The 288,358-nt window shown below is 43.4% G+C and overlaps 3 protein-coding genes across 11 annotated transcripts; 2 read left to right on the top strand and 1 right to left on the bottom strand.

Moving 5' to 3' along the window:
• The first annotated feature begins 6,594 nt into the window (after positions 1 to 6,594).
• Positions 6,595 to 14,087, top strand: FEZF1 (FEZ family zinc finger 1). Of its 2 annotated transcripts, XM_083400614.1 has the most exons (5): positions 6,595 to 7,988; positions 8,245 to 9,552; positions 9,718 to 9,852; positions 10,714 to 10,846; positions 12,233 to 14,087. In XM_083400614.1, the coding sequence occupies exons 2-5, from the start codon at positions 8,647 to 8,649 to the stop codon at positions 12,535 to 12,537; spliced, it is 1,479 nt and encodes a 492-aa protein (XP_083256740.1). In that variant the 5' UTR covers positions 6,595 to 7,988; positions 8,245 to 8,646; the 3' UTR covers positions 12,538 to 14,087. The 2 variants fall into 2 exon arrangements, with proteins under 2 accessions (XP_083256740.1, XP_083256741.1); XM_083400615.1 differs by having other exon boundaries at positions 6,595 to 9,552.
• Positions 14,088 to 45,399: 31,312 nt separating this feature from the next.
• AASS (aminoadipate-semialdehyde synthase) lies at positions 45,400 to 87,060 on the top strand. 3 transcript variants are annotated; one of them, XM_083399517.1, is made up of 25 exons: positions 45,490 to 46,415; positions 47,126 to 49,787; positions 50,824 to 51,000; positions 52,111 to 52,195; positions 54,805 to 54,872; positions 55,490 to 55,636; positions 57,222 to 57,300; positions 57,380 to 57,507; positions 58,234 to 58,382; positions 59,013 to 59,135; positions 60,155 to 60,266; positions 64,080 to 64,139; positions 64,242 to 64,309; positions 66,311 to 66,432; positions 68,300 to 68,329; positions 69,458 to 69,587; positions 70,576 to 70,686; positions 71,516 to 71,624; positions 74,702 to 74,842; positions 77,044 to 77,211; positions 78,166 to 78,261; positions 78,987 to 79,102; positions 80,259 to 80,347; positions 81,281 to 81,457; positions 83,334 to 87,060. In XM_083399517.1, exons 2-25 carry the CDS (start codon positions 49,524 to 49,526, stop codon positions 83,450 to 83,452), a joined length of 2,868 nt encoding a protein of 955 aa, XP_083255643.1. In that variant the 5' UTR covers positions 45,490 to 46,415; positions 47,126 to 49,523; the 3' UTR covers positions 83,453 to 87,060. The 3 variants fall into 3 exon arrangements, with proteins under 3 accessions (XP_083255642.1, XP_083255643.1, XP_083255641.1); XM_083399516.1 differs by lacking the exon at positions 68,300 to 68,329 and having other exon boundaries at positions 45,400 to 45,597; positions 49,565 to 49,787; XM_083399515.1 differs by lacking the exon at positions 68,300 to 68,329.
• A 2,973-nt stretch (positions 87,061 to 90,033) lies between these two features.
• Positions 90,034 to 193,648, bottom strand: PTPRZ1 (protein tyrosine phosphatase receptor type Z1). Of its 6 annotated transcripts, none has more exons than XM_083399217.1 (30): positions 193,300 to 193,648; positions 165,737 to 165,802; positions 148,637 to 148,816; positions 146,934 to 147,085; positions 144,611 to 144,706; positions 144,265 to 144,331; positions 139,544 to 139,701; positions 139,007 to 139,157; positions 134,711 to 134,895; positions 133,748 to 133,874; positions 127,653 to 127,693; positions 122,991 to 126,522; positions 118,796 to 118,925; positions 112,696 to 112,787; positions 108,328 to 108,413; positions 106,563 to 106,583; positions 106,332 to 106,428; positions 104,525 to 104,607; positions 103,466 to 103,600; positions 102,825 to 102,959; positions 101,776 to 101,939; positions 100,926 to 101,061; positions 99,186 to 99,332; positions 98,082 to 98,175; positions 97,168 to 97,241; positions 95,637 to 95,765; positions 94,548 to 94,694; positions 93,680 to 93,822; positions 92,930 to 93,065; positions 90,034 to 91,069 (listed from the first exon to the last, which is right to left on the bottom strand). In XM_083399217.1, the coding sequence occupies exons 1-30, from the start codon at positions 193,367 to 193,369 to the stop codon at positions 90,929 to 90,931; spliced, it is 6,915 nt and encodes a 2,304-aa protein (XP_083255343.1). In that variant the 5' UTR covers positions 193,370 to 193,648; the 3' UTR covers positions 90,034 to 90,928. The 6 variants fall into 6 exon arrangements, with proteins under 6 accessions (XP_083255343.1, XP_083255342.1, XP_083255346.1 ...); XM_083399216.1 differs by having other exon boundaries at positions 94,548 to 94,697; positions 193,300 to 193,647; XM_083399220.1 differs by having other exon boundaries at positions 125,577 to 126,522; positions 193,300 to 193,640.
• Between the last annotated feature and the right edge of the window lie 94,710 nt (positions 193,649 to 288,358).

Consider the following 288,358-nt stretch of genomic DNA (forward strand, 5'->3'; position numbering starts at 1 on the left):
CTAGAGTGGCTTTAGACTAGAGAGTGGCTGGCAGTGAGCAGTATCCGTGAGAGAGTTGTTATTGATACAGGGGATATTGACAGAAGTATACTTGACCTGAATATTCCCTGGGAATATGACATTAGCAGGGTTGAGACTGGCATGGGAGTTACTGACAGTCATAGCTGATCCCTTGATCTGCACCGCGTTTACTTGGGAGGAGGTGCTATTGATCTCAATGGAATGTGCTGCTGAGTACAGATGTCTAGGGGACATCAAGGGGACCAAGAAAGCCAATTTTAAACTACATAAGCGATGCATTAATGCGTTGAAAACTGGCTGAGATCTTTTAAGGCCATGCTGCAAGACCCACGTCAGCAGCCAGCGCTGGTCCAGAAAATGTCCTGCCACTGCTGCCTTTTCAAATGCAGTGATTTCTTACAAGACAAGATGGTAGCAACTCTCATTAGAGTGGAGGTTCCTGGCTGCAGTGGCCACTGATTGTGATATGGGTGATTTATTGCCCCAGGGCCAAAATAATTTGGTCAGCCTTGAATCCTATGAGGAGGCACGGTTTGCTGCTCCAACTCAAGCAGAACAAAATGTATTGCGTGGGAGAAGGGGATTTTTTGAGCAGGACCTGGGGGAGGTCTGAGTTCCCTTACCTTTTTTTCAATTAAATAATTATTTTATTTATTCATTTTGCCTGGGGGTGCTGGAATATACACCCAATGCCTGAGCCAAAAATCCACCCATATCTGTAATCAAAGTTTTGACAATTTCTAATCCAAATTATTAATAATACCTTACATTTCGCCACTGGCAGGGGGTGCTTGGTTTGGCACTGTCACTGGGCTGGTAATAAGCAAACTTATTGGTGAGTTCCCCCACCTTTTTCTCCAGAAGAAAGCACTGGGGACCCCCTTTAACATTATTTTTTTAAAAAAAAATCGTTACAAATAGAGCAGGTTTTTTGTGTCAGCTGACAGTAACGATGGGAATATTCCATCAGTTCTGACTTGAAACATAAATTAGTAGCCCATATGTCTAAATAGGTATCCGAGTGAGAATGACGATTATAAATGATGCCTTCAAACGTTGGAGGGCAGTGACATGTTCCGTGCCCTGAGCAGAGGAAAATGAATGTTGGTTCTTCTATAAGGGCTGGCAGGGCCGATTTCTGTTGCCCACGCTTCAGCGTTTGTGACTTGGTGATTTAGTGCCATGCACAGTTTCATGAGCACGCCATTTTATTTTATACACTGGATGAAAGTCCTGAAGTTTATTGTCTCGTGGATCGTCATTTGTGTGTGTTCGTGTGGTCCCCCTCCCCCCACCGTCTCACCCCTTTGTCTGGAGCCCAATCTCTAAATCTCTCGGGACGGCTGCAAGTCTGAGTTCATGCTCACGCTTAAGCGGAACCAAGCGCCCAAGGAAAGATGTCTTTTGCAGGCTCTGTGGTCCGGCTTGGTTAGCAGGTGGTTCGTGAGGGGCTGGGTTTCCAAAAGCGCAGCAATCGCTGCATCGGCTCTGTTTAGTTTGCCTTTCAATCCTCTCTGGGTTTCAGAGCCTTTTGCGAACGCGCGTCTGGCGACCTGGGCCTGACAGCCGTTGATGCGCTCCGAAGGCGTGCCTGGATCAACCGGGGCAGGTGAAACCGTGTCAAAAGCGCAGACCTCTCTCCCGCAGCTAGATCGGGGTAACAGGGCCGGCGGTTCACTGTGGACTCTCACACATTCTGCAGGGGGGGAAATACACACACACACTCTCTCTCTCTTACTTATTTGCAACAGCGGGATTGCTTTTACCTTTATTCTAGAACTCAGATGCAAGTGCGTAAATTCAGCTCGCCTTTCACAATCAGATACACATATTTTAGCGCACGCGGCGCTGGGTTTTGGTGTTTTTCTTGGGGGTTTTTTGTTTTTGTTTTTTTGCTGCTGCTTTTGATAGGACTTATTTTTCACCATACACTTCCACAGTGGAGCAATTCTTTCCCTAAGCTGGACAGATGGAGTTCAGGCTTGCAGTGGACGCGGCAGACTAGACGTGCGTTTCTGCTGCCTTTTGACTTTGAGAGAAGGCGAAGGCGTCTATTTCTTCCTTTGGTGGAACTGGCTTTCCAAAGGGGGGGGGCAATAAATACCCAGCCACCCACCTCACCACTCCTCTGTCTCGCTGAGAGGCTGGGAACCTTGCAGAAAGTTTCCTCTTGCTGCCATAGCCCAAGGTTATTGTGTGGAAGATTAGAATTGGGCATGGGCATCCGGAATTTATTTTTATTTCTGGGAGGGGGCAAAGTAAATACTTCATACAAACAGCTAAAAGTTTCTCCCTAAACAAATGAGAATAGGGCCTTGCCCATTTGCCTCACATCTCGGGTTCTACAAATTCTAGAAACGTCCTTTGTTTCAGGCATAGGCAAACGCGGCCCTCCAGATGTTTTGGGACTACAACTCCCATCATCCCTGACCACTGGTCCTGTTAGCTAGGGATGATGGGAGTTGTAGTCCCAAAACATCTGGAGGACCGAGTTTGCCTATGCCTGCTCTATTTTAATAGTTTTTATTGACTGCATTTCTATCCCACCTTTCCTCGAGGGGGCGTACAGATTTCTCCCGCTCTCCACAACAACCCTTTGTGGTAGGTTAGGCTGAGACACTGGCCCAAGGTCACCCAGTGAGCTTCCTGGCGAGTAGGGATTTGAAACCTGCTCTCCCAGGCGCTCTAACCGCTATCCGCGCGGTCTTTAGCGATGGGGGGGGGGGGAATGCCCCCACCAAGTGAGGAAAGGCGGTTATGCGATCCTTCACCAGAAGCGTAGATGTCAAGTTCAGGTTACCCCCTCGGAAGGCGAGGTCTCGCCCACACCCTGGGCAGAAAGCGGCCCTTCCGACTCGACGGGGCGCGCTCCTTCGGATTCCCAGCTGCCCGCGATGGGAAGCGGCGCGAAGCTCGTGCCTTTGGTGATATTGGCGATCTAATCGCCTCTGGGTTCAGATATTGCCCTGAGGTTGCGATGCGTTTGCCGGCTAATGAAAAGCCCAGAGGGAGAGGGCTTCGACCACAAGTAAATGTAAGTGAGCAAGAAAAGCAAGAGAGAGAGAGAGAGAGAGAGAGAGAGGCGGCGTAAAGCGAGACACAACTTCCGTGCAACCATGCAACAAGAGAATGTTAGTTCTGGGTGAGACCCGTTGTGCTCACTGGGGCTTATTTCGGAGTCAATCTGGCTGGACTCGGTCTGTACGTGGAGCGCAGATAAAGCTGCTTTCCTCTTCTCTCCCCCTCCAGGTTACATAAGATACGTAATTTAGAAAGGCGTAGGGGGGCGGATAACAAAGGCTGTATTTGGGTGTGTTGAAGGGCTGGGAGTTCAATTCAGTTCTAGTACTCAGAACGAATTCCGACGTTCAGGCTTCTTTCATTCGAAGTCAGGGGTTCCCAGACCTTTCTGCCCCACAGACCACTTGAAAATTGCTGGGGGGTCTTGACGGACCTTTCTGCTTGTTGTAGCAGCCGCGGCAATGCCCTCTGTTACATGCTGTGCGATTTTGCATTGTCCGTGCTTCTTCAGTTTCTTATACATTGCAGTTAATTGCAGACTCCAAACTGTAATACAATAAAATGCAATACTGTCTTCGACCCTAAATTCACAGGCATGTCCTGAGTGAAGCTTGTCTCGTGTTCCAATGGTAGGTTGCCATATTTCAAAAAGTAAAATTCTTGAGCTTCTTTAAGAAAACCACCGACATTGTTGAGCTTTTATTTTTGGGAACAAACAAAAAAATAGTGATATTATGCCTTTGGAGCTGCTTGCGCTGTTTTTTCCATCGGGATTTTCCTGACATTTTGCCAATTCGGCAAAATTTCCCCCTGACGCCATTTTTACACCCGAAAACTAGGACATCTCAGGAATTTTCCTGAGGTATGGCAAGCCTAGCCAATGGCCACATTTTGGGCATCTCTGTTAAGTATATGTATTTTGCACCAAACTCCACTTGGTGGATCTGAGCAGTTCTAGCTTTCTGTTTTAAAATAAAAAAAGTAGATCGCTTTAGTCTGAAATAATCCCTTCCGTCTCCTAAAAGATTCGCTTTAACACGGGCCCCTCTGCACTAGACATTTAAAGCATTATCATGCAGCTTTAAACTGCTACGGCTTCCCCGCAAGAATTCTGGGAATTGTAGTTCGTTAAGGGTGCAGAAAGGTGTGCGGCAGTCCCCTCCCAGAACTACAATTCCCATAATTTCCTGGGAAGAGGGATGTTAAAGCACCCTAGGAAACGGGAATAGAAGTCTCCTGACAACTCTCAGCATGCTTAAGGAACCACAGTTCCCAGGGTTTTTCGTGGGAAACTCTGATTGTTTAGAGGGGTATGGTACTGATTTAAATGTCTAGTGCAGGTGGGGCCTGAATTATTCTCTCCCTGAAAGGGGTAGGGTTTTTCTGCGACCTTAAGCACCCCTGGCCTAGGCTTCAGGTCTTCCTCCCTCGTTTCTTCCTTCTCTTGGAAGAAGATTTGGGAGTTCGCCTGATTTGCCTGCCCAGGAGAAGCGACCCGCTCCTGGTTTGGGCTTGGGTAGAGGGCACATTGTCAAGCAATCCTTTTCTGGGCCGTTTTTGGTAGAATCTGGCGCTACTTTTCTCTCCGGATTCTCTAGCAAAACTGTAAGGATAGATGTTACTGGTGGTGACCGGGACGCTCTTTCAAACGTCCTCACTGATGAGTCAGACTCATTTGCTTCCTCAAGACTCTGGGCAATGGGCACGTACTTCGAGATACAGTAAAGAGCCGGCTTTAGGATAAGAGAGCAAACGGATTGACTGGTGAGCGAGCGCGCACCAGTCCGACAGACCTTTTTTTCCGAGGAAACAAGCTTAGGATGGAAACATTGTATAGTTGTGGTGCCTTGAAAAACCAAAGCCGTATATAAGATGACAGGTTTCGCTTCCTCCGATGCAGAAAGCTGCGATTCTTTAGGTTGAGAGCCAACCGGGCTGGACATGATGGGCCTGAACTTCTACACAAACTTGCCTACGATCCAGCTGCAATTCTATACTGCCAAGGTCTTACGGAACGCAAGAGGATTTCCTTTTCAATCAACCAGCTTAGGATGACCACGGGTGACTGGACTTCTGCACACTCGCGCAGATCGATCTTAGGCACTTATAGTCCCATCTGCTTCCAGGAGGGTCTTCCTTCCAAGTTTATGCATTTAGGGCTGTTGCCTAACTTTGGAGAGTTTCAAGGGCAGAAGTGCTTCGGAGAAGCATTCCGAAGTAACTCTGCATTGTAGCGTGAATTCGGCTTGGAAAGGGAGATCTTTTCCCTTCCAGGTGACACTTTCCATTTCAGCCTAGTCTGTTCTATTTACTCTCTGGCTCTTTCTCTCACACACTTTCTTTTCACTGTAAAACCAAACACCGGAATCCAGCGCTAGATTGCCCAAACTCCTCCTCAGTCTCCGGCGTTGTCTTAACGGCAGAGCCAGTAATTGCCGCTTTGGGACCCGGTTTCCTACGCTCCAGCGACGACGCGGCGTGTCGTTTCGCCTCCTCCCAAACACATGTCAGAGAAAAGTCGATCTCAGAAAGACCAGGAGCGAGCCAGCTGTTGAGGCGCTAAGGAAGCGAAAGCTTCGCCTCAAATAGTTCCCAGTCGAAGGGTGGAGTGCAGGAGGCGAGGGACCGAATCTATCCCCTTTAAAATTCGACGGCGGGGGATTGATGGAGGGCGCGGCGCGGTGCCCCAGAAGTAAATGGGGAGTCGGGCAGATAAGATATTTTTATTAAATAATAAACAGATAAATATAATAGGAGGGAGATCAGTGACAAAAATGTTTCCTCGTCGCCCAGGTGAGCCGGTTCACCTGTACGCTGAAACCAGCCTGGTTTGCCCCCTCGCGCCACAACTGCGCCCGTCTGGCGTCTGCCTCGGGGGCCGAGGGAAGGGAACCTGAGCTTCCCTTGGGGGGGGGAGAACTTTTGCGCCAACCCATCTGCTGTGGGGAAGGGATCCCAGGGAGAAAAACCCCACCTCCCCGCTGGAAGGGAGTAAATCCAGGACTCATTGGGCGTCGGGGGGAAAGGGGCTTGCCGCGTCTGTTAGATCTGCACGGTCTTTCGACGGATCCTAGCTAACGCGGAGCAGCCCACGAGTCCCATTAAAAGCTAGGGAGGGGGATTCGGCTGCGATGTATTTAAGAGGCCAGCCTGACGATGGTGGTCGCGTGTATTCTAGTTGTGGGGATGGAATGAGGAGGGGGCGAACCGTGTGCGCCCCCTCGAGCTCCTTGACGACAAAGGGTGGGGTAGGCATGCAATAAAGGAAGGAAGGAATACATAGAATTCTTATCCCAAATGCCCTTAAAATAGAAGCACCCGCAAAGAGCTTTACGGCATTTCTCCTGTGGGGCACGGGACCAGCCATTCGCGGTGGGCATGGGACGGGCATGTGGCAAGGAAATAAATATTCCACGCCTCTCTAGTCTCACTTGAGTTACAAAGCTTAATGCGTCGCGATCGTTTTTGGAGCGTTTGTAATATATGTTGGTGGTTTGTTTGTTTGTTTTTGTTTTTTTTTGTCCAGTACTATCGGTGGGTGTTTTCTTTTTCTTAATTCTTTCCTTTGTGCTGAGGATGCTGTGAAGCTATTAGGAAACATTGGATTTAATACACACGACAAACGCTTATTCTGCTGCCCGGTTGCGTCCTCTCGGAGGAGGAAATCCAGGCCCGCGCCTTCCCCGGCCTGTTTACATAGCCCTTGGCCCCGGGGACCGAAAGAGAGATTTGTCGTTAATTAGTGGATCATCTGAAAGCGGAGAGGCTCCAAACCAATTTGCCCCGAAACGGCCCTGTAATAGCCCTGCAATTCACTTCCTTGGGCTCGTTCCAAATCTGAAGGGTGGAGGGTGTCTTCCGACGGCAAAGCCTCGCTGGCTCCCGCCATTCAGCCGGAGCTGGCTACGTTTAGCAACTCACAAGCGAGAGAACCGGGATCTGTTTCTCTTTTAAACCTAAGAGAATGCGCGTGGTTTCTGTTTGGTTGATGAAACTGGTTTAAAGCTAAACGCTAGTTTGTTCCCGGAGCTCTGAAAAGTACCAAAAGCTCCGAAAGGTTCCTTTGAAGGAACACCTTGCTATTTAGAGCACAGCGAGGCTGTGTTGCTAAGCAGCCTCTAGAAAGCAGGTTGGACTGAAAGCCCAGTCTGAGGTGAGATGGGGGAAATGACTCCAGAAATTCCCTTACTCGCTGGGTGAGCAATCTGGAGCCATCAAAATCGACGGCGGTGGGGGAACCACCTCTTCCTCGTTGGTTTCAATGTGATCTCTCACTGTAGCCTCCCGAGTTCTCGCTGGGAGAGCTGACCTCTGGTTTTCGCGCTGGGCATTTTGCCGTCTGTCTCTCCCCACCCCCAATTTGCAGTGGTTGGGGTCGCCCTTGCTTGAATAGCTATTGAAAGTTTGGTCTTGGGCGAGGCCATCATCCTCAACGCTCCGGAAACCTGGGTCTCCCCGACGGCTTCCTCCTTTGCATCCGGCTTGCCCGTCTACACTGGGACGCCCCGTCTAACACCCGCTCGGAGCTGCAGCCGCCGCCGACAGCCCCGCGCTTTTCCTCAGGAAAGCGAAGCGTTTTTGTTTCTTGGGAAGGGCGGCGCGTTTGTCAAAAGGCCAGGCGTCCAAAGGACTACCTCCGAAGTGGCACCGAGAAAGGAGGGAAGGGAGGGAGGAAAGAAGGAGCAGACCCGGGGCAGAAGCAGAGCAGCCAAGACGCGCGCCCAGGTGCACAGCGCGGGGATGTCGGCCTGGGCTGAAACTGACAAGCAGGCAGCGCAACTACCCCTCCTTTGTCCGAGAGAAGCCCATCGCTGTGGCCCCCCAATTTCCCTGATTTAGAGGTCACGCCGCGAATTGTCTTTCCTTTTATGATTCTAAAGGAAAAGATGATGTCATTTAAAGGCAAACAAGACCATTGATCTGGAGGCCTCTGAAGCCTGTGTAAGGTAAGGAGACTGGGAATAATAGGAGGGGAGAGGAGAAGGAGGGGGAGACCCAGAGGCGGAGGGGGAGGGGAGACCCACCTCCTTCCCTCTGGGCGGGGGGAGGAGGCGGAGGAGGATCGGGCGCCAATGGAAAGTAGCCTCCTGATCTTGGGAGCGGGGAGGGAAGGGGGTTCCACTTTCCTCCCCCCCCCTCTCCTCCTAATGCCTGTTGGAAGCGAATTGAGCAATTATCTAGTTTACCTTCTCCTCTTGGAAGTTAACGATTGGCGGGATCGTGGCTGCTGCTATTGACCCAACACTTTCCATTGAGAGAGAAAACGAGGGAGAGAGGCGAGGAGGAGCAGACAGGGGCGACCGTCCCCCGCCAAAGGCGCACAGAGGCGGCGATGGGCCGGCACGAGTCCGTCGGGATGCGCAGGCTGGTGCCGCCGCCGCCGGCCGTCGAGATGGAGAGGCAGCTGTCGGCGGTTCTGGAGGCGGTCCAGACGGCGAGCGAAACGGCGAGGGCGGCAGCGGCGGTGGGCTTGGTGTGGGCATCGGAGGACGAGGCGTCGCGGGCGGCAGCAGCCGCGCGGGGCTCCGTCGGCTCGGCTCAGTGAGCGGGCTGCGGAGGGGCAAAGGCAGCTGGAGAGGCGCCCAGGCAAGCGAGCGGCCAGCCATGAACAATAGCGGCCAGCCGCCACAGCAGCAGCACCCCCCGACGGCTGCCAAGAGCCTGGCCGCTCCTCGAGCCAACATGTTGAGTGCCTCCAAGCCTTTGGCATTCTCCATCGAGCGCATCATGGCCCGGACGGCCCCGGAGCCCAAAGCCCTGCCGCTGCTGCCCCACTTCTTGCAAGGAGGGGGCCCCAAAAGCGGCGAGCAGCACGTCAAGCCGCAGCAGCAACAGGCGGAGGCGGCGCTCAGCCTGGCATCTTCCATCCCTTGCATGATCCCTTTCGTGCCGCTGGCCTACGAGCCCTTAGCCAAGGCGGGCTCGGAGCCCAGAAAGCCCCCGATGGACCCGCCGCTGCCGCCCTCCCCCTCTTCTTCCTCGTCGGCGGCGTCTTTGAGCTGCGCGCTGAGCCTCAAGCCGCCGTCGGGGGACCTGCAGCCGCTGCAGCAGCACTACAAGCTTGTCCGGCCCCGCGTGGTCAACCATTCCTCCTTCCACGCCCTGGGCACCCTGGGCTACTTCAGCCGCGCCACCGAGCCGCCGCAACCGCCGCCGCCGCCGTCGGGCCTCAGCCTCCACCCGGTGGCGTCCTACTTCCTAGGCTCGCCGCTGCACGCCTCCTCTCCCGCCGCCTTACACGCCCCGACGGCGCCCAAGGCCTACCTGGCGGAGAGGAACAAGCTGCACGTGTTGCCTCCCGGCCCCGACAAATACCCGACGGCCTTCAAGGATTTGGCGCACGCCCAGCTGCACAGCGCGGCAGCCGCAGCCGCTGCCGCAGCTGCCGCCGCCGCCGCCGCGCACCTTCTGGCCACGGACAAGCTGCCCTTCAAGAACGTCGGGGCGGACTTCAGCCGCGGCTCGCCCAGCGCCAAGCCCAAAGTCTTCACCTGCGAGGTCTGCGGCAAGGCAAGTGCCGGATCCGGCCCCTCTCCCAAATCCGATCCGCCAAGGCGGCCGTCGAGGCTGCTGCTTGCTGCGGCTGCTGCGCTGGCTTTCTCGCGCACCCTTTCTAATCGCGTTTCTTGTCTCTTTCTGCTTCCACTTTCTGACCCCTCCCCTTCCCCCTTCAAGGTCTTCAACGCGCACTACAACCTCACGCGCCACATGCCGGTGCACACGGGAGCCCGGCCCTTTGTCTGCAAGGTCTGCGGCAAAGGCTTTCGCCAGGCCAGCACACTCTGTCGCCACAAGATCATCCACACCCAGGTACCGACCGACCGCGCGCGATCGCTCGCTCTCCCTCCGCTCTGCGCCCAGCAAACGCGCGGATTTCCCGACCGCCGCGTACAAAGCCAGCAGCAACGCGCGGCTCCCACCCGACGGCTCCGCGCCGTGGCTCTGTAAGCCTCCTCCCTTCCCGTCCCTGGTCCGTCGAACTGGCCAGCATCTGCCTCTCTCCCTCTGTCTGAGTTAGACTGTTCTGCCTCCTCGACGTGCGGAATGTTTGTCTTCTGGAGGCAGTAACTGGAAACGAGCTGTTCGTCTCGTGTGTGTGTGTGTGTGTGTGAGAGAGAGAGAGAGAGAGAGAGAGAGAGAGAGAGAGAGAGGAGTGGGGGGGAGGAAATACTAGTCTTTTCCCCTTTCTCCCCCTCCCCAACAATAGTGCTTGGGTATTGTCCCCTAGACAGCCACCTCTCCAAATTTCCCTTCTCTCCCTTTTTCCCACTGCTGCCTCTCCGTCGGCTGTTTATTTCACTAGGGCCACCATCCTGAAATGCGCTTCCTCGGAAGTAAGCCCGACTAAACTCACATCCCACCAAGCGCGATTAGGCTCCGAGTTCCAACTTCGGTGTTCTCTCTCCCCGCAACCCCGCGCGAGTCTCCAACAGACTTGAAGGGCGCTCGCCGCCAGAGTTTAAACTTAACAGGACGAGGCCCTCTCGGGTAGCAAAGGCAGCTGATCTTCTTTCCAAGCGAAAACAGCACCTTCCTCCCCAGTTCTTGCTGTCCTGGGGGGGTGGGGAAAAAGAGAGCCAGGATTGTGCCCCGCTTGGAGAGAAGCTACAAAACGGACTGGCTTTTGATTGCGTTTGTCTCTCCTTAAAATTTTAAAAAAATAAAATACAGGAGAAGCCTCATAAATGCAACCAGTGCGGGAAAGCGTTTAACCGGAGCTCCACGCTGAACACGCATACGCGGATCCACGCGGGCTACAAACCTTTCGTCTGCGAGTTTTGCGGGAAAGGGTTTCACCAAAAAGGTACGACTCTGCATTCGATGGCGTCGTTGTTGTTTCAGCGCGCGCGCGCGCACACGCCCTTTTTTCCTCCCGTGTCCGATGTTCAAAACGAATGTGCTAAAAAAAAAATTAAAACGGATATCAAACGGATATTTTTTAAGCGTGTCTAAAATGTTACGCCAGCATTATTGTTTGTGTGAGCTCGGAGAGTTATGTTGCGGGAAGACGAACGGAGGATCCCCGCTGTTATACAAAACCAGGAGCAAGAGATAGAGAGAGATATATATCTATTTAGCTTCTCCAATTGTTGTTTTTCTGAGATGGCCACTTCTGTTTAATTGGGGTGAGGGGCAAAGCGTTAGTGTGGATTTAAAAACGCGAGAACGATTGCAATTATTGTGAGGATAATTGGGATTAACAACTTAGTTTGTGCAGGTTTATGCGGAAATAAGTGCCACTGATTTCCGTTGGCTTGCTTAGAAATAAGGCCGCAATTTCCTGAACCCAGTGGGACTTACTTGTGAGGCGGCGCGTATATTCTTGAAACCCAAGGCAGCGATGTCTTGCACTCTTACCTGGGAGTAAACCCAGTTGAGCTCGACGGCACTTATTTCCAAATAAACGAACTATAGGCTTGCAAGTGTTAACCGGAGTCTTATGAGAGTGAACTCCGAATATTCTGCACGGTTCTGTTTGTAGATGCAAATTGCAAAAAGAAAACCCGGATCTACAACGCACCGCTTCGGATTAAGATGGTTCCGCTTCGCAGAGGTGCACGGAATTAACATTCCCATCTTAAATATTTATTTGTGAAGAAAATCTTTAAAAATAAAAATCGTAGATTTTGTTTAGTACCGCATTGTGGGTTATTCCAGTCCAAATTTAATCCACCCCAAAGCGGTTTGATTTCGCTGGCTAACGATTTTATTTTATTTTGGATGAGGGAGAAGGAGAGGAAAGGGATTTAAACCGCTTTATTGTTTGGAGTACCCCGGTTCCTGAAGGTCAGTCTGGAAGTCAGTTCACGGAATTTTGTCCCAATAAGCGGCGTTTTGGATCTGGGCACACAAATCGGCTACACAGGAGCGTCCCAAGATTTCAGTTTCTTTGGATTTTGGTGTCTGTCTGTTTGCGTGTGTGGTTTTTTGTTCGATTGCTCGTTTCGTTCTTGTTTTAAAGTAGAAAAAACTAAAAAGAATTTGAATTCTTTCGACGGAATGGACTCGGGAATGCCAACCGAAGAAGTTAACCCGAGCTAGTTTTGTGTTGTTGTTTTTTTTGTTTGAAGCGGGGTGTGTGGGTGTGTGCGCGCTTGGGCTGTGTGTGCTTGGGGGGCGGGAGAGGGTCTCCCCACGTGCCTCACTGAGCGCCTCGCCCTGTTGTTTGTGTCCCCCCCCCACCAAACAGGAAACTACAAGAACCACAAACTGACGCACAGCGGCGAGAAGCAGTTTAAGTGCAATATCTGCAACAAAGCCTTCCACCAGGTGTACAACTTGACTTTCCACATGCACACCCACAACGACACCAAGCCCTTCACCTGCCCCACCTGCGGCAAAGGCTTCTGCAGGAACTTTGACCTCAAGAAACACGTCCGCAAACTGCACGACACCAACGGCAGCGGCGGCTCAAGCGTGGCTCCCTCGCGAAGCGCCGTCGAGCCAGAACTGCAGCCGCCGCCGCCGCAGCCAATGCTGCTTCACCGCCCGTGAGGCGCACCGCCGCCGTCCGCCCTTCTTCTGCGTGCACTTAGACGGCGGTCCGCGCTTCTCCCGCGCTCCCTCCAGAGAAAGCCGTCGGGTTTTTCTTCCCCTCTGGGACTGCTGGAGAAAGAGAGACAAGGAAATTGCTTTGGGTTGTTTTTTCTTTCTGCCCCCGACAGTCGGGGAAAGAAAGACTTGCGTCTCCCCGCATGAGCCGGGGAGCTGGTTTTGAGAAAACCAGGACTAATGAAACGTTACTTCGGGCGTATATTTATTGAAAAAGCTGGGTCGAGACCCGGCCGGGAAGTCTGCCTAGAGTTGCCAGGTGCTCGCCTCCAAGAGGGGTGCGGGGAAGAGACCCCCTTTTGTTATGAAAATCCCCTGTCCTTTTTTGAAAAGGCCCCTTCCTTTTAAAGGACTTCCATTCGCTCCAGAATTTCTTGCAGCGCCCAATTGGTGTCTCTTGTGTGTGTGAGAGTGTGAGAGAGATTTTAAAGCGTCGCCCCCACATCCCAAACTCTGGGGTATCCCTTGCTCAAAGGAGTCCTTCTAAGTACCCTGCCCCACCGAAAACAGCGGGAGGGGGCGCTCCCTTTTCAAATGCCACCTTCGACGTGTGCCATTTCAAACTTCAGCGCGCCCGGCGCTTTATTCAGCGGCTGTTAAGTCCCGGGTATTTAAATGCAGAATTCCCTGCCTAAGGTTATCCAAATATATATTCTAAGCTCGGGTTCAGCAACCGGTGGCAAGGGTTTTCTAGCTGAAGGGACGCTGACTTACGTCGCAGGCCCTCCTGTCCTTGTCGCAAGGCCCCAGTCCCACCCATCTGCGGTGCCCCGGGAGCGCGACTGACTTTTCTTGGGAAGAGATCTGCGTCCTTCCCAAAGGGGATCTCCCCTTTGCAAAGAGTCGCCTTCCCGCCCCGCTGTAGAAAACGGAACCGGCGTCTCTTTAAAGTTCAGCGGTGGCTCTGCACTGCAAGACGGCCCCTCGACGGTCCGGAAAGCGTCACCCCACTTGAGCTCAGCTCCACGGTCGTGTGTGTCACCTTAATTCAGAGTGTGGCTTGTCTAACTGTGTGCGTGTATGAGAGAGACGCCTTTTAAAATATAGCAGACCCCTCCAGTCCCTCCTTTGGCACGGAAGGTCTCCTCCTTGAAGGGATGCGTCCCCAAGACGATCTCTTGTTCCCCGACATCCAACAGTGTGTTATTTTGGGCTCTGACAACCCTCGATATTCATCCCTCGAATTCGGTCGCTGTATATAGAATAACAACCCCCTCCTCCCGGAAAAAAAGTGTGTCGATTGACTTTGCCGGCTGGCTGAATCTCGGATTCTCGATTTCCCCCTTTCCCCGACGGTCTTCTCCTTCCACCTCCTCCTCCTCTTTCTCCTTCCCTTGTTCCTCGACCCCAACCATTGCCAAGCCTCCTCGACCTTAGTGATTTCTTGTGAATGGGGACGGGGTTGGCTTCAGTTTTGTACGGATCTGAAATTCCCGGTTGTATTTTTAAAAGAATTATTATTATTATTATAATTATTGCACGTGCCAAAAAAAAAAAAAAAAAGACTTGGTGGATCTGGTGGCAAATAAACGGGCGAACCGCCCCTTTCAAGCAGAGTGCGTTGGCTCTTGGCGACTCAAGGTGGCGGGGAGGGAGAGAACGTGTCGTGGATCGGCGCCAGGGGAGTCGCTTGGCCTCGCCGTCGGAGCTGCGAGGCCTCCCGGCCGCCGCCCTTTTCTCGCCAGGCTCCGCCCGACGCGGGTGTCGTCGAACTGCCAAGCGCTCCTTCCTGTCCGCTTGCCAAAGCGCTGATCCAACTGCTAAAGACTTTAATTAAGACTCGGGGGTAATTAGTTCGGATTGATCAAAGCTCAGCGACTCGAGATGATTCGCGGCCAGCCAGAGCGCGCGTCCCTCCTCCGCCCCTGTTGACAGAGAGGCGAGAAGGAAGCGTGCGCCGTAGCGCGCAGTCGGGGGACGGCTTCCCTGATCTCCCCCACCTCCTGGCGACTGCGGGTCAGGCAGGCCTGGGAGAACCCCTCCCTCTGCCTCGGCCTCAACCTGGGCCTGGCAAATGGGGCGAAAGAGCCCACCGAGGGCTCCCACTCTCGCACCCTCTGGATCCACTCCGGATGACTTGGGGTCGCCAAAGGAGGCAGCGAGGACTGTGGCTGGCCGGCACGCGGCGCGTTTAAGGCGCATGGCTTCCTCCGATGGGTGCTGGGAACTGTAGATTATCAAGGGTCCTGGGACTTTAGGCGCAGGGAGAGCTAACCCAGGGGTCAGCAAACTTTTTCAGCAGGGGGCCGGTCCACTGTCCCTCAGACTTTGTGGGGGGCCGGACTATATTTTGAAAAAATAAATAAAATGAACGAATTCCTATGCCCCACAAAGAACCCAGAGATGCCTTTTAAATAAAAGCACACATTCTACTCATGTAAAAAGACACTGATTCCCAGACCGTCCGTGGGCCGGATTTAGAAGGCGATTGGGACGGATCCGGCCCCCAGGCCTTAGTTAGCCTACCCATGGGCTAGACTATAATTCCCAGGAGCCGCCCCCCCCCCCCTAAATGCAGCCAGCAACGGGGAAGTCAGGAGGCAGCGTTTCTTTTTCTTACGAAGGTCGAGAGCTTAGAAGGTTTTTGGCGGCCAAGAAACAAGCCAGAGAGCATTGCGAGGGTCAGAACCAGTCCGCTGGTGTAGATTTATTATAATTATTATTACTATATATTTTTAAGTAGCGCCTGGTGTATTCTGGAATAGGAGGGCATATAGGACGGGAGGCAGACGGCTAAAATGCGTCTGGCGAAGCGGGTGGCAAGAGAACAAATCAAAGGCCAAAAGGAAGAGAGAGAAAAGGCAATGGGAGAAGGGGAGCGCCCTAGGGCAATTAGGGGCGGGGTCTCGGTGGTGCTACGCGGCCTTTCACCCGTGGCCAATGCAGGCCTTCGGTTGAGGGGGCGTCCCTGACGTTTTGTGTTCCCCGGAGTCTCCCGCTTTCTTTCCGCGAGGGGTTATATATAGGCAAGTGCCCGCGCGTGTGTGTGTGTATCCAGACCAAGTTTTCATAGAAAATCACAGAATTGTAGAGTGGAAGGGACCCCCGGGGTCATCTAGTCCAACCCCCTGCAATGCAGGAATCTTTTGCCCGACGTGGGGCTCATATTTTGGTTTTTTGAAGCCCTTAACAAAGAGAGAAGGCGCTTCCTTTTCACCCCGGAAAAGAGCAATGTGCAAAATAATAGTGAGCATAATCGGTGTGATTCGCATGCCGTCGAAGGTGAAGCTCTTATTGATTCTAATCACCCTCGATGGCGCCCGACGTCATTAGAGTCATTAGCGCCGCTTCGTCTTGACAAGGCGCGCTGCCAGGAGGCGACGGGGCGGCTGCCAAGTTTGTTGGCTTGTTTGTTGGGGGGGGGGAGGGCTCGCGATACCATTTTTCCTCGTACGAGCTCCCCCCCCCCCCCCGCTTTTATGCATTTCCCGACGTGATTTATATACTATATATAATATATTAGGAATCTGGGGCTATTTAAGCGCCGGTGGTGGGCATCGCCAAACAAAAACAAAATTTGGGTTGGTCACAGAGAGAAATCTTATCAGAAGTTCCCGTCTCCCTCCTGCCAAATGAATATAAGAACGGGATTAGTAAAATTTCACCAAGCTGAACAGAGAAACAGAGAAAACAGTTAAGGCCACGATCCTCCCTAACCGCCTCCTTACATCATTCCCAGGTAAATTTCCCTGGAAGCCACGAAAAAAATGATTTCCCATGTAAACGTGCTTAGGATTTGGGCGGATGCAACTAGAACGATTCTTGTTCAGCAAAAGACGGGGCATCGTCGTTGTTGGGATGGTTAGTAGAGAAGCATGATTGTTATTTTAGATTTAACAACAAAGAAAGATCTATAGTTTTTTTTGGGGGGGGTGTTTTTCCCCCAATAAAGGTTTTTTTTTTAATTAAAAAAAATCCGACCAATTCTCTTCTTCTTTTTCGAAAAATTTGAAGAAATTGGTAAGATAAAATAGATGCATGATTAACTGTCGGTTTCTTCTTCTTCTTCTTCACCGTTAATCATGCATCTGTTATTATTAAAATTTTATCACCGTTACTCATGCATTACTATTGTTTTATTTATTATTATTTTAATATTTATTATTTATTTTATTATTCTTATTAAAACCCCATGTTCTTTGGCTACAATGCTGCCATCTAGAGAATCCGCTCCTTTCTTTTTTTTTTTGCCGAAGCAAAGACGCGAGCCATTTTCTTTCTGCCCCTCGAAGGTGCGAGACTTGCTTTTCAAGCCAACCTCGAAAAGGAAACCCGGCTCCGGCTTCGCGTTTTTGCGCATCGCGCGGCGCGTTTTTTCCTAGTGGAGGGATGCTCGGATCGCCATCCAGGCGCCCGCCATCTCCTCCCACTGTCACTGGCAGAACTGGCAGGCAACTCTTGAGTGGGGAGAGCGCGGCGTTTTCCGCGGCGCTGGTTTTTGTTTTATTCCAAAGGTGTCCTCCTTTGGTTTTGCTCTCGGGAAGCGTTTTGGCCACACAGAGTGAGGAAGTGGCGCTTACAATGCGACCCTCTCCTCCCGTACGCCGAAGTGCACAGGATCGCAACTTTGCGCGTGATCCTGACAAGGATGATTTGCGAGCAACACGTCTAAACGCAATATAGTTTTGCTTCCCTCAGCCAAGCAACCCAAAGCAGCAATCGCGCGCTCGGCTCTGGCGTCCCCTCCAAACGCCGACCGGACGGAGACCTGCTTGGCTTCAAAGAAGGGGACGAGCTCCTGTAACTGCAGCAGACCATGCCGTTGCTGCGCGTTAATTCGAATTAGCTGGTGGCTCTCTCTGGCCAACCCGCTCCACCAGCATGGGGGATGCCCATAGACCACTGGGAAGGTTTGTCGCGCATCTCCAGTCAAAGGATCAGGGCAAAAGATGAGACCTTGCGCAGCGGCTTCTAAGGGCGCAGAGGCTCAAATCCGAATCATACAATGAGTTGTGGATGCTTCCTGGGAAGGAAGTTCTTATTGGTTCTCACGGGGCTTACTCACGAGGAAGCGAGCGGTGCCTTGGATTCCATCTCCGACCTGTTTTCTGCATATATATATATATGGGACGCGGGTGGCGCTGTGGGTAAAACCTAAGCGCCTAGGACTTGCCAATGGCATGGTCGGCGGTTGGAATCCCCGCGGCGGGGTGCGCTCCCGTTGTTCGGTCCCAGCGCCTGCCAACCTAGCAGTTCGAAAGCACCTCCGGGTGCAAGTAGATAAATAGAGACCGCTTACTGGTGGGAAGGTAAACGGTGTTCCGTGTGCTGCGCTGGCTCGCCAGATGCAGCTTGTCACGCTGGCCACATGACCTGGAAGTGTCTGCGGACAGCGCTGGCTCCCGGCCTATAGAGTGAGATGAGCGCACAACCCTAGAGTCTGGCAAGACTGGCCCGAACGGGCAGGGGTACCTTTACCTTTATATATATATATATATATATAAATATAAAGGTAAAGGTACCTTTACGATATATATATATATATGGCATTATTTCACAGATCGGATTCCTCCCATCCTTTGACAGGGCACATCGGCTCAAAGGACTGGCATTGGATGATTTAAATACTGTATCATCCTTTTTACTTTATTGTTGTTTTATTACTGTTTCCATTGAAGAAGAGTTCAGTCCGCAGAACCTGAGACTCTGAATCTTGGCCAAAAGTTTTCTGTATTGCAGGGGGTTGGACTAGATGACCCCGGGGTCCCTTCCAACTCTACAATTCTGTGGTAACTGGGAAGGCGTGTGCCGTGGGATTCAGCTGAGCTCGTGATTCCAGCTGCAGTGCAGTCCGCTTACCTGGGAGTAAGTTCCACTGAACTTACTTCGAAGGAGACGTTCTACAGGGGCAGGTTTCACGGAACCAATCCTGGCTACACAGTGACATCCTGCGAATGACTCCTAAGTAAACGTGCACAAGCTCGGGCTGTAAGAGAGGTTCGGTAGCTTTTAGGATTCGCTGAATCGGGGCCAAAAGGCTAGAGTTTGCTCGGCCACAAGCAAACGAGAACTAGGCTCTTCCACGTTGAAGGAAGTTCAGCAGGTGCACGTGACAGCAAGATGTACCTGCTGAGATTTTGCCTTCTGCATATAATTACTTAGGGGCCCCGCCTCTTATTTCTCTGGCCCTTCTGACTAAGACTTAACCAAATGAAGCTGAAGCAAGATGAATAAGTTTCTAGACCATAAGATTCTCCCAACTGGGTATGACTATTATTTTATACAAAACCTCTGTGCCTGCCACAAACCCCACCCTTCTCTCTCTCTCTCTCTCTCTCTCTCTCTCTCTCTCTCTCTCTCTCCAAGTACAGTGGTACCTCAGGTTACATACGCTTCAGGTTACAGACTCCGCTAACCCAGAAATAGTGCTTCAAGTTAAGAACTTTGCTTCAGAATGAGAACAGAAATCATGCTCCGGTGGCACGACAGCAGTGGGAGGTCCCATTAGCTAAAGTGGTGCTTCAGGTTAAGAACAGTTTCAGGTTAAGTACGGACCTCCGGAACGAATTAAGTACTTAACCTGAGGTACCACTGTATATCATAGGATTGCAGAGTGAAAAGGGACCCAAGGGCCATCTAGACCAGTGTTTTTCAGCCTTTTTTTGGCAAAGGCACACTTGTTTCATGAAAAAAATCACGAGGCACACCACCACTGTGTGCGGAGAGGGAGATGTCGGAGCCCCGCTGCTCTCTATGGGGAATCGGATGAGAGCGGACCGTCCGGCGCCCACCTAGTGGGCGAAAAGTTGACCTTTTTTTTTTAATCTTTCGAATTTTTCTATTTTTCCCACGGCACACCAGGCAACATCTCGCGGCACACTAGTGTGCCGCGGAACAGTGGTTGAAAAACACTGATCTAGAGCAACCCCACAATGAACCTAGGAGACAGTCCATTATTTCTTGTATTTTGCCCCACAGAGCTGAAGCCGAGAGGCCGTGACTTGACCACAGCGTCCCAAAGAGTCTCTTGTGAGGATAGCTGACACCTAGTTCAGCTCTGGCTACACAAGACTGGCTGCTGGATGTTTTCCTGACCTATTACAAGGTGCACATCTATAACTTAGCCTTCTCTAAGTTCCAGTGTGTCTAGAATTGCCCTCCCAATGCCACCTGCAACCCGGCAGCACTCCTGTGTGTTGTAGTAGTAGTAGTAGTAGTAGTAGTAGTAATATATTATTTATACCCCACCCATCTAGCTGGGTTTCCCCAGCCACTCTGGGCGGCTCCCAACAGAATGTTAAAAACACAATAAAACGTCAAATATTAAAAACTTCCCTAAACAGGGCAGCCTTCAGGTGTCTTCTAAAAGTCAGATACAGTGGTACCTCGGGTTACATACGCTTCAGGTTACATACACTTCAGGTTACAGACTCCGCTAACCCAGAAATAGTACCTCGGGTTAAGAACTTTGCTTCAGGATGCGAACAGAAATTGTGCTCCGGTGGCACGGCGGCAGCGGGAGGCCCCATTAGCTAAAGTGGTGCTTCAGGTTAAGAACAGTTTCGGGTTAAGAAGGGACCTCCGGAATGAATTAAGTTCTTAACCTGAGGTACCACTGCAGTTGTTTACAGTTATACCTCGGGTTGAAGTAGCTTCGGGATAAGTATTTTCAGGTTGCGCACTGCGGTGACCTGGAAGTAACGGAGCACATCACTTCCGGGTTTCGCTGCTTGCACATGTGCAGACGGTCGAAATGACGTCACATGCATGTGCGGAAGCAGCAAATTGCGACCCGCACAGACGTGGGTTGCATTCACTTCTGGATGCGAACAGGGCTCCGGAACAGATCCCATTCGCATCCAGAGGTACCACTGTATTTCCTTGACATCTGATGGGAGGGCATTCCACAGGGTGGGCGCCACTACCAAGAAGGCCCTCTACCCAGTTCCCTGTAACCTCACTTCTCGTAGCGAGGGAACCGCCAGAAGGCCCTCGGAGCTGGACCTCAGTGTTATACGCGCTGGCAGGAATTCAACAGGTATAGCTTGCCTTGGCACGACACCGGCTGATGGCAAGCAAGAAGCAAATAACTCATTCCCAGCCTGCATGTGCTCCTCCATGCAGCAGTTTAACCCCAAGCTGTGCTGCAGAGAGAGCTTTCTTCCCCTTTGCTAAGACTCGCCTAGAGGAGACCCATCTCCCATGATCTCTAGGAGGTGACAGTTAAGCATCGCCCTAGGAGCTCTGCATTGTGTGTGCCCTCCGGCGCCCTCTGTCGCAATTTCCTGTCCCTGCAGCGAAGCGTCACCACATTTGCTGCACGGCATCCCTCTAGATTTCGGCTAGATCGCTGGAGACTTCCCTGTGTAAAAGAACACCGTTTTCAACTCATTATATGCTGCAGCAGATCTTGCCATCTGGGCTCCACGTGGCCCTTGAGAAAGTTTCTACCTCTTCATAATTTGGGTTTTTTGTTTTTTTAAAAAATAATGCTAATTGGAGCTGCATAGTAATTGAGAACAATCACAGGGGCTGGAGTTCATATCTTGTTTGAAGGCAAAAGCACAGTTTTAACACGTGGGGTGGCACGGGCATAGCTGGGGGGTGCAGCTACCCCCCTAAATCAAGTCAAGAAATTATAGAAAGAGAGTGGTACCTTGGGTTACATACGCTTCAAGTTACATACGCTTCAGGTTACAGACTCCGCTAACCCAGAAATAGTACCTCGGGTTAAGAACTTTGCTTCAGGGTGAGAACAGAAATTGTGCAGCGGCGGCGCAGCGGCAGCAGGAGGCCCCATAGGCTAAAGTGGTGCTTCAGGTTAAGAACAGTTTCAGGTTAAGAACAGACCTGGAGAGTGAATGAAGTTCTTAACCCGAGGTACCACTGTATATGGACTTGCCGATCAGAAGGTCGGCGGTTCGAATCCCCACGATGGGGTGAGCTCCCGTTGTTCAGTCCCTGCTCCTGCCAACCTAGCAGTTTGAAAGCACATCAAAGTGCAAGTAGATAAATAGGTACCGCTCCAGCGGGAAGGTAAACGGCATTTCCGTGCACTGCTCTGGTTCATCAGAAGTGGCTTAGTCCTGCTGGCCACATGACCTGGAAGCTGTACGCCGGCTCCCTTGGCCAATAAAGCGAGATGAGCGCCGCAACCCCAGAGTCGGCCACGACTGGACCTAATGGTCAGGGATCCTTTTACCTTTACCACTGTGTATGTATACACACACACACACACACACACACACTTAAATGACCAATTTTGTTGCCGATAGCTTGGTTCTTCCCCCTCCCCCAGCAAAAAGCCTGCCTCCTCAAAATAAATCCTGGCTACGCCCTATGCTAACTGACCACTTGTGTCACACATAACTCAGTTCTCTCCCCCCCCCCCCCACAAACAAAAACCTGCCTGCCTCCCTGGCTACACCCAGGAGTAGTGGTGGAGAGAACAAGCTGTCTGACGGCAAAGGCGCAGCCAGGGGGCAGAGGTCACAAATCAAGTAAATAAATGACAATACTTAACTATACATGTTTACACTACATGTTTGGAGAAGGCTTGTCAAGCGTCATAATTCTTAAGCTATGAAGCAGACGTCCTCGCCTGTTCCTAAAAGTCAACGCTCCCCCCTCAAAATGGACTCAAAAATGAACTAAGCAGCCCCATGTTAGGGTGGCCCTATGCAAGAGAGAGCAAAGTCTTTGCACCTTTAATAGAAGAGAAAATTCAGCAACTCACACAATGAGTGGAATTCCTTTTTCTACCCAGCCATCAAAGGTGCAGGAGGTTTGGAATCTTTTGCATTTGGGGGGAAGAGGGAGACAAGAGAGGGAGAGGGAGAGAGGGAGAAAGAGAATAAGAATTCCAGGCACTTGAAGGAAGAAGATCCATTTCTGGCTTGACAGGTTTGGGGATGCATTTTCCCTGCAAGCAGTTCTCATAAACCTGAACAGTGGGGGGGAGGGCTAACCTTCCCCCAAGAGCTACGGATTTACGTAAACAAGCTATAGCTTAGGGCCCCACTCTCTTGGGCCCCCCCCCAAAAAATTAAAGGGAAAAAACCCCTGGATGTACATTTCCAAAATATAAGATAAAAAACAAATAAAATAAAACCTATATACAGCAACAGTGTTTTGTGTTGTGTAGGCTCCTATGATGCACATAAGTAATGGGCCCCGCCTGCTAGCCTGCTCCCTGAAATATACTAGTTTGCTCATTGTCCATGCACATTCTGCATGGACGTTGCATTCTGCATGGACTTTTCAACAATTACTTTGACAAAATACATTTTTTTTTATGTGCAAATGGCTTTAGATACCTATTAGGTCCATAAATCACCATACAGCATATTTGTCGTTTAGTTGTTTAGTTGTGCCCGAATCTTTGTGACCCCGTGAACCAGAGCATGCCAGAGTCTTCCACTGCCTCCTGCAGTTTGGTCAAACTCATGTTAGTAGCTTCGAGAACACTGTCCAACCATCTCGTCCTCTGTCATCCCCTTCTCCTTGTGCCCTCCATCTTTCTCGACATCAGGGTCTTTTCCAGGGAGTCTTCTCTGGAAATACAGCATATATTCAACACAAAAAACAGCGACAATTTGTTGTTCACAAAGGACAGCTGGACATATAGAGGGCCCCATTACCTTCAGTAGCTTAGGGTCTCATCAAACCTAAATCTGGCCCTGGCTATGTTGACACCGGCCAGCCCTCTGAGCACGACATGCACACACATACACACAACTCACCAACACCACACTTGCCGGCACACAGCTCTCTTTTACTTGCTCACAAAACAAACCTATGCACATGAGAAGAGCTTGTGGGACCAAAACAAAAGCCCACCAAGTCTTGCGTCCTGTTCTCGCAGTGGCCATTTGGATGCCTGGGGGATGCTGATAACAGAATCTGACTGTAGCATCGCTTCCTTGCCTCTTGGTTCCTGGCAACTGGTATTGAAAGAGAGGCCTAGTGCCTCTGACAGTGAAGGTAGGAAATAGCCACCATAGCCACACTGATGCCTGAGCACACAGACATGTGCAGAATGGACATTTCCAGCTCTCCCTGTTGCGATGCTGGGGTGGAGATTTCTGGAAACCCAGGCTTTTAATACTTCTGCATGTATTCAACCTGGGCAAGGACTCTGGAAGCACAAAACATGGGACAACCTGCTCACCTTATACGTGCAGTGGTACCTTGGGTTACAGTCGCTTCAGTTTACAGATGCTTCAGGTTACAGGCTCCGCTAACCCAGAAATAGTACCTCGGGTTAAGAACTTTGCTTCAGGATGAGAACAGAAATTGTGGGGTGGTAGCAACAGGAGGCCCCCATTAGCTAAAGTGGTGCTTCAGGTTAAGAACTGTTTCAGGTTAAGAATGGACCTTTGGAACGAATTTAGTTCTTAACCCGAGGTACCACTGTAATGTGTTCTTTTCTTCTCTGCACCATCTCTGTAACTATTCCTTTTTTACGTGATTATGAACATTACACCAGAAACCACACAGCTCCTTAAAAAAATATCACTTGCCATATGTTTCTGACTACATACCGTATTTTTCGCTCTATAAGATACACCAGACCATAAGGCACACCTAGTTTTTGGAGGAGGAAAACAAGGGGAAAAAATATTCTGAATCCCAGAAGCCAGAACAGCAAGAGGGATCGCTGCACACTCCATAAGACGCACACACATTTCCCCTTACTTTTTAGGAGGGAAAAAGTGAGTATTAGAGAGCAAAAAATGTGGTATATTGTGACATTCAGGAAATGAATTCTAGATGGATCCAAAATTTAATCCATACGGAATTTCTCAGAATCACACTAAATACATATGTTTAAGCATGGTTCCCCCCCCCCATGTATAAGATGCTGTAGCTGAAATAAGCAAGCATTCTTCCAGACTCTTTGTTTATTGAGCAGTTAAATGATGTCCACTCTTTGCTAAGCACTCCTCCTGATTTGCTTAGGCGGAGGAAATATGACAGTGATTATTCATCCCGATGTGCTTGCGTGCTGCTTGTACACCTTCCCGTTCACAATTTGTTCGTCCCACACTTTGGGGCGCATTTCCTCTTCACGTTCCTCAGTGGCATTGGGTGATTGGCAGGTGGGCCTCCATTCAGACTTGCCCCACGATGGGTGGGGGAGATAATGATCTGGTCTGTCGGTCAAATCCAGTTCACCACCCCTGCACTAGGGTGGCAGAGCACTTTAATCCCCTTGGATTGTGCAACAAACATACACTTCCAGCATGCTCTCGAATCACTCCTGCAAAATTCTGACGCCCTGGAGGTGACCTCTGTTTGTCACCAATTCTTGTAGGTATCAAGGTTTCAAAATCTCATCCTCAGATGAAAACACACCCTTTTCCTGCACAGGCCTTTAATGGTAGAAGATGAGATCAGAATATCCCTTCCATCAAAAGTCACATGCAATCAAGCCATGTAACCCATCCTGGATGAGCTATTAAAGGTAAAAGGTAAAGTTAAGTCCAGTCAAAGGCGACTATGGGGTGGTGGCGCTCAACTCGCTTTCAGGCCAATGGAGCCGACTTTGTCCACGGACAGCTTTCCGAGTCATGTGGCCAGCATCACTGAACCACTTCTGGTGCAAGGGAACATCATGACGGAAACCGGAGTGCACGGAAACACTGTTTATCTTCCTGCTGCAGCAGTGCCTATTTATCTACTCTCACTGGTATGCTTTCAAACTGCTAGGTTGCTAGGAGCAATGGGAGCTCACCCCATCGTGGGGATTCGAACTTCCCACCTTCTGATCTGCAAGCCCAAGAGGCTCAGTGGTTTAGACTGCGTCCCTATGATGAGCTGTTAAGTGCCTATTAGTAAATAATTTTGAAATAATAACCTTAGAGTGCCATCCTATACATGTCTACTTAATGTGGGTTCATTTCCAAGTGAAAGAATATAGGATTGCAGCCTTAAAAGGTGTTGATGGAAATTTGTACATAATTTCAATAACCTCCTCTCAAAACTGTTAAATATTTCTACATGCTACCATGTAAGAATGCCGTCTGTTTTGGGTGCAGTAGCACCCCCAAGTTATTCATTTTACCTACTTTTATTTTACACAAGTGCATCCCAGAGTTATTTTACTTGCTCTTAAGGGAGTCGGGTACCAGTTATACAGGACTTTGAACCATCATATGAGCTGAAACTGAGTGTTTAATGCATTTTGGTAACTGCATATTGAATTTTGAGGCCACCTTATTTTCATCCTTATGTGGTGATTGTTGGCTTGTTGTTGTTTTTTTGTGTTTTTGTTTTTGTTTGTCTTTTGCACAGTCAGGATAGATTTAAAAAATGGATGGTTTTTAAAAATAAAAATATGTTATTACAAATAATGTTTTTTTAAAAAATATATATTGAGAAAATGGAAGGTGAAACTTGAGTGGAGTAAATATGAATTAAGTATATGCCTCCGTTTCCATGGGAGATAGTTCTGTGTGAGATCGATTGTGTGTGGCTCTGGCTTGGTTCATTACTAGAATGTAATCCCCATCATTTTACCGCTGGATCAAGTGGTCCTCAGGAGCCAAATAGTTTCTCTATCTCTGCCTTGACTCTCTGCTCAAATTCTCACCTCACTCCTACTTGACAGTTACACAAGCCTCACAAAGGAAGGACAAAACCAAGATTGCAAGAAAGGTGGTGGTGGGAACCCAAAGTTTCACCTCCTAAGACTTCACTGGGACTCTAAAAACAATTGCTCTCAATTCAGCCCTTCAGATTGTGCAAGCATCTGCTACAGAGGTGGAGCAGTGATTGCTTTCATGGAGGTTCTGCATAAGGAAGAAGCAATGTTTGCTCGAACAATGCAAACACCCCCGGAAGGCCGTCGTTTGACTAGAAATATAATGGGATTAGATATGCCATTCTTTATGTTCTATCACTCCATGGAGGGAGTGGTAGTCAGTTGTTAGGGCTAGCCAACGCAGGGAGACAAACAGCCCAAGTGTCTTGGGAAGAGAAATATGTCCTCATTCCTTGCAGAGGTGGGGGAGCCCAGAGGACACAACGAGACGAAGTAGAGATCTATGGGAAATGGTATTTAGTAGGGGAAAGAAACGACTGCCCAGGTGTCAACAAATATCAGGGACTGGAAGGGCTCTGGCAAGCGTGTGATGGAGACCGTGGGGTTGGAGACTGACTCAGGAGAGGGGGCCAGTGATTTATAGGGTTTGGTGCCACCCGCAAGGCAGGAGCCAGGGCAGGGGGGCCAAGGACAAGCAGTCAGAGATGGAGGTGGGGGGCTCAGGATGTGTTGGAAGCTGAGGAAGAAACTGTTCGTGTGATGGGTGGGCTGGTCAAATGTCCCCTGCCCTTCTGCCACGCTGTCTCCTAGAATCAATAGGGGCTCGAAGAGGGAAGCACAGTGACAACTTCAGTGCAGGAGCAGTTTTTGGGTTGCGTGTATGTACTCCAGCAGACAAGGGCGTAGCCTACTGTTGCTTCAACTATTCCACTGGGCACAATCCTAGCAGGGCCATCTTCCCCATAGGCGTTAGGGGTGCAGGGCTCTCAGGGGCACCAGGCCAAGAATCTGGGGCCTGAGAGTTGAGTCTGGGGAAGAGCCTGCCCGTTGGTTGGAGCGCTGTGCTGGGCTCTTCTGCTGCCGTGAGTTCAGGGGCGACCAAGCCAGCGAGACACTGAGACAGCCAGCTGGCTCCGCCCTCCTGCACGCCTGGGACTGGGCAACCTGGGGAGAGGGGGCACCGGGCAGATTTTTCCACCCCGGCGCCGCATATGCTTATGAAAGCCCTAAATCCTAGAAAGGTTCGTGTCAGCTATGTAGATGTTAGAAACGTGTGTGTGTGTGTGTGTGTGTGTGTGTGTATCTGGTGCACCTTAGGAGCTGCTGTAAGTCAATAAAGAATTAACCATTGGCCACATGGGTGTAGCCAGGATTTATGTTGCAGGGGGGCAGGACACCCACCTGTCATTGTCCTCTGTCTGGCAGATTCGGAATGAGATGTCTCAATCACAGTTGTTCTAAATTACTTTCTTTTTATCAAGTGCTCAGAAAAATCTGTCGTTTCCATTTCAAATATTCTGATTATTTCTCATTTTAGTTAAGTATTTTTTATTTATCTACTTGACTTAGGGCAGCTGCCCCCCTGCCCCTTTAGCTATGCCCATGATTGGCTATTTGCCTTCCTCGGCAGACCTAGCAACCATCCCTTCAACTTCACTTTGTGAATTCAGGTGTATGTCAGCCTAGGGACGCGGGTGGTGCTGTGGTCTAAACCACTGAGCTTCTTGGGCTTGCTGATCAAAAGGTCAGTGGTTCAAATCCCCGCAACGGGGTGAGCTCATGTTGCTCTGTCTCAGCTCCTGCCAACCTAGCAATTCGAAAGCACGCCAGTGCAAGTAGATAAATAGGTACCGCTTTCGGGGGAAGGTAAACAGCGTTTCCGTGCGCTCTGGTTTCCATCACGGTGTTCTGTTGCACCAGAAGTGGTTTAGTCATGCTGGCCTCATGACCAGGAAAGCTGTCTGTGGAGAAACACCAGCTCCCTCGGCCTGAAAGCGAGATGAGCATCGCACCCCATTGTCACCTTTACTTATTCAGGGGTCCTTTACCTTTTTACCTTTTGATCTCCAGATGTTGGAGTACAATTCCTATCGCCCCCAACCATGACCCAGGGAGTCCAGCAACAATAATTTCAATGCAAGGGGCCTGGCATCATGCTCTTATCTCAGCCAGGGCAGGCAGGCTTTAAAGAGCTGCCCCAACCACTGATGTATGTCTAGTTGGGGCAGCAAGTGTTCCCAATGTTGCCTGTCTGCCCAGGGTCCTGGTCCTTACAGGACTCTGCAGTCCCACCTATTATCCAGGTGCTCTGAGTGGTATCTTTGGTCCTCTGCCACTTCCATCCTCTCAACAACCCACTGATAGAGATGAGTTTGGAAGAGAGGGCTTAGCTCACCCAGTGAGCTTCGTGGCTGAGTGGAGATTCATATAAAGGTAAAAGGGTGACAGAGTTTCCTCTTTGTTTGGTAGCTCGGTCAACGCAAGGCCCACTTTGTGTCATGTCATATCAATACGCTACTGAATCTCTGTACCAAGTTGGCACTTGGTGGTGTTTAGACAAAACAGTCCTGTGCTTGGAATGAAATTTAGCACCAACAGCAAAGGCGTGAAAGGCAAACGACTCAACAGGCATATGCATCTACATTATGCATTAATGTAATTTGCATTTTTAATGTGGCATTTAATGGAGATTTTAAAAGCGTTCTCGGCTGTTTCGGAAACTTGATTGAAAAGGAGATGTTCACCATTTTCTGTGCAACAATATTCAGCATATAGCATAGGTGTTTTTTAAACTATTCAGAAATCGCCCTGTTTTCTGGAGAAAGAGCAACTTCCAACTTGTCAGGATTCAGTTTCAGTTTCTACACCCTTATCCCATCTATTACAGCCTCCAGACACTGATCAGCCCCACCGGAACAACTTCCCGCCATACAGATGGCAAGAAGTGAAGCTGAATTTTCCCAAAAAATCTCTGGACGATCACTTCCAGTGACTTCGTAAGCGTTAAAGAGCATGTGAGACAGAATCGACCCTTGTGGGACTCCACAACACAGTTGCCATGGGGCCAAAGAAGCATACCCACACACCCAAACACCCAATACACCTAAGACTTTCTGAAATTGGCCGTGTAGATACATGTGGAAACACAGAGACCCAATTTATCTAACTCCCTGTCCAGAGACCCAGTCCAGGAGGATCCCAAGGTTGATGGTTTCAAAAGATGATGAGAAATCAAGGAGGGATCTATAGGATTGCCCTCCTCCTCCGCTTCCTCCTTTCCCAATACAGACAAACAATTAGGGTAACCAAATCTGTTTTGGTGCTAAAACTAGTCCAGAAACTGGATTAAAATGAATGAATGAGTGACTTTTATTATTACGGTCACAGACCAGTTCCGGCTCACTTACAATATCAGGAAAATCATAAATCACAACAGGAATGCATTGAATTGCAATTGGGTATAACAGAGACAATTCAGATATAAGGTAAAGGTACCCCTGCCCGTACGGGCCAGTCTTGCCAGACTCTAGGGTTGTGCGCTCATCTCACTCTATAGGCTGGGAGCCAGCGCTGTCCGCAGACACTTCTGGGTCACGTGGCCAGCGTGACAAGCTGCATCTGGCGAGCCAGCGCAGCACACGGAAACGCCGTTTACCTTCCCGCTAGTAAGCGGTCCCTATTTATCTACTTGCACTTAATTGTGCTTTCGAACTGCTAGGTGGGCAGGAGCTGGCACCGAACGACGGGAGCTCACCCCGCCGCAGGGATTCAAACCGCCAACCTGACGATCGGCAAGTCCTAGGCGCTGAGGTTTTACCCACAGCGCCACCTGCGTCCCCCCCCCATTCAGATATAGCGGCAGTTAAAAATATATATTAAATCTTGATCACTAAAGTATAACCTAAAATTGTCATTTAAAACCATAATCATTTTGGTAGTACTGTACAGCTTGTTCCCTAAATTTTATGGCAGTTGCACAGAATTTGGCCACCCTTAGCGTGATCTCTAGGGACGCAGGTGGCACTGTGGGTTAAACCACAGGGCCTAGGACTTGCCGATCCGAAGGTCGGTGGTTCGAATCCCCACGACGGGGTTAGCTCCCATTGCTCGGTCCCTGCTCCTGCCAACCTAGCAGTTCCAAAGCACGTCAAAGTGCAAGTAGATAAATAGGTACCACTCCAGCGGGAAGGTAAACGGCGTTTCCGTGCGCTGCTCTGGTTTGCCAGAAGCGGCTTAGTCATGCTGGCCACATGACCCGGAAGCTGTACGCCGGTTCCCTCGTCCAGTAAAGCGAGATGAGCGCCGCAACTCCAGAGCTGTCCATGACTGGACTTAACGGTCAGGGGTCCCTTTACCTTTACCTAGCGTGATCTCTAGATCCTTGTCCTCTACCAGGAGTTTTAGACACTGGGATTAAAATGGGTCAAGTTAATAAGTTCCCACCAAGTACTGGTTATACATTGTTTTTAAAGCATTTTTAAAAGCACCCCTCGCAAATCCTGGGAACTGTAGTTTTTAAAGGGTGCTAAGAATTATAGCTTTGTGAGGTGTAAACTACAGCTTCCAGGATTTTTGAGGGGGGGGGATATATGGTGTGTACGCAGCCTTATTCTGTAATCAGGCCTCCTTTTAAAGGCTAATTGGGTATTTGTTCTGGGGATATATATGTTTTGTCTATTTTAATGAACCAAAATTTGTTTAAGTGGATACGATTCCACATAAGCCCCATTCTGCATGTGTATGGAAAACATGTTTGCCATTTCTGCCTCCTCCCCATATTAAGGAGAAGAACAAATCCTTGATTGTAATTAGCGGATATTTGTTAGGTCAAAGCCGACAGCATCTTAGAAGTGGCTGCTCTGTCTATGTTAAATACAACACATCGGAAATAGCATTTCTCTCGATGCATTTGGTGCGCGATCGGACAAGGACACCCAGTGTGATACTTCGATTAATTGCTGAGCTCGTAATGCAGAGAGAGAGCAAGCATCAGTTTGCCAGTGCGATTTAAACAAATTAAAGTGAAACTTTGAAACGGAAGCTCAGGAGAAGTTGAGTGTTGCTTTTATGGCTCATTAACTATTAGCACTAGCCGTAGTGCAAAATGGCTGTTAATTAACGTAAGTGTATCTGTTACACAGCCTGTTAGCCACCAGAGAGGGGGATGCATTGGAAATGAGATGCGGCGTGATCCGACAAATAATAACCTGGCTTAAGGTTCGCATAAAAGCTCACATATTGTGGATTTTTGCAACAGGAAGTATTCCCTTCCTTTGTGCTATGTCCATGTCGAGGTCTAAGTAAAAGTTTGGGAAGATCTGATTCTCCCCCACCCCCCTTCCATGATCAGGAGGAAAAATTATATGTATGAAATATCCAATAATACAACGCGCTAGGGTTCAATTTATTCAATTCTCCGCCTAGCTTGCCTGAGGATGCTCTGTTGAGTTGCTGGCTATTTCACTCACGAAATCTTCGCACCAGTGTTGAGACCTGTTGTCAAGGAGAACAGATGGAGTTCAGAACCGCATGTCTCCACCTTGCCTTGCTCTTAAAAATCCTACTACTAATTTCCTTTCCATGTCTTGCAGACAAAAGTGGGTTGCCATAACAAGGCGATCCCTAAAGCTATGCCCTCTTCCTTTTGTATAATTTTTATTAAATTTTCTGTTTTACATTTTAGAATACTCATTTAAACAACCTTAACATATCAATGACTTCCCTTCTTCCCTTTCCATAGTTCATTTTGCATAACATAAATCCCTGCATATTTTATATAAATTAAACCATTCCGTTTTCCATTATTACATCCGTCAAAACTTGTTTACGCTGTTGAATTTATCTTAATGCTGCCCGCGTTTTCAAATGTGCACAATTTCCCCCCATATATTCAAGAAATGTTTTCCAGTCTTCTTTAAACATATGTTCTTCTTTTTCTCTTATTCTATATGTTAGATCCGCAAGCTGTGCATATCCCATTGGCTTAAGTTGCCATTCCTCTTTGGTTGGGACCTCGCTCGTTTTCCATTTTGGGGCTAACAAAACATGGGTTGCAGTAATGGCATACATAAATAACATTTTTTGACACCTGGGAATTTCCGTCTGAATTATGCCCAACAAAAAGGACTCTGTTGTTGTTTTTTGAAAAGTACTTTTAAACATTTTTTTTCAGTTCATTATGAATTATTTCCCAGTACTCTTTTACCCTTTTACAGGTCTACCACATATCATAAAACGTACCCTCAGTCTCATTGCATCTCCAGCACGTATCTGATTCAGTCTTATACATCTTAGCAGGTCTACTCGGAGTTAGATACCACCTGTAAATCATTTTCAGGTAGTTCTCCTTCAAGGAATAACATGCTGTACACTTCAGATCACTCTTCCAAAATTTTCCCCATAGATTTGGCCATGCCTGCTGTAGACCATTAGTTAGGGTAGCCAACTTGAATAAAATACTGGGGGGAGGGCAGGTAACACCCACCCCATATAATCAATCACATTATGCGGTGCACACACACCATTTGAATGGCAATGCCCATCAACTTTGGGGGGGCAGCCCCCCCAATATATTTTATGGGGGGGCAAAGGGAACTTGGCCCCTAGGAGTTGGCTCCTATGATTTCAATCACCCAGCAGACGTATATGTTTACCCCAGGTTTCCCTGGACTCCAATTCCAAACTCTTCTTCTTGCACACTTTCTTCTTTTTATGTTAAGCAGTATATAAATCATATCAACAGATAACCAGACTCCCCACATCCCTGACCATTGGGCATGCTGGCTGGGGCTGATGCAGTCCAGAAACATTTGGAGCATCTCAGGTGGAGCATCCAAAATATTACTGATAACCCACAAATGATGTCTTAGCAATCTGGTATATGGGATATTAGGTGGGGGGTGGGTGGGGGGTGGACCAGTGGAAAGAAGCACTTTTGGAGTATAGCAATAGTAGTCTCAAACTGTTGTCATTTTAATCTGAGGGAAACTACTTCATGTGCCAGGTATGATGACCCAGGTACCCTGCAATTTGAAAAGACAAATACTGCCTGTGGGGATGGAATCAAGTTATATTTTCCAAATGGGAAAAAAAATGTGATTGTGCAAACACCTCTTTAGTGTACTGCTCCTGTCCTCTCTCAGCAGCCATTCCATCAGGCTGCAGCAGAGGAAGTGGTAAAAGCACACAGTCCACTCAACTGGCTGGGCCTTTCCACCTGGTTTTTTTTTTTTTTAATTATGAATAATTAGTTCCTGAATTTGCTTGTTTTCTTGTTCTTTCCTCAGTCCGGTTCCCCCCCCCCATCCTTTCTATCATCCCTCACACCTGCCATTAAATGTGTCTTTGCATCGAATGTACAGGGTGATTTGTTATTTTAAAAAATGCAAATCACATTAGCTGATAATTAATGGGCTCAGAGCAGGCTCAGAGGGGCAAATTTAACCCTTTCCAGCCCCTGTTTTGAAATTCCCCTACTGAAACTTACCACAAGTAGCAGCCAATGGGATATTTCCTCCTCATGCCATGTTCCTTGGATTTGACTCAGTGCCCGGTGGGGGCAAAACATTAAAACCCACCCCTCAGCTCCATGACGTCAGGTTTGCTCTGGATTGGGGCTTCAGGCCACTGCTATTTACTCAAACAAAGAAACATCATGCAATTGTTTATTTATTAAACTCCTAGCCTGCCCTTGCATCCAAAGGAGCCCAGGGCAGCAATCACTTCTGTGAACAAAAAAACGCAATGGCAAATATTTACCGCACTTTAGAATGGTTAAGAAACGCCTTAAAATGATAAAACCTCTAAAACAAATTTCAGAAGAGATGTCACAACGTTGTGTAGCTGGCTGGGCCTCTTGAAACATTTTGAGCAGAGTGATGTTGTCTGTCTAATGTCTGTTTTGACCTTATATGAAGTGCCTAGAAAACGTTTAGCCAGAGTGGCCCTCTCAACCTCCCTACCTGGCCCTTGGAATGCTCTGCAGGCTACAGTCCCTACTTCACAGTCTGAGTGTTTTTGTCTGGGTGGAATATGCCATTGAAGTTGCATAATGTCCTTTCCCTGTCTGGATAGAGGATAAAAAGGACTGTGTGTAGAACTCAGCCTAGCGCACAAAGGTAAAAATTATATTGATAGCTCCAACCAGTTTTTTGCCTTGGCTACCACTGACATGTGCCCCTTGGGGAAAGGTTATCCAGAAAGAAATGCAGCATTTGGATTGAAAAAATTTCCTCACCCTGCTAGAATGTTGTTGTTATTATTATTATTATTATTATTATTATTATTATTATTATTATTATTATTAATATTAATATAGCATATCCTTTATGAATAGCAATAGGGATATCATGTGTGCATTTGTGTGAGACAGAGAGAGAACGAAGGCGACCCAAGTATTTATCAAATATAATGCAAGCAAGTTTGGTGCCAGAACAAATTGGCACTAGAGTAAAAGTTTTCACCTTGAAATGCTAGGGGATTGTGAACGATAGCTCGTTGAAAAGAGAGGAGTGATGGGAAAGAAGAGTGTGTTTTTATAAAATAATGTATTGGATAATGCTCTGCATATATATTGCCCACAGGTAGTTATGAAGAGCAGTTACTGTGCGGGGCCCAAACGGGAGCTGATTTCCTAAGATTAGAAAGGGGAATGGCTTAATTTCTCCTCTGCCTATGAAGGAAAGGAGCTGCGTTGCATAACGTGCCAGCGGCACATTCTAAGAAATCTGGATTCAAATTGGATTAGCTCACACATAAAAATGAGTCTGACTGTCAGAGCCTGACTCCTGGTGGAATTCTGTCTGCAGAATAAACACTATTCAATTTGGCACGGTTGGCAGTCTCTGGGCAGAATAGCAAGCATGGGGTGCAGGCCTAAGCTAAAGTATATTGGTTGTGCCTTACTTTGCGGGGAAAAGCGGGAACCTTGCCAAGCTCTAAGTGGCATTATCAGCCCCTCAGGCAGGTGCAAGAAGCAAGTGAAGTTTGGCAGGGCCGGCTGAAAAGACGAGGCTGGATTTTTTTTCATTTGGGAAACTGAAAGGAAATGTGGTTGCATGACTAATAATTTCTTTTTGAAGTATTATTATTTTTGCCAGGGCTTTTTTTTTTTGAGGTGGGTGCCTCTCAAGTGGGTGCCATTGCCATGCTAAGAGAATGTGGGGGGTATTCATGGTGAAACCTTTTCCCCTAGAAAAATAGCACTGATGATGATAATGATGATTAAAGGCACACTTTATGCAGTCAGTGAACACCACGTTGGTTGAAAACATGCTTGGTTAGTTAAGATTAGGGTTGCCAGGTAAGGAGCATCCCAGACCTTGAGATTTCAGGCAGGGGGGCGTCTCCCTGAACACTGCAGGCTCCGAGACATAGGGAGCAGTTGACAGGGTGCTCCAGGAGGCTGAGGCAGGCAAGAAGAAGAAGAAGAAGAATTTGGATTTGATATCCCGCTTTATCACTACCTGAAGGAGTCTCAAAGTGGCTAACAATCTCCTTTCCCTTCCTCCCCCATAACAAACACTCTGTGAGGTGAGTGAGGCTGAGAGACTTCAGAGAAGTGTCACTGGCCCAAGGTCACCCAGCAGCTGCATGTGGAGGAGTGGGGAAGCGAACCCGGTTCCCTAGATTACGAATCTACTGCTCTGAACCACTACACCACACTGGCTCCCTAGCTGGCCAGGTGGGGCTCGCTAGCTCTGGGAGGAGGGGTGTGATTTCTCACCTGGAGTAGGCTTGGAACAGGTGAGGGTCATCTGCCTCGTCAAGCCCAGATGCTGCAACCAGCATGCAAAGTACAAAAGGGAAGTAGAGGTGGGGTGCTGTGTTTGCTCAACTGCCCATGTTGTTGGGCCTTAGCCTGGATGCTCGTGGGCCTCAATGGGGTGTGACTCTGGACTGTATCCTGACTGCAGGACTTGGCTACTTGGATTGATCCTGAACTAGGTTTCCTGACCTTTGCTTGTGTGGCTGGATCCTGGACTTTGTACCTGATGCACTGACTTGCTAACAGGTAGGCCAGTGGGCAAAGAGACAGCCTGGGGGAGCTCTCTGGGGTAGGAAATCCAATACAGTGGTACCTCAGGTTAAGAACTTAATTCGTTCCGGAGGTCCGTTCTTAACCTGAAGCACCACTTTAGCTAATGGGCTCTTTTGCTGCTGCCGCACAATTTCTGTTCTCATCCTGAAGCAAAATTCTTATCCCGAGATACTATTTCTGGGTTAGCGGAATCTGTAACCTGAAGCATCTGTAACCCGAGATACTGCATACCAGTACCTTGGGTTACAGTTGCTTCAGGTTACAGACGCTTCAGGTTACAGACTCCGCTAACCCAGAAATAGTACCCCGGGTTAAGAACTTTGCTTCAGGATGAGAACAGAAATCACATGGTGGCAGCAGCGGGAGGCCCCATTAGCTAAAGTGGTACCTCAGGTTAAGAACAGACCTCCTGAACAAATTAAATTCTTAACCCGAGGTACCACTGTATTGCACTTGTAAGGTAAATGTAAAGGACCCCTGGACAGTTAAGTCCGGTCAAAGGCGATATGGGGTTGCGGTGCTCATCTTGCTTTCAGGCCGAGGGAGCCAGCATTTGTCCACAGACAGGTTTCTGGGTCATGTGACTAGCATAACCAAAGCTCTTCTAGTGCAACGGGACACCGTGACAGAAGCCAGATCGCATGGAAACGCCGCTTACCTTCCCGCCACAGCGGTACCTATTTATCTACTTGTACTGGCGTGCTTTCGAACTGCTAGGTTGGCAGGAGCTGGGACAAATCAACAGGAGCTCACTCCATCGCGGGGATTCGAACCGCTGACACTCCGATCGGCAAGCCCAAGGGTCTCAGTGGTTTAGACCACAGCGCCACCCACATCCCGGAATTGCACTAGTACCACCTCCAAGGAGACGCTGTCTTTGTTAGTTGCTGTCTAGCTGTGGAGTGACTTGGTGAGGTCAGAGAGCAGGACCTCTGAATCCAGTCCCAAGCAGATTCATGCGAATACAGCAGGTCCTGCAGGTAATTTGTTGCCAAGCTATTTAGGGGCTTGAAAGGAAGTTCCTTAGGGGCTGGAAATGAATGAGTAACCAGTTTTGTTGGTGTGAGATTGGTGTAATACAATCCAGCTGCTGCACACCCGAGATTTGGGGGATTGCATCTTATACCCGTTGAGTGTTTGCCAGCCTCTGTTCATACCAAAGTAGTCTATTTGGGATTTGAATTTGGCAGAGGCCAAATGCGCTTGCTCAGTTTTCAGTGCCGTTAACTTTTTTTGCAGAGTCTCGAGAGACGGTCCACTTCTATATAGAACAGCAGGTCCTGCGGCTCATTCTCCCCAGTACAGTTGGGTATGAAAAACCACACTGCACTTGTCTGCATGCATTTCATAGCAATAAATCAGCCCTTCAAAATACTGTTTGCCTGCTCGGTAATATTTGGTGACTTAGATGAAATCTCTTGGGCCTCTTCCAAGATTCAGGACTTGCTGCTGCAAATGATTATTATTACCGTATTTGTATTACTGCTTTTTTAAAAAAAAACACACACAAAAACCTAGCACCATCTAGTGGAAGTATTGCTGAGTTGCTGCAGATCTGGAGGGGTACGCATTTTTAAATTATGGTAGATTTGCTGCTCTGTGTGTGTGTGTGTGTGTGTGTGTGTGTTATCACACAAAAGAAATAGTTATGGTTCGGTTTTTCTGTGTGTGCATTGGTGCAAGGTTGCCCACAACAAGCAGCCTAAATCTTATGCCAATGTTGTGGAACTGCACAAGACCTGAAGGTGCCAACCCTGTATGTGGCAGCTGTGCTATTCATTGCATGCTATGGAACATTAGAAAAGGAACTGAAAAATAAAACCACCGATAGCATAAAGCCATTTTGCATAACTATGGTGTGTAAACATTGGGGTTTGGCTTTTGCTGCCCAACTCCCCATGGAACTCTGAGTCCCCCAAGTCCATGATCGGTCGGAGAAGAATGGATGGCGGTAGGATCCAGTGGAAAGCAAGGCAGATATTTATTTTTCTGTTGCAACAGAGTTCTCTCCCCTTCCTTCCAAGGAGGGAGAGACCCTGAACAAAAGTGTGCAGGAACCTTTAAAGACTTTTGACATTGCACAACTCCCTTAGCCAAAGGCCACCCTAAAATCATCATAGGAGGTGGTCCACAGCAAAAATCCTGTCTGCCAGGATACCTGATAATGATCACTGAGTACATTACCCAGGCAGCCTGGCCATTCTTTTGTGATGGTTAATACTTTAGTTCCTGAATCCAGGTCACAGGCTCACCCTAAAGGTACCCCCCTGCCCATTCGGGCCAGTCTTGCCAGACTCTAGGGTTGTGCGCTCATCTCACTCTATAGGCCGGGAGCCAGCGCTGTCCGCAGACACTTCCGGGTCACGTGGCCAGCGTGACAAGCTGCACCTGGCGAGCCAGCGCAGCACATGGAACGCCGTTTACCTTCCCGCTATACAGTCGTACCTATTTATCTACTTGCACTTAGGGGTGCTTTCGAACTGCTAGGTGGGCAGGAGCTGGGACCGAAAGACGGGAGCTCACCCTGCCGTGGGGATTCGAACCACCGACCATGCGATTGGCAAGCCCTAGGCGCTGAGGTTTTACCCACAGCGCCACCAGCGTCCCTCTGATGAAAATAGCGACATCCAATTCAATAATAATAATAATAATAATAAATTTATTTATTTGTACCCTGTCCATCTGACTGGGTTACCCCAGCCACTCTGGGCAGCTTCCAACATCTATAAAACCATAACAAAACATTGGACATTAGCAAACTTCCCCATACAAGCTCCCCCTTCTAAAGGTTGTATAGTTACTTATCTCTTTGGCTCATTGGTCGGATAACTGCATACCTTCCAACCTTTCTCTGATGAAAATAGGGACCTCCTATTCCATACCCTGGGACTCAGGTGGCACTGTGGGTTAAACCACAGAGCCTAGGACGATCAGAAGGTCGGCGGTTCGAATCCCCACGACGGGGTGAGCTCCCGTTGCTCATTCCCAGCTCCTGCCAACCTAGCAGTTCGAAAGCACATCAAAGTGCAAGTAGATAAATAGGTACCGCTCTGGTGGGAAGGTAAACGGCGTTTCCGTGCGCTGCTCTGGTTCGCCAGAAGCGGCTTAGTCCTGCTGGCCACATGACCCGGAAGCTGTACGCCGGCTCCCTCGGCCAATAAAGTGAGATGAGCGCCGCAACCCCAGAGTCGGTCACAACTGGACCTAATGGTGAGGGGTCCCTTTACCTTTTTATTCCATACCCTGCAACATTTCTCTGATGCAAATAGGGATGTCCTAAGGAAAAGCGGCACATTCCAGGATCAAATCAGAAACCGGGGTGGCTTCTTTAAATCTGGGACTGTCCCTGAAAAACAGGGATACTTGGAGGGTCTGCTGTGGCACAGGAAAGCAGTTTTTCCGAGCTTTCCTTGCAATCATGAGGCTTGTAATATTGCTAAACACACACACAAGGCCTTCATTTGTGCCCCTCAAACAATTTCCTGTTTCTGCTCAGGAGCACCACAGGGCAGAGATCAAATAATGTGCTTCTCTTTTTCAGAAACAGGGCTTGAGAAACTGTCATGGATCACAGAGGTATTCTTAGAACAGCCAAAGTCTCATTTGGCAGCACTATAATTAATTGTCAGATAGATGACATTACTTGGAGTCGTCGATTTCTGCTCCCCCGTGCATATATTTTAAGTTCTTGGCATGGGCAGGTGGACATTTTCTACAAACTATAGTGCCGCATCAGTGACCCAATGGAAATGTGCACATTAAAAAGCTCCTATTATCTTTCTGAAATCAAATCACTACCTCGTTTGCCTCTGCCTTGGATGTTTTAAGATAATGAACACTTCCATAGCAACAAAAACCTGATGAGAAACGATTAGTTTGATTTGGACTGTTGCAAAGGGGGGGGAAGTAATAGAAATTGTTGAGGGGGCAGAAAGCTGCATTGAGACGAAAACATTAAGGGGAATAGGATTTCTACCGCCCCCTCTTTCTGCTTGACAATAGTCTTATCTGAAAAGGGAATGTCTTCCGTAGGGAACAGCGGAACAATGCAAGCAGCAGTTTTCCATGGGCCAAAGTGGTACATGATGCTGCTTGGGACATGGCCAGGTACAGAAAAGACTCAGTGCATGGGGCACATGTCCTGAATACACCCCAAATTGATGTGCATTAATTTATATGGGGGACCATATAGAAGGCTGATCGCCGAAGAATTGATGCTTTTGAATTATGGTGCTGGAGGAGACTCTTGAGAGTCCCATGGACTGCAAGAAGATCAAACCCATCCATTCAGCCCTGAGTGCTCACTGGAAGGACAGATCTTGAAGCTGAGGCTCCAGTACTTTGGCCACCTCATGAGAAGAGAAGACTCCCTGGAAAAGACCCTGATGTTGGGAAAGATGGAGGGCACAAGGAGAAGGGGACTACAGAGGACGAGATGGTTGCACAGTGTTCTCGAAGCTACCAGCATGAGTCTGACCAAACTGTGGGAGGCAATGGAAGACAGGAGTGCCTGGCGTGCTCTGGTCCATGGGGTCACGAAGAGTCAGACATGACTGAACGAATAAACAACAACAATTTATATGGGCAGCAGATTATAAGATGGAGGGAGACAAGGCGCTTGCGGGCTTGCACTTTGCAACATGCTCAGATCCAGTGGAAGCTGGTCCATTAGGGCGGGACTGTCCAACAGGTAGATTGTGATCTACCAGTCAATCGCTGGTGGATCCTGCTTGATTGCAGGATCACCCCCCCCCCCAAAAAAAAAGAGTTCAGCATATTTGGCTTCCCTAAAAATAGCTCAACAACTCTGATCAATCCAATGGGCAGATCACTGCCAGTTTTTTTTATAGTGGTTGTAGATCGCAGTCTCTTGGAAGCAGGACAGCCCTGAATTAGGGCAAATGGAGAACTGCCCTGCTAATCTCAGACTGTGCCTGCCTGCCTGCATTCTGACTTAAAGCCCAAACAAAGGCTTTCACCACCTCTCGGGACTCACTTGTCTTGTGCCGAGAAAGCATGGACTTGTAAAAGGGTAAAAGAGTATTGGGAAATGATCCACAATGAATCAAAAAAAGCATGTAAAAGTACTTTCGCCCCCAAAACCAGAGTTCTTTTTTGCTGGGGATAATTCAGACGGAAATTCCCGTGTGTCCAAAAAGGTTATTTATGTATGCTACTACCATGGCCTGTGTTTTGTTAGCCCCAAAATGGAAAACGAGCGAGGTCCCAACCAAAGAAGAATGGCAACTTAAGTTGACAGAATATGCACAAGTTGCAGACTTGACATACAGAATAAGAGAACAAGAAGAACATACGTTTAGAGAAGATTGGAAAACGTTTATTGAATATATGGGAAATAACTGTGTACAGCTGAAAACGCTGGCAGCATTAAGATAAATTCAATGGTGTAAATCAGTTTTGATGGATGCAATAATGGAATACTGAATGGTATAGTTTTTGTAAAGTATGCAGGGATTTATGATATGTAAAATGAACCATGGAAAGAGAAGAAGGGAAGGCATTGATATCTTAGTATTGAGTATTTTTAATTGTAAAACAGAAATTTTAATAAAAAATATATATACATATACATACATATATGTGTGTGTGTGTATATATATATATATATATATATATATATATATATATATATAATTTTATATATATAGAAAGCATGGGCCCAACAATCAGTTCCCCCCCTTGACCTGCTCTTTCCCCAGGGAAAACCCACTCTTTAGCTCTAAATTGGAACAAACAGCAATCCGCAGAAAACCAGATTGCTTTGGCTGAGTGCTAAAAAGTGGTTTTCCCCAGGGGGAAGAAGCAGGACAAAAGTGTGGATATAAGGCCCTACTTTTCATAGGCGGCTCCATACACAGTACACCTTCAAAGCACATTCCTCCCCTCAAAGAATCCTGGGAACTGTAGTTTAAGGGTGCTGGGAATTGTAGCTCTGTGTGGTGAACTACAGCTCCCAGGGTTCCTTGGGGTGGGTTGTGTTTTTCGAATGCACTTTAATGGTATAGTAGGCAAAAAACAGTGGCCTGCCCTAAGTTCAGATACCTTTCTGGTATACAGCTATAGCCCTGTAGTGACCCTTCATTTGAATCATTTTTATTTTTACATTAAACAGAAATTAACCTCAAATATATCTCACTGGTTCTTTTAAAATGTTGATTAATTGTGGTCCATAGGCCCTCGATACCTAATTAATAAGGTGCCTTTTCCTAGTGTTAGAAAGTCAGAGTCCGTGAATGACTTTTATGTATCCTTATATCTTACAGAGACAGAGCTGATTTAAAAACGGATCCTAATTTTTCCTCAGCAGGGGAAAATTTATTACTGTCAGGACATTTTTGGAACTGTTAAAACCAGGTCTTGCTCTGTCACCCTGCTGGAGTGTTTGGTTGGCAGAGTTATGCGGTCTTGAATAAGTCATATGCTGCAAGTTACAGGGCAATCTGTTTGAAATTTAGACACCAGAAATATTTGTTTGCACATCCAATTAGGCTAATTGTGTCTTCTGCGGTGGATGCCTGCAGTTCCCTTAGTACCATATTCATATTGTTTCGTCTCATTAAGTAGTTTAATTTAATTATTTTCCACTCCACTCTTGGCTGCATTCTGTGCCTAGCCATTTAAACGTTTTCCCAATTAAACAGACACTCACCATGCCATGGGCATTTCCCCCCTGAAGGTATTGGCCTAAGCCTTGGAATGGCAATGGTTTTGTTTAATTTTGTTTCATTTATCTCTAATCTAGCAACCTACCAAATATTTAGGGGTGCATTTGAACATCTCTTAAGTTATCATAACCAAATTGGCACGATTTGCAGCTTGTGGAGTGGCATGTGTCTGGTGTGGAGGGGCGATGTAGGGGTGGCAGCGGTGCAGTGTGGGTACAAAACAGCAAGAGCACCACATTGCCTCCAGCTCCCCACACCTCCTGCTCTCCCTTGGGTAAGTGGCAGTGACTTGCTGTATACCAGGAGATAAGTGGAAGCCAGGAGATAAGTGGAGCCATGGGCATAGCCAAGAGGGGAGGCAGGGAGAGGCAGTGCCCCCCCCCATAGATCATGTAAAACAATAGAAATACTTACCGTATTTTTCGCTCTATAAGACGCACCAGACCACAAGACGCACCTAGTTTTTGGAGGAGGGAAACAAGAAAAAATATATTCTGAATCTCAGAAGCCATAACAGCAAGAGGGATCGCTGCACAGTGAAAGCAGCAATCCCTCTTGCTGTTCTGGCTTATGGGATAGCTGCGCAGCCTGCATTCGCTCCATAAGACGCACACACATTTCCCCTTACTTTTTAGGAGGAAAAAAGTGAGTCTTATAGAGCAAAAACTACGGTAACTGACCAATCACATAGGTTCTGTCCACCCCCAACTTTGTTGGACTGGTCATATTGTGTGGATGCCTGATTATCGTCTTCCAAAGCAACTTCTCCATTCCGAACTTTAAAAATGGAAAGCGTAATGCCGGTGGTCAACAAAAGAGGTTTAAAGACTCTTTCAAGGCAAATATTTTAAAATGTAGTATAAACACCAGCAACTGGGAAACACTGGCCTACGAATGCTCCAGTTGGAGAACAGCCTTTACCAAAGGTGTTGTGGGCTTTGAAGATGCTCAAACGCAGGACGAAAGGGAGACACGTGCTAAGAGGAAGGCACGCTTGGCAAACCTTCACCGTGATCAACTCCCATGCAGAAACCTATGTCCCCACTGCGGAAGGACGTGTGGACCCCGAATTGGCTTCCAGAGTCACTTTTGGCTCACTGTTAAAACCATTTTTATGGAAGCAAATCTTACTTGGCTAGGAGTGATCACCAAAGAGGAGGAGGCCCCCAACAACCCCCCAACAAAAATCCTGGCTATGCAAGATGATTGCGCAACCCCAGAGTCGTCCGCGACTGGACCTAAGGGTCAGGGGTACCTTTACCTACCTAGGGATGTGGGTGGTGCTGCAGTCTAAACCACAGAGCCTAGGGCTTGCCGATCGGAAGGTTGGCAGTTCGAATCCTCGCGATGGGGTGAGCTCCCGTTGTTCAGTCCCAGCTCCTGCCCACCTAGCAGTTCGGAAGCACGTCAAAGTGCAAGTAGATAAATAGGTACCGCTCCGGCGGGAAGGTAAACGGCGTTTCCGTGTGCTGCTCTGGTTCGCCAGAAGCGGCTTAGTCATGCTGGCCACATGACCCAGAAGCTGTCTGCGGACAAACGCTGGCTCCCTTGGCCTATAGAGCGAGATCAGCACACAACCCCGGAGTCATCTGTGACTGGACCTAAGGGAGAGGGGTACCTTTATCTACCTTTATGCCTGTGACTGGTACCCTACACAAGTGGTTCCTGAGAACAAGGAGCAAGTTTTCATCTATGTTTGAATCTGCCATTTTGAATCAAGGTTACGGATTGAACCTTTTGAACTTGAATGGTAATGGCGGCGGCTGCTGCTGCTGCTGCTGCTGTTGTTATATTCTGGCTGGATTTACCCAGTCACTTTTCGGGGGGGGGGTAGCCCTCTTAAATATTTTATTGGGGGGGGGTGGCTAAAGGGACCTTTGTCCATAGGAGTTGGCTTCTATGCTACATGCAAAGCATGTGCTCTGCTCCAGTGCAATGGTAGATGCAGAACTCACATGTCCCAAGCTTGCACTTCATGGCCTTTGGGGTTCACATTTCTCCCCTCCCCCTATTTCCCATTTCTCTCCTTCCCTTCCCTTTTTTTATGCATACACCAGATCTGTCAGAAAGGGGGCTGTGGGCCTAAGACTGCCACACGCCCGGATTTTCCCGGACACTGGAGAAATTTCAAAGGCGGAATTGGCGTGGGGGAGGGGGGGTGGTTCTGAAAAGTGTTGCTTTGTCCAGGATCTTAGGCAAGTCACTCGAAAAATTGAGCGTTTTTGTAAAAAGTAAAAATACCTCACCAACCTTTGGGGTTTGTCTAAAAAAAAAAAGTTAAGCAACTTTCAGGTTTCCCTAAGAAAATTTTAACAATTTCGCTGGTTTCCTTTAAAGTTTTGGGGTTTTCCTAAAAAACAAAAAAAAACTCAATCTTGGGGTCTTCCTGAAAAAACCCTCAATCTTGGGGAATTCCTAAAACATAGCTCAGTCTTGGGGTCTTCCTAAAATCTTCCTTAGAAAAAGTTCAACAACTTTCGGGGTATTCTGCCTTTTCGAGTGTTGCTCGTTGGTGCCTTGGGAAACCCTCCTCCAGCGCGGAATCCTCGCGTGCTCTCGCCTAGTGACGCAGCTCCGGGTGGCCTCTGCGACTGGCGGAAGGGGAAGGTTGCTCCCACGAGGTCGCGCCCGATTGGCTGGCGGCGGGGGAGGCGGCCCGACTCCCCCTCGCAATGTTGCAAACCGCGCGCCTTTGATGGGCAGCTGCCCGCTTGTTGCGCAAGGCCAGGCAGGCGGAGCTCGCCGAGGACAGGCAGCGGGGCGCCCACCTTTCCCACGCGTGGATCCGAAAGGTAAGCGAGCAAAGTGGCGTGCGCTCTTGGAGAGGGCAGCCTGCCTGCCTATCTGCGACGGGGAAAGAAGCCTGAGCTTTGCCGCTCCTAGGTGCTGAAGGAGGAGATCATATATGTATATATTTGCACCGGAGGCCTAGGATTCCTCCGGGAATCTCTGCGCCCACGTTGCTGCTGGAGATGCTGAAGCGGCGAGATCTAGAGATCCAGGCGCCTGGGATCGCTTGCCGTAGGCCTCCCGGCGAAAGCCGAGGTGCCGACTTGCATTGCACAACCTCTAGTGTGAAGCTGCGTTGCGTTTTTTTAGTGGAGCTTTTTTCCATTTCTGGCAATGCGTAATTGGAGAGACTCTTGCCTTTCACATTTGAGCAAGCCTTTATGTTTCTTTTTATAACGATTTTTACCAGTTTTCAAAACTAAACTAAGCTTTTAAAGTTTCTAGCTCTCAGTGTGGGAGCCCAAAGATCCCCCCCAACGGATTAGGCAGAGACCCTTTAAAAAGAGAGAGAGAGCGAGAGCGGTGCTTCTCTGATTACTCGGCCATATGGGTGCTTTCGTGGGCCAAAGAAACCGGCTTGTGTGCTTCCTGCGCGTCTCCCCATCTCTCCTTCTACCTGAGGCTTCATTCAACTGATGAAGTAGACTTTCCTAGCATCCTGGAGTTGGAAGGGACCCTAGGGTCATCTAAACCAACCCCCTGCAATGCAAGAATCTTGTGCCCAACGTGGGACTGGAACCCACAGCCCTGAGATTAACCCACGTGCTCTAGCAACCGAGCTATCCCACAGAAGTTTATATATATATATATATATATATATGCTTTCGTAGATTTTCACGGGTACAGGAATGCAGGTTTTGGTGTCCTCGGGTGTCTTCCCGTGTAAAAGTTGGGGTGTCTAGGCGACGTTTCGACGAGGTCTCACTCGTCATCTTCAGGCTGGTGCTTTCGGCTTCTTGTTACTGGAACAGAGCAGGATCTCAGTGTTTGAGTTCCTATAAATACTGTTGAGGAGGTGTGGTGTATAGCCTCCAATGTTCTGGGCAGAGAGGAGGTTCCCAGGCTGGTGTGCCTTTTCTTCTTTTGTTCCTTAATTACTTGAGGGATATCTTGAGTGATTTCTTGAGTGATTTCCTGAATCCCACTTAGGTGGGTCATTAGGTGTGGCTTTAGCAACTAATCCACACCTAATGACCCACCTAAGTGGGATTCAGGAAATCACTCAAGAAATCACTCAAGATATCCCTCAAGTAATTAAGGAACAAAAGAAGAAAAGGCACACCAGCCTGGGAACCTCCTCTCTGCCCAGAACATTGGAGGCTATACACCACACCTCCTCAACAGTATTTATAGGAACTCAAACACTGAGATCCTGCTCTGTTCCAGTAACAAGAAGCCGAAAGCACCAGCCTGAAGATGACGAGTGAGACCTCGTCGAAACGTCGCCTAGACACCCCAACTTTTACACGGGAAGACACCCGAGGACACCAAAACCTGCATATATATATATATATATATATATATGGGTAGTTTTAAAGTTGCCACAAGCCTGTGTTGTTGTTTTTTCTGCGAGAAACTTAAAAGAGTTCTGGACATTTTAAATGTCTTCCCTTTTCATTTTATAGGCTGATAATGAATGTTGTGAGCAACTGACTCTTCTCCACCCCCCTTTTGTCTCCAGCTCCCTGCATTCCTCAAGTCTGGAGACTTGAGGAATTTTTAGCCTGAGGGAAAGGTGGCTGTTTCTTTCAGCAGGAGTGGTTAGGTTGTTTGCCTTTTGATGCCAAAAAGGGCAGGGAGTCTTTAAAGCAATGGTTCCTAAAGGGTGTGGCAGAAGAGGATGGCAAGTGGGAAGATTCAAGGACAATCAAAGAAACATTTAAACACGTCAGTGTAGTATGTTATCAAACAAACTTTTAGTATAGTATCATAGTATAGTATCAAAATATTTTTGATAGTATAGTATGATTATTATTTTTTTTTGCAGAATATGGATAATTATCTTTTCAAATTGAGAGCAAGATCAATGAACTAGGACAATCCTAGTTGTGTTTGTTACCAATAAAAAAAAAATTGATGTGGCACGAACAATTTTTTATTTGAAAGTATGGCCCAAAGGAAAAAAGTTTGAGAACCACTGCTTTAAACACCAAAAATACGTTAGCATTTCAAGGCTCCCTGGCTTTAAAGAGTCTACAAGGTGCTAGTCTTCAAGGAACCACAATACTCTTTGTTGTTCACCTTTCTACCTTGCTTCTCTAGTTGACGATGTTCATAGGCCCTGGCAAATGTACAACCTTTGCAACTAGAGACAGATAAGTTTAACAACCTTTTTGCATTCCCCATAGAAAGGCATAAAATCTCTTGCTGTTGATATCAGTGGTAATTGGCTTCCACTTATTGGAATATGTGAGGACCTTTAAGCTCAGTAACGTGAATGGTTTTACTGAGGGCTTGGTTGTCCCAGTAGCAGTCTTGCATTTGTTTGGAATATATTTAAAAGGCAGTGTGTGTGTGTTTTTCTTTTTTGCCTTAAGCCAAGGCAAAGTTGGACCACAGAGCTCTCCTGACTTCAAGGGAATAGTGTTTGCAATGGCATCAGTGAAGAGGGAAGAGGTTTGGGAGTGGTGAACTTTTCCACTCTCTTAGTCATCAAATAGCAGCTACTGTTTGTCCTAATGACTGGTGAATCCTACAACCGAGACCAAATAGTTGTGAATGTGTGTATGGAACCATTGTTGCTGATAACTGTAATAGCAAAGATGTCAAAGCTACAAATAGAACAAATTGTTCTCTGTTATCCATTCTCTGATAGATTGTAGCACTAAGATCAACAGTTCTCAGTCTGCCTTGCTAATGTTGTCAGGCTATGATGAGATGGGCAGTAGATCATATTTGGAATCAAACCACTTTCTGCTCAATACTGGAGCCACAAGCTATTGAAATTTTACAATGCCTGCTGGGTAATTTTACTGTGTTGATATGTATCAATAACAACATGTACTTAAAAAAATTGAAAATTCTCATTCTCCCTTCAATCTTCCATGAATTTGGTGTGTAAAACAGCGGGAGTGATGTCGGTTGTAGTTTCAGATTTGTAATGTTTGGGTTTTTGCTTCCTGTGGAATAGCGCTTGTTTCAAAGGAAACCACCAAGGTTACTAAAGGGGTAACCAAAACTTCAGTCCTAGGCACACTTACCTGTGAGTAAGCCTTACTGAACTGAATGAGGTTTACTTCCAAGTAGAAGCAAGCTCTGCAAAACTGTTTTGCGACTTCAGTATGGATATCTTCAGGGCTGCGTCTAAATTCTCCTTTTTATAATGTAAAGAGAAGGCCAGATTTCATATTGCATTTGACAACGTAAGAAAATGTACATGGTGCTGGTCATGTTTAAGAATGGAGGTATAAATATTTAAATAAAACCAATAAATGGACAAATGTTGGACAAATGTTGGCGGTTATAGGTTGGCAACTGCCAACCTTTCACACTGCGTATCGTTCATCCTTCCACTTAGTGTGGAAGGGTCAATCTGTTCTTGCATCCATAGTTTTGGAATTAAAAGTCAGAAGGGACTAGCTGATGATTTAGGCCAAGTTTTTCTCATTCATTCTGCACTGATTACACTGTTTAGAATTCTTGGATTCCTAGATACAAATGTTACTTTTGACTGTTACCAGATTGCTTCCCTTGTAACAATTTTCAGTTCATGTTCTCATTTGTAAGGAAGAGAACATTCAAGGTTTTCCCCCCTCTGAAAAAGTTTGAAACGTTTGCACAGTTAATTGGCAATGTGCAGTTATGACTTCTGCATTGCACCTTGTGTTAAAAACTAACTAGTTTTACAGCAGATTTCTAAGGAGACCAGGTTTTTTTTGTTGTGGGCAGGAGATTGACGGACAAGCAATGGCTGTTTCTGAACACCTTTATGTTGCATCTCCTTATTACTTTGTCTTTGCTTGCTGTTAGGTTTTTAATCATGCTTCGAGCATTCAAACGCACAGGTGTTAGGTTTGAGAGCCATCTTTCAAGGTGGCAGCATTATCATAAATCTGTCCTGGCAATCAGAAGAGAGGATGTCAATGCCTGGGAAAGAAGAGCCCCGTTAGCCCCACGGCACGTCAAACTTTTAACCAACCTGGGCTACAAAGTTCTGGTGCAACCGTCCAATCGAAGGTCCATCCATGAAAAAGTAAGTGCCAACATTTTTGTTGTTGACCACAAGGGTAGGAGCGGCGTACAGTTTGTTTCTTATGCACGTCTAATCACAATTATTGGGCCCTTGATGTTACAATGCCAATAGTGGTTTTATGGGTGCTGATGAAGCCTCTTGGCAGTGATTGGCCGAACTGCTCTGATGTCACAGAGGGACTGAGCAAGCCACAAAGTTTGCTGTTGCTGTTTGAGCTGCCTTGTTTTCTGGAGTGGGGCAAAGCAGAGTCCAGAAGGCCCTAGAGAAGGAGAGGTTGAAAAAGCAAACACAAGGGACTTGGTAAAGAGGTGGCAAGACCAGACAAGTTTGTAGAACTTCCTAGGAGGCAGCACCTAGGAAAAGAGGGCTGGAAGGAGGAGTGTGTGAATGAATGACAGGAGGAGATGGTGCAGCGAGGAAGGAGCTGTAGATGAATGAGTGGACGATGGAAGAGTTGGAAGCAGCAGAGGGGATGGAAGCTGAGGTTGACACAGTGGTGACTTCAGTGTGGGGTCCAGGCCCCACTCAGCAGAATGGGCAAACCTCAACAGGGCCAGCACCCCCCAATTTAAAGTAAATGAAGTAAAACAGCACCTGAACTCCTCCCATAATAAGTCCACAATAAGCTGAGAGTCTAAAATTACTTTAACAGCCCCACTGAGATCACATAAAGATTTATGGAATCAATATTGTGGTGGCCTATGGCTTTGAAAAGTTAAGGTTCATTCGTATATGAATCCACAAGCCACATCTTTGGCAGAAAGCCTCCTCTCTTTCTGATATGAAAATAGCAATCCTTGTGTACTGCCATTTTACTCTGGCACCGAGTGTGTGGTTTCACTTAGAAATGGCAGGTGAGAATGATACCCCTCATAAGTGGGGAAGGAATCTCTTCTCCCCCACCCACAGGAGTGGATAGCCAGTATAGAAATAAGACTCACCTTCTGGAATAGCATCTACTGAACTATCTTGATATTTTCTGCCTTTGTTCAGTTTGGCTCGAGACGTCAATTCCTCTTCAATGCTTTGTTTGCAGGACTATGTTAAAGCTGGCGGTATTATACAGGAAGACATTTCGGAGGCCTGCCTGATTGTGGGTGTGAAGAGGCCGCCGGAGGATAAGCTAATTCCCAACAAGAACTATGCATTCTTCTCTCATACTATTAAAGCTCAGGAGGCAAATATGCCCTTGTTGGATGAGATCCTGAGCAAGGTAATATTTCACTTACCGAGGATTGCTAACTATTATTATAATATGGTGAAATGGTCAGTTCAGCAGAATGAGAGGATTTGCAAAGTGCAATATTGGGTTTTCATGATGCGGCAATGAATTGACGGCAGTGTGTTTTAGTAGCATAAAAGGCAACTCACTCTACGTGGGGCTGCCCTTGAGACTGACCCAGAAACTCCAGCGGGTGCAGAATGCCGCGGCGAGACTCCTTACGGGGTCCTCGCTGCGGGATCATATTCAACCGGTGCTATACCAGCTGCACTGGCTCCCGGTGGAGTACAGGATCAGGTTTAAGGTGCTGGTTTTAACCTTTAAAGCCCTATATGGCCTAGGACCCTCGTACCTACGGGACCGCCTCTCCTGGTATGTCCCACGGAGGGCCTTACGGTCTTCAAATAAAAACAGCTTGGAGATCCCAGGCCACAGGGAGGTTAGGCTGGCTTCAACCAGAGCCAGGGCTTTTTCGGCTGTGGCCCCGATCTGGTGGAACGCTTTGTCACAAGAGACTAGGGCCCTGCAGGACTTGACATCTTTCCACAGGGTCTGCAAGACGAAGCTGTTCCACCAGGCCTTTGGCCAAGGCACAGTCTGACCCCTTCTTCTGTAATCTTCATAGAACTCTAGCCCAGTGGTTGCCATTAATTTGATTCTGAATTGATTTTAGAATGTATTTCAACTAATTAACACTGATTTTATGTAAACTGTGTTATTTTTACTGTTGATAGCCGCTCTGAGCCCAGCTTCGGCTGGGGAGGGTGGGATATAAATAAAATTTTATTAGTATTATTATTAGTGAACTCAGAGTAGACCCATTGAAATAAATGCACTCAAGGCACATTTTCCCTGGTCTAACCCCCTACTGAGATTAATGGAAGTGGCTGGAAGGCTTATCTTTGCCTCTTTTTATTTAGAAATCCCATTTATCTCATAGGAGACATTCCCAAAGCATTGCTTTATAAAATAATTGAAGGGACTTCCTTTACACACATCTTTCTATAAATGGCAGGGGCTGCTGTGATTTGATTTTAATTTTTAGTGTACTCAGATGAGTGGAGCCTGAGAACAAATGTATTCGGTGTGTTGTACTTGCAGAACATTCGACTGATAGATTACGAGAAAATGGTGGATCACAGAGGAGTGCGAGTTGTAGCCTTCGGAAAGTGGGCTGGCGTTGCAGGTATCTAAAGAAAATTAATATTGTGTTTTGGCCATTTTCAACCAGAAGGAACTCCATGTCTTTGCACCTGCTAGCTTTTATTTATTTAATTTGCTCATTCGCTATAAAAGCATTAACACACTGCTTAATGTTATATTAAAAAAAATCTCTAAACAGTAATTAGTGAGCAGGGAATCGGGGAGGAGGGATGCTTCTGCTATGCCACCATCGAGATTTTTGCATTTTATTTTATTTATTTTATTTTTTATTTTATTATTTATACTTTGCAGGTTTATACATTTCACTAATTTTACAGTCCTTTTGACATTTCAAAACTTTACTTCCTTCCCTCTCTTTTTGTAGTTCCTTAAATTTATTTTTATTACCATTAATAATAATATATTATTTATTGGGACGCGGGTGGCGCTGTGGGTTAAAGCCTCAGTGCCTAGGGCTTGCCGATCAAAAGGTCGGCAGTTCGAATCCCCGCAGTGGGGTGCGCTCCCGCTGTTTGGTCCCAGCGCCTGCCAACCTAGCAGTTCGAAAGCACCCTCGGGTGCAAGTAGATAAATAGGGACCGCTTACTAGCGGGAAGGTAAACGGCGTTTCCGTGTGCGGCTCTGGCTCGCCAGAGCAGTGATGTCACGCTGGCCACGTGACCCAGAAGTGTCTCCGGACAGCGCTGGCCCTTGGCCTCTTTGAGTGAGATGGGCGCACAACCCTAGACTGGCCCATACGGGCAGGGGTACCTTTACCTTTACCTTTACAATTATTTATACCCTGCCCATCTGGCTGGGCTTCCCCAGCCACTCTGGGTGGCTTCCAACAAAATATTAAAATACAGTAATAAATCAAACATTAAAAGCTTCCCTAAACAGGGCTGCCTTCAGATGTCTTCTAAAATATATCTGCATATCCAAATTAACTTAATTTGCTCATTTATTCATCTTCTTTAAATATATGTTCTTATGAAACTGCAGGTTATTACAATAATCCTGCCAATGTTCTTATCTGTTTACAATTTATCGGTAAATATTCAATGAACCATTTCCACTCTTTTATAAAAAGTTATCTTAAGTTTTTGTATCCATTCTTCCTTTGCTGGGACTTCTGCTTCTTTCCATTTTGGGGTGAGTAACGTTATTGCCGCTGTAGTAGCATAGATGAATAAGTTTCTGTACAGTTTCGGTAGTTCTGTCCCTATAATTCCGAAAAGGAAAGCTTCTGGTGGTTGTTTTTTACACAGGTTATTTTAAACATCCTTTTCATTTCACTATATATCATATCCCAGTAAGCTTTAACCTTACCACAAGACCACATCATATGATAAAAAAAACTTCTTTCTCTTTACATTTCCAACACTTATTTGATTTAGATTTATACATTTTTGCCAATTTACTTGGATTTTTCACCTTAAGTGAGACATAAGAAACTTGGGAAACTGCCTTCCATCTGGTCCGTACTACTCGTCTGTGAGGAGGCGTTGTGTGAATAGTGTATATGAACGTGCATGAGTGCTGGCTGTGCACATGTGAGTCCAGGTACACGCCTGTAACATGCCTATCCCTGTAAAATCTGCTTTGGCAGTGGCATTCCAGCAGGGCTTTTTTTTCAGCCGGAACTCCCCATAAATCAGTTCCGGCACCTCTCAGGTGGGTGCCATTGCTGTTATAAGAAAACAAGGGAGCCTGTTCATTGCGAGTTCCAGCATCTCTTTTTCTAGAAAAATAGCACTTCTTTCCAGGGTCTTGAGCCAGGTTTTGCCTGATCCATTTATAACTAGACACAGTGAAACCTGGGAGCTTTTGCATGCAAAGAGCTTCACTACTGCATTATGGCCTTTCTTATTTTCTATTTTTTAAAATAAAGATACTAAGACGCATTTGGGAAACAGGAGAACGACACCCTCCCTAAAATATTCTGCTTGAAGCAACTATCAGGAAATAAGGATTTGTTTTAAGTTTTTCATGTATACTAAAACTCAGTCTAAGCTTCTTCTTTTTAAAAACAAAATTGTTTAACCACATCAGGTAACAAACATGGATGCATATGCTATAATATTAATGTTTGAGTTAAATAAATTCTTTAAATTGTTATTAAGGAAACAATTATTTTTCTCCTTCCAATAAAGTACAACAAAAAAGTCCAAATAGAAACAGTTAACTTATTAAACCTCACAATGATTTCATAATTATCTGTCTATGTATTTCTAATAGTATAACCAAATCAGTAATTTTCGATATAACTGTAAAAACTACTCTGAAATTTGATTATTCAAAAAATGAAACCGTCACCTGGTCGTAAATATTAAGATTATACCAGCAAGAACAAGTCTTTCTGTAAAAAAAAAAAAAAATTAAATCAAGTCTTACTGACTAATGATTTAAATCGTGATTTAAATTGATTTGATTTAAATCAAATCCACCTTGGGCTTGGATGACTGTTGGGTTCGTGGTGGATGTTCCGCCTTGCCCAGGCACTTGGAGCAAATGGGTTGCTGGTCCCTTGAGGCATTGTGACTCTAGAATTCCCTTTTAATTTTCCTTACTTCTCTCACCAGTTTGACTCTTCTGCAGCATTTAATAAGTCTGTGTACTGTACTAACTGTGTATTATGTAATTCTGAACCAGGTATGATCAACATTTTACATGGAATGGGATTGCGATTTCTTGCCCTAGGGCATCATACTCCTTTTATGGTAAGGCGCTCTCTCTCTCTCTCTATATATATATATATTACCGGGGGAATATGGCGGTGGAGGGGTAGGATGGGTAGATTTTTGTTAATTTGTCCCAAAGGCCTATTGACTCCATCGTCAACAACATCATCATTTTGTTATTTATACCCCGACCATCTGGCTGGGTTTCCCCAGTCATTCTGGGTGGCTCCCAACAGAACACAAAAGCAGAATAAAGCTTCAAACAGGCCTGCCTTCAGATGTCTTCTAAAAGACAGATAGTTGTTTATTTCCTTGACATCTGGTGGGAGGGCATTCCACAGGGCGGACGCCACTACCGAGAAGGCCCTCTGCCTGGTTCCCTGTAACCTCACTTCTCACAGTGAGGGAACCACCAGAGGGCCCTCGGAGCTGGACCTCAGTGTCTGAGCTGAACAATGGGGGTGGAGATGCTCCTTCAGGTATACTGGGCTGAGGCCTTTTAGGGCTATAGAGGTCAGCACCAACACTTTGAATTGTACTCAGAAACGTACTGGGAGCCAATGTAGGTCTTTAAGGACTGGTGTAATATGGTCTTGGCAGCCACTCCCAGTCACCAGTCCAGTTGCCTACTGACATTAATCTCTTCCTGGTTTCAGCACATTGGTATGGCCCATAACTACAGAAACAGTAGCCAGGCTGTCCAAGCAGTCCGCGATGCTGGTTACGAAATTTCACTAGGCTTGATGCCAAAGTCTATTGGACCCATAACATTTGTGTTTACAGGCACCGGCAACGTGTCCAAGGTAAGGCATTCTTCAAATGCATGGCACTAGTACATTTTCTCATTGCAACTGAGATTTTGGCTTCTTGTTGTACATATAAGGCTTGTTCATATCTTCCAATAAAGCTATAGGCCCATTTTACTGCATTTCTGTTCCTTCCACACAGGAATAATGAGATGTGCACATAAATTTTCCCATGTGACAGCTGGAGTCAGATCATTGGTCCAAGTCAGTTTTCAAAATTAGCCAGGAGCATTTTGCTACTGCCGTGGGTCCAGTTGTGACCACATGGAGGTTTCTGGGAGCTAGGTTGGCAACTGGGCCTTACTCCACAGTTGATACAATTTTAATTTCCACTGCGTGTGTTTCTCCTTCTTGCATACTGGGATGAGTGAATTGTTGTAAGAGCAAGCTGCAGTCAAGCAGTGTGTTGTTGTTTAGTCATTTAGTCGTGTCCGACTCTGTGTGACCCCATGGACCAGAGCACGCCAGGCACTCCTGTCTTCCACTGCCTCCCGCAGTTTGGTCAAACCCATGCTGGTAGCTTCGAGAACACTGTCCAACCATCTCGTCCTCTGTCGTCCCCTTCTCCTTGTGCCCTCCATCTTTCCCAACATCAGGGTCTTTTCCAGGGAGTCTTCTCTTCTCATGAAGTGGCCAAAGTATTGGAGCCTCAGCTTCACGATCTGTCCTTCCACTGAGCACACAGGGCTGATTTCCTTCAGAATGGATAGGTTTGATCTTCTTGCAGTCCATGGGACTCTCAAGAGTCTCCTCCAATACCATAATTCTTGGGTGATCAGCCTTCTTTATGGTCCAGCTCTCACTTCCATACATCACTACTGGGGAAACCATAGCTTTAACTATATGGACCTTTGTTGGCAAGGTGATGTCTATGCTGTCAAGCAGTGTAGTTGAGATCAAAGAATCATAGTATTGTAGCATGGGAAGGGACCCCAAGGGTCATAGACAAATAGACATTTCGTTGTTGGGATGCAAGGTGCCATATGGTGCCTAGCTTATATGCCTGAGTTTCTAACACTGGTCCCAAGTCCGTGTCTAAGTCAGATCATTGGTCATTGTCTGCATGGACTGACAGCAGCTAGGAGTCTTGCTGACCTACCTGGAAATGCCAGGGATTGGAACCTGTGACCTTTTGTGCAAGGCATTTGTTCTTCCACCGAACCTGAGCCCCTTAAACTAGTAGGATGAACATGATCTGTAGGTCTCTAGCTGTGTTTATGCTGCCACTGCTGTTTGATTTCTGCCCTTGAGGAGCACCCAACCATCTGGAGAAGGTGCAAAGGGTTTGGAGGAGTTGGATGGTTGAAGGTCTAGGTAGCAAGTATACATTCTGGAATAATATGGTAGGAAACTTGGACAAAAGCAGACAGAAGGCGATGCCTGAGGTCATACACTGAATGATGTGCTAGTTCCACAATTTGAACTCCAGTCTTCTAGGTTTAAATCCAGAACCTCTCTCTCTTTCTGATGTGTGCAGGATAGTCCTTGGCAGAAGTATTGTTCCTGTGACTGCCCAATACCTTGCATTTTATTTATTTTTTGGTAAATCTAACCTCACTATCAGTCTTACTTTTATCTACAGGGTGCCCAAGAAATGTTCAATGCCCTCCCTTGTGAGTTTGTGGAGCCCCATGAGCTGAAGGAGGTCTCTCGAACTGGAGGTAGGGCATTCTGGGATGGGCTTCAGAAGCTCTGCGGGGTACGTTGTTTCTCTTTTATTTACAGTGCTCCTCTCCACAGACCTCAGAAAAGTCTACGGGACGGTGTTGAGTCGACACCACCATCTTATAAGGAAGACTGATGGTGTGTATGACCCCGTGGACTATGACAAGCACCCAGAACACTACACCTCTCGTTTCAACACGGATGTGAGTACACCTCTCCCATTATTGTACCCTTAAGTGTTCCCAGAGAGTCAGCCTCTGCCCTATAATTACCATGACCTCTGTTACCCACGACACCCAATTTCCTGTCGGTGTAGCTGATGTGACCAATGTGCTTTTCTAAAAAAAAAAAAAATTAAGCTGATGATTCTCATATATATAATTTTTCTGTTTTACAATTTAGAATACTCATTTAAGCATCCTTAAAATATCCATGACTTCCCTTCTTCTCTTTCCATGGTTCATTTTGCATATCATAAATCCATGCATATTTTACAAAAACTAAACCATTCAGTATTCCATTATTACATCCATCAAAACTTACTTACACTGTTGAATTTATCTTAATGCTGCCCACGTTTTCAAATGTGCACAATTTCCCCCCATATATTCAATAAACGTTTTCCAGTCTTCTTTAAACGTATGTTCTTCTTGTTCTCTTATTCTATGTGTTAAGTCTGCAAGCTGTGCATATTCTGTCAGCTTAAAGTTCCCATTCTTTAGTTGGGACCTTGCTTGTTTTCCATTTAAGCTGATGATTGTCTAGGTGCATCTAGAGAACCACCTGGTTCCATGACCAGATGATAAAGTGAGGCATGCTATCAGCATCCAGGATTTGCATCACATAGTTACTGAATCACATAGTTAACTGTTTGGATCAAGGTGTTGGTTCCTTACAGGATAAGAAGAAATTGCAGCTTTATTTTACAGATTGCACCTTACGCTACTTGCGTGATCAATGGGATCTACTGGGAGCAGCATACTCCGCGGCTGCTAAGCAGGCAGGATGCGCAGCGACTTCTGGCTCCTCTGCGACCTTCTGCTGCTGCCACTGAGGGATGTCCACAATTGCCACACAAGTAAGAAGCTTGTATTTGGTGATAGCAGGCACCAGTGAAATCGGTCCTGGGGATCCTCTGTTTTGTTTTCCTTTTGAGGACTGCATTTGCTCAGAGGCAATCTTACAGGATCTGAAACTAGAAGTGGGCGGGGCCAGAGCTAAAAATTTGACTTGCCTTAAAGTTTGCTCTGTCATGGAATTCTACTCAGTATTGATCCAGAGTAGAACTCTGACGTATAATTAGCAGAGTAAAAACTTAAACATGTTGCAGGATTCCCCAAAAATAGACCAGAGGCCATTGTATTTCATCCAGCAGAGCTTTACTTCTTGGTTCTCCAGCTGTTTTTTGGACTATAATTCCCATCATCCCTCACCACGTGTCTTGCTAACTAGGGATTGATGGGAATTGTAGTCCAAAAACAGCTAGAGAACCAAATTTTAGGAAACCCTGGTCTAGAACTATTCCTTGTTTGAAATCTTTACTAAGGCTCCCTGAGGAGAGTATTTTGTTGAGTACTAATGGCAGACTAAATCTGTCTTGTTTGGCTGTTGATTTCTTCAGACACTGTTGATGGCAGTTCACTTGGGAGTTGTATTTTTAAGACTTTAAAAAACTGAAAATCATTTATTGGCTGTTTTTTTTTAATAGACTTGTTGCAATATGTGACATCTCTGCAGACACTGGAGGGTCTATAGAATTTATGACAGAATGTACAACAATAGACAGCCCCTTCTGCATGTATGATGCCGATCAGCATATTATCCACGACAGGTGAGAGGGTCTTCCTAATTTTCTTTTGTGTTGAAAAACTCAGTTTTAAAGCAACACACAGTTATTTCGTAGTGTTGCATTTAATTGTGATGGATACAGTTGAGGTGTCTCCAAGCATGCACGGACTTGGATCTTGGAGGTTAAGTAGCTTAACAAAATGCACTAGAGGAAACTTCTTGCATTCCTGTTTTGTGCAGGAAGGTCACTCACACACAAAAAAGCCACTTTGGAAGTTTGGTGGCCTTCCTGAACAAAATAGGATTGACTCTTGGTGGGGAGAAGTGGAACTGCCTCTGAAGACAGTTCGGAAACTTCAGCTGATACAGAATTTGGCTGCCAGGTTGCTCACTGAGGCAAGATGGTTTGAGCAGTAAAACCAATCCTGGCCAGAGCGTACTGGCTGCCAATTAGTTTCTGGGCCCAATACAAAGTGCTGGCTTTGACCTATACAGTGGTACCTTGGATTACAGACGCTTCGGGTTACGCATTTTCAGGTTACGGACGTGCTGAAACCCGGAAGTACCAGAATGGGTTATTTCTGGGTTTCAGCGCTCGCGCATGCGCATACAAAGTGTCGAATCATGTCATGCGTGTGTGCAGACGCGGCTCTGTGGGTTGTGAATGCGAATGCTGCAGGTTGTGAACATGCCTCCCGCACGTATCACATTCGCAACCCGAGGTTCCACTGTAAAGCCTTAAATGGGTGTGGGCCGCAATAGCACAAAGACTGCCTCTCCCCATAGGAAACTTCTTAGACCCTGTGATCATCATCTGAAACCCTTCTTCAAGTGTCTCCTCCAGGAGAGGCCTGGAGGGGTACAAGGAGCCTTTTCTGCAGTGCCCCCCACCCTTGTAGCATGCTCCCCCCAGAGAGGCTCGCCTTCCTATCATATCTTTAGGCGCCAGGCAAAAACATTTGTGTAAAAAAACAACAACCGCCTTTTAGAAATGTTTTTTAAAGAGAGAGAAATAGTGCACAAAGCTTTTGTTGCCTGGAATCAAGTTTCTGTCTCTTCTAGTGTGGAGGGATCAGGGATTTTGATGTGTTCCATTGACAATCTGCCAGCTCAGCTTCCTATAGAATCAACAGAATGCTTTGGAGACATGCTTTTCCCTTACATTGAAGAGATGGTAAGTGGGCGACTTGTTTCTATTTTGAGTGTTTAAGCGTTTGTGTGTTGCGGAGCTTCTGGGCTGCTCCGTAGGTAGGAAATCTGCTGTAAAACTTAACTGACAGTGTTTCTTAGAAACTAATTCAGACTACACAAGGTAGAAACTTCTCAAATAATGGTCTTTTGTGGGATCTTTCCCCATCCTCCTCTTAAACCTATGGCTACTAAATGCAGGTGACATGGAAAGTTGTGCAGACTCTCTTTAAAGAGCTGTTCCAATAAATGTATTTATCCATTTTGATGAACAGGATTTTGATTCTTTACATTACACAGTTTTCACAGTGATGATCTGGCCAGTTGCGTAAGTGTTCTTTTTCAGAGGGGAATTAACACACTCTCTCTCTCTCTCTCTCTGTGTGTGTGTGTGTGTGTGTGAGAGAGAGAGAGAGAGAGAGAGAGAGAGAAAATTCATTTCCTGTTAATAGCCAAATCTTAGTGGCTGTGTTGTGACAAGACATCATGTTCACTACAGTGGTACCTCAGGTTACAAACACTTCGGGTTACAGACTCTGCTAACCCGGAAGTAGTGCCTCAAGTTAAGAACTTTACCTCAGGATGACAACAGAAATTGTGCACCGGCGGTGTGACGGCAGCAAGAGGCTCTATTAGCTAAAGTGGTACCTCAGATTAAGAACGGTTTCAAGTTAAGAACGGACTTACGGAATGAATTAAGTTCATAACCAGAGGTACCACTGTACATGGGATGCAGGTTGATAAGGAAAAAAATCCTGGGGTGTGGATTTGTTCCACTGTCCAGCTTATTGTGGTACCCCTCCCCTTGGATCTCTCCAGTCAGCAAAGGAGGAGTCTGCAGTGAAGTTAAAGACGCAAAACAGTAGTCAGTAGACCTGACCCTTATTTGTTGCAAAAAGGTTCAAACGCACAAAGACCTCTCCCCATTTCCCATAATACATTTTTCAACAGCATCATCGATACATCACAAATATGTCACAAAGTAGGAGTGTAGAAACATGAGCCCCATCACCCACTCCTGTCAACAGCCCCAGTTCTCAACACCTTTTAACTACCCTCTTTCCCAAAGAGCAGTAAACCATTACCCAAAGAGCAGTAAAAAACACATCCCCCTAGCTAGCTGCAAGGCTTTCCTGTGCTTCTCCTTTGAAAGTATCAGAATTCAATCCACTATCCTGATGGATTTCCGTCTAGGGTATGATCTGCCCTTGATCACCTCCTGCCTCCTATTGTGAGGCTAAGTTCACACTTTATGGAGGGGCAAGGAGTATATGTGACCTTATGCTTAAGGGATTATGGGGGCAGGGGGAGCCCTGGATTCCCCTCTTCCAGAGGAGTCATTAGCCGTTGGAACCAAAGAAATCGGTCAAACCGTTGAATTCAGAACAAAAAGAAAATCTATAAACAACCGCATACCCTTAATTTTGAGGTTGCCGGGAATGTAGCTCTGGAGTGGAAAAATGTTCTCCACCCCTGTCTATATACTGACTGGCATCTCTCCAGGGCTTCATACCAGTCTTTTCCAGCCCGGACTCGATTGAACCTGGGATCTTTTACATGCAGATCCGATGCTCTGCCATTGAGCTTAGGAAGCCCTTGCAGTCAAGGCCCAGCAGGTGACATTTATATACCCCTCTTCCTGGTCATTGTTTTTCAACTCTTCTCTGAAGCTGTGTGTTAATGGCTTTGGATGAGTCATAAGTGGCTGCTTAGAGAGTGTTAATGGTTGTTGTGTAGACTGGAAGCAAGAAATTCCAAGAGTCCTGGGCTCCCTTAATGGCAGCAAGAGCTTTTCTGCGAATCTGCTGCTGCAAAAAGTGAGAGAATGCCACAAACCATCTTTCCTCCATACAGTGTTCTGCATTGTGGTGTGGAGCCCCTGTAACTTTTTTTTTCTTTTGACACAGGTCATCATCACATAATCTAACCACTTCCAATTCCCTGTTGAATTAAAAAGAGGGGGAAATGATTATCTTATAAAGACAGCATTTTCTTTTTGCTGTTCATTAAAGGCCGTTGTATATGCTTGTAATAATTCAAGTGATTAACTGTACAATCCTATGCATGGCAAGAGAAAGTGACCAATAAATTTAATTAATAAATAATAATACAGTGGACCATCTAGATATGAATGTGATTCATTCCAGGGGTCTGTATGTACCCTGAAAAATCCGCAAGTAGAGGCGCCGCTTCTGCGCACGTGCATGGTGCAATAAAGCGCTTCTATGCATGTGCGTCCATCGAAACCCAGAAGAATACACTTCTGGGTTTGCTGTGTCTGCAACCCGAAAGTTACGTTACCTGAAGGTAACATAACCTGAGGATCCACTGTAATATACTGGAAGTAAGACCGGCTGAACTAAAGTGTATGTGTTGTGTGTGGAGCTTTGCTTAGACATAGGCCGCAACCATCAAAACCCCCCGGTTTTTGAGTTACCACAAAACAGCCAAACAAGAGTGAGGCAACTGCCTCAGGGGACATATTCCCAGAGGCAGTTGCAGCAGCAGTAGCCCCTGGCTGTTCTCCCTGAGACCCTGGTCACCCGCCTCTGTTGGCGCACGGCCGCTCCTGAGCCTTGGTCCAGTTGCAGTAGGGGACATAATCCTGTAACCTGTTTTGAAATAAGATTCAGCTCCCGTCCCATGAACTGCTCTGTGTGGAAGTGGCTGTGGGCGCCATCTTGTTTGTCACCTCAGGTACCAAAATGTCTCGGGCCAGCATTAAGCAGTGTTGGAAACTCCCATTGTATCTAGGCACATTTTGCGACAGGGAATTGCATCAGTTTCTGTGCTCTGGGCGCAGCCCTGCGCCTGAGATTTTCGATTAAAACCGCAGAGTGGAAGGAAAAGACGACCTTTTTCTGCCTCCCCACTACTCTCTGAAGACTGGAAAAGAGGCCCTCTTAATAATATCAGGGGGGTGGGCAGGGGAAGGACTAGACCGTGTATAAATGAACATAATATTTTAGTTGCAGTTCATCCATTTTCAGCTTTGTATTTTTGTTATTTTTTAAAAAAAGCGCCCAGCCATTCCGTTGTTGCGCCTGTAACCTCAGTTTCGGGTGCCACTTAGCTCCTAGCTTTCATATCTCAGTTTCTAACACTAAGAGTTAGCACTGTGCATCTTGGGGAGACAAGTTGCTGTTTCACCTGAGGCAGGAAAATATCTTGGAGCAGCCCTGGGCAGGTAACTTGCCAGTGTTAACTTATCTCTTCTCTGGTCAGTCAGCAAATACAATCTCATCGCTTATCACCACTTTGTGTAGTTAGGAGAGCTTTCCCCAGCCATCCTGTCTCTTAACTTTAGCTCTTGTATAGGTGAAAGAATGAGATTTCCAGAGTTACACATGTCTGTCTTGATTAGTGGTTCCCAAATCTCTACTAAGGAAACCACAAATAGAACTTGTCCCTTATCTTTTTGGCCTTCCCCCTAATTCTGACTCGGTTCTTCAGCCTGTTGGTCCTGCTTGCGGGCTTCACGCTATATAGATATACATGGCAACAATATTTGTTTCATGCGTATTATATCTTGCCTAAACGGTGGCACAGCGGCTCTGTGAAGCGGGGTGGAAGGGGAAAGTGAATCTAGGAAAAAGAATTTAATTGACAATTGAAGGTCAGGAGAATTTCAGGTCTTCGAAGTAGCCTGACTAGCAACACAGTCTGCATTTTAATCTCAGTTTAAATCTTGACGGTTGCCTTGTTTTTAATGAAATATACTTTTCCAAGACTCTTATCTGTGAAAGATAATTATCTGTCTGAAAGCAAGTGCTCTGATGGGAAACCTTGATCTCCACAGCTGTTATCTGAAGCCTCGGAGCCCCTCGAAAGCCAGAATTACTCACCTGTAGTTAGAGACGTAAGTCTTGCAAGCCAATTGACTCCTTTTTCTCTCTCTTAACTTGGGCATGGCGAGGTCAGCCGCCAGGAAAGTAATGATGTGTTTCGTATACTTTTGTAGGCAGTGATTGCATCCAATGGTTCATTGACTGATAAGTATAAATATATCCAGAAACTGAGGGAGCGCAGGTAATATAGCTTTCTCTCCCCACCCCCAGTCTATCTGACTAAAGTTTTGAATTGTTGTGTCATATTGTGTTTCAATGAAGCATGAGTGTGGCACGGCTGTCACAAGTATTTATTCTAATGGCGCTGATGCAGAAGCCAACTTGGGGACCTTCTCTGCAGGTTGTTCAGAGACGTGTTAACGATTCCATATTTCGATAATTTCCCCTGTGAGTTTACTAAAAGAATGCCATGGGGTCCCCACAGGGCTCTTGGGAAAAAATTAAGCAGGGGGTGGTTTTCACTAGAAAAAAGTGACTTTGGGGCGGGGGGGGGAACTGTGCTGAGGAGGAGGCAGTGTTCAAATGAAAGAACTGGCTGCAAGAGAATAGAATTGAAATACAACAGTGAAGAGATCTCAGCTACACGGGAAAATTCCTTTCTGATCTTGTACATAGGAAACAGTTAGCTCCAGAAGATGAGAACAAAATCTATCCACTGAGCAACCTCAAGAGAAAGTTCTTGAGATCTTTAAAAAGATCTGGCTCAGGGATTGGGGAAGCAGCTGCCCTCCTGATAGTCTTTGGTTCCCACCTGCTCTGTGGTCCTGGAAGTTACAGTCCAACAGGAAGTGGAAGGCAAAGGATGAGGCTCCTTAATCTAGGTTCTAAGCTTTTCTTTTCTTTCTTAGTGTTTCAGTTCTCATGTTGGGGAGGGATAGGCTTCCCAAAGTTTCATCCTTAAAATATGTCAAAGCCCAAACCTTGAAGACACACAGCCTGTATGGACCTGGTTCCTCCATCCAAGAACATGGGTGGTGCTGTGGTCTAACCACTGAGCCTCTTGGGTTTGCCAATCGGAAGGTTGGTGGTTCAAATCCCCACAACAGAGTGAGCTCCCGTTGCTCTGTCCCAGCTCCTGCCAACCTAGCAGTTCAAAAGCATACTAGTGCAAGTAGATAAATAGGTACCCCTGCGGCGGAATGGTAAACGGCATTTCTGTGAACTCTGGTTTCTGAAGTGGTTTAGTCATGCTGGCCACATGACCCGGAAAGGTGTCTGTGGACAAACGCCGGTTCCCTCGACCTGAAAGCGAGATGAGCGCCGCAACCCCATAGTCGCCTTTGACTGGACTTAACCATCTAGGGGTCCTTTACCTTTTTACCTACTCAAGGGCTGTAAGAGAAATGCTTTCTTTGTTCATGCCTCCTTATTCTAAGACTCAGTAACTTAAAGTTTTAAGTTGACCCTTTTTTTAACGGTGTCAGGCTAGCCTATTCTGGAGTATGTCTTTAGCAAGTCATGCTGCCAGGTCACATGTAGGAACATGCAAAGGCGCCTTAAATCAAGCCAGGCTGTTAGTCAATGTAGCCGAGTGTTGTCTACACCAGGGAGGCCGGACTATTCATGCCAAGGGGGTTGCAAGAGAGCTTTGACATGGAACCCGCATCTCATCATGTGTGGGGTGGCCTGAGACCCTGGCAGGGTCCCAGAGTCCACCCAAAAAGGCCCAAAGACTGCTTGTTGGACTGCCCTGGTCTATCTGGACTGGTAGTGTTTATCCAGGTTTATCCTGCAAGGAAGATTTAATGTCACTGAGCCAATTCTCTTCCCTGGAGCCTTTAAAAGCCAGAGTTATTAACTTTTATTTTCATATTGATCATGATCATAACGATGCCATTTAGCAAAACAAAATTAGCACAGAAAAGCACATTCAAACACGAGATGATATGCCAGGAGTAATTTTCATAGTTTTCCTTGGAAACATAAAAAAAAATGCAGAGCAGACCCCAGAGTTGTTGTGGGCTGGAGACCTAAAATTTTGCAGTGCTCGTCTGGTTACTTTTCCACTCCTAATTGAGGCTGAAAGTGTTTTGGCTAATGTTAGAATTTTTTGGAAGACTGGATTGAAACCATTGTGTTAAAGAGAGCTCCTTCCTTGCTTTCAAAACTTACTTTAAAACATACCAGTTGTTGATGCCTATTTTGTTGACTTATTCTCTTTACTGACTTTTGTCTCTTCTAGGGAGTACACCCAGTCACTGACCATGGATAAAAAGAGGAAGATCTTGATACTTGGATCTGGCTATGTTTCAGGGCCTGTGATAGAATACCTCACGAGAGATCCCAACATTGAAATAACAGCAGGTTTGTAAGTAAGACTGTAGCATTAAAAGCACAAAGGACTTGAGAGTGTTGCCTTTGTATAAGTAAATATTTCCTATCTGAAGTCCTAACATACCTGATACTCAGATCAGTGCTCCTTATTTTTCATTACAAAGTACAGCCATTGGGTGAGATCTAGCACTGTAGCTACATACACTTTTCGCTCGGATGAGTCTCTAATAATGATGATGATGATGATGATGATGCATTTATTAATACCCTGCCCATCTGGCTGGGTTTCCCCAGCCACTCTGGGCAGCTCCCAACAGAATATTAAAAACACAATAAAACATCAGTCATTAAAAACTTCCCTAAACAGGGCTGCCTTCTGATGTATTCTAAAAGTCAGATAGTTGTTTATTTCCTTGACATCTGATGGGAGGGTGTTCCACAGGGCGGACGCCACTACCTAGAAGGCCCCCCGGCTTACATACAATAAATAAATCCACATAGTGGAACATCGCAACATGAATTGTATAAAACAATTAACAAATCATCAGTAAAACAGCCACCTTCTGTAAAACACTCTTAACAAAACAAAAAATAGGCTAAAAAGGACAACCCCAGGAAACATCACAATATAAAATTCACAAAGCATTACAGCTCTCCTAATCCACGAAACAAGGTTAACAGCATTAACAAACCAACAGCTCAAATCAAACTAAGCACTGTTGAATTCACACACAAAATCTCCCCTTGCCTATGACTCGTAGCCTTCCACTCAGTTCATCGAAAGACAAATACACATCATGCCCATGGAAGCAACTCCGTTTTGAGGGCTTCTAGGGCTCCGAAGGCTGGGATTTCTGCTGATGTGGGGAGAGTTACACTGATGGAAAAGGCCTTTCTAAGTTCACAAGTTTCCTTGAGTACAAAGGCTCCTTCTGTTCACAAGAGTGACTGCATTGCCCCAGTTTGCAAGTCACGGTAAACCGTAGTTAATTTGCATGTCACAGTAAACCATAGTAAATTTGCATGCCACAGTAAACCATAGTTAATGGCTTACTGTGAATGTGCTTCTCTAGGCTCCTTTGCTCCCCTCCGTTAGCACATGGAAGAAACAAACCACAGACTGTTTTCTACATATTGTGGTTTGTTGAGGGTGAAATAAACCCTGACTCAGATATAATGCTCAGCCAGGTATTGTGGTTTGTTTCTCCACAGTAGGAAGAGAGGCTCAAAGGAGTTCGACTGATTCATACATGGTTTACTGTGATGTGTACCTACTGTATCATATCTGTTAGGAGCTACGTCTTAAGGAAGCTGGTCAAAGCAGAAAGGCAAGCGGGTGTCTTGAAGGAGATGGCTGTGGACTTTGTTTCATCTTCTGTGTGTCTTGAAGCCTGAATGCATACATACATTAGATACTTGCCCGAGAGGGAAACAAACAGTGCAATATCTTTTGCAAATCCAGATTTTCAACATCTTACATGGAATGGTTACCTGCTTCTGAGCCTTATTATTGGAAGACATTGTTTTCCCTTCTATTTCTATAGGTTATTTTATGAACTTTCCCAAACCCTATATTAGCATTATTTTTCAGAAACGCAGAGATTTGAAAGCTAACAGATCTGAAACTCAGGCTATTAAAATAAATAGATCTGAGCATTTCAGGCACCATCATGTTCTCAACAGTCATGAGTGCTATAAATTTAGTTTGTTTAAACAAGACCTCTAGTTAGCAAGCTGTACCAAAGGCTGGCTGTCACACATGGCCTGCTGGCTATTACAATGCCCACCTCTGCTGGTGGAGACTTTTGTAGGAGTGAGTGGCTTAGAGCTTCTAAGACCTAGCCATCTTTTAGTCTTTCATTCGTTGATCTTCTTGATTTCTTTCCCCCACTAACAGTTTCTTCGTTGAGCCTTTATCCTAGAACAGGTACTGCTTTGCCTGCATGGATTAGCTTAGTTTTAGTTGGGTCTTGCAAAGTTCTGGAATGGATTTACCAAAACTGAGCGGGTGACTTTGGGTCGGTCACAGCCTCTTAACCTAACTCACAGGGTCATTGTAGGGATTAACCAGGGGGGTGGGGAACCATGTATTCCTTGAAGACAAAGGTGGGATGTAAATGCAAAGAAATAGGCTTAAGACGGGACGCGGGTGGTGCTGTGGGTTAAACCACAGAGCCTAGGACTTGCTGATCAGAAGGTCGGCGGTTCAAATCCCTGCGACAGGGTGAGCTCCCATTGCTCGGGCCCTGCTCCTGCCAACCTAGCAGTTCGAAAGCACATCAAAGTGCAAGTAGATAAATAGGTACCGCTCTGGAGGGAAGGTAAATGGCGTTTCCGTGTGCTGCTCTGGTTCGCCAGAAGCAGCTTAGTCATGCTGGCACATGACCCGGAAGCTGTATGCTGGCTCCCTCAGCCAATAAAGCGAGATGAGCGCCGCAACCCCAGAGTCGGACACGACTGGACCTAATGGTCAGGGGTCCCTTTACCTTTACCAGGCTTAAGAAAGCTGAAGGCCCAGCCACATGGAGATGTTAGCCTGGCATCCAGAAATCTCCATGTGGTCGCAATTGGACCTGTGGCAATTGCAAAATGCGTCTGGTGCCTTGGGAATTTCTAACACTGGGCGAAAGGGAGGGGTCCTGGGAATGTGGAGTCCCGAAGGCTCCCCTGGCAGCTGGACAGAGGAGGGGGTGGACATGGGGGTTCATTCTTCCTGGTGGCAATATGTCACAATTTTATACAGAAAAGGGGAATCTACCAGTAAAGAAAATCCACCCCCCATCAAAAAATAATTCCATGACACACCCTTTAAAACAAGGATGAGCAGCAACCCATGCTATCCGGGGCCCAGTTAATTTCTCTGAAAGCTTCTAAATTTAAACCAAGCACCCCCCCCCATTTTATACAGAATGGGTCCTGCCGAGGTTGCATGACACTACATGACTGAGTTGTCTAAAACTTGCTGAGAGGTTATGATTGAATGCTTATTTAATGGGACCTCAAGAGGAGAGAGTCGTGTCTACCGCTTTCAGCCAATGTTCTTGCTCTACGACAGCATCTGTCATGAAGAAACAACTTGAGCAGCTGGCTAAGAAATACAGCAATGTTGTTCCTGTCGTTGTGGATGTCACCGAAGACGAGAAGAAATTAGAGGCCATGGTGAAGAAGCACAACCTTGTTATCAGGTCAGTGTGTTCTGGTAGATCAGGGGTCAGCAAACTTTTTTCAGCTTTTTTTCCACTGTCCCTCAGACCTTGTGGGGGGCCGGACTATATTTTGGAAAAAACAATGAACGAATTCCTATACCCCACAAATAACCCAGAGATGCATTTTAAATAAAAGGACACATTCTACTCATGTAAAAGCATGCTGATTCCTGGACTGTCCACAGGCCGGATTTAGAAAGTGATTGGGCCGCATCCTGCCCCCATGCCTTAGTTTGCCTACCCATGGTGTAGGTGCTTCAGCGATTCCCCATGGTGTGGGTCAGGCAATGGGCCAGGTTAGCTCTTGACGATTTTACCTGGTAGTGATGGTACTGAACTTCAGGCTAGAAGAGGATGCTTTTGGGGAAAAGCCCAAAATGCAACTACCGGGTGTTTCTTCATGTGTTCACACTTTTAAGAGATGCACTGAAGTGTGCATTTGTGAGAAAAGTCCATTCTTTCAACTGCATACTTGACAAGGATACCGCAGAATTGGTTGTGGTTCCCTCATTCATGGGTGACCCTTTCATTTTAGCATCATTATAAAAACCAGGACTTAATATTTTGCGTGGAATTGCCTTCTCCATACTGTGGTACACATACATTGTCCCTTGAGATGAATGGCCATGCAAGAATGGTTCCCTTGTTGATAACATGCCTCTCGAGAGCCAGTGTGGTGTAGTGGTTAAGAGCGGTAGACTCGTAATCTGGTGAACCAGGTTCACGTCTCTGCTCCTCCACTTGCAGCTGCTTGGTGACCTTGGACCAGTCACACTTCTCTGAAGTCTCTCAGCCCCACTCACCTCACAGAGTGTTTGTTGTGGGGGAGGAAGGAAAAGGAGAATGTTAGCCGCTTTGAGACTCCTTCGGGTAGTGATAAAGTGGGATATCAAATCCAAACTCTTCTCTTCTTCTTTGAGAGTCAAGGATAGAGCAGGTCACCCTAAGTTCACATTTGTCTTTTTAGCTTGCTGCCTTACGCATTCCATCCTGTGGTTGCTAAGAAGTGCATTGACAACAAGGTGAATATGGTTACTGCCAGTTACCTGACACCTGCTATGAAAGAGCTGCAGGAAAGGTAAGTCTCTCTTATGTTCTCCCTGCTAAAGGGAGAAAGCAACCCTGTATCAGGAATTTTTAAATGTCTAACCTTTTACAATTTTTCATGTGCTGTAAGCCACCCAGAGTGGCTGGGAAAACCCAGCCAGATCTTTCATGCACATCTCTTGACTCGATGCTGGAACGTGCATTGCGAAAATAGTGCCACTGTGGCACGTACCACTGCTTGCACATGGAACCACTTTCAGCAACCATTCCTCAAAGGTCCCTTTTTACAGTGGCTCAGAACTCATGGTATAGATAACAGGTGGCACCTGCACACATATAAAAATGCTTTAAAGAAAAAGTTTTGAAAAATACATTGAATTTGGCATAGCTCACTGTTGCCATCTCACGTCACATTTGTATATTGCACTTTACAACACATTTAAAATGTTTTGTTGGCAGCTGTGTAGACTCCACAGAGTCTTTAGCAAAGGCAGCTAGTTCAAACTTTACTGATGCAAATGAAAGGTGCAGTCATGTTTTCTAAGTTCTGTTCAAGTGTGCAGAGCAATGGGAGAAGGGCGACCCGTTCCTCCTTGCTCTCCTTGTAAAAAGGGGGTGCACAGATTCAGTTGTCTGGATGTGGGTCCCCTATTTATACTCATATTGTTTGTGAACCATTGAGCTTGACTTGTGTTTCGGTGCCTCCCAAGTGTCCCAATTGAAGCGGGACATCCCAGATTGACAGAGCGATGCAGTGCCTCAATTTCCCCATTGGAAATCTTGGGGGTATGTTGTTTTGATCTGTAAAGATGCCCCGTTACGGAATTCTTGTTTTGAAATGAGACGCCCTCTTATTTCAGTGTCGAGGCGGCTGGCATTACTGTTATCAGCGAAATGGGTCTGGATCCTGGGCTTGATCATATGCTGGCGATGGAGTGTATTGATAAAGCGAAAGAAGTGGGGGCTACGGTAAGCTCAATAAGTAATCAATCTGTTCAGAGGTCTTCCCCTCCGCACCGCTCCTATTTTATAATACAGTGGTGCCTCGCAATACGAAATTAATTCGTTCCACGAGTTTTTTCATTGTACGAGTTTTTTCGTCTTGCGAAGCACCACTGCATTTAAACACTGACAACGGCGGGGAGGGGCGGGGAGAAGCAGGACAGCTGCCGCAGCCGGTACCTCAGACTCACCAGCGTGTTGTGGCCACCGTGCGACACGGCTGCTGGAGGGTGGCGGGGCTCAAGAGCGCGACTCGGCGGAACCGCCACCAGGGAGAGAGAGGCGCTGGCGGCAACGGCTCTCTGAGGGGAGCGTGCGAGGGGGGTGGGCAGCGGCGCGAGGCACTAACCGTCAGCTGGAAGGTGGGAGGGAGCCGGAGGAGCGGGGAAGCGAGCGTGCGTGCGTGCGTGCAGTGACCGTAGCCATGACACGAGAGGCAGGGCCGTTTCGTCTAGCGAAACAAGCCCTTAGGGAAATCCGTCTTGCGAAGCACCTCAGAAAACGAAAAACTCTTTCGTCTTGCGAGTTTTTCGTCTTCCGAGGCATTCATCTTGCGGGGTACCACTGTACCTCCTTTGTTGTGGGTTTATCAGCTGTCAGCCACTGGGCTTAGAACATCCCACTCCTTTCAGCCCTTCCCAGCTCCAAATCTAAAATTTTGCATTTCCTTCCTTTTTCACTTAGGCATCAGCTACTGCCTCACACAGAGACAGGGTGGTAGAATAGAAGTGAAGTCCAGGCTATTTCCTTTGAATTCCTTTAAATATGGAATTCCATTAAAAGAATAAATTTAATTAAATGGTTTTTCAGATTAAAACTTTACAGTCACATATCCAACATACAACATAGAATCTCCTAGACTTTCCTTCCTCCCCTTTGTGGGTCCTATTCCCAATCATTTCCTCCTGCATCTTTTATAATAACCACTCCATTGTGTCCAAAATTCACCATTAAACTACAAGTGTTATTCCAAGCCTACTAACGATTTTAACTGGTTACAATGGTTTTTCAGATAAACTAAAACTTTTCTCCATTCCTTATTAAAATTTTGGTCTTCCTGATTTCTGATTCTTCCAGTTATTTTCGCCATTTCGGCATAATGCATCAACTTGATCTGCCATTCTTCTCTGGTAGGGACTTTATCTTCTTTCCATCTCTGGGCCAATAAATATGGAATTCCATACAGGAACACGATTGCACACAGGGGATCCAGCTAATATAAGTCAAGATTAAGGGTGCAATCCTATAGGCCAGAGGTGGTGAACCTGAGGGCCTTGTTCCCTTCTGTACAGCATTTTGAGGGCCACTTGCCAGGTGGGTGGAGCCAGAGGCAAGTGTTTTGCACAGTTGGCTATTTTCCACAAACACACTCTCTTGCAAACCCCTTGGTGTCATCTATCCAGACAAGCAAGGGGCAAGATCAGGGTTCAAGGACTAAATCCAGTCAGGGACAACACTAGGGGTGTGAAGCAGGACCAACTGAGGGGCACAACCTGGGGAAGGTTCCAGAGAAAGGGGCCTAGAGGCCTGGACCTGAGGGTCCACACACTAATGGCAAAATAAATGGAATGTATTTTATTGATACAAATATTTATATGCCTCTCACTCATAACAAGATGGAGAACAACAATATACAGTGGTACCTCAGTTTTCGAATGTCTCCGTTGACGAACGTTTCAGTTTTCGAACACCGTAAACCCCGAAGTAAATGCTTCCATTTTCAAAAACTCCTCAGAAGTCGAACGGCTTCCACTGGTGTATATGTTATTTTTCTCAATTTTCTTTATTAAATCTGCAGAGCGCCTTTTGTGCCTCAGTTTTTGTAAGTTTTGGCACTCAAACGGTCTTCCGGAACAGATTACTTTCGAAAACCGAGATACCACTGTATAATGATACTATGAGAAATTATAAATAAAGATGAGTGACTCATCTTGAAAATATGAGTTTTTATCAATAGTATCTCTTGGATGGTGAATGGCACTATATAGTGGGAAGAAACTCCAATGACAATCCTCGTTGTTACATATTTTTACATGGTTGTTTATTTGCATAGATTTTAAAATGTTATATATGGATGTTTTAGGATGGCCTGTACTTGTAATGCCTAATAAAGGTTTGTTGAAGTAAAGTAGAAAAGATTAAAATGATTTAGGGCTTCCATATGTCCAGATTTTCCTGGGATTTCAAAGGCGGAATTTACTGCCGGGGTGGTGGTGGGTGGGAGAGCGATTTCCGAAAGACGGTGCTTTGTCTTGGATCTTAGGCAAGTTAATCGAGTCAATCAAGTTTTTGTGATTTTGTAAAAAAAAAGTTCCAACAACTTTGGAAGCTCAGCAACTTTTGGGGTGTCCTGGTTTTTACTTTTTGAAATATAGCAGCCCATGATAACTGAATAGGCCTGTCAGCAGTGCTATTTTTCTAGAAAGAGTTACCAGAGCTCACCATGAGCAGCTCCCAGGTTCTCCTAAAATGGTGATTGCCTGAGAGGTGCTGGAACTTAGTTCTGGCGAGTTCCGGCGCAGAAAAGCCCTGCCTGTCACCACGTTTTCAAGATGTGCCTGAAAATTCGCAGCGAAGATGGCAGCCGAAGACATACAGTGAAGTCAACTCATATGGAAGCCTCCATGAGTTCTGCAAGGCTTACTCCTTGGTACATGAGTCCCATGTTCTAGGTACATTAGTTCAGGGGAATGTTGACTCTGTCCTCCCCCCGCCCCCAGCTGTGTTGGGCCTGTGGGAGATGAGCATCTGGCTGCTTCCAGACTAGGAGGCAACTGGCATGTTGGAGAACTGTTATGGCTATGGGGTGGACTTGTATCCATCTTTGGCCCACTCCGGTAACTAGTGTGTTGTCATCTGTTTTGCAAATATATTGTGAACTGCCTCAAGTAGGTCATTTTGTAAACAAGGAAGGATACTGCTAAATGAAGACGTGGGTATGGAATTGCAGCCTCAGCAATACAGAATAAAGCTGGGTCAAATGAATCTGGAGCTTTTGGATGGATATAGTTTAATTGGAGACAACTCCTTTTCTTCATCTGCAGGTGGTGTCTTACACTTCCTTCTGTGGTGGCCTGCCCGCTCCGGAACATTCTGGCAACCCCTTGAGATATAAATTCAGCTGGAGTCCACAGGGAGTCCTGCTCAACACTGTTCAACCTGCTACGTATTTAAAAAATGGAGAGGTGAAGTTGTCTTCATATACCTGTTAAAATGCAAAGATGGGAAATCACTAAGTATAATTCTAATAATAATAATTAATGAGTTATTTTCTTGTCTTTTCTCCTTGACTGAGTGTACTGTGCTTAGAATTAAGTGCTTCCGAGTGCAGTCATAGCCTTGGGATTTGTTTTTTTGTGTTGGAATCATTCTCACAGTCCTACCCCACACAAAAACACAATCCTGTTCCCCCCGCAAGCTTTCATTTTAGCAACCTAATCTCTCTGTTAAATAATTTTTTATTAAACAATTGGGAGTCAAAGTCTTTGCCAATCTACTGTTAGGCCCCCAGAGATTTGTCAGTGGATCCCAGGCTACCTTCTGCCCACCCTGTTTTAGGCTGCATACCCTCCAACATTTCTCCAATGAAAATAGGGACATCTCATTCCTTAACGATAATTTTACTATTTATACCCCACACATCTGACTGGGTTGCCCCAGCCACTCTGGGCAGCTTCCAACATAAATAAAAACATTAAAAAAGAACACTTCCCCATACAGGATTGCCTTCAGACGGCTCGGGGGTCAGATAACTCCATACCCTCCAACATTTCTCCAATGAAAATAGGGACATCCTAAGGGAAAGTGGAGGGACGCGGGTGGCGCTGTGGGTAAAAGCCTCAGCGCCTAGGGCTTGCTGATCGAAAGGTCGGCGGTTCGAATCCCCGCGGCGGGGTGCGCTCCCGTTGTTTGGTCCCAGCGCCTGCCAACCTAGCAGTTCGAAAGCACCCCCGGGTGCAAGTAGATAAATAGGGACCGCTTACTAGCAGGAAGGTAAATGGCGTTTCCGTGTGCGGCTCTGGCTCGCCAGAACAGCGATGTCACGCTGGCCACGTGACCCGGAAGTGTCTCTGGACAGCGCTGGCCCCCGGCCTCTTAAGTGAGATGGGCGCACAACCCTAGAGTCTGTCAAGACTGGCCCGTACGGGCAGGGGTACCTTTACCTTTACGGGAAAGTGGGACATTCCAGGATCGAATCAGAAACCGGGATGGCTTCTGTAAATCAGGGATGTCCCTGGAGAATAGGAACACTTGGAATGTCTGAGGCTATAATTCTGAGTGCCCTGTTATCTCAGGCCAGGTGAGCAAGGCCAAGGCACCAGAGATTGTTGTGGCCTGTATCATTGCTCATGCATCTATTCTGCTCCTGGTGTAGCGATCTGGTTCAACCAGTTCTACTGGAGTTCAAAATGTGCAGAAGCACCTTGGGGTTCATGTTCTTGTATTTTATTTTTCTAAGATTAGTAGAAGAGTGTCTGTCTCTTATTTTCTTGTTTTCTATGACAACTCCATGTAGATGCTCTCATTTAAAATGCATTTCTGCATTTATATATATATCTCACCCTACTGAGGTCTTCTGTGGTTATCAAATTAAAATGACCGATAACATTAGTATCCTTAGAATTGGGGTCATTGTTTGTGAGGTTCTTTAGCCATGAGCTGTTACCGTAGACTCTGATTATTTCCCGGGTTTACTCATCCCATGCATAAACTTTGCTGTCAGATGGGATTGTTTTAGTTTACAGCCTGAAGTAGTCCAATCAGATGACTTTAAGATCACTTCTGAAATTTTACGAGATGCCGTTGGTGTCTAAATAGCTCTGCACATAAGTATCTCTGTGTCCCCAAAGCCTTACCATGAGTTTGCAGAGTTGTAATATGAGAGATGTGTTTATTGGCTGCTTGAGCCAGGCAAGGTTCAAGAGCTGGAGCCTATGCATACCCCGAATTCACTTAAATGTCATAATCTTAACACAATTTATTCCTGTGACTTTCAGTGATGATGTAATTCCATGTTGCATTTTTGAATGTTTAGGATCAAAGTTTATAATCATTCCGGTTTAAGACACCCCAGAACTGAGCAGTTTTTATTGCAAAGAACTGGTTTGCTAAACTGAACGTTACGCTGTTAATCTTATAAACTAAATAGTCTTGAATGGATTCTTGTTGAGAGCCTGAAGGATATGTTTGCGTAGGTAGTTATACTGAGAGGTGTGGAGGGAAACCAGGAAGTTGAAGATGGGTTTGGGATCCTCCTGCATAGAAATGAAAGGAATCCACAGTCTTCCATCTCACGGGAGATGGACATTTCTAAATAGGGACTTGTTGCGTGTGAGGACTCCTGTTATAAAACATAGTACTGACTATTGTTTTTCACAATCCTTAGATTATTAATATTCCAGCCGGAGGAGCTTTGCTTGATTCTGTTACTGTCATGGATTTTTTCCCAGGATTAAATTTGGAAGGTTTTCCAAACAGGGACAGTACAAAATATGCCAAACCCTATGGCATTCAGTCAGCTCACACTCTCTTAAGAGGAACATTACGATACAGGGTAAGTACGTTTGGTACCGTGAAGGTCGTGGGGAATTCCAGGTGAACGTGTGTTATGGTTTTTATTCGTTACGAGAAAATTCAGCTGGGGTGGGACGTTCTGTAAATGGCTGATCTGCCAGGCTTAGCTTATGGCTGTGCTTATGTAATAAAATATTGTAGAAATGCGAGGGTGTGGAGAGCATCCATTTTACTTTGTGTGAGTTTCGGATGAAGATTGTCCTGTGTGCCCTTAACCGTGATCTCACCTGTAGTTTTATAACTCATTTAACATTTAGGGGTACTCTTATTTTAACTCAAGGAAATCATCATTTTATAGTTAAATAGGGGGAAATACCGTATTTTTCGCCCTATAGGACACACTTTTTCCCCTCCAAAAATGAAGGGGAAATGTGTGTGCGTCCTAAGGGGCGAATGCAGGCTTTCGCTGAAGCCTGGAGAGCGAGAGGGGTCGGTGTGCACCGACCCCTCTCGCTCTCCAGGCTTCAGGAAGCTATCCCCCCAGCCCCGCAAGCTCTGGGAACGATGGTGAAGCTGCGCGCAACTTCGCCATCGCTCTTGGACCCATTCTGGGGGCTGGGGTCAGGGGAAGCTCCGGCTTCCAGCCCCGCAAGCTCCGAGAGCGATGGCGAGGTTGCGCAACCTCACCTTCGCTATTTAAACTATTTTAGCATAGCACCCTATCCAATTTCAGGATGGCTTAAAACAGCAGGAAAAGCACAGCAAGGCGTTTATTGCACAAGAACTGTGTGTGCAAAAGCCGTCTTCAGATTTGTTGCATGTCGTTTGCTGCCTTCTGTCGAAATACCTATGCAGGCATATCAAAGGAAAGCTCAAAGGTTGGAATGGGAGGGAACCCATGTTGGTAGATTTCTGGCGTCGCATATGAGTTTGGCATGTTGATCCCTGTGTTTTGTGGCAGTTTCTAACCCCTCCCCCCCCCCCGTTCTTCCAGGGTTATTCTAAAGCCATTGGAGGCTTTGTGAAACTAGGACTGATAAATTCAGAGCCGTGTCCTATGCTCAGTGCAACAGCAGCTTCTATAACCTGGGTGAGTGTTCCTTTCATGGTCCAAGAGAAGGCTGCAGCTAAGGCAGGTGTGAAATGGATTCGCTTTGTATTTTGCCATCTACACCTATAATTATTTTGAAATCCAGTGTTCACACAATAGTGGGCTATCCCATTCCTGACAACAAAGCTCTGTTTGCACAACCAATGGCTGTACCTTCTGCCCTTCTCGTAAAGGTAAAGGTAAAGGTAAAGGGACCCCTGACCATTAGGTCCAGTCATGACCGAATCTGGGGTTGCGGCGCTCATCTCGCTTTATTGGCCGAGGGAGCCAGCTTCCGGGTCATGTGGCCAGCATGACTAAGCCGCTTCTGGCGAACCAGAGCAGTGCACGGAAACACTGTTTACCTTCCCGCTGGAGCGGTACCTATTTATCTACTTGCACTTTGACGTGCTTTCGAACTGATAGGTTGGCAGGAGCAGGAACCGAGCAACGGGAGCTCATCCCATTGCGGGGATTCGAATTGCTGACCTTCTGATCGGCAAGTCCTAGGCTCTGTGGTTTAACCCACAGCGACACCCGCGTCCACCCTTCTCATAGCCCACCCCTTTTCACATTTCTACTTTGAATGTGGACCGTTTCTACTGTCGCATGAAAAAGCTGGTGTTCATCACCTGCGGTTTTCTTAAGGTGCAAATGCTTGTACTTTCAACGTTCTGACTATTGATGGTGATCTGTTGTTATTATTTTTTTATATATTTACTCAGAAAGAACTTATGTGCAGGCTACTGGGACTTAAGCAGTCTGCAACATACGATGATCTCCGAAATGCCATCTACAATAAACTGAATGAGGATGCAAGGCAGCTGGATGCGGTCGAATGGTAGGAGATTTCAGGATTGACCTTTCCCAACAACCCCCCCCCCTTAAAGTGCCTCTCTAGCAAGGCCAGCCCACTAATGAGATAAAGTGAGGCAGAATGGATCCACAGGGGCAGCAGATCCCAATGTAGATCTTCATTCCCCTGCTTGTTTCTGATGTAGATCTTTACTCACCTCCTCCTTCCCTGGCAGGGAGGCGAGCGCCATTTTGTGGTTGGCCTCAGGTGCTCAAATGACTTGGGCCAGACCTGTTCTCTATCATCCAGGCGTATGAGACTAGTTAAAATGGCTAAGAGTAGCCTGCCAATTCCCAGAGAGCCAGTGTGGTGTAGTGGTTAAGAGCGGTGGACTCGTAATCTTGTGAACCGGGTTCGCGTCTCTGCTCCTCCACATGCAGCTGCTGGGTGACCTTGGGCTAGGCACACTTCTTGAAGTCTCTCAGCCCCACTCACCTCACAGAGTGTTTGTTGTGGGGGAGGAAGGGAAAGGAGAATGTTAGCCGCTTTGAGACTCCTTCGGGTAGTGATAAAGTGGGATATCAAATCCAAACTCCTCCCCCTCCCCCTCCTCCTCCTCTTCTTCTTCCCATTTCTTAAAAGCATGTTTTATAGCCAAACATTTGGTGTGAAACTGCAAGGTTCAGCAGCTCAATTTGCATGCAGGCCACTGGCTAGATGATGTTGTTGCATGGTATTGTTCTTCATTTGCATGCTTCATTTTGGCTGTAAGGCCACAAATGCATAACGATAGAATAAGATTATAAAACAAGTGAATCCAATAAAGCAGTATCGGCAATCAAAATAATTACTGTGACGTAATGGGGTGTACTTAACCTTCTCTGCTCTCTACATATATCTTGATAGAACGTAAGTAAAAACTGAAAAGGAAAATGCAAGCTGATTGCAGAAGTTAGGTTATGCATGGCAACACTGGAGGTGTAGCCCCAGGGCACTGTAATAAGGATGCCAATTAAGATGTGAGGAGGATCATTGCATCTGCTTTGCTTTCTCCTGACACACCAGTTGCCGGACCCAAATTGCAATGTGGCAGCATCCCATTCTTGCTTTGCGATCATGGGCTCGAGCCACGGCTCTCAGTTTTTTGGGAGAAGGCCCTGGGCTTTTCCTGACAAATGTTGCCTTGTCCTTGCTCTTTCAGGCTGGGTTTACTTGGAGATGAGCCTGTTCCAATAGCAGAAACAATAGTCGGCGCACTAGCGAAACACATGGAGGCCAAGCTGTCCTATGGTATGTGAAACACTCTGCTCGTGCTGGTTTTGACATAAAGCCTTAAATGGCTCAGGACTGCAATTCTCCGAGGACTGCCTCTCTCCATATGAACTTACCCGAACCCTGAGATCATTTTCTGAGGCCCTCCTTCCTGTGCCGCCTCCTTGAGAGGTCCAGAGGGTGGCAACACGAGAACGGGGCCTTCTCTGCGGTGGCTCCCCATCTGTGGAATGCTCTCCCTGGGGAAGTTTGCCTGGTGCCTTCATTATACACCTTTTTAACCAGGTCTTTGTTTGATTGACATCCGATGCCCTTTTAAATGTGCTTGTGGAAGGGGGAGGGTTGTTGGGTTTGTTTCTATTCCTATTTTTGTTATGTGTTTTGTGTTGGTTTATATTGCAGTTTTATGTGAATTCCCCTGAGATCTACAGGTATACAAATCTAATAAATAATGATAATAAATAATATTATATATACTAATATATAATATCAATCCGGCTATAGTTTTGGATTGATCTCTCTACCTTGTGCAGGAAGCTAAACAAATTATGTTGCTGCTCCCCCCCCCCCCAATTGCTAAGGGCTGGTCTCAACCACTTTAGCGTGTCTAGGCTAGAATACTAAAATGAGCAACTTCATTTTGTTCCTTCAGTCAAGACTATTTAGCTCCCCAACCCCATCCCATTTATTTTTATATTTTATTTCTGGTTGGCCACAACCAGATATTGGTGGAGATGTCTACATCAGTTATGTTACATTCTGCAACGTTCTACATTTGGGAAGCAGAAAGATGAATTTCCTTTGCAATCAAAAGCAGAGCTAAGGAGAACAGGGGTGGTATCTTTCACACACTTGAGTTTTCTTGGGTGTCGTGCAGTTCACTATTAAAGCTACAGCTTGTTCAACTTTTCTGACAACAGGAAAAGCAACATATTTCTGTCTTTCCCTTAGGTCCCGGAGAGCGCGATATGATAGTCATGAGGAATGAAATAGGAATCAAACATCCGTCCGGTCATTTGGAAGAAAAATATGTCAATCTTGTGGTGTATGGAGACGATAAAGGATATTCTGCAATGGCTAAAACTGTAGGGTACCCGACCGCTATCGCAGCAAAGATGGTTCTTGATGGTACGTATGGCTGTTTCTAAGTTGTGTGGTGCACCCAGGGTGTGTGGTTCTTTAAAGTAATCTTTAAAGTATTGTTTTAGGCAGTGGGTACTGAAATAATTCTTAAAGGCTGCATCGTTATTATTAATATCCCTATTAATCATCACTTGTGGGGCTTTTTTGTGTGTGTGTTTGTACATGACAACACTCACCAGTATGGAGTTTTTTTGCTCCCCATAGCAGCCATTTTGTGCTAGCAAAATTGAGATAGATAAGACTTCCAGCACCTTTTTATCCCCCCCCCCCACCAAAGAAAACACCCCACTGCTCATTTGTAAGTGTCAATTATAAGTCTTAAGCTCATAACAGTGATTCTGTGGTCATGCAGTTCATTGTTGTCCTCACATTCGCCACAGTTTGGTGTGCTAAGATCTTTATCACCCATGTGAGTCATCATGTCACATACTTGGGCCAATTTCAGGGTTCCAGCACCCAGCAGGACCCAATGTTGTTATGCGTCCTGGACCCCCAGACACCTTGGCACACTGTAGAGAAGTGTGTTTGTGTTTGTTATTATTGATTTTTGCATTCATACTGTTTTCGTAAGGTGTTTGGGGCCATTTATATGAGGAAAGCGGTTAACTGCAATAATTAATAATATAAAGTGAAGGTAGACTCTGCCATCTGGAACGCCTTGTAGCTTTGCTCAGAGTATTGCTGCCTAGCAAAGAGGAGGGACCTCACAAGATTTTGTGCAGGGTCCCCTCGGCCTAGGGGACGTGGGTGGGGCTGTGGGTTAAACCACTAAGCCTAGGACTTGCCGATCAGAAGGTCGGCGGTTTGAATCCCCGCAACGGGGTGAGCTCCTGTTGTTCAGTCCCTGCTCCTGCCAACCAAGCAGTTCGAAAGCACGTCAAAGTGTAACTACATAAATAGGTACCGCTCCGGCGGGAAGGTAAACGCCGTTTCTGTGCGCTGCTCTGGTTCACCAGAAGCGGCTTAGTCATGCTGGCCACGTGACCCGGAAGCTGTATGCCAGCTCCCTCGGCCAGTAAAGCGAGATGAGCGCCGCAACCCCAGAGTCGGTCACGACTGGACCTAATGGTCAGGGGTCCCTTTACCTTTACCTTTTACCCCTCGGCCTGCAGCTGTAAAGTGTAAGTGTAAGAGGAACTGGTTTGTTTTAAGAATTGGTAGCTCTCTCGTGCCAAGTTCCTCCCAATTGAACCCTTTCAGATGCTGTTGGACTACATCTCCAGTTATCCTTGTCTCTTGGACATGCTGACTGGGGCTGATATGAGTTGGAGTCCAACAACCTTTGAAGCACCCCACGTTGGGGAAGCCTGCTATAAGCGCATGTAATTTCACTGTTCCACTGTGAGCAGAGCGCCAGGGCTTCATTCTAGTGGGGCTGCAATCCTTGTCACTCCACTTACCCAGCCCCCGTTAAATTAAATAGGACATACTTCTAAGAAAACGTGGTTAGGATTGCACTGTAAAGTTTTAAAATAATTGCTGTACAGGTTGCTTTTTTCTCTCTATCTCCTTTAAAGAAGAGTTAATCAAATACAAGAGGTCTGGAGGGTGGCAACACAGGAACGGCCTTTTTTGGGTTGGCTCCCCCATTTGTGGAATGCTCTCCTTAAGGAGGCTTGATTACCTAGCTTTAGGCACCAGGCGAAAATGTTTCCCTTCAACCAAGCATAAGGCTGATTAACATACCCTGGTCTTTTAAATGTATCTGTGGAAGGAGGTTATTGGCTTGTTTTGCTTCTGCTTTTGTTTCATTATGTATTTTGAAGTTTTAGGTTGCAAATCGCCCTGTGATCTTCAGATGACGGGGTGGTATACAAATTTAATTAATGATAACAGTGACATTTTTCTCTTTATGTTCCAGGAGAAATTGACACCAAAGGCATGGTCATCCCATTAACCAAGAATATTTATGGACCAATACTCGAACGTGTCCGAGCTGAAGGAATTACCTACAGTACCCAGAGCGTTATCAAACAATAAAGGAGACATATTTTCTACCCTCCTTTTTTCCAGCCCGTAGTTTTGCACGCACATTTTGAAGCCTAAAAATAGTTGTCCGTAGGCACTATTCCCCTGAAAGTCTTCCCTGTCCAGAGCCCATTGAAATGAATAGCAGCTACACAACAGCAGAACTGTTCTCTTGTATGCAGTGCCAGTCTGCTTTAGTGAAACTTCGACAAGAGAAATTCTGGGTGAGTTGTGCTATATGCCTTTTTTTACAGACTGGGATTCAACCCACTCTTGACCTGGAAGCAAATCCCACATAATTCAGTTTGGCTTATTTCTGAGCAGGTTGCCCTGCCAGGGTGATTTGTAAAACTTTCAGGTGGAGAACAGGTGTTCAGTCCTAGCAGAGGAGCGCAGGACTCTTCAAACGATGTTTTTAATCATGTCCTAAATGCTGCAACATTGCTGAATGTAGTGAGTTCAAGACTTCATTTTTAAACGGAAGAATGACCCCGAAGATGTGACAAGAAGAAAATCGTAATATTTGTTGCTTTCCCCATTCTATTCATCATATGTGTAGTCGGCCGAAGGTCCTGATACGTACTATGAAGAGCTTCTGTTTAAAGTCCAGGAGGTGTCGTTTTCCACGAAATAGCAATCATTTTATTGTGTCCTCGGCCGCCTTCTCAGAATGTATATGGGGCAGCCCTCCCACAAATAAGCACCTCAAGAGTTCCTACTTCCCTGATGACCATGGAGCCAGATGTGTGTTGGAACCGCATGCATCTGTACCCTTCATGGATCCCATCATGAGGTTTTCAGAGGCCATAGCTCAGCCCTGGCACCTCCTCGTAAAAGGATCTTTGGAAGAAAGAACATGAAAGGCCTGTGCCTAGGACTGAAGACCTTTTTCCAGACAGAAGATAAAGGGTCACATAGACCAATGGTCTGAAAACCCTTTCATGGCAGACATAGCCATGGAAGTTGCACTCTCTCTCTTGTCCTCATCAGGCGTTCCAGTTAGGTTAAAGTAAATGTGGGGGCAGGAGGAGAATAACTTCTGTGGCCTCCTAACTAAAATTTGAGGCACCTTCACAAATTTGCTTCAGACCATCACCTTCCACAAACTGGAAGGTGACAAGTATAACAACCGCGATGGTGGAGCTAGTATATTAGTCTTCATTCGCCCCACATAGGTGTTTACTTTAACCTGATCGTGATACCTGAAGGGGGCTTATATCATAATATCAAAAGTGGAAACTCATTTTAATTTGCACTATAGTGCTTAGAAAATCACATCAACAGTATTTATGTATGTATTGGAAAAAACCATGATTGTTTAAAACACTTTAGTAACATATTTGATGTGAGAGCTTGGGAAAATAGCATTCTCTGTTTCACATGTGCCAAATTTTGTATTGTTTGAAACCATGCTTCAGTCTCCTGGTTAATATCCAAAACAGACCTAAGCTATGGAAAGACAGTGCATTGCAGCTTGTATGCTTGCTACAGGCTTTTAGTTTCTCTACTATATATTCTGTGAAACTATTACATTGTGCCTCTTAACATCTTTATTTGCTTTATGCTTGTGAGGAACAGCAATATTTTAGATGCAGTTTTTGTACTGTGTGCACTGTCCTTTTGAGAGGAACGCCTAAGTGTTCTTGTTCTGCAGTTGCCTTTCCAATCAACCTCACCCAAAACAAAAATAGGACATTTCGGCATACTGGGCTTATTAACTACGACCATTTCTCTGCCTTATATCACTCATATCTGGTAGTTTTAAATGGAGACGTTCCAGATACAGTCAGGCCTCCAAGGTCTTTGCCTCAAGAAATGAATACAAGGTCATTTTCTTCCTGGAAAAAATAAGGTCAGAGATAGCCCAACTGCTTTGGTATGTTTTCATTGTAAGCACCAGGGATACATAGAATGCATCACATGAACTGGTTATTATATGGAATTTGGCTTCTGGAACTCAGTGGTTGTCTTTTGCATGTAATGCTAATGAGTTATGGGTTAGCACATGAGCCACAGCGAGTCTTGGGTTTGCATGCTCCGTTCTCTTCCTGCAATGCAGTCCTAAAGGAGAGTTTGGAAACTTTCATTTCTGATGCAGACTTAGACTATATCTGCAGCTTTCCATGTTGCCCAGACCTAGATTGACGGCTTAGTCTGAACCATGCATAGTCAAGCTATAGTTCTTGAAGCGGTCTTATTTTCACCAACTGTGATTAAGATAAAACACAGTTCAGGGTTCAGATGTAAAAACTAAAGTGTAGGTTGGGGGAGCGCGGGAGCCCAAGACTTCTTTTGGCTTGTCTTCATTATTGCAGTTTGCTATTGCATGTGAACCATGCCATTGTCTAATTTTCAAGTTGAAATCTTGCTAAAAAGATTTTCCTTCTGTTTGCCTCCGGTACTCTGGATTTGTCAGACATCTCTCTCAAGGGTGAATTGTCAAAAAATAATTGTCACCTCTGGCACGATCTCTTTAGTAACGAGTTGAAAATGTAGATGGAGCTCTAGTTTTTGTTATAAAACTCCTGTTTCTTTTGGACAAAATGAACTGAGGAAATGAACTATAAACTGAAATAACCGGTGTCGAAAACATGTAGTTGTCACGGAGAAGAAGCCGTAGGAAAGTGGTAGAGTGAAAATGATTTACTAGGAGAACAATGAAACTGTTTCATTTCAATTCTGACTTATACATGTTCTGTGTTCGAATCAGGGGCTGCCAGCCTAGAAACCTCTTGCCACATGTTTGAATGAAGGGCAAGCTATGTCTCACAATCCTCTAACTTCCTTACGGTAAAGAAAGGTCTGTTCGAGAGCAATCAAGAAGGTATTAACTTAAGTCATCTACCTGTGTTCTTACAGAATATGTCCGCATACAGGAATGTGCTGCAAGAAACGTGAAGAAGAAATAAGTTCAACGTGTTTTAGTGCTCACTCAGCCTGACTGCTGTGGTGGAGTTTGTATACCAGACCAGTTCAGCTGCTGGCTGGATTCAGCCCTCTTAAATAGCTTGGAGGGTTGACTAAGGGGAAGATGGCTTCTCTTCAGTTTGCACTGTGAAACACCACATTTCCAGTGCCAACCCTGATGAAGGGAACATAAATACCCCCTGCAGGCTGGGTGTCCTTTTCAGTCTTCTTGCCATAGTCGGGTTTACTGCCTTTGGGGCTCTCACTTTCTCCCTCAATGTAGGGCACAAAACGCCACCCCCCCCCCTTTGGCATGGAAGCATCCCTTCTGGTTTTTTGGTTTTTTTTAGTAATTGGGGAGCTTTTCAGTTCTAATAGGCTGTTTATGACTTTTATTTTAGAATTAAAAACCCAGTGCATGTCCTCTTCCCACTGCTCATCCAACTCCCCTAGGCATGACATTTCTTTTCATGGAAGCTCTCCTTTTATATGACTTAATACTTTCAGTTTGCAGGTCTGGAAAGGAACAAGTGAATCACATCACTCAGAGACTGGATCACGGAAAAAGTCTCTGTGTGCATTTCTTTTCAGTATTCTTTCTGGGATCCTTTTCTTACCAAGGGCAAAGTGTATTTTTATGTGCTGTATTGGGTTTGGGTAAATCCCATGCTGCTTCTGCGATGCCATTCTCCATTAAAAACTTTTGACTTTCATTTATACTTGTCTCCTTCCACATGATCAAAGCTGTGTGAGTGTAAGATACATTTCATCTTCAAGGCCCCTTTGCAGTTCTGTATGTGTAAACTTCCTGGTTTTCCATTTTTGTTGTTGTTACTTCAATCCTGTCCTGAGTTCATACTAACTAGGTAGCTATTGTCAGGTTTCCACTTTTTGTAGTCTGAGAAAGGAAAACAAAAGTTAAATAGGCATTGCTAGTTAAAGATGTATTGGGAGACTTGCGATAAGTGAAACAGCATCTTTTCTACACTTGACCCAGTTTACCGAAGTAGGCTCTGTATCTTCTGAGTCTGCAGCATGGATTACAATAAAAATTAATTAGAATATGTCATTTTTGTCTGAGACTGTTTGCTAGCTCAATTTAGGAACCGATGCACATTTATTAAAATGAATAATCCAGGACAAGTTGAAGATTATGAAAGATTTCTTATTCCTTTTTGCCCCAGATCAAAACCCAATGTGTTGCTAAAGAGATTATTCCAAGGACTTATGTTTAAATAACTAGTCAGCATGCTAAAATGATGAATGTGATTACAGATGTTGATGGAAGGAGACCTTGCAAGCAGCAGACAACTCCTTGATTTCTTTTATTTATTTACTTACTTGAAATAACACCCCTTCAACGAAGTTTTGCATAAAGGTGGCTATCTTAGTGTAACATTCTAACGCGGGACATTTGTGCCATAGTAAGTGATTTTAGGATTGCAACTTTAGTTCACAACCAGGTTGATTTTCCTGGGTCAAATAAGTGGTGCACAAGATCATTATATCCTCATTGATTATTTGAATTGCTCGGTGCCCTAGGATTATGGGGTGGGAGAGAAAATAGAAGGAAAGAGGATTAGGAAATGGGGTTATAGAAGCAGCCATAAGATCAAAATTAACCCTGTGGCACTTACATCCCCAGGGATCTTATGAAGAAGAATTATTGGGGCTGCTTATGCTCAGTGCTTGTTTTGGAACAAATAAGGGGGCAGGATGAACTGTGAAAATTGTTTTGCCTTTTTAGGCCGTGCATCTGGAACATAAAAGCTGCCCTCCCCTCCGGTATGTACTTTAAATGCAAATTTGGATTTACTTTCTTTTTGAAGGCAGCTCAGTGTCTTGTACGGTAGCTGCTCAGACTAGAGCAGGGGTAGGTAACCTAAAGCCCGTGGGCAGGATGCGGCCCAATCGCCTTCTCAATCCGGCCCGCGGACGGTCCGGAAATCAGCATGTTTTTACATGAGTAGAATGTGTCCTTTTATTTAAAATGCATCTCTAGGTTGTTTGTGGGGCCTGCCTGGTGTATTTACATGAGTAGAATGTGTGCTTTTATTTAAAATGCATCTCTGGGTTATTTGTGGGGCGTAGGAATTCGTTCATATTTCCCCCCCAAAATATAAGTCTGGCCCACCACATGGTCTGAGGGACGGTGGACTGGCCCATGGCTGAAAAAGGTTGCTGACCCCTGGACTGGAGTGATCCCTGAGGTAGCAGCAAGCATGCACTTTGTAACAATAAACAGCGACAGCACTGGTTGCCTTTTTTGCAGGTTCAACCCCTGTTGTTTTACTGTACCTCCTGAAAGGTGACTGGAACTTCTAAAGCTGTCAGTGTACGACATCCGTTTAGCAAGCAATCTGAGCAGTGAATAGTGTGCCATTTAGGAAAAGAGCATACATGGAAAGATCTAGTCTTCCTCTCCTGTTTCTGATCCCATGTGCTGATCTATCGGCGGCACATCTCTCTCTAGTTATTAAGAGGTATACAGATGTATCCACACAATGTTCAGAACACTACTGGTCTGTTTTTGCTTTCGCTTCTTTTCTTTTGCAGTTGGTGGCTAGGCAACCTTTCAAAATTTGTTGTGCTTTTTTTTAATTAAAAAATATTGTTTAAATTGGATTTTTTTTGGTGTTACATAGCAAACAGATAAATGAGGAACGGTACATCTATTGTCTCCACTTTCAATTTATAGTCTATTTTTTAACAGTTTGGTGAGAGACATTTTTTTCATAGCCATCTTGCAGTTGGTGAGGGGGATATTGATCTATTGGCTAGTCATAGTCACATGGGTTAGGTCCTTTGTGTATTTATTTTTATTGATGAGGTTAGGGGTTCCCGGGCTTGGTTGGTTGTGATTAGTTGAATGTGGTGTGGCTTATTTGTGTGAGGGAGGCGGGCTAGGTTGTTGGGTCAGGTGGGCCATTTTGATTCGTATGCTGTTGGAAGGGACAGGCCATTGTCCTGTTGTGCTGCGGATGTAATACAGGGGAACCCACACTAGGGTGAAGGCACCCTCCATAGCTTGTCCCTGTGCTGCTTTGAGTTTGTTGGTTAACTCTTCTAGTAGGGTGGTTTCCCATACGTTTTGGTACCAGTGCTCCTGATAGGTCCTTCCAGTGTCTAGTTGTGATACTTCTAGCAGTTGAGAGCGACTTATGCACTCAGGTGCGTTGTTGGCCTGGAAGATATTTAATAGGGTGAGTTCTGGAGTTGCTTCTTGTTATCTTGGAAATTTCCTGCAGTACTGATATCCAGAAGGGTTGGACTTTCCGGCATTCCCGCCACATGTAGAGGTACATGCATATTCTGGTGCAGCCTCTCCAGCATTTAGATGAAGTTCCTGGGTGTATCCGTGCCAGTTTCTGTGGTGTTAGAGTGAGTTCTTTTGGCTGAGATGGATTTGAATGGTGGTTTTAGACCATTGGGTATGGTTTAATTCATGTTCTGCTCCCATTGGTTTTAATTGTGGTAAGGGGGTGTTCTGTAGTATCTTGTAGTATTTAATATATTTACTGATTATTGTTTTTTACCCTGCCTCCCCCTCCCCACTGAAATCGATTCTGCCCTTGAAAAAAATGAACAGAAACCCCCCCTGAGAGTGAAACTTGATGCTGCAATATTGGATGTTCAGCACTGATGAGGTAGATCTTGTTTAAAGCATATATATATATTTACAGTAGTTGGAATATTGATATTTATTTTTGCAATGCCTTGGATAAAAACACTTTAAACAATACTGAGTACAGATGTTATTCTCATAGAAACTTCTTATTTCAAAACAAGTGTATTTCAATTTCCCACAAAAGTTAAAACTGCATGCAGAGATATGGTTACTCACTTAGGATGCATGGGATAATATATCAGAAGTTTTTTTGTTTTTTGTTAAAATTAAAAACAGGTACTGAACTACATCATTTTAACAATGCAATTACACAGAACTAGAAAACTGACTTTGTAGTAAAATATAAAAATCTACAATTATAAATATAAATTTGGTCCATGGAATCCACTCTAGAAATATTTACAGTAAGTATCAGCTATTCTAAATGCCTACCAAAAGTTTTAAAATGTTGAATATTACAGAGAAGAGAATTATATTTACATTCTACCATATTAAAAGTTAGATTTCTAGCAAATGTAAGGAATCCTATAAATAACAGCAAGTAAAGGGATACTGAAACATGACATTTGTTGCTAGGAACTTTAGCATCTATAGTTATGATTTAAAAAATAATTTAAAATTAAACCAAAGAAATTAGAAACTATTACTGTAAAAGAGACCACAGTTTCATTCTTAGAAACACAGTATAGTTCAATCAAATTAGTCCAAACATAACAAAATGCATTACAATGAGTCTTTCAAAAAGGCACACATAGTTAATGATATAAGTTCAGTAATAGAGCCATTTGTAACAAGAGTTTCTTTTGAACAAGGGAAATAAAAAGATTATCGAATAGCTGGACGTTTCTTCCAACCCCACCTCACCCTCACTGCCCCACACAATTTTTAAAAATTAAAAGCAACAGTAGTGAAATCTCCAGCTCTTGATAACCATTGCCATGTTCTGTTCATAGTCAAACTAAAGATTCCAAGCTTTCCGCCGCGTTGCCGTCTGGTAAAGCTGAACCATTACTGTCTATAGATACTGAAGGGTTTTCTTCTTGCCTTGAGCTAACAAGACTGAGAATAGTTTTGTAGAGGAACTGATACTGGTCCTAAAAGGGGGTGGGGCAAAGTAGAAGGTTAGTGTGGTTGCTCCAAACAATAAGAATCACACACCGCATTTGCAAGCTCAGCTGGTGAGCGGTGGTCGTATTTTAGCCAAAATAGGGTGAACATAACGAGAGCCTGCTGGATGAGGCCAGTATTCTGCTCTCATATTGGCCAGCCTGTGTGGGAAACCCGGAAGCAGGGCCTGAGTACAGTCGTACCTGGGATCCTGAACGCCTTGCAAGTTGAACGTTTTGGCTCCTGAACGCTGCAAACCCGGAAGTGACTGTTCTGGTTTGCGAACATTCTTTGGAACCTGAACATCCAATGCGGCTTCCATGGCTTCAGATTGGCTACAGGAGCTTCCTGCAGCCAATCGGAAGCTGCACTTTGGTTTCCAAAGTCGAACGGCCTTCCGGAACGGATTCCGTTTGACTTCCGAGGAACCACTGTCCATGACAACTCTCCCTCCTAAGGTTACCAGCAACTGGCATTCAGAAACATATTGTCTGTGAGAGAGAATGGGGTGCTCAGGGAACCCCAAATATTGCAGAAAAACACACACAAAACCTTTATGGAAAGCCTTTTTAGATGATGCCTCAGGTATGCAATTCCTTCTCATCTGAGATATGACTGGCAGAAACTCCTTACGAATTTTGAACAGGCCCTTGCTAGATATTGGTCTCTGTGAAGCCAGATATTTTATTCCTGCTGCTTCACTAGACATGTTGTATTTTAACCTCTGTGTAACTGACTCTGGATTGCTATGGCAAGGAAGAGTGGTTTAAGAATGTTTCCCTGAATTAGAATGACATGGGGACCTTAAAACACCTTTCCAAGTCATTACCATATTTTTCGTCCCATAGGACGCACCTAGTTTTTTGGGGGGGAAATAAAGGAAAAACATTTCCCCTTTATTTCCCCCCCAAAAGCAGGTCGGGGAAACCGAACCAGGTCGAGGAACAGCGGGGTGGCGGTGCTGCGCCTCCCTGCTGTCCCCCGAGCTTGTGGGGCTGACCAATGTCTGCCCGGCGCGAGGGGCGCTCTGCTTTCAGGGCGCCCGACACTCCGGGAAGGAGGCTGCTATCCGCAGCCTAGACATCCCTGCGGGAGCCTAGGGTGTGGATGTGTTCCCGAAGCGCCGGGCGCTCTGCTTTCAGGGCGCCGGACGCTCCGGGAAGCAGGCTGCTATCCACAGCCTGGACATCCCTGCGGGACCTCCCGCAGGGCTGCCTAGGCTGCGGATTTCTTCCTGAAGCCTGGAGAGCGAGAGGGGTCGGTGCGCACCGACCCCTCTCGCTCTCCAGGCTTCAGCGAAAGCCTGCATTCGCCCCATAGGACGCACACACATTTCCCCTTCATTTTTGGAGGGGGGAAAGTGCGTCCTATAGGGCAAAAAATACAGTAAATGCTATACTGGGAGGCTGGCTAGCAAAGCAAAATAAGATGGTAGCTGCTGAAGTATATATCCAACCTTTATGTAATTCTTCATATTACCTGAGGAATTATATAACACTCAGTTACCACAGTTTTAACCCTATTTTTTATAGAGCCATTATGTGGTGGTTAGAGTGTTGAAATAGGACTTAGGATACCAGGGTTCAAATCCTAGCTTAGCTATGAAGCTTGCTGAATTGAGTCATTCAAAATCTCTCAGCCTCACCTACCTCAGAGTTTTCGTGTGGATAACATATGGGGAAAAAGAACTGTATACCCCACACCCATGAGCTCTTTGGAGAAGAGGTGGGATATAAATGTAATACAGTGGTAAGTAAAAATAAAAAGCATATAATGTGATTCTTTTCCTTGATGGGAATTTCATAACACATAAGAAAATTGTGCCAGATATTTATTTATTTACTTACAATGTCTGTGAAGACTCCAGGCCTCATCAGATTTATCATCTTAGCTACGTGATAAACATCCACACAGTTTTCATTTTCTAGCTGATGCATTAGCGTCGTTAATGCACAGAAGGTACCTGCTGTCACTCCTCCATGCCTTTGAGGGTAAAAAAATTTACAAAATACACATGCAGAAATGGTCATTTTCTACACTTAAAGTAAGCAAGAAAAAGAGAGACTTGATTTATTTCCTAAACAATGGTGCACATCTGACCACTAAAACATGTTAATTTATAAATAAGAGTATTTATATTGTTTCATTCTTACAACCAGTGTTTGCACCTATTTGTCGCAATGTATACATATTGCACGCCTTCCTTTTTTACCTAGGGAGGGAATGTTTTTAAATATTCCCCATACAAGGTCTTTTGACCAGCAGTGATGGAATGTGTCTACTGGAGCCTAGAAGACTTCTGGATCTGAGGCAGGAAGGCATGGTTAACATCTTGCTGAGTTTATAGTTTTATAAAGAATATAACATTTGGGTGTTTCTGTCACCCAAAAATATAGGTTTGGTAAATCTGCGGTTGCTGTGTGAAACACACACAGAGATGCAGTGGTACCTCGGGTTACAAACTCTGCTAACCCAGAAGTAGTACCTCAGGTTAAGAACGGTTTCAGGTTAAGAACGGACCTCCAGAACGAATTAAGTTCTTAACCTGAGGTACCACTGTAATAGGATTTCAGCAACTGCAGCAGGTCAATACTTACTCATCATGCACAATCATGGGTCCATCTCTGTTAGAAGTTTCTTCTTTGATGACATTTATGAGTTCAAATGTTTTACTAATAGGACTGTCTGGATTTGGCCATTTTGGACACTGAAAATGCCTCACTTCAAGCACATAATCATCCTAAATGGGGAAAAAGAGACACAGAATTCATACCTTCAACTGATTCTTGTTCTGTGTATTTATTGATAAAAAGGCATGTATTGAGCCAGCTGTCACATATCCAGCTTTCAGCTCTCATGATCTTATGCTTTCAAAGATGTCAGTCTACGTGTCTGCTCATAAATTTGCCTCTCCCTCACCTGTGGGCCAATGGCCCACAAAAAAGAGGGTTTTTTTTGGGGGGGGGGGAATTGCCATGAGCAGAATGGATTATTTTTATTTCTCGGTTTGTTTGGACTGAAAATCCAAATCAAGGAATATGTATCTTCATAATGGCATCATCCTGAATAGCAAAGTGACTTAAAGTCGCTAGCAAATATAATCCTTGGGAGGGTTCAAGACTAATTGAGATGGATGGTGTCCATAGTCTTATTGTGCCTTTTGCAATAATACAGAGATAAAAGCCAATCTGACAAGATAGAATTACTAACTTTTTCATCATTGGATTATTTTATTAGCAGAAACTGCTATAGCATGTTTTACATACATGCACTTTACTCAAGTCCCTCATGAAAACAAAAAAAGGTGTTTGGGTGTGAGTGTTTTTGGTTTGTTTACTTTTTGAAAAAAATTTAACTCTGCAATTTACTCTGGGGTATGTTTTTTAGTTAGCAATTCAGATCACAGTTTTGTCGTTGTTGTTTAGTCATTTAGTCTCCATCTATAAGGCATGGTATCAAGAGTACCTGTGTAGCTTCTAAAATGAAATCCTGGATTATAAGCTTCTCTTCATTTGACAAGCATTTGTGTTCTTCGGAAATCAGGCTGACTTTAAAGCTCTCACAATTTATAGGGTCTTCTTTGTTTGGCCAGTATACAAATTCATCTTCAGCCTGCTAAAAGAAAAAGAAACACTTCTAAATAGTGCTATTTTTCTAGAAAAGAGATGCTGGAACTCACCACAAACACCTCCTTGTTGGTGGGCAATGGAGCCCACCTGAGAGGTGCCAGAACTTAGTTCTGGCTGGGGGGGGGGGGGACATGCTTCTAAACAAACTCCAAATTAGTTATAAACTATAGCTATATCCCTCCTGCCAACCTAGCAGTTCGAAAGCACGTCAAAGTGCAAGTACATAAATAGGTACCACTCCGGCGGGAAGGTAAATGGCATTTCCGTGCGCTGCTCTGGTTCGCCAGAAGCAGCTTAGTCATGCTGGCCACATGACCCGGAAGCTGTACACCAGCTCCCTCAGCCAATAAAGCGAGATGAGCGCCGCAACCCCAGAGTCGGTCACAACTGGACCTAATGGTCACGGGTCCCTTTACCTTTTTATAGCTATATCCAGTTGTTTTGTGAAGCAAAAAAAATACATAGTGCTAATGATGTGTATGCCTTACTTAAACTTAACTGAAATTATTAAACATGCAAGTAATGCTATGCTAAAACCATGGTCTTCCCGTTTCTTCGCAAAACTCCCCATTCCTCATTTCATATTTTTTTAAAAATCAAGTCATCCTTAAATGCGAAGGAATGACTTTCCAATCCAAAGCTATTCCTATGGATGTCCAGAACACACACAGTTTAGGTCTAAAGTCTTCAGAATTCCTTCATTTTAATACTGGTTCCTTATTAGAATTATCACTGCTTTGAGAATATTCTCACAGCACACAAATTAAATCACTAATCACCAACTACCTCTTTATTTTATTTTCATATTCTTAATGTCAAAATAATTAGTTGATGAATGGTAACTATAAGAAAAGATGAAATCCCATGTTCTGTGTTTCTTGCTGAACTAAAAGCAGTGCTATAAAGTGAAGTATTTAACTCTTACCATATTCTGACTATCTGGAAGCATGACAATTATCTGAGCATTGTGGTCCCATATCATTCTCCAGAAATCTTTGATAGTATGTAGTAGAGGATGCTGGGTAATAATGTATTCATTACTTTGATAATAACCCTGCAAAACAAATACATTCAGCGAGGTTACCCTGTTCCTATCACGAAATAATAACAACAACAATAATAATAATAATAACAAATCAGCCTACTTCTCACAAATACAAGATGAGGTTTAAACCCGTGCTATGTTTTTCCACATCAGTTCTACACATAGAGAGTTCTTCTCTTCATGGCATCATCCTAGGACATAGCTAGAATTTTAGCTTAGTTTACCAACTTGTTTTTATATATTTGCTTGTTTAGCTTCCTAGGAGCCCTTTCAGCTTACAGGTGACATATAAATAAATACTACTCCTCTGCAAATAGAAGGCACTCATTTTATTATGCAAGCTGGCCATTGCCTTCATTTCACTAGCTTAGTTTAGAAACTGTTTAGAAGCTGTTTTTCCTATGCTAACAAATATTCTCAGGTTTCATTCCTTAGCAGATGGAAAAATAATATATTTTTATATTAATCTTACTTAGCTGCACTACAGGCAAGTGGAACTGGCTAGCACAACAGAGGCCTTGTTTCTGGATTGAATGTTCCTCCTTCCTTTCATAAATTTCTACACTTAGAAAACCATATGCAAAATTGAGGAGTTATAGATTAACGATGTCCCTGATATGCTCAGTCTTTCTTTTTGGAGCTTAATTTGGTGGCATTGATAATGGTTGGCTAGCATAGCAATGCTAAAGAATTACGTCGGAACTAGAAATCAGTGCAATTAGCAGGACACAGGGATAGGCATAGTTATCAAAAACATTTGGGAGCATTTCTGTGTTATCTTCTATGTCCACACTCCACACAAAAGCAGTGGCATCGCAACGGGGGCATCACACCCCGAGTTCCATGCCTGCGGGGGTTCCATGCCTGCAGGGGATTGCGGTGGTGCAAGCAGCCATCGCGCCGCCGTAGCTGCCTTTGGAAGATTCTCTGTTCGCGGCTGCAGTCGCGAGCAGAGGATCCCAGCGCTGGCAGCAAACCACTAAGTACAGCACATGTGCAGTGTGACACGCATGCGTTGTACGTAGCGCCGCCGCACATGCGCTGTATAGCGGTTTGCTCCAGCGCTGTACGGAGGGTGCCAGGATCTCTCCATCACTGCTACAGCTGTGTTCGCGGCTGCAGCGGTGACTGAGGGATCCCAGCACCGTCCATACGGCACTGGAGTGGTGCTGGCGGCAAACCGCTCTACGGCACATGTGCGGCGTCGCTACGTGCAGCACATGCGCTGTATGTAGCGACACCCCACATGTGCCCCACTTTGTGACGCCCGCCCCGGGTGTCACGATGCCTTCCTTCGCCCCTGCACAAAAGCCATGTGCAGAGTGCAATCACCCAAGCCTTCTCCAGGAAGCTGGCAAAAATACGCAGATGATTTCAAATTACAGTATAATTTAGGAAGAAACTCTCTCACCATAATATAGGAAGCGTTGATGTAGTCTGTGCCTTCACCAGACAATGATGGAATACCAACTCTAGATCTTTCCACTGTAAAACAAAAGCGAGAGCCATTTTACTTTCTCTAGCTTACATGCAAATTCTTTGTACAGATTCTGTATTTCTTCAAATCAAGAGATCTGGGAGAACCACCGACTTAATGCCAAGGGAGAGACATTACCCATTACCCAGCTGCTCTGCCATTGTGTACGAAAGGGAAATGCCACAGGTCTTTTCCTCCCTTCTGTCTGGGCAATGATGAAAGGCAAAGGGCACATATAAATTATCCTGCTCCTGTTGTAGGCTTTCAATCTTATAGCAGTAGCACAGGATTAAGCGATGGAAAACAGCTCTTGAGCCACTCAAGAAATTTATGGACTTTAGTTTTAGTGGGACTGTTCTTTCTGGCCCATCAGAATTATGTGAATCCCATGCAATGTCATTCATGTGGAACTGTTCCCCAATGCAATTGTGACTCTTGGAATCACACTGTCACAAACTATGAACAAAGAGGCTTTATTATGACTTACATTACATTGTCTGAGCTGTATAGGAAGCAAAAACAACTTGCCGAATGGTGCTATACCCATATTATGTATTTTTCATCAGCCACCGACACAATAGGCTGCACGCTGAATCAGGTCTAAGTGAACTTATAAAATGTGGAACTACACCATAATTAATCTGGGTCACCAAGCAGCACATATTTTAGTATGTCAGTTATTCAGCTACAGACATCAAAAGGTAGAAGCTGCAACAAAGCAGTATTTATTCTCTCTGAAGTTCCCAATGTCATTTATGGATGGTCACTGTGACATATAAAATATTAGGCTTAAGTGGCTTATTGGTTTAATTTTGTAGGCAAACTCAAGGTATTCTCAACAAACCTACCAGGAATTATGGATGAGGTCCTGTTCTTTTCTCTGTTACACTGTTTCAGTGCAGTAGAATAATCACACTGCTGTATATTAGATTGGCTCAGAAGCTGAAGACGAAATGAAGAAAAAGAACAGAGTTTTGGGTTGTGTGAATCACAAGAAATATACATGCAAGTGTGGTTCAGGCCAGGACTACATATATTTATTAGGCTACACTGGCCAATGACCCCAGCTCTCATACCAGTTTATAGGATTACTTATATTGCAAATTCAGCCAATTAATTTTCTTTATTAATGGAACTTTTAGAATCACGTCTTTGTTTTCAACATGCTGTAACAAAAACAATTAAAATTAGTTATAAAACCCTGCAAAAACAGTAGCAGCTTAGCACATCCTAATAGATTTCAGTCATCAAATGCCTTGGAAAACGCAGTTACATTTTAATCTGGCGTTGGAATCCCATTAAAATTAGAACATGGCATGGCTCCAGGGAAAGAAAATTACATAGGGATGGATCCATCACTGAGAAGGTACAATCCCACATCACTAACCAGCATACAACAGCCACTTGTGAGGTGTAATCCTGTGTCACTAACCAGTAGAGAACAGCCACTAATTAAAGAGACAGAGAGAAGGGCCTTTCCCACCAACCTCAGTCAGATGATATAAGAAATACTTTGACAAATACTTGCATCCCAGGCCATGCAGAGCTCTGAATAATGGGTGTTCTATGGCATGATTCACATGCTGAATTCTACACTAGCAGCAGTTTCTGGCCAGTCTTTCAGGGAAACACAGCACAAAAGAGCATTGCAGTATTCCGAATAGGAGGTTACCAGAGTATGCAGTACTGTGGCCAGGCTCTTCCAGTCCAGGAATGGCCATAGATGGGACACAAGTCATAGCTGGTCTCCTTGCCAAAGAAATTGCCTGGGGCTCAAGTGGCAGTGCTGAATCTAGAACAAGACTATGAACCTGCTCCATCAAAGGTGAGTTTTAGCTTCAGGCTGTTGGCCATCATCAAACTCATTAAAACAGTCCTACGATTCAAATGCCATATAGACATTTTTGTGCAGCATCGGTTGTCCTGAATCCTTGAAATCAAAGGGGTCTCACCTTGAATTGTTTCTCTAATCTTGTATTTCCCATTGGTCCAGGTATTAAGAGTGAATTAACATAAGCATGAATGTGGTTTTCAGGTACTTCTGTTTCTTTGCTAAGTATGGCCTCCACAAGTGCATCATGAATAAAGACATACTGTTCCTATTTTAAAAGAAAAAGTAAAGAAAGACATTAGCAAATCATTTCAGTTTTATTATTACAGTGGTACCTCGGGTTACATACGCTTCAGGTTACACACTCCACTAACCCAGAAATAGTGCTTCAAGTTAAGAACTTTGCTTCAGGATAAGAACTGAAATTGGGCTCTGGCGGTGTGGCAGCAGCAGGGGGCCCCATTAGCTAAAGTGGTGCTTCAGGTTAAGAACAGTTTCAGGTTAAGAACGGACCTCTGGAACGAATTAAGTACTTAACCCGAGGTACCACTGTAGTTATTGCCACGCAAAAGCCAGCTAACTTTGCCTGCGTATGGTACAGGTTAACCACCAAAACCAGAATAGATCTTGCTAAGGATGTACAAATATTATCCAAAAGGCAGAAACTTGTCATCCCCATGATACAAATATCATCATTTTATTTTGTATGCTGCCTTTCCACAGTTAAAACAATGCTCAAGGTGGCTTACAACACGACAAGATTTACAAAATTACAACCAAAGCAAAGTAATCATAAAAATAAATGAAACACATAAAAACCTACATAACCAAACTGAACAATTTCCACATAAAAATAAAACTACAAAGAATTAATATCAATAACAGCAGCAAAAACTCCCCACAGAACTTCCCCCCAAAATGCCTCAGTCCTTGTTGGGCAGCAGCAGCAGAAGTCTTTAAGACGCCTGTCAGGCCCCACCCTAGGCCAGGCAGAGAGAGGCAAGGAACAGGACCCACAGGCTCTCAGCAGTTATACAGATTTCTATACTATTTGTAAAGGGTAAAGGGGACCCCTGACCATTAGGTCCAGTTGTTGCTGACTCTGGGGTTGCAGAGCTCATCTCGCTTTATTGGCCATGGGAGCTGGCGTACAGCTTCTGGGTCATGTGGCCAGCATGACTTGAGCCGCTTCTGGCGAACCAGAGCAGCGCACGGAAACGGCGTTTACCTTCCCGCCGGAGTGGTACCTATTTATCTACTTGCACTTTGACGTGCTTTTGAACTGCTAGATTGGCAGGAGCAGGACCGAGCACTGGGAGCTCACCCCATCACGGGGATTCGAACCGCCAACCTTCTGATTGGCAAGTCCTAGGCTCTGTGGTTTAACCCACAGTGCCACCCGCTTTGTACACAAGTATTAAGAATTATGCTAATCCCTTCCATTCTATGATTCTCTGTTGAGATTCCTGCATTGCAGACAGTTGGAGTAGATGAGTGTTGGGAGTCTGTTCTAACCCTACAATTCTTTGATTCTATTTGAAAAGCATCAACTCTGAAGGTGCTGCAGTTTGATCCACTCCCAGGGTGGATCCGCATGCCAACGTTTCCTATTTCTAATCTCCCAAATTACTCTAAAATTCATAAGAAGTTTACTGGAAATGAAATAATGTATGGAAACAATACGTTGGCAACTAGGAAGCACTTTTCCTCGAGGTAGAGAACAGTAAACAACTTTTTTTTTATTGGTCTTTTGGAAGCTGTGGTTTAAATTAGTACCAGAGAGTTCTATTAAGTTTGTTTCTCGATCTGTTTTAAAATCTTGTAAGAGGTTTTGTGACACTAAGAACACACTTTTTCTTACCTCCGTCTGCACCAAATAGTTCCTTTGCGTCCGTATGTGCTTCAGGAATCCAAATATGTTGACAGTCCCTTCGTGCTGAATCTGCTGAAGCATACTATCTAATACTATGTATGTGCCCGTCCTTCCAACACCAGCACTGTTAAACATTGGAAACAAAATGAATAAATCTGAATCTAAGAAACAGCAAAAGTACAGCAGCTCAGAGCCATCCGTTCATGGAAACACAGCCAGATATGGATTAAATAAGTTTGGTATTATTTATAGGTAAAAAAGGTAAAGGACCCCTGGATGTTTAAGTCCACTCAAAGGTGACTATGGTGTTGTGGCACTCATATTGTTTTCAGGCTGAGGGAGCCAGCGTTTGTCCACAGACAGCTTTCTGGGTCATGTGGCCAGCATGACTAAACCGCTACTGGCGCAACGGAACACCGTGATGGAAATCGGAATGCACAGAAACACCGTTTACCTTCCCACCACAGTGGTACCTATTTATCTACTTGCACTGGTGTGCTTTCAAACAGCTAGGTTGGCAGGAGCTGGGACAGAGCAACGGGAGCTCATTCCATCACAGGGATTCAAACCGCCGACCTTTTGATCAGCAAGCCCAAGAGGCTCAGTGGTATGCTTACAAAACTCATACCAGGAAACAATTCTGAACATTATGGTTCAAAGATTGCTTTGTTAAATGTTCTTAACTGATCGAGGAAGCCACCTTTGTGGAAGATCTACATGCATACATGTGTTCATAGGAAGCTCTTGATTTGAGACATGATAGGTCCAGAAAACATTCATTCAGTCTTTATTCTTGGAAATAATGTGAGCAGTAATTGCTTTGGTAAAAACAACAGACCTGCAATGAACCACAACTGGTCCTACAGCATGACGTTTAGCATACGATGCCTTTCGGACAAAGGTGAGCACAGGCAAAGTATATTCAGGAACACCCATATCAGGCCACTGAGTATAGTGATACTGAGAAACTACACGACCACAAGGCCTTCCTTTTTGGGAACCCTAAAATGACAATAATTAGCGAGAAATGCATATTTTAAAAAAGAAAGAAATACAAACATTATTTTTTAATTGCCCAAACAATGAATTTTCAAATTCTATGTTGGGGAAGAGACAGAAAGCCACTGCATCTGATATGAATATATAAAATTATACAGAGGATCAGGACATGGATGATAGAGAGGAAATTTTATTTCTATACCACCCTCCTGCCATCGTAAAAAATACAGTGAATAGTCAAAACATCTAAAAATTAAGAAACTAGATAAGGATATAACAAAGCAGCATAATAGAGAACTGTAGTAATAATGACAACAACAAATTTATTCATATGCTGCCCATCTGACTGGGTTGCCCCAGTCAATCTGGATGGCTTCCAACAAATTATAACACAGTAAGTCATCAAACATTAAAAACTTCCCTATAGAGGTCTGCCTTCAGATGTCTTCTAAAAGTCAGATATTGGTTTATTTTATTGACATTTAATGGGCTTTCCACAGGGTGGATACGACTACCAAGAAGGCCCTCTGCCTGGTTCCCTGTAACCACACTTGTCACAGTAAAGGAACCGCCAGAAGTCAAATGTGCAGGCAAAGAAATTGGCTTAATATTAACGTTGGGGGGCCCTAAGTTCAGCAACTGAGGTGCTGCCACTAAAAAAGCTCCGTAGTAAGTTGCTAATCAGGTGTGGCCTTAGAAAATAATTTCCTGTGAACATCATTATAATATAATGAACTTTTCTGCTTACTTTAAGCCCAGAAGCCAATGAGAATTTTACTGGTAAGTTGACTCCCTTGCATCAATAAAAACAATTGTGTCTCACAATGGTATACAAAACATTTTTTATTTCTTCCTGTATCAAAGTTACTATTTAGTGTTGCCACCTACCTTTTTCACCTTGGTATTCCTAATAGTAAAATTCCTCACAGTGTAATAGGCAAGTACATGAATGCTCTTTTGAGTGACTAGAAAGTTTCCATATTCTTCACTACCATCAGCAGGCCAGTATTGGTCACATTTTCTCTGACAGCCAAAGGAATATACAGTGTTAAAACAATGTTTTATCATTTCATACATTAAGTGGGGTGTAATAAATAAAAAAGACTGCAATCCTAACTCCATGTACCTGGATGTAAGCCCCACTGAATTCAGCTGGACTTGCTCCTGAGTAGACATGGTTAGGAATACATTGGAAGTATTTTTTAATCAATAATATGGCTAGGACAGGGGGGGGGAAACACTTTTTTTTTGTCCCCACCAGCTAATCCCAGGTCCCCAGGCTGCTCAGACTTGCTATTTATATACAAAGAATATATATATTGTTTGCATCCCTTAGTACCATTATTCATAGTATTGAATTGAATCTTGCAGTACAATACTGTGAATATTTTCTCAGAAATGAGTCCCAATTTGTTCAATGAGGATAATTCTCATGAAAGTGTATAGGTTTACAACCTCAGTGCATTAACTAGATTCACAGAGAGAAATGTGCTATATAAAAGGAAAATGTTTATAAAGAATGTTTATACCCTTCCTTTCTCCACCAGGTTAGTTATCATTACAATGACTTCCACATTATGTTCCCAGATCATTCTCCAGAAATCTTCTGCTGTTGATTTTAAAGGCCCTTGGGCTGCAATATATGCTTTTGGTCTGTTGTAGCCCTGTGGAAAGGAAAAGAAAAGTGTCCATTAATATATAGCAGAATAAAAGGGAAAGAACTATCAATTGATTGCAAGGAAGACATGAAACTAGTCCACAGAGACCTAGTGATACGTCTCCTTGCAGCAGTTCACATAAAGGTAGCTTGTCACTGGAAGAGATTAAGAGCTGTTCGACAGTGGAACAGACTCCTACAAGAGGTTGGGGGGGCTCCTTCCTTGGAGGTTTTTAAGCAGAGGTTGGAGGGCTATCTGTCGTGTATTTGAGATTCCTGCATTGCAGGGAGTTGAACTAGATGACCCCCAGGGTCCTTTCAAACTCTATAATTTTTTGATTCTATGGTCCTAACATTCATTTCAGGGCTGATGCCAGTGAAACAATGTTCAGGATGCTACAGGCTGCATTGCGAGGGACTCTTAATGAAATCCCGAGTTCCATATGCACTGCATAAAGGTGAACAGGTTCAACCTGTGGTCAACCAGATGTTGGTGATTGGATAGCTCCGTTGGTAGAGCGTGAGACTCTTAATCCCAGGGTGATAGGTTTGAGCCCCATGTTGGGTGAATGATTCTTGCATCCTAGTGGGTTGGATTATATGACCCTTGTGGCCCCTTCCAACTTTACAACTCTATGATTCTATGGTTGGATTCCAACACCCGTCAGCCCTAGGTTGCATGGCCAGTTTCTAAAGCCAGTCTTGATCTATTCTACCTAGCCTATAACTTAACAGAACTCCATCATTCTACCTCCTCCAACCACCCCATTGCCAATCTGGCATTGCTCTCTTTCGGTTCCAATGGTGGAAAACAAAATGTCCCTCTCATCTGCTGCTGCTACACCCAAAGTCCTGCTCTAGTGGCTTGAAAGAACAACCCTAACACAAGCTCATAGTGAAGGAGGACAGTGAAATAGGAAGGTGAACTTACATCTACGTAGTTGGCATTAATGTAGTCAGTAACTTTTCCATCCTTGTCTGCAAGTTGTGCAAGTTTAACTCTGCTATGATCATCTAAATTGAGGAAGAACATTGGAATAAACAGCTTTCAGAATAGTGGTTTTCATTCTTTGAAAGTAAACATCCAAAGTTAAAGTCAACATTGATAGCTGAAGCTACTTCAGTCTCCACATGCTGCTTTCCCACTTACATCCCTCCAGTACAGGAGTGGCACTGCATGTCAGCTGCATTCTCAGTGTTGTAGAACTCAACAGATATTGGGTTGGTTCTGCCTGTCATTGGCTCTGGTACGACCCTGTGTTCCACCCTACCAGTTCCAACGGGCACCAGCCACCATCTGCAATACAGTTGTACCTTGGAAGTCGAACGGAATCCATTCCGGAAGTCCATTCGACTTCCGAAACATTCAACTTCCAAAGCATGGCTTATGATTGGCTGCAGGAAGCTCCTGCAGCCAATCACAAGCCGTGGAAGCCCCATCGGACATTCAGCTTCCAAAAGAACGTTCAAAAACCAGAACACTCACTTCCGGTTTTCGATCGTTTGGGAGCCGAAACATACGAGTTCTGGGGCATTCGAGAACCAAGGTACGATTTTATTTGGACAGAAATGAGATTCTGAAAGCCCATCTGGTTATGACATGTAACTATTTGCCCATGTCTCAGCTGCATTGGGAAAACTGTTTTTCAATATGGGTTTATTCCATTTATTTTGGTTCCATTTTTTCACCTTTACACAGGCAGTATCTGTTATGTGAGGCGCATGTGCATGTCCAGCCAGCCCGCTCATCCCAGAGCAACGCATGCAGAAGATCTTGTTTTGAGTGCAAATACTCTGAATGTTTGGCCTTTTGGAAGAGTGGAGCAACTGAATGCATGGGTGAGATTTGCACACAGGCCTTCTATAACAGGCAGGGTTAAACTTTCGTAATATGGCGCCCGATGTGTGGCCAAAATTTGGAGCACCCAAAGAATGATTCTCCTCAATTATGGATCTTCTCAATTTTGTTTCCCCTCGGCTCAGCACCCTAATGTGGGGGAACTGCCCACCCCAGCATTGGCCTAAATCCAGCACTGCAATATGCACTGGCTGGTTTACCAATGTCCAATCCTGGGATATAGTTCCAAACAGCAAATTTGTATCTTCATGTAAACCCTTGATTTTATTTCATGACTTCTGGCTCTTAAAGAAGATAAGGCATCATTATGTCAAACTGAAGAGGGATTAACTTGGAAAATGAAGGTACTGTCTCTTCCCTTATCCTTTCCTTAAAAAAATGTTTCTTTGATATTTCACATTGGCCTTGTTAGGTGAAACTTAGCAATATTTTTTTAAAGCACCAAAATATTCTAGCTCATCACCCTCTGCAGCTTAAAACAACTACTGTATATTTATTTAGTTATACCTATGTCTTATAACTCACTTGTTTCATTCTAGTGATTTATTACAGATATTGAGGCTGTATGGAGGAGTGCCCATGGATCAGAAAAGGATTCCCTATACACTTCACTATAGGGGTCTGTTCTGAACATTCAAAGGGATACATGCTTATTGTTGAAATGGATGGGAAAGCTCTGTAAATGTAGGAGATCCTTGAATACATTTTCATGGGCCCTCAATAGTATCTGAAAGAACTCAGTATACCTGGAGCACTCAAGGGGCTCTGGAACATACCAAGTATTTGAGCTCTTGACATATGTGTACAAATGGAGGAGGAGGAGGAGTATTTATACCCCACACACCTGGCTGGGTTGCCCCAGATGTATGCAGTTACTTACAGGCAACAATATTTATGTATCTATTCTTATTCTTGTTGTCCGGATGATTAGAGCTGTCTGAAGTGATGCCCAGATCAACTGTGCAGCTCTGGATTTCCTGAAAATAGAAAGTGAGAACATTCTGTTGAATACACAAATCTATCTGCGTGCATGGCCCCACCCCACAAAATATACAACGCATGTTGCAACTATGTCTTTTCTAAAAGAAGGTATGTTGAAAGAATTCCTTACCTGGTAAAACTCTTTCAGTGTCTAATGAAGAAATGAATGCAAAAAAAAGGTAAAAATAAATTCCACAGCACACAACAAATGAGTAAATGTTTATATAGTACAAATACAATGGAAAGCAATCATGGCTATGAGATAAATATACACATATATACACATTCATAATAGGACACAGCTGAGTATATCTAATTTGCAGCATGCAAGTAAAAGAAATTAAAATAGAAATATAATTTCAGTAGCTAGAGAGATAATTTACCTGCCACTGAGGTAAATAGCAAGCCACCCACTGATTGTAATGAATCAGAATGGCTGATTCAATACACAGGCTGTCAATAATTAACCATAGATCGTTGTAGTATTATAATCCACAAAAAGTGGTTTGTGGACACAACCAACTTATTTGTTTTACAAATAAAACTATTAATAATGATAACTTCCCCCATTAGAAACATGCAAATATTCAATCATGCACAAAAGAGCTAAAATATATGAATTGCAAATGAAGTTAAGTTCGGTTTTAGTGATGCAAGGCACAGAAATTAGGTGTTAAATGAAATTACTTTTAACACTTTCTTATAGCACTATATCCATCATGTATTAATCACAGAGTTATCACATTCAATTATCTTTGGGCCACTGGGACTGTCAAACAAACAAACAAACAAACAAACTGAAAACATGATTAAAGTCTCACAATCGGCGTTGAACAGTTTCCCCAATATCTTTCTGAATTTGTCAAATTAGTGAAAAACTTAACCATTCCATTTTGATTAAAGGCCTGTTCAGAAGATGTATTCCATCTATATTTAGAACACGTTCAAATTTTATACACAAGTGTAAAAAGAAAATGGCTTGCATTTTCTGCTTTTGTAATTATTGTATAATGTGTGAAGTGGGAACTCAGTATCTCCTGACATGAGATCAGTGGCGTAGCGTGGGGGGTGCAGGGGGGGCCGGCCGCACCGGGCGCAACATCTGGGGGGGGGGGCGCGCTCGCACTCGCAGCTCTCTGCCCCTACCTGGCTCACTCACTCTCTCTCACTGCAGTGCTGGCTGTGCGAATCCGATCCGAGCCGCCGGGTCGCCACCCACTGTGGAGGGGAGGGTGCCAGGCGTGCGGTGCGGTGCGGAGAGAGAGGGACTATCTGGGGGAGGGACAGTGCAGCGGGGGGGGGGCGCAAATTACTTGCCTTGCCCCGGGTTAGGGGGCACAAATTACTTGCCTTGCCCCGGGTGCTGACAACCCACGCTACGCCACTGCATGAGATGCATATGCTGAGTTGCAGATTATAGAGCCTTAGAATTTACCAGAAGAGAGCTTTAGGAGTTCACACACTGAACAGAAAATGTAAGCCACACATAATTCCTTGCACTTCTTTGGCTAGTTCTTCTGTTTATTGCTTGATATATGTCCCTGAGTTACTGTACTTCTGAAGCTCTCAAGGTGTAGGGGTTCCCCATTGTCAGCTACACAAATGGTGCTCATGTACATTGAAAGTTTGGGTCTCCCCTTTTCATAGCCACACATGAGAAAGCCATGTTCTGAAGAACATATACTCAACAATCCTATCTGTAAAGATGATACACTTTGTGGTCATGCATAAAATCTGACAGGGGTGAAAGAAGTATCTTCCAAAAATATTAGTGCATATTTCCTCTACCAATCACATGGAACTTCTACTACCATAGTCACATGAACACCTATAATTATAACGGAACGTTCAAAACATGTACCAGATTCTCATTTTAATAGGAAAACATTTCATACCTCAAATTCTTCAGCAAACCCATTACTGGTATGCAAGTCTGCAACGTGTTTTGGAAACTGCTTTGTTGGGATTGCTCCAACATCATCTTAAAGATGAATTTTCAGAGAGCAGATGGGGGAGAGAGAGAAATATAATTCAAAGCCCATGCAGTAGACAACGTTTCTGCATTTCTCCCAACTGTATTATGGCAGAGTAAAACATGCAAAATATTCACGTATTCTTATTAATTCAGCACACGGTAGTGTCCCACAACCCTGCTTCACACAACTAAGAACGGAGCTGGAAGTGTGAGATACCAGAAATAGAAAAATAGTAGTGGGTGGAATGTTGTACTTCGGTCTACTCACAACCCTGCTGTGAATTGCTATTCTGTTTTTGGATTGCTACCCCTCTTGGCTCAGTGATGTATCGTTTTTCATTTGGAGCCATACAGTCATTGCGGAGGGTGAAGGTATTGGCTGAGATGATGCAGCAGGTCAAATACTCAAGGAATCCTCCATCCAGGAGCACTCTTAAGAAGGATTGCTTATATTAGTCGAAAACCTTGTTATGAATGAGGGCTGTTGGGTGCCCTTCATCTCCCCCTTCCAGCTGTGTTAAGTTTCTTCCCCCTTCACATACATGCATAGCCAAGATGCCTACTTTAAAAGGTGCATAAGGATAAGGAGGTCATCAACCCCCAAACAAAACGACAACAACCATGCCTTTATATGCACTACAGTGTGGCGATAAATCCTGATTGTTCTCAAGTTATCCCGCAGTCTCACATTGGCTTTGCAAAGTTCCATTTCATTTTGTCTATTCAGCTACTGGAGAACTGATAGGACATTGAGGAAAATTCAGAATGTCCATCACAGGAAGCTCCATACCAACTGATATCGAAAGAGAATTTCTAGGAATACCAATGGATTGAATTGAACTTAATAATAATAATAACAATAATAATGAATTTTATTTATACCCTGCCCTCCCCAGCCAAGGCTGGGCTCAGGGCAGCTAACAACCAATAATAAAAACAAGTTGATTTAAATACAACTTAAAAATAAGATTTAAATACAACAGTAAAACATCAAAACATTAAAATGCAGCCTCATTACGGGAGGAGAGAGGAAAAAAGAAAGAGGGGGAGGGAATCAAATTGACTCCAAGCCAAAGGCCAGGCAGAACAACTCTTACAGGCCCTGCGGAAAGAGATCAGATCCTGCAGGGCCCTGGTCTCATGAGGCAGAGCGTTCCACCGGGCCGGAGCCAATGCTGAAAAGGCCCTGGGCTCTGGTTGAGTCTAATCTAACTTCCTTAGGGCCCAGGACCTCTAGGGTGTTACTATTTATGGACCTTAAGGTGGTGCCCCATGGTTATATTGGCTTCACTTGCAAGCTGGTTTTCTGATGAAAACTCTACCCAGAAGATCACACATTCAAATTATTTTTCATTGTAAGCATGTATGTACATATGCATATTTTACTCTAATGAACAGTGTTCTCTTCCCCACAAGTGAACGTGCATAATACCCAAGGAGGGGGCAGTTGGTTTGGCACCTGAGACATAAAATCCCACAAGCACCTCTTTCTCCCTGGCACCAAAAGTACAATAACACCAATTTAAAATAACTAACAATTTCCTTTCCTTTCATGACACCTGTAACCAGCTGCTTAAGGCAGCCACCTCACTCTGCCTAATGGTAGGGCTGGAAATGAACAGCATGTGTTGACCCTGAGCATTGTAAAGTATCAGCAGATTTTCAGGAGTAAATCATATAATTCTTAATCAAGGCCTTGTTCCAGAGATAATGATCACTTACTGGTCCAATCAAGAGGAAGCCAGGCATTCATAAATGCCATTGAAATCAATGGGGACTTCAGAGCTCTTAAATGTGCACTGAAGTTCCTCTGACTATAACTGAACTTGCAGCCTGATTGTAGCATGTTTACTTGGCAACCTCATTGGAGTCATATTTTCACACACTGCAGCCAGAGCTTTCAGGACATCATTTTATATTTTAGAACACAATTCGTTTTAGGTACAGAAAACATGCATTAAGCATAATCTTAAATAGACACAGCTGCGTACAGAATCTGAAAATGTTCTACTCAAAACAGGTTAAAGTAGTAAACATATGCATTGATTCAGTGGCGTAGCCTGGGGGGTGCAGGGGGGGCCGGCCGCACCAGGTGCAACATCGGGGGGGGGGGCGCTCGCACTCGCTCTCTGCCCCTACCTGGCTCACTCACTCTCTCTCACTGCAGTGCTGGCTGTGCGAATCCGATCCGAGCCGCCGGGTCGCCGCCCACTGTGGAGGGGAGGGTGCCAGGCGTGCGGTGCGGTGCAGAGAGAGAGCGAGGGACTATCTGGGGGAGGGACAGTGCAGCGGGGGTGGGGGGGTGCAAATTACTTGCCTTGCAAATTACTTGACAACCCACGCTACGCCACTGCATTGATTAACTGGTGAAGGCCACACTGTATCAAGCACCTTTGCCTCTGGAACACAATACATTTCCTCAAAGGTATTTTCAAAAGAATTCTACTGATTACTCATGCAGAATTGGGCTGTCTGGGGGCTCCTGGAGGGCCATGGTTAGGCACAGAAGAGCAAGATGAAGCTTCAGTATCATCCAACAGGTATCTTATTATTTCACACTATGGAATTTCCAAAGTGTGTCATGTGATGAGGAAATGTCAGGCAAGCTGCATAAGCTTCCATCAGCAGATGTTCAATCATCTACGACACCTATTATTTCTTAGGCTTCAGTTACCAATAATTCGTTAATTTGTATTGGGATCCATCTGTTCTTTTTACTTGAATGGATCTGAATGCACAAATTGAATTAGCTATTCAAGCTTACATAAAATTGTGCAAATGGGCAACACTAACTTCAAACTTTGGAGAAGGAAACGGTTGTTACAAATGTGCTTTCAAATCAAATTAGGCTGAAATCCTACGCATGTTGTTACAGAGAAGCTTGGTTCATCTGGAACTCTGCACATGACTCAGAACTATGTGTTGATTGACTCAGAACTATGTATTTATTCTAGCTTTGTTCTGTGTAAGGACTGTGGTGCCATTGCAAAATAACAAGGTTTAAGATGAATCACATCTCATAGACTGTGTACCACACTGGGCACTTAAAGCATTCTTATACCATAGAGAAACCTGGGCGTAGCAGCTTGTTAAGAATGCTGTCAGTTCAGCATCCTTAACTATGGTTCTCATGGTTTTTTTTTGGGGGGGGGGATTCCATGACTTTAAACCTATAGTGCTTTAAACCTATAGTGCTGACACAGCATGAGTGAACAGCCATAATGGACAACACAATAGGTGAAAGCCTATTTATTTACTTCTGTATCTGCTGCATTTATATCCAAAGAGCTCAGTGCTGAATATACCATTCACCACCACTATTTTAACTAGTCTCTGAAATATTTGCCATATCCGATGCAGCTGGCACCTTCATTATACAGCTTTCGGCAATGCTGAAGGTGTGCCTCTTTACCTTGGCTTTTGACACTTGTGATGTAGCTAGATAAATGTGCCATAGATGCCAGTACACACACACATATGCCCCCCCCCACATGTCATGGTACTCCTTACTGGTTAGAAGTCTCTCATTTCATCTTCTGTACTGGTCATTTAAAAGTCTCAGCTCATCAGATAACTGCCCATGAAGTCATTATGGCTTCTTTAAAGGTAAAGGGACTCCTGACCGTTAAGTCCAGTCGCGGACAACTCTGGTGTTGTGGCACTCATCTAGCTTTACTGGCCGAGGGAGCTGGTGTTTGTCCGCAGACAGCTTCTGGGTCATGTGGCCAGCATGACTAAACTGCTTCTGGTGAACCAGAGCAGTGCACGGAATTTCCCTTTAGTTCCCACCAGAGCAGTACCTATTTATTTACTTGCACTTTGACGTGCTTTCGAACTGCTAGGTTGGCAGGAGCAGGGACAGAGCAACGGGAGCTCACACCATCGCGGGGATTCGAACCGCCAACCTTCTGATTGGGAAGCCCTAGGCTCTGTGGTTTAGACCACAGCGCCACCTGCGTCCCTATGGCTTCTTTAGATGTCTCATGAAAAGGAGAATAGTAACTGTACACATCTTAGGCTCTACAAATGGCAGAAGTTTACACTAAAAAAAAAAAGAAAGCTAGGGATCTGGGGTTGACTCCCCCACCCCCAGATGCCCAAACATAGAACACAACCAAAGACCGATCCCAATAGCTAAGAGCACTGGTTGCCCATCTACATGGACCATAGCTTCTCACATATCCTCCTTCTGGTAAGAGAAGCAACCATTAATTTACCATTACTAAAAGATTCATACACGATAAACTCATTGGGTGGGGGGAATTAACTACAGACTTAACCAAATTACCTGACACAGGGAAGACTGGTGCCGGAGGAGTAGATATCACACGAGGGGATGTGTTATCTTCTAAATAAAAGTGTGCTGTTTGGAAACATTTCCTAAAAGAAAGAAACAAACATTTAGCTACCTAAAGCATTCTGAGATGCCTTTTAGAACTGTTTCAAAAGTTCTCTTTTTTAATGTTACAGAAACACTTGAAAAGCTTACATCTACTAATAGCTAAATAATCATTGTGGACTTTCTTGCATCTCAGGGTAATAGCACTTGGGGAATGCTGCAACCAAGGCAAGCATATGTAGGTCTCCTTGATTTTATTGAGAGGTTATTATTTTTATTTATTTGGAAAACTGTATTTATAAACCTCCAATCATTACAAATTACCAAAATGGTATATGGTGTATATATAAGAATAAAAATACAAGTAAAAGCAGATAAAACAGTTCTGAAATTAACCAGTTAACTAGACACAGAAAATGATGAGCCCCAAAAGTACGCAGCCTTGGCTGGATCATGCCCTTCAGTTCATTATATGAATAGATGGTACAGTCATTCCTAATTGGAATGGTTTTTACCTGAAGAAGATGCAGAAGATATAGCAGGCATCTGTCATAGTGAAGTATTCAAAGGTGCAAATCTGAAGCAGGTATAACTGTTTATGTCATACCAGGTTTCAGTGGTACCGATTCAAGTGCTAGGCAATTGCTCTCTTTAATATTGTAGCTGCTAGCATACACCTTTTTATACCACTGTGAGAAACCAGCTTCCCCAGAGACAACAAATTTGAATGAAAAAGCAGAAAGCTATGAAGAGGAAAATATAGAAGCTTGTAGTGGGAAAGGATAATTAAGCACCAGTCCACTCTACTGTGATATATCTCATCCACATAAGTTGCTACATTGCAGAGTGTGTAGTATGTAAATGTTAACCAATGAAGGGAGTGAGGTTTTGGAATCAAAATATTTACTGAGCATCACAATATTAGTTGAATCCTCTTTCATTCTCCAGATGTGAAGATAATAGGAACGACATCTGGTAAGAGACTACTATAAGCAATTCAAAAGACTGTAATAATCATCTTCAGCTTTACACAATGCAGCATTTTCTTAATTAAAAAAAAACTATCTTCAGATAATTAAGCTTGCTAATAACACTTTATATGGGTCATTTGCTTTGTTTGAAGTATTATTCACAATTGATTAACTTTAAAATGAGGTAGCTGCATGAGGGGAGGGGGACAGAAGTATAATGTTACATTTATCACTTTCTACTTTATGCCAACTATACCTAAATTTCCTTTTTTGCTTTCTTTGCCATTTTGTGGAACTTTTAGGCTGACCCACAAATCAATTAAATGAAACACTTAGCTTTATAAGCTGCTGTAGTTTGATTTGAATATATAACTATTGCTTACTTTAACAACTTAGATCAGACTGAAAGTCATTGTTCCTTTGGCTTTGCTTCAACAGTCTTCATGCCATGGCATAAAGGAAATAACCTGATAAATTACTACCCTGCTATGCTAATGAAAAAGAAAGTAATAAAAGTACATATATAGCAGCTTAAGTGCATTGCAAATATTATTTAAGTGATCAAGGAGGTGGTTTCAGAAGTCCCAAATTTTTCTTTTGCTGTAATCAGCTCAAACAGATGTACACATCTGCAACTTTCTCAATCCAATCTCTGCACCTGGCTGTAAATGTTTTTGCCACATTAAACCATTTTAGCAGACACAGTAATTGTTATGGTACTTGTCAGGGTTGAGAGGACTTTTCAGAATGTTTTCTTCAAACCTAATTTACAAATTCTGTTCACTAGGAAGCCACATACTTAATGCATTTGGAATGAATCAAAGGGATCTGAGCAGGAGTGGGAAACCTGATTTGGCAAGTGGACTATAGCCTAACCCAGGCTTCCTCAAACTTGGCCCTCCAGATGTTTTTGGCCTACAACTCCCATGATCCCTAGTTAGCAGGACCAGTGGTCAGGGATGATGGGAATTGTAGTTTCAAAAACATCTGGAGGGCTGAGGTTGAGGAAGCCTGTCCTAACCTTCCCTACCTGTTGAAGTCCCAAGTCTGAACGGTGGGTGGGGATGCTCACCTATCAATCGCCTGATGTCAATGATGTCAGATGATCATTAAAGTGCCACACAAGGCTTGCAGAGAGCTCTGCACACTGCTTTTAAAGTGCTGCTGATCAGCAAGCTTAATGTCATCACTTATCAGCTGTTGGGCAATACAAGCCTGACTTCAGCTTTGTGATCGAGTTCCCTGTATGGAACTCAGCTCTGTAGCCAATCTATCTCCATCTCTAACTGCACCACATCACCTAATGTCACCTGTGGGGCAGGTGGGCATGGCATGGGACCTGTGCTTGGCCAAATTTGGCTCATGGGTCAGTGGTTTCCTGCCCCTGGATTTCAGTATTCCCACTGAAATGTGGGCCATATAATTTCTTGGCTGCCATCAATAAGATATTGAATTACATTACAGTATTACTGTAAGGGTTAAAATTTGATAATAGACATGAAGTGCTTTAACCAACTGATATTAATCTACAAATATTCAGTATTATTACATCAACATATGATAAACAGTCAACTTACCATAAGAGAGCCCATTAAAAAAGGTCACACCACCAAGCAAGACTATATGAATGTTTAACCCCATGATGTTTTTAAACTGAAAAAACGGGGGCATCATTTCAATCCTGACTTTGTATTAAGGCAGCAAAGAATGAAAACAAAATGCAAAACATTTTCTTATAAAGCTAATTTTATGTTGCTGACAGTTTGCAAAATGTATTTTTAAAACCAGGTTTATCGTTATAGCACACATGTGTGTTTTGCATGGATCTACGTGTTAATACAAATTTCATTTTCACACATGACATGTGCCAGGCTCCTTTGTGTTCTATGTAGTATTCTTAAAACCTGACAATTTTTTACCTTTAAATTGGTCCCACTGATTTCAATGGAACTTACTCTCAAGTAAGGTTGCAATCTTCTGTACACTGAGCCTTTGCAGTGTCATCCATCACTTATAATTAGTGCATGGAGCAACTGCGAGAGACAGGTAGCAAAACATATTACTGTTGTTGGGGAGATGAGGGAGAACCCAGCACTTATTCTGTAAATGTGATTGTATATAAAACCTATAGTATGCATTCTTGTGATACTGTGGAAGGCATGTAATGTATGAACCAGCTCAGAGGAAGGCAGAAATAAACTTATACAAATACAAATGTAAACTGCCAAAAAAGAAAATAATTTACAATATGGTTCAATGTATTGTATTTTACATTCTTACAGATTCCTGACCAATAATTCAAAAATAAATATTTCATCTCCCAGACTTTGAAACTGTGGTAAGAGTGAGTAATCTCCTTAAATTATATTTAGTTGTTATATCACAGAAGTTGCAAAAAAAATTGTTAGTGACCTCTTGTGGCCAATACAATTCCTCTTTCAGATTAACAAAAAAGAGAGCTACAAATTCTATTTTGTAGTACACTGAAAAGACACGAGGGATTAAATTTAACATCTAAGAGATATTACCATTAATGGGATATCTGTTTTATTTTGAGACATGAAGGTTGCAAAACGGTATATCTTTTGGGGGAAACAGAACAAAATGAACACAATGTCATCTGAAAAGAACAAGGATCAGAACACATGTAGGATTACTAAAACTACAGCATGCAATCCTGGCTTTAAAGTGTATGGCAGTATTTTCTTCTTAAACAGGAAAGATTTCAAATACCATTTAGCCTCAAAAGATAAAACCTCTTGGAAGATGAATATGAACAGTCATGTAAAATGCCACAAAGCTTCAGAGAAGCTTGTCAACAAAATGAAGATGGTTAGCTATAAATCTCCATTTAAAACCCAGAACAAATGTACAGGAAATGTAAACTAAAAAAATAAAATAAAGGGGTGCATTCAACAAAGCCATACTCATTGTAGACCCATTTAAAATAAATGGAAATGACTACCTTAAGTGCACTCTGTGCCTGACTTGGTTGGACACTTATTGAAAATGCTCAGCTATTTGGATATTTCTCTTCAGTGGGCTGGTTTGCGCATGTATGTACACAATCAACAGCTGAATGTGTGAACTGACTCTATTATTAATTTATTATTTAATTGTGAAATTACTATATATTAATATCATAGAATTGTAGCGTTGGAAGGGTCCATAAGGCTCATCTAGTCCAACCACCTGCAATGACCGATGGCCATCCAACCTCTGCTTAAAAACCTTTGAGGAAGGAGAGTCCACAACCTCCAGAGGGAGACCGTGCTATTAGGTTATATGTAAGCTCAACCTGTGGTGTTAAATCTGTTGCAGCTCTTTCACGCTTGCAAGTTATTACTTGATGTTTCAACAATAAAGAGATGCAGCTTTGTGCATAAACTAGTAAGTAAAGGTAAAGGGGACCCCTGACCATTAGGTCCAGTAGTGGCCGACTCTGGGGTTGTGGCACTCATATCACTTTATTGGCCAAGGGAGCCGGCATACAGCTTCTGGGTCATGTGGCCAGCATGACTAAGCCACTTCTGGTGAACCAGAGCAGCGCACGGAAATGCCGTTTACCTTCCCGCTGGAGCGGTACCTATTTATCTACTTGCACTTTGACGTGCTTTCGAACTGCTAGGTTGGCAGGAGCAGGGACCGAGCAACGGGAGCTCACCCCGTCACGGGGATTTGAACCACCGACCTTCTGATTGGCAAGTCCTAGGCTCTGTGGTTTAACCCACAGCGCCACCCGCGTCCCATAAACTAGTACTCACCCCATTATTCAGAGGTAAAAGATGTTATTTTTAAAATAAAACTGCAAAGGGGAAAAAAAGAGGGGAGATATAGCACTAACATACTTCTCTTGTATGGCACAACTCTGCTTGATTCCAAGGCTGAAAACTATTTCATAAAGCCTAATCCTAAAGATTAGGGGGACAGTTCAGGGACTGTAGGGCAAAACATTATTTCTTTTGGTACTGCATACCAACCATGGACAGCTCGTGAGTGCCCCCTGTGGCCATAGTCTTACTTGACAGCAGAAATTTGGTCTGAGAAGCCAACCACTATGTTAAATTTCCAACATAACATAGCAACTTTGGGTGCTCTCGAATATTACAGTGGTACCTCAAGTTACATACGCTTTGGGTTACAGACTCCGCTAACCCAGAAATAGAACCTCGGGTTAATAACTTTGTTTCAGGATGAGAACAGAAATCGTGCTCCAGTGGCGCAGCAGTAGCGGTAGACCCCATTAGCTTAAGTGGTGCTTCAGGTCAAGAACAGTTTCAGATTAGGAACGGACCTCCGGAACAAATTAAGTACTTAACCCGAGGTACCACTGTATAGGAAATGTAACATGACGCTCAGCTTCTAGAGTCAGAAGCAGCCACCAGGTAAGCCTGCAACTGGCGGAAAGGATGGATAAACTGGAGTTAGCACCAATGGGTGTTCAGCCCTGGGCATCTGCCCAGGGTGCCAGGTTTTGATGCCAGCAAAAGACTTTGCACCAATATTAAAAGAGTGCATTAGTCCTAATGCACTTCTCTACTGGTAATAATTACCATAGATACAAATGGCTTTATGTTACTGTGCAAATGTAGGTGCAAAACCAGGAAGTCCTTGTGGCCATAGGTCCTATTCATATTCTCTGTGCACACATTGGGCTCTAAAGGTAATCAATGGGATATGGTGGGGAGAGATAGTGTTGGGAATGACTTACCTCCTAAAGGGATTTTTTTGCTGCTGTTATCTATGCTTGTGTCAACATAAACACTCTTGAAGCATGGTGCAAAGAGATGGAAGCATGCACAGGAAAGTGTCAGACACTTGCCCACTTATCGTACACAACCTGCTGCTTAGCCATGAGAGTGCTAGCCAATATACATCTCACTGGAGATTGTGGCATTTCAATATTCAGCAATGTTTTATATTATTCTTTGTTTGATGCTGCTTCTCTGACAGCACCATCTAGTTTTTTAGGCTATTAACCTATGATGCTAAAGTGTGCAAGTATATGAAAATGAATTGTATCACGCAACAGGTTATGAACACAAATAACACCAATATAAATGCATTTATAATCTTACCTCCAATATATGAGAATACCAACAAGAATCACCAGACAGATGAAAGTCAGGGCGGATACGACCACAAGAGGTATGACTGTCTTCTGTTCTGGGAGACCAATACGCGACTGAAGGCTACTATTACTTGCCTCTGCAGTCAGAGAAAATTGAAACAACCTATATTTAAACTTTGTCAAAAGGCACAGCATAATTGGCCACGATTTCAGAGACCCAGGTACTGTCAACTTACCATTCTAAAATTTTAGCACACACTGCAGAGAACAAATACATTTGCAAACCAGTTTAGGGAAAAGTAAGCAGGTAGATGGCAAAGCAGACCACCACAGCGGAGGCAACTGAAGACCCTAGCAGAGCAGAGTTTCATTTTGCAGCTACTGCAAAATAATATTTTTGAGGAAAGAGAATAAAAACGAAAAACTTCGATTCAATTATGTATTAGTAAATAATAGGAAGCTCCAGGATGCTGAAACCAGATATACTGAATTATGTAAAGATTGACCTAAAATAATAGTTTGCTTAGACATTCTGTTATTAGCTAAAAATGGAAAGGAATTATTATGAGTACATATTTGTTGCTGATAGTTCCTTTTGTAAGATGTGAAAACTTGGTTCCCTATCTGTCTCATTTTTATAAGAAAGCTGATCTATACAAGAAATATTTTATTATTATTGAATGTCTTGAGCATGCTCTTCATTGCTGATAAACACATGTATTATAATGTTGCTCTAATGAAAGGGAGGGATTTGGAGTATTTTATGAAGATCAGAGATTAAGCTGTAATCAGTAGCACTTGGTGGAAATTGTAGAATCTTCTGTACCAAAACATCTGCTTTTCTTCATTTATCTTCATTTATCTATTTGGAATAAATTTTTATTCAATGGTTTAAAAAAGAAAACTGCCAGCTTCATACCTACTTCAAGTCTGATCAGACTTGAAGGGAAACTGAAAGCGAAGCCTAAGGCAGACATGTCCCATGATCAGTAACCATGTTGTGTAGTGTCACAAATTGACAACTTACCCTCTAAGCACCCTCATTTTTCTTGGTCTTTCAGGCCAAATCCAGATGGGGAGAATGGGGTGCCTGGGGCCAGCAAAGATTCCCCACTTTATCCTGGTCCTGTATTGCCATAGTGTATTGCTAGATAAATCCTCCCCAGAGTTGCCCCCTGCCTGTTTGTTGCTAGCATCTCTAGTTGGCAGGGTGCATAAGGAGTATTGCATACTGAGTAGACAACAGGCACCATGGAAGGATTTCTGGTCATTGCAGTGAGATGTGTGTGTGTGCTTGCACACATACACACAATTTCAATTGAATACTCTGATTTTATACTGGATAGATGTCAAAGACATGTATAAAACACTTCAGTCTTTAAGCGGTGACTGAGAAGTAGGGCTCTCAACTTGGTTTAAGAGTACCACTATTCTCACACATGGAAATTAAGCAGAAGAAGCTTGTTCCGACGTTGAGAGAAACTACAGAAAAAGCTTCACCACCTTCTCTTATAGTGGCAATGGCACCCACCTGCGAGGTGCTAGAACTGAGTTCTGGTGAGTTCCTGCTGAAAAAAAGTCCTGAGTGGAACCATGGTTGGCCCAGTACTGTCCCCAACCCATAATGCCCAGTTTGGGGGCCTTCTACTGGCTGCGGCTAGTGAGGTCTTGCTACTACCCTTGCTTTTGGTGAGTCCAGCGAGGGCCTCTGTATTGGCAGATTCCCCTCAAATGGTAGAGTGAAACCTACAAAAAATCCTAACCCCCCCTCTAGCAGTGCTGCTCAGGGGGTTAGTATTGCACCCTAGGAAGCAATTCTGGCCTGTAAAGCAGTACATAAAATAAAACAATAACAACAATTATAAGTCTTATTACATATAATCAGTGAATGACAAGTAAAATAATAGTGAATATGAAAATCAGACAATACCAACACAATAAAATATTTATTTTCTGCCCTCAGCAAGGAAGGGTTTCTAATTTTATAGATCAACGTTCCGCTGTCATTGCTGTCATTTTAAAAATAGATTTAATAGGCAGCTCTGCTTGATTAGCGAAAGACCTCCTGACAGAAAGCACCTGTGTTTAATTGCTGTTATGATAAAAGCAAAATAAGGCACATGTCGGAAGGGTAATAGTTCTCATGAAAGTGCTCTAATGAGAATGGGAGGCTCAGTCGTTAACAAGTGATGTTGTCCAAGCAATATGATATACAATGCTTTTGAAGTATCCTTTTAGAGACCTTTAGCGTTAATTGCAAGTGAAGCATTTTACCTTTAATTACAGCAAATTAGAACTTCTATCATTTATATAATTAACTAGTTTAACATTTTCTTTCAAAACATGGTTCCTTATTTTCCTGTATCTACAATCAGGACACAAAGCACATCATTTTAAATGATGAATGATTTTATGTTGAAGCAGTTCTGTATGACACACCTATATGGCTTTCCTGGTTTGTTCATATATCAAATTTTTAATTTGATTATCTTTCAAGCTGTGTAGCACATGGGGAGGGAGAGAAAATGGTTTATTTTACATTTTGATAAGAAACTACCGAATTTGCACACCCCGAACTAATATACAAACTGAAAAACACAATAGTCCTTGCGTACAAAAAAAATATGACTATATAGTGAAAACAATGTACAAAAATGCATGGCAGGGGAAATGGCCTAATAAAAAGCATTTATTAGGAGAAATGAGGACAAAAATGCATATGAATTGTCACACTTTAAAAAAAAGGCAACAGCTAATTAAAAAATGGAGCAAACTGAACTTAAGATTAGAAAAATGATAAACTGAGAGCAACTGAAATTGACAGATTTACCCATTCCCGATACCAGATACTTCAGTGAAGCAAACTATTAGGCATAGCTACAGGATATTCCTTAAATCTTCTGGTTCTATATCTATGACTAAGATTCCTGAAATGCATCCAATTAAGGTTAAGGCCCCTGGAGAAGGCATATGCCCCAGGCACCTGTTATTTCCTGAATTTGAAATATTTGTTTAGTTGGGTAACACTGCCCTCTACAGACAATGGAAATGTGTAAACGAAACAAACAAACAAAACAAAACCCTCAGTGTCTTTAGATTGCCGACTTAAGTGGCAGTTGTCAATTTAATCTGCAGTTTGATCAGCTCACATCTATTTTTAATTAGAGCATATTTGTGCCGCAGACCATCAGCAGCCATGATCACCTGGCTAATCAGGGGCAGGTGTGAATATCAAAGGCTACTTCATCAGGACCTCTGGGACAATAATCATATCATAATCATTACCATCCCTTTTGCCCAGAGAACCCTGGGAACTGTAACTCTGTGAAAGAGTCTTCTGAGGATGCAGTTAAATTGATATACAACTGATATTTGCAATCCAGTAGAGAATGTATTTCAATAAGGCTCAGTTTTAATTGCTTTTTCATTCTTAGTACCTGACAGCACAAACAAAACTTGATTTGGCCAGGAAAGATCAGAAAGTTAAGATGGGTGTTCCTGGTGGAAGTTGTCAAATTTGTGATGTTTCACAAGTTTTTTGCAACTACAGAAGGAAATGTATTACTAATAATTAGGGCAGATTTATTAAGCATATTAAAATCAAAATGAATATTTGTGTAGCCAGCTACCTTTCACATCACCCAACATGGAAGAATATAAAAACAAATGTAATTAAAAATCACAATAAGACATAATTAAATCATGCCTTCAGACCACATAGAACTTCTCAGTCTTTCAGTAAGTGGAAACATCCTTAGGTCTTAAGCAAGAGAACTATCGTTTAGTGCATATATATACTACTGGTCAAGCCACAGAGCATGTAACTGCAGTTAACAGGGCTAGGATAGGAACATCTAAGACTGGTTAGTACCTTTAGAAGAGAAGAGTTGCAAAGATTATGAGAGTTAAATATGTCTAAGTCACAGTATAGACATATGCCTTAGCCATCTCTTAACCGAGAACAACTTGGGACTTTTTAAAAATTAAAAAACTGGCTTGCAGATTTGAATATGATGTTGTATATGCAAGAGACCTACTTCAGTTTCCCCCAATCTTACTATTGCACCATGCCTGTAATTGAAATAGTCATACTAATTCCTACTGGTCATGTATTTGTGTTTTACCATGTGGTTCCCTTTATACCCAAGTAGAAGAAGAACGCTACAGATCTGCAAGTTACACAATCGATGGCCATAACTAACCTGCCTCAGAAACGTTGAATACTGATGAGTGACCACTAGGTATGGATGCTACTGGTGATTGCTGCGATCCAGAAGTTAATTCTGTTTCTGAGTTACCTGCTCCAACTACCCTTTCAGGGTCATGGTCATTAACATCAGAAAAACTGAAATCTGTGGAAGTCTCATTATCGTTAAAGCTATCTGAAGGACCTTGGCCAGAACCACTCTCTTCATCATTTGCAAAAACCGTCCATGACTTAGGTTCCAGTGCCTTTTGTAAGGGATTGCTAACAGTCTGAATGTAATTATCCAATACAGCTGGATCACTGTGTTTCTTAGTTTTTGTCTTCCAAGCCAGAGCTGGTGCTGGTGTGTATTTCAGCTGGTCCACCTCATCGGTTATCACATGGTCTGAGAGAGCAATTGTGGTTTTTTCTTCTTCCTCTTTAGCCGCTTCAACATCTGGATTTATAATTAAATTATGTTGCTCGTTTGCATTGTTTACCTGTGTATCTGGCTCATCTACCTCCTCCTGAGTGTCTCTAGGGGAAATGCATGTGTGACAACTGTTTACAGGCAGACCACTATCGTATTCATAATCATCATCAACAACAGAAGACCACAAATCTGTACCAGAACTGGCCGTGGTAGATAACTCACTGGTTACTTTACTGGGAACTAATAAAGTGTTTAAAGTTTTACCAACTTCGGCGCTGGGAGAACCAGGTGTAACAGAAATATGCATATCCAGTATATCTTTAAAAGTATGCTGAACAGAATCAGAAATTTTTTCAGGCACAGGAACGGCAATATCAATAATATTGGTAGTTGAGGGAGGAGTGAGAAACTCATCCTTTTCGGAAGCACTTGAAAAGCTATGGCTGTTAGCCGATGTATCTGTCTTTGGTAAAATATCAGCCGGCAAAACAGGGATATTCACTGTGTTCACTGTTTTGAGGGGAAAGGCACTTGTATTTTCAAAACTGGTTGACTGATATGACATGCCATTATTGTACAAGGAAGGAGCAACCTGGTGTGTGTCTTCATCGCTAAGCAACCTGGGTGAAATGTATTCAGTGCCTATATGGGCAACACTTAAATCTTCTGGTGAATCTGTGGGGTGGTTGCTGGTATGTGATGTGTTTGCAGCAGATGGTGCTGAAGGGTAATGCAACACTGTTTTATTCACAGCAGAATCTAGTGCCATTTTGTGCAATATTTGGTCAAATATAGAACTACCATTATCAGCCCATGCTATTTTTTCAGTCAGTACTGGATCGCTAGGCACAGTTACAGATGCTCTATGCAGTATATCACCATCAGAAGACTGAAAGGAAGTCTGCAGCAATGCATTATTATTTAGTGCAGCTGAAGCCTCATAAAAATACTGCTGGGTAGAAGGAGACAGTATTTCACTAGAAGCAGGGGTAGAGAAAGCTTGCGGTGAGAATGCACTAAGCACAGGCTTAAGCAAAGTATCGTCAAAGGCTAGAGCTGTAACATGCAAAGGCTGAATAGGAACATGAGTTTCTGAGAGTTTACTAACATCATAATCAAACACCTTAGTAACAGGAAAAGCAAAAGATACTGGAAGGATTCCCTTTGCACTAGAAACAGCAATGATTTTTTCTTCTAAGGTTGTATCCTGCTTAGTAATCTCATCATTAGAAACTGCTGGTGGAAGTTCAGTCTTTGCACTTTCAGTAGAAGCCATTTCACTGAAAGAAGAAATTTGCAGTTCTCTGTCATTTTCATTTATTGCACCACTTTTGTGAGGCATGTCAACATCACCATTAAACCCAGGTGTGCCGCATATCAATTCGGGTGAAGAAGCTTTACGTATAGACAAAATATCTGTGTCAGGCAAAAGGGACTCACTACCAGAATTTGCTTCAGACCAATCCATTTCACTAGCAAGAGAACATGTAGGCTGCAGCAAAGTATCAGCTTGCGAGATTGCAGAAGTCTTATGCACCAGCACACTGCTATAGCTGCTAAATAACGGACCCTGATGAAATGCGTCAGCAGACTCATGCACAAATTCTGACGTATAAGCAGCAACATTTTGGAGAGTGCCCACATTACTAGATAAAGCATAGGTAAGTTCAGACATTGTAGACAGGGCATGCATATTTAAATCACTGCTGGATGGTTCAACTTGAGACAACAAGCGAGTTCTATCATGACCAAATATCAATGTCTCTGAAGCAGCACGGGCCATCTGATGTGATACCACATCAGACAATTGAGCGAGGCTTGACTGTATTAATTCACCACCGTCCGCCAATGTCAAAGAAGCATGCAGGGGCACCTTACCACTCTCAACAACTGGAGTAGTTTGCGGAAATGTTTGAGAAACCATATACAGATGGTGAAACAATTTACTACTGGAGGAAGCAGAGGAAAATGGAAGCAAAGGTACATCATCATAGGAAGACAGGGTGGAGTCAAATGACACATCAACACTGGGAAATATGGGTGTGGCATGCAAGGTCACATCACTACTTGATGCGGCGGGGAAAGTGTTGAGCATCTGAGTGCCAGACAACAAAGGGGTTACTAGAGAAAACACTTCACTACTGTAGGAAGGCTGAAGTGGTATCTCACCATTATACACTGGTTGAGTTGTCTGAGAGAGTACCTCACTGGCAGCAGAAGCTGAGCCATGTTCTTCAGAATTTGAAGAGACAGAGTAAGAGGACAACTCAGTTGGGGAGAGAGCAAAAGTAGAAGGATGTGGCAATTCTACATCCGCAACTGAAGCATCTTGTGACACCAATGGACCACTGGGATGAGGTGCCGTTGTAGGATTTGGGGAACTAAAGTGAAAGAGCTGCTTCCTATCCAATGGAAGAGCAGTAATATCTGTACCATTATGATACCACAAATTCCCATCGACTGCAGGCATTTTCTCTGCAGAGTCTTCAGCTCTTGGAGGCACTATATCTTCTGACGGGATTTTAATATAGTCTTGAGAGAGATCATCGTGCATGCTTACTTCTGGGCTTCCTGAACTAAAGATGTTTTCCTGAGAGGTCTCCACAGTGACTAACCATGTAGCAGAAGTGGTGGGAACAGAAACCCAAGAGTCCTCAGTGTCTAGGTCAGGTTTAAAAGCAGACACCTCTATATCATCTTCATTACTATCAGAAGCAGATGCTCTTGTTGTCTCAGGGTCAGAAAAATCATGCTCATATTCTTCCCCATTACCTTTAGTGGAGCTGTCTGCTGGAGGGACAACTGCAGTAGCTGATTGAGATTCCATGAAATCATCCTCTTCTTCCTTTGGTACTTCAGTGGCAGATTGAGAAGTTGTATCAAAAATTGATTTGGAATGGTCGTTTCCCCCATATGGGTCTTCCTCTCTTTCCAAGTATCTGTTTGTTCCCGCTTCATTGAATTTTGTCCCCATTCTCTCCTGACTGTAGCTAGGCGTCGTAAACTGGAACTCTTTTTTCCTTATCTGGTTTGCCACACTATCTGTGCCAGCAATCACGGCAGCTTCTTCACCCACCCCTGCCCTTGCCTCTTCGATTTCATCTTCCTCCTCCTCCTTCAAAAACAACACAGAGACACATACAAAACACAAGTCAATGTCTTATCAGAAGGTATGCAAATAGAGGGAGATACGTTACAATGAAATCTCATGTCTTTGTGTTTGCATTTCCATCCATTATGGAAGAAAAATGGCAATTAAAATATTTCAAATATTTAAAAATTAGCTGCTAGTTCAAAATTATAATTCATTTGATTTTTGCCCCCCCCCCCCCCCCGAAATGGAGAACAGTCTTGTTTGCTTAAATATCATACATAGAATCTAACTCAACTGAAGGGGAGAGAACAGTTGTGTGTACAGGCAGTAGCTGTGCTGATTGCTGCTGAACTCAGCATGCCCATTTGACCATCCTCTGTGGTAGGAAGGATACTATATCTCCTTAAAGGTAAAGGGACCCCTGGCCATTAGGTCCAGTCGTGACCGACTCTGGGGTTGCGGCACTCATCTTGCTTTATTGGTGGAAGGAGCCAGAGTACAGCTTCCGGGTCATGTGGCCAGCATGACTAAGCCGCTTCTGGCTAACCAGAGCAGCACACGGAAATGCCATTTATATTCCTGCCGGAGTGGTACCTATTTATCTACTTGCACTTTGACATGCTTTTGAATTGCTAGGTTGGAAGGAACAGGGACTGAGCAACGGGAGCTCACCCCATCGTGGGGTTTAGAACCGCTGACCTTCTGATCTGCAAGCCCAAGAGGCTCAGTGGTTTAGACCACAGCACCACCCACGTCCCCTATATCTCCTTAAGAGTCTTTAAAAAACAACAACACCACAACCTTTTTTATTAATTTGATTTTTAAAAAAACAAAAACTACGCAAAGGTGGCCTTGTCAACTTGGACCTGTAAACGCAAAATTTAATTTCACATTTCAATCCAAGGTTCAAACTTTTAAAATTAGGGTGGGCAGATTCAAAATAGGACAGGTCTCTTACACCTTTCAATAAGTAGAAGAGGGCTTTCAGAAGGTGAAGGTTACACAAAACACCTGCTGAAAATTTCTCCTCTAGCTAGTGTCCTGTCCTCTTTTGAATCTGGCCATCCTAGACCACAATGGCTATTCCGCTAAACTCTAGGAGCATAAGTATGGCAGTAATTGGGCAAGTGAAGTGCATGATAATACAATACCTCATAATCTTCAGTTTCAGTCAATTCGGGAAATTCAATTTCTATAAAACAAAAATATGCACTATATAACCTAATATTTGAACCTCAAACAAACATCACTCACATATTCAAGGGTGAAAAAACAACTGATGGACCAGAAAGAGATATTTTCTTTACAAGAAACCCCTATGATAAACTTTCTCAAATGGCCCCCAACTTCTGCAAACATTGTTGTGACAGGGGATGGGTGCAGATTTAACAACAATTTGTAAGGTAAAAGGGTAAAGGACCCCTGGATGGTTAAGTCCAGTCAAAGATGACTATGGGGTTGCGGAGCTTATCTCGCTTTCAGGCCGAGAGAGCCGACGTTTGTCCACAGACAGCTTTCCGGGTCATGTGGCCAGAATGACTAAATCACTTCTGGCACAATGGAACACCTTGACGGAAACCAGAGTGCATGGAAACTCCGTTGACCTTCCTGGCACAACAGTACCTATTTATCTACTTGTGCTGGTGTGCTTTCGAAGTGCTAGGTTGGCAGGAGCTGGGACAGAGCAATAGGAGCTCACCCTGTCGCAGGGATTCGAACTGCCCACCTTCTGATCTGCAAGCCCAAGAGGCTCAGTGGTTTAGACCACAGTGCCACCCTTCTAAAAAACAAAACAAAAAAATTGTGGTTCAATGTTGGTGCACAAATACTGTAAATTTTTCAGTTGTCTATGCTACTACACTATAAGAGGCAAATTAGATAATGTTGGATGTTGTTTTTCTTTGTTTAAAAGCAGCTACGTGAGTGTGTGTGTTTTATTAGCTGTGTGTGCATGGCTACATCACTAACAGAAGGTGGGTTTAATCATATTTCCCATGTTGCTTCCTGGATTAAATCTCCTGCCACTTCCAGCCATGGAAGGTGGGGGGGGGGGAGAGAGCTACAATATGGAAGCCCCCATCCCTTGTGGTTAATTGCAGATCTCTGTGTGTGCATGCATCTCTTAAACCCAAGAAATGGACATGCTTTGCACCTCTGATGTCCTTTCATCATATTACAAATACCTTTTACGGCAGGCAACCCACCTGCCACATTCAGCTTATTTTTATCCATAGTGAATTTGTAAGTTTTTTGACTAAAAAAATCTGTGCTGCTCCCGTCTCTAAATTTCTTTCATTCTTTGTTTGTTGCTTTCCATATTTTATTTAAAGATGACTGCCAGCTTTTTAAAAGCAACAACAACAAAACAAGACAGAAGATACTTTTATTCCACCCTCAACACAAGAATCTCTGCGGAGAGGCTACTTGAATTGATAATACATAAACAAGCGTATTGCTTGTGTACTACTTAAGCGGCCTATGAAATTTAATAAGAATGTACCACTGGACAAGTCACTGTAGTTATATGCCGTTCTTGTATTTAAATGAACAACAATTAAAAAAAAATACTGGTGGAGGGGGAAATGGAAAGGTGGGATTTTTTTCTTAATAAACAGTTAACAACAAATGATGGTCACGATGGGGAAAATGTTGCAGCCCAACCCCCACTTTATCACTATCATGGCCCTAATCAAAATTGACCCAAATGATTGCTTTGTAAAGAAGTAACATAGAAGCAGAAGCAGCTATAGATTGAGATGCATCAAATATTTAAAAATGGTCTTACCTGGTAGCTTTCTGGAGATTAGGAGGCTAGGGATAAAATAATGATGACATTCCCTGGCTTCTCAATTGTTTGTAATGATTTTTTTTTTGGATATCCATTTACAATATTTTATACTGCAGGTCCAAAATATATTATATAGCATTTCAGTACACTTTTTGAACAATGTTCATTTCCATCGCAGAAAAGCATGATTGTTATAACAGTTAAAGTGAATTTGGGCTTGGGTTTCCACCTTCCCCCATTTCAATTTCCCATTCATCCTCCCCCCCCCCCCTTTTTGTGCAGTGCTTGAACTTATGTCTTATACTTTAGGGAGTCAGAACTGTATGAATGTATGATTAAAAACCATACTGGTAAATGAAATCCTAGGAGGACAACAACAACAACAACTCAACAAAACTTCAATTTACATTTTAGAAGCAGATTTCAACAAAATGTGTGTCAGGAGTGTATGCAGGAGCCAGGCCCTGTGACCAGTAGGGCTTTTCAGGACTGGGGCCTTCCTAACTTTGTTCTGGAGAGGCAAGGCGTGGCTGCACAGGTGAGGCCGTTTGGTAACTCACTGCACCTGGTGGCAAGAGCCAGGAAGGGATATAAGGTCACCATTTCCCTTCAGCTCTTTGCCACAGCAACACGTTTCCTGCCTTGCTGCGTTTGGCTTCTTGCTTCCTGATCCTCGGACCTCGGCTCCATGACTCCTTGCTATTCGACCCTTGGACTTCTGGTTTCTGGACTCTTGTTCCTGCTCCCACCCCGCCATCTTGCCCCCAGTCCCAACGTCCTCAGCCGGGACTTCGATCACGTGTAAACCGGACCGTGACAATGTCTTCACTTCAGAAAAAAGGCATGTATTGCTACTCTATGGCAAGCACAGTAACTAAGAAGCATGTGGCTTTCTGTAGCTTTTTAAGTATCTATCAAATCGGCACTGATGGACTCTCCTTTCCTTCATCTGTTTCATCCCCTGAACCAGACAGTGAGCTTCCTAATCTCTTTGTGCTGCATCATCTCCAGAACCTCCTGTGAACAACCTGGCACCACAACCATCAATTCTTAGAAGCCACTGATATTCCTAGCCCTCTGTACCCCAAGCTGGGGATCATGGCTCTACTTCTTATGTAGATAACATCTTTTGAGTCGGGATGACAAACCTTTCCCACATCCTTTTATCACCCTTTCCCCAGTTCTCTTATTGTGTTTTGGTATATTCCGGAGGCTATATAAAAATAGAGTTCCTCTCCAGGTTGATCAAAGCAGCCGGGATTACACCTAAAAACAAATGCATGAAGCAACAAGCAAGAGTACAAAAGGAAGTAAGACCATTGATTCTGCTGAGGCTCCCGCTGGTGCATTTGCACTGTGCTGACCTTGCCACAACCTCAACCTTTCTGTTATTGTATTCAGTAGCAACTTGGTTGGAAAGGGACCAAGTTAGCAGCAGAGCCCTACCATGCCATCCTTTATACCAGGCATGTTCAACCGGTTGATCGCAGGGCATCCCTGGTCGATCCCAGTTGATCGTGTTATCCTGACTGATCACTAATAATAATAATAATAAAGCTCAACAACTTATTTCAGCAACTTTGGGTCTTTCTTCCCCCAAAAAGCTCAACAAACTTTTTGGTAAAGGCTCCCCCCAAAAAGGGGTCAATCCAATGGGTAGATCACTGCCAGATTTTTTATAGTGGGAGTAGATCTCAGTCTCTTTTGAGTTCGACTTGCCTATGGTATACAACTGAAGAACTCAAGAAGTCATAAATTTTCCACTGCAATCATAGAAAAATCAGTCTGGAGACAGAAGTCCAGCACAATGTTGCTATGTGGATTTGTGTCTTGCATGTTCTGAAGATTTGGGGAGATGAATAGGGACAATTCAGTATGAGGGGTTGAGAGGGAAGGGAACCATCTGCTTCACTATCTGCCTAGGGCTCAAAAAGAGACTTGCACTGTCTTGAGGGTGTGATCGGCTGCCAATTCCAGAGAGAAACGCCCATGAATCTATTTAAGGAATATTCAACATGGCATGGAGAAAAGGAAGAACTGGAGACAACAAATGAAATCATGCAGGGAATTAAGAATGGGAATAATCAAGAGGAGACAGCTAATTTAATAAATAATCCAACTTTTTTTGGATTAGATCAAAACCTGGAGCAATTTCAATCATCTGAACATATTCCAAGAAAACATCTGCAAGTTGTGATCGTGCTATAAAATGGTATTCTAACAAGTTGGTGGGAAACAAAAGACCGAAGGCCTTTTTCCTGGCTTTCCATAATTATGTTCGGTAGATAAAGAAAACATGTGTGCGCATGAGAAACAGAGCCTTCTTATGCCTTTCTACAAGGGGAGAAATATAACCTTAAGAACAAAAGAAGAGTCTGCTAGATCAGGCCACTTGACCATTTAGATCAGCAACAGTGGCCAACCAGTTGCCTCTGGGAAACAGGTAAGCAGGACCTGAGCACAAGAGCTGTCCTGGGGCTTTCAGGCAACCGGTTCTCACAGTGGCCAACCAGTTGCCTCTGGGAAACAGGTAAGCAGGACCTGAGCACAAGAGCTGTCCTGGGGCTTTCAGGAACTGGTATTCAGAAGCATTTCTCCCTCAGGCTGTGGAGACAGAGCATAGACATCATGGATCTTTGCTACATATAGCCTTAAGCTCCATGAATTTGCCAAGTCTTCTTTGTTGGTGGCCAACAACAAAAAGATCTCCCTCTGGATTCTCCAGGCATCTCCAGTGGGTTAAGATCAGGGTTTTGAAAGGTGTGGCAGCAGACCAGTAAGAAAAGATATTGCACTTGGGGAAACTAATTGGTACACAATATGATAAAAATAGGGTTTAAGTGAAAGTGAGGATGAGCCCTTAGTCATTACTAGTATTAACTTAACTTCCAGTCTGTAATCTGGGAATGTGTGTGTGCTCAACAGTTCTTGATTTCCCAGAGGAATCATTGTAGGGAATCCTCAACGATGTAAGAATACAAATGGAGCTATTTTTGAGGACCAAATGAAGACTGCTCTTCTTTGAAAGTTTGATTAAGTTGTCTCTCTCCATTTTCTTCATACGTATTGCTTGTATTGTACTCCCAATATAAAACAAAACTGTAATCCTATACCCTTGGTGTGGGACGCCTTCGGCCTTTTAGATGTTGCTGAACTACAACTCCCATCATCCCTGGCCATTGGTCATGCTTGCTAGGGCTGATCTGAGTTGTAGTTCAGAACCATCTGGAGGGCCAAAGGTTCCCCACTCCAGCTATACCCACATAACTGGGAGTAAGCCCTAATACACTTAATGAGATTGACATTCTGAGCAGAAATGTTCAGGATTTAATAGTATATTCCACAAGTTCTCACACTTTGTCATAACAACTTTACATAGGCCAATAAAACACTTGGGCTGCTAAATGGTGATAAAAGAAAGGCAAATTACTGGGAAAGACTTGCTTTCCACCTCAGATCAAACACAGAATTTAAATTCACTTTTGGCATTTGATGCTTTGAAACTGCTGAGAAGTATCCTAGGAGAGCAAAAAGCATATGGAAAATTAAAACCTGTACAAGCATCCTCAAACAACCCAAGATATTATACTCATGGGAAATGGTAGGATGTTCATGTACCCTCTGGCCCAGAGACTCTTGTAGAAGATGGTTTAGGAATTAGCTTATAGCCCTCCTGATAACTGTCTGTGCCATTCTGGGTAGGTTGCCTTAGACTATGAAAAATTATTATCGTGTATTATTCAATTTGCACTATTCATGTAAGGATGAGGGTGAAAATCTGTATGTTTATATAATTTTAAAATGCAATTTTTCTTAAGCTGTGGTAACTATTCAACTATTCTGAATTCAGAGAATAAAGTTAGGATGAGTAGTTCAACAGAAATAAACCAAACCACTAATATAGTGTATTCCACATAAAGGAGTGAAAATAGAGCTTTGAAGTAAACAAAACGTAATAGTTAGTTCTTTCGAATTTTGCTGTCCAACATTAAGAAGCAAGGGAATTCCATCACCACATTTGCACTGAAGTAGAATTTCAAAGCGGCAACATGCAATAAGATTTCAGAATCAATGGAATCACATTCACCAATTCCTATTATTTAATATACAAGCAATTTAGCAACTGACAGTTTATTTGACCATGTGAAATAGATGGTCCAAGTATGTCATGGTTAAGTAGGTATTTGAACCTAGGATTTATAAAACTACATTGAAATAACTTAGGCGGCAGCAGGCAGAAACCATAATCAAAGTGGCTGTGGAACATTGCCATTATTATGGTTCATAATCTGAAATAACAGAACACCCAATGTTTACACTTAAGAAAATGTCAGGAGACAGAGCTCAGAAATGTCAAATGAAAACCATTGATACTGAAATTCCATAGCACTGCATTTTCAGCTGGTTTGCAAATAAGACTCTTGTGGGTTTTCATAGAGAGAGAAAAAGTGCACTTACCTGGATCATCTAAAGGCATGTCAACAATCACTTGATCACTGTGTTTTCCATAGAGACCATTAGCACAAATGGCAACTATTTGAAGGACATAACTTGTATTAGGCAGCAGATTATTCAGAATGGCCCCCTGGAAGGAAAGAAGCCAATTAACTACATTATGCACATTCAACACACCTGCTTCTTTTCTTGCCTCAGGCTCCTGCATGTTAACTACATTCCCAACTCTTAATAACCCATATAATAAGAAGTACTGTTCAGGTACAGATTTCTCTTCCAAGTAATACACATGCATGTTATGGTCAGAACTGATACCCATCTGATAAAGCTGACAATGGGCAAAGCTGTTGCCCAAAGTTACACAGAATAAAATGAATTCACATGGCTTAGCCTCAAAATCAGACTCAATGGTGATGGATGCTTGTTTCTTTTGGTGTGCCTGCCCCACTCATGTAGAAAGTAGGGAGAGGGTTGGTCTTCCTTTAACAGTAAAAGGAATGTGTAAGGGAAACGAGTCAAATCCAAAATCATGCACATCTTACTCCCCGACCCCGCTTGTTGTTCTGGCTGATTTTCTCAATTCATTAGTTTGCTTCTAGTCTCAGAGCTGAGATAAAGTTGCCTGGAGCAGAGCAAACATGGAGAGGTTAGAGGGACAAGGAGAGTTCAGTGCCCCACTACCAGCTGTTCCTTTCATAGTTAAAGCATCATCTAATTTTATATGTGAATAGGGCAGACATGTGAATGATGGCTCTGTCATTGGCCCAAAGCTTACCCTCTGTGAGAAGTGCATTGTACCAGTTATATAAATATCACCATGGGTAATTAAAGTTATCATTGAGAGAGGGCAACCAGCATGCTGAGTTCTCATTAGTGCTAGCAAAACAGTCCCTCGCAATAAGGATTTGTAAGTGAATCACTATCTTTGTTTTTGTACCAAATCAATAAATAAAAGTGGTCAGTTACCAAGTCCTGATACCCATCTGTTAGAAATTCATGCTTTGTCTGGTCTTCTCCTTCCAACTCCTGATAAAAAACAGCAAATCTCTCGATCATTGTGTCATACACAACTCGTGGCCTCTCCCAGGTAACCAGAAGGCTGGTGTAGTTCTTTGGATCAGCTTGAACATTTTCTGGCTCTAAGCTGCAAACTTAGAAGAAAACGACACAAACAAAACCATGTTATTACGTGTTAAAGAAAGTCATGATACATATACAACATAAATAAAAGGAAACCCACAACATGTTCCTCAGCTATAGGGTGAGCCCAGCATCTTCCTGGCTTCACAACTGAAAGAACAGGCTATAGGCCCCTAAATCAGATTCTGTCTCAGGAGTGGTTGTAGCAGTAAATTCTGAAGAGCAGGTATACGTCATTACAACCCCATAGCCACACTCTCATAGCCTTGCCCCTGCAAAGACAATGCAACAAAAATGCATTTTGACGAATGCAGACTACGGCTTCAATATCATGGCAGCTTTTTTCCTCATTCACTTCTCCTGTTTTGCTGACATTGAATTTGATGAACAGGTGTTTTTTTTGGAGGGGGGGCAGAGATTGCTTCTGTTTCAATGACTATCTAGAACCTTATCTTCCCCAGAGGAAATCTAAGGAGGAAAGTGGGCCCATATCTCTAAAAAACAGAATAGATGTTAAGTCTGTCTTCACCTTAAAAGCCAACTCAAGAGAGTCACTAAATTATCATAGAGTCATATTATTAGAGAGTCATATTATCAAGCAGCCACGTCGTGGAGATTATGGATCCATCTGTATAGAGGCTGGTATGCATGTTGAAACTGTTGGTATCTAATTGATTACATTGCAGAGTGTATTGCTTTCATCACTGCAAAGCAGAAAGACAGGTCTGTGGAGGTATTAGTGCACTGCCATTTGGAACAACTTCTGTGTGGCTGGATTTAAAGTGGCTAAAATGCAGCCACACAGATATAGGCACTGGCTTTAAGGCTGACAGTAATTAAATCCATCACCTAATAAGCCACTAGAATGGTCAGTTTTCATTAAAATGATTTCAATTAATGGAAGATGTTATATATATATGTGTGTGTGTGTGTGTGTGTGTGTGTGTGTATAAAATCATCTAAGAATTTGGCTCTTGAACACAAGAGGGCACTCAAGGCTCAATATTCATTTCCAGTATTAAACCTGTATGATACAAAAAGCTAAAGGACCACTGGATGGTTAAGTCCAGTCAAAGGTGACTATGGGGTTGCAGCGCTCATCTCACTTTCAGGCTGAGGAAGCGACCGTTTGTCACAGACAGCTTTCTGGGTCATGTGGCCAGCATGACTAAACTACTTCTGGCACAATGGAACACCGTGATGGAAACCAGAGTGCACGGAAACTCCATTGACCTTCCCGCCGCAGCAGTACCTATTTATCTACTTGCACTGGTGTGCTTTTGAACTGCTAGGTTAGCAGAAACTGGGACAAAGCAAAGGGAGCTCACCACTGTTATGCTGATTCGGGCTGACCAATTGCATTGCAGATATCTCAGTTGTGGCCCCCCAACACAAAGCCAGCCCTCCCCCCAAAAAATAAATCCTGGCTATGCCCATGGCACCAAACTCTAATATTTAATTATCATCTCTCTCTTTCCCATAGAAATGAATTATGGGGAGATTTTAAATTAGGGAAGCTTTTAATGTTTGATGTATCACAGTATTTTAATATTCTTTTGGAAGCCGCCCAGAGTGGCTGGGGAGACCCAGCCAGATGGGTGGGGTATAAATAATAAATTATTATTATTATTATTATTATTAAATTATGGATCAACACATAAAAGAAGAGTGGATTTGATATCCCGCTTTATCACTACCTGAAGGAGTCTCAAAGCGGCTAACATTCTCCTTTCCCTTCCTCCCCCACAACAAACACTCTGTGAGGTGAGTGGGGCTGAGAGACTTCAAAGAAGTGTGACTGGCCCAAGGTCAACCAGCAGTGGAGGAGCGGAGATGTGAACCCAGTTCCCCAGGTTACGAGTCCACCGCTCTTAACCACTACACCACACTTGCTCTCACATAGTTGGCAAATCTCAAAATTCAGGATTGGCCATGAATGCAATTTTAGGCATGTGTTCTCAGATGTAAATTTCACAAGAGGACAACAGAGATTATTCCCTAACAAGTGTGTTTAGGATTGCATATTGGATTTTGAGCCCTATACTTTTAACCCAAAGTGTTCAATCTGCACATGGAGCTCCATGCAAGCTTCTTGGGGATACAGAGAGAGGTCTGCACATATGCTCAATGCTCAATGAAGAGCATTCTATGTTGCTATATTTCTATTCGTAAGATTTATAAGCCAATTAAAGAGCTACTTAAGCAGTGCATAATAAAAATTGTAGATAAAATGAAGCTAAAAACAAACAAAACAAACCACAAACTGAGGGTGACTCATGCTTCCTATACCTATGGTTCTTTGAAATGTCTGAAGACAGATGCACAATCTGCTGAAGACAGATGCACAAGCAATGGCACCAAAACTGCATGCATCTTGCCACACATGGAGGCGCAAGGATATCTCTTTTTAAAGAAGGCTGGGAATGAAAAGTATGAAGCACATATAGCCTGAAGTTGCTGTTTGACAAGTGAAAAATGGCTTGTATGGAGCTCTGTTTCCACTCCTTGTAAACAATGGAAATGTTGCATGCAGTAGGAGTGCCAGTAAAACAAAATTCATTTTCGTTTGGACCCATGAACCTGATGTATGTGAGTGCTTAGTCCCATGAGAATCTTTGCAAGGAGGTTACTGTGAAAAGGCAAGTTGTGATGAGATGGAACTTTGTATGTACTTAGACTTAAACCAGATGGATATGCCTCCTCAGTTCCTCAAGATTCTTATGCATCTCAGTCATCTTCCTATTTTCTAGCTTAATGCATGCCACCTGGCCAAGGAGAATAATCCAAACAGCTGCTGGAGATAAAAGGCAACGAACAAAATAGGGGATAACAGCAACCCCCAATGGATGTTCAGCCATGGGACAAAACTAAGGAGGGAAGTGAAACAGCTGCAGCCCCTGTTCTAGCAGTTAGAACAAGGTCAAAAAAAGAAAAGAAAAAAAGCATAGTATCAGGACCTACAGCACAAAAGGAACAGACACAACTGGTGTTCTGGTGCAAAATAAATAATAATTAAAATTTAAGTACTCATTTAACAAATAAAAGCAGTGTTTTTCAATGCCCACTATATGGAGCTATAATATGCAGAACTCAAAGAACTTAACACATTTTTATTTTATGTACAACCTCATCCTTATCCTAGCTATTTATAACCACTACTGCTCACTTTATTCTTGGTAATTTATCTCATTGAAAACACCAGATTATTGTTAAACTGATTAAACTATTACAGAGAAGAGATGCCATTTTGTGACTTTCGGGCGGACTCATTTAGCTAAGTTTCTGAAATGGGAAAGGGAATCACAAGGGCTCAACAGTGATGATTTATAAGCTGGTTTTTTACCCTGCCATTCTGAGGCTTATGCCCCACTCGACAGGTTACATAAATTAAAACCACAACCACAATAAAATATTTTTTAAAAAAATACAGTTAGGAAAAAATATAGGCATGACAGATAAGAAACAAGACTTCGCTTATACCAAAACCAGCAAAAACCTGCAGGTTTGTTACTGATCAATGGAAAAAACAGAAATGGAAATACATATGCCATTCAGTGCACATTAGCGATGAAGAGTAAAATCTTCTTTGATTTAACAGGAAAGGTGCTTTTCTGAGGGCAAAGGACACAACTGGCAACTTGTACAGTTTTTATTACACGCTGTCGTCTCTGAAGCTATATGACCATTTCATTGTTGTACTGAATTTTTAAAGTAAGGCTTTAAAGAAAATAAGTAAAAAAATCCCAATTGTTGCTTGATACCAAATCCAACTGGGGGGAATATGCGCGTACTGAAAAAAATGCATAAAAATTGTCACTGTGCATACAGGCCCTGCCCCCCACAGCCAATATAGCTGCCAGGACCGCATGTATACCGTCCCACTCTGAAAGCAAACAATCACAAAGAACAGCTGTTCAGGTGGGTCTGGATTTAATTTAAAGCACACACAACTCTTTCCCCCCTGCCAAACAGCTAATTGGCATGATGGCCGATTTCCTGACTGTTTTGTGCATGTGTGGATTTGAATCAGAGCCCATATATTTCTTATAGAAGCAATTTGTTGTGGTTAAGATGATGGTCATATCTGTCAAGTAAGCAAGTTAGCGAGTTAGCAAGACATACCTGCTTCATGAATTACTTCCTCTCCAGTATATGAGGAAAACACCTGGCCGGAAAATTTATGCTGTTGCTCTCTAAAATTGTTTTGCAGGTAGTCCATCAGCATCACGTAACCAGATTGTTGCATGGTAAGGACATCGCAAAATACTGACAGCTGCAAAAATGCAATAAATGCAGTCACACAGGGAGTTTTCTTTAGAAACAGCTCTGCATAAACTATATTAACAAAAGGCACTTTTAGGGTGATGGAAAAATTGCATTGTACACATTGTTGTGATTGGGTCATAACTCTCATGCAACATATATTGAAAAGGCAGCATTTACATTATCATAGTTCTTTAGTTTAGAGTATAATGAGGTTTGTGTACTAATTCTTTGTGTTCGGATAAGTGAAATTTTGCTTTGTGAATGTTCATAAAGTGGGACATGGGTGTACACATACTTCAGTACTCAATGCCACCAGTACAGTGAAAATGTTGTGTATATTTTTGTGTGTGCGATTAAAATAATTATTTCTTTGATATGTATTATGTAAGTTACCTGGTTTTCTGAAATGTTAACAGTATCTTTGAATATAATCCATTCAACTGTCTCTGAGCAGGGCGGAGTCGACAAAGATCCATTATACGTGTAATATTTGTCTGTTGCATTTGGCAATAGGTTCAACAAGATGAAAGGCTCCAATTCAGTTTTCTTCCCTGCAAAATATAATTTGCAAGTAAACAGTGATGATATGCATAAATCCAGGATGCATAAAATAAAAGCAGAGCCCAAACAATATTTTTTAAACAGTAACAAAGGAATCATCCCACTGTGAGCTTAGTTACTGTGAGGGTTGCAGGAAAACAAAAACTAAACGTTATTTATATATAAACACAATTCAGGAAATTATTTGGGGGATGGGGGGGAGGGTTGCACTACATATTTTGACTGGGTAGAAAGGTGCCTCACACACCTGCTGCCCTGATCCTTGCCTGCTTTGAAAACTGAAAGGTTGACTAGAGTCCTTTCACTTTGGGTTCTCTTTGTTTAACCTTTCTTGCATTGCTGGCTGCCTACTTTGTATTCATAGCCAAGCACGACAGTAATTATACATGTGTGGAAAATGCCCTTTAGATACTGTTCCCAGTCCCTGGATTCTGCTGTCAGTTCTTATATTTTACACAGTGGCCAGCAGCCCATCTAGAAGAAGGAAGACTCTGATCCTAAAGCTCTGCTGCCCCGCAGGATATCTTTGGGAGAAGAAAAGGCTAAAGAGTATACACTACACAGATCCAAAATGGAGTCCCTAAGATGTTTGAATGACGCCTTGTGTGCCTCCTTCCGGCCACTCCTGCAGCCAAGCTGGTGCCAGATGTATTGCTCTGCTTTCTTTGGGCCACATTACCAAGGCCAAGTGGGGAGGGGGTCTTGTTGAATGAGCAGCCCAGGACCTCCATACGAATTGTCCAGGTTTGTGCCCTAGGTTTGTGTCACTTTGGTGCTTCACCCACGGGCTTCACCCACGGAGACGCATGGCATTGTCTCTCGAGACATTGACGGATGTCAACAACAATGACCAGCAACCCAAGTAATTTACTAACATCAGTTCTAAGGCCTGTAGTGGAAATGTCACAACTATGTTCAGCTGGTTTTGTAGCTGGAATGTTCTTCTGAACATTAAACCCAAATCTGTGCCGCCTGCAGTATTTAGTTTTAAATTCAGAGGCTTCGAATAATAGCTACCTTCCTTCTTCCATCATCGCTTCATTTCTGATATCTTAAGATTGCTTTCATAAGCTCCATACTTTAAATATTATCATAAGAACTTACAGTTGTGACAGCTTCATCAAATTAAGTCAATGTCAAGTGAGTATAAAGTTATGCACAATAACTTTCACCCCTACGGCAATAAAAAAAAAAGCAGCTGATGGCAGAGACCAAGGAAAAAAGATGGGAGAGCAGTCTCATCTTTTCCCAGGAAATGCTAGGAAGCACTGCTGCAAGAAAAGTATGCAGCAGCTGCAGAGAGTCTTTCTTTCTTAGGATATTAGCTAGGGCAGGACTAGGGCTTAAAAGCAGGCTTCCTCAAACCTGGCCCTCCAGGTGTTTTGAGGCTACAATTCCCATCATCCCTGACCACTGATCCTGCTAGCTCAGGATCATGGGAGTTGTAGGCCAAAAACATCTGGAGGGCCGAGTTTGAGGAATCCTGGCTTAAAGGGTATTCCACAGCTAGGCTGCCTTTATTGGTAGTTCGAACTGGAGTCTACTGGATGCACAGAGAGAATTCATTTGTGGGCCCCTGCACAGTGGAGCCATAGGGAAGGAGTGTCCAATATTGGAATCAAATAAGGCCACAACTTTCATTGATTATAGGTATGAGGAGGTTTTGGCATAGACATTGGGTGTGTATCCGAAAATCAACCAGCCACCCTGCTGGCTGACGGACAGTAGGGGTTGACCATTGCCAGGCATCACCATATGGCATGCACAACATCTGAGCAACTCTTTCTGATCACTGGCAGGAGGTGCCACAGTTCCTTTAAAGGGGATACCCCATTATAGTGGGGCAGCAGCGGGGGCACCCCTGCCTGCCTGGACTAACGATTCAACCCAGTGCCTTATTTGCCCAAAAGTTGGGAAGATTGCTGTTAGGTAGGCCCAATTAGTCTTCAAGGAAAACTTGTCCCTGGCCCTGAACATGGGGACCGATTATCTCCGTAGCTTGTTTATCACGAGGCCACTTATTCTGCCACTAGAACAAAGGGTAGATGGGTGGGAATCCAGTGGAGATTGAGGTGCTTCTTTCTCAGTGTGCCTGGTTCATATAGGTAGGGAGCAGACCAGAGGGATGAAGACTTCACTCAGGTCTGCTCTGAGGTTGCACCCCTCTGCTTGCATCCGATTGGCTCCTGGAGCCTCCTGAACATTTACCTGGCAGGGAACAGCCTCTCCCATCGCACTGAAGCTAGATGGAAGGAGCAGGCAGCTGCCCCCTTTATCACAGCTTTGCTTGGTGGCAACTGCTGCCCTGCTGCAATTCCACAGGAAATGGGAATTAAAGAGAATTCTTTCTTTAAGAGCAAGAAATCTGACTACACCCCTTCCCAACAATTCACGTTGCCAAAGACATGATTTTAATATTCTTCTTATTATAATCTTCTTGAATGAATCTCTTTGTAAAATGTATTAATATTTTGTTATTGGCTGCTTGGATCTTTCCCAAACACGGGAATCACAGGAACTTTCCTGAAGTAAGATTTTAATAGTACCTTCTTTGTTCTTATATAATGGCACTGAACTCTGTCAGCAGAGCTGAGCAAAAATGCTTCCACTAAGTTGCAGTGTTTTGTCATCATGTTAGACACTTCCATACATGTATCAAACTAAAATGTGTGTTCTGATAGATAATGTTCACTTCACAAAAGATTGATAGAAATCCTCTCCAGAGTTTGTCCAGTTTGCCACCATCGCAAGACTGACAAAATGACTTGTATTTATTAAAAGAAGTTTACAGCTCATAAAAACAATATCCGGTTTCACTTTCTGGACTGTGAAACTGAATGTATCAATGGCACAAAGAAATCAGTCTTACACAGCTCTGAGCCACTTTTGTTTTCAGTCCATAAAAGGAGGGCAAAGTGCTTGAATCTTTGTTTTCTGAACTGAACAAGAGCACACAATAGTTATATTTTGATTGATTTGGTTAATTTGCAGACTGCTTAATATATAAAAGACAAAGTGTTTCACAAAATAAGAAAACATAATGTCACAAAGCCAAAATACAAATAAAACAAAATGCATACTGATAGAATCATAGAATTATCACAATAAAAATCCCGAATTAAAATACAGAGCAGTGCAGTCTTAACACCTAATGGTCAGGAAATGCCAAAACAAAAACAAAAAAGGAATGAAAACCTGTTACTGTTGATGCCTCTTGGGTGTCCCAAAGCATTGGAGCCAATGCAGGAAAGGCTCACTCACCTCTTTGGATGCTGACTATAGGAATACATTGTAGTAAACGTAAAGGGACCCCTGACCATTAAGTCCAGTTGTGGCCGACTCTGGGGTTGCTTTATTGGCCGAGGGAGCCAGCGTACAGCTTCTGGGACAACACTAAGCTGCTTCTGGCAAACCAGAGCAGCGCACGGAAACGCCATTTACCTTCCCACTGAAGCGGTACCTATTTATCTACTTGCACTTTGACATGCTTTCAAACTGCTAGGTTGGCAGGAGCAGGGACCGAGCAATGGGAGCTCACCCCGTTGTGGGGATTCGAACCGCTGACCTTCTGATTGGCAAGTCCTAGGCTCTGTGGTTTAACCCACAGCGCCACCCACATCCCATTACACTGTAGTAAGGTAAAGGTACCCCTGCCCGTACGGGCCAGTCTTGACAGACTCTAGGGTTGTGCGCCCATCTCACTCAAGAGGCCGGGGGCCAGCGCTGTCCGGAGACACTTCCGGGTCACGTGGCCAGCGTGACGAAGCTGCTCTGGCGAGCCTGCACCGGCGCAGCACACGGAAACGCCGTTTACCTTCCCGCTAGTAAGCAGTCCCTATTTATCTACTTGCACCCGGGAGTGCTTTCGAACTGCTAGGTTGGCAGGCACTGGGACCGAACAACAGGAGTGCACCCCGCCGCGGGGATTCGAACTGCCGACCTTTCGATCGGCAAGCCCTAGGCTCTGAGGCTTTTACCCACAGCGCCACCCACGTCCCCTACACTGTAGTAGAACAGTCCAAAATTTATAAACTTCCCTAAAAAGGGCTTAGTTCTGAAATCCTAAAACAAGTAAAATTAATGGCTGCCTTATCATTAATTTAAACACAGTACACATAGCACCCAGCTATTAAAAGATTTGGATCTCATAAGTATGTGGGCATCTCCATTTACTTCAAGTTCAGAAGCACATCTGGAAATGCAATGGAATGCATGTGCAGACAAATTCACTTCCTCAGCTGAAGTGAATGAGACTGTTCATTTCAGTTGGTGGCAGCAGAGAGGCTCTGCACCTATGCCTGGTAAATCAGCTCCCAATGGCCCTTCCCGGCCCTTACAGGTCTATTTATGAAAGGCTATAAGAATCAGTACGCATATTGATTCAGTTTCAAATGTGGTATATCTAGACTTCATAAATTCACATCACTTCTAGGGCAATCCTGTACCCACTTAACATTAATTCAATGGACCTTACTCCTGAGTAGACATGTGTAGGATTGCACTGTCAGTGTATTCAAATGAATAATTGTGCATATGTTACAGCACTAACTCACCAAAGCGACTAACACTGGCCACTCCATCGATAATTGAATTGTAATCCGTATTATCTTCCAGACCAACCTGTTGAAGAAATATTGCATGATTTATTCTTAAGTCAAGTCTATAACTTTATTAATTTGTTATATCTTGAATTATAAAGTAGTATATTTATATTAGTATTGATGCATATGTGCACACATACACAAAACTGAATGCTAAAATATTTCAGTAGATAAGGCTTGCTTTTCCTCATGGAAAATTAATTAGCAATAAGACACACACAAAGTACAATGCTTACCTTTAAGATGGAAATGATTACATTTCTGAGTTAAGATGAACAATATGCAAAATGATGATTACCTCAAATAAAATAGATAAAGCTCTTAATTTCCCATTTCCTTCAATTGCCTTATCTAAATCCACAAACTGATTTGAATCATAACAGTATATTTGCATCTGTAAAAAGAATAATAACAACAATTTAGGTGTTTTCTCCCTCTCAAACATCAATAATATCAGATATGTGTATTAAAAGCTTTTGAAACTTAGCCCTGTTCAAAGATATCTAAACACTGCTTGGAAACCTATCTTACACCTAATAAAATATTATCAAACTCTGCAAAACAGAATGTGAAGTCAATGGGGTCTGTCTCAGGTAACAGAGGAGGCAATCAGAAGTAGACCTGATGTGGCAAGTAAACGTGAGCTGACTCAAGGCCTCATCTGAACTAGATTGTACACAGGGGCAGAGGAAGGGGGCTGCGGTAGGTGCGGGCCACCCCAGGTGTCACCACTGGGGTGTGTCTGACAAAATGCCAGGCAGCACTCACCACGGGTCTTGCAGCATGCCTGAGCCATGTGTCTCAGGCATGCTGACATGGTGGCTTGGGTGTACGCAGGCTCTGTGCTGCCCAAACAGTCCGCCTGCTGCCTCCCCCCCAGCTGTAGGGTGGCTGAGTGGGAGGAGGCAGGCAGACTCTGAAGTATGCCCCATCCCAATGGGTGGCTCGCCCTGCCCCTGGGCGCACCACCCCAGGTGCCCGAGCAGCTTCCTCCGCCGCTGCCAGTATAGACACTAAACTCAAGTACAAAATGCATGCAAGTTAAAATGGAAAAATGCTCATAAAGCATTTTAATTATGAAAACAGCAAATGCATGTCAGTGTGGCTGAGTTTGCCTACAGTGGTCCACAGATCAACTTGCCAGTTGAATTGCTTTCCAAAGGTTTCCCATCTCCTTTCCCAGCTAAGGAGAAGGCAGCTGGGGTCATGGCTACAATTGTGTTGGGATCTGGAGGTGCTTCAAGTGGAGCCTAATATCAAATGCACTATTAGGAGATGGGGAACGCTGATGGCAAAAACAGGTTTGTGGACCTCGTGTCCCTTCATTAAACACTGAAACAGTGGAAACAGTGAATGGGCAAGGATCACATGCCTGCTTCCATATTTATTGCATAGAAACCCGGCAATTTAATTGTGGATATTTTACATTCCAGTTGGGGGGAAACCGAAGTACATGTCAAGTTTTAATTGACCCTTAAATAATTTAAAGGCCATCTGAAACACTTCTGGTAGAAACTGTCTGGTTTCTGCCTTTGCCATATCAGCTATGCAGCCAGCAAACCTGTCACTGTTCAGGAAAGGATTTAGGCTTACACTCTGTGGCATAACATTAAAAGAGCTGCCAATTACAAATACTCTGGGGGAGAAATGGAATACTATAGGAAAGAAAAACAGGGCAAGGAAAGATAAGTAGTCATGAAGACTAGCTGCAGAAATACACTACTGCTAGGGGATCAAAGTTATAGGTGATTAACTTTTCTTGTTCCTCATTAAGTGAAGAGACAAAGCTTTTTCCTGTCCTCAAGGGAGGACTGTCCATTCAAGGGAGGAAGCAATTTATGTAAACCTTTGTGGAAGCAAAATGCTTCCTCCTTGACTGAAACGAAAGCTAGCGTGTATTATCCTTACACCAATGTATTGGCTACATTGAATATACGACATATTTTAGAAGACCAAGACAGGCTTTGAGGAGATTCCTGCTCCACTTCCAAAACATCTACAAGAGGGATAAATTCCACAGTGTTGTAGGACGTCTGGCAACTAAAGAGTCACCTTGCTGGTGCATCTCTATCTCTGCTAGCAGAGCAGTACTGGCACACCACTTCCTAAGGCCCCACCAGCCAGCTTTATGGTAGGGTTAGGGTGGGCCCTTACAACAGATATTGTGAATTCTGAAAGCATAAACCACCATGGGAAATGATCTTTCAGTATGGCAAAGGAGAAAGCAAGTAACAGATGACAATTTTATGGAACTCCCACCCTCTTCAGGTCAGACAGGCTCCCTCTGTACTGAACTTCAAGTGCCTACTGAATACTTTTTTAAAAAAAATTCCAGCAGGCATTTAAATAGAAGTCTGGGTTTTTTTGTAGTATTAGCTGATTTTTACCTTTTCTATATTGTATTTCCTGTACACAACTTGTAGACAATTGTAGTTAAGCAGTATATAAATTGTTTAGATAAATTAATACATGCGCACAAAGAACTTCAATGATGCATGTTTAATAGCCAGCCCTATATGTGGCTATTGCACATTTTAATGACTTCTGTACACATGAAAGTGCCACAAATATCCTGGTATTTTCTAATGGCTTACTGTACAAAATTTCAATGCGTTCATTACCTCAAGAGGATACTTTTGTCCATCTATGCTATGTTCAGATCCATCATGAGATATATTGCATTTTCCCCAGTGAAACATTATTTTGCTTGCTTTAAATACAGCTTCTAGGCCTCCTCCAATTACATAGTAATCATTTGCCAGATTAATTTCCACTAAAAAGAGAAAAGGAGTTGTTATTAGGCATGTTAAAGAGGAAAACGCAACAGCTTTTCAATTCAAACATATCAGTGTTAGAATAACAACAACAACAACAACAATACCCCAACATGTTGAAGTTTTCATATAACCAGCCTGCACCAACTTGGTGCACTTCAGATGTTTGGGACTACAACTTTCATCAGCATGTGCTGTCTGGGACTGTTGGGACATGTAGCTCAAAACACCTGGACGACACCAGGTTGGTGAAGCCTGGTATAAACAGGGCCAGCCCAACCATGAAGCAAGGTGAGGTGACTGCTTCAGGCAGCAGGATCCACAATTTCATAGTTATATAGTTTCACAGTTTGCCACTGTTTCATAGTTATATAGTTTCACATAGTATTCTTGTAGGATGGATAGTTTGGGAGCCGATTTGTTTGGGAACCAAGGCATTTGAGATACAAGGTACGACTATACATTCAAAGCGCATCCAAAACACATGACTTCCCCCAAAGAATATGAGGAACTCACAGAGCTAGACTTTCCAGTCACCCTTAACAAACTGCAGGAAGCTTTGGGGAAAGTCATGTGCTTTAAATGTGTGGTGGATGTGCCTTAAATACATTGAGTCAATCTACCCAAAGTTTAACTATTAAAAGCAGTATTAACATAAATGTAAGGAATTCTGTGTCTGGGATCAAGAGATATTTTTTGGTGCACCCAATAGCTTAAGCATGCCCAGCAGGACTTTCCATTTTTGTCCTTTGATCAACAGAACCCCAATGGCATTCTACAAATTGTTTTGGATATAGCTTTCAGTTTCCAATGTGATGTGTTATCAGGTAATGCAGCATGGAAATTGCTGCCTGAGAAACAGTTCAAAGCCCCCTTTACGTAGCTTGCAGGGCAATTTATTTATATCCAAGACTGTGCAAGATATCGCAACTCTCCTGGAAAATCTAGAAGAACGATACACTGCACATTCAGACAGACAGCAAGCTGCAGTAGACAGCCTCCTCCAGATCTCGATTCAGGTGGTTCACTAGCGCTTTTCCATAGTAAACCTATGTGTAAACCTTTGTAGCTGGCAGCAGCTGCTCAATTAGTAATGGCTTCTCTTTGAAATTCCAGTCCTACACATAAGTGAGGGGTTCTTATCAAATGATTGCTCAAACATAATAGCCTTTATAAATTGCTCTTTGAAAACACTAGCTGTGTAGTTGTGAAAACATTAGCATAGCAGCGTGTCAAGTGTAGGTATTAACAGTCAATAATTATTATGTGGAAAATACTTAAATCTTTATTTTCAGTAAGCACGCATTAATGGATTACAGTAATTATGCTCTTTCTAGGGCTATTTTTGTCAATGCATATAATTTCCCTTTGAGTCCTCTTGACTTGATGCTTGAATCTTGCTGCCAGCTGTCTTCCTCGTAATTGCAAAAACCCAAACTTGAAGATGATTAAAAGAAAGAAAACAAAACAAGAGGTTTTAAAATACTTAAGTGCAAAAGGTTAAATCAAAACATTAAATAAATCAAAAAAAGGAGATGTGAAATTTGTACCTGTTTTGCCTGTATTGTAGATTAAAGTTTCTTCTGCTGATTCTTTTTCCCAGCCTTGGAATTTCAGCTCCTTAAGATTCACATTTACTCGAGTAAGATCCTCATCAATATTAATAGGCGATTGCTTGGCACCATTGCAAGCTGGATGTTTCTTCCCCCAGTTTGTTTGATTTAATGCTCCTAAACATCAAAACAATACAGGTAAGCAATCTAAATAAACTTGTATGAAAGCACTTGGTTTTATATGGAAGCAACAACAAATCACTGTTTACAATACATTGTGCATCAATGCCCATTCAGGAAAACCTACTTACATTATAGACCAATTTTGTCCCCTATTCAGTGTGTAAGAGCCTTACAAGGCTGCATCATCTCAAAGCATCTGTGGTAGAATAGCACATATGAATGCTCTACCGCATCAAGAACGTGCTTCATGTGTGAAGCTAACACGAAGAGCTTCTAGCCTAGCATTCTTGAACTCCTTGCTTCAGCCTTTAATTCTGCAGGTTGACTTGTGGTTCAAGACAAGCATGCAAATGAACATCTGGAATGGTAACAGCTAATTAGCAGTTCTGTGGGATTTCTTTCGGATTTACTTGCTGAGAGTACAGGGCTTGGGCCCCAGGTTTCCAAGAGGAATATTTTAATTTTGAAACATCTCCGAACACCATCATCATCATTATCATCATTCTGCCCTTCATCCGAGGACTGCAAGGAGTTTTACAATATAAAAACACAAAAATGGCAAGAGTTTTGTGAACGTTGCATATGGTGTTGCACTGTGTGTCTTTTTCGAATGTCTTAAATGGCAAAAAATGAAAAGGGGGGGGGAGGAATGTTTGCTGTGGGGTAACATGGCTTAACATGGCTTTCTGCAGTCACTGCATCCATGGTAATAGCATTGATGCAGGGATAAGAGCTGTTATTTGGATAAATGTATCAGTCCGAATGTTTATAATAGCTTCAAGAAAATATCCACAACTCCTGCAAATAGCTGCTCACACATCTTCTCCATGTGGAAATGGTAATCTGTCAGCAACCAATTTAAGTAAACACATTCCTTCTCTTTTGTGAAATGAAAAATTGCACTTTATGGAAGGGAATGGTCAATCTCACATGGGTTGATTGCCTAAAATTTACACTCTCATTAGAACCAATTATCTCTATATTGCTGAAAAAGACTCTGATGTTGCAGATATTTGCCTCTTAATAAGGCAGGAGCCTTTCTGTACTGTTACCAATATCTGATTTGAATGATTCATACAACTGCTCCTGTTAGCTAGGGATGATGGGAGTTATAGTCCCCAAACATCTGGAGGGCCAAGTTAGACCATGCCTGTTCTAGTAAGTACCATTCCTATTGTAGCTGGTTATCATTCACCCTCCAACAAGCCACAGCTTTTCCTTGCAGACACAATATTTCTCCTTTCCAGCTAAATCCAAGAAAGCTGTCTCAGTTCTAAACGAGTGCCTGTCATTTGGATGAGTGTGAACAAACTGAAACTCAATCCAGACAAAACCAAAGTGCTACAGGTCAGTTGAAAGGCAGAACAGGGATTCAGCCTGTGCTGGGTGGAGTTACACTCCCTGTGAAAAGCCAGAGGTTTACAGTTTCGGTGTGCTCCACGATTCTGCCCTGAACCTAGATACCTGGGTTTCTGCAGTGGCCAAGAGTGCATTTGTATAGTTAAAGCTAGTTCACTAGCTGTGCTTATTCCTCCGTGACATCCCTTTGAAAATCTGTTGGCCAGCACTGGTTGCATGGAGCACACAACTCCCTTGTTACAACAACTTCTCTGGCTACCAGTCTGTTTCTGGGCACAATACAAAACGATGGTTGTGAATCTATTTGGCTTAGTCCCAGGCTATTGGAAGGACCATATACTCCCATGAAAACCTGTCAAGACTCTGAGATCTTTGGGGGAGGCCCTTCTCTCAGTCCTACCACCTTCACATGCATTGTCAGGGGTGCGTGCAGGAGCCAGGCCCTGTGACCAATAGGACTTTGCAGGACTGGGGCCTTCCTAAGTTTGTTCTGAAGAGGCAAGGAGCAGCCTCACAGATTGGTAACTCACAGGTAACTCAATAGGCCGATTGGTAACTCACAGCACCTGGTGGCAAGAGCCGGGAAGGGATATAAGGTCAGCATTCCCCTTCAGCTCTTTGCCACAGCAACACACTTCCTGTCTTGGGCTTCTTGCTTCTTGATCCTTGAACCTCAGCTTCTTGACTCCTTGCTTCTTGATCCTCAGACCCCTGATTTTGTGACTCCTTGCTTCCTGACCCTTGGCTTCTTGACTCCCGGCTCTCTGACCCTTGGACTTTTGGCTTCCTGACTCCTGGCTTCTGGACCCCTGTTCCTGCTCTCACCCCACCATCTTGCCCGCGGTCCTGACATCCCCTGCCGGGACTTCGATCGCCTGTGAACCAGACCGTGACATGCATTTTTGGTGGAGACGCAGAAGAGGGCCTTCTTGGTGGCTGCTTTCAGGCATTGGAACTCCTTTCCTAGAGAGGCTTCTCTGGCTTCCTCCTTGCTGTCCTTCTGCTCGCAGGTAAGGACTGTCTTATTTCAGCAGGGTTTTGGGAACTACTGTTATGGAAACAGCTCTTGATAGTGTGCCGTACTTTATTTCCTATATGCATTTCAATAGATACGGTACTTTGCCGAAATTACCTTGCAGCTTTCAATAAATATTTAGAAGCACTTTGAAGGTAAAGGACCCTCAGTGGTCTGAGAGTGAGGGACAAGGAACAGGATGGAGGGGAAGGGAATGCTGCTATCCACAGACTGTGGGTAACTGACCCTAAACCCCAGCAAAGTTGTTACTATTAAAACAAAATGGTAAAAAAAAATGAAGTCAAATTACTATGGAACAAATAACACAAGAAACAGTTACTATTTAGGAAATAATAAAATATTCTAGCTTGCCAAATCCCATTCATTTTTATGGGCTTAAAGTATGATTTATTACATTCCAGATTGTGTCCTTAGGTTATAAGTGCACTGAAGTCCCACTGCAATTCAAAACTATTATATCAGCAGCCATATTCCATCTTTAAATTTAAAACAGAATTTTTAAAATTAATATAGCATTTCGGTATCTCTTACCTTTAACCTCAACTGAGAAATAAATCCAGCTGTCACTAATTAGATTCCAGATCATTGTAAACAGTCAATTGGTCAGAAAAATTCATGCTGCTCTTTTGAAGAGTGACATAAATATAACATTGGTCGAAGCTAAGATTCAGCCATAAGTTCTGAATGATGAGCTATTAGATTGGAGAGGTGATAATTATTGCTTGCTGTTTTAATGTTTTTTCGAAGTGAGTTGACTATACTGTAGATCTGGATTTTTAAAATACAGTGGTGCCTCGCAAGACGAAAATAATCTGTTCCGCGAGTCTCTTCGTCTTGCGGTTTTTTCGGCTTGCGAAGCAAGCCCATTAGCGGATTAGCGCTATTAGCGCTATTAGCAGTTTAAGGGCTATTAACGGCTATTAAAGGCTTAAGGGATTAGCGGATTAGCTGCTAAAAGGCTATTAGCAGCTTAGCGCTTTAGAAAAAGGGGTTGGGGAGCGAAAAAAAACCCTCAAGAATCGCAATACATTTTCATCTTGCGAAGCAAGCCCATAGAGAAATTCGTCCTGCGAAGCACCTCTGAAAACGGAAAACCCTTTCGTCTTGCGGGTTTTCCGTCTTGCGAGGCATTCGTCTTGCGGGGCACCACTGTAGCGCTTTTTACTGTGCAATAAATATATATTGATTAAATAAGCAATTAAGTTTATTTCAGCAATGTTAAAAGGGGTCTATGGCCATACTACTCTGAACAAGCCCAACCTAGTCTGATTTCAGAAGCTAAGTAGGGTCAGACCTGGTTAGTATTTGGAAGTGAAACCATGTTAAAAGGGTCATTAAAAATGTCATTGAGGTGTGTTAATAAGTTATAGAAAGACTGAAAACAGCTACTTGTTGCCAACATGCCAAACTTCTATGTCAAACATCAACCCCATTTTATGCTCTACATCATTGGCAACTAAGATTGTGCCAGGGACAATTCTGAACTACGGTAAGTTTGCTCATTTCACTGCCTGAACTGATCACCCTCCCAGCAAGGACCAACACTTTAAAAAGTCTTGTTGCACCATTCATTTAGGGACTAATTTTTCTCTTCACCATTTTGTCTTCAGATTGCTGTTGGCTACAAGGCAGAGCCCCAGACCTTTCCAAGAAAATGTAATGTTCACTCCTCTTTTCTGTGGCAATTGTTCCATGCCTCATAGTTCCAAGAAAAGAGGCACAGTGAAGAATTAGTGTTACCTGGAATGAAGACAACAGAGGTTTGGGGTGTGTGCTTGTGATAGGAGACTAGTGGCTGCCTGCCTTGCCTGCCCCAGAGGTGGTGTGGTCTGGGGTTACAGGAGGCAAAATGCCTGCTACTATTTCTCCAAGGTGCTTGTCTCCTGCATCCTGGAGGAGCTCAAACAGCACAAAGGGGCAGCTTTTTAGCTATTGAGAAAGGAGTCTTCTCACCCTTTCTGCTGATTTGAGCTATTCAGAGTGAAAGGAGGCAAGTCAGCCGCTGATGATTGGCTCCTAAGGTCAGTCTGAAGAAGGTGCTCAGGAAGAAAACCGAGAAGTTGTTTTGGCGGCTCCAAAGGAAAGCATTTAGGAACACTGAAAACACAATGTTTCAGTTTAATGGTGTGCAAGTTCTGTTGAGTACAATGGAACTTCAAGGAAAGGGCAGTTTAAACCACTCCAAAAGAAGATATCTGAGCACTCCAAATCATTTGCTCATGTACATGCACAGAAAATAGTAGACCTAACTGAAAGGCAACACATGGAGAGCTGCATTGATTCAGCTGGAAAAAGAGATGAGAAGCCATTCATTTGCAAAAAAAACCCCAACAAAACTATGAACAGAAAGGATGAAAAGGTGGCCAGGCGCATCAATATGCAATTTTGTATCTAACAGAGAAGCTAGCAGAGTTTCAGAATATTCAGATTTCAAAGAGGGCAAGACTAATGACTAATGGAAAAGCACAAAGTCTTTCTGTTGCCCTGCAGTATACGACAGAACTGCTGATCTTTGCATACTGTCACCAAATTCCAGGAAGGATGAAAGAAAAGTCTTTCAAAAGGTGCTACTCATGAAAGAGCTAAGACTTCCAGCTATGATGAATTAATCAAGTGGTGCATATGCCAGGAAGCATGAACAGCAGTTGAAATACTTAAAAAAATTAAATAAATCCCTACTTCTGACTGTCACAGCAGTTGGCAGAACTGAGCATCTAGATAAACAAAGTATAGTATTTTCCTCCATCATTTGCGCAACCATAACAAATAGCTAAAACTATCACAATCATATGCATTAAAGCAGAAATAAACTGATCTAACTATTCTTATTGCCATTAATGCAGCATACAAATCATAGCAACATGTTATGTCTAAAATGCAAATTTGAATGATAAATTGAATAATTAAAATGTTGCTTGGTTTAAACAAATAAGGAGTATTTGTTTGGAGGTCTTTAAGCAGAGGCTTGACAACCATATGTCAGGAGTGCTCTGATGGTGTTTCCTGCTTGGCAGGGGGTTGGACTCGATGGCCCTTGTGGTCTCTTCCAACTCTATGATTCTATGAGTATCCAACTCCTCTTCACAACCTTTTCTTTGGCTCCACTGCCCTGAATCTAAGTTGTGAATTTACAAAGCTCACTTGGCTATACTCACGGGTTGGGATAATGAAAAGTACTTCACTTGTTCATTGCACACAACCCGAAACCTGATTTATCTAATATGGTTGTAAGAAAACCTCTGAACAGCTTCAAAAACCCTTTATAGCACCAAGTCTACCACCCATTTTGTTAGCACTCAACATTTCATTTCAATTGCTCTGTAATTGAAAACTGGCCGATTCAGATTTGGAGGATGTGCTAGTCTACAACATAATCACAAAAATAATTTATTTAGGAACAGGCAGATGGTAGCTAAAAAAAAAGAAATGGATGCTCCCTGATTAAATGTGCAGCACCTCAGTTTCCTGCCAGGGGTTCTGGGACACAGAGAGATGTCAAGATGTAAGGTGCTTAGGGTCTAGGGAAGTAGGACAAAGAAGATTCGAACACCATCAAACTGAGGGAGCCTATGCCTGTCTCGGGTCCATTCACCAGAACACAAACCAGAATTCATGCCCATCGTTGCAACAACCTTAAACCACAGGCATCCTTTCAAACCAAAGATAAACTTTCAAGCCCTAAAAGAATATCCTTGGTGTGAAAGGTATTTACAGGGAACCAGGCAGAGGGCCTTCTCGGTAGTGGCACCCGCCCTGTGGAACGCCCTCCCATCAGATGTCAAAGCGATAAATAACTACCTGACATTTAGAAGACATCTTAAGGCAGCCCTGTTCAGGGAAGTTTTTAATCTGTGATATTTTACTGTATTTTTTGTTTCTATGGAAGCCGCCCAGAGTGGCTGGGGAAACCCAGCCAGATGGGTGGGGTACAAATAATAAATTATTATTATTATTATTATTATTATTATTATTATTATTATTATTATTATCACCCTCAAAATAGGTCCCCTTCAAGGGATTATTTTGTTCTCCCTCTCTTATAGCTCTGGAACTCACGGACACCAATTGAAGCTGAATGTAGGAAGGTTCAGGACAGAGAAAAGAAAATACATGTTCACAGAGCACGTAGTTCATCCACACCCACAAGAAACAGCGATGGGTACCAATTTGGGATGCTTTACAAGATCTAGACAAATTCGTGGAGGATAGGGTTGCCAATGGCTACTTAGTCATGATGGCTGCATTCTACTTCTACTCCAGTTGTTGGGAATCACAAGTGGGGAGAGTGCTGTTGTACTCAGCTCCTTCTTGGGCTATTGACATGACCCAGCAAGCCATTCTCATGTTCTTGCCTATTATATTCTTCCAACACGAGACTCTCATTTTCTATCACAGCAGAGGAGTTATATGTATGGTAGTAGAGCAGCTCCTCCACATCCCTGAAAGTCTTATCTATGTGCCTTCCTGCCTGTTCTCCAAGTCAGCCATGTAAGTCTCATGGGAATTAACCCTAAGAGCCAGGAGAACATTGCATTTCTTCCCAGCCGGCAGAGAGTCATTCATGTGGCGCCGAGTGAGGGAAAAAAAACACTGGACAGCCACCACACACCTATTAGCTCTCTATCTTCATTACCTGCTTTATATGAAAGGCTTTTTAATTAAAAAAGATAAGCGCTTTCCAATTAAAATACAATGCAATTATGACATACTGCACACAAATGTGCATGTAACCGCTGTTTTAACCTTATGCAAATGCTTAAGAATCTGTGCATCTAGCCACCAATTATTTCCCTGATGGAAAGCCGATCAGATAAGATCAGATCAGTACCAGATGGGCAAAGGGGTGCAAAATTGAAAAGATCCGTAATTGATAACATCCACTTGGGAGCACCAAATTTTGAGCTCACTCAGAGTGCCATACAGTGGTACCTTGAGTTAAACGCCTCAGGTTACAAATGCTTCAGGTTACAAACTCTGCTAACCTGGAAGAGTTACCTCGTGTTGAGAACTTTGCCCCAGGATGAGAATGGAAATTATGTGCCAGCGGTGCAGCGGCAGCAAGAGGCCCCATTAGCGAAAGCACACCTCTAGTTAAGAGCATTTTCAAGTTAAGAACGGACGTCCAGAACAAATTAAGTTCATAATTAGAGGTACCACTGTGTTACCAAAGTCCACCCCCGATCAGATACAGTGGTACAGAAATCGAATAGAGAAGACAGACAAGAGAAAAGATGAAATTATTACAAAAGATAAACAAAATAAGCAATATGAAATGTGCATAGATTTAATGAGTGACAAAATTACACAATGAGACTGGTTGAAAGTCAATAATCACAGTATGTTTGTGTCTTGGTTGGTAGGTAGGTAGGGGTGGTGAAGGTGAGATATGTGTTGTATGTTTTGTATGTAATGTAATGTTAAGTGTATATTGTTTTGTAAAGTATTGATATTTATAATAGAATGTTTTTTGAAAAAAGGAAAATGTTCAGACTCCCGAGAATAGATGGTGGCAGTCTCTAGTTCAGAATAAAACATTTGCCTTAATTGATTGCTAGTTTAAGAATTAAAGTCATATTTCTATTTATAAATTTTAACATTACTCAGTGTGAAAACTCTGTTGTGTTATTTCATATTACTATTATGTACTTCTGGGATTTCAGACCTGGCCCACTGCTAGAGACAGGAATAAGACAGTCGCTTGTACATTTTTAGGAACCACAGCATGTGAGCTGGGATTTTATTAGCCCAAGTAGAACAGGTCTCTAGCGGTGATTTGCACTCCTTCTCTTTCTCCGATAAATCAGAACACGAGGCAAGGGAGGTTATAATGATGCTCGTATGCCGGGTTAGACATATGTCTAGTAAATGATAGCTGCTGATCTCCCTGGGAGTTCACATAATGACACACATCTTCTGAAAACATGAAATTCACTATAAAACAGAGTGACATTGTCAGAAGTGCAGTCGCAAGAGAAGTCTGCTGACATTTTAATTCCCCCCACCCTCTACATTGCTATACTTCTGTTTAAATCAGCCTGACAACTATCATCCAAAATTTATATACACAAACCTTTGGCTATTGAGCCAAAGAGGCACATGTTTTGTGAACATTTCCACAAGAATTTTTTAAACACACACTCCTTTTGAAAGAATGTAAAAATAAAAATGCTTACAGGTCTTAGGAGGAAGAGAGATGCATCACCATTGTCAAGGCAATTAGTCCATCTTTCCTTTGCCTCAACCCAGTTGTGCATAGTTGTTGTTTTTTAATACATTTTTGGTTTGTAAGCATAAATATTAAGTGGAAAATACACTAGTGCCATTGGCCTGCGGCTGTTTTTATTTTTTATTATTAAAGATTTCTTAGTGTACAAAAACATGTGTGTTGTCTCTTTTTTCAAGTTGTGTTTTCTACAATTCAGTTTCATTTGTTGTGAGACATTAGTGTTATATATAATGTTAGGTTAGGAAGAAAAGAATGGGGGGGGGAGTTGAGTGGGGTGGGGTGGGGTGAGGAGGTTAAGTTTCTATTCTTCTACTTAGTGTATGTGTGGGGTTTTGTGTCAGCGTTACTTGTATGGGTTCTCTTACTATTTGCTTGTTGTGTTTCCTTGGTGGTGAGAGAGGTTGGGGGTGGCCTAGGTTGTGGTTGGTTGTCTTTGGTTGGCTGTAGTGAGGGGTGTGTGGGTGTATTTTTGAATCAGTTTAGCCAGATTGATTTGTATGCTTTTGATGGATTCTTGTTGTCTTGTTGAGCTGTGTATGTGATAAAGGGGAGCCATACCGGGGTGAAGGTGTCCTCTTCTATTTGTCCCTGTGTCAGTTTCAGTTTATTGGTTAGCTTTTCTAGTAAGGCCGTTTCCTATACAATTTGGTACCATTGGTCCATGCTTACTCCAGACAGGTCTCTCCAGTGTCTGGTTATGAAGTTTCTGGATGCTGAGAGTAGGTGGGTTATGAGCTCTTTGTGATGTGAGTGGTTAATATCTTGGAATATGTTTAGTAGGGCCAGTTCTGGGATGACTTCTAAGTCAAATGTCGCTGGAGATATGAATCAGGATGCCATCGACCTGCACTGTTATCTGCATACATTTAGAGGGATGCAAATCAGAATGCAATCTGAATGTACATCTCCACTCACTGAGCTAGTCAAGTCAGTATCACAGAGAAAATCTTGCCATGTAGCAGTGGCCTGCAACAAAAAGCACCAGCAAGGTGTGACACAACAGGGGTGGTTGGCTCACTTGCTTCAGAACTGGGATGCTTGCTTTCTCTCCATTGCAAAATGAGGATAATTGGAAGGCTTGGTTTACTCGCAGTGGCACAATCATGATAAATCAGACAATGATGCAATCACATTACATGGCAATGTAATACTATGATGCCCTCTCACATTAAAAAATAAAATAAAAATGGTGCCGACGGTGCAACACAGGCTGGTAACAGGTAGCAAGGTGGGTGAGGCAGGAAAGAGTATAAGTTTGTGTCCCCCCTCCGCAATCATTGTTGTGCCTGCTAAAATGGCAACTTCTGTAGTGAAAACTAAACCTGTTGAAAAATTAGCATATCACCACCGACAGAGAGATGTACCTACATACTGCAATAGCATTTGCTAATCTGTTTGCTTTGTTGCTCTTCTCTTGTAACACATTTTTTAAAAAATTATCCCCCCCAAAATTGGAGAACTTTTTTTACCCTACCTTTTTTCTAAAAAAAAGAAATATGCTTCATTCTGCCTTGCTTAATCTTTTAAAATTGCTAAGTAATTCACATTACTCAATTCTATGATGGATGTACTAGATGAAAACTCCCTCTTAAAACACATTTGTTTGTAAGTAAGCCCTCGTGGTTTCAATGGAACTAACTTGCAAGTATGGGTGCTCACAATAAACTCTTAACTTGAATTGTTATTTTTACACGGCTTACCCATCTGCAAATCTGTTAAGTCTAATATTAGTCAGTCCTTTCCTTTCCTGTCCAGTCCTTTCCAAATTGATGCCAATGGCTATTGTTGAGTTCTTCGGTCATTAGTACAGTTACATAATGCATTTAATATCATATTGCAATAAACAATGCATGTTCCAAATACTTGCAAATGTAGCAAAAATAAATTGAACAAAAATATTTTTAATTGAGTTATTTTCTCTGAAAAGACTTGTAAAAAAGGTCAACTTCAAAACACATAAAAGTTTTTTTTAAAAAAAGGAAAAAGGCTGTTTTACTGTAGGAAAGATGGAGATTTTGCAATACTCTAATGGAAATTTGTTAATTAAATAGCTTGAGGCAACTGAGCAAGCAACAGTGGTAAAGAACCAAGCCAGTTAATCAAATCGATTCCCTGCTCGTCAGAATTGTAAAAGCAGATAGCACTGGAATGTGGTTTTTTCATGTTGTGCAATTTCCACATTAACCTACAAATTTCCATTTTCTCCATCATAGCATTTGTTACGATGGTTCCACAGAATAAGAGATAAAGCAGACAGAGATGTTATTCTTATTGAACATCTTTCTCAGACAGCGGAAGTAATCAGCATTATCTTAGTATCTACAGAGCATGAAATTAATGTAATTTCTCTGCTTCCTTTTGCTACATAATGAAATTTCACATTTTAAGACAAATACATGGTTCCAGAATGTGGTGTCACTACTAGCAGCATAACTTTCATCAATATTCCATACATGCATGCATAAAATGTCTTTAAGTAGAAATTCTAATACTCCACAGCTGCTAGTACAGGAAAATGGAGCGTCTCCACCCCCATTGTTCAGCCCGGACACTGAGATCCAGCACCAAAGGCCTTCTGGCGGTTCCCTCATTGCGAGAAGTCAGGTTACAGGGAACTAGACAGAGGGCCTTCTCGGGAGTGGCTCCCGCCCTGTGGAACGCCCTCCCATCAGATGTCAAGGAAATAAACAACTATCCTATTTTTAGAAGACATCTGAAGGCAGCCCTGTTTAGGGAATTTTTTAATATTTCTGTACTGTTTTTAACACTCGATTGGGAGCCGCCTAGAGTGGATGGGGAAACTCAGCCAGGTGGGCGGGGTATAAATAATTTATTACTATTATTATTAATTATTATCATCATCATCATCATCATCATCATCATCATCTTACATATAAGAACACCTTATAAATGCAGGTAGATATTTTTCTGTCAAGAAAAAGTGTAGTCTTTCCCTATTCTAGAGAAAGAGGGAAGTTTTGGAACACACAAGTGGATATTTTAAAGGTCTAACAGCCTATATTTCCATGCTTTACTTTGCTGCAGATTTTTTGTTTTTAATTCTCTGATGAGGTTCTCACCAAAGAGTACATGCCCCAACCTTGGCTCTTGGCACCCAGGAAATCTCCTTTTATACTTACTTTCCTTGCCTCCTCAACTCTTGTACCAACACTAAGTGTACATTTTCTTTCTGCTTCAAGCTATTTTGGTTTCTATTATATCTCCTCTTACATATTTCTGTTAAAATAGCTCCTTCAGAATTATGACTAAATTGTCAAGAGCAGAAATATAAGATTCATTTTACCAAAACTGTGTCCTATCATGCTTTTGTAGCACTATTACAAGATCATTTTTCCTGCAAGTGCTATCATGGTTTCAAAACCTACTATGTGTGAATCATCTTCTCAGTTGGATTATACTATGCCTTGAGACGTGATAACGTTGCATGAAAAGATTTTGCAGCTGCCTTACAAATTCATCATTCCTCAAAATTGAGTGCTTTGTGAGGATTAAATAAATAATTTATGCATCACTTAACTACAAAACTCTCTTGTCCAATATGTCAGATAAATAGCTTTGAAGCCAAAGCACCTAACGCTTCTATTTCCTAATATATTACAATTAACACTTTTGTATTGGAAAAGTGAGAAAATGTATTCTCACATTTTCTAAAAAATATATATATAGCTAGAAAAGGTAAAGTACAGAATATCACTAGCAAAATGGTTTGTGCTTTCTGGAATATGGAAGCAAGCTGCTGAACTCTCTACTGAGAACAAAAATGTTTTATAACAAAGGGAAACACTGAAAACAAATTATTGTCTAAGATAATCTAATAAACGCTTCTGGTACACTTTGTGAGACAGAAGGAAAGATTAAAGTTGCATACAAGAATGTAATTAGTACTGTGGATTGCTGTACAGAATTAAATTGAAAGACGATGAAAAGTTATCAGGGTTCCTCTACCACCATTGTTCTGCTAGCTAGGGGTATTTTGAAGATGATCATTGGTTTGCAAGTATAGAATCCACTTACATTACTTAGAATTCTTACATAGTTTTCATTAGATTAATGGACAGTGACATCTACTTCCTAATTTGCTTCATGATTTAACAACTGTGGACAACTGAAAACATATTTTAACTATTATTTCAGGGATGTTTGGCAGATGGGGGAATTAAATGCTTCACTGATCTGAAATGAAATCTGTGAGATACAGCACAACCCTATGCGTGGGGTTTTTTTTAAGCAGAAGCAAGTCCCAATGGAGCTTACTCTCAAGTAGAGTGCATGGAATTGCTCTTTTGTCCTGCATGATGACTGTAATAAAATTATAGTTTTGCATAAATGTCTGTTGTTGTTGTCTAGTCGTTTAGTTGTGTCCGACTCTTCGTGACCCCACGGACCAGAGCACGCCAGGCACTTCTGTCTTCCACTGCCTCCCACAGTTTAGTCAAACTCATGCTGGTAGCTTTGAGAACACTATCCAACCATCTCGTCCTCTGTCGCCCCCTTCTCCTTGTGCCCTCCATCTTTCCCAACATCAGGGTCTTTTCCATGGAGTCTTCTCTTCTCATGAGGTGGCCCAAGTATTGGAGCCTCAGCTTCATGATCTGTCCTTCCAGTGAGCACTCAGGGCTGATTTCCTTAAGAATGGATAGGTTTGATCTTCTTGCAGTCCATGGGACTCTCAAGAGTCTCCTCCAGCCCCATAATTCAAAAGCATCAATGCATAAATGTCTATAACTGGCCTATTTGTAAGTCAAGTCGCTTACTGAGAGCAGTTTTAAAGAGTTATGCAGGGCAAATTAGATGTGTCATCAATCACATCATTAGCCTTGTGTGATCATTGTTGTTTTTATGTAACAGCCATGGGGATGGATGACCTAGATCAAGTTCATGGTGTGCATGTGAGAGTGAGAGGTGGCATACCGTCCAACTTTTGGAAACTCAAAACCAGGATGCACATATTCCAGAACATGCCCCTGGGCAAGTCCCCTCACTTTGCCTCATGGGTGGGCCGGTCCTGATTTGATATGTCCCTAGGCTCTTGACTTTCATTTGCAAGAAATGAAACTTTCCAGTTTCACCAAGTGGAACTTGGTGACTGACTTTCAGCTTTTGGAGTTGAAGGTTAGCTTTTCTTCTAACACATTCATGGTTGAGAACACCATTCAGTTGTAAGAGGTTGTAAGAAGTTCACCACAATCCAATAAACATGTGGTTTGGCTAGCAGCCATATAGTAATATGGAATTAAAAGGGTTGGCTTCCTTTTGTGGTATTTCCTGCACTTCCCTAAAAAGTTCAGTTGTTGACACTTGGTAGAATTTCACAGAATTTATCAGACCACTGGTTATAATTGCATCTACAAGTTGTAAAGTACCAATTCTATGAACATCAGCTGTGTATTCAGTTGAATTAAAGCAAGGCAAGAAAGTCAATGTTTTTGTTTCAATAGCAAAAACCTAAGCATGACCTCCTGTTGTATCTAAGCAAGAAAGACAAATTAAAGGCTATTTGCATAAGAAAGCAGGAAGCTTCTGGTGAAAGCTACACTGCCTCAGTAATCATGGGAAAACACAACTTTTTATAACAGTCGCAGAAGCCTTACTTTCCTCTTATGTCCCTTGGTTTTTGGCTGAGACTGAGGTTAACTTCAGCTCCGCCACAACTTTTCTATAATAGGATAATAATTTATTAGATTTCTATACCTCCCTCCATCCATGAGTTCCGGAGTGGTTTACAATATAAAAACACAAACATACATAACATAGTAACAAACAAAAACAATATGCCCTCCTCCAGTTTAAAAGGCCACAGCTTGTTCAATTAGCCAATGGCCTGGGAGAAGAGGAATGTTTTTGCATCGTGCCTAAAGATATGTAATGAAGGCGCCTAGCGAGCCTCCCTGGAGAGAACATTACCCAAACAGGGAGCCACAGCAGAAAAGGCTCGTTTTCATGTTGCCACCCTCTGGAACTCTCATGGAGAAGGAACATGAAGAAGAGCCTCAGGTTATGACTGCAGTGGCTGGGTCAGTTCATATGGGGGGCAGTCCTTGTTGGTAGGCTTTTAGCATGCTTATGGACTGCACATTCAAGATACATAGAACCCTGCTTCAAGTAGCAAAACACCACACCAAAGGATTATGATGCCCCTGTTCTGTGCAACAGCTTTCCTGATGATATATGGCAGGCATCCATAACCTGCACTTTTCAGGTGGAAGGATTCATAAGGTAACACAAAACAGGTGTAGTTTGATGAGGTCACTCGCATACTGAACATAGCTGTCAACGTTTTCCCTTTTTTTAAGGGAAATTACCTTATTCCAAATAGGATTCCTTGCAAGAAAAGGGAAAAGTTGACAGCTATGATACTGAAGGACTATATTAGCTCTCGGTGATTTGCATTTCCAGCAAAGGTAATATATTAGTAGGCCAGTGTTGTGCATTTCACTGGAGTAATATGTGGAGACATGGCTTAAAATGCCACTCATCTATGAAGTGATGACCATGTCTGGTGCAAAGTATAAGTGTTGTTGAACCAACTGGAAATAGTGCTGTTAGTGCTATCAACTTGAATTCTTATGTAAACGGACAATTACCAGAGTCAGGAAGCTATTTAGAAAATGTCAGGGGGGTTTTGAGGAGATAGCAAGAAGGAACAACAAAAATTGGCAAAATAAATACAAGCAGAAAGTAAGAAGAGATGCAGAAAGGAAGTATCAGGTCTTAGAGACTGCAATATAATAATCTCTTAGCCTTATTTATTGATTATGTAAAGATCCTATGTTTTACACAACTTCAGAGTCTCTTCAATCACATTGTGAGATACTATATCCACATTTACATGCTATAAATATAAGAACAAAAGGACGTCTTGCACAAATAAAACTCCAAAGGCATACTCAGTCCAAAAGAATAGTTTAATTGGGCTAGGCGTAGAAACCTTTGTCTCCTAAGAGGAAATGGCTATGCCCAAGAGATGGCTTTGTATCTGAACGCCTCAGCTGAGATGTCTTGAGATTTTAATCATTTAGGAACTGTAGACAATGAGTTAATCCACTTGCATATTATCCAGTTGCAGGTCTGAACACCAAGGAAAGGAAAAGATCTGCAGGTGTGCAGTAGAAGCCCTTTGGCTATAAAAACAGATGTAAAGCAGATCTGCCAATGCTTCGCGACCCGAGGGGAATTTTTGTCCTCTCTTGAATGCATGCTGAAATCCTGTGCAAAGCCTACCTATAATAATTCTTTAGCAGGGTTTTTATCTCCCATGTTTGTATGCAGAACAAAGATTAGGAAGGAAGAAATAGGTCACAGACAGTTTGAGCATGACTGCACCCCAATAATATATTGGGCCTCCAAACTCTGTGAGTTTAATCTAATTTAGTCACTTCTTTTGAACCTTTTTTGTGAATGTCTCCAGAAAAAGTTGAAATAGAGCATCAGCCTAACTGCTTTCTGATTTATAGGATGGTGACTTGGACCACTACTGAAGCACTTAAAGGCCCAGTCCATCCATCACACTAAGCCAAACTATGGCAGTAAATGCACAATCATGAAGGTAAAGAGGTAAAGGACCCCTGACAATTAAGTCCAGTCGCGGACGACTCTGGGGTTGCGGTGCTCATCTCACTTTACTGGCCAAGGGAGCCGACGTTTGTCCACAGACAGTTTTTCCGGGTCATGTGGCCAGCGTGACTAAGCTGCTTCTGGTAAAACCAGAGCAGTGCATGGAAATGCCATTTACCTTCCCGCTGGAGCGGTGCCTATTGATCTACTCACACTTTGACGTGCTTTCGAACTGCTAGGTTGGAAGGAGCTGGGACCGAGAAACGGGAGCTCATCCCATCGCAGGGATTTGAACCGCTAACCTTCTGATCGGCAAGTCCAGAGGCTCAGTGGTTTAGACCACAGCGCCACGCGCGTCCCTATCATGCAGGTACTCACAATAAAAAACTCACTTGTTTCACACTTCCCCTGTTCCTCCTGCTGACTCAACTTTAGAAAGTTATTCATTCATTTTCAATAAGGAATTCAACAGAAGAGATGAGAAAGTTCCTCTCTTGTTTTGCATTCAGGGACTGAACTTCAGGTTTTGTTTTTAGGAAGGGGAAATCTAAGTACAAGACCAAATACAGAACACTCCCTGATCACTTCACGCTTTTAGTAGCTAAGATTTAATCTATGTGGGAGTACATTTTTACCCAGTTGATTCAGTTTGCATTGTAAAGACAGTTTGCTTATTTATAATAACAAACAGTCATAAAATATCAAATAGTACACTTACCTGAATAGGACCAGTCAACCTCTTCAATAATTTTGCGTTGCTGTCTAATGTATCCAGAAACAAATTCTAAAATAAACAAGCAATAATAAAACATGTCAGCATCAAGTAGTACAGAGACAAAATAGAAAAGAAACAATATCAGTGTCTACCTTTGTTCTATATTCACACAATATTGAAACGTAATTAACATAAGTTGTGCAGTGGTAAATTCTGAAGCGCAGGCAGTCTTCATGACAAGCCACACACTCATAGCCAAGCTTCTTCTAAGGCTATGCAACAAAAATGAGTTTTTGACCTCCAGTATCTGTTTATTTTATTTAAAAGCTTTTAATGCACCATTTCATAATTCAAAAATCCCTAAGCAGTGTGCAGTCTAAAAAACAATATATTTTTAAAAATACACAATGCTGTATATTTTTAAAATACGCAACCTAGAACCAGTAAGACAGCAATATAAAAGAGCATAAAAACATATGAAAGTGAATAAAACAGAAATTCGGAAGATTCAAACACATAAAACAAGGGCCAATTTCTTGGGTCAGGGAAAGCCTTGGCTAAATGAGAAGCTTTTACAAGAAACCCGATGCAACTGATTGGTTCAGCAAAGGGTATTCCACAATACAGGAGCAACAGCAGAAAATTCCCATTTCTAGATTTCTGCACTATGAGATTCTGCATGGGGCAGTGCCATAAAAAGAATTTCCCAAGATGCCCAAACTGATCTTACAGGTCTATGCAGGGGAAAGCAGTATTTGTTCATTCCTTTCTCTCTGCTTATCATCTAGGCTGATGAATAGTCCTGGTATACTCAAAAGCTTGCTCATTGTTTTGTGACTGTTTAATTGATCATCATAAAGGGGTGTTTGTTTGTTTTAATTGCTGATCATAAGCCATCAATTTCAGGTTGTACAATTATTATTATTATTATTATTATTATTATTATTACTCATTTTCATACCACTTTGTTTTTAAAAGAGAGAAAACCTCAAAGTGGTTTACAACACATTAAAACATCAAGTAAAAGAGACCCAGAACAAAACACTACTGAAGAAAGTCAAATATAAAACAGACATTCAGAGCAACGTAAATAAGTAATAGGAAACAAAAATATCATCTTAAAGATTTAAAAACAAAACATTACAAAGGAGGTCGAAGTTGATTTGGTACTTGTAAACAACAAACCTGCTTCCCCTCAACTCACCCCCCAATGTCATACAATGTCTCCACAAATAAATTCTCCACAAACTGCTGAAGCTGTATAACCTCCCTGCAAACTTTGTGCAAACAAATAAGGATAAACAGGTAAAAGTGCAGAGGAAACGGGAAGTCTGGATGTGTGAAGCAGACAGCTTGAAGAGCAGCAAAGCTGTTTTGCTAGAAAATTTACAAAAATGTTCTAAAGGAATTTTTTTTATTCAATATCTCACCTATAGCGACAGTGAAATAAATAAAAAACAGTGGAACCTTAAGGGTGCCCAGGTCACCTTCTGTTGGGTAGTTATTAGAGGAAAACATAACAGGATTCTGCTTAGCAGAGCATCTCAACATGCAGACATACACAGAGAGAGAAGAGCTATGGAGAGGCAAAGACTGCTTAGTTTAGCACAAACCTTTCCAAACAATCCTTGTAGGCTTTCCCTTGTGTGTAATGAACATGTTTCAACAATTAATATATTTAGCTATAATTGACATAATGGCTGTGGTTTGTGTTGGCATAGTTACAATGGCACTCTCTTGCTTGGCAAGTGAGGCAAACTCATACTGCAAAATGCCTGTCAGTTATAATTTCCTCAGGATCCATAAATTGGGTTGTTAATTTAATTAATAACTAGATTAATCTAAATATTTAATTTAGGCTAAATATTAATTTAATTAAAACTAGGAAGTTTTTCCATGATAAAGCTGAGAGACTGAAAGGAGCGCATTAATCTAGCTGCTCTTGAAGGAAGCTGATTTTCTAGAAAGTTTAGGCCCTGTTTTGTCGCAGAAACGGCTTTGGTCGCCCTGGTGCCTCTCTGTCGGGAGAGAGACAGGAGACATGTGTCCCTGTTAATTTTCCTCGACTTTGCAGCAGCTTTCGATACCATCAACCATGGTATCCTTCTGGAGCAGCTGTCCAAGTTGGGGTGAGTGGCACCGGTTTGAGTATATAGTACCACTACTGACCCAACTACACAGGCTGCCAGGCCAATTCAAAGTGCTGGTTCTGAACTATGAAGCCTTAAACGGCTCAGGGCCACAATACTGTGGTACCTTGGGTTACAAACGCTTCGGGTTACAGACTCCAGTAACCCAGAAGTAGTACCTCAGGTTAAGAACTTTACCTCAGGATGAGAACAGAAATTGCCCGGTGGTTGTGCGGTGGCAGCGGGAGGCCCCATTAGCTAAAGTGGTACCTCAGGTTAAGAACGGATCTCCAAAACAAATTAAGTTCTTAACCAGAGGTACCACTGTACCTCAAGGACTGGCACTCCTCATATGAAGCAACCCAGACCCTTTGATCATCTTCTGAAGCCCTTCTTCATGTTAGTTCCAAAGAGTGGCAAGACAAAAACAAATCTTTTCTGCAGTGGCTCAGTTTGTGGAATGCTCTCCCCAGAGAGACTCACCTGGCACCTTCATTACATATCTTTAGGCACCAGATGAAAATGTTTCTCTACAACCAGGCCTTTGTCTTATTAACATTCTATGTTCTTTTAAAATGTGTTTTGGGGAAGGCAGTTATTGGTTATTGTTTGGTTTGGTTTTATCATGTATTTTGTGTTATCATTTTGCATGTTTTTGTTGTGATCTTCAGATAAACGGTGGTATAGAAATTTAATTAATAATCTAAGATAGTTTGTGAAGACTGCTGCTGCTATGCACTTTAGTCCAAAGTAATTCCATTAATAAAATGACATGGGGAACGTAAACTGAAATTTTGTTTGATATTACAGGTATATTTGAAGTCAGCAGAAGTATGACAATGCAGGTGATGCACTTGTGGTAACAGGGAAATACTCTATCAGTGTGTTTTGTTTTAAAACAAACTTTTAGTCAATTAATTTAATTGTATTTTAAAACAAACTTAAATGGTGTGCATTTAGGCTACTAAATGGGAGTGGCTAGAGGGAGAATGTCTCACCAGTAGTTAACAACCTACTCTGTATGCCAGCCCTTAGCCAGACAAAATTCATTGTGAAAGCAGCTCAAATTCAAAAATGCACTTTTAAAATAAAACTGATTAAACAAATTTAATTGTAGAAAAAATAACTGTTCGCAGCTGCATGTTATGCATTCATCTTATCAGACATATGAATGTAAAATTATATTGTTATAAGGAAGGAGGAGTAATCTGAATGTTACAAGTTTATAGTAGTTTTTACATATCTATCTAACAAAGGCTCAACATTTCCCATCCTGTTCAGTTTGATGAACAAAAATGTGTTTAGTGACATATGCTAGTTGCAGTCCACACACACCCAGCAAGGGCCAGTATTTGTAATATGTACAAGTGTTAGGAAGTACTGGGGGAATCCTCTACGGATTTTCCTTCTAATACACACATAACTGGAGCAAACAGAATCTACTGAAAAAAAGACCACTTATACTGGGTGTTTTTAGTAATCAATTCATTGCCTAAGTTCATTGGTTACCCATTTGTTTTCAAGCTCAATGTAAAGTTCTTATGCTAACTTTTAAAGTCCTGAATGGTCTAGGTTCAGAGTTTTTGCAAGACCAACTGTATCCATATGAACCTTACCAGGGCCCTAATATTAACCTCAGAGATCCTGCTGTCTGGCTCTCCACTGAAGTCAACTAGGCTAGGAGATACTGCGGAAAAGGACTTTTCCATGGTTTTTCTACTCTTTGTAGACTTCTCTCCACCAAGAGCTCCACTTTGCCCAGCTTCCTAAATTCATTCCACCAAACTTTTTATTGCTGCCCCCATGTGTGTTTTTGATCTGATGTTGTGTTTATTATGTTTCTTTACTGCAAGCTAACTTGGGAGGGCTTGTCCTAAAGGTGGATAGAAATATATTTTTTAATTGGCAAAGGGCGATTTTGGAGCAGGTATGATGCACACATATATTCCAGAACTTTGCTTCATGAAAGCTCAAGTGTGCACCCAATGAGGCAGGTGCAACAAGACAGAGGCCCCACCACAAACCTCAGCTTATGTATCTTCCCCACCTGAGCTGCCCACTAGCAGGTGAAGAGTCCAACTGCGTGGAATCTGTTTTTGTACCTCTGACTTCAATCCTCTCCTGGTCCTGGAAGACAGTGGAGCCAGGAGAGTTGTGGGCAGGAAGAGGAGGTGTGGAAGACCCTGACTCTATACCAGGCTTACTTATTTCTCCCTCCTTCTGCATGGGTGCTTCACTCTTCTGTCCTGCAGCTTCTCCCAGGCTCCCCCAGATCACTGATAACTTCGTCCAAGTCAGTCTCCAGTCTTGCTTCTCCTGGTGCCCACTTATTGGTATCCAGCCACAACTCCTCAGTTTCCAGTGAGTCCCAGACACATGCCTTTGGTGGCTTCAGTCCCACCAAATATGGAGAGACATTTATAAGTGTAAGTTATAAGTAACAGTGTAACTATACACTGTTACTGTTTCAACACTGCTCACCCACAGGCAACTGCTAGGCTTATAAATACAGTGGTACGCCGGGTTACATATGCTTCAGGTTACAGACGCTTCAGGTTACAGACTCTGCTAACCCAGAAATAATACCTTGGGTTAAGAACTTTGCTTCAGGATGAGAACAGAAATTGCACGGTGGCAGCGGGAGGCCCCATTAGCTAAAGTGGTGCTTCAGGTTAAGAACAGTTTCAGGTTAAGAACAGACCTCCGGAACGAATTAAGTACTTAACCCGAGGTACCACTGTACACATTGAGTCTGAGCACAGACCACAGCAAGTTAATATTACAGAATCAAAACAGAGATAAATGAAGCAATCCAAATCTATCCGTAAACCTTCAGAAAGTGAGATAAATATGCTACCTTGAGGGTCCTTGGTCTATCCAGGGCCCTACTAAAGCCATACAAAATATAACCAAAATCTAAAAGATTATAGGGACCCCCCAGTGCTATCAAAACTCAGGTAATTTTTCTTTACAAAGGTACAGTATTTGAAACAACCAACATAGACATAATCTTTGTTTTTCAGTACTATGCCACCCTTTTACTAACACAACACCAAAAACATTTACAGCATCTCATGGTACTGACATAACAAGAAAAGTCTCATTTTGGTTTGTTGAACCAAATAATGGAAGCCATGACCTTTCTTCAATTGTCATCTTGTACTCTATTTATCCCTCTATTTAAACAGGAAGCTCTTCGGTGTAGAGACACTCTCTTACAGGCTTCAGATTAGCTAACTGTAAACAGAAAGGTCATAGCAGTGTTGCACTAAGCTATCAATGTTCCACAGCCAGAGAGAAATAGAAAGACCCAAGAACTTTCTGCAGCTAGAAAATGGAACCTTTATTGAGAAAGTGTGGGGGCATACCATTACGGTTTTGTAAATAGCAACTATGAGGATCAGCTAGATTTGGAGAGAATTTTGACCCACTCCAGCTCATATCCCCCCCCCCCAGATACCCTCTGTCCCATCAAACCAGTTGTCAGGATGGAATGTAGACCTGCAGTTTAGTCCACAGTCGGCTGGCTGGTTCAATTATATTTTGGGGTTTTACCTCCATCTGGAAGCATGCTATGTTACCTGCATGGCAAAGCCCTACAAAAGTCTTAGGGTGCTCATATGACTGCTTTAGCATGCAGCTGTGCTTTTCCTTGTGCATTTCACAGCTCCCCACCACCACCACCACCACCAAGCTGTCCACATCAGTAGACCTTTATTAGGAATGGCTTAAGGACTGCAATCGCCGTGAAGATGGTTTGAGAAACCACACCATCAAAGGGTAACGTTTTATAACAAAGCAAAGGATGCATATGTATTTTGGATAACATCCTGTGAACACAGATTAAAAACCCAACGCAGGAAATAGGAGTGTGGGGACCCAGCCTCAGTCTTTGCAAGCAAGCTCAAGTTCACTTTCTTCTCCTTGAGGCAGCATGCTGGGAATATAATGCCAGAAACATTGATGAACAGCCAGAATATCAGTCAAGTAGGAATGAAACTGGTTTTATGAGACATGCTTATGTTTTTACTTTATGTCAATTGGATGCATATGGAAAATTAGATGTTTATCTGACCCTCTTATTCTCCGCCAACTTTTCAGTACATTTCTCAAATCAATTATCTCATTCAGCCTGACAGCAAAAATAAAAGTGGGCGGGGGGTTGAAAAACCCCTATTTAACTATTTGTGCTGGTGAAATATTGTGCAGATCGTAATGCAGAGAGAGGAGATCCAGGAGTCAAAATGGAGGAGAATTTATTTAAGCAATGCAATACACATTTTATAATGTGGCCACAGATCTGGTTAAAAAACAACAACCACTGCCACTTCTGAAATAGAAATCTTTTACTCTTCACTGCTCTGATTAACTTGGCTATATGAATGCAAAGCAGGTCTTGACAGCTTTCCATGAAAACAGCCAACCCTTTTCATGGGTTAACACCATTGTAACTTCCCTTTATACTTTGAACAGATTGCCATGGACACAGATTCAGAACCCAACCATTCACACCAGGTCTCTGAAAGTTTACACAAGTCTACAGAGTGAACAAAGCCAATAGTTTACTAGCACAATCTTTCTGATATATCTTCTGCAACATCTCCCGCTGTCTCTGAAGACAAAGTTAGTTAAATTATTAATATTAACCAACATGAAAGGTTTGTAATTTTCTCTGAAGTTCATAACACCTAGTTGTATGGAAGCGATAATATATTTCTTAAATTATACCATATTTTGATAAATAAAAATTGTGGTGTTTGATGTGTTCTGCTTAATAAATAATGCTTTTTGTCATATATGTGAGGAGACAAAGCTCTATAGTTGCTGTTTTAGTGGGATATTCACTGCTGGGAAACAGAAAAACCTGCAATTTTTTGAGGAAAATAATGACGGTGACCACTTGAAGAGGTGGGGTGAAAGGTGAGACATAGGTGAGACAATATTGCTTCTGGACACTATATGTGTGTTAATACAGGAGTAATGTCTGAAGAAAGAGCTTGTTCTGCAGCAGAAAAACATGTGTTGAGATGCACCTATACGAAGCCCGAGATTTGGTATTTGCATTCAGGTTTCATATTGCTCCTTTTACTTTTCATATTCAGAATTCACCTCTATGTACTTCATCAACAAACAAGCAATTTGTGGGTTTTTTTAATTCCCACACCATTTGGAAGGCACACAGAAATATTCTGCTTATAGCAAAGCCTCAAAATGTGGAAACGGTGCCAATATTTGCATTATCATAAAAGAGGCATCTTGTTTATTCCTTAACCAAAGCAATCTGGAGCTTTTATTCTACTGAAGTCATTTTCCCTTTTACAAAGCTCATGGGTTTTAATAAAGGCTGCTTTTTTTTTCATCTGGAATCTAATTTTGTAGCATACAAAGCTAATTATGGAGCTAGTGTATTTGCCTTTGATCTCAAAGGCTGGAAATTTACTAGGCTCGGGGTTAATTACTACTTTCTATCACAAGCCTTTAAAAAAACAAACCCTTCATAAGTCAAGGGTAGATGTAACTATTCTAATCATATACCCTCATAGGAACAGAATCCACAGTATACAAAAAAGCCACTAATTAACACGAAGAGCTAAAAAAACACGGAACACAAACAAGCAGCATTTACACCTTCAGAATAGTTCCCTTCTTGATATTAATTGCTAGATCGTGACTTTTAGTAGAGAGAATGCTTGAACTGATGCATTTAACAAAATTTGCATTTATTAACTTCTTGCTTTTCCTATCCAGAGTAGTATCTGGCTTTCTTCCACCTTTGCATAGGCGTAATATGTCTTCATTTAAATTTGTTTGAGCAGTTATAATCTGAAGATGGCTCTTAAAATGGCATAAACACCCTGCCTTGGACAGCTGCAGTAAAATTGTACACACGGTTCTCAAGAGCTACTAACTTTGTGTCATAGGCTCCTCCCAACCACAGTCTGGCTGGCTTTCCCCCCACTTTCCCCCATTTCACATCCATTCTCAGCACTGAAAGCTTCCTTTCCCTGGTCCTCTTTCCATTCCTTCTTTCCTCTCATTTATACCCCGAGGGAGTAAATCCAGAGGTTTCTGCCTGTGAAATTACCTTTCTCACTTGATTCTTTCTAGCTGTGAGTTAACCTTTCCCTAACACTCATACAGAGGAAATGTGGATGCCAAAGCAATGCTATAGCCTCAGCAAATATTAATAAAAAGTGGTACAGAGCATAAATGTTTAGGAGTAAAGAGGGGTGAAGAGCTAATCTCTCAGTTGGCACATCTTGTGTAAGACTTACTGTATTTTTCACCCTATAGGACGCACTTTTCCCCCTCCAAAAATGAAGGGGAAATCTGTGTGTGTCCTATGGGGCAAATACAGGCTTTCGCTGAAGCTTGGAGAGCGAGAGGAGTCGGTGCGCACTGACCCCTCTCACTCTCCAGGCTTCAGGAAGATATCAGCAAGCCTGGGTAGCCCGCGGGCGTTCCCGCAGGGCTCCCTAGGCTGCGGATAGCAGCCTGCCGCCCGGCGTGAGGAGCTCCCTGAAGCAGAGCGCCCCTTGCGCTGGGCAGACATCCGCAGCCTGGGGAGCCCTGCGGGAGTTCCCACAGGGCTCCCCAGGCTGTGGATAGCAGCCTGCTGCCCAGCGTGCAGATCGCCCTGAAGCAGAGCGCCCCGCGCGCCGGGCAGACATCGGCCAGCCCCACAAGCTCGGGGGACAGCGGGGAGGTGCATTACCGCCATCCCGCTGTTCCCCGACCTGGTTGGGGGGGGAGGAAAAAATGTTTTCTTTTATTCCCCCCCCAAAAAAAAACCTAGGTGCGTCCTATGGGACGGAGTGTCCTATAGGACGAAAAATACGGTAATTGAACTGCTTCTTTTAAGTATCCTGACTCTCACCTCTCTTTCGCACCATACTCAGAAAATATGTAGTTACGGGTGGTTTTTTCTTTTTACATTTTAAAAATAAAAATGCATATATATTTTCCCCTGAAACTAGTAAGGAACACAAGTTTATTTTTTAAAAACCAGATATGACCTGCAACAGCATGTGTATTTAGGGACAGCCAGTGCTATCTGGACCCAAAGTATTCGCTTAAGGCCCCAAGAGAGACTGGAAGGAAATCTCAAACCCTTGTAAAAAGTTTTTTTATTTTTATATGTGTTGGAAGCCGCCCAGAGTGCCTGGGGCAACCCAACTTAATTCATTCTGGAGGTCTGTTCTTAACCTGAAACTGTTCTTAGCCTGAGATACCACTTTAGCTAATGGGGCCTCCCCCCACTGCCGCAGCACGGCTGCCATGCGATTTCTGTTCTCATCCTGAGGTAAGGTTCTTAACCCGAGGTACTACTTCCAGGTTAGCGGAATCTGTAGCCCAAAGTGTTTGTAACCCGAGGTGTTTGTAACCCGAGGTACCGCTGTAATTTTTAACGTATGTTTTGGCATTGTCACCCACAGCTGCAAAGTCATCTAGCTTATGTATAGATGTTCACAAAAGTGTTTCTACCCTCGGTGATATTTATTCCATAAATAAGTGCTAGCAATCAACAATAAGCACTCAGTTCACTCAGATCATTAGGACCAGCTAAGCAACTGCATAAATTCCCTGAATGAGGCATATTGGCAATATACACAGTGATGCAATAGCACAAAACACTGAGTTACATAGTGACCGAAACAATATTGCAAGTGAAAAATATATGGGCAAACATTTAGATTCAAGCACTGGACAGGCCTTGTTTTCAGTCTCGGCAATGCAAAGCCTATTCTTACCATGTCTGCAGAAAACAAAGGTGCTACTAAATTCATAATAAAAGATGGATCAAGATAGAATTAGATTTGCATGCCTGATATTATGCAGCTGACTTCATTAAGTCATTGGTTTAGTTCTATGAAGCAATGCAATGTTCTGAACAATGTACCTTTCATTCAAAGTAATTTCCAACAAGAAAAGAAAGGGGGTGGCAGTTCCTATGGTAGAGCAGGAAATGACTATAAGGTTATTGACATCTAATGGGGAGCTTATAATAATGTAATGGAAAAAAATCAGGCATGCAAGCTGAATTTTTAAGATTATTATTTCATTATTAAGTGTCATTATACAGTGCAACCTAATGGCTTCTTTGGAGGAGAAAAATATTTCACGTGGCAATTAATAAATCTAAATTAAAAGATGTCTTATAGTCCTTTTAGGCTTTAAAAAAGTGAGTGAAACAGGACCCTGAGGCCAAAGAAAATATAACATTAACCAGCTTATATCCACTGGGCTTCCACTTATAAGATTCTATCAAGATGTGACTCTTAGATGGCTCTATATTTTTTTTAGGTTTTTTTTTAGTTATTTACAAAATATTTTCCCCACTTTTAAGTCCCAGATGCTCAAAAAGCAGCTAACAAGGGTCATTGTTATATAATCACACTGTTCTTTAAAAGTTTTATTTGCATCTTCTTCATGTTAGAAAAGCTTGTTTCATCCCTGAAGTATATATATATATAATATCAACAATTTTAATAAGGAAAAAGTCTCTGTGTGGTGGACTTCCCATGTCATTCTTTGTATTTAAAGCTTTCTGTTGCAATTATCACAAGCTTGCATTTCACCACATTCTAGTCACCATTCTAGCCACATTCTAGGCTTTAAAGTTCCTAGTATAATATTTTGTTATGAAAAAAAAAGATTTAGCAGACATTTGGGATACAGTGACCAAGCTGGCATGTAAAAACCACTCACTGTAATTCAGACACTGGCGGAGCTTGCGAGGTAATGAGGGAGAAGTAATCAACTTGTGTCAATAATATCTGTTGGCAGGGTGCAATGAACCCTCAATGTGGAGGGGGCAGAGGAGGCTAAATGTGGCACTGGGGGCTCCTCCTGAGTGTGAGAGAGGAGCCACCAGCCACTGAAGCCACTCCACGCATGGTCTCCTCCTGATGATGTGACAGTGCATATGTGCCATGCATCGCACATATGACATCACACTTGTGACATGCACCAGGCACATAACAACACACACAAGCAATGCAGGCTGGGCCTCCTCAATCCTGGGCGTGAGACGGAGCCACACACCTGTGTGGTTGGTCATCAGTATTGGCCTCGGCTGGCTGCAGGGACTGACAAGATTGCCTGACAAAATGTAAAACTTTATTGAGCCAATTGGGGTCTGGTTGGTGGGTGATGATCTGGTGGTGGACGTGGTAGGGCTGGGCTTCTGTGGGATCCACCAGCCGGGCATAGAGCCAGTTGTGCTTCCAGCACACAGCACAGTTGCCCCGCCTGCCCCTTCTCTGTGTTGTGGCTGCACAGAGGTAGCTCATATGTATGGCAGGCAGCTCATATGTATGGCCTTGCTGTGGAATTATTCAGTCGCCATATTCATAGCTAGGAAGGAATTTGCCTGCAGATGCACTGGGCCTGTCGGGGGGGGGAGGGGGAGGGTTGCCTTCTTTGTTGCAATGGCCACAACTTTTGGCAGAAAAAGGCATTGGATTGGATTCTTAGTCTAAAGCTGGGGGGGTTGGGTAGCTAGGTAGTTGCCCCACCTCCGAAATCCAAGATAAAACTCAGGGTACTCCAGTAAAGGGGTCCAAGGCAAGGTTCTGCCCAAAAGCCTAGAGGGGGCTGGTGGGCCATAGAACACTGTGCAAAGTCTTGCAATTTCCCCACAAAGTTGACCTTAGCTGGAACAATCATTGCATATAACAGTGTGCAGTACGAAGACCATAAATATTGCAGCTTATGATGTGGCTGTTGACTTTTAAATAGAATCGTAGAATCATGGAGCTCGAATGGACCATGATAGTCAATCGTTTTGTATGACAGGAACTACAGGCAAGTGTTTCCTGCCATGTCACAGTGCTGTGGCCATGAGAAAAGTTACACCTCCCAAAATCCTCCTTTTTACTCAGCTATTAAATATACAGCACGTACTGCATCTGCAGATCCTCCAAGTGTCCCTATTTTTCAGGGACAGTTCTGGGTTTAAAGAAGTCACCCCAGTTCCTGATTTGATCCCAGAATGACCCGCTTTTCCTTAGGATGTCCCTGTTTTCATTTGAGAGGGTTGGAGGGTGTGGAGTTATGCAACCCCCCCAGCCAAGGAGATAAGCAACTATATAACCTTTAGAAGACATCTGAAGACAGCCCTGGATAGCGAAGTTTAATGTTTTAATATTTTTTATACATGTTGGACTTCTACCAACCTAGCAGTTCGAAAGCACATCAAAGTGCAAGTAGATAAATAGGTACCACTCCGGTGGGAAGGTAAACAGTGTTTCCGTGCGCTGCTCTAGTTCACCAGAAGTGGCTTAGTCATGCTGGCCACATGACCCGGAAGCTGTATGCCGGCTCCCTCAGCCAATAAAGTGAGATGAGAGCCGCAACCCCAGAGTCGGCCACGACTGGACCTAATGGTCAGGGGTCCCTTTACCTTTTATACATGTTGGAAGCTTTCTAGAGTGGCTGGGGCAACCCAGTTAGATGGGTGAGGTATAAATATTATTATTATTATTGAATAGGAAGTCCCTATTTTAATCAGAGAAATGTTGGATGATGTGAATCTGGACACCCAAATACTGTATGTGATAACATCCCATCTCTCACAGCAAAGTGGAGGTGGCTTGACATACAGAGAACTGAACTTTTTTACTTGTTCTTGTTCACGTGCTATAGCTGCTGCATCATGTGAACATGAGGATTCATTGTTCTGGCCTGCAGCACAGTCAATGCCTCATAGAAGTCCAGCTGGGACACAATAGCTATAAAAATCAGCCAATAAAAAAGCAGTGAATTAGTGTCATAGTTACATAAGTAAGACTTTTAAGAGGGCAACATATGCTTATTCCTTTGGATGATTAGCCCTGTTTCTGACACATAACACACTCTGTTCCTCATGCTATCTCCTGAGGCTTTCCCTGAGAGCTGAAGAGTTTTCCAGGAAGCCATGTATCTTGAATGAACAGAAAATCAGCTTATTTAGAAATCATATATGCATGATACAGAGGAGTGTGAAAATATAACAAGTCATGTCAAAAACTAATGAAAGCAGAGCATTTCAGGTAGAAGGAAGCTTTCAGAACTTTGAAGAACACCTCAGGTTCTTAGGATTAATCCTAACAGCTGGCTCTCAAATCAAGTCCTATACATAATTCTAGGACTAGATTAAGGTAGGGTTTTAAAATAGCTGTTAAACCTCCTTACACCAAGCTGAGGATAGCTTTTATAGATTATTTTGCAGGAACAGAAACTTGATTTGACCAAAGTATAAAATCAAGCATGCTTCATTTCCTCAGGGCTTGCATCTGTCATTTTGAACAAATATGAACGTGACAGAGTTACACATGGAACACAGTTGCCTATGTGTGACATAATACCCATAGCTAATGATTTACTGAATCCATCAATGCAGTAGGCAATAAATCACATATATTCCCCAGCCAATGTGCAAAGAATTTGGTACATTGCTTATACTAGCCTAGTCGAATTTGTTTTATGAGCAATTTGAAGATTATGTTGAAAACTCATCCTTAAAGAGAATGTCAGTTGAGCTTTATAAGCATTACTTGGCACTTAAAATTATCTTTCCCCCTTCTTTTCTGTGAGTTGTTCTTCTTCCAATTCAACAAACCTCATTCCAAGCATCTACTTCCAGATCAAACAGAAAGACTTTAAGTACATCAAGGCACTGAAGACCTTGTTCCTTTCCTTTCTCAACACTACAATAAGAATGACCCCCTGACGATGTCTGTAATAAAAGTCCAGGTCAAACGTTACAAACTCCCAACTGTTTTTCCCCATCCACCTAGATTCTCTGTGCCATATCCTGTCCAGTTCTTAATAGTGCTTCATCACTAGTAAGAGGTAATTTGAATCACAGCAATAAAGAGCTTACTCCTTTTCATTGTTACCATATAATCGCAGGCAGCAGTGCAGTGCCAACTTGAATAAAATATTGGCGGGGGGCAGGTAAGCCCCACCCCACATAATCTATCACACAATGCAGTGCACACACACCATTTGAATGACAATGCCCATCAACTTTTGTGGGGCAGCCCTCTCAAATAGTTTATTGGGGGGCAAAGACTCTAGTAGTTGGCTCCTATGATCACAGGAGATACACTAGGTGGCATTGAGGCCCAAAAAGCAAAATAAGGCTCAGATTTTGGTAATCATCAATTAGGTCACCTCAGCCTAAATGAATAAATAACAGAAGGAACCCAGTTCCACATCTAAGTCATGATTACACAAGAATCTATTTTTTTCATTACTGAATCATGCCAGGCAGCCCTACCTTACTAAACCAGTGCTTGAAGGGTAGGTGGGGTGGGTGTGGATGGCTTCATTTCAAATTAGCACAGACTTCGTTTAGTCTGTTATCAATAGCTGTGTAAACTATTTGCTAACAAGCTTGAATTAGTGCATCCACAATGAAAAAAAACCATGCTACTATGGGGCTTATTTCTATTCTCTAGCCTTGCCCAAGCCAGAGTTGCTTGTAGAGCTGGCAGAGACAGAAGGTTGTGGTTTATAATGCCATATACAACTTGGGAGCAGGATACTGGGAAGATCATTCACCCCTTACAAACCCAGTCAATGGCTATGTTCTGCAGGTGAGGAAGGCCTCTTACAGATATCATCTTATCAGAAGGTCTGTTCCACACAATATAGGAATCAGGCCTTTAGTGTCATGGCATCCACCTTTTGGATTTCCCTCCCCTTAAATATTAACCCTTCTGAAGGTATTCCTCTTTCAACCAGCCCTTTAAGTTGACATGCAGTCTGCATCTGTATTGGAATTATTAAAAGAAGCTTTTACTGTTTTATTGCTTGTTATTTGCTGCCCTGGGCTCCTTTGGGAGGAATGGCAGGGTGTATATGCAATCAATCAATCAATCAATCAATCCCAGAAGAGTTTTACAATAACTTGGGGGGAAATGGGATAGTTTTAGATCCACCTGAAAAGAAGTGGGATAGTATTCTACACTACACCACACCATCCCACTTTGAGAACTACAACAGGTACAAAATCGACCTACTGCATTTGTATAGCTATTGTAAACATTTGAATATTTGGGGGACATTTAGCACATTTGTACACACATTCACAAGGGGACTTAGGGATGTATAAATTTATCTTTCCCATCCCCATGTTTCCTCTGAGGCTTGCGCTCTAGGAGATGACACCGTGAGTCAGAAAAGCCTCCAGCAGATTGTTCACTGCAGTCACGTTGCCATGAAGGGGAAAGCTGGAGCTCCCTCTGTGCAGATAATAAAGACTACTGGCTCATGGTAGGAACATTTCTCTGCAAGATTCCTACAAAACAAATCCCACAGCAGACAGCATGATTCAGAAAAGGCACAGAAGCACTGAGAATTAAATAGCAGCAGCACCCCGAATCTTTTTGTATAGACCTACTGGCCGTGAATGAAGAAAGAGAATAATTCCTAAGCTAAACTTATTTGTATGAACACTTGAATGACAACTGTTGAGTCCATTTTGTATTCAGTTGCTGACTACTGAAGTTTGCTTTCTTGCCTTAACCAACAGATGCCAAACGCTGAAAACTCTCACGGAAAATGGTGACGCAGTGGTGCAGTAAACAACAATTTTACAGAACAATTGACAACTTAATGTGAAAATTATTGTTTCCCTCAGTTGCTGTTGTTGCAGTATCAGTACAATATGACAATATGTGCTTGCAGCTCTTAAAAGTTTCAGGAGCCACATGCTTCTTTGAAACAGGTTACAGATGTTCATGGTTTATGAATTATATATTACATTTTTATTCCAGATTACTCCAATAGACTTCAGTGAGGCTGCCTGAAGTGCCCAGATTAATCTTTTTCACCTGAAAACACTTGAAAAATATTCGTTCTTACATAACCCCCACAGTGATAAAACAGACATTTAACAGGGGATGCTAAATCCCCTACAGAAATAAATGAAGTTGTTCGTGACAAACTGGGAGGGAAACGTTAACAGCTGCTTCAGTCCCAATATGGTGGCATATCAAACTCTAGGAAAGGCTATGAATAGATATTTATATATTTGTTATATTTTATCCCACTCTTTCTCCTGGGAACTCTGGGTCACTAAATGCCTCTCATTCTCTCGCCCTTTATTCTCACAGCAACCTTGTGAGATGTGAGGCTTAGATATAGTGTCTAGCTCAAGGTCAGCCGGTGAACTTAATCTGAACCTAGTCTCCCTGGTTCTTTTTGGGACAGGGCTTTACTATACTGGAAGGAGCAAGTTTACTGATTGGAAGGCACCCTTGGATCCAAGGAGCTTGAAGCTCAGGTAGCCTCAAGTGGCTAGGAGAGCCGAGTTCCTGCCAAAGCACCTGAAGTATGTGTTTTCAGGACCTACCCTATTAATGTAACTGGTTTTTTTCTTTTTTAAATTTATTTTTATTAAAGATTGAGTAGGACTGAGTTAAGCGAAAACATGGGTCAGACAATAGCCAGTTTTGCACTGTGCTTCCAGGTCTAGTCAATATCCACTGGAAGAGAAGTAGGGAAGAAGAGGCTGAACCTGGCAAAGATGACCAGAGGCCTTCCTTGCATTGGTATTTAACATGAGCTTTCAGGCTTTTTAATTTTCAGTGTTCCAGAGGTTCAGTGGATAGTCTGTGCTAAGTAATGTCCCTCTTAAGATTTAAATTGCTTGAAGGAAGCCATTCCTATTAAATTCAAATTAAAGCTTTTCCACTGACTGCTGGAATACTGAAATTAGCTGATATACAACATTCAAGGCAACAGAAAGCTAGTCACATTAAAGGAAACGCCTAAAGACTTGCCAAGAAAATTTACATACACTAATGACTGTGTGTGAGATTCTATCTCTGTGTGCACAGAAACAGGTCTTTATTCATCAAGATACATCTGGGTGCATTTATTTGTATACAATGTTCAGTACACAAAGCAATTGAAAGAAGAAAACTAGAGCTGCATGTTGATACTTGGGGGACACTATTTGTTTCATTTTTCAAAAACTTTCTAGTGATTTTCTCTCTCTCCATTCTGAATTACCGGAGATAAAAATATTTAAAGTTGTTACTTAGCTGCAACAACTTTTCAGAGCTATCTAGACATCACTTAACGGAAGTGTTTGGCTCTAAGTCAATTTAGTTCCATTGATATCCTTAGGACAGAGCTGACTTAATTGGATGGACGATTGAAGTTTTATTAATTCTCCAACCAAGCCAGAATTCTTCACATGCACAAAATATGCGACTTTAATTTTGCTAATAACATTTGAGATCCGTAACCCCTAATTTTCAAAGTGGGTCACATGAATGGGTGATGGGATTAAAAACCTGTGAGAACAAAGACCAACAAAATGATCAGTGCAAAACTGCGCTGCTCTGGTTGTTTCAGGATATAAAGGAGCTACTGTCACAGCAACACCTGTAGCCATAAATATCTACAGCAGCAGCACTCAACTCTGATTACTCTGCCACCCACTTTTGCATTTTTTACCAAATAAAAAGAGTTTCACTGCTATATCAACCATGGCAACACATTCTTGTCACTGAGAGCCAGATTCAACTACCCATTTCTGTTAGAAGAAGTCAGTGCAAGAACTCCTGCTAGTGCAGTGAGGCTTTCCCCCCTCCCCCTGCATCTTCCCTCCCCAAGGAGCAAGCAGGGGGAGGAAAGGGGAGATCATTCCATTGGGCAAGCAATTCCACTCTCAGTGTTTTCTTTGTAGCCTACTCTCCTTTAGCTTCCTTTTAAGACCTGTGCGCTATCTCTGTAGTCTCTCTTCTCTCAGTTCATCTGTTTTATTCCCTGTCCCTTATTGTTCTGTCTCTGTCTCTCCATCTGTTATCTCCTCCCCTTTGCTTTTCATGCTCTATTTTTGCCCATGCCTTCCTATCAGTGCTCCTCGTTGCTAAACAGCAACAGCACTAAAGGTGTCTACCTCCTAGTAATTCACATATTAATAGCTTCTGTAGTTATTACATACCTAGGTTTGCAACTACGTTGGGAATTGTATCTTCTCTCTACTGTTCTGTTTCAACCTTTTCAAGTACCTCTCCTGTCCCATTTTTTTAGGAAACAAGTGCAGTCCACCATCTGTACCATACATGCTTATGGCATTGCAAACAACCCGTGTGCTGAAGTCGTATACATAAAGCTGGCATTTGGACACCCTTTAGTTATACTGATGCAAAACCCTATAATCTTTTTATCACAATACACAGTGCTATTTTTCTGGAAAAATAGGTGCTGGAACTGGCCACAAAAGCCTCTCTTGTTCTCTTATAATGGCAATGGCACCCACCTGAGAGGTGCCAGAACTGAGTTCTGGCTGGAAAAAAGCCCTGACAATAGAGATGCTCATACAGCATCCCTCATAGGAGAGTGGGTTCACCCCTGGTGGCTATGCCCCTCTGCCACCTAGCATTCTGGCAATTCCCCATGCCAGCCGTGCATTTTAGCCAGTGTGCAAAGCAGTCCTATATGCATAGAATGCCTGCATTGCCATGGGGGAAGACTGGGCCTACCAGGACCTTATCTTACATGGAAACACTCTGCATGAGTAGACTGCATGCACATTGGGGTATTTAACACATTGGCCAAACACCCAGCTTGAAGTGGGAGGTGTAGCATGGGTGCTTTTAGGGTCCCTGAGAGAAGGAGAAGCCAGGGTTGAGGATACACTAGGCAAAGCCCAGGTGAGAGATGGGATGCATGGCCACTGTTGATATGTGTGAATTCTTATGCCATGGACTATGTGGGTGGTTGGAGGTACTGAAGATATAAGTGCTTTTTTGGTGCTGCTCTTAACTGGATTGAGATTAATACCCACCTGCATTTGCTGTTGCCTTATTGTAGTAAAGGGGAACATATAGCCCTCTTGATGCTGTTGGACAACAGCAGGCATAGGCAAACTCGGCCCTCCAGATGTTTTGGGACTACAACTCCCATCATCCCTGACCACTGGTCCTGTTAGCTAGGGATGATGGGAGTTGTAGTCCCAAAACAACTAGAGGACTGAGTTTGCCTATGCCTGGACTACAGCTTCCATCATTCCTAACCATTTGCCACTGCTCTTGTCATATCCTTCTGATCACTCCCTGACGTTAGAACATGAAGAAGTGCTAGGGGGATCAATTATAATGACTGTGTGAAAGTACATTGATGAAAAGAAGGCAGACTCCAGAATAATACACTGTAGACACATGGAATTTCCTGTGAAATTGAACAGCAATTCTTCCTTCGTGAGGAAGCAGGAAAAAGCTCAAATGAACTTAGTGAATACTGTTTGGAAATGTCTACTTTATGGGTAATTACTGGGTAATTATACTGGAATAGTCACTTACATGCAGCAGTAAGTGTTGAGCTCTAAAAAAAATATGTGATGATGTACAGAGTGGTACATGCCAATATAACATATTTTTCAACTTCCAAGAACGACTCCAGCACAAAACCACCGAATTACAACTAATGAAGTTCAGTTCTATCACCTGTGGCCTGAACCAGGATGATTTTTACATTCCATTGCAGATGTTAATTAATATAAAAAGCATGTCATTGATAAGTCATTTTCAGCACTGGTGTGTGAATGTTTACTGTCCTTACTTCAAATGCATTTAAGCTTTAACATAATGTCAATCTGGTTTGTTTGCATTGTACTGCATTGCATTCCCTGCTCACCTCACCTGTTTACATTTTTCCTGTCTACAGCTGCATCTGATGGACTCTAGTCTATGAAAACTTGTGCTATAATAAATGCATTAGTCATTAAAGCATCACAATACTTTTGCTAAGATAGTTGTCATTTTGGAAAATATTCCAGACTCTATGATACTCAATCTCTCCCCCCCCCCCCCCGCTGTATTATTAACGTGGTGTGATCTTGCCATGGCTACTTTAACAGTAATGCCAGATAGTCTTACTGCATAACCTAACTTATTACATTGGGTTCAACACTGCCACTGTCCCACAGCTTCTAGAAAGCCCAGAAAGAATTCTGAATTTCAGATATACTATGAAAAAAACTGAGCCAGTGGTGACCATTACCACCAGTTTGTTTGTTTTGTAATAAAAGTTCCAAAGCCCTGAAGTCACATTTTATCTATAGTAAGGGTCAAGAAAACTGCTAGAAAGTAAGTAGTGTGGGACTGGGATTGTTTTATACTACAGTGGTACCTCGGGTTACATACGCTTTAGGTTGCATACGCTTCAGGTTACAGACTCCGCTAACCCAGAAATAGTGCTTTGGGTTAAGAACGTTGCTTCAGGACGAGAACAGAAATTGTGCTCCGGTGGCGCGGCAGCAGCAGGAGGCCCCATTAGCTAAAGTGGTGCTTCAGGTTAAGTACGGACCTCCGGAATGAATTAAGTACTTAACCCGAGGTACCACTGTACTGTGTTCCTTAAGAAGCACATATGGGTTAAGAGAAACTGCCATGGAAATGAGAATTACATCTCTTTTAGGCTGTATATATTATTGGCCTGAACACAGAAGCATTAGGAATAGCCTCCATGGCAGCTCCACAAGGAGGCTATTACATCAGCAGTGGTTTATCCGATGGATCATTGATGTTATGTGGATTGTTTTCATGATCTAGAAGTGGAACTTCCATCAACCAGCCAAGGGAAAGGTATCTCAGACATCAGGTCAGTTTATTCAAAACTATAGAAGTATAGTGATTAAGAGAACAAGGTAAGAACCATAGCTGACCGTAGGCAAGCTGCAATATCTCAACCTAACAGCCTTCATTTGTAATATGGGAATAACAATACCAGAAAAGGCCAATTCATTTCAATGGACTTATTCTAAGCATGACAAAGTATGGATCAGGCATAATGTACACAAAGTGCTTTGAGCACTTAGAAAACATGCTGCATGAATAATTGTATTAACATTGTTACCACTGCCAGAAGACCATGAATAACACTCCCCGTGCTGCAGAGACCCTCCACACGATAAGCTTAAAGTGCTGATTACAGCCGCCACATTAAGTAGATGCACTTGGGAAGACAACTGTTCCCAATCAGGGTGAGGACTGGATGTAAATCAGTCTAAAACCCAACTATGGCATCCTACTTTATTCCCCCAGATTTAGTCTGATTGCTTCATGATTTAAGGATGTGTTGATGTGATGGGCAGAACAACTTGGAAGTGCATAAATGTTACTTCCATACACTTCCTTGTGCATAGATGTTGCTCTATATAGATTTCACCATAGGATATGGTTTTTTTAAAAAACTTATTTAAGTTGCCTTTAGGATTATTATTTTTTAAAAAAATGTGTGTGAAGGTATTCTGACTCCAGAAACAAAGAGGTGCAATATCAGAAACTAAACAAGTGATTAGGCTGCAATATTCCAATGTCTGGAGTAACCTCATTAGCTTCGCTGAATTATTTTCTGAAGGTGACTTGTAAACTCACCCTTTGATACTCCTTGCCCACATTTTCTGCAAAGCAAGTTCATTTCTATCTGAAATATTTGTTAAAACAGGGGCAGTGTGCCTTCACAAAAGAGGTTTTGGGGGCTAAAAAGACCTGTATATATTAGTAGTTAAGCTTCTTTGAAAAAGCTGCCTGTACAGTGATGAGTACATTTCTTTTTTTTACTTTGCTTACTTTTAGCTTATAGCTTTAAAGGCTTTTCGCTTTAAAGATTTCCTTCCTGTTGATTTATGTTTCCTTATGCAGAACCCTCTGGTGTGTTCAAACAGAACTTGTCTTAATGAGATGAGTTTATAAGCATAGTGACAAGAGAGGTGCAATACTGGGAAGGCTCACAAGTGGTGCGTGAAGTTTTAAGAATAAGGCTTTCAGCTGTGATACTCGATTTCTGGAACCGACTCAGTCGTCCAACCCTCGAAGGAAAAGTTGAAGAACACTGTTTCAAGATAAATTGAAATTGTCAGCAAAAGAGCTGAACCTTCTCGCCCTTAAATTCCTAATTAGAGCAGCCACAGTGGGAACTGACCATTTAAATGACAAGTGCAAGAAAGAAGGAAAACAAGACTTGCTAAGATGACAGTTCTCAAACTAATTACTTTGCAGTAATCCCACAGTATTCAATGGAAACTACGTCAGATGCAAAGACAATGCAGGGGAACCAAAGTAAGATTTAAGCCCTTTTCAGGCCCATTGGGGGGAAAACCAGTTCTTAAATAGGCTGAAATTCAATACTGTACTTTAGCACAACTAGGTTGCCAATTCGGCTGTAAGTGACTCAAGCTCTTTGAAGAATGCTGTGAGGGGAAACAGGGGGCATTGTTATCAGTTCATGACTGCAACTTTGTCCCTTCCAGATGTTGCTGCACTTCCATCAGCTCCGGCCAGCATGGCCAGGGTGATGGTGTTAGCAGTAGAGCTATCCTTATGTTGCTGTACTACAATCCCCAAGGTTACAGGTTCAATCCCCGTATGGGACAGTTGCATATTTAGGTTGAACTAGTAGATGATCCTCAGGGTCCCTTCCACCTCTGATTCTATTATTTCGCAACATTTGGAGGAGAGCTCCAGGTTGGGAGAGGCTGCATTATAGTACAGTGGTACCTCAGGTGAAGTACTTAATTCGTTCCGGAGGTCCGTTCTTAACCTGAAGCACCACTTTAGCTAATGGGGCCTCCTGCTGCTGCCGCGCTGCTGGAGCCTAATTTCTGTTCTCATCCTGAAGCAAAGTTCTTAACCCGAGGTACTATTTCTGGGTTAGCGGAGTCTGTAACCTGAAGCATATGTAACCTGAAGCGTATGTAACACGAGGTACCACTGTATCCACTCATCACTGCTTCTAAAATGAACTATTTATATGATGCGGCAAATGTATCCAAATACTGTAAGAGTAAATAACATCGCTCCATGTAAATTATTGCAACATACTAACAATTGCAAACTTTATGCTGTCTCATTCCTTATACATAGTATCCACACACTGTTTTCATTTGTTCAGCTTTTCAAATGTCTTGCAACAATCTAATGTAAAATTGTTAAGTTTCTTTGTACTCCAGCAAACAGTGTGGATTTGGAGAGACTTGTCGATTTTTTGGGGGGGGGGTTGATATAAACCCTCTGAATCTGATCTCAGCAGTATTTGTGGGTGAAACTTATCATATCATTTGTATCATTCTTGACCTTTTGCTCACCCTCTGGTTTAATCTGTGAACTGCCATTTATACTCATATGGTCAAGATTCACTAAATAGGCCCCAACCAGTCTCAATGGAGAGAAATAAACAAAGACAGTACAAAAGATCATTCAGTTGAGGAGTTACCACTGGCCATTAATGTGCAACCGGGCAATACTTTCCAGAGATTTAAGACTGGTAAGGATGCCAAACACCCACACATTCATTTATACAGCACAGCTGAAGATATGAATTATGGTGCTCCCGAGAGGAGGGTATTTCATACAAGTATATTATAAGCAACGCAAAACGAAGAAAAAAAGTTGCACTGAAACGAAGCAAATGAAATTACAACAATGCACCATGAACTAAGCCTACATATCATGATCAATCAAATCACCACAGTCTTCAGCATCGTCATGGCAAACACTTTTCATGCTAGTATTACCAAGTAAAGGTAAAGGTACCCCTGCCCGTACGGGCCAGTCTTGCCAGACTCTAGGGTTGTGCGCTCATCTCACTCTAGAGGCCGGGAGCCAGCGCTGTCCGCAGACACTTCCGGGTCATGTGGCCAGTGTGACAAGCTGCATCTGGAGAGCCAGCACAGCACACGGAACGCCGTTTACCTTCCCGCTGGTAAGCGGTCCCTATTTATCTACTTGCACCCGAGGGTGCTTTCGAACTGCTAGGTTGGCAGGCGCTGGGACCGAACGACGGGGACCCCTGACCATTAGGTCCAGTTGTGGGCAACTCTGGGGTTGTGGCGCTCATCTTGCTTTATTGGCCGAGGGAGCCATGTGGCCAGCCTCTGGGTCATGTGGCCAGCCTTGACTAAGCCACTTCTGGAGAACCAGAGCAGCGCACAGAAACGCCATTTACCTTCCCGCCGGAGCGGTACCTATTTATCTACTTGCACTTTGATGTGCTTTCGAACTGCTAGGTTGGCAAGAGCAGGGACCGAGCAACGGGAGCTCATCCCGTCATGGGGATGTGAACCGCAACCTTCCGATCAGCAAGCCCTAGGCTCAGTGGTTTAGACCACAGCGCCACCCGCGTCCCCACCGAGTAGTTACTATATATTTATTTATACCACACCTTTCCCCCAGATGGGACTCAATGAGGTTATATGTATGCCCCATGTGCATAAACACAAACATTTCCTCGATAATTTTGGAACTAGACTTTTTTTTTTTTTAAAAAAAATGATTTTAAAAAATACAAAACCAAATGTTAAGCAAAGTGGAAATATTGCATAGATTAGAAAACAGATAATGAGCATCCAAATTTACTATGATACTCCAGTACTTGGTACAGTATATTCATTCATGGGAACAATCCCATAATTCAGTATAGAAGGCATTCTCACTCAAGAGGATCAACAACAGACTAACACTGAGATGAAACAACCTGCTATAGTCTCTCGGGTCATATTTGAATAATAATCAGGGGCCTTCAGACGTATATAGCTAATGTTACACCTGATGTATGAATAAAACTGTTGATCTTATTGGTGCTGTATGTTTTAGATGTCCAAGTTTCATATTCATATATCACAAATTAGCATTCTATTTTCCAGTGTAAACGTTGAGGATCTTCAGTAAGGAAATATTTCATCAAGCCTGCAAAACTCAAGGTTCTGTTCTATGTCTTTTAACTAAGATGATTTGTAATATAAAGGTACAGAAAAAGCAGGCTTTTAAAAAATAAGGCTCAATAAATATTCCTGTGATATTAAGGTTGCAAGCAACAGATGCAGACAAAAAACAATCATTTCCTCATTATGAGGAAATAAATAAAGTTCAAATACTGTAGAGTTTGCTACTGACTTCAGTTAGCAGATTTCTGCTACTATACCTATTTTGACCTACAGTTGAGGACATACTAATTTCATTAAAATGACCTCTTTGTAAAGAATCAACCCCAAGCACTTAATAGTGACAATAAGAATGGCATTAAATTACTCAAGTCATTTTAATGTAACCTCTGTTGAACCAGTCACAGTTAGCAACAAATTAAGCCCTTCCAGCAGTCTTCAAAATGGGAACTCAGATTACTTTTATATGTGCAATAAATCATACATTTAATATAATGGCATCTCTTGCATAGCTGGTATATGGCACTGATCCCTTACAGTTTACAAAGGTTTAATGAACCAAAAGCAGCAGCACCTATTGGACAAAAATGTAGGTTAATATCTACTTTATCTGTTGTAAAACTGGACATGGGTATAAATGACTGCAGGAAATATTTACTTTCACTCACAGCACAGGAAGCAATATGCTCTAGTCCTCTGTTTGGCAAACGCTAATAATGTAACCACAGACATCATTATACGTTCCATGCAAATAACAACCCGACCGCGTATTTCATTTCATTTTACATTTATTGGACAAAATTAAAAAAAACCCTTCCAGTAGCACCTTAGAGACCAACTAAGTTTGTTATTGGTATGAGCTTTTGTGTGCATGCACACTTCTTCAGATACATTATTGGACAGTTAGTTGTTTTGCTCGCACGCCTAGCTCATCTATTTGACACGATTCCTTCGAGAAATTCCCACCCTCGCCCGCTCTCACTGCATCCTACTTATGACACCCCCACCCTCATTGGACACAATTGTCATTCATGTCAATGGCAACAGCTCTCACATTCGTGGCTTGCGGTTGCTACTCAATGACAACTGCCCGAACACGCAGTGCAATCCAACACAGAGCACATTGCACAGGCAGGTCGATGCCTGTTTCCAACGCGTTGTTTGGACTGTAGGCAATTTCTCATTCAGTGACTCTCTTCCTTCCCTCCTTCTCTCTTCCTTATGTCATGTGCAGATGCCAACAGGAGCGCTTCCTCCTGCCTGGCTAGGCAGAGAACAAATGGCTGAAGCAGCAGCATCTCCCCCCCCCCCCCATGTCCCTGCTTCCTTGTGCACAGCTTATGCCTTGGGGCATCCTTCCTTCCTGCTCTGCAATGAAACCAAGCGAGGCTTTCCCTTGTGGTTTCACAGTTAAGGCAAAAGGAAGGGGGAAGGAGCCCCCCTCCCAGCTTCCTCCCAATCGATGTGTCTGCTGGCAATTCCAGAGAGAAACAGGGGCACCCTCCTGGAGCAGGAGGTCAGGAGGGGGCATGGGTGCCAACTTGAATAAAATATTTGGGGAGCACAGGTACGCCCCGCCCCTCATAGTTGATCACATTACGTGGTGCATGCACACCATTTGAATGGTAATGCCCATCAACTTTGGGGGCCCCAGTCTCCTCAAATATTATATTGGGGGGTGAAGACCCTAGAAGTTGGCTCATATGGGAGGGTGCCAACTTGAATAAAATATTGGAGGTAAGCCCATGGACACAGCCAGGATTTTTGTTAGGAGGGGCAGGCCTTTTGTTGGGGGGGGGCAGAACCTCAGTTTGCTAATGCATTTTTATTCATTTTTATTTATTATGGGGGGGGGGAGCTGCCCCTCCATGCCCCCACTGGTTATGCGCCTGGGCAAGCCCTGCCCCACATAATCAAATCGGCATTTGAATTGCCCCCCTCAAATATTTATTGGGGGGCAAAGATCCCTTAGCCCCTACAAGTTGGCTTCTACGGGAGGGTGCCAACTTGAATAAAATATTGGGGGGTAAGCCCATGGGCATAGCCAGGATTTTTGATATGGCGGGGGCAGAACCTCAGTTTGCTATGCATTTTTATTATGGGGGGGGCAGCTGCCCCTCTCTGCCCCCCCTTGGCTACGCCTATGGGTAAGCCCCGTCCCACACAATCGATCCGGTGCACGCACACCATTCAATGGCATTGCCCATCAACTGGGAGAGGGAGCGGCCCCCTCAAATATTTTATTGGAAGGGGGGGGGAGATCCCTCAGCCCCTAGAACTTGGCATCTAGGGGAGGGTGCCAACCTGAATAAAATAAGAGGGGCGAAGCCCCGCCCCACATAATCGATCGCAAGAATCGGAGTTTGCACCCCATTCGAATGGCGATGCCCATCCATTTGGGGGAGAGGGGAGCTCAAATATTTTATGGGGGGGGGGTTCTGAAGGGACCTCGGCCCCTCGGAGTTGGCTCAGGCTGGCCCGAGCTTCCCTCATGAGAGACCCTGGGGAAACAGCAGGTGCTTCTTATTCTCCCTTCCTCTTCTTGTTCCCTCAGGGGCTCTCCCTCCCTTCCACACACACGCGCGACGGAATGGCTGCCCTGCACCTCAGGCTCCGCGCACATCCCGAGAAGTCTTCCTCAAGTTTGGGAGCGAGGGGAATGGCAGACCCCCCGCTTCGAGAGAGGGGACCTCCCGCCCCCGGGGCCCGTGAGGCTGGAGGCGAGGCGACGCCGGGCGAAGTTGCCTCGCTCACGCGCCACAAACACTCACCGAGTCGGCAGAGGCAGAAGAAGAAGAAGAGCGGCAGGGACGCGAGCAGCCAGCGCCGGAGGATTCGCATTTCCACACCGTCTCGGCTGCTTCTTTCCTCCCCTCGAAATGGAAAAGAAAAACACCCGCCCTCTGTTCGCTCGGTTCTCTCCGGGCTAGGGAGGGCGTTACGCCCGGTGGGGAAGGAAGCGAGCGAGCGAGAGAGAACGAAATAATCCCCGCCAAAGACTCTCTCTCTCTCTCTCTCTCTCTCTCTCCGCGAGGGACTTCGCAGCCTCCTCGGACCGAATGCGCTCCGAGAGAGCGCTGTTGCGGCTCGCGCGGCCGGTGTCTGCGCGTGCGCGCCTGCGCGTAGCTGCGAGAAAGGGAGGTGGGGGGGACGCATCTAGCTCGCGCGCGCGCTACGCTGGAAGAAAAGAGCTGCGCGCGAGACGCAGGCGGAGTTGGCGCGCGAGCGCGACTTAGAAGGAGCAAAGCGCGGGGAGGGAAGGGAGGTGGGAGGTTTGGCGGGAAGGCGCGGGGCGGGGGGGCGAGACGAGTAGCGCCCCGCGTGAGGGCAAAGAGAGCGCCTGAAAAGCAGGCGGGCGGCTTGCCCCCCCCCCCCGAGCATCCTTCCTTGGGGCTCTTGCTCCTCGCCATTGCTGCTGCTGCTGCTTCAAGTCTCTCACGCTCCTCTCCCCTCAAGAAAGCAGGAGACGAAGAGAAGCGCTACCTCAGAGCTTGCGGAAAAGATGAAGTGGGGATTTTTCGCCTTGCCACATGTCCGGAATTTCCCGGACACACAGAGCGTACCGCGCTCCTCAGCCCCTCTGCCTCTCATGCTCCATTCAAAATCATAGTTGTGCCCCCCCCGCCAAGCTCGGCGCCCATTGTGACCTAACTGGCTGTGCTCCCCTAAATCCGCCTCTGGGAACGGCTCCCCGGGATCAGCTGCCTAAAGGCTTCCTCACTCTTTCTAATGGTAGAGCAAGCCCCACATTCTGTCCATAGCTGTCAACTTTTCCCTTTTCTTGCGAGGAATCCTATTCGGAATAATAAGAAGAGTTTGGATTTGATATCCCGCTTTATCATTACCCGAAGGAGTCTCAAAGCGGCTAACAATCTCCTTTCCCTTCCTCCCCCACAACAAACACTCTGTGAGGTGAGTGAGGCTGAAAGACTTCAGAGAAGTGTGACTGGCCCAAGGTCACCCAGCAGCTGCATGTGGAGGAGCGGGGAAGCGAACCCGGTTCACCAGATTACGAGTCTACCACTCTTAACCACTACACCACACTGGCTCTCAGTTTTAAGGGAATTTCCCTTAAAAAGGGGGAAATTGACAGCTATGATTCTGTCCCATGGGGTCATTTCCCCACAAACCTGTGAGAGGTACTTCAGTAGGGTTGCCATATTTCATAATCCAGTACACCCCAAAGGTTTTTGAGCATTTTTTAGGAAGACCCCAAAATTGACGAGGTTTTTAAAGGAAAACCCCAAAGTTCTTGAAATTTATTTTAAGAACCAAAGTTTTTTAATCCCAAAGTTGTTGAGCTTTTTTTTTTCCCTTTCAAAACACACACACAAAAAGATTTCCAATTGACTTGCCTAAGATCCAAGACCTTTGAAATCCCTGTAATGGCAGCCTTATATTTCAGCCTCTGTTAGTGATGAGCGAAGGCTATGGTAGCCTATAGAGCTGGCTTCACTCTGTGAGTGTGGGTCTTCTTACTATCCTTTTTACAGCAATTGGGCACATGGGATTCTGCCCTTAGGGTGCTTCCTGAATTATCGCAACTGTTAGCAGCCCTCGGACATCAAGATTAGGAGTTTGACCTAAACTCTGGCACCACTCATTTTAAAAATGAAGCTGCCAAATTAAGTTTGCACCATTCTCATGAATCCCAACAAGTGTGAGAAAGCTTCACATTCTGGTTTAGCCATTCTCCATTCAAGAAACATCTGTCCTCCTCCTCTCCCCCAGAAACAGTACTTCTGTCTTGTCCGGATTCAACCTCAATCCGTTAGCCATCATCCATCCTCCAGCTGCCTCCAGACACTCACACAGGACATTCACCGCCTTCACTGGTTCTGATTTAAATGGGAGGTAGAGCTGGGTATCATCTTCTAATCAAGAGTGTAAAAGAGGCAATGAGAGGGGCTGTGATCAACTCTCAGCTGCCAACTCAAAGGCGATTCCATGTGGGGCTCTCCAGCCCCTGCTTGGTCTGCCTTGTCTACATTAATCATGGCCAAGACAAAATGGAGCACCAGTACTTTACTGGAGCAGTAAAGTTATCAGGGCAGCAAAGCTTTATTGAAAGTGCAGATATTTATTTGGCTGCTCAGAGACCAGGGGTGGGGGAGAATTATTCCAACACCTTGCAGACCAGCTGATTTATTTTGGCTTCATGACTTGGATGCTCATCCCTCAATAACTTATCATGTCTTTCTAACTTATTTCTTCTAGGGTTGCCATATTTCAAAAAGCAAAAATCCAGTGGCCAGAAGGGGGAGCTATGCAAGATGTCGCCATGACGGCAGTAGCCCAAGATCTCTGATCAGCATGAGCTCCCTTTGTCATAACACAGCAAAGTGGGTTTTCATACCCTGAAACATCTTAAAGGCTCTCCTATTTGATGAGAAGGGCTGAGCGTCCAGAGAGACAGAACAAGCTCATCGGGAAACACTCCGCTTCAGATGACAAGCTGTTCTTATCTATGACTTAATTTTCTATGCAAGTCCATACAAGAGATAAAATATTGCTTGGTTCACCTAATGGAACTGTAGGGGAAGCCGTTTAATTCAGCTTTGCTATGATTCCCTTGACTATGTCTGTCTTACGGTATCTGCAAATGGTCTAACCACTGAATCTCTCCATGGCAAGCATTCAGAAACCATCTGAATCCCCACTCTTGGTAAGTAAAAATCATCATCGATCCTACCACATCCTGCATTATACCTTATTTTATCTCCATCACACAGATTAACCTCCCCAGCTGTCCAGTGCAGGCCATGGAGAGAAGTCTCTGCTCACTTCTCCTTAGACAGTGACACTGACTTGGGTCCTACACTGTGGGTACCTAGCACATGCCCGCTGCAATGTCATGACATCACATTGCTGCAACATCATGACATCACAGCATGGTGTGTGCACATGTGCTCCAGTGCCACTGCAGCGCCTAGAACAGGGCCGGCACCTCTGCTGCAGGGTCTCTGTCTGCTTCGTGGCCTCCATCCACTGCCACAGTGGGCCCCAACAGAGGCCCTGGAGGCACAGGTCCTAGCCCAGTCGCTGCAGCAGCATCTGAGTGCCAAAGGTAAGGCGTCAGGGTGTCAGTGGCAGCACACAGTGATGGGAGGGTGTCGGTGGAGACTGGGCACCCCCAACAAAAATTGTTGGTGCCAGTGCCCCTATGGCTGACTCTGTCCATAAGAAATGATGCTCCCATGACTTCCCTGGTCTAATGAGGCCCAACAGCAAGGACTTTCTGCTGCAGCCACATTCTCCAACTACCTGGTAAGCCTAGAAGGGAATGACTGTTTTGGAGAGGGCTGGCAGTTGCCTGAGCCTGTTCAAGCCAGTCCCAGTCTTTGGAAAGCTGTTTGGCTTGCCTTGCTGTGGGCTCAGAGTTTCTGAACCTCACCTATTCTGATTCTCATTAACGATGCCCAAGCAAAAAGGATGGCAAAGCTTTGGTATTTCAAATGTCAGCGGTGCCCTGTGCAAGGCCAAAATTCGGCACCCCCTGCCTCTCACCTTCTGTTCAGTACATCATAGTTGTGATGCCCTGTGGCAACCCCTAGGCTTGGCACCGAGTGTGGTGGAACCCATCGCACTGTCCTAAATCCACCTCTGGCAAGTCCTGCAGTTATATAAAAATACGTCATCTGCTGTGCAAAATTTCACTTTTCAGAATTCGTGCAACACATAAATCCTGCTCTGTAGCCTACAAATGCAGAGACCTCCCCACCCCCTCAGCTCTTCATTTCTCATCCACCATGGAGCTGAGGAGGAGAGGAAGATTGCATGAGCACTGACAGAACGTGTGTTGACAGGGCGAGTACAATTTGTGCAGGCTCCTGCTGCTACCCATCTTCCCCCAAGGCTGGCTACAGAACTAAGCGCTGGGAGTGAAAAGGAGAAGACATTGCATTTGCTGTGTGGCCGATATTGCACATGGCCTCACATTTTGTCCACACATGCCAAGTTATCAGCCAGCTCAGATTGCTTCCGCAATTGCCGTTATTACCTCCAAATGGCCCCCATCAAAATAGTGATTGGTGCGTGCAGATTTGTGTGTGTATGTGTATTCCAGTGTTTAATGTCAGTAGAAAAAAAGAAATAATCCAATATTCGTTTTGACTCCATAGATAAGATAAAATGTACAAAATAATGGTGGGAATATAAATTTATTGTCTGAGATTACTTATCTCATTTTGGGAACAATCCCGTTATCTATTTACACTGAATAACCTCACTTTCCAGCTGAGAAGGATTTTTTATTTTATCAACGGTTTGCAAAACATTTCATGTTTTAATTCTTATTTAGCTGTACATGGGGACATCCTTCCTAAAAACATAACTATTATTGTCCATGGAATGGATTTTAATAAACACTGAGTAACACAACAGCTTAATTGCTTGTCTCCAAAGCTCAGAAGCCCCAGCCATGGTTTTGGGTCAATCCCTAGTCTGAGTCAACTTCAACACACACGATGAATGCATGAACACATCTGGGAGGGGGTGTATTTGTGTGCATGCACATACCTGTCTAAGCCAATGACAGCTGTGGATACATACGAGGTGACTGAAAATTGTGGCGCTCATTCTCTTATTCTCAGGTGGCTGTTTATGAGAAACTTTAAATACAATATTCCTGTCCATCTCTAGACACAGAAGGAAAAATCGCTCAGATTTTCCTCAGCAAGGGAATAGGGGACAGTTTTGGAGTTCTCCGAAATGAAAAAGGTGTGAGTCTGTTCAGGAAATCTGTTCCAGTCTATGGAAAACCTTTATTCCCTTGCTGTTTGAGATATGGCAGGCAGACATAAGAAAGAGAGGACTGTAGTGCTAAGATTCTGAAACAGCTTGCATGAGAAGATGCTCTTGACCTTCTTTCTTACTGCTCGCTTTTCAGGAGAGAGCAAAGAGGATTTCATTCCAATGAGAGTTCCCCTAATCTGGTCTCCTTACCATTGGTTTTTAACTATTTTATTGTTGGTTTATTTTAAAACCTTGAGCAGCTCAACTAACCTTCCCTTTTTAAGGAGCAGCTGTTTCTCATGGTTTGTTTGTTTGTTTGTTTTATTAATGAATCTCCTACATTTGTGTCAAGGTGATTTACAAATATAGAAAAACATGTTAAAGTAGTTTTAAAAACAGTACAGTACAGAAGATAACTGAATATAGGTTTTAAAAACAATACAAAATGAACATCTAAAGAAGAGGACTTTTATCCAGCTATAAAACAAAATAAAATGATGATGATGATAAAATAATAAAATTATAATGACAACGACAATGATGATACTAATAATACCCCACTCATCTGGCTGGATTGACAGGCCTAAAAAGCCTATCAAAACAAAAATTTCTTTAATTGTTTCTGGAAAGTACTGTTTTACGTCACCCCAATCGCTCACCCGGGGTTTGTGTTTTGACTAGAATGAGGTTCAGCAAAGACTGTGGTGTCTCTATGATATATGGTTTAGTCCAGGGGTCAGCAACCTTTTTCAGCCTTGGGCCAGTCCACCGTCCCTCAGACCATGTAGTGGGCCAGAGTATACTTTGAGGGGGAAATGAATGAATTCCTATGCCCCACAAATAACCCAGAGATGCATTTTAAATAAAAGGACACATTCTACTCATGTAAAAACACCAGGCAGGCCCCACAAATAACCCAGAGATGCATTTTAAATAAAAGGATACATTCTACTCATGTAAAAACACGCTGATTCCCGGACCGTCCGTGGGCCGGATTTAGAAGGAGATTGGGCCACATTCAGCCCACGGGTCTTAGGTTGCCTACCCCTGGTTTAGTCTTTCTAACTACCAACAAGTAGAGGGATGGGGGCCACCCATTTGCTGTCTGGCACAGAGCCACTTCCTTTCTTACCTTAATGGCCCATACTTAGAGGGTCATTACCTCACCAGGAAGCTAGCATGGCTATTCCAGGAATTGAATCTATGCTGGATTTAGGAAGGGGGCCCTGGCAAACAGCCTACCCCACCAAACTCATAACAGTACAGAGAGTGAGTGCCTATCTTATCTCAACAGCAGCCGCACTGAAACACCCGCTCCAAGTTACTGAGCAGTGGACTTTTGATATTTTGGAGAATTGAAGGAGAAACACTCCTGCAGAACACAGTGACCTAGGTGTATAAGGAGTAAGGTGGTCTCTCAAATAACCTGGTCCGGTGTTCTAGAGGGTCTTATATGTTAGTACCAAAAACCTTGAACTTGGCCTCATAGCAGAATGGAAGCCAGTACAAATTCCACAGACAGGATGTTATATGCTGGTGGTAGTTTGTCCCCACAAAGCAATCCAGCTGCCATGTTTTAAAGTAACTGCAGCCTCTGGGCCAACCTCATAGAGCACACTGCAGTATTATTATTATTATTATTATTACTACTACTACTACTACTACTACTACTACCACCTCGCCCCACCCATCTGACTGGGTTGCCCTAATCACTCTAGGCAGCTTCCAACATATATAAAAACACAATAAAACATGACGCATTAAAAAGATTGCCTATATAGGGCTGACTTCAGATGTCTTCTAAAGGTTATATAATGACTCATCTCCTTGACATCTGATGGGAGGGCGTTCCACAAACAAGACTAATCTTGGAAGTTGCGGATGTAAGGTCAAAATGATGAAGTTGTGATGATTGCTTGTGTTTTATAGTTTTCTGTTGTTTTTGCTGTGCGCCACCTTGAGCACACTTCGATGTAGAAAGAGGGGATAATTTTTCTTATAACCCCCCCCCCCAATAAACATAATAAATAAGAATACAGCTAACTTGTTTCAGCAAAGTTATTAACTAACTCTTCAGAAAACATATTGGTGTTTCTTGAGTGATTATGCAATAAGCTGTCACTTTTACTTAGTAATTTGATCACGCTTAAGCAGTGGAGTGCTGGTCTCTCTAACATTGCATTGTCAGCATTCATTATAGAATTTTGTCTTTTGGTGTCCACACCAGGCTGCTTCCTTAGCAAATAAAATAAAGAAAAGATGGGGACTAAATGGTAACTGTGTTGGTTTAAAAACCAAAAACACAAAACCATCTACTGTTATTACATGAAGTGTAAAGAAGATGTGTGCAGCAGTCTGAGTCCTTCAGTCAACAAGTGCTATTTTGAATGGCAATAGCCGTGGGTGGAATGCACATAGTTTATTGCCAAACTGTTCCCAAACAGCAGAATCACACATTGACATTACTGAAAAGGTTACTACAAAAACACATTGTGTGTTATCCAACATTTCATGAGTATACTGCAGCCCTGTCTTCCTGACAGGATTTTCAAGGGGTTCAGGTAGAGAATGAGGGGTGAGGGGGGTGGGAAGGGGAAGACTGCTTGCACAAGCTGTCTTCTAATCCCACAATATTGGGTGCAACCTATTAGATCAAGGGCGGATGTTATTGGGCTCAATGTAAGATGGTTTGATTTCAAATCCTTAGGTACAGGCTATCTGTCATGGGCAGAAAGACTTTAGGTAACATCTAATCCCCCCAACCCCGATAGCACCCTTGGATTTCAAATATATTTTTATCATACTATATACCCATGCAATCTGTCAGCAAATATATATATCAGGGCTGCCTGTGTGGGGGTTGCATTTTAGCGGTTACATAGTGCCAAAATGAAATTGGCAACATTGCCCAGGTACCATTTGTTATGTGGGAGGAAGAACTGAGACATGCTTTACGAGAAGCAATTCACAGGATCCAGAGAGGCATAGAAAAGTCAAAAGTGAAGCTAGTTGGGCTACCAGCAACTAAGCTACATTTGTTCATTTTTCCAATCTCATTTCTTGAGAATTCCTTGCATCTCTTTTGCTACTTGTGCCATTCTAAACGCAAGTTTCGCCACATCTATTACTTGAAACTGTTGCACAGCTTGCACAGTAAGGTGGATGGTGTGTTGTTGCAAACAGCCAGATTGTATTCTCTTTTATTTCTACCGTGTAGCTAATAAGTCAACACACCCTTTGTATGCTTTACTGACTGCTGTACTTAGGTATCATATCTGTTTTCTATTTTTCTAGCTTCATTATGTTTGCTAGCATTAGAATGATAACTACATACATTGTCTGATGCAACTGCATCTTAGGGGTTTTGCACTGTAGCTTTCCCTGCCCTGCCCTGTGGCAGCTACCTTTCCCTAAATTAGCAACCCTATTCTGTGCAGGGAATTAAACCCCAATGAGTTCAAAGGAACATATTCCCAAATAGGAATGAGGCCAACATTTAATTCAGTTCACATTTGAAGGGAAACCTACCTAATGGCTGCTCAGTCCTTTCTCAGGTGGGTGGCAGTTGTGGCCCCTCACCCTTGGCCACCATCACCAGAAGCCATAACACATGCATTTGCTGGCCATTCTGGGAATTCTCCCTGCCAGCACAATCACAGGGTAGAACTTCCCTCCAGAAAGATAGCTTCAAATGGGCCAATCAGAGGCACCATCGGCAGTGCCTTGCTGGCTGGTTGGGCATTGGCTACTGCCATGCCCAGTCTGGCAGCAACCCATACCTAATTTGCAGTTTCTGTAACAACATACAGACCCAAACACAGCCATCCTTGTGGTGGCCCAGCCAGATGGGTGGGGTATAAATATTTATTATTATTATTATTATTATTATTATTATTATTATTATTATTATTATATTATCCTTGAAAATTTGTACTTCTCCGAATTTTTCAGTGCAGTTCTCCAGCCATGTTATGTGTTGTTGTTTGTTGTTGTTTAGTCATTTAGTTGTGTCCGACTCTTTGTGACCCCATGGACCAGAGCACGCCAGGCACTCCTGTCTTCCACTGCCTCCCGCAGTTTGGTCAAACTCATGTTAGTAGCTTCAAGAACACTGTCCAACCATCTCATCCTCTGTCGTCCCCTTCTGCTTGTGCCCTCAATCTTTCCCAACATCAGGGTCTTTTCCAGGGAGTCTTCTCTTCTCATGAGGTGGCCAAAGTATTGGAGCCTCAGCTTCAGGATCTGTCCTTCCAGTGAGCACTCAGGGCTGATTTCCTTAAGAATGGATAGGTTTGATCTTCTTGCAGTCCATGGGACTCTCAAGAGTCTCCTCCAGCACCATAATTCAAAAGCATCAATTCTTCAGAGATCAGCCGCCTTTATGGTCCAGCTCCCACTTCCATACATCACTACTGGGGAAACCATAGCTTTAACTATACAGACCTTTGTTGGCAAGGAGACGTTCTGCTAGATGCTAGGTTTGTCATCGCTTTTCTCCCAAGAAGCAGGCATCTTTTAATTTTGTGACTGCTGTCACCAACTGCAGTGATCGGGGCGAAGGGACTTGAATAACTCAGAGAAGCTATGAGCTATGTCATGCAAGGCCACCCAAGATGGACAGGTCATAGTGGAGAGTTTTGACTAAACATGATCCACCTGGAGCAGCAACCGGCAAGCCACTCCAGTATCGCTGCCAAGAAAACTCAATGGACAAAAACAACGGGCATGTCATGTGTACAGAAATGCAAATATTAGCCCCCCCCCCAATCATATACAAAAAACAACAACATATATTAGGGGGAATTGTTTTGCAAAATGATGTATCTCAGACAAAATTGCATACAAAAAAAAATGTGCATGTTATGAGAAATTTGCTGATGAACTTCCATGAGAACTTCTTTAATTGCAAACTGATGTGGAAATGTGAAGATCTGAACTTACTGGAAAAGTGAGAAACTGAGAAAAACCGAAACTGACAGATACATTCATCCCTATTCTCAAACATGCATAAGCTTGAACTGCAATATTGCAACACGCACTTACTTGGCAGCAAGGCTTCTTGAAGTGAACAGTCCTTACCTCTGAATAAGCATGCATGGCTGCATTGCTGCAATTCCAAACACACAAATGGGCAGAAGCCCCACTGACATCACTGTGGCTCCTCCAGGCTTACTGAGTATTCATCCTGATGTGCTTGTACAAAGCCTGCACCCAGTTATTCAACTTCACATCAATTCATTGTTATCCCATACTTCCTAGTGCGTTTCCCCACCACTTTCCTTACTGCAGAAAGTTCTTTTAACTGGCTTTGTTGCACAAACAAGCCAGAACACTTTACTCCACTGAAATTCCACAAACGTAAATCTGCCGGTATGTGATGATTTCCAAAAAATAATGGCACTCTAGGGGAACATTTCTGAGTAAACATACTTAGGATTATGCTATAACCATTATTAGGAGGATTTCTCGGCACCCTAGGGACAAGTTTTAATTTGCTACGCCTTCTTGTTTGAAAACAGGTTCCACAAAAACACTGGAGCTTTATTTTTATGAACACAGTCTAACCAAATGTATTACTTGATAGGAACTCAATGGGAAATTAATGATCAGATTCCTTTAAATGGGAAACCGGTGCTCAAATTGCTCTGATTTAAATGGTTCAAATAAAATATTTAGGGTTGAGCAAACTGAGAATTGGGCAAACTCCTATGATCTTTATAAAATTAATATGCCCTTGCATTTCCTATATTTCCAAAGCTGGGTGTCCTTTTGCTTGGGAAATGGAAGGAATCAGGGAAGGATAGTGTATTACCACTAATAGAATAGTAGATTCCCACTACTGTGTGGGCTTGGAATCCAGGGAAGCCCAGAAACATGACTGCTGGCTCACCCATTATTTAGTATTCTGGACATTGTGCACTACATGGCTGGGTTTGGTTTTTTGTTTTTGTTGTTGCCCCCCTGAGAGCTGTCAAGTTGCGACAGCTTGTGCATAGTTTTCATATTGGCAGCAGATTGAGCAGCCCTTCCTTACCTTCTAACAGATTGTAGAGGGAATACGGGGAAGGGGTTCGTATAGTTAGCAGGAAGAATAAGCCAACACCAGCAGCTACACTGCTCATTCTCCTGCTTGCTAACTTCCTTGTCAGAGTTGGAGAATCCAAGCCCAACAGCAGAAAGAAGAGAGAACAAAGGTTTCAGCGAGCTTGAACCTCAGCATCTCTCATATTAGAGATTAAACGGTGTTTTAGGTGCATGGTAATGTGGTTATTCATTTACCATGTGGCCAAAATTCAGTTTTTCGCTACACAGCACAGATACTGCGCAGATAATTTTTTAATCTGGGTGGAGGCTTGGCATTATCAGGTTTTGTGCTTTCAGATCAAAAATTGATCGTCTTGACATGGCATGACTGTAGTGTTATCTAGAACACTGGTTAGCAAAAGGAGCCATTAACTGGCTAGACCTCACTGTAGTCTATTTTGCAGAGATATTCATTCTAGCCAGAAGCTGTGACTCAGTGTCTCTTGGAAAGAACAGTTGGGCTATGTGCAATGAATACTAAACACACTTTCTAGATATAAGCAACTGCTGCTTAGAAAAAAATGGGAACTTTCTAAGGAATGGGAAGGACAAAGTAAGGGGAATGAAAAAACTAACTGTTCTTCATGAACCTTATCCTTCCTATTTGTTTGCAGATGTGATTAACTTTCCATTTGTGTTTATCTGCCATACTGCTTAGCTTATCATACATCTATTATCAAGGTTTAAAATTTGCCTTATTATTTGTAATAACCCATGCTTACAATTACTGCTCCTACTTCACAGTACAAATTAATCTTTCATGAGTTCATGAGAGAGGCAAAAGGACAAAACAAAGACTATGTATCCAAACATTCAACATTACATAAGCAATAAACATACTGAAAATATTGCAGGAGAAAGGGAACATGGTTTCTCCTTCAATTCTTTCCCCTAGGGAACCCAACTCTATTGCACGGCTTGAGATGTTTAATAAATATTTCAAGGAAACATTAGGAGGAGAAGTGCAAAGCATCTATTGCATCAGACAAAATTATATTTTATTTTGACTTTGCCAAAGCTGACACATTCATTTCTGCCTCAGTGGGTGACTTTGCTTCTGTTCCTTGTCCTAATAGTAAACTGTGGATTTGTAAATCACAATCCAGCCCTTGCTATCAGAAACAGGGAGTCGATATATGCTTTTGACATATGAGTCTCTTGGCACTTACAGTAACACATAATCTTAGTATTTTTAAATGTCACAGTGCTTCTATGTACCTCTTTCCATGATCCTGGGATAACAACTGGGGTTATCTAACGACAATCTCTTGTTTCTGCACTACCACCAATCTGGGCATGAAAAATGGGTACAAAAGGAGTGATTTGTTTCCATGATCAAGCTGACAAAGACTAAAAAAGACATGGAAGTGCCTAGCAAAATCAAATGCCCTTAATTGATTTCCTTTCCATGTGATTATAAAAGCTATAAGTGATCAACTGCACACACTCATAGATAAGCATGTTCCCAGTTGTCAGCTATCTTTGATCTACAGCCTTTACTCAATATTTTCCCAAACAGATGCAGAAATTCTTATTTGACTTTATCCTTTTAAAACAAGTCTTAATAGTTAGCTTTGTCTGCAATTGATATTACCCTAATTGCCAAATTACTCTGCAAGCTTTGCTTAATTTGCCACATTCTAGTTACTCTCTGCTTCTTTTCCCTTCTTCACCTTTGCTGCTTTCCCCCCTCCTTCATTTCTTTTCATGTTCTCTTACCATTCTTCCCCTGCTTCCATTCAGACCATCCTCCCTGCATTCATTTCTGCTTTCATGCCCCATTTGTTCTTTCCTCGCCATGCCTGCTTCTTCTTCGGGTTCAGTACTTCTTATTCCAGGCCTCTCTTTTTTGTTGTTCTTGCGATTTGAATAATCACTCTTTCCTTTGTGTCATTGGACATCTCCATTGATCTTACCAACCTTCTCCTTACTTAAAAGGTAAGGTTTTTCCCAAGGCCATATTGCTGTAGTAGGGGAGAAGCTCAGTGACCCCTTCCTAATCAGGGCATCATGGCTGTGCCATGAGGCTACAGCAGGGCCATAAAAACAATTAGAGCATTTTAATTGGTGAACAAGTTACAATTTGGTGCTGTAGTTATTGGTGATTTTAGAATTAAATACTGCCTCTAGTTTTTATGTTTTGGAGATAAGACTCCACCCTTTAGCTTGTTGTGCATACTTTTAATTTCCTCTGAAGTTGTGGATTAGCTTGTTCATAAATAAGCGGCTGTTTGTTTCAGACTAAACTTGCCATATGTCAGGAAAATTCCTGACATGTCCTGGTTTTCATTTGTAAAAATGGTGTCAGTGAGGAATTTTGCCGAATTGGCAAAATGTCAGGAAAAACCCGGATGTACAGCAAGTTGAACTACAATTATTTCAGCAGGATTCAAGCTCATGTAGCAAAGCACTGCATCACAGCCTTGACATATAAATAAATGCTTTGTGGTGCAAGCATTAAGTGTGTCTGCAAAGAGCCAACGAAAACAGTGGTAAAAAAAATCAGGCTCCATTGATTTAATTGGGATTTGAGCACATCCTACTGTATATTGTACTGACATAGCTCAAAATTTGGACAATGTTTCAAAGGAAGCAAATGATTTCTCATTGACGACTGTTTCAGCACAAAGTGAAGAGCTTGCCTACCTGATTCAGGGTTAAGACTTGAGAAGGTTTGCTCTGTGTAGACATTCAGCTGGGTCCATCCTCATGTGCAATCCCTTGCCATGTCTGTTTATTATTGCATATCTTTATACTCTACCTTTCAGGATATAAATCCTACCAAGGTGGCTTACAAGTAATGCTCAATTGTGTGCTTTAAAAATTGCCATATCGGGATCCTTCCCACATGGTGGTTGGTGCTAGGTCACTTGGTGGTGCTGGGTGGGGAGGAAGTAGTTCAACAGGCCCTGAAGTGGTCTTCATCTGCCTGCCTGCTTCTCCTGGAATCCTTCCTGAAGAGCACTTGATGATAGAGCACTCTGCTTTTTGCAAGAGGCATGGAAGGTGCTAGCGGTCCTAAATCTCAGTCCCAGTGAAGAAACATCAAACTTGGATGAAGATGAAGGTGGAGGAAGATCAACTCAATGGAGGATCCCTGCACTGTACCTGTGCCTAGCTGCGGAATGAGGAGATATAGTAGAAGTGTGGGCATATTCTGAGGTCCCTCATCAGCCAACGGAGCCTCAAGCCATGTGCTGTTACTGCCTCCTCACCTCATTATGTTGTACTTCAGGTTAGGCTCTGCAACCTTTGGAGTTCCAAAAATGTTATATAGTTTTCCCTCAGTCCAGTGGGTGATTCTTTGGAAATATACGAGCTTCAGTGCATGTATTCTGAACTGCATGTAGACCCTTCCCTATTAATTTGACCTTTGTAGACCTGCCCCTTCCACTGAATCGGTATACAACCTTGCCAGAAGAGGACCTCAGTATGCATATTAGAGCACGCATGGCGCTCTGAATCAGGATCTTGGCTTCCATGAAAATCTGCAGTCAGCAGGTTTCATTTCCTACCAAGCAAACACATGGACATTGACTTTCCGCAAGAGCCATGAGACTTCTGAATGGGAAACAGTGGCACAAAGAGGACAAAGAGTGCCAATTCGGGAGGCGGGTGTGAAAGCAAGAATTCCTTCCATGCCTGCTAAAGTGTATATTACAAAACTGGCACCTACTTGGCAAATCACCCATTCAGGAACTGACATTGGCAGAGCTACAGGGATAATCCATGTGTGAGGGGGCTCTATGAATTAACAATGTCTCTAGTATATGTGGCACTAACATAGTTTTGTATAACAACAGATCCAAACCCCCGTGCTATCCATAATTTCTTTTTTCTTTTTTGTTCAGTGGGACACTCTTTGGAGCTACTTTGTATTATGAACGAGATCATTCTGCATTGCCCCTTAATTTAGTTCAATTATTTATGCCATAGTTATCCACTTAGCTGCCCTTGCCACAGAAAAACAGCATTAGTACAATTCCTTTAAAGAATATATTCTTTCCCCCCTTTTAAAAAAATACTGTTTTTATTTATTTTCATGGTACAGAAGATAAATTTTCAGAAAACAATTGCTATAACTGTAAACAACAAGTAACTTGTCTTGATAAAATTACAGACTTTTATCATGCCATGTGTTAAAGTTTCATTTGATTAAGAGATCACACCACATTTCCCCATGAATGCTAGGTGGATTCCTGCCACACTCTGAACAATTTATGTATTCAATAAACATTTGCCATATGCTATAAAAGGAATATGGATTGTGTTTGCCCTTTGCTGCTCTCACCTGTTAGTTTCTCAGCCAATGCTGTGGACCATACTCTGTTATACCAATAATCAATGTTCAGCCCATCACCGGTTTTCCAACATCTCTTGATAGTGACAAGAGCTTGTACTCAACAAAACGGGTACCCATTTGCCAACTTCATATATATTAAGGGTATGTCTGTATCTAAGCCCTTGCTGCAAGAATAATTTCATTTCCCTTCATTTCTCTCCCTCCACCTCTCTTTCCTTCTTTCCCCTAATGTCCCAAGGGTGACTATCATTCTTTTTTACACATATGTACAGTGGTACCTTGGGTTACATATGCTTCAGAAATAGTGCTTCAGGTTAAGAATTTTGCTTCAGGATGAGAACAGAAATCGTTCTCTGGCGGCACGGCGGCAGCGGGAGGCCCCATTAGCTAAAGTGGTGCTTCAGGTTAAGAACAGTTTCAGGTTAAGAACGGACCTCTGGAACGAATTAAGTACTTAACCCGAAGTACCACTGTACTTCTTCATTTTGGAATGAGAAGGCAATTGCATGAGATCGGATTAGGTCGTTTTTGAAAAAGGTAAATGTCACATTAAGTGCAGATAGCAATAACACCAACACTGTGCTTACTAGGGGAGGGATGGTTTGGAATGCAAGCTCTAATCAGCATCGCTGCTTGCTCTGTTACTGAGGAGCAGGAGATGAGCAGCTCTTGCATCCTCAGTGAGCAGCAGTAGTTGTGATGACACCCCTGGAGCTGCCATGTCTAGATCTGGAGCACAGCAGGTCTCAGCCAGGTCATTGCCACTATCCACAACAAGAAAGAGGCAAGCTCACCCCTTCTATGTGTTGGTGGTAGAGTTGCACAGCAGGCTTGGCTGGGCTAAACCCTGGCGTGCCTCACAGATTGATAATGTCATTGCCTCACATCAGCTAGCTAGGTTTCAGCACAAGCCTAGAGGCACCTGGTGCAAAAGGAATGGGCACTCACCACTTCCCTGTCAGGTATCTGTTACAGACCCACTCCCTCTGCCTCCTTCCCTGCAAGCCAGACCCGCATGGTCTCTGGCCAGTTAGGAGTTTCCCTCGGCCGCCACAAATATGAGGGCATTACCAGCAAGCGAGGTTAAAAATGAGCCAATCAGGGCCCAGATCTGGGGGATTCCTTTGCTGACCAGCCAGGCATTGGCCACAGCCAGCGATGCCAGGGATGGGGTGGGGGGGGCTTCAGCCCCCCCCCATATTTTTGGGCAGGGGGCAGCAGGTCCCCAAATATTGAGGGGGCCGCCACGCCCCCTGCTGCCAGGTGCACTCTGTGCAAAGATTGCATGCAGTGAGCAGCATCATGTGACGTGTCACGTCACATGACCATGACCCCTCATTGTGGGGGGCAAGTTGGCGCCCCTGGCCGCAGTCATGACTGGCCAGAAAACAATGCATAAAAGGGCCTGAGTCTGTTCTGTCACAGGTTGTCTAGTTGCTGGCAGAGGGGAGAATGGCTCTGAGACTGGGCCCGCAAAGACTTTTCCAGTAGGTGCCAGGACATAGGAGCCAACTCCTAGGGGCCGTGGGGACTTCAGCTTCCGCGATAAAATGTTTGAGGGGGCTGGGCCCACACAAAGGTGATGGGCATTGCCATTCAAATGGTGTGTGTGCACCAATGCCACGTGATCAGTAATGTGGGGCGGGGTTTACCTGGGTGCCCACAATGTTTTTGTTCAAGTCGGCATCCCTGTTCCAGGAGGCACCTTCCCTAAAACAAGTCTGCCATGTCAGACATCAGAATATGCCATCAGTTTCTACTTCGTGTATTCCTATTTTCATCAAAATCCTTGCCTTCTCTCAGAAACAAAGAATTGTATACGTATATTTCTACAACAGGCCATTTTATGCATGTACTTGACCAACGATTCTGTTATGTTATATATCAGTTAATCAAGAAAAGAAAAGGGAAAAAAGTCATGAGCTTTTATTGGGGCTTAGATCCTAGCACTCGTGCTCTTGACTGCAGCTATTTTCCACTAAGGATCATTTGTTTGTCCAAAGGAAAACTGATGTGAAACCTGGTGCTAGCATAGATAGCCCCGCTCCTCTGTATACAATGTATGTGTACCAAACAGTATAGGAATAAAAGGGAAGAAAATACATTTTAATGTGCCCTTTCCTGCATTCCTAATACACAATTCCTTAAAAAAAAAATTACTACTTCACAGGTAAGTCTATTCAAAGAGTATATCCCTTGCGCCCTACAAACTTTTGCTCATCTATATATGCGATGCGAAGTGACCCCTCCCCAATTCTTCCTACAGAAGCATCTTACATGCAAGTATTCTTTATTTTACAGAGGTACGAAAGGTCAGCAGCATCACATTAACTAATCCAGCTGTTTTGGGGGAATCGTGAGGCTTTCTAGGAAAGAACCATGTGGTTTGCAATCAGCATAGAACTCATGACATTTTAGCCTCATTTTTGTAGGGAGGTGGCAGACAGGATGGGGGGGGGAGAAGGAAGGAGTGCTGTGCAAAGCAATGCTCTAGAAGCTTTTCCCATGGCAACTGATATGCCTATTATATCTTTTCATTTATACCATCGCCGAAAATGTGGGTCGTTAACAGAAGCATCAGGGTTGTTGCATTAATGATAAATGTCATGGAGCTTTTGGAGTGTCTCATGGTGCCCTTTTGTGTTAACCGCTTTTAAAAAAATATTATTTACAAGGAAGAGCTAGTACATAAAAGTACAGTTTAGCAAAATGCCACCTCTGGAAGATAAGGGTTATTTGGTTGCCAAGCAACGGATTTTCTAAAACCGAAAGCTTAACTGAGGCTGAATGTTGTGAGCCTCTGTAGGCTAGGAGGAGGAAAAGTTCCACACTCTCATTTCATTTAAGTTTATTAAGAGATTATTGGTGACATTTGTAATTCGTTAGCAGAGAGCTAACGGTACACAGCATCAGACTCGATGCAAACAGCCTTTATTATATTTTCTTCATAAATGGAACAGTGCATTTCAAACTGTTGCAAATCAAAGTATCGCAGCACCGGAGTAAATTCTAATTGCAAGTGCGAGTTGAGAGACTTAAAACCGTGCAGCTGATTACATAATAGAGCACATAAAATGATTGTCTTGTTATTCTGTTTAGCATAGGCTTTTCTAAACAGGTGCAGACGACAAATCTGTGCATGCACCGCTGTATTAACTTCCTCCCACAAAGTATAGTTAGATCATGGTGCAACAGGAACATATGATGTTCCAAAGCGAAACAAGGTGATATGTTTGAACTTGGCACTCATACCACATGCAACTGGGCCAGCTCTGCCTTCATCTCCTTAGGCTGTGCCCAATGATTCATATATTATTAGTTGTGGGGTGGGGAGAGTAGGTGTGGATCACAGGGGAAATCTTGCCGACTTGATGCAGCAAGGAATAGCAAGAGAATGTTGAGACAGTTAACCCTAGAAGGAATTTGGTTTGAGTGGCTTGTGAAATGCTTATTCCTTCTAGTAGAATATGCAGTACCATGACAGTGAACATTCACAAAATACATCTTCAATTGACTTTGGTATGTGTAATATAACACCTTATATTTTTTAAACTGTTTTGCATTAGCTTCCACATGTCTGTGGCCAGCATGGAAAATTTGGCTCTAGGGCCACTCAATCCGTATTTCCCAACATTGTATCATAGCCCCCGACTCCTTTGCAACATTTTGGCTATTTGGATGTGTCAGGGTATCAGCAGCTTTGGAGCCAGTCACCATGAAGTCAAAATGCAGCCACTCACATTTGTAGGGTTTGCATGGCCCCGTCATATGACTTCCCTGAATAACATTAACTTAAATAAATGACAGCGATAAGAATAATATTACTATGGTTTTTAAATGGCTCAGCTCCTCACATAGCACACATTGTCTTATAATAAGGTTCCAAATAGAAAAAGGAATAATTCCCCTTTCATAAGCGGGATGGGCAAGTGTAATAAGAAACAGGGACCTTTTGCTCTGAGGAACAGCAGGAGATGTGATTTACAGATGCCAGAACTTATGTCGGTAAATAAACCAGAGGTCTGGTTTCCAGAGGATGTAGAAGAACTGGCACTAGCTTGGAGGGATGAGGGACAGTGTCTTGAAGACAGGCACACATTTGAAATTCGTTGCATAATTTTGACTTCTTTCTTTTGTCTTGAAATGCATCTCACGACAGTTGGTGGTTGGATGGTTCTGTGCAGAGGGTAAAAGAAGGACCATTATTCTTGCCATGCCACCTGCAGTGCAATCTTATATTGTTGTTGTTTAGTCGTTCAGTCGTGTCCGACTCTTCGTGACCCCATGGACCAGAGCACGCCAGGCACTTCTGTCTTCCACTGCCACCCGCAGTTTGGTCAGATTCATGTTTGTAGCTTCGAGAACACTGTCTAACCATCTCGTCCTCTGTCGTCCTCTTCTCCTTGTGCCCTCCATCTTTCCCAACATCAGGGTCTTTTCCAGGGAGTCTTCTCTTCTCATGAGGTGGCCAAAGTACTGGAGCCTCAGCTTTACGATCTGTCCTTCCAGTGAGCACTCAGGGCTGATTTCCTTAAGAATGGATGCGTTTGATCTTCTTGCAGTCCATGGGACTCTCAAGAGTCTCCTCCAGCACCATAATTCAAAAGCGCAATCTTATATATGTCTGCTCAAAGTGGCTTACTCCCAGAAAGGGAGGAAAAGTTAAACGCACCACCTCAACCTAGAACAGTGGGGGTGCTGGGGAACCACATTCCCCATTGCTTTCCTTATGCTGTTGTTTTGACATGGCTCCTTCCCTTTGTTTCCTGCTAAACTAATCTCTTTTAAAATTGTCTCACTTCCCCTCCCTCTTGCTTGTTCGATGACTTTTCCCAAGCTCTCTTTGCTGTGCCCTTGACTGATAGTTCCTATACTGGCAAAGCTGTGAATGAGCTAAAGCTCTCTTCCGGTTTCTCTCTCTCCTGACCTGAAGCACAAAGCCTCTGGTTTTTCATGCAAGATCTCATGCGGCCTGAAAGCTGCAATGCTCAGATAGCCCTCAATTCCCACCAGGCAATCATCAATAAGAGCGAATTTGTAAAGCAAAAAACACCACGTTAGAACTTAAAATGAAAATCTGTTGCCCAAATGCTTCCATAACTGTAGCTCTTCGTTTATAATTTATAGTGTGCCTCATTTGGATGCAAGGAAAATGTTAATTACAGCGGCTACCAAATTTAGATGTGTCTAAAATATGTAGAGAGTGGGGAGACACTGAAGCATACTTGGAAGACTGTTGTTTCTATAGAGATATTGTAGGATAAAGCGTGCCCGTGTATCGCTCTTCCATTTTTAAACTCTGTTGCTCCATTTGAGATATTAGTAAGTGAGAGAGCTTGGGAAACCCTCATGCAAAGTGAATCTCAAACAGGGAGTATCTTCTCAGTCTGCTATATCATGCAATTTTCAGCCCAGTAATATTTACTGCCTGGTTTTAGCCAGAGCGTTCTTTCTCAGACCTGCTACCTGAGATCTTTTAGCTTTTAGGATGCCATGGATAAACTGGGTCTGTAAGCATGCAGACGCGGGTGCAAGGGACGCGGGTGGCGCTGTGGGTAAAAGCCTCAGCGCCTAGGGCTTGCCGATCGAAAGGTCGGCGGTTCGAATCCCCGCGGCGGGGTGCGCTCCCGTTGTTCGGTCCCAGCGCCTGCCAACCTAGCAGTTCGAAAGCACTCCCGGGTGCAAGTAGATAAATAGGGACCGCTTATTAGCGGGAAGGTAAATGGCGTTTCCGTGTGCGGCTCTGGCTCGCCAGAGCAGCGATGTCATGCTGGCCACGTGACCCGGAAGTGTCTCCGGACAGCGCTGGCCCCCGGCCTCTTGAGTGAGATGGGTGCACAACCCTAGAGTCTGTCAAGACTGGCCCGTACGGGCAGGGGTACCTTTACCTTTACCTTTAAGCATGCAGAGCATGTGATCTACCAGTAACTATGGGCTTGAAATCTAAATAGATGTGCATGGCCATAAATGTCTCAGTTGAGTCTTATCAAATATGTTACTTCTTCATGATGTGGAAGACATTCTATTGACTTGATCCCCCAAAATGGGGCTGAATGGGACTTTTTCTATATACTTGATCTCCCAGCAACAAAGGTACAAACAAGACAAAGAGCAGGGCATAATTCCTCCTCATCAATGAGAACGTTTTCAAATCTGTTGAAAAGTGTTGATCTGGTAAAATACAGGAGTAAAAATTGGACAGAGCCATTGACAAAATGAATACAAAATATGCTAAACAAATGCAGGCGTGTGAGTCTTTTCATCTGTGTTCTACAAAACGAGAGTCTCTAATCGAGATTATTGCAGGTTTCCTTTTTAATACCCATTTCATAGACTTTGAAGGAATTTAGACTCAGCACTTCACTTTCCCTTGGTCTTAATGAAACCTTGAATTTAAATGAATATTAGCTCTCTCCTCACATATTCTGTCTAGGCTTATGAGAGCTGCCTATTGTAAGCAAATACAACAGTTTCTTTAGCAGTGCTGAATTTACTAAAAGGCAGCCCTTCCTCAATGGGGGGTTACCAAAAAGGGAGAGAGAAAATTTCAGAGTGTCAGCAAAGGGACAATCTAATCCTCTTTGCTACTACATCTGTTCTAGCAGTCTTGCTCTACAAATCAAAAGGCATCCCATTAATTAAAGCCCTTTTTCCTTTCATTTTTATTCAACTCGTGAAATGTGACCAGTATTCACAAAGATGGGAGGGGGGGTTACCGTACTTCCAACACCAATATATACCAGAAGAGTATACACTTTGATTTGTTGTCTAGTTTCCGCTTACTATTCTTCTCTTGTTTTCTCCCTCCCTCCCTCTCTCCCTCCCTCTCTTTCTCCCTTCTTTTTAAGTCGAGGAGAAGGTTGCGGTAAAGCGCACTACATTCAGAGAGTCTTACGAAACAAAGCTCCTGCTTCTTGGTCAGCAACAAACTCATCTTTGTTTGTGCAGCTCAGTTAAGGAAAGAAGGCCAATTTGATGCAGGTTTCTATGGTCTGTGGTACAAAGGCATCCATTTGTATGCAAGCTCTCTGGCAGGCGCACCGCAGACTATGAGATCATCTGTTGCTGGAGTTGCCAGCTGTAATGAGGAACTGTAAAAAAATTATAAACTCTTTAATACAGTTCATTTATTTTTCTCAGCTGTCTGTGCCACAGATTTATGCGCAGCTCTGTGGGCAGCTAACAAGGGCATCTCTAGGAGCACCTCTTCAGACCAAGAGTTCATTGGGCATTTTCTCCACTTTTGATGGGATACTAATGATATTTGTCTTAAGCAGGAAGTGATGCTTAACTGCCTCAGTTGGGCTGACTGGTGCTTAGAGTATTCTAATCCTATATTTGTTGGACTTTCACAGTGGTTTTGTGATCCCACAGCAGGTGAACATCTACATCACACTTGCCTATTCAATCATTTTGTGTGTGTGTGTGTGTGTGTGTGTGTGTGTAAAAGCAGGGATACATTTTATGTACTCAGATTCCTTCCCCCATTTTTTTCAGACATTCATTTACATAGAAATATGTGGATTTCTTTTTGCATTGTATTGATTTCCTAAGAGAAGAAACAATTGTTAGATTGAGTTTCCTTTAAAATAATAATTAAATAAATGCTTATGAAATGAAACGAAAGAAGAAATGGTTATTCCTGTAAGTCCGCTCACCTTTCCTGGTGGGTGGCATTGCAGCCAGGCATTCGGGAATCACCAGTGATCCGGCGTGAGGGGTGGAGAGTTGACGCCCCCATCTGTGTCTTCCCTGCTGCGTCACCGGCACTGGGTGGGACCCTGCCCAGGGTGGCCCTGCTGAACAGTCAGCACCAGGAAGGGGTGTGGCAATGAGAGATTTAACCACGACGTGGCTGGGCGGGATCTCCTCTCTTGCCCTTTCACACTGAGGACCAAATACTGAGGTCCAGCTCTGAAGGCCTTCTAACAGTTCCCTCACTGTGAGAAGTGAAGTTACAGGGAACCAGGCAGAGGGCCTTCTTGGTAGTGGCACCCGCCCTGTGAAACACCCTCCCACCAGTTGTCAAGGAGATAAGAAACTATTCAACCTTTAGAAGACATCTGAAGGCAGCTCTGTATAGAGAAGGTTTTGTTTTTTATTTAAAAAATGCTTCATGTTTTATAATGTTTTTATATATGTTGGAAGGCTGGGGCAACCCAGTCAGATGGGCAGGGTACTACTACTACTACTACCACCACCACCACTACTACTATGTCTACTACTACTAATGGTGTGTGTGTTTTTCTCTTTAAAGCACATACTACTGATGCAGACGCGAATGAAGGGACACGGGTGGCGCTGTGAGTTAAACCACAGAGTCTAGGACTTGCTGATCAGAAGGTCAGCGGTTTGAATCCCCATGACGGGGTGAGCTCCTGTTGCTCGGTCCCTGCTCCTGCCAACCTAGCAGTTCAAAAGCACCTCAGAGTGCAAGTAGATAAATAGGTACCGCTCCAGTGGGAAGGTAAACGGCGTTTCCGTGCGCTGCTCTGGTTCACCAGAAGTGGCTTAGTCATGCTGGCCACATGACCCGGAAGCTGCACACCGGCTCCCTTGGCCAATAAAGCGAGATGAGCTCCGCAACCCCAGAGTTGGTCACGACTGGACCTAATGGTCAGGGGTCCCTTTACCTTTACCTTTACTGATGCAGAATGATTAAAGATATTTAGCTAATTAATCATTTGCCCTTTATCCAATCACTCTTGGTAATGGCAGTTTCTTAGTCCTTGGAAGGAGAGTGTGCAAAGTCTAAGTTGCTTGTGGGCCCACCTTAGCCATGACATTGTTGTCCATGCGAGGACAAAGCATGGCACTCAGTGAGCCTGGGCTCTTTTTTCTCAGCTTCATATTAGTGCACAGGGATTCTAGGCTACTTTTGTGGGGGAAGAATATGGCAAGTAGTTCTCTCTGAGTGGCTTACCTTCAGGAAGTGTTGCTAGTTTTATATGCTATGAAATACATGTTATCATACCACATTCAGCCTGTGATGGTGCAACTTAAACAGCATACAGAAAGATAATCTTGGTTCTCTTTGTCAGCCAGATATATTTAAATTTGCATGTTACCAAAACCTCAACGTAGATTATCGTGTATGTGGTTTATCTTCACTGTGAAGTATGTAGCTTTGTTTATGGGATTGCACAGTTATTAGAAGGCCATATATAATATTGTAATTGCAATAAAGTAATCAAATGGCACTATGACATAAGCCTCAGTTGGTAAAGTGTGAGACTCTTAATCTCAGGGCCCTGGGTTCAAGCCCCACGTTGGGCAAAAAGATTCCTGCATTGCAGGGGGTTGGACTCGATGGTTTTTGTGGTCCCTTCCAACTACTAGTTTATGATTCTATGATTCTATGACATGCACTCTAATAGGACTCATATGTGTAAAGCTGCAATCCTAAACACATTTGCATGGGAGTCAGCTGCGCTCTTTCATGAAAGTGAAGCAGAAGAACTTTGGATCTGAAGTTTGGGGCAATTGTAGGAAATGCAGTTTCGATTGCGCCACTTGGGGGTGGCTTAACTGGTGAGTAACAATTTGTAATGTTGCCATTCAAGCATACCTTGATCTTCATCTGAGAACTTTAAAACAACCATATATAAAGAATTCATAAGCTTTTGGTTATCAGATCCTATGGTCTGGAGATAATTAATCTCCGTAATTAGAGATTATTGTATTCTCCATGAATGCAGAATATCCAATTCCAGGCTGCACAAAAGGTAAGTTCAGTTTGTTTGAGAAATTCTCTGTTTGCATCTGGTATATATTTATATAACTGGCATATATTCCTTATCGATCAACCATAAGTAAGATGTGAGTTCTGAACTCAGTGAATGTATATATAATACTAAATTGATGAAATCTAAACTAGATGTCAGCCAACAACTAATTAATTGTTAACTTCTTCAGATTGCTTCAACATAGCCCAGTTATACACTGCCAACATACAAGTAGCTCCCTTTGACAACATTCATTATGGATTCTGGCAGACAATAGCCGATGGAATTATTCACTCTGGGTGTGATCCACATAACACAGAGTTTCTTGACAAAGCTTTCATTAATTTGAATGGAGCTGAATCCATTGTTTTAAAAATTCTACAGAATGACAAAAAGGATGTATTGTTTTGTTCTACACTACTCCTGTTACTGCGTGGGAAGTAATCTATATTTGCAGCACACACTTCCAGTTAATTTGCCACTTTCTTAGGATGCTGGTGCTGATTTATGGAGCATATTCTTGTTGTACAAGGCAAGCTATATGTTGGTGCAGAGTATGGATCCCAGTTTATAAGCTGAGACTCTCTTAATGATCTTCAAGTCCAAGCAGGCAAAAGTGCCCCTTGTCTGACCCCAGACATTCCAGTCTTCCCAATTGTACACCTTGCATCCAAAACAGTCGTCCTGTATCAGCCTCTTCCTGAACCATCTTCAAAATGGAGTCCTTCTGGGTAGCAAATTCGCACCCCATTTGTGAACAGTGATCAAAACTCCCATTGTTCTGGGCGCATTTTGCCGACAGGGAATTTCATTAGCGTGAGCAGTTTCTGAGCTCTGGGCGCTATACTGCACCTAAGATTTCCAATTAAAATTGCAGAGAGGACCTTTTTCTGCCTCTCCACTTCCAGCTACTCTCTGAAGGCTAGATAAGAGACCCTCTTAAGAATATATGGGGGTGGGCAGGGGAAGGACTAGACCATATGAAAAATGAACATAATATTTGAGCTGCAGTTGGCTCATTTTCAGCTTTGTATTCTTGTTATAAAAAAGTGCACCTAGACATTCTATTGTTGCTCCCGTAAGCTTAGTTTAAGGTGTCATTTAGCTGCTGGCTTTCATATCTCAGTTTCTAACACTGTTTGTGAACTTCTGGTCATATTGGAGGCAGAATGTCAGTCTAGATCAATCTTAGTCTGATCTAGCAGAACAATTGTTATCTTGATGAATCTATGCATAAGTCTAATAATCTGATCACAACTTGGATTTCAATAAAATGAAGAGCTGCATAAGCCTATTCTTGGCTTCTCCCTTTTATTATACTTCAGATAAGAAAAGCTAATAAAGGTGCACTTAGGTGACTAGCCGTAATTCTATGCACACTTGCTAGGCAGAAAGCACCATGAGGTTGGGCAGATGAACCTCAGCTTGTCCAGTTTCATTTTTGCTGATACTCAAAAATAAGTCTGTCTCATCCTCTTTTGTGCAGATCTATCGAAAGATTTAATGAAAACTTCACATTATAATTGTATGTATTATTATATGCATTCCCCCCATGCGTATTTTCCAATGAGCTTTCATGTAAAATACACATTTTATATGGATTTTAGCTATAAAATGCTTGCTTTTGTGCAACAAAAATTCATTGCAATATCCGGAGAAGTGTGTAATCTGATTGGAGTTGCATCTCAATCCTCAAATAAATTTGAGACCATCAAATTGGGTCAGTCGGCTGTGAAAAGCAGATCGAGCAAATATTTTACCTCTAGTGGGACATGCTTTGGAATAAGCATGCATCATATTGCACTGCAAGTTTTGGAACAAGAGGCGGGGGGGGGGGGATTACACTGCAATAATGTGATATCACAAGCCTTCAATTTCTCATTCATTTCTTGACAATATCAGTATTGACTTATAATGCAATGCAGCAATCTTCAGCTCCGTTCTTTTGAGGCCAACAGGCTTGGAAAGACATTCTGAAGCCTGTGAAAAAATCCATACAGAGCAACAGTAAAGTCTGTAGGCTTTCAGACTCCATGGTAACTCAAACTGCCTGACAAATCCAGGGCACTTTTCCATGTAGGGCTTTCTCGTCCTCTGCTAAAGAATAAAACAGTCTCTTTTTCAACCTTCTTAGTCACTGCAAATTGGTGGATCTTCTCAGAGGAAGCCAGTTGGAGCTGGCCTCCCCTGCCGGTTGTATAGAACAAATCCAATGGTTGGCAAACACAGAGCAAAAATTTATAAAGCAGGGAAACCAGCATAATGGTGAGTGCTCTCAAAGTTGGCAGCCCTAGAGGCCTCAGCCACGAAGGGAGTGTCAGTGGGCACACAGTAAATTACAGAAGACTTCAATGGACCAGGAAGACCTGCTCCAAAGCCTATTCAGTTCAATGGGAAGACTTCTATTGATTTCAATGAGCTCACAATCTGGCCGTGGAAGAAGGATACACTTCAGACAGTCCTTTGCTTTCCAAGCTGAGCTGAAACACACCCAAAGCCTTTGCGTGATCCAGTTTTCAGAGATTTAGCTGTGAGATCTGCATGGCATACCATAGGAACATTTGGGTGGCACTAGGCTTAGGGAGAGGAGAACTGGGGACCATTCCCTTTGACTTCTTAGTTCTATTGCCTTATGACAAGAAGGGATTGAAGGGCTCCTTGGAGAAAACTAAAGAAACCCTATATTGTAGTAGAGAGGTTTCTGTGATTGTAGGAGCAGAACACTGGGTGAATGAAAATGAGCAGGCTTTGGGATCAGAATAATAGAATCATAGAATTGGTACATTTCTGGGTTATATATATCTCCCAGAAATGTGGAGATTATATACATCTCCCTGAAATGTAGAGAGCTGAATTTAAAATTGATAATATGAGAAACTTGGAGAAAATCAAAATGGACAGCTCCATTTTTCGTTACTTGAGACACTTTTTAATGTCACAATCCAATCTGGAAACATGAGAACCTTCCCTGAATAATCTGAATTCGCCTCCTATCTGGGGTAATCACAGAACTAATAGGCACCCTAGTAGATGCTATAAAACAAGGTGGCTTTCCTAGAAAAGGGAACAGATTTGTTTGTGGAAGAGCTGACATTTTGCTGAAGTTCACACTAATTCTGTTCTTTTAATCTGTGTCTTCAAAGACTATCAGGGCTATGAATTCATCTATCTAAAGGTCATCCTTACCTGATATGATATTGAAAACATGCGAGTGCTTCCATGTATCACTGACTACAACAAGGATTGTCAAAAACAACTCCCCTGTAATTGATTTGTGTTTTTGAGCAAAATTGTTCCTTTTAGTGGACATGGTTGTAATTTTAAGGCAGGATTGATTAGTGGCATTTGTTGTGCAAGAAGGTTTAAAGCAAAAAAGAAAATAATTCCAGATCCAAAGTGCAAAAAAGAAGGGGGTGGAGATCAGGATCAATGACATTAAGTATTTATAGTAAATACATAACATGATGTTTTGAGTATATTAGATTGGATAAGGCAAGGTTAACTGAATGCTCTGTCCAGCCATACGTTGCTTGCTACTATTAAATGCCCTTAGTTCAGCATGTGGACTTGAAAACAAATCTTCTCTTTAATATAAGGTTTAATTACAGAATATATCCAAACTGGGTGGATGGGTGGTAAAATGGCAAACAAAACTCAATGTAAGCAGGTGGAAATTGGTGCACATGTAAGGCAAATCCCCCCCCCCCCCCGTAATTTCACTTATATGATAATAGGGACTGAACTAGTGATTATTTCACTAGTTCACCCATATTTTAAAAAGTAAAAACCAGGACACCCCAAAAGTTGTTGAGCTTTTCTTTACAAAACCACCCCCAAAATGTGATTTTTCAATTGACTTGCCTAAGCTCCAGGACAAAGCACCACATTTCAGAAATTTCACCTGGACGTCAATTCTGCCACCCTACTAGTGATGATTGATCAAGAATGAAACCTTGGGTTTGTAAAAGATAGCTCAGTGAAGATGCTGACCCAATGCTCAGAAGCTATTAAAAAGGGGGAATCCATGTTAGGGATCAACAGGAAAAGGAAAATAAATAAAACTGTCAATATCATAATTCCATTATGTCAACCTATGGTGAGATCACACTTGGAATACTGTGCACAATTCCAGTTAGGTCGCCTCAAAAAGTATATTGTAGAGTTGGGAATACAGTGGACGCTCGGGTTGCAAACGTGATCCGTGCAGGATGCACGTATGCAACCTGCAGCGTTCGCAACCCGCATCTGCACGTCTGCACACGCGCAGGTTGTGATTCGGTGTTTTTGTGCATGCACAAAGCACGATTTAGCGCTTCTGCACATGCGCGACTGCTGATACCCGGAAGTAATCCTTTCCAGTGTGGTGTAGTGGTTGAGAGCGGTAGTCTCGTAATCTGGGGAACCGGGTTCGCGTCTCCGCTCCTCCACATGCAGCTGCTGGGTGACCTTGGGCCAGTCACAGTCTCTCAGCCCCACTCACCTCACAGAGTGTTTGTTGTGGGGGAGGAAGGGAAAGGAGAATGTTAGCCGCTTTGAGACTCCTTAAAGGGAGTGAAAGGCGGGATATCAGATCCAAACTCTTCTTCTTCTTCAGTACTTTTGGGTTTCGGCAGTCCGCAACCTGAAAAAACACAACCTGAAGTGGACGCAACATGAGGTATGACTGTAGTTCAGGAGAGGGCCCCCAAAATTATCAGGGGCAACTTCCCTATGAAGAAGTTTGGTGCTTTCTAATGGGGGGGGGGGGAGAGAACAGCCATTTCATTCCTACTCTCTGCTTCTTGTTTCTTAACCAGTTTCCAAAATCAAATGTAACTGGGTTGAATTTTCTTGGCAACTGTCCATTTACATATGTGCTGAATTTGCTAGAGTGAGGGTCACTGTCTCTGAATGGTTCAGCAGCTTTCCATTAGGGTCCCCCCCCCGCACCCAAAAGACACCAACAGCTAGTGTAAAAACAGCACAGCTGTAAGAACAAACCAGAAGAACAAAAAACGATACGAGATGGTAATTCTCAGCACATTTAAAAGCTTTCATGGATGCAAGTTTTTCCAAGTAGTTTTTCCTAAAGACGATAGACAAAACGTTTTGATTGATAAAGAAATGACCATTTCCTTTTCTCCCCAAACAGGGTGGGAGCTAGCATTGTGCTGCTGTCTTTTTGTTTGCTACCCCTAACCCTCAGTTCATGCATCAAATAAAATTGTAGAGTTGGAAGGGACCCCAAAATTGTAGAGTTGGAAGGGACGTCCAAGCTCCTGCAATGCAGAAATCAACAATTCAGTATTCATATTCTTGCAAGCCTAGTTTGCTATGGGGTGGAAGAAAAGTGAATTTGCTAAATCCTGCAGTAAAGAGAGGGAACTTTGCTAAAACTTTGCTTTGTGCCACTGAAGCTAAAGTTGCGCATCAGGAACAAATCAAATCACAACCGGTGTCCTTTGTGAAGTCAATAGCAACCGACCTCTGTCTCCCAGAGCTGATATGCAGCTAGTAATACTGAATGATGTTAGAGAGTTGGTGCTAATGCCCAGGTAGCACTTTGAATGTTCTCATCGATATCCTCTTCTCAGACTAGTACAATCACACAAGAACATTTAAATTGATAAACTGGCTTTGTGTAGCTTGTTCTTTATCAAGTATCCAAAGGTTTTTAAGTTTTGTGAGCCTAGCTAGGGAATGATGATGATGATGATAGGAGACCACCAAAGAAAAAGGCAGAGATGGTCAGTGGGCCAAGATAAAGCAGTCAGACAAAGGCCATACAAGTTGCCATGAAATTGAAACAAGCCACAGTTTCTCCACCAGCATTCTGAGCGATGATGCTAACAATCATTGTCAAGTGACACATTTGACCTCAACCGAAGTACTGGTTTCAACCCAATAAACTTATGGTTGATCTGGCTTTCCAACAGCACTAGCACGGGTCAGCTTCATCCAGAATTAAAGGTGGGTAGCTTGATGCATTTGCATGCAAGGTAGTTGCCACCCCAGCAGATATCTCTATTTAAGGAGCTTAAATCCTGCAAAACCCGAGGTACATGCAAATGGCACCAGGTGTACATTCAAGATCAGATATATTCCCTTTATTAAGGAAAGAACTTTTCTGCAACACACCTATAATTTTATTAAGAGGCTCTGGCAAGTAATTGCACTGCTTAAGTGGTGGCTGGTGGCTTCTGACACAACTGAGTGGGATTAAATACCTGTAATTCACGATTCCCTGTTATTTATTATGGAAGTGGCTAACAGCAGCATGCATAAATGCACAGCAGTTTCTATTTGGTAGCAACACAAGCCACTCATTATTAGAGTTACTATGTTATTGTTGGGCACAGAATTATTAGGGTTACTATGTTATTGTTAGGTACAGAATCGGCACTGCTTGATCCCGGTTGGCAATTATTTAGTTGGGGATAATTATTAATAGCATGCAACAGCTCAGCATGCAATTTTTGAAACTGCCTTTGAAAATATATTTTGAACCAAGGAGACAGATAATGACTGACCTACATTTTTTGCAAATCAGTGCCTGCTACCAGAGCAGTAAGGTAAAAGAGAATATATTCATGAATGGCATATAGGAACAGGAAAAAGAGTATATTTGAAAACAAAACAATACTATTACTAACAACTATGGATGAAGGGATGAATACCTTCTGGTATTCTTGTTTTCATTTTGTTAGGAACTATGAATGGCCAGAGAGAATGGTTATTCTGAATATTCACACACAAATAAGGCAAAATAGATTTTGTCGGTTTTGGGGATTGTACTGAGACTTTGGTCGGGGAAGGTATGTCACAGGGCATTTGTGAGGAATCTATCTGGATACTTTTACAGAAGTTCAACAATCCAGATGTGATTAGAATTGAGTGTGATGGATCCACTTGCAGCAACCTTTAGGCAGAGGACAACGAGATAAAGGAAACAAATGAACAAACATGGGTGGTTGATGGGAGCCTGGCGCACAAGCCTGTGCATGAAATTTGCTAGAAGGCTTTGCGAAATGCCTATTCAGTCCAGGTGTGCCCACATTGAACCCTGTTTCAGGGAGGGAGAAAAGAGAACACACTGAAATACCTCCCAGCTACACCTAGCAAGTTAACAGAGGATTGCTAATTTCTCTCTTAGGGAGAGCTATAATTACCAAATAGAGTTTACATGGGCTGGGTTTGTTCTGTATATATACATAGCTTTAGAGATGAATTTAGAGGAGAATTTATGTCGTTCAACCCAGCTTTAACTCTGTGAGTGCAGCTTTCTCCCAATTGAAGTGCAGAGTGTTTGAGGACCAGGACATTCGCAGGGAAACCAAAATGCTTGTTTACAAAGCTATTGTACTACCAACCTTACTGTATGCTTGTGGAACATGGACCACGTATAAATGACATCTCCAACTCCTCGACAGATTCCATCAACAGTGTCTCTGAAAAATCTTACACATCACTTAGGAAGACAAGTGAACTAATGCCAGTGTACTGGAAGAAGCAAAGCTTACCAGTGTCGAAACAATGATTCTTCAACATCAACTTCATTGGACTGGTCATGTTGTTTGGATGCCTGATTATCGTCTTCCAAAGCAACTACTCTACTCTTAAAAATGGAAAGCGTAATGCTGGTGGTCAACAAAAGAGGTTTAAAGACTATCTAGGCAAATCTTTAAAAATGTAGTGTAATCACAGACAATTGGGAAACACTGGCCTGCGAGCACTCCAGTTGGAGAACAGCCTTTACCAAAGGTGTCATGGACTTTGAAGACACTCGAACTCAGGATGAAAGGGAGAAGCGTGCTAAAAGGAAAGCACATTTGCCAAACCCTCACTGTGATCAACTCCCTCCCAGAAACCTATGTCTCCACTGTAGAAGGACATGTGGATCCAGAATTGGCCTCCACAGTCACTTAAGATCGTGTTCATGGAAGACAACCTTACTTGGTCATGAGTGATCACCAAAGAAGAATAATGAATAGTTCCCTTGGGAATTAGATGACATTCACTGACAATGTTATTGAAACTAATTCCAGCTTGCTAGATTCTGGACTTCTAATTTACCTGGGATAAATCTCACCATACTCATACATTTTAAACTCCCATGTGCCCTTCTTTTTCCATTCCACCGTCGTGAGAAAATAACAAGCTAAACTCAATTATAGTATGGTTAATTGATGGCGGTATTGAACTGGACACCAATCTATATTTAAATGAAAGGGGGTAGGGATGGAGTTGTTAGGGAGACCTCACATTTAAATGAATGGGGAGCACTTAGAACTGAATACATGTTAGAAAACATATTAAGCATGCATTGGGGGCCACTTTCAAAGCCTAGAATCTTTGGTTAAAATGACAAGGCCAGGTAGCTGGCAGAACTAGTTCGGGGCAATTTGCTGCCTGAGACAAAGGACAAGATTATGCATCCACTTACTGCTCCCCCCCCCTTGAGACCACATATTCAAGCCTGAGCACAATCTAGCCATTGTCCCAAAGAATGCAAGAATACCTGTTTCTCTCCCCCTCCAACACACACAAACACACACATTCAGATTTCAGAAACTCAGATAAGCAGAGCTTTCTTTCAAGGTCTGTACACAGAACATGTGGGCCAGCTTGGTGTAGTGGTTAAGAGTAGTGGACTCGTAATCTGGTGAACCGGGTTTGCTTCCCTGCTTCTCCACATGCAGCTGCTGAGTGACCTTGGGCTAGTCATGCTTCTCTGAAGTCTCTCAGCCTCTCAGGAAGGGAAAGGAGCTTGTCAGCCGCTTTGAGACTCCTTAAGGGGAGTGAAAGGTGGGATATCAAGTCCAAACTACTCTTCTTCTTCTTCTTCTTCTTGTAGAATGTCACATGTCACTGCAGTACATACACCTGGATTTCATTTTCATATTTTTTTAAAGTACAGAAGTCCGAAAGGCCCTTGCCTGGAAGCACCACCCAAATCCAAGCTGATCAAAGCGGGGAGAGGATGCAGATGCTTCACAATCAACCTCTGAAAACCACCCACGATTAAGGTGGTGACCTACTCCTGCAGCCTCTCAAGATGGTCTAGAGCTGCAAGACATGTGACCTGTGAATAATCGAACACTTGTACGCATTATCAGGTCGCCTTTGAACTTCCCATCTCTGATACTTACAAGCATATCAGAGATGCTTTCAGTCCCAGGCTTATTAATATTCAGAAAGGACTTCCGGACTTTGATTCCTCTTGTAAAAATTGCTTTCATTTCTTTTTAAAAAAGCTATTGGTTAATTGAGAGCATTATGATGTTGCTCAATTAGTACATCTCTTTTTTAAAGTACACCCCTTTTTATGATAATTGCCCACAACTCACTCGCTTAAGTTATAAAGAGGGAAACCAAAGAAGACTCAAAACCAAAGCTTCTGCAGCTGTCTGTCATTCTTTACATCAAGGGCAGATGCATGCTCTGCTGGGAGAGAGGGAGTCAGTGCGAGATTGATAGGGAAGACAAATAACCTGTTGGGAAAAATGCAGAAGAGATGCAAAGGGCGTTCAATGAGAATGGCTTTCAAAGGAACAATGCCTTTTAAATTTAAATCTCTTTTCATCTCCTTTTTAATTGTTTCATGCTGGGCTATTTGTGCATCAGTACTTTTTATTCATTTGTTGTGGGCTCTCCTGAGAAAAATATATAGAGCTTTTCTGGGAGCAATATTCCAGGTGTTCTTTCAGGTTTTTAAATTACCACACTACGGATCCTACTTAGTTAACTGTGCTTTTGTGCTTTTCTCCCCTCACCTGCAGATAGATGCAAGATGTGAAACTCATAGATCTTTTGAAATCATGCTTTCTGTCTGTGCTGTACTAGAGCTACATTTATCTGTTTATATCTTGCATTTTGTGCCATCTATTCTTAAATGGATCAATATTCCAATGAAGCAACAAAAATAATATATAGAATGCAGACTATCATAATTAGGGGCTGTGGGATTCTACAGTTGGAATATGCATTTGCACAGAGTACATATTGTTACGATATAGAAGCAATGCTGCTGCGAGCTGATTGCTTGAAAACAACATCACATGATGTTGGGAGTGTCCGTGGGAAACAGAGGGCACCGGAATTAGCTCAGAGTGTAATATGAGCTGCACAGGAAGTGTTTTTGTTCAGTGGACTGCTGGAGTTTGATGAGAGCAGTCATGTTTTTTATAACTCCGCAAAGACAGAAATAAAGCCATGTAAATACATTTCTGTCTATCTCTTTCTCCTGCCGGGGGGGGCAGGAAAGAGGGGTGTGTTCTTCTCACGCTGAGAAGGATCGCCTATCACGACCTCTGCCTGGATCCTGCCGGGAAAGCAGACCGGGAGGTCAACAGGAGACCAAGCCGGGTGCCTGGGAGAGTTGCCAGTTTCTCCTGATAAAGGCTTGGAATTCCAACATAAGATTCATAAGATTTCCATATTTGATATAATGGCAGCCAATTCATGATCAACTCTCCCATGTTGTTGTTGTTTCAAATTGATAGCTGATGTAACTGAAACGACAATGTTGAGTGATAGCGGGCATAACCCTTCCTGCCAACCATTTGCCCAATGAAAATAGCTCTTACTCCCCAGAAGCTACTATTTGCTCCCTGAGGGCCAAGCTACATATTACACTTTATTGTGTAGCATGTTACTATGCTTCTTGTTTTTCTTCAGTCACAGGCACAGTTGTGATTCCAATCAGGATCAGATACCAGGGTGTCTACAGACCTTTCCAGGTGTTCACGTCAGCAGAGGGGGTCCTCTTGGTAGTGCCACCTCTCTCCGAATTTTGTAGGGTTGTGGTTGTGACAGCCCCTAAGTTGTGGAATTACATCCCCACAGAGATGCATCACTATACAACTTTAGGTGAATGCTGAAGACACACCCCATTGACACCTGAGATGTGTGTTATTCCTGCGACTATATATGGCTTTGTCATGTCCTCAGAATGGAAGATGACATGCTCTTCAGTGAAATGGCTTCAAGCAGCAGGCCCATTGGCAGACCAATTCTGTGTTACAAAGATGTCTGCAAACGTAGCATGAAGACTGACAACATCAAGCCCACCATGTGGGAATCCCTTGCAGACGATCGCAGTGCCTGGGCAGAATCAGTCAGGTCATGCACCCACAACAGCGACTAGAGGAGGAATAACCATTGCAAGGAGCGCAGAGAGATGAAACACCATGGTGCATCTGCAGCATCACAACTGGATGCCGTCATATACCCCAGCTGCAACAATATCAGTTTTTACAACCACAGCAAACTCTTCAATAGTTTGGCGCACTCCTCCTTCGTCTCCCGAGACAGATGGATGCCAATAACAAAATGTATAGAAATTGTTTTTAATACTGATTTTTTAAAAATGGTAGTAACCTGCCCTGGGACTTGCTGGTGAGGATTGACAATAACAATATCATGGGATCATAGGATTTTTCCAGCCATGACTCTCTTGCAAATTTGTTTCCCACATATGATGCCAATGGGAACTCCCCCCCCCCCAAGCCCATAACTGCACAGGTGAGGAATAATTTTCAAGGCAGTCATGGTTGCTTTCCTTCTGTGCACTGCACTCCTAACAGTTGCCCATGCCTGCAATTAAAGGAAAACAAGAGATATAGTCACATACTGTGCATTAAGCATAACGTAGTTTGGCTCTAAAGGGTACCACATGGGTAGGCAACCTGCAAAGCAGAAGCCTTCAGCATTTCCTCGCCCATGTGGTTGAATGCTGTGATGGCTGTTCACACGTTATGCTAGGAATATGCAAGGAATATGTTTGTGTGAATGGAGGTGAATGGAAAGTCTTCATGTGGACAGAACTCTTCAAAACTCTGGCATACAGGCTGAATGTGCCAATTTCAGGCAATTTGAATGTATGTACCCAGATGTGTCCATGTGCTATGTTCTCTTTATATCTTTGTATGTGGGCCTATATTAAGCAGCTGACTGAAGAGAAATGAATTCGGTGCTTTGCTAAACTGCCTCTTAAGAAGAGGAAACCGTTTAATATTTAAACATTTATTTTATTGAAATTGAAATGCTCTCATTTAGAGCATGTTTGAAGCGGGTAGGGAAATGTCCTATCATGTCTATCAAAGCCCATATGCTTTTTAGGGCAGAACATCTGTTCTTTTCAAAATAGTTCTTTCCCCATTTTTCACCCCAAATGACTTGTCTGCGAGCATTTCCCATTTAAGCTGCCTGCTCTTTATCATGCCTTTTTCATTATTTAGCATCCTCCTTTTTCCCATCACTTTACTCTGGTCTCTTGCTTGCACTGACATCAAAAGTATTTCATTGAAGATTTTAATATCTCTGTCTGTTCTCTCCTAATCCCCGGTGGTTAGTCAAACTGGCTGGCACAAAATTCATTGAGAACTGTTTCCTTGGTGACTGCTGATGCGTTTTAATTTTCTTCTTTCCTTAAGAGCATGAAATGTCCAGAATCCATACCTATCAATATATTGCTAGGTTACCTGCAATATAATCAATATAGGCACCCCTCTTTTATAGTGAAATTACCCATTACAGTGGATGCTCAGGTTGCGAGCGTGATCCATGTGGGAGGCACATTCGCAACCCGCAGCATTCGCAACCCGCAGCGCCGCTTCTGCACATGTGCAGGTTGCGATTTGGCACTTCTGCGCATGTGCAAAGCATGATTTAGCGATTCTGCACATACACGACCACCAAAATCCAGAAGTAACCTGTTCTGGTACTTCCAGGTTTTGGCGGGTCTGTAACCCAAAAAAACACAGCCTGAAGTATCTATAACCCAAGGTAAGAGTTTATAGTCATGGCTGCAGGGGCGGAGGAAAGGGTTGTGGTGGGGGCGAGTCATCCTGGGTGTCACCACTGAGGGGGGGTGACAAAATGCCAGGTGGCACTCACTGCAGGGCCTGCAGCATGCCTGAGCCACGCGTCTCTCCTGGAAGTGATGCGGTGCCTTGGGGGCCCGCAGGCTCTGTGCTGCCCCAAACGGTCTGCCCGTTGCCTCCCACTCAGCTGTAGGGCAGCTGAGAGGGAGGAGGCAAGCAGACTCCTTGGAGACCCCACAGATCGTCCTGCCCTGGCTGGCCCTGCCCCTGCAGGCAGCTGGCCCCACCCCCATGGACGGCTGGCCCCGCCCCTGGGCGCAGGGCACGCGTGTCACCCCAGGTGCCTGATTGGCTTGCTCTGCCGCTGCATGGCTGGGGAAACTGTGGCTCTCCCACAGTTGGACTGCAACATATCCTAACTAGGTAACTAGTAAGGCAATACTGTGTTATGATTTTTACATATGGTAAAAAAATAATATTCTCTTGGAATGGCAATGGTGCCCACCTGAGAGGTGCCAGAACTGAGTTCCGGTAAGTTCCGTCTGGGTGGGGGGGAAAGCCTTGCATAGGACAATTTTAAAACAAGATGTAGAGTCTGAGAATGTTCTGTGCGTGAACACAGAAACTTACGATGAACTCTATCTCACACAGGTATTTAGGTAACCTCATCCCAGTGCCCATAGCTAGCTACCATCATCAATGATTAAGAACTAGAGTGCTAAAAGTTTCATCCACTAGGCCAGAGGTGTTCAACCTTTTTGAGTCCACAGCTCCCATGACCAACTACATTCTTTCTGTGGTACCCCTGTGGGGCTCAGGAGCCCAGTTATGTCACCCCTTGCCTGCAGAGCTGGCAGCATCTCACCCTTTTTCAAACACCCTCCTTTGTGGAAGCCTCCTCTCCCTTCTCCTTGGGAGTCCTCCAGGCAGCCGCTGCTGCCGCCCCATGTCTCTGAGCTATCCCCCTGCTCCCCTGCCTCCTCACATTGCCCCACAGGCGCCTGAGAAGCATCCCCTGATCAGCCTCAGAGGCACCATTTGCCTGTGAAACTTGTAGCCAGAGCTGCTGCAACAAACAGCTGTGGAAGCCTGGGGCGGGGGGCAGAGATAAGGCAAGAGGGCATCAGAGGAAGGGAGAGAAGGAAAGAGAACAGTGCTTCCCATGGCTCCCCTGACCATCATACAAGGCACCCCACAGTGCCACAGCACAAAGTGGAAAACCACTGCACTTGGCTCATTTTTACTTGGTTGCTATTATCTGCTTCTCAGTTGGGGTTTTTAATTGTTACCCATCACCTCCATCACCTTGCCAACAAAGGTCCGTATAGTTAAAGCTATGGTTTTCCCAGTAATGATGTATGGAAGTGAGAGCTGGACCATAAAGAAGGCTGATCACCGAAGAATTTATGCTTTTGAATTATGGTGCTGGAGGAGACTTCTTGGACTGCAAGAAGATCAAACCTATCCATTCTTAAGGAAATCATCCCTGAGTGCTTACTGGAAGGACAGATCCTGAAGCTGAGACTCCAATACTCTGGCCACCTCATGGGAAGAGAAGACTCCCTGGAAAAGACCCTGATGTTGGGAAAGATGGAGGACACAAGGAGAAGGGGACGACAGAGGATGAGATGGTTGGACAGTGTTCTCGAAGCTACCAGCATGAGTTTGACGAAACTACGGGAGGCAGTGGAAGACAGGAGTGCCTGGCGTGCTCTGGTCCATGGGGTGACGAAGAGTCGGACACGACTAAACGACTAAACAACAAGAGTCTGCCACCCAAAGTATTTAAATGCAGAAAGTCATGTGGTGATTTAGAAGGCAATGGCGGTGCTTTTACCGTCTCCCATGTCTCCCTTAGGAATGGTTTTGCTTCAATAATTTATAGCTCCGGCATCAGACATTGCTGCAAATATCAGAAAACTCCTTGAGGGGAATTATTTCGTGTTGATAGCTCAGGGGTATCTTCTTTCAGTGGGAATGCTTCACCTCACAGGCTCGTAATGTATGCACATCTCATTACCCTTCCTCTGCATCCCACCGTGAATTGTTTGTAATGAAATGCGTCTTCTGCAGGAGGCTTGATTTGGGGCTATGGGGATTGCCTTCCTATGCATTTTATGCTGCTTCCACTTCGGCGTTCTTAAAATAAAATACCAAAGCCTTAGTAGCAAATAGTCAGTTTTCAATTTCTATTTTATAACGGGAAGGGTGTAATAAAGTGTACGTTTATAAGCCCTAAAGTTATTAAATTCCAATAAAAGACGATAAGTTATGGTATTTAATCAGGAGAAGGTATTGTAATGATATGGGTGAGCATTAATGATTTGTTACAAGTTCAGGCAGTTTAATTGTAGGTTCTTTAAGCAGGTCAAGCTGAGGTGGGAATACATGAAGATCATTGGAGCAGTCTTCCAGCCCTGGTTCAATAATCAATTGTACTTTGCTATAGGGACTTTTATCTCTCATTTATCTTTTATCTCTCATATCTGATTTTGATTCCTGGCTTACTGGTTTTTCTTTCAGATAATACCTGTGCTTTGGTAGCGGGAAATGTCTGTATTCAGCTGGATGATCTGTCTCATTCTGCCACTTCTTGTTGTCTTTATTTGAAGTCTTGGATTCATTTCCCCACTCATATTAAGAGGTCTTGTCCTTTCTCATAACTTCTCTATTTCTGATATTTCTGATCTTTCTGCTACTGGTTTTGTTTTTGTTTCATTTTTTTGTCAAATCACTATGTTATCTTTTTTAGTCTTGCTCATGTTCTGCGCAAGGGTTCTGCTCCTTTTAGTGATATCCAAATCATTGTTGTGGAGGCTTTTTTCTGAAATATTGTCCTCTTCAATTCCATCTGTTACTCTGCTGCTTGTATGCCAGATGCTGCTGTTTCTTCATTTAATTCTACTCTCTCGACTTCCCCGGGACAAACTCACACCATTTTCTACACCAGAGTTGCGAGGCTGCAAAAGGTGGGTCAGAGCAAAGTTACATACCCTCCAACATTTCTCCAATAAAAATAGGGACGTCCCATTCCGTAATGGTAATTTTACTATTTATACCTCACCCATCTTACTGGGTTGCCACAGCCACTCTGGGCAGCTTCCAACATATATAAAAACATTAAACATTAAAATATCTTCCCTATACAGGATTGCCTTCAGACAGCCCAGGGATCGGATGACTCCATGCCCCCCAACATTTCTCTAATGAAAACAGGGACATCCTAAGGAAAAGCAGGACATTCCAGGATCAAAACAGAAACTGGGACAGCTTCTCTAAGTCTGAGATGTCCCTGGAAAATAGGGACACTTGGTGGGTCTGAAGTTATTGCTGCCATGTTAGGTTCTAGCTAAAGCTGACTAGACCAAAGGACTGCTACATGTGATATCTAGGACTCTTTATCTGATGAGCCACCCATTTTAACAATTTCCAAGCATGCAGCAATATGGTAGGAGAAAGACCTGAGCCTTTAAAAAATAAAATAAAATACATATTTCTGACCAGCCACATACCCCACCTTCCTATATCTATGGCTCTAGTGAGAGAACTCTATACAGACCAAGAGCACTCAGTTCATTTTGTAGTGACTTTATCTTGTGAACCTTCCTGTGATCTTCGGATGGAGAGCAATATATGAATTTAATAAATAAATAAAATTTCTATGGCTTTCTAGACTTCTCCCAAAATCGCTGGTTGTCAATATCTTCTTAGGCTAAGATTAAGCATAAAAATCGCTGCTTTTCATTTAGTTGTAATGCTAACATATACCGCTTCATGAATTGCTATTTTGGGATTAATAATATGCAATATCAGCATCGTGAAGTATAAAGCAGAAGTGAAACTGTGAACGTGGAGGCCTGGTTGTGGGTGGGTGATAAGAGACAGGGCCTTTTCGGTGGCTGCACCAGCATTGTAGAACAACATGCCCCACAAAGTGCATGTGGCTCACTCTTTGGCTGTATTTTGCTGGCGGGTGAATAAATTGTTATTCTGTAGGATTTTGCCTGCTAAGTACTGATTTATTTTTTTACAAAATTATTTAAAGTACTGATTTATTTTTTTACAAAATTGTTTAAAGCTTGTGCTTTTTATTTGTGGTCTTTAATGCTGTTGTATTTTATGCATAACGTTGTTTTAACTGCTTCAAGTATGGGCACCAGAAAGGGGAGATAGATATTTGTGCAGAATAGCAGGAGCTTGATTTTTGCACAGGGCTTGAAAATGATAAAAGTTACAAGCCCAGAAGTGCTTCATGTTATTAAACGAGAATCTGTCCTAGGATGTGGGACATAACTGAAACCAAAGAGATGAATGAATTGGCAGGAGACAGAGCAAGAATTTACAAGCCAGTATCTGGCACTAACAGCTTTTGAAAATTAATTGGAATAGAACCTAGATGGAATCCTTCAATCCCAGAGCTGCTGTAACCTACTTTTCATCAAATGCAAACCAGGTGTATCTAAAGCATTGAGCAAACCTACAAAAATGATACAATTCTGCCATATCATATAAAGACTGACCTACCTGAAAATTACACAGAAAAATCGACAGATTCCACCCTGGTGTGCATTATTATTATTATTATTATTATTATTATTATTATTATTATTCCTTGCCCATCTGACTGGGTTTCCCTAGCCACTCTGGGTGGCTTACATCTCATAAAAAATTGTAAAATATTAGACATTAAAAATTTCGCAATACAGGGTTACCTTCAGATGTCTTCTAAAAGTCAAATAGTTGTTTATTTCCTTGACATCTGATGGGAGAGTGTTCCACAGGGAGGGCACCACTACCAAGAAGGCCCTCTAACTGGTTCTCTTTAACCTCACAGTGAGGGAACCGCCAGAAGGCCCTCAGAGCTGGACCTCAGTGTTTGGGCAGAACGATGGGAGTGGAGATGCTCCTTCAGGTATACTGAGCCGAGGCCGTTTAGGGCTTTAAAGGTCAGCACCAACATTTTGAATTGTGCTCAGAAACGTACTGGGAGCCAATGTAGGTCTTTCAGGACTGGTGTTATATGGTATTGGCAGCCACTTCCAGTCACCAGTCTAGCAGCCACATTCTGGATTATTTACAGTTTCCAAGTCACCTTCACAGGTAGCCCCACGTAGAGCGCATTGCAGTAGTCCAAGCGGGAGATAACCAGAGCATGCCCCACTCTGGCGAGACAGTCCGTGGGCAGGTAGGGTCTCAGCTGGTGTACCAGATGGAGCTGGTAGACAGCTGCCCTGGACACAGAATTGACCTGCGCCACCATGGACAGCTGCATATCTGGTCCTGCAGGGCCACAGTTACCCCATTCAGGACCAGGGAGTCCCCCACCCCCGCCCACCCCCTGTCCCCCCAAAACAGTACATCTGTCTTGTCAGGATTCAACCTCCATCCGTTAGCCGACATCCATCCATATGACATGTTTTATTGATTTAAACTGATAATGTCTAGTTCAGGGGTCGACAAGGCTTACCGGGCATGGGCCGGATCAGTCCTGTGGAGATCCTCTGTGAGCCGGACCAGTGCAGTGCGACCCCGGAAATTGCATCTGCAGATGTCCACGGTGCTGGAAATTGCTTCTGCGCATACCCAGATGCCGAAAATCATGCCTGTGTGATTTCCGGCATCTGGGCATGTGCAGAAGTGATTTCTGGAGCCACAGAAGAGAGTCCCTGGGCTGCGCTGCGCAGGGTTAGCGCAGTGCAGGGGGACTTGCTAAGCAGGCAGCTCGGTTCAGGAGCAGCTTGTGGACGGGTTAAACGACCTCCATGGGCTGCTTCTGGCCCATGGGCCGCAGGTTGGGGACCCCTGGTCTAGTTAAATGTATTCATTCTCCTTTTACCCAATGGAATATTAGCTCACGGCAGCATGAGCTGCAACGCTCCATCGCAGAGATACGTGCAATACGTGTCAAGCGATAATTAACCGTATCCACCATTTCTTCCATTCCACAGAAGTGTATATATGAGAATCAGTATGCTTGTTACTAGGGAACTGAGAGGGTTTAATGTGGTATGATATTGTTTTAAATGTAGTGCAGATGGTGGAATAATAATGTGGGTTTAACCTACCTAAGTGACAGACTTGTTGAAAGGGATGCAACATAAGAACGTATGTGAAGTATTTACAGATGTTTAGTGCTATCGAAACTTAGCCTTCTGAGGCTTTAATCAAACCCTTCTGGTTCAATTAAACTGGATTGTTTTGTACCTGTGTAGCTTGGGCAAAACGAAGCGGACTGCTGTATTACAAACAAGTAAAAGTGTCTTGGAAGTTGCCTTTCAGTGATACCTTTACAGTTTCAGTTGTAACTAACTCATGTTTTAACTGGTTCCAAAACACAGTCCTCTGTACGTAGCCAGTGATAAAAGGCTTTCCCATGGGATGTATGTTGAAAGTCGTGAAGGCGAGTCCATTACTAAACAGAGGGCAATAACAAAGCAAAGTGAGATGCATTGTGAAACCTTGTGGAATTGCAAACCACACCTTCTCCCTTTCCAAGTAACTAGGTTATCAAAGGATCTCTCATTAAGGCTTCTGATAAAATTAAATGGGCAATTATGGCATGAGTGTGTAAGGACAGAAAACACCCTTTTTAATTATGTATGGCTTTTCCTCATGCAATGTTGTATGAAAGTTGCCTTCTTGTTCAGTGCTATACCATCAAAAGTTACTGCTTCAAGGGATCTTATAGATGTAATGACATTATTTAATAACCGCTTTGCTTAATTTCATCACGTTGCTTTTAGTAGGAATATGTTGGGTGAGTATGAAAGGCTGCACGCACACAGAGTGAAAACGTAGCTCTTGGTTTTATCAGGAGAAATTTGGAATAATTCTATAAATATTTAGACCCTAGGGCCAGGGTGGTTAAACCGACAGAATAAGAGGTCTAGCAAGAATATTCTAGGTGGTGCTAAACTGTTTCTCACGATCGTTGTGAAATACATGACTAATAATAATAAAACTATAGAAATCGTTCTGAATGTGGTTTACTCACATTGGGTAGACATTTGTCCCAGGCAATACTATATATCAAATGTTTAAGATATAAATAATGGGACACAAAAAGCACCTGAAAATGGACTAGTTAGCCATCTGCATAATTTTTAAAAGGCTGTACTTTTTATCTTTATAGCATCATCTACGAACAACATATTCTGGAGTGTGTTGCTGAATCCACAGACCCTCATTTTTCTGATCTTAAATTCGGTTGATCCCATTAACACATCAGTTTTCCAGCATTATTTTTTTTAATCTGCATGAAAATTTATATGCATTTTCACACACATTTTCCTGAAAATATTCATTTTGTATGCAATTCTACCTAACATACATATTTTTGAGTGAGTGTGTGTTGTTGTTTTTTTAAGGAAGAACTACTTTGCAGAATGCTAAGAAGTGCAATGTTCAAAGAATAGCCTCTTAACTCAGGACTCCATGGGGTGGCCACACCACTGACACCAGGGAGCTATGCTTATATCAAACTGAATAGCATTTGTATTGTCAGGGGATTTTGTGTTGACAGGAGCTGGAACAGAGCAAGAGGAGCCCACCCCTTTGCACAGATTTGGAGCGCCGGCCTTCTGAATGGCAAGCCCAAGAGGCTCAGTGGTTTAGACCATAGGGCCATCCACATCCCTAAGACCAAGCCTAGGCTTATGGGGTGGGCTGCTGGGCTGTGGGGTGGGCTAATGGGCTTCTTCACATATCTGAAGTAGCCTCAAATCAGAGAGGGAGATTTACAGCGACAACCAGGATTGTTATTCTGTAGATGACACTTCCCCCTTCTTTAGCAGTATGGATAGTGGGAAAAGAATCTCTTGCAAACAGCAAGCTGTATTTTTTATTGTATCGCCATTGTTTATCAGTAGCAGAAGTCTAAAATCATCCCCAGCTTTCTTGTTTCAAACATCCTAGCATAGGAACAAAATGCAGCCTGATCTTACGTGGGTGCTTCAAATTCTGTTTTTGAATTTGGGACTCAGCTATACAGCTGCAAATAAAATGCTTTAAGTGTGTTGCAAAGTGCAACATACAAATGTGACACTAGATGGTGGAAGTGAGCTATGCCAAATTCAAAGTATTTTTTAAAACGTTCTTTTAAAAAAGCATTTTCACAGTGTTTTTTATATGTGTGCAGATTCCACCTCAGTTTCATTTGCCAATCGGGGGGGGGGGGGGCACTGGAGCTACCACACGTTCATCAGCCTCACTTGCTACTTTCACCCCAATAACAGGGGTGTTCTATTTGCATAGCAACAGCATCTAACAAGATGACAGATTGGTCTTTGGGAGAGAAAAACAAGAAATACAATCAGCCTGGAAGTTTTCCATTTGTCTAAAACAAGTGTAATTTATGGCACTGACCTACATGTTGGCGTACTTGGAAGAAACGAGCTAGATTTTTGTCTGGGTGAAGAAAAGGTGACCAATTCAATTACTGCAAGACAAGTTAGTAACTGCTAGCATTACTAGTATTACCTAGTATTACTAGACAAATCAGTTGTTTCAGGAGCCATCCTTAGTTTAAACTCAGTAGTTGTGATTATTTGCAATCATTCACCAAAGTGAAGTGGCACTTTAAACAATGACCCAGATATTTCAGAAGCTTGTTTCTGATCCAGCATATGTAATCCTAGAAGGTCAGTGAATATCTTCACGGTTTCATTGCACAAAGATTTTTGTGGGTTTCCTAGGTGATTTAGAAGGCAAAGAGAGAGAAGTGTTTATCTGTATGAAAGATCTGTGTACAAGCTGTTAACATGGGAAAGGTTAATCCTTACGGCAAGTTGTAGGTGTGATTGACTTTCTGATCCATTTAACTTTGTTGTGTGTGTTTTTTAAAAAATTAAATGACAGCTTAATCCTGTACATGATCCTCAGGGTCCCTTCCAACTCTGCAATTCTATGATTCTGTTATTTATACTTAGAATAGGGTTGCCATATTTCAAAAAGTAAAAACCAGGAGACCCCGATTTTTCAATTGACTTGGCTAAGATCCAGGACAAGCGTAGTTTGGGTGGGTAGGGAAGTGAAGAGACAACATCCAAAAGGCAGACTTCTTGCACTGACGCCATTAGCTTTTGTTTGCCTAGCCTTTTCTTCCCATAAAGAGAATGCTGGGGTTGATCCCATAATGTGTTGAACTATTATTCTGCCTAGTTTTATGTTAATGTTGTGAAATACATGGGACATTTCAATACCTTGCCTTGTTTATTGCACACAAAGGCAATGCCCTTTTTATGGGAACAACGACTGCCGTTTGATAGCTACCTGCGTTTTCATGGTGCTCCAGCTCTGCACTTGGAATGTGTTTATTGCCATGGTTCAGTATGAGGCAGCCAGCTGGAGAATTTATTGTGATAGTTAAGTAGAAGGGACTTCCTTCCCCCTCCCACCATGTTGCAAATTTACAGCGCTTCCACAGGGCTCAAAGCAATGCCTCCTGTTGTTTTCCATATGTACAAGGAACGATTTCCTATTGCTAGTGCATACAATTCAGCAAAGATGTTGGGAATAAACGGGTTAAGGCATTCCTTTGTTATGGAATGTGCAAAGCACTGACTTTATCAATGCAACATGCATGTTCCTGGAACATAATGATCCCGCATCAGAGGGAAAGTGGGAACCTTGGTCAGCAGCAGAACAAAAACAGAATAACCTGAAACGAAAGAGTAGAAAACCAGGGGCTTATTTGCCTAATCGTTAAATTAAGCCCAGCCTCCCTCACCCCACCCTTGTGGATCTCTGTCCTATTATTCTCTCTAGTTTTATGTTAATGTTGTGTAAAACAGAGGAGATCTTTAAAGTGAAATATAGGATCAAATACTTAAATGCTTTCTATAGACTAGTGTATAAAAAAAACCCACAACGTATGGTTTAAATTAGTTTCTGTTTCTGGTTTAGGCCAAGTAAGCCCTTAGTGCTGTAAATGAAAACAAGACTTAGATAGTAAGTGCTGTAAGGAGAGTTTTACCGGTGAGCTACACTTATTGGAAATATCCAAGGACAAGATTTGTATCTTAAATTCCCCGTCCCTTTAAAACTAGGAAAACTGGCTGTAGGCTCTTTATCTTCCCCACACATCATATCCAGGTCCAGTATTTTAGTCCTACCCCACCTTGGTATCAGAAGGTGGGGTCTAAGGCTCCAACAACTTCTGCCTTGGTGAACATTCCAGACACGTCTGCCAATTCAGACCTAACACCAAACCACAGATTATTATTCTGTGCAGTAGCCGCCACAAGTCTCTTTAGCTTCAGGTTTATCTACTCTCCTTCACTTCCTTCCTCCTTTTATGCACTTGGGGAAGCAATTTAAATATTTGGGTATGGGGTGTTACAAACCATTGGTTTCCATTTCAAGAGAATACACACAAAACAGTGCTTTGCATAAACCACGACCAGCTAATAAATCAGCCACAATGGGTTCTGCAAACCAGTTTCCTGTATTTGAGCAAAAAGAGAGAATGCATTTTGTGACTCACCTTAACCAGAATCTTAAAAAAAAATCCCTCCTCACACACAGAGAAGTGGTGAAGGGGATCGCATGAGCCCTAAGACTTGACGCAGCATGTGCACATTAACAACAGCCTGTGCTTTAGGGTTAGGTCTGAATTGCACCAGTGCTGATGAAAATAACAAAGCACATCCACAATTTGTGCTGGGCAGCGGAAAGTGTTCAATAATTTAACCCAACGAGCAGTGCTTTGGTGCAGTAGCAAACCCAGAAGTAATAGAAAGTCCTGCACAAGGAAGAGAAGAGCAGCTAGGCAAAACAAGGATATAGTCTCAACAAAGACTTGTGCTCAAATGACTGTCTTGTTCAACAGTCTAAATCAGCTCCAGACTGGCAAGGATTCAAATGCACTCTGGAACTTTACATTTGCATAATTAAAGTGGATTAAAGTGTACTGTTGCTCTGCTGCAACAAATCCGCTTTAAAAACACCAGATTGTTTGGGGTTAGGAAAGTGCTGAGGAAATGCACAACCAATAACAACTGATTGATTGACAAGAGGGCATAACCACCTCATAAGTAAACTAGGATGAAATTAAGATGAATGCTGATTGCCATATAACCTTCGCGCAAATCAGTCAGAATATATGCTTGATGAAGACCGGATATCGCCTAACTTCTGTGGGGAAGACGCCACGTGCTGCCTTTCTGGACTGAAATTATTGCTGGTAATCGCTTTGTTTTACAGAAATCCTTTACAGTGGTGCCTCGCAAGACGAAATTAATTCGTTCTGTGAGTTTTTTCATTCTACGAGTTTTTTCGTCTTGCGAAGCACCATTGTGTATTGACGGTTTCCCATAGGAATGCATTGGCGGTTTTTAAAAAAAGGCGCAAGACGTTTCGTCTTGCGAAGCAAGCCCATAGGGAAATCTGTCTTGCGAAGCAACTCAGAAAATGAAAAACTCTTTCGTCTTGCGAGTTTTTCGTCTTCCGAGGCATTCGTCTTGCGAGGTACGACTGTATATTTGCAAATTCGCACATGCTCTTAAATTATGCTCCTGTGCCGTGGCGAAGGGTCTAATAGATGGACAACAAAAATGGATTTTACAAGTCCCTTTGCTTGTTGAGAGACTTATATTACAAAGACAAGCACCAATGATTTTCTGCTTAGTGGCTGGAAGATCTCACTGCCCTTTCTGTATTCAAACTCATGGTTTATAATTCTTGGTCTCATTTAGGTACATATTTGGACACATGAGCTGCTTATATTAATCTATACATTTAAACTCAAACTGGTGGATATTTGCAAATAAAAATTCTACAGATTTTTTTTTTAAAAAAAGAGAACTATAATATCAAATTTGCAAGCACATCAGGATGAATGCTCAATAAGCAGACCATATTGAGAAGCCACAAAGAAAAACAGTGGCTTATCAGCTTCTTATGTGGCCGAGGCATCTTCTCCCCAATGCTGTGCTCCCAAATAAACAGGTAGGACAACATCACTTTGCATCAAATCAGGAGGTTTGGCAGGCCACCTGCTGGGGTATACCTGTTGGGGATCAACGGGAGGAGAAGAGGTCCTATGGCACATATCAAGTAGGAACCCCTTGCTGGGTTGCTGCCTTGAATAGTGCTATGGCCCTAGCCCCAACTGGGCTTCTGGACACAAGCGACTCCTTCCAGATACCCCCAGAAACAAGAGAACTGGGCTCCTGTCCACCAAATTTACTCAATGCCTAAATTGCTAAAGTTGTGGCAATTGCTATGAGGTAGGAAAAACCAAAGGACAGAGCCAATTAGTCTGATAGAGACATTCCTGCCTGTCTCCATATATGGCGACCATGAAATAGTCCATAGCAAAGTCTGCATAGCTCCATCAAAACTGTGCACATTGTAAAAACAGAATAAAACACAGAAGTGCAAGCTCTAAGAACAGTAAAATCACATCAACAAATTCTGAAAGTATTAAAAGAATTTCATCAGATATAAAATTGACAATTTGATCATTTTAGTTTATTTTGCACAATGCAAAATCATAAGATATGGAGCTAAAATGGCCCGTGTAAATAATTTAAGGATATAAAGGGGAGGTTATTGTTCTCCTAATTGGCATGATACATTATAACAAAATGAATTTAATTAAAGTAAATGAGGATGAGTTTGGGAAGAGATATGGGCCCTGTATTGGGAAGTTTTTAATGCTTGACGTTTTATTATGTTTTTATGTGTTGGAAGCCGCCCAGAGTGGCTGGAGTAATCCAGCCAGATGAGTGGATGATGATGTTGATGATGATTAGCGTGATCACATACACTTGTTTATTTATGTTTATGTATGAACTTTGTATAAACATTTGTGTCATCCTATTTCTATAATTAGACAGGACGCGGGTGGCGCTGTGGATAAAGCCTCAGTGCCTAGGACTTGCCGATCGCATGGTCGGCGGTTCGAATCCCCGCGGCGGGGTGCGCTCCCGTCGTTCGGTCCCAGCGCCTGCCAACCTAGCAGTTCGAAAGCACCCCCGGGTGCAAGTAGATAAATAGGGACCGCTTACTAGCGGGAAGGTAAACGGCGTTCCGTGTGCTGCGCTGGCTCGCCAGATGCAGCTTGTCACGCTGGCCACGTGACCCGGAAGTGTCTGCGGACAGTGCTGGCTCCCGGCCTATAGAGTGAGATGAGCGCACAGCCCTAGAGTCTGGCAAGACTGGCCCGTACGGGCAGGGGTACCTTCAGCTATTTCTATAATTAGAAATTTACCAAGCTGCTTACAAAAATGAGCAATCCAGTTAAACTATTAAGAAATGCGCAGAATAAAAAGCACATTAACCAACATCAAAGGTGAAAACCAATAATCCAGAATGAATTGAAAATAAATAAAATATGTAAAGAAAGACACAAGAACTACTTGTGCCAGTTGGCACTGCCTACAGTATTTTGTTCAAGACCTTACATGATTACATGCTGCAGGAGCTTTTGTTCCAGAGTAAAGCCAGTTATTTCATTGTTCAACTCTGTTTCAAGTCTATACATTCTAGGATTATCTGAAAATACAGCATGTAATATTTGCAGGCAATCACAGGAGAATCCTGGGATATTCAGCATATTGCCTCAGTCTTGACCCAAAAGATGTTTCTTTTTTGGGGGAGAGTGTTCTGGACTATCATAATGAATTATAACAGTGCTTACAATCTGCATCTATGATATGAAACATCTATGATATGAAATGATGTGTTGCACATCGTTGGAAAGAATCAACTATTTCAAGAGAAACAATACTGTGAATAAGTGGACAGAAGGAGAATTTGATAAAATATAATAGAGTTCCATGTACAAAATGCCCCGTAAAAGTCCTCGATGAAGTTTCCTAGCCAATTGACATACTATACGGGTCATTAAAGATGCAGGCCCCGTCCATTATGCATGGCAGAAATGCAAGACGCTTAAAGTAAATAATTGACAAAGTGTAAAAAACACACACACAAAAAACCCTGATGAAAAGCATAGAAGAAAACAATGCTACAGCTTGAGAATGAGGAAGACGTTTGGATCCTATGCAAAATATAATTTAAAATTTGTAAGTTGCTTCAGGGGACAGAGGCAGCCACAGGTGGGGATTTGTGAATCTGTCAGTTTCTCATTTTATCAATTTTAATTTCAGTTCCCCACATTTCCACATCACTTTGCGATTTATTTATTATTTAAGTCCTCGTGAAAATTCATCAGCATTTTGGTATGAATTTCTTCTACTATGGTAGACACATTTTGCCTAATGCATATATCTTTGCAAAGCAGCGTAACGTGTTTTTGTATTCCATCTCCACCAATATATTGATTTTTATCCATTTCACCCTAGTTTCATGCATTTTGTGCACATTACTTGGCTGGGCAACAGTCTTGCAGAATTCAGAGAAGTGCAACTTTCAAAGGATGCCTGTTTATCAGTTTGCATATTGTTTTAAAAAGTGTGAACTGGTAGTTTCACCTTTAAATGTGAACTAAATTGAATTTCACCCTAATCCCTAACCACAGGTTCCCCTTCTTTTTACTAGTTTTGGACCTATGGATATCAAAAGTCTCAACACTTCCCAGGATGACACAGACAACTGGCTTATCATTTGAATGGGCATCAACTGGGTGGAAGACCGCCTCAAATATTTTATTGGGGAGCAAAGACGCCTTGGCTCCTAGGAGTTGACTCAGCACCCAAAACAAATTACAGTTTCCAAGATTATTTGGCGGGGAAAACATGACTTTTTAAAGTGCTATAATACGGCTTTAAATTTATGGTGCAGATGGGGCCATGGTGCTGTGGTCTAAACCGCTGAGACCCTTGGGCTTGCTGATCGGAAGGTTGGTGGTTCGAATCCCCTCAACAGGATGAGCTCCCATTGCTCTGCCCCAGCTCCTGCCAACCTAGCAGTTCAAAAGCACGCCAGTGCAAGTAGATAAATAGGTACTGCTGCAGTGGGAAGGTAAACAGTGTTTCTGTGGGCTCTGGTTTCTGTCATGGTGTTCTGTTGCGCCAGAAGCGGTTTAGCCATGCTGGCCAAATGACCCAGAAAGCTGTCTGTGGACAAACGCCAACTCTCTCAGACTGAAAGCGAGATGAGTGCTGAAACCCCATAGTCGCCTTTGACTGGACTTATCCATCCAGGGCAAGCATAGGCAAACTTGGCCCTCCAGATGTTTTGGGACCACAATTCTCATCATCCCTAACCACTGGTCCTGTTAGCTAGGGATGGTGGGAGTTGTAGTCCCAAAACATCTGAAGGGACAAGTTTGCCTATGCCTGGTCCAGGGGTCCTTTACCTTTACCATTATCTTTACCTGGTGTGGCATGAACTCTAGTCCACAAATACATGTGCTGGCAGGGATGGGCTACCAGCAGCTCCTATCATCTAGTTCCTTGTTGAGTCAGTCAGTTTCCACGCTGAAATGTAACAATAAGTGCAGCGAGGGTGTGTTTGCATTGTATGTTCCCAAGCACAACCTGTGTGCTTTCATAATCCATAACAAGCAACAGTTAAATAACTGGGGTTCTTACAGTGTGGTTGGACTCACATTGCTCCCAAAGCTGACCACCTGCCTGTCCCACTCTTGCCACAATAAAGGAAGAACTTTTTTGTTGCTAAATTATTTCTTTGATGCTAAATTCCCCCTCTTTCCTGACCTTTCTAGCACTCTGGCCCTTCTTTCATCTCCTTGACTGATTTCTTTCTCTTTGCAAAAAATCCAGGGTCTTGAAGACTGTTCCAAGTCAGCCTACCCTTTAGTTCTTCTTTCTTCTTCCTCCTCCTTCTCCTCTTGCTTTCGATGTCCTCATCTTACCCTGCTCAAAATCCTCTCCTTTTCTACCACCACCCCCAGTTTCATGCCTTTCCCCCATGCGACCAGTCCGCTTTTGTGTCCCTTTGTATTATCCGGCGACTGCGTAATAAAGGCTCAGCTTTTGTCAGCTTCCTCCCTTCAGCACATTTTCCCTCTGTGGTCTGTAAGAAGCAATGGAGCGAAGAATAGTAATATTTATAAAAACTTAAGTCAGAAAGTGCAAAATCCCAAAATGGTTTTAGATATGCCTATCACCTGAAGAAGGCTCATTTCCTCTGCCGATGATTTGTTCTTTCTAGTGGAGAGTGCAGAAGTTTCTGAGCTTTACAATCCTCAAGGGAATTCAAATGTCTTGAGGACTATCTCATTGGCTCCACTGTTCCCATTTCGTACTTAAAGAGGGTGGAACTAACCCTGTACAAATCTGGAGCTAGTGTGATCCCTAATCCTCAACTCCTTTCTGCTGCTCATGATATCAGCAGGTAGGAGGGATTAAGAATTGTGGTAGCAATATATACAGGAGAGTATCATTGGCAGGAAGCCCTTTGATACTTGCCAGGTGTCTTGACTGAGGGACTGTAGAAATCCTGATATGGGACTTGACTTAGGCTTTGATTAATAATACAGTGGACCCTCGGGTCATGTTACTTTTGGGTAACATAACTTTCGAGTTGCGAACGTGGCAAACCCAGAAGTGTATACTTCCGGGTTTCGCTGTGCGCGCATGCACAGAAGCGCTCTGCAGGCCATGCGTGTGTGCAGAAGCACTCTATTGTGCCACGTACATGTGCAGAAGCACACTATCGCACCACGTGCATGTGCAGAAGCGGCGCCTCTAGATGCGGACTTTTTGGGATACATACAGACCCTCAGAACGAATGAAGTTCATATCCAGAGGGTCCACTGTAATCATAATCATAATCATATGTTGCCCATCTGAATGGGTTGCCCCTGCCACTCTGGGCATCTCCCAACAAAATATTAAAAACACAATAAACCATCAACCTTTTAAAACCCCTGAAGAGGGCTGTCTTTTAGAAGTCAGTAGCTGGGATTGGGAACTTTTGTCCAATCCTCAGGGTGGAAACTGATTGACTCAACAAGGAACTCGACAACAGGTATTTGTCTGCATATTCTATGCTTGAGTGAAAGTTACATTAATCTAGTAATGCAGACTTGGCTCCATCACTGTATTTTAGTTGCTCCGAGACATGTTTTGGGTACCTGGTTTCTAACATGCATTTTGATTTACAAAAAAAAACCAAGCATGCCTCTGCCACGATCATTCTTCTGTTGCAATTTATACACGAGCAGCACGTATTTGCATATGGAAAAGGGCCCTGAAATGTGATTAATATGTAGGCATGATCAAATGCTGCCAATTGGGTTGCGTAAACTCTCCTACCCCCAACGTAATCTAAAAATGATCATCGTAAGAGGAGTTGTGCATATTCTCCTGAGCTAGCTGAAGCTGAGCAATGGTATGTTACACGCCAGTATTCCCTTTTCCAGGATGTCATTTTGGTCTATCTGGCTCTTACGTATTTTTAATTTTTGCACAAAATGGAAGTGTCCAGCTTTATTTGAACAAAGTATGTAAAGCTATTACATAAGTGCTATCAGAAGCCTGGGCAATTGTGTTGAATGATTTTCTCAATATCCCCCTTATACAGGAGAGACTGTGGGCAATGTGCATCTCACGGTGGAAATGTACCTGAGTTAAAAAATAAAATCTGGAAGTTGTTTCATATGGATGTGATGCGTTTCTAGAGAGCAAACTATGTGCCATCCTAAACTGATGCTGTTAAATATCTCTGATGCAGAAAATGCTGTGCAGCCTGTCTTATTCTTGAAACTCATTGGAAAACAACTGAAGATCTTACACTGGACAGGTGTAACGTAGTGATTATGGGGGGAGGGAACCCATGATTTTATTTGAAATTTAGGCTAAGGCAAGAATCCCCACAAGGCTGTGGCTGTGGGAGAAGCAAGACTCTCGCTCTCTTGGGGTGATTATGCTGTGAACTCCTCCGTTGTAGTTTCAGGCTATATATTTGTGCAAATAAACCATATGTCATAAAGACCCCACGGTCTCCGCTATGCCTCATTCCAAAAGGAAACATGAACCCTAGGTAAGCGCCCGGAACTCCTGGAATCTTGCACCGCTTGGAGATTGGGGTGCTGTGCAGTAATATTAAACTCGGGAGGGGGCAAGAGAGAATTGTGTCTTTCTTCCAGTCCTGTACACTGCCAAGAACATCAAAGACTTGATGCAAATAAAAAGAATTGTAAATAATAATCTCCTGGAGCTGAGCTGTGACAGCAACCACACTCTAAATCACTGCATGCCTTAATGTGGTTTGACATGTTAATTAGTTCTGAGTAGGCTCATTGTCTTGCGAGGGGAAACAGCTATTACACTGAACTCAAATATACTATGTGACTTTCACTTATTTCATTTATCCTAATGCAAGGCTAGTTGCATTGCATTAAAAACAAGTTGAATTAAACTTACACATCTAGCAAAAGGAAATTTTGCACTGTAAACTCTGCACTTCCTGCAATGTGTGGAGTAATGAGCCCAACTCACACGGCTTATTGTTCTACATCATGAAAATTCACCATTCCAGTAGACATGATTGCACCAAAATAAGTGCTTAAAATGTACTGGCGCTTTAGATAATCATGGCAGAAGTAAGCTTTTTGAACATTTTTCGGCATGGGTGCGGAGTTGCTCTGCATAACAAATAATTGAAAAGGTGGTAGCTTGATTGTATTTCCATCTCAGGGAGGTACAAAAGGCACATGCTAGGGTTGCCATACACCCTCTTTTTCCAGGCCATGTTCTCTTCTTTCAGGGGTAAAATTTCTGTCTGGGAGGATTTTTTGAATTTACCAAAATGTCCTGGGTTGAGGGAGTGGACTACTTTTTATGTTGCATACACAGTACTAGACAAGCAAGTGCAAATAATATACATCTTGTGTGTGTGTTTTGCATGATGCAGGAAAGGTCCTTGTTTTTGTATATTTTTAAGGGACATTGTGGGACGTGGGTGGCGCTGTGGGTTAAAACACAGAGCCTAGGGCTTACCGATCAGAAGCTCGCGGTTCGAATCGGTCCCTGCTCCTGCCAACCTAGCAGTTCGAAAGCACGTCAAAGTGCAAGTAAATAAATAGGTACCGCTCCGACGGGAAGGTAAACGGCGTTTCCGTGTGCTGCTCTGGTTCGCCAGAAGCGGCTAAGTCATGCAGGCCACATGACCCGGAAGCTGTATGCCGGCTCCCTCAGCCAGTAAAGCGAGATCAGCGCCGCAACCCCAGAGTCAGCCATGACTGGACCTAATAGTCAGGGGTCCCTTTACCTTTTAAGGGACACTGTAGAATGCACCACCTCTAGCCCCCTACCCCAGGCACTGGCAAATGTGTCTTCTTTTTTGCTATTCAAAATATGGCAACCCTAGATGCCCTCTATACAACTCTAGAAAGGGTCGCGGGATTTCTGACAAAGGATTCCTTACACTCCCATTAAGATACAATTCCAAGGGTTCTATGGGATGCCAAGACAGTTGAACCATGTTAAATTTATAGCACAGATACACTGTTGGCTCTTTGAGAGTGTGTTTGTTTGTGGTTTGTGACGGCCAATGAATAGGGAAATATTGGTTACAGTTTCCAGCAATGGTTCATGTAGCAGTTTATTGGCACATTACCAGGTTCTGCCCCTGAGACCGACTGAATGGGAGAGGGGGACATTAAAACCTTATTAGAGGATGACACAATGCCTTGTTGTTGCATCCTCCAGCTTCCCCTGGTGGACACTGATAGTCAACAACAACAATTTTATTATTTATACCTTGCCCATCTGGCTGGGTTTCCCCAGCCATTCTGGGCAGCATCCAGAGTATACAAAACCATAATAAAATATCAAACATTTAAAACTTCCCTAAACAGGGCTGCTTTCAGATGTTTTCTAAAAGTTGTGTAGCTCTTTATCTCCTTGACATCTGATGGGAGGACGTTCCACAGGGAAAGCGCCTCTGCCAAGAAGGCCCTCTGCCTGGTTCCCTGAAGCTTCACTTCTCACAGTGATGGAACTGCGAGAAGGTAGACCTTAGTGTCAGGGCTAAATGATGGAGGTGGAGACACACACAAGCCACTGCTGGCTTCCATGTGCTATCACATCACACAATTGCAATCAAATTAGCCATGTCTCCTTTGTGTGGTTTGATTGTTCAATACCAGGATCTCTGCCCTGATGAGCCGACAAGCTAGTTTCTGCTGAGTAGACATAAAGCCAAACCTGCACATAGTGATAAAGTGAACAGCTAATAGATTACAAAACCAAAAACAAGAGGTTTATCTAGCAACACCTATTGGGAAATGCTTGAGTAAAATCATGTGGGTTGTTGCCACATTGTCAGCATCTTGGGTGTTCTCTGTCTCCTTCTGGGAAGGGAGGAAAAGTGTTTAGGTTCCTCGAAGCAGAGTGGCAATGAGGCCCAAGAGGTTAGAAGTGAAGCACTAAAAACAAATGATACTTGTTTGGAAGGATACTGATATTTCTCGAGGAGTGCATGGTTCAATGCAAAGATTTGGGCTCTGATCTCAGCAGAACCAGCCACACAAACATTTTGGGGGAAACTCACCAAATTCCATTGCAGTTTGTTTCCTCCATCTTGAGTTGAATTTCGTCACTGTTGCTCCAGGCTGGTAGGGTTGCCATATTTCAAAAAGTACAAACCAGGACACCCCAAAAGTTGCTGAGCTTTTTTTTACAGATCCAGCAGGACAAAGCTTCTAGTTACTGACACACTCTGGCAACCATGTTATCACGTAATAAGACTTAGCACAACTTGTTGCTATTCCAGACGGAGGGGCTTGGTTCCAGACCTCTATCAGGCCAAAACTGATGATGTTTCCCTACCCCTACTGCCAACCTACAAGTGAGTGCAGACCCTCCAAGTGTTCCTATTTTCCAGGGACAGTCCCAGATTTACAGAAGCCATTCCAGTTTCTGATTTGATCCCAAAACATAAACAAGATACAAGGTCTTAGGATGTTGGGGGAGGAACCAGGGGAAGTGCATTAGAGAGCAGTGGGAAGGTGGAGACCTTCAGTCCTTGCAAGTGTTTCATTGGGGCAAGACCTTCTTGGAAGGGTTGCTGTGGCCACTACGACGGAGCTGTTTTGTTTCTCTGAATAAAGAGTTGACGTCACTGATGTTGCGGGCTTTCTTGTTTTATTGCTGACCTATGCCTGACTCCAGGGATGTGGGTGGCGCTGTGGGTTAAACCACAGAGCCTAGGGCTTGCCGATTAGAAGGTCAGCAGTTCAAATCCCCACGATGGGGTGAGCTCCCGTTGCTCGGTCCCTGCTCCTGCCAACCTAGCAGTTTGAAAGCATGTGAAAGTGCAAGTAGATAAATAGGTACCACTCCAGTGGGACGGTAAATGGCATTTCCGTGCGCTGCTCTGGTTCACCAGAAGCGGCTTAGTCATGCTGGCCACATGACCCGGAAGCTGTACGCCGGCTCCCTCGGCCAATAAAGCGAGCTGAGCGCCACAACCCCAGAGTCGTCCATGACCGGCCCTAACAGTCAGGGGTCCCTTTACCTTTATGCCTGACTCCAGCTCCTGACACAATATCTCAGGTTATTATGAGTTATTTAGATTTACACAACAATTGTGTTCATAATATTTTGGGGCTTTCTTGCCATTTAATCTTGATTATATCTCCATAAGCAGGGCTTTGAACCTTCCTGCAAATCTTGCCGCCTCCCCTTGCCTTCTCCTACAGAACCCTGAAATTGTGCGCTTCATAAACTTCTGCAATAAATATTGTCCTCAACAAAGTTCATAACATTTCCCTGTAGGCCAATATTTAACAATATCTAAGCACAAGAAATATGTTCCTGGATCTCTAATGGCAAATTGTGCTAAGAGGAAGCTGCCTATCATATGGTAAATTTATTTTACTGAAAGATGCTTTCTAAATGGCTGTCTTTTCCTTTAGTCGCTATTTCATTCTCATACTGTGATGACACTTTGAGATGGAATCATTGTGTTGGCATGAAGAAAATCTGTCAGATCGGCTTTAGTCACCAAGTTTAACTAATCGGTTAGCTGTTGTGTCTTGTTGAAACTCACCTTATAGGCTTGCATTAATTGCCTGCGCCAAGTTTTCATCTTCACCCTCAGGCTCAGATAATTTCATTTGATCCGTCTTGGTACATAGCGATGTTTGAAGCAAATCATTGAGATATAAAAATGAAGATTGTGGGCCTGATATACTTCAGTCAGTACTAATCCCTAAAAGTGAAAGCAATACATGAGAAGCAACGCGCTACTGTTCACAGTGCTGTGCTGTTTTTGAAAACTGGATGTTGAAATTTAATGAGTTGAACTTGGCAAAAAGAATGAAAAAAAAATCTAATTGCTTTTGCTGTTGAAAAAATGTTCCACAAATCTGCCTCTAACACAAGATCTCACATTTCAAACAATTCCCTTTTGTGTTTAATCTTGAATTAACCCTAGTATCTTGGTTGCTTGGACAGAACCACTCCCAATAGTGAGGCTATTATGAAAGAGGACTATTTATAATGAGCATGAGCATTCTGGGCCAGGTTGGGTTATGGCCCCTCCAAATGTCCTTTTTATTTTGTATTCATAATGGTTTGTGCTCATGGTGGTTTTGGGGTGGTTATATGTTATCTATCTTTCAGTACTGTCTATGCCTACAAAAAAATTGGGACAGTCAGAGTTTCAATTCCAATCAGTGCATATCCCATAACTTCCTGCTGAATTCTGTTGCTTTTTTACACCACAAACGTTCTGGTTTATTATTTGTCCCACTTTTGTGAAGAACAGCCCTCCAGACAGCAATAATGTGGTAACACTGGGGAAGCATCACAGAACGAATGAAGCAGAATGATGCGTGGACAGTCCAGTCTAAATCCACTGCTAATATGCTAATGTGTCAATGGCCACTGAAAATGTTATGTACTGAAGTTCTCACCCTGGACCAGCAGGGGGTTACTGTAGATAGTTTTCACTCAGGTCCACATATGCAAATAAGGTATTGAAAGTGACGTTCAGTGATTGGATAGCTACAGAAAGTGGTTGCTGTTGCGTTGTAGTGGAGCTCTATATAAGCACGCTGGCTGAACCCTTCAGTTCAGTTCTGTTCTGGCCTGTAAATAAACAAGAGCTGTTTGAAGAATCACTGTGTCATCTGATATGTTCACCCACAACTTAACAGAAAAAATGCTTGTTTGATGGGATGGTTTCATTCATTGACTGAAGCTAGAATGTCATTAAGCCAAGAGCCACACCCACACACCCGTTCAGTAAACACAAATGGTAGATATCTCCTAAAACTGTACCACTTCAGGAGCCAAGCAGAGGATGGCATGGCTGAATGCTCCCTCTTTCAAAACCTGCAGAATTTCTGCCAAGTTATTTTAAGTGATGCTTAGCTGCAGGCTGGTGGTCTGACCGAAACCACAGCAGTTCCCTCATCCTCCTCTCCGAGAGAGATGCTTGGCTGCTCCATGCATGTTCCCAAGATGGTCTAATGAAGCAGCATCCCTTCCAGCTAGGTTCTCTTCTTGACATGCTCAGCTGGGGAAATGAAAGAGACAGAACCCTTTCGGGGAACCATACAACTGTTGTTGTGCACGCTATGAACACAACATATAAAAACCCTTCAAATGAAATAGGATCCAGGACAACTACTCCATGTGCTCTCGCAGACTTGTTGATTTGAAGATAATTCTATGAGAAGGTAGAAGACAGTATTCTGTCTTTTGCTCTGTAATACATTTGTTTAAAAGCAGGATGGTTCCTCCAAATTTAATAAGTTCAGTTGTATCCTTTCCAATTCATCACACACACACACAATTTTTGGTTGTATGTAGTTGAGAGGCCTGTTGAAAGAAACTTCAGTATATTTTTGGCCTCTTACATAAATCTAAAAATGTACATTCAGCCTGCAGGGATAGCTGCAGCTTTTCCCAACCAAGCATGGATGAAGCAGATCTATGGAGAATTCATAGCCCAGTGACAGCAGTAAGTGTGGCCACAGATGGAACAGACCTCAATTAGGCCATGGTCCAGTGAGGATCAGGCAACCAAGCATACTTGGAACAGATTCACATAATTTATGGGCCAGTGGTGATGATCACAAGTCCGTTTATGACAAATGTCAAGAGAAGATATACTTGTAAAGCCCCCAAATTTAAAATAGTGGCTAGCTTGCAGGAAGCCTTTTGAAAAGTTCTGTTTGAAGAACGAGCTGATATTAGGTGAACAATAAAAACGGCAGCTCTTACACAGGACGTTTATTAATTACAACCACAACTCCTCCTCCAATTTTGCCCCCTCCCAAAAAAATTAAGAAGTTAAAATAATGTTCAGTAGCACCGTAACACATTCAAAAACTAGTCTAGGCTAAACAGTCCTGAAACGACACCACTGGGTTATGAAAGAAAAATAATAATCAGGGGATTTTTAAAAAATCAAACAACTTACATTGAACACGAATTGTATCCCTGCTCATCAATTTCAGCCTCACTGACTGTGTGGTATAATGACAAATGTGTATCATGTTGGCCCCTTTGAGTCCCCACCACCACTTATGCATTGAACAGAAGCAGTGGCGTAGCGTGGGGGGTGCAGGGGGGCCGGCCGCACCGGGCGCAACATCTGGGGGTTAGGAGGCACAAATCCACAGGTTAGGGGGCGCAAATCCACGGGTTAGGGGGTGCAAATTACTTGCCTTGCCCTGGGTGCTGACAACCCACGCTACGCCACTGAACAGAAGTTGCACCTCACTGCTGGCAGTGGAGCAGAATTCAAGGATGCATCACCATTCTAGACTGCCGAGTCCTGGCGATGCTGCTCTCTGCAAAAAAGGCAGTTAGATCAGGCCTACCTCTCTACCCCAATGAATCCCAACAAATCTGTGTGAAGGTATGATGGGATATTTGAAGGCTCCACACCCTTTATCACTCTCGCGTGGGGCAGCTGAGAAACAGAAGGGATTTAAGCAAGAATCTCAATTGTTCTTGTTGGGTACACAACTGGATAGAGTTGCCATCTTCCAAACAGTGAGAACCCGGACAGCTTCTTCTTCTTCTTCTTTTGGCCAGGGTTGTTGAGTTCTGTTTTTGGGGTTTTGCCCAAAGTTGTTGAGCTTGTTTAGCAAACTCTCAAGAACTTGCCATTTTTGAGCTCTTTTCATGGATACCACTGCCGACTGCAGTATTCTGGATATGCCCAGGAAATTCCAAATGTATGGCAACCCTACAGTTGGATGATAAGCTAGATGTACAGAGGGGAGGGAAGCAATCAGAGCCATGGGCTAAAGATCTGCAGTTGGAATTAAAGGGCATATGCTCTGTACCAGAAAGAAACTGCATTAGTAGCCCTTTCACACAAAAGTCCATTCCTAGCAAGCTTTCCTCATTTTGGCAGCCTAATTTAGGTGGAAAAGTCATGTTGTTGCTGCTACTCTTAAACTCTTGCACATCATCCAGAGAGCTACTTGTAGATCTTGATCTCCCTTCTCCACATCCCTGCCCAAGGACACCTCACTGGTGGCAGAGCAGTGAGCCCTTAGCTCACTGCTCCCTAATCCAATCCTCTGCCTGAACTTGTTATAAAGGGCTCCTTAGTTGCCTTTTCCTACTAAGGAAAAAGAATTGGTCCTATATATATTTTAATTCAGAATTCTCCCCTTGTAAAATGGAATGTCAGTCAACCACAGGATATTGTGTGAATATTGAAACATTTGCCAAATGCAGAATGTTTAATACCTGTATCTGACATCTGATTATGCTTTATTTCAATGTTTGATATTTGACAGTAGAAGGTAGCTGACATGCATTGGGATTTAGTGTTTTTAGCAGCATTTGATATTTGGCACTCAAAGGCGTTTAATGTTTGACAGATGGTATGCAACGGTAAGCATTTTCAGGCAGCGTCTTATGGGATTTCATTTTTAATACTTGCCCAAAACAAAAACAAAATATCAGGGTCTATGGTTGTGATCCACACTTACATGGGAGGAAATTCTATTGCATATAGAGAGGTTTATTTCTGAATCAACATGCATAAGATTGCACTGCGGAGTACTAATATATAAAATTTAGATGTAAAATTTCACATTTATTTATTCATAACATTATTTATATGCTGTTGTTTTGGGCATAGCTCACATGAGGCAACTCAAAACATCATAAAAACATGGTAAATGTAGGCATCCAAAAATAATTGAAAGCAACAAAGGCAGCAACATTTATTTAAAAGTCCCGTTACAACAGATATCAAAGACTTACAGAGCTCTCTAGAAGAAGAAAAGGCAATAAAAATGAGGGGTTAAAACACAGTCTGCGGGCCATCACAGAAAAGTCTCCACCTCGTGTGCAAATTCAGAATTTCTAATTCACAATTTGAAGAGGAGAAATGAATATTTCAAATACAGTGGTACCTCGGGTTAAGTACTTAATTTGTTCCGGAGGTCTGTTCTTAACCTGAAACTGTTCTTAACCTGAAGCACCACTTTAGCTAATGGGGCCTCCTGCTGCCACCGTGCTGCCAGAGCACGATTTCTGTTCTCATCCTGAAGCAAAGTTCTTAACCCAAGTTACTACTTCCAGGTTAGCGGAGTCTGTAGCCTGAAGCATATGTAACCTGAAGCGTACGTAACCCGAGGTACCACTGTATTTGTGAGCATTTGTGAGCATTTGTATCATTTTTTGTTTTTTATTGTTTTTTAAATCATGGTCTTAAAACCTAACAGTTCACACCACTCATGAAACATGGAAGGAAATTTGTATTCACGTTAGGGATCTTTCTGAGAGCAGAAATGGTCCTTCCACAAAAACACCTCGCCTCCCATGAAATGAAGCTCTCTCCATTCATGGAACGAAAAGGTGGCACCATCCAAGCCATCACATTCACTGTTTAAACGGTACTTTCTTTGCAGCCACCTTTCATTAGCTATTAGTTAAAATCTGCCTATTATGCAATACTTCCAATTCCCAGATTATAAACACTGATGGGATGTCCAAAGATAACATATGTGTGTCAAGCACTTTAAGCTTCTTCAGGCATCAATGATAGTAATCTTATTGAGGCTACATTTGTCTGGCTTGGATCCAAACCTGCCAACTCTAACAATATCAAACACACTGTCACAAAGACTTCTGACTTGGAGGTGTTTGTGGGTGGATTTATTCACAGTCCTTTTCACCAGTGGCATAGCGTGGGTTGCCAGAGCCCAGGGCTGTGCAGAGTGGGGAGAGGTAGGGAAATGGATGGAATACACATGCACATTCAACTGCCTAACATCGTCTGCGTCACCCAGAAGATCATGGCTGCAGAGATAAGAAAAGAAGAGTTGATCCATTGTCTGGAGAGGTCACTTTGTCAGGCTCCATGAAATATGGGGTTTTCACTGCCAAACGTTGCAGGGTGCCTTTTGCAGGTGTTTTGCGCTGCTTTGGAGTGAATCGGACGGCGTCGGATTTCTGGCGAAACTGTGACCCCATGGGTTAGGGTGCCAAAGACTCATTTTGTCAGGCTCTGTGAAAAGTAGGGTTTCCACAGCCAAACGTTGCAGGGGGTCTGTTGCCAGAACTTTGCGCTGCTTTGGAGTGCAAAACCTCGCCTCTTGCAGTGCAGGAACCACCAAAACGCCTTCAGAGCTGGATCTTAGTGTCCGGGCTGGATGATGAGTGTGCAGACACGCCTTCAGGTGCAAATGAAAGGAATAAAAATAAGAATTTACTTAATGAATTAGATTGCAAATGACAACCATAGATGAATGAATGAATGAATCAATCAATCAATCAATCAATCATGCCCAGTCTTTCCCCCCCAATATGCCTTCCTAGAAGTAGGAACACCAGAAGCTAGCCTTATCCCGAATCAAGCCATTGGTCCATTTAGCTCAGTATTGTCCACACTGATTGTGGCAGCAGCACTCCAGGATTTCAAACAGGCCTACTTAGAGATGCTGGGTATCTTCTGCCTGCAACACATGTGGTCCACCTCTCAGCTACATTCCTTCCACATTCATCTGAAAGCTTATTTCTTTCACCCTAAAGCAGGAATCAAAATATGTATTTCACAGCATGTTTTCTCTCAAAATGCTGATTTCAAAAGGATCTTTTTTTTTATTTCAAAGCAGACTTTTAAAAATTTCTATTTTGAGACCAAGACTGTGTCAGAACTTTCAGGGAGTGCAAAAGGCTGTGGGTAAGTAGGTTCCGATCCACAGCTTAGTCTGGGAGGTATGAGCCAGTCAGTATGGAAACTGGCAAGGACTGACTTCTATGAGCATCCTAAAGGCAGCACACTCTATCTCTCCTTTAGTTCTGACCAAGCTCTTCCCATGCAAAGGCCTTCAGCTTACACTTGCTGGCATGACATGTAATAAAGCACACAAACTGCAGCAAAAAGATGTATATTTTGATGCCGGTTTTATATGCATGTTGGCGCTACACTCACAAAAAGGAGGCATCTGGGTGCATCAGAATGAGTGGAGGAATTACAGGCACAGTTCCCAGAATTGCAGCTAAATCTTAGCTCTAAGCACTTCCAATATTTATGTCGGCTTCATGCTCACTCAGAAAGTGGCAGAGCAAAAATAACTGCATGAGTTATCTCTTGATTTGCAGCTGCTCCAGCAATTCACTCGGAGCTGCTGGGATAATACATTAATCTTTGCACAGCTGCTGTGAATAGTCCAGGAAGCCGCTTGCTCCGCAGCAATCCCAGTCCTGGTCAAGACGCTCCCAAAGTCTCTGTTTGAACTGTGCCTTTCAGAAGACTGCAAAATGCCACATGCTCACAACCCAATGCCAGGGAGGGCAACATCACTAAATCGTCAACACTTGCCAGTGCCAGCAATGCGACTGTCAAGTGGTCGCCATTCGTAGAACAAGTACTGTGCTCCTGAGACTGACGAAAGCACGTTCTGAAAGGCTGGCTTCCCAATGGATGCTTCGCAATGGGTGAAAAGTTCAACCCATCATCCCAAGGGTTTATGGGAGCCTAATAAACTTTTCTTGGGAGAAAAGCAATGACAAACCTAGACAGCATCTTAAAAAGCAGAGACATCACCTTGCCAACAAAGGTCTGTATAGTTAAAGCTATGGTTTTCCCAGTAGTGATGTATGGAAGTGAGAGCTGGACCATAAAGAAGGCTGATTGCCGAAGAATTGGTGCTTTTGAATTATGGTGCTGGAGGAGACTTCTTGGACTGCAAGAAGATCAAACCTATCCATTCTTAAGGAAATCAGCCCTGAGTGCTCACTGGAAGGACAGATGCTAAGCTGAGGCTCCAATACTTTGGCCACCTCATGAGAAGAGAAGACTCCCTGGAAAAGACCCTGATGCTGGGAAAGATGGAGGGCACAAGGAGAAGGGGACGACAGAGGACGAGATGGTTGGGCAGTGTTCTCGAAGCTACCAGCATGAGTTTGACCAAACTGTGGGAGGCAGTGGAAGACAGGAGTGCCTGGCGTGCTCTGGTCCATGGGGTCACAAAGAGTCGGACACGACTAAATGACTAAACAACAACAATAAACTTTTGCTTAAATGTATTTATGTCATGAGTCAGGAGTTGGCTTCACCTGCTGAGCAGCAGCCTGAAGAAGCAGAAGGCAAAGTGAGGGTTTCCAGCCTCAGTCAGTTGCTGGAAACTACATTCATCATTCGTGACCAGATCTTGTTGCTTCTTGCTTCACACGAACTTGGACTCTTGGCTTTCTTGACCCCCAAGATTGTCTGACTATGTGAACTGAGATATTCCTGAGGACTGGACTCCACCTTATATATGGACTTTGCCTCCAGGCAAGTAGCACCCGGAGAATTGGCTGATTGGCTGGCTTCTCCCTCCACTGAGCTCTGCTGCGGCTGGCAGCACAAGACTATGACAATTTATTTACCTACCATTATCTAGGACTGCCATACATCTGGATTTCCCTGGACAGAAGATGAAATTGACGTCCAGTGGGCGCCTGGTCTTGCATCTTTGTAAAAAAGCTCAACATCTTTCAGGGTTAATCTCAGGGTTGTGGTTTCAGCACTATGTTGGGCAGTAGATTCCTGTATTGCAGGGGGTTGGACTAAATGTGATCCCTAGGGGATGATCCCTTCCAACTCTATGATTCTATGGTGGAATCTACACACAGATTTTTTTATATATAAAAAACCACCTCTGTGAAAATGCATTTTTAAAAAACGTTTTGAAAAATACATTGAATTTGGCACAGCTCACTGTCACCATCTAGTGTCATATTTGTATATTGCACTTTAAAACACATTTAAAACGTTTTATTTGCAGCTGTGTAGTCGAGTCCTAGGGACTCAGGTAGTGCTGTGGGCCTAGAGCCTAGGACTTGCCGCTCAGAAGGTCGGCGGTTCAGATCCCTGCGACAGGGTGAGCTCTTGTTTCTCGGTCCCTGCTCCTGCCAACCTAGCAGTTCGAAAGCACATCAAAGTGCAAGTAGATAAATAGGTACCGCTCCGGTGGGAAGGTAAACGCCGTTTCCGTGCGCTGCTCTGGTTCGCCAGAAGCAGCTTAGTTATGCTGGCCACATGACCCGGAAGCTGTACGCCGGCTCCCTCGCCCAGTAAAGCGAGATGAGCGCCGCAACCCCAGAGTCGGTCATGACTGGACCTAATAGTCAGCGGTCCCTTTACCTTTACCTTTACCTTTTTTAGCCAAGTCCTATGATTCCTCTATGAAATAATGGGAGGTATGAGGTAATACAAGACAACTTCATATTCTTCTCGTAACTGAATAGTTAATGTGGAACATCAGATTATTATTTTTTATAACATTTGTACCCCAACTTTCTTCCTCCAAGGAGCTCAAAGTGGCATGCCTGGTTCGCCTTCTCCCCACTTTATCCTCAGGTTAGACCCAATATCACCCAGGGAGTTTCATGGTTGAACGGGAATTTTCAAAAAGTGAAAATCTGGACACAAAAGTTGTTGAGCTTCCCTTCCTCCCGCCCCCCGTTTTGCCCAAAGTTGTTGAGCTATATGGCAGCCCTACCGCTGCTTGAGGTTAAATATTAAGCTCTGATAAACCTATGTGCCATCTCATAAGAATTGATTGGTATGGGCACCATCCAAAAGGCCAGACAAGCAACCCAAATGCAATGTTCAAAGGGATCTCTCCATCAAAAGCATTTTGGAAAGAGCAGGGGATTAATATTCATTCATTCAGGTTCTCCTCCATCTCCTCCTCCTCGGATATGGAGCTGCTATTGAAAAGTCCCGTCCCTAATGCTGCAAGGTGGCACTTCTGTTTTCTCCGTTTTCTTGTAATGGAATGGATTTGCAAATTCGGCCTGCAATAGCATCCAGTGGAGCTCAGGACCCACAAGACCCCATTTCACATGTTAAGAGTGCAAGCAGCAAAAGCAGACATCGCCTGCTTGCAGCTTTATTCCCTAAACAGGCTGAGAAAATATATTGGCGGCCAGTTTCAGCAGCGTCTTAAGCAAGTACACTAAGATTTATTTTCTGCCCCATTTCATGCGGTGTCGGAATGTGAATTGTTTCACTGGCCACTGGTAATAGCATATTTCCGAAGGCAGCGCAGCAAATAAAAGTCAGAAATGGATTAAGGAAAAACACACCAACAATCATTCTGGTGCAGTAAACTGAGGTGTTGAGAGCATGGCATCTATCCACATTTTTGAAATAGAACACAGGCTTGCAATTCCTTCTCCTGAACAATATTAAAATCACAAAAATCAAGGCCTGGCCATCTATTACAGCCTCTTTTTCCTGGCAGGCTATATAACATTAACTGCTTGTGCAGCAAGCACACAATGGATTTTATTCTGGGTTGATGTATAGCAGCTACATTTTTATATCGGCATCCGCAATCTTCACCTCTGCATATCAGCTCCAAATAAGTAATTCACTAGAATTCCACATCCACCAGCCGCCGCCAGCCTTACTGCAAAGTAACAAGGAGCAGCTCATTTGAACAGCGTTTTTCCGCCTCCAATCTCCATGCGCCTCTCCTGTCATTTTTACAAAAAGGAGTTCAAGGGATTTCTATTTGGCTTTTTCACACTGGGGCCGGGAAATGTCAAAGGCTTAGCACTGTTCAGGGATACATGGTGGTTTTGTTAGGCCACACAGCAAGGATTTAGGAGAGTAATGGCTGTAAAATTTCAAATGCTTGAATCCATAGATCAGACCAGAACAATGTATGCCTTGCCAGGGTGAACATTCCCTACCAGCTGTGTACGACATTTTTGTCAGCTACTTGAGGCACTGCCAGGAAAGGGGTTGTCAGGCATGTGGCATGCCATAATACATGACAAACGTAGGATACTTTTGCCCTGGTGGTGCACCAGTTGGGGAGGCCTCTGGTAAATAGATCGATCAACTACATTGTTAATTAACCAATCAATTAGGGCCGATTTTCATCAATAGGGCAACAATTTAAGGGCACTTTATTTTGCGGGTCCACTGAGGCCATGGGCAATGGAGTCAAGGCATGATGAAGTTGCAATGGACATAGTGCAACCATTTCGGGATAAAACAGAGCACAACTTTATTGGTTACAGATGTTAGCAGGCCTTGGTGCAGGCATTATGTGAGTGTCTCTTTCAACCAGCCTGCTACTGGTTGATAATTATTTGGCAGGCTTAACCAAGGTTAGGAATCACCCTGTGAGATATATCAAATCGGGGCAACCCCTCCGAGACCACCGTTTTGGGAGTGCTATGGCCCATCGGCCCCTGTCTGAGTGTCTGGACAAAGCACCCCTCCCTGGATCCATTTAACAGAATATCTGGGTTCTTTGGACTGGGTGGGGCTCCCAACCCCACTACATCCACCTTGACTAAAGATCCACCATTTCTGACGTGTAAAATATGTCAGAGCCTTAGAATGGATCTGAAAGGTCAGAAGTTAGAGGCAAGGAATGGGGGAAGGTTTGGAGGCCACTTTTACAGCATGCAGTTGTGTCTGGCTGAAAACGGCTATCAAAAAGCAGCATAGTGATGGAAAGGAGGTGGAACATTGATTATTCAGTTTAGATGGGCAGAACCCATTCACCCTACTATACCAAGGGCAGTCTGCTCGGGGCCACAGGTTTCAGTGTGTTGAGTGCCCTCTAGGTCAGCCGCCGTGTGTGCAAAAGGATGCCACGTGTGAAATTCCTGCTTCTAGTCCCAAGGCTGCCCACCTGCTGCCCTTGCTAGATCAATGCTGAACAGAGTACTAATTGCTTAGGCTGTGCCATTGGCTTATTTGTGTTGTGGGTGGGAACTGATTTCAGACCCTCCAAGGGATTTCAGACCCTATTTTCCAGGGACAGTCCTGGATTTACAGAAGCCATCCCGGTTTCTGATTTGATCCCTCAATGTCTCACTTTACCTTAGGACGTCCCTATTTTCATCAATGTCGGAGGGTATGGAGTTATGCAACCCCTGAGCCAAGGAGCTAGGCAACTATACAACCTTTAGAAGACATCTGAAGGCAGCCCTGTATAGGGAGGTTTCTTAATGTTTAATGTTTTATTATGTTTTTATATGTTGGAAGCCATCCAGAGTGGCGGGGGGAAACCAGTCATATGAACAAGTAATAAAATTATGATTATGACTATTTTCATCAGAGAAATGTTGGAGGATATGTGATTTCAGTCAACTCCTTTCAGTGGGTGATCAGATGCATCAAAGTTGCTCTTTGCAGCAGTGCCCTTTATCTCTGAACTGGGGTAACTGGACAGCAAGCCGGGGAAATTGGGGAGGGGGCCAGATGTTGCTGAAATCTCAGCTCCCTTCATCTCCAGTCAGCATACCCTATGGCCACGGATAATGGAAGTTATTATGGGGTACCCACAATATCAGGAGGGCCACTGGTTCCCGACCTGTGCTATAGGGTGTGTTGATGCTTTCCATCTCCTGAGTTAAAGAATGTTAGGGCAAAGAACAGGATGCAGAGGTGCCTGGACCACCGGAGTGGAGATTGTGAGGCTCCCTATTCTACATTCTCTGCCATTGTATAGAACATTTTATGTAACTTTAAATCTCCCATGCAATTTGCTTTCCCTCCGTGTACAGGGTTGGTGAGGTAGCAAGATCCAACAAGTTTATCCGAGCAGAACATCTTGCTTTAATAAAGTAACGTAATCCTGGCAACAAATGAATATTTATCAGCTGTTTGAAAGTACCTCTTTGATGACACATAGTGCATTTACATAAAGGCAGGTGGCTTTAGCAACGTTCTCACTAGTTTCAATTGAACAATGAATAATAGAAAGTGGGGGGGGGGGAGGAAATGGAGTATAAATTGTCTTGCCCAGATGTGTGTTTCAAACTATAGTGCACCTCAAATAGCTGATGAGAGGGCAGCATATAAAAAAACTTGCCCACATGCATTTGGACAGTCCGTAAGGGCAGCGCAAGTTGTTGCTAAGCAACCATGAGTCGCAATATATTCAGAATTAATACAAATAAAGGGAAGGACTTCTGCACCAGATCATGTGTGGGGTAATAGCTAGAGTATGCTGGGCATGACTGTGCAAAATGGATTTTAATAAAGATCATTGGGTGGCCTACTTGAGCAACCAACTCTTAGGCTGAAGGCTGGTGTAATATTAAAAAAGGGCTCACGGTGTGTTCAGACACAGTGTTGTGAACCCACAGATAAACTGTTGGATGAGCACACCAGCAAATCAAATGCTGACTGAAGGCAGCATTTTCCTTCACCTGTTTCCTGGGCACTACCTTGGAGGCTGGAAAGTTAATAAAGCACATTGAAAGATCAGGGCCTAAGGAGGTATGGAATTGCATCTACTCTATTCTGAACTTTAAAATGGAAAGCATAATGCTGAACAAAAGAGGTTCAAAGACTCTCTCAAGGCAAATCTTTAAAAATCTACTATAAACACTGACAACTGGGAAACACTGGCCTGTGAGTGCTCCAATTGGAGAACAGCTTTTACTAAAGGTGTCATGGGCTTTGAAGACACTCGAACTCAGGACACAAAGGAGAAACATGCTAAGAGAAAGGCACACTTGGCAAACCCTTACTGTGATCAACTCCCGCCCAGAAACCTGTGTCCCCGCAGTTTGGTCAGGCTCATGTTTGTAGCTTCGAGAACACTGTCCAACGGTCTTGTCCTCTGTCATTCCCTTCTCCTTGTGCCCTCCATCTTTCCCAACATCAGGATCTTTTCCAGGGAGTCTTCTCTTCTCATGAGGTGGCCAAAGTATTGGAGCCTCAGCTTCACGATCTGTCCTTCCAGTGAGCACTCAGGGCTGATTTCCTTAAGAATGGATACGTTTGATCTTCTTACAGTCCATGGGACTCTCAAGAGTCTTCTCCAGCACCATAATTCAAAAGCATCAATTCTTCGGCGATCAGCCTTCTTGATGGTCCAGCTCTCACTTCCATATATCGCTACTGGGAAAACCATAGCTTTAACTATACGGACCTTTGTTGGCAAGGTGATGTCTCTGCTTTTTAAAATGCTGTCTAGGTTTGCCATCGCCTTTCTCCCAATCCCTCATTGCCTGATCCTTTAAAACCCAAGGGATTGAAAGTTCACCTGTGGAGCCAGGCCAGCACAGGGTTGAGCACCCATCCATCCCAGTGAGAATGATGTTTTTATAGCTAAACAGAATTAATTACGTCCTTTTTACTTTATCCCACACCGTTCATTTAAATGCAGAGGCTGTTCATCTCTGTGCAAAGGAAATGCAATGCAAATGCGGGGTAGGGTGGGACAATTATGTATTGTCTGTGGACTGAAAACAACAGCAACAGTGAATGCTGATTGTGTTTCCTGCATTGATTTCCATTCAGGACACAGGGCGAATAAATGAACATCAGGCATTTCTGCATCCCGTATCTGTTTGAATTCTCCGACATCCTTATGTGTAGGCCACCCTGAGTTCCTTCGAGGAGCTGTGGGATTCAGATGTGACAAGGAAATATGAGTGAGAGCAGGGTAAAACAGGCCATTTCAGCAAGTGCAGCCTCTCATATTATTGCAGAAATTCCATCTTCCACACAAGGACCATTTGCTTTTCATTGTCTCCCTCCCTGGCCAGAGAGATGTGTCCATCTCAAGAAGCATCGCTCTACAATTGTGTCAATCATCTGACATGCCTCGCTCAGCATTTGATGAAAGCTCCCCACCCCCACCCCCAGACAGTGATGCTAATTGGCACGAATCCTTGCATGACAATTGCATACTAAAGGTCAAAACCTGCCTGGTTGACAGGAGATCGTGGTATTCAATTTGTAGCAACAGCATGTAATAAATAGCATAAGGTAAAGGTAAAGGGACCCCCTGACCATTAGGTCCAGTTGTGACCGACCAACACCCCACAATTTTTCGATTGATTTGCCTGAGAACAAAGTGCTTAGGAAATCCCCCCCGGACATCAATTCCACCTTTGAAATCCCAGTAATGTCTGGGAAAATGTGGACATATGGCAGCCCTAGATCTGGGTACGAAGTATTTGGCACAACTGTTCTATGAGGTGGACTTTAAAGTACCCAAACAATTCTGGGAAACTTCTTTTTTTTATGGACTGGGAGTTTTTGCTAGTTCCTACATAAAACTAAAAAATGTCAAGGTCCTTTGATTAGGAGCCATTGCTATGAAATATGGTTCAGTTGCCATAAGACTATTTAATGGAAGCATGTGATGTTTTACTGGGGAGGGATGGGAGTCGCTACAGGGCTCATTATCCTTCTCAAATAGCAGCACTAAAAATGCCTTTCCCCACATAACCACATTTATTTTTAGAATTTAGTTGGAAAGAGCCATTAGCTGTTAGAAATATTTTGTGAGTGGTGCCTCCCCATCTCCCGGTTTTGAAAGGCATGTTGAATAAAAACCACTCACATACACTCCCAGAGTACCTGTTTTCCAGGGACAGTTCCAGAAAAGCCACCTGAGCTTCTGATTTGACCCTGGAATGTCCCTATTTCCCCCACCAGCTTGAGGAGGAGGAAGAGCAGGCATTTGTTCTGAGTGATGTCCGCAGCAGTAGTGGCAGCTGTGAGGGAGCCTCCCATTGCCTCTTTGTTGCCTCTTCATGGCTGCCACTGATGTGCATCCCCACGCCCAGTGTTAGAAATTGAGATATGAAAGCTAGGAGCTAAATGGCACCTTAAACCGAGGTTACGGGCACAACAATGGAATGTCTAGGCTCTTAAGAGGGTCTCTTCTCCAGTCTTTGGAGGGTAGCCGGAAGTGGGGAGGCAGAAAAAGGTCCTCCTTTCCTTCCACTCTGCAGTTCTAATCTGAAATCTTATGCACTGCGCTGTGCCCAGAGCTCAGAAGCTGCTCGCGCTAATGAAATTCCATGTAGCAAAATGTGCCTAGGACAATGGGAGTTTCAAACACTGCCCATGCCCATTATGGTGCAACCAGTCAGCAGTAAATACAGGTTTAATGAGGAACTAAAGCCAGATTAGGGCATTTGATATTACAATGGCATTTTATATTTTGGGTGGTAATTTATTTAAAGATATTTGAGCTGTAGCTCTGTGCCTTTCTGCACATTTCCGAGTCAAATATGCAAAGCTAATATATAAGCCAGCCAGATGGGCAGGATATAAACAATAAAGTTGTTATTATTATTATTATTATTATTATTATTATTATTATTACATATAAGGTTAAAATGGATCATATGGAAAAATTTCCAACCTAGCATTGCACACTTAGTGACTACTTTCCTCCCAGTCATTTATTGTTAGATACCGAGCTAATACGATGAAATATGTTAATCCTCATTCTGCGCTTATTACAGCAGTATTAGGAAATCACAAATGTGTCAGTCATGTCTCTGTAACTTTGGAGACAGACAACCGCATGGTGTTCCGTTTGGGGATAGCTGTGAAAAGTATGAGGAAGCTTCAGCTACTGAAAAACACAGTGGGTTACCTATAGAAGTGCCAAATTGAGGAAAATATTAGGGAGTTCCAGAGCTGGAAGTGAAGGAGCAAATTGATTCTACATACCCTCCAACATTTCTCCGATGAAAATAGGGACATCCTATTCATGCTTGTCAACATTTCTCCGATGAAAATACGGGCATCCTAAGGAAAAGCAGGACATTTGGGGATCAAATCAGAAACCGGAATGGCTTCTGTAAATCTGAGACTGTCCCTGGAAAATAGGGACACTTGGTGGGTCTGTAAGATGATGGGTTCTTCCACAATGGTTGCAGCTTGCCTTCTCTCTCTCTCTCTCTGCTTCTTCCTCCCCACCCCACCCCATTTTTCAAAATATTTTGATTCATTCCCCCACATTTGTGATATTAACACCCAGCCCGCAATTAACTTGTGAAAAGGCAGCGCCCGCTTGATACCTGCAAGAACTTAAAATCACAGTTGTCTTCCTGAGATGGCCAACGCTGCCAACCTTGCATAACCCTCTAAAGTACAAATTGGTAGATTGTTGAACATTTTTTAAAAAGTAACCTTCAGTTTAAATGTCAGCTTGGCGAGAGGATTTGTACAGTGTGAAGAATTAGCTGCCTTGTACGAAGAAGGAACTGTCCCTGGAAAATAGGGACACTTGGAGGGTCCGATTCTCCTTTTGTCTCCCTCTTCCCTCTGACCGCAGGTTCTTGTCATTGGCTGAGGCCAAAATGCATTGACTGATAATGTGCTTTTCCTGGGCTGGGAAGGCAAGCTGCAGGAAACCTGTGGAGAGCATAGCCAGCATGTTCTGAGTAATTTTCTCTCCCTCCAGAGGTTGCTATTACAAGATGGTTGACAAGGGTTAAAGCATTCATTTTAACCACACAAAGGGCATAGGTGACTGGCAGGCCAATTGGCACCCATCCCTACAATTCTATGATTTAATTTCGACACTGGAATCCAACACCAGTCAGGTGACCTATCAATGGCTCATGGTGGCTTGAATGAAGAGAAAATCTCTAAATCCTTTATGCTGCCAGAAGGAGATAATTTCACAAATGTGGCTTCTTGGCAGAGAATCTGCATCGCTAATATGCCAGATAAAAAGCCTCTCATACTTTCTCTTTTGTTTTTGTTTTTGTGCCTGTTAATTGCAACTGTGTTGCTTCTAATAATTAGTTTTATGCATTCCAGAGCAAAAACAGCTCTTAAGTGGTGGGATTTTTTTTCCATTACATCTGATGATACAGAAAATAAAATAAATTCAAAACACGCTGAAATGCTCCTGTTCCCCCAGAATTTGACAACTTGATTATTTTGCTTTTCTCCTCACAAAACCCACATCTATATTGGAAAAGTATCCCTGCCCCCCGCCCCCCGTAATCCTCAACAAATTATTTTCCTGTAAAAAACCCTTCTTTGCCAATGCACCATAATCTCCTTTTAACTCGGCTGCATCTAATCCCACTTCTGTGTCAGATACCACCAAACAGATGCTTTCATTTCCCACTACCCAAATGAAGACTGCTATGTTAGAATGTATATGGAAGACATTTCTGCAATGCATTGGAAAACAGAATGATCTCTGCACAGGAGACACTGTAAGAGGCCTAAAATGAACTTATTTCAAACCAAATATTTTCAGGAAGCTCCCTATAATTCCTCCCTTGCTGATTAGACCAGATTGACACTATAGCACGAGATATAACTGCTGGCATTTCAGATTCCCTGTCCTTTCCTGTTGTAAACAACCGGGGGGGGGGGGATGAATACCAGAATGAATGCTTCTGCTGTGCTTTGGGGCAATGCCAGGAACTTGCTGTCATTCATAAATTGTTCAAGCCAAACACCTTACTTTGAAGCCTCAGCAGAAAATTCCCCAAGATCAAATTCCAGTCCAAGGCACAATTGCTTATTATGTATCGCTCTTTATTAAAACAGACAGCCAATTGCTTCGCAACAGGAAAATTGCCAGTGAAAAGGGTTCCTGCGTCCTGATTTATAACCCAGTTTATTTTGCAGGTGGGTATTTAAAGGAATTACAAAATAATGTTTGCCAAAAATAGGGAGGGGGGACACCTATGCCCAGAAATAAGTTTGTCTGTTTGTTCTCTAACACACACAAAAAAATCTTTAATAATAACTTTTTTTTAAAGTGACCACACAGGATTGGACACCTATCCTCATAAATGCCCCAAAATAGGGCTGCCATACGTCCAGACGTTAATGGGATTTCAAAGGCGGAATTGACATCTGGTGTTTTTGTATATAAAAAAGGGTCTTCCTTTAAAAAGTTCAACAGTGTCCTGGTTTTTACTTTTCGAAATATGGCAACCCTAGAATTCTATTGAAAAAAATATCAAGAGTACAGTACTCTCAGCCTTCCCTATGCCATATCTTTGAAATACCACTAGATGGTAGTATAAGCACCAACTAGAAAAGCATAATCCCGCACCCCCTCCAGAACATGATGAAACTAAACGCCTTAGGTGCTTCTCCATCAACGTTTCATTAAGATTTATAAGGCTTCATTGTCAAAAGTAATGTGATTTTAAACTCCAATTCATCATGTTAGGTCACACTCCTGTTGCAGATGAAGACAGGTCTTCCCATTTCCTCAAACTTCAGGGAGATGAAGCACGTCAATTAAGCGTGTACTGAAATGAAAAGTAGGTATTTTTGCATATATTGCAAAAATAGGCTACATAGCCTCCGGGAGCATCTTATAAACAGCCGCTGCTTGTTGTTTACGCCACAATTTCTATCTAGAAATCTCAGCAGATGGGCAGGCCCAAATTGGACCTCAGGAACTTCAATCACATTTTTCAAGCTCTTATTAGTTTTATAAAATACAAAACAGTTTGCATATCACTGGCCTCCTTCCCCTACGGCAGGGATGGGGAACCCCTTCCAGTCCAAGGGCTGCATTCCTTTCTGTACAATCTTGTGGGGGCCACATGCTAATGGTGGGCGGGGTCATAAGCAAAAGGGGTGGAGCAAGGGGTGCAGATTTTACCTTTGTACATAAGGCTAGTTTCTACACATTGCTTGCACGCCTTTCTCTATCCTCTATCCAGGCTAGGAAAGAAGCATTGTCAGAATGGAAAGACACATCCCAGCCAGGCAAAACCTCTTGGGGTGACCTGTTTATTGAACATTCATCCAGATATGTTTGCAAGGAGATTAGATGATGCTGGCTGTTCAATGAGCATTTGTTGTGATTTGTTTGCGGGGAGGTTAGATGATGCTGTGTCAAAGCAAACGTTATCCTGCACTTTCCACCCGCCCCATTGTTTCCCTTCTTGCAAAAAGCCCAAACTTTTGGGAAGCGGATTTGTTGTTGTTGTTGTTGTTGTTGTTGTTTATTGAGTTTATATACTGCCCTATACCCAGAGGTTTCGGGGCAGTTCACAGAAAAGATCACAAAATTTATAATCAGAATAAAAACAATGACCCAATAACAAACACACCCTAGAAAAGAGCCACATTTTAAAAAGGTATAAGATGTCAAACAGATCAACCAAGAAAGGAATGTTTTTGCCTGGTACCTAAAGGTGTATAATGAAGGCGACAGGTGAACTTCCCTGGGGAGAGCATTCCATAAACCAGGAGCCACTGCAGAGAAGGCCCCGTTCTCATGTTGCCACTTTCTGGACCTTTTGAGGAGGAGGCACACGAAGGAGGGCCTCAGAAGATGATCTCAGGGTCTGGGTAGGTTCATATGGAAAGAGGCGGTCCTTGAGATATCGTGGTCCTCGTTTGTTGCATAAGAGCTACAGAACAACTATAACTGTGCAACCTAAATTTGCCAATGCGTGACTGAATCCCATCCAAAAATAGCAACAGCCTGGAATCACGGTGGGAGGGGCTGCTTTTCTGAGTGTTATGAGACCATCTGACTTTGCCTGTTTGATGGCTGAAATTATCTACAGAACAGCCATTGCCTTTCTGTGGTTGATAAGCCTACAACTCTCAGCATCTCCCACATTCTGGCTGGGACAGATGGGAGTTGTAGTCGAAAACATCTGGGTGGCGTTAGGTTGGTGAAAGCTAATATAGAGCATTTTGTCCAATTGGACACACAGCTGTCAACTTTTCCCTTTTCTTGCGAGGAATCCTATTCGGAATAAGGGAATTTCCCTTAGAAAAGGGGAAACGTTGACAGCTATGATTGGACAACATTAGCACTTCAGCTTATTAATGTTATTTTTAGTGATAGCTTTCATGACATCAAATGAATTAACAAACGGACAAACTAGGGGTCCCCGCCTCCATTCTCATGTTATTAAAAAGAATAAATCAATACATACTGAAGTATAGCAGTAAAAGTCATGGTTTTAAAAGTATCACATTCATGGTGCAATGGGTCTGTGCATCTGACTGCTAACCAAAAGGTTGGTGGTTTACTTTAAGACCCATTTCACCTCTACAATTCTATGACTCTGTGAGAAATCTCTTAAAGGGAAAATGAGACAGCAATTGAAATAACATCAGAACTTAATGTCACACTACAGAATCTTCACTTGCGAATAGGCCATTGTTATCCAATCAACAACTTCATTTACAGATGGGGCACATAGCATAGGACTGCCATATGTCCAGATTTTCCTGGACATTACCGGGATTTCAAAGGCGGAATTGATGTCCGGGGGGTGGGTGGATTTCCAAAAGGTGGTGCTTTGTCCTGGATCTTAGGCAAGTGAATCGGAAGATTGTGTTTGTGTAAAAAAAATAAATAAAAAAAAAGCTCAACAGCTTCTGTGTTTTTGTAAAGAAGGAGAAGGAGAAGGAGAAAGAGAAGGAAAAGGAGAAGGAAAAGGAAAAGGAAAAGGAAAAGGAGAAGGAGAAGGAGAAGGAGAAGAAGAAGATGAGGAGGAGGAGGAGGAGAAGAAGAAGAAGAAGAAGAAGAGGAGAAGAAGAAGAAGAAGAAGAAGAAGAAGAAGAAGAAGAAGAAGAAGAAGCTATATTGCTAAAACACAAGACAGCCCCTTAACCACAGCTAACTAGTAAGGGACACGGGAAGAATTAAGCTACGTAAGGAAATAGCACAGTGTTTATGAATACTGACAGAAGTGTTTCTATATAGGCAGTAAGTGTGCAACTCCTTGGATATTATTTCAAGAGAATAATGGAAGCCCATTGACTGAGCTGTCTGAAGTGCCTTGCGATGCTATTTTCTGATCCTTAGACTGCTCTGCTAACAGCACTGCCATTCATTTTAATATAAGTCTCATCTAACAGAGCACTTTGGGAACCGGGCCTTTTAATTTATGTTATTTGGATCAAAGGAGACGTAAACGTTCATTTTTCGAGAGCCCTTAATTCTCTCTTTCACACAGGCCAAACTAAACACAGTTAGGCAACCCATTAAATAATAATAATACGGTCAGGCTGCAGAATGTTGCTACGTTCAAAATATAAAGCCACTTCTTGAATGCTAATTAGGTATAAGAAAAATTCCCTTCTAGCGTGACCTTTTAAAAAACTGCCATAAAGCTAAATTTGTTTTAAAGACTTAAATATGCTCTAGGCTTTCCCTCTCACTTTTTTTTAAATGCACGGTAACTAGGCAACTTGTAAATGAAAGTTGCCCAGGTACCTTTTATGCACCTTTTAAAAAGCACTGGAAATTGATGTCAAAGGCAGGATGACACTGTAGCTGATGCTTAAGGAAGAATTGAAAGAACAAACATGCGCAAGTCAGGATGTGACCTGCTTCCGAATCACGATTCAGCTCTTTTTAATAACTGTTTGTCTCCCAGCAGTTTGCATCAGTAAGGCTACAACAATCCTGTCCGCAATTAGTTGGGAATTAGTTCCGCTGAGCACAGTGAGACTTGCCTTCGTGCAAAGGATCTGCCTTCATGTTATTCAGCACTTGGTACCCAACATCCAGGGTGGCGCTGTGGGTAAAAGCCTCAGCGCCTAGGGCTTGCCGATCGAAAGGTCGGCGGTTCGAATCCCCGTGGCGGGGTGCGCTCCCGTTGCTCGGTCCCAGCGCCTGCCAACCTAGCAGTTTGAAAGCACTCTTGGGTGCAAGTAGATAAATAGGGACCGCTTACTTGCAGGAAGGTAAACGGCGTTTCCGTGTGCGGCTCTGGCTCGCCAGAGCAGCGATGTCACGCTGGCCACGTGACCCGGAAGTGTCTTCGGACAGCGCTGGCCCCCGGCCTCTTGAGTGAGATGGGCGCACAACCCTAGAGTCTGTCAAGACTGGCCCGTACGGGCAGGGGTACCTTTACCTTTTACCCAACATCCAACACATTCAGCCCGGAAAAGAGAAGAACAAGAGGCAATATGATAGCCATCTTCAACTGTCTCAAGGACTGTCACATGGAAGAGGAAGCCAGCTTGTTTTCTCCTACTCTGGAGGGTAGGACTCGAACCAATGGCTTCAAGTTACGAGAAAGGCGATTCCGACTAAACATAGGGGGGGACTTTCTGACAGTAAGAGCTGTTGGGCAGTGCAACGTTCTCCCTCGGGAGGTTGTGGGCTCTCCTTCCTTGGAGGTTTTTAAGCAGAGGTTGGATGGCCAACTGTCATGGATGCTTTAGCTAAGATTCTTGCATTGCAGGGGGTTGGACTAGATGACTCATGGGGTCCCTTCCAACTCTGTGATAATACCCTTTGAACTGGAGATGAGAGGGATGGAATCCTCCATTGGAAAATGTGGAATACGTGGTGGTGTGAGACCAATGATATATGTCTGTGGCATATGATCTCTTTCACACTCGCTAGTTACCACTGGCTGCTGCACGTACAGAATGATGATGGTGTATGTGTGAAGCTATGATAAATTATGGATTTTCAGAGACTTCAATGATGGCAGGGTTGTCGTTGGCCACAATGCACATACAGTGGTACCTTGGGTTACAGACACTTCAGGTTACAGACGTTTCAGGTTACAGACTCCGCTAACCCAGAAGTAGTACCTTAAGAACTTTGCTTCAGGATGAGAACAGAAATCATACTCGGGTGGTGCGGTGGCAGCAGGAGGCCCCATTAGCTAAAGTGGTACCTCAGGTTAAGAACAGTTTCAGGTTAAGAATGGACCTCTGGAACAAATTAAGTTCTTAACCCGAGGTACCACTGTGTTTATTGTGCCCATCTCATTTTGGTCCCTGGTCAAACAGGTTTTCCTTTTCTTTTGTTTGGATGAACGAACGAACAAATGGACAGCAGAAAAAGTATGGTAAAAATAGAAATGAATCGTGTGGATTTTTAGTGTGGCTTTCTGTTTTGTCACTGCAGAACACTTTGGAAAGGCAGCGGAACTCGGCCACTTTCTGTAGCCTCTGACAGAATGTTGAATGAGGGTTTTCTTTCCTTCATTTGATTCCTGTTTGTGTGAGCCGAGACTAATACTTAAAACTTTCAAATTCAGTTAACTCTCCTAAATCTAATAAAGCAGGGGGATAGAGACATCCTGCTGATTTGAAAAATATTAATACCATGGCATATTAACATTTTGTTTGAACGAGATGTTTGGTCCCCTGTGTTGTATTAAAAATAAATGCAGGATTTTGCCTTTCATCAGCTCTAAGTAATTTTGTGGAATTAATAGATTAGGCAGTGCAAAAGAATCTCATTAAAAGGGTCATAAACTTACAGTTACTGGTCATAAGGCTTTGATTAGAGAGAAATGATGTTTCTAAAGCTAGAAGGAAAGTCATAAAAGCATGATTGCTCCCTGTGTTGTATTTCCCCCAATACAATTACAACTCCCATAATTTGTGGTCACTGGTCAATTTTACAAAAATGCAATTTTGACTTCCCTTTGTCCATTCAGGACAAAGCGCTGCCTTCCAGAAATCCCGCCAGAATATACCCAACATCTGGTTGTGATTACAGTTTCCTAGCTTCTGGGTTTCTCAAAAGTGTCCAATATATTCCTTGATCCCAGTATAATAGTAGTGCGTGAAAAAACTATTTTTCTTTGTTTCATTTAAACCTGTAGTGTCTAGTCTGAATCTTTACATACAAGAAATAAATAATGTTTCCAAGGGCTGTGTCCTCTTACTATCCTTAGGTATTGATTTAGCTAGAACTTATGTTATTTGACTGCTGTCACCATCTGCACTGATCATGGATATCAAGAAAGTAAAATCTCTCACTGTCTCCATTTCTTCCCCTTCTATTTAGCAGGAGGTTATGGGGCAAGTAGCCATGATCTTAGTTTTTTCAAAGTGGAGCTTCAGACCATATTTTGTGCTCTCCTCTTTGATCCTCATTAAGAGGTTCTGTAATTCTTCCTCACTTCTTGCCATCAAAGTTATTCAATTCACTCAAAAATTGAGCCAAGCTGTTGTTTTTATACTAGGCTAAGAAATCAGGACTCGAGGCCTTAACCTGCGGAAAATCATTTTTCTGAAAAAAATCCCTAAATCAGAATTTCACCAAAAATCTGAGGTTCATCAATTCACTCCAAAATGGTGCCAAACTGTTGCAAACGCTCCCCTGAAAGGTTGGCGGTGGAAACAGGCGTCCTTTGATGCTCAACTAAGAAATCAGGCCTCGACGCCTGGACCTGCGGAAAATCATTTTTCTGAAAAAATCCCTAATCCGCACGGTCAAAATTTCAGCAAAAATCTGATGTTCTGAAATTCACTCAAAAATGGTGCAAAACTGTTGCAAATACTCACCTGAAAGGTTTTTCGGTGGAAACAGAAGGGTTTTTATCATCAGAAAAAGAATTAGCCCTCGACGTCTTAGCTTGAAAAAAGCATTTTTTTAAAAAAAACCCTAAGCCGCGCGGTCACAATTGGAGCAAATGCTCCCATGAGACATTTGGGGGTCGAAACAGAAGGCTTTTTATCACAGGACAAGTAATCGGCCGTCGACAATTTAACCGGCAGAAAAATATTTTTTAAAAAAGATCCCTAAGCCCCGGGGTCAAAATTTCATCAAAAATCTGACATTCGGCAATTCACTCAGAAATGGTCCCCGTGAAGTGAAGATACAGAGAGAACATAGAGACCGCAGAAAGGAAGGATGGCTATACAACCCAGACCGAGATGAAGGGAAGTACTCTTTTGAGTTATCTATTGATGGTTTACTATCTTGTTTGTTGTTTGTTTTTTGTTTTTCGTCGTTTTTTGTTCCCAATGAATGTGGTGTGTATGTTATGTTTCTCTTTTGGATTTTTTGTTAGCTGTGAATGGTGTGGAAAAACTTAATAAAAAGAATTTTTTTAAAAAAAGTTTTTTCTGCCGGTTAAGTTGTCGAGGGCTGATTTCTTGTCCTGTGATAAAAAGCCTTCTGTTTTGACCGCCAAACCTCTCAGGGGAGCATTTGCTACTGGATGGCACCATTTAGAATTGCTGAAAATCAGATTTTTGATGAAATTGGACCCCGGGGCATAAGGATGTTTAAAATTTTTTTTCCCTGCCGGTTTAGGGAAAAAATCCCTAAGCCCCGGGGTCACAATTTCATCAAAAATCTGACATTCTCCAATTCACTCAAAAATGGTGCCAAACGGTTGCAGATGCTTCCCTGAGAGTTTTGGCGGTCGAAACAGAAGGCTTTTCATCACAGGAAAAGAAATCAGCCCTCAACAACTTAACCGGCAGAAAAAGGTTTTTTGAAAAAATCCCTAACCCCCGGGGTCACAATTTCAGAAAAAATCCGACTTTCGGAAATTCACTCAAAAATGGTGCCAAACGCGTATAAATGCTCCCCTGAGAGGTTTGGCAGTCCAAACAGAAGGCTTTTCATCACAGGAAAAGAAATCAGCCCTCGACAACTTAACCGGCAGAAAAAGATTTTTTTGAAAAAATCCCTAACCCCCGGGGTCACAATTTCAGAAAAAATCAGACGTTCCCCAATTCACTCAAATATGGTGCCAAACGCTAGCAAATGCTCCGCTGAGAGGTTTGGCGTTCGAAACAGAATGCTTTTTATCACAGGAAAAGAAATCAGCCCTCGACAACTTAACTGGCAGAAAAAGATTTTTTTGAAAAAATTCGTAACCCCCGGGGTCACAATTTCATCAAAAATCTGAGGTTCTCCAATTCAATCAAAAGTGGTGCGAAACAGTTGCAAATGCTCCCCTGAGAGGTTTGGCGGTCGAAACAGAAGGCTTTTTATCACAGGAAAAGAAATCAGCCCTCGACAACAAACCGGCAGAAAAATATTTTTTTGAAAAAATCCCTAACCCCCGGGGTCACAATTTCATCAAAAATCTGACTTTCGGCAATTCACTCAGAAATGGTGCCAAACGGTTCCAAATGCTCCCCTGAGAGGTTTGGCAGACGAAACAGAAGGCTTTTCATCACAGGAAAAGAAATCAGCCCTCGACAACTTATCCGACAGAAAAAGGTTTTTTGAAAAAATCCCTAACCCCCGGGGTCACAATTTCAGAAAAAATTCGACTTTCGGCAATTCACTCAAAAATGGTGCCAAACGCTTATAAATGCTCCCCTGAGAGGTTTGGCAGTCCAAACAGAAGGCTTTTCATCACAGGAAAAGAAATCAGCCCTCGACAACTTAACCGGCAGAAAAAGATTTTTTTGAAAAAATCCCTAACCCCCGGGGTCACAATTTCAGAAAAAAATCTGACGTTCCCCAATTCACTCAGAAATGGTGCCAAACGGTTCCAAATGCTCCCCTGAGAGGTTTGGCAGTCGAAACAGAAGGCTTTTTATCACAGGAAAAGAAATCAGCCCTCGACAACAAACCGGCAGAAAAATATTTTTTTGAAAAAATTCGTAACCCCGGGGTCACAATTTCAGAAAAAATCTGACGTTCCCCAATTCACTCAAATATGGTGCCAAACGCTTGCAAATGCTCCCCTGAGAGGTTTGGCGTTCGAAACAGAAGGCTTTTTATCACAGGAAAAGAAATCAGCCCTCGACAACTTAACTGGCAGAAAAAGATTTTTTTGAAAAAATCCCTAAGCCCCGGGGTCACAATTTCATCAAAAATCTGAGGTTCTCCAATTCAATCAAAAGTGGTGCAAAACGGTTGCAAATGCTCCCCTGAGAGGTTTGGCGGTCGAAACAGAAGGCTTTTTATCACAGGAAAAGAAATCAGCCCTCGACAACAAACCGGCAGAAAAAGATTTTTTTGAAAAAATCCCTAACCCCCGGGGTCACAATTTCATCAAAAATCTGACTTTCGGCAATTCACTCAGAAATGGTGCCAAACGGTTCGAAATGCTCCCCTGAGAGGTTTGGCAGTCGAAACAGAAGGCTTTTCATCACAAGAAAAGAAATCAGCCCTAGACAACTTAACCGGCAGAAAAAGATTTTTTTGAAAAAATCCCTAACCCCCGGGGTCACAATTTCAGAAAAAAATCTGACGTTCCCCAATTCACTCAGAAATGGTGCCAAACGGTTCCAAATGCTCCCCTGAGAGGTTTGGCAGTCGAAACAGAAGGATTTTCATCACAGGAAAAGAAATCAGCCCTCGACAACTTAACCGGCAGAAAAAGATTTTTTTGAAAAAATTCGTAACCCCCGGGGTCACAATTTCAGAAAAAATCTGACGTTCCCCAATTCACTCAAAAATGGTGCCAAACGCTTGCAAATGCTCCCCTGAGAGGTTTGGCGTTCGAAACAGAAGGCTTTTTATCACAGGAAAAGAAATCAGCCCACGACAACTAAACAGGCAGAAAAAGATTTTTTTGAAAAAATTCGTAACCCCCGGGGTCACAATTTCATCAAAAATCTGAGGTTCTCCAATTCACTCAAATATGGTGCCAAACGCTTGCAAATGCTCCCCTGAGAGGTTTGGTGGTCGAAACAGTAGGCTTTTCATCACAGGAAAAGAAATCAGCCCTAGACAACTTTACCGGCAGAAAAATATTTTTTTGAAAAAATCCCTAACCCCCGGGGTCACAATTTCATCAAAAATCCGACTTTCGGCAATTCACTCAAAAATGTTGCCAAACGCTTGCAAATGCTCCCCTGAGAGGTTTGGCGGTCGAAACAGAAGGCTTTTTATCACAGGAAAAGAAATCAGCCCTCGACAACTTAACCGGCAGAAAAAGGTTTTTTGAAAAAATCCCTAACCCCCGGGGTCACAATTTCATCAAAAATCTGACTTTCGGCAATTCACTTAAAAATGGTTCCAAACGCTTGCAAATGCTCCCCTGAGAGGTTTGGCGTTCGAAACAGAAGGCTTTTTATCACAGGAAAAGAAATCAGCCCTCGACAACTTAACCGGCAGAAAAAGATTTTTTTGAAAAAATCCCTAACCCCCGGGGTCACAATTTCAGAAAAAATCTGACGTTCCCCAATTCACTCAGAAATTGTGCCAAATGGTTGCAAATGCTCCCCTGAGAGGTTTGGCAGTCGAAACAGAAGGCTTTTCATCACAGGAAAAGAAATCAGCCCTCGACAACTTAACCGGCAGAAAAAGATTTTTTTGAAAAAATCCCTAACCCCCGGGGTCACAATTTCAGAAAAAATCTGACGTTCCCCAATTCACTCAAATATGGTGCCAAACGCTTGCAAATGCTCCCCTGAGAGGTTTGGCGGTCGAAACAGAAGGCTTTTTATCACAGGAAAAGAAATCAGCCCTCGACAACTTAACCGGCAGAAAAAGGTTTTTTGAAAAAATCCCTAACCCCCGGGGTCACAATTTCATCAAAAATCTGACTTTCGGCAATTCACTCAAAAATGGTGCCAAACGCTTGCAAATGCTCCCCTGAGAGGTTTGGCGGTCGAAACAGAAGGCTTTTTATCACAGGAAAAGAAATCAGCCCTCGACAACTAAACCGGCAGAAAAAGATTTTTTTGAAAAAATTCGTAACCCCCGGGGTCACAATTTCATCAAAAATCTGACTTTCGGCAATTCACTCAAAAATGGTGCCAAACGCTTGCAAATGCTCCCCTGAGAGGTTTGGCGTTCGAAACAGAAGGCTTTTTATCACAGGAAAAGAAATCAGCCCTCGACAACTTAACCGGCAGAAAAAGATTTTTTTGAAAAAATTCGTAACCCCCGGGGTCACAATTTCATCAAAAATCTGAGGTTCTCCAATTCAATCAAAAGTGGTGCCAAACGGTTGCAAATGCTCCCCTGAGAGGTTTGGCGGTCGAAACAGAAGGCTTTTCATCACAGGAAAAGAAATCAGCCCTCGACAACTTATCCGACAGAAAAAGGTTTTTTGAAAAAATCCCTAACCCCCGGGGTCACAATTTCAGAAAAAATCCGACTTTCGGCAATTCACTCAAAAATGGTGCCAAACGCTTATAAATGCTCCCCTGAGAGGTTTGGCAGTCCAAACAGAAGGCTTTTCATCACAGGAAAAGAAATCAGCCCTCGACAACTTAACCGGCAGAAAAAGATTTTTTTGAAAAAATCCCTAACCCCCGGGGTCACAATTTCAGAAAAAAATCTGACGTTCCCCAATTCACTCAGAAATGGTGCCAAACGGTTCCAAATGCTCCCCTGAGAGGTTTGGCAGTCGAAACAGAAGGCTTTTTATCACAGGAAAAGAAATCAGCCCTCGACAACAAACCGGCAGAAAAATATTTTTTTGAAAAAATTCGTAACCCCGGGGTCACAATTTCAGAAAAAATCTGACGTTCCCCAATTCACTCAAATATGGTGCCAAACGCTAGCAAATGCTCCCCTGAGAGGTTTGGCGTTCGAAACAGAAGGCTTTTTATCACAGGAAAAGAAATCAGCCCTCGACAACTTTACCGGCAGAAAAAGGTTTTTTGAAAAAATCCCTAACCCCCGGGGTCACAATTTCATCAAAAATCTGACTTTCGGCAATTCACTCAGAAATGGTGCCAAACGGTTCCAAATGCTCCCCTGAGAGGTTTGGCAGACGAAACAGAAGGCTTTTCATCACAGGAAAAGAAATCAGCCCTCGACAACTTATCCGACAGAAAAAGGTTTTTTGAAAAAATCCCTAACCCCCTGGGTCACAATTTCAGAAAAAATCCGACTTTCGGCAATTCACTCAAAAATGGTGCCAAACGCTTATAAATGCTCCCCTGAGAGGTTTGGCAGTCCAAACAGAAGGCTTTTCATCACAGGAAAAGAAATCAGCCCTCGACAACTTAACCGGCAGAAAAAGATTTTTTTGAAAAAATCCCTAACCCCCGGGGTCACAATTTCAGAAAAAAATCTGACGTTCCCCAATTCACTCAGAAATGGTGCCAAACGGTTCCAAATGCTCCCCTGAGAGGTTTGGCAGTCGAAACAGAAGGCTTTTTATCACAGGAAAAGAAATCAGCCCTCGACAACAAACCGGCAGAAAAATATTTTTTTGAAAAAATTCGTAACCCCGGGGTCACAATTTCAGAAAAAATCTGACGTTCCCCAATTCACTCAAATATGGTGCCAAACGCTTGCAAATGCTCCCCTGAGAGGTTTGGCGTTCGAAACAGAAGGCTTTTTATCACAGGAAAAGAAATCAGCCCTCGACAACTTAACTGGCAGAAAAAGATTTTTTTGAAAAAATCCCTAAGCCCCGGGGTCACAATTTCATCAAAAATCTGAGGTTCTCCAATTCAATCAAAAGTGGTGCGAAACGGTTGCAAATGCTCCCCTGAGAGGTTTGGCGGTCGAAACAGAAGGCTTTTTATCACAGGAAAAGAAATCAGCCCTCGACAACAAACCGGCAGAAAAAGATTTTTTTGAAAAAATCCCTAACCCCCGGGGTCACAATTTCATCAAAAATCTGACTTTCGGCAATTCACTCAGAAATGGTGCCAAACGGTTCGAAATGCTCCCCTGAGAGGTTTGGCAGTCGAAACAGAAGGCTTTTCATCACAAGAAAAGAAATCAGCCCTAGACAACTTAACCGGCAGAAAAAGATTTTTTTGAAAAAATCCCTAACCCCCGGGGTCACAATTTCAGAAAAAAATCTGACGTTCCCCAATTCACTCAGAAATGGTGCCAAACGGTTCCAAATGCTCCCCTGAGAGGTTTGGCAGTCGAAACAGAAGGATTTTCATCACAGGAAAAGAAATCAGCCCTCGACAACTTAACCGGCAGAAAAAGATTTTTTTGAAAAAATTCGTAACCCCCGGGGTCACAATTTCAGAAAAAATCTGACGTTCCCCAATTCACTCAAAAATGGTGCCAAACGCTTGCAAATGCTCCCCTGAGAGGTTTGGCGTTCGAAACAGAAGGCTTTTTATCACGGGAAAAGAAATCAGCCCTCAACAACTTAACTGGCAGAAAAAGATTTTTTTGAAAAAATCCCTAAGCCCCGGGGTCACAATTTCATAAAAAATCTGACTTTCAGCAATTCACTCAAAAATGGTGCCAAACGCTTGCAAATGCTCCCCTGAGAGGTTTGGCGTTGGAAACAGAAGGCTTTTTATCACAGGAAAAGAAATCAGCCCTCGACAACTAAACCGGCAGAAAAAGATTTTTTTGAAAAAATTCGTAACCCCCGGGGTCACAATTTCATCAAAAATCTGAGGTTCTCCAATTCACTCAAATATGGTGCCAAACGCTTGCAAATGCTCCCCTGAGAGGTTTGGTGGTCGAAACAGTAGGCTTTTCATCACAGGAAAAGAAATCAGCCCTAGACAACTTTACCGGCAGAAAAATATTTTTTTGAAAAAATCCCTAACCCCCGGGGTCACAATTTCATCAAAAATCCGACTTTCGGCAATTCACTCAAAAATGTTGCCAAACGCTTGCAAATGCTCCCCTGAGAGGTTTGGCGGTCGAAACAGAAGGCTTTTTATCACAGGAAAAGAAATCAGCCCTCGACAACAAACCGGCAGAAAAATATTTTTTTGAAAAAATTCGTAACCCCGGGGTCACAATTTCAGAAAAAATCTGACGTTCCCCAATTCACTCAAATATGGTGCCAAACGCTTGCAAATGCTCCCCTGAGAGGTTTGGCGTTCGAAACAGAAGGCTTTTTATCACAGGAAAAGAAATCAGCCCTCGACAACTTAACTGGCAGAAAAAGATTTTTTTGAAAAAATCCCTAAGCCCCGGGGTCACAATTTCATCAAAAATCTGAGGTTCTCCAATTCAATCAAAAGTGGTGCGAAACGGTTGCAAATGCTCCCCTGAGAGGTTTGGCGGTCGAAACAGAAGGCTTTTTATCACAGGAAAAGAAATCAGCCCTCGACAACAAACCGGCAGAAAAAGATTTTTTTGAAAAAATCCCTAACCCCCGGGGTCACAATTTCATCAAAAATCTGACTTTCGGCAATTCACTCAGACATGGTGCCAAACGGTTCGAAATGCTCCCCTGAGAGGTTTGGCAGTCGAAACAGAAGGCTTTTCATCACAAGAAAAGAAATCAGCCCTAGACAACTTAACCGGCAGAAAAAGATTTTTTTGAAAAAATCCCTAACCCCCGGGGTCACAATTTCAGAAAAAAATCTGACGTTCCCCAATTCACTCAGAAATGGTGCCAAACGGTTCCAAATGCTCCCCTGAGAGGTTTGGCAGTCGAAACAGAAGGATTTTCATCACAGGAAAAGAAATCAGCCCTCGACAACTTAACCGGCAGAAAAAGATTTTTTTGAAAAAATTCGTAACCCCCGGGGTCACAATTTCAGAAAAAATCTGACGTTCCCCAATTCACTCAAAAATGGTGCCAAACGCTTGCAAATGCTCCCCTGAGAGGTTTGGCGTTCGAAACAGAAGGGTTTTTATCACGGGAAAAGAAATCAGCCCTCAACAACTTAACTGGCAGAAAAAGATTTTTTTGAAAAAATCCCTAAGCCCCGGGGTCACAATTTCATAAAAAATCTGACTTTCAGCAATTCACTCAAAAATGGTGCCAAACGCTTGCAAATGCTCCCCTGAGAGGTTTGGCGTTGGAAACAGAAGGCTTTTTATCACAGGAAAAGAAATCAGCCCTCGACAACTAAACCGGCAGAAAAAGATTTTTTTGAAAAAATTCGTAACCCCCGGGGTCACAATTTCATCAAAAATCTGAGGTTCTCCAATTCACTCAAATATGGTGCCAAACGCTTGCAAATGCTCCCCTGAGAGGTTTGGTGGTCGAAACAGTAGGCTTTTCATCACAGGAAAAGAAATCAGCCCTAGACAACTTTACCGGCAGAAAAATATTTTTTTGAAAAAATCCCTAACCCCCGGGGTCACAATTTCATCAAAAATCCGACTTTCGGCAATTCACTCAAAAATGTTGCCAAACGCTTGCAAATGCTCCCCTGAGAGGTTTGGCGGTCGAAACAGAAGGCTTTTTATCACAGGAAAAGAAATCAGCCCTCGACAACTTAACCGGCAGAAAAAGGTTTTTTGAAAAAATCCCTAACCCCCGGGGTCACAATTTCATCAAAAATCTGACTTTCGGCAATTCACTTACAAATGGTTCCAAACGCTTGCAAATGCTCCCCTGAGAGGTTTGGCGTTCGAAACAGAAGGCTTTTTATCACAGGAAAAGAAATCAGCCCTCGACAACTAAACCGGCAGAAAAAGATTTTTTTGAAAAAATTCGTAACCCCCGGGGTCACAATTTCATCAAAAATCTGACTTTCGGCAATTCACTCAAAAATGGTGCCAAACGCTTGCAAATGCTCCCCTGAGAGGTTTGGCGTTCGAAACAGAAGGCTTTTTATCACAGGAAAAGAAATCAGCCCTCGACAACTTAACCGGCAGAAAAAGATTTTTTTGAAAAAATTCGTAACCCCCGGGGTCACAATTTCATCAAAAATCTGAGGTTCTCCAATTCAATCAAAAGTGGTGCCAAATGGTTGCAAATGCTCCCCTGAGAGGTTTGGCGGTCGAAACAGAAGGCTTTTTATCACAGGAAAAGAAATCAGCCCTCGACAACTTTACCGGCAGAAAAAGGTTTTTTGAAAAAATCCCTAACCCCCGGGGGGTCACAATTTCATAAAAAATCCGACTTTCGGCAATTTACTCAGAAATGGTGCCAAACGGTTCCAAATGCTCCCCTGAGAGGTTTGGCAGTCGAAACAGAACGCTTTTCATCACAGGAAAAGAAATCAGCCCTCGACAACTTAACCGGCAGAAAAAGATTTTTTTGAAAATATCCCTAACCCCCGGGGTCACAATTTCAGAAAAAATCTGACGTTCCCCAATTCACTCAGAAATGGTGCCAAACGGTTCCAAATGCTCCCCTGAGAGGTTTGGCAGTCGAAACAGAAGGCTTTTCATCACAGGAAAAGAAATCAGCCCTCGACAACTTAACCTGCAGAAAAAGGTTTTTTGAAAAAATTCCTAACCCCCGGGGTCACAATTTCATCAAAAATCTGACTTTCGGCAATTCACTCAAAAATGGTGCCAAACGCTTGCAAATGCTCCCCTGAGAGGTTTGGCGGTCGAAACAGAAGTCTTTTTATCACAGGAAAAGAAATCAGCCCTCGACAACTAAACCGGCAGAAAAAGATTTTTTTGAAAAAATTTGTAACCCCCGGGGTCACAATTTCATCAAAAATCTGAGGTTCTCCAATTCACTCAAATATGGTGCCAAACGCTTGCAAATGCTCCCCTGAGAGGTTTGGTGGTTGAAACAGTAGGCTTTTCATCACAGGAAAAGAAATCAGCCCTCGACAACTTTACCGGCAGAAAAATATTTTTTTGAAAAAATCCCTAACCCCCGGGGTCACAATTTCATCAAAAATCCGACTTTCGGCAATTCACTCAAAAATGGTGCCAAACGCTTGCAAATGCTCCCCAGAGAGGTTTGGCGGTCGAAACAGAAGGCTTTTTATCACAGGAAAAGAAATCAGCCCTCGACAACTTAACCGGCAGAAAAAGATTTTTTTGAAAAAATTCCTAACCCCCGGGGTCACAATTTCAGAAAAAATCTGACGTTCCCCAATTCACTCAAATATGGTGCCAAACGCTTGCAAATGCTCCCCTGAGAGGTTTGGCGTTCGAAACAGAAGGCTTTTTATCACAGGAAAAGAAATCAGCCCTCGACAACTTAACTGGCAGAAAAAGATTTTTTTGAAAAAATCCCTAAGCCCCGGGGTCACCATTTCATCAAAAATCTGACTTTCGGCAATTCACTGAAAAATGGTGCCATACGCTTGCAAATGCTCCCCTGAGAGGTTTGGCGTTCGAAACAGAAGGCTTTTTATCACAGGAAAAGAAATCAGCCCTCGACAACTTAACCGGCAGAAAAAGATTTTTTTGAAAAAATTCGTAACCCCCGGGGTCACAATTTCATCAAAAATCTGAGATTCTCCAATTCAATCAAAAGTGGTGCCAAACGGTTGCAAATGCTCCCCTGAGAGGTGTGGCGGTCGAAACAGAAGGCTTTTTATCACAGGAAAAGAAATCAGCCCTCGACAACTTTACCGGCAGAAAAAGGTTTTTTGAAAAAATCCCTAACCCCCGGGGTCACAATTTCATCAAAAATCCGACTTTCGGCAATTCACTCAGAAATGGTGCCAAACGCTTGCAAATGCTCCCCTGAGAGGTTTGGCGGTCGAAACAGAAGGCTTTTAATCACAGGAAAAGAAAACAGCCCTCGACAACTTAACCGGCAGAAAAAGATTTTGTGAAAAAATCCCAAACCCCCGGGGTCACAATTTCATCAAAAAT

This window comes from Podarcis tiliguerta (genome assembly GCF_965153285.1).
Source record: "Podarcis tiliguerta genome assembly, chromosome: 10".
Taxonomy (NCBI): Eukaryota; Metazoa; Chordata; class Lepidosauria; order Squamata; family Lacertidae; genus Podarcis; species Podarcis tiliguerta.

Coding starts and splice junctions, on each gene's coding strand:
- AASS (XM_083399517.1), top strand. CDS start 49,524: ATGTTGCATCTCCTTATTACTTTGTCTTTGCTTGCTGTTAGGTTTTTA. Junction 64,140..64,241: donor ACTCACCTGTAGTTAGAGAC/GTAAGTCTTGCA, acceptor ATACTTTTGTAG/GCAGTGATTGCATCCAATGG. Junction 69,588..70,575: donor AAGCACAACCTTGTTATCAG/GTCAGTGTGTTC, acceptor TTGTCTTTTTAG/CTTGCTGCCTTACGCATTCC.
- FEZF1 (XM_083400615.1), top strand. CDS start 8,647: ATGAACAATAGCGGCCAGCCGCCACAGCAGCAGCACCCCCCGACGGCT. Junction 9,553..9,717: donor CCTGCGAGGTCTGCGGCAAG/GCAAGTGCCGGA, acceptor TCCCCCTTCAAG/GTCTTCAACGCGCACTACAA. Junction 10,847..12,232: donor GAAAGGGTTTCACCAAAAAG/GTACGACTCTGC, acceptor CCCACCAAACAG/GAAACTACAAGAACCACAAA.
- PTPRZ1 (XM_083399216.1), bottom strand. CDS start 193,369: ATGCGAATCCTCCGGCGCTGGCTGCTCGCGTCCCTGCCGCTCTTCTTC. Junction 148,817..165,736: donor GGTTGACTGGTCCTATTCAG/GTAAGTGTACTA, acceptor TTTGATGTTTAG/GAGCATTAAATCAAACAAAC. Junction 101,940..102,824: donor GGAATACCAAGGTGAAAAAG/GTAGGTGGCAAC, acceptor TTGTCATTTTAG/GGTTCCCAAAAAGGAAGGCC.